At 35.2% G+C, this 288,358-nt stretch overlaps 1 pseudogene; it reads left to right on the top strand.

Annotated features, from left to right (window-relative positions):
* The first annotated feature begins 119,089 nt into the window (after positions 1-119,089).
* On the top strand, positions 119,090-260,745 carry LOC131418942 (paraplegin-like; annotated as a pseudogene).
* Positions 260,746-288,358: the final 27,613 nt, after the last annotated feature.

The following is a 288,358-nucleotide window of genomic DNA, read 5'->3' as shown; positions in this document are numbered from 1 at the left end:
CAGTATTACTAACTATAGGAAACGTGACTGATTTTTGTATGTTGATTTTGTATCCTGCAACTTTACTGAATTTGTTTATTAGTACTAACAGTTTTTTAATTGCATCTTTAGATTTTTCTACATATCTGATTATATCATCTGAAACCAGATGGTTTTACTTTTCTTTTCCTCTTTGGATGCCTTTTATTTCTTTTTCTTATCTAACGTCTCCAGTGAGGAATGCCAGTTCTATGTTGAATAGAATTGGGTGAGGGTGGGAGACTTATACTGGATCTTAGAGTAAAAGTTTTTTGTTTTGCCCCATTGATTGCGGTATTAGCTGTGGGCTTCTCATATATGACCTTTATTGTGTTGAGGTAAGTTCCTTCTATACTTGCTTTGTTGAGAGCTTTTTATTATGAATGGAGGTTGAAAAAGATGCAAAATCTTTTTTCTGCACCTGTTGAGATGATTGTGTGTGTGTGTGTGTGTGTATGTGTGTGTTTCTTTCAATCTGTTAATGTGATGTAGCTCACTGACTGATTTGCCTATGTTGGACGATCCTTTCACCCAAGGAATACATCCCATTTGGTCACGATGTATGATCCTTTTAGTGTGCTGTTCAATTCAGTTTGCTAGTATTTTTGCATCTATATTCATCAGGCATATTGGCCTATAGTTTTCTTTCCTTGTGGTATCTTTGTCTGCCTTTGGTATCAGGGTGATGCTGGCCTCATAAAATTAGTTTGGTGTTATTTTTGATGGTAGGTATTTTACTCCTTTTCTATGATGATTGGTATGTTAAGTATCCTAATTGATTTTAATTCAAGATGATTATTTTACAAGGAAATTATTTATTATTATGTTTTCAAATTTATTGGAATAGAGTTCCAGAAAATATTTTATAATAAATTGTCAATTCAAACTCCAGAAATAACTCATCTGTGGAATTTTGTTTCATTCATTCACCTATAGACTATGCCCATTTTCATTCCACAATGACAGATTTCTGTAGTTGCGATAGAGACTGTATGGCCCCAAAGCCTAAAATATTTACTTTCTGGCTGTTTATGGAAAATGTTTGCTGACTTCTATTATAAAGCAATATATAGAAAATTTAATCATTATTACTTTATTGTATTTGTTTTAGTTTCTTCACTTGGAATTTTCCAGTAGGTCACAATTGTTTCAGCACATAAGGTTATTCCATTTGCTCTCTATTCTAGTTATTTTACTTCATTTCATTTTCTTTTTTCAAAATTGAACACTTGATCTCTTTGTTGCAACCATTCCTTCACCTTTCCTATCCAATTATACACATCAGAAACTTGGAAGTCCTTTTGGATACATCCTCCTTCTAAATACTCCAGCCAATCTATTATTTATAAATTTATTAAACAAATGATGTCAAGTCACACTATGTTTAGGTAACTAAGAATAATATTGTGTAAAACTCTAATTCCTTATATTAGATATCTTATATCAGATATTTTTCAACATGTAAAGTGGTTATTTTATTCTTAACAAATTTGTAACTGGCACACCATTACAGTGCTATTATCTAAGATTTTGCACATTCCAGTTCCTTCCATATTTTCCCCTTTATCTTGTATACTTTCTTGCTTCTTCCAAGCACAGTATTTTTCTTCCAGTTTCTCTAGTGCAGAAAGCTCTTTCTCCCATTTAGACATCCAAGTAGGATGATTTTCTCCCTGAAAAGCTCACTTTCCTCAGCAACTCACTCAAACTTGTGTATAAGCAGGAGCTCCTCAAAAAGGATTTTCTCAATGCAAAACACATTTGCTCCCTCACTTTTATTCTCTTGTAAAATACTATATGTTTGTTGGATGGTATTTTTCACAAAAATATGTCATAGCGACACTTGATTTCACGTTTCCCTCCTCATTACTGTGTAAGCCCCATGACGAGGAGAACCAAATTCTTTAATGAATATGCAGTACTAAACCTTAAATACATAAGTATCTTTTTCAAGATAGGCATTCAAATGGTATTTTTATTGAATGATACTGATTTTGTATAAAAATATTCGTAGAAGCATTACTTACAATAGCAAAAGACAATAAAAAAACTTAAGTATAAAATTTGAAGAAAGAGTAAATTAAAGGTGAGACATCAGATTGAATTCCATTCATTACACATAGTGTTTTAGAAGAAATATTTAACAGCGTTACTATTCTCAAAAATGAGAAAATATTACATTGTTTTGGTTATCATTTTCCTCCGAGCACAGAATCTTCCCTATTTCAAAACCAAAATGACATAGAATAGTCTCTCATCAGCTATCAAGTTATTGAAATAAATACCCAGTCTAATTTTTCGCTCTTCAGAGAATCCTGATGTCACTTAGATAAGTATTTGAATAGTCCAGAAATGGGCTTCAGACATGTACAGACCTTCCTGTTTTACAGAGGGACATCAGAAAAGGTGACAAAATGAAATAAAAGGCACTTAGTTTTCTGTAAGAATGGACTTCAGAGATGTTTGATGTGTGGAACAACTATGGATACACCTGGAAAATTTTCCTATATAGAATCTCTTCATAAGCACCCTCTAGGTTTCCTGGAAAGAATAAATGGGAAATATGATTATACTTGAGAATGTTTTTGGCTTAATTAATAGGAAGTCTTACGTAAACTTGCTAAAACAATGAGAACATTTGTTGTCTCATAGAACTGGAAGTTAGAGCAGATTTATAAGCTCATTGAATATATGACTTAATGAGGTAATCAAAGTCATTGGTTTTATCTGTCTTTTGACTCTTTTGTCCTCAGGGTTGGCTTTATGCTAGGACTGATTGCCTGCAGGGTTACAAGGTGACTGCCAGTAGCAATAGTGTTGGAGGTTTACCCTATTCTTAGGTTCTTGCTGAAGAGCAAGAAGGAACTTTCCCAGAAACCTTTAGTAGACTTCTCAATTCTTTAAATTCTTGAAAAACCTCATGTCTATTTTCCAACTAATCACTGACTGACAGGTAGAAAGATAAATACTGTAATTGATTTAGACTAAACAGAATCCATTTAGTCTCTGCTAAGTTATATAAGCTTCATAGAATGGGGTGGATATTTGGGGAAAATGGGTTCAGTTTCTAGTACGGAAATAGAAGAGGGGATATGGAATATGGATGGATGATCAACTATCAAAATTCAATATTACAAGCTTTTTTGCTATCTGTGAACTTATTCCACTTATATATTTTCATTCCACATATTCTACAAAAAATGTTTTTAAAATATTCATGCCCACATGAAATATGTTTTAATTCCTCCCCAAAGGAAGAGAATCCAAAGTCAACTACTGCATTTAACCTGAAGTACAAGATCTCTGGGTAATGCTCAGCTCTCTCCATCATGTCTAGATGTAGCTCTCAAGGATCCAGTGACATCTTGCTAAAGGATAAGTTATCTTCTTTAAATGCACACAAATACAAAGTGGTAAAAAGCAAAACAGTTACATTAAAAACTCCTTTTGATAAAGGTGGACAATGGGAAAGTTTGCAGTTGTTTATGATATACTTTACTTGGTGGACAGAGATACAAAAACTTCCTGGTTTGTCAGGGGAGTGATTTTCACAGCCCATGAATCAGACAGCTTTTGTTGTCTCCACTTACGGTATAACCATGTCTGTTGTCTCTATGATCCCTTAGAGTGGACATTATGGAAAATTTCCTTTCTGGGTGCTGCACCACTTTAACAACGTACTTTCTGTAGGTCAGACTTCTTGGGACAGGTGTTTGCTTTACAAGGTTTAGCAGTCGTATACTCTAACCAGGCTTGGGGTCATTTTGGTAATACAGTTTTTTTTAAAACTAATTGTCTAGTCTACTTGTTTTCAATCAACTCCACGACCAAAAATACACAATCAGAAATTGTTTGAGGCTATGAATCTGGAAGTTTCTGGTTTATCATAATAAGCTCTGTGCTCTGCTTTTGCCATGGGACCTTAATTTAATACTTTCCTTTCCTCTTGGTTTCAGCTACCAGGTGATGTAACCAATTGCCTCTGGAAGGTATATCCTTGTTTTAGACAGCTGTATCTTCACAATAATCAGTTTGTCCCCTTTATCAGTCACACAGGGCTTTAGAGGAGGTTCTTGGGAGAAGTTTAAGGGTCAGTATTAGTTTTTTGTTCCAATCTTATTTTTTCCCAAATTCCCAAACTTTTATAGTATTGTTCTTACAAGCCTTAGCTTTTCTAAATCTTCCAGTCCTCTGGTTATTAAACTTTCAATTTTTATGATTATAATCCATAAGTGAAGATGGCCTCTCTTAGCAGAGATATTTCTCTCAGATTTCAAATGAGTTACCTGCAGACAAAAATTTCCTCCATATTATAAGATGTTATATAATGCCATAGAAAAGATTCAACTTAGTCCATTGTCATAAATTTTCCCTATGAAGATTCCTGATGACTCAGCCATTGTCAGAAGTTGATGTAAGTCTTAATATACAATATGCAATAATTAACAAAAGTTTTCCATAGAATAGTAGTATTCCCAGATTCCTGCGACAGAAAAATGGGATCCTCATTGCCTTGTATCAATTTTACTCAAACAATTCCATGTTTTAGAATATTATTTTCAGTTTTCCATTTCTGATACAAATATCTGATTCATTTAGGACGCTGATTCAAAGAACCCTGACTCAAACAGCTTAAACACGATTGCTATGAATAAGCTGACATAGAGGAAGTCTAGGAGAAAGGCAATCTTCTGGTCTGTCAATTCAGTAGCTCATTGATATTACAAAGGCTCAGCTTTTACTATCTCTTAGCTCTCTTGGCCACAACACTGACATAATCCTAAAATTGATTCTATATATACTTGTAGAATTACTGTCGAGAACGACCAGGATTACCTGCATTCTCCTTCACATCAATGGTAAAAGAAGAAATGTTTCTGGAAATCATTGCTGATTACAAAGGAAGATATTTTCCGAAAGCAAACTTCATGATTCTCTATAGTCTGAATTTCATTACATCTCTCTTCCTGAAAAAAAATCACTGTCAAGTGGAATGATTTAGCTTAACCAGAATCTCTGATGAAGGGCATGTTATTAGTTTCAAATATGTCATTCACAAGCCTATGGGATATCCATGCTGCCTATGGAAGGTTGGCTATCTAATCAAAATCAGTTATTTTAAGTAAAAGAAAGGAATACTATGGTTTAAGTAAACAACTATATCCACTATAAGGATGCTAGGAAATGACTGGATTTCTTGATAACAAAACATATAAAGGCTCTGGATAGGAAGATTAACTGAATATCTAGAAATACAACATATCAGTACTACTTAGTAGGTGAGGCCAGGAATCACAGGAACTCCATAGATAGTTTTTCATGATTATAAGACTTGTAAGAAAATTCAACCAAATTTAGATGTATTTTTGTTAGGGGAACTATGTTGTATTTCCTCCTTCATTGTTTTACTATATTTTATATTGAAATTAAAATATAGATATTAATGACATAAACATACTTTACAAAAATATATTCCATGTTTATTAATAAGTATATTAGAACAGGTTTCTAAAACCTGTCAGCCTACAATGTAAGTAGAGAGAGGATAAAATACAATAAACATAACTTTACATGTTACATGTACATAAGTACATTGTTGAGATCCTAAGAAAAGAAAGCAAGCAACCAAGTGAACCCACCAAAAAAATAAAACACAAACAACAAAAGCAACAAAAGGTGACTTGTAGCTAGAGAAATGATGTTAATCAAACGAGAAAGCTGAATGTGTCTTATAAGAGAATTTCAATATCAGTTTATGCATGATTGACTAAATCATAGATTTCTTTTAGGTTGGGGTGAAAACGAGACCTTTATATTAAGAGCAGATTCTCATTGGGGGCTAAAAACTTAGTACAGTAGGAGGGTAAAAACATATGCCTATTAGCAACGGGAGGCTAAAGGAAAACCACCTTTTTCTGCTATGGCTGCAGGTTAACAATAATATTCCCTGAGTGTTTGCAACTATAGATCTTACTTGGGTTTGAATTTCAAATTAGCAGTAGATCTAAAAATCATATATTGATAAATAAAAGTAAAGTTCAAGACAGTTTTCCAGGTTAACAGTGTTCCTTGGAAACCAACAGAAGCAAATTAAAACCTATTTTAGAGGAAATTATTCTCTATTTAAGCCCTCAGGATTTCAATAGATTAAAGTGAAAAAAAAAACATGACCTCAATATCAAAGATGAACAACTGTAGGTGAAAAGAAGTCAAACATAAATAAAAGTCAGCAGAAAAAAAGGAGGAACTGATATACATACTCTGTGCTTCAATAGATCCAATAATTTTTGAAGAATAAGTTCCAAAATACAGAGAAATTAAACGAAATAATTTAAAAAATTAAAGGTAAGATCAAGAAAAATCTGTACCTATTTGTAAAAGACCCAATACACTTCTTAGGAAGAAAATATAAATGTTAAAATTAAAATTATAAAACTACATTAAACATAAGATTTAATTTAGCTAAATAGACAATTAGCAAACCATTTGTTATTTATTTCTAACAGATCCAATTTTATAGAATGTGGAAAGCTTGAAGTATAAGCAACAGAAAATATCTAAGAGGAGAATTTTGGTCAAAAGAAAACTGATTTAGTTATAATAATATCAGAAAACTGAGTAAAAAAATATTTTCAGGAATTAAGAGATCATTACTATGATAAAAATGCATGAATCATTAAGAAAACTTAATAACTCTACATTTGTAGGCTTCCATAAATGTAGCCACACAATCTTCACAAGGGAAAATTGAAGATCCACAAGTTGAGAAATTTTCTTATACTTCTTTCATTTAGTCTTATGACAAAAAAATTATAGATATTGATAATAGATAATAGCTAAATAGATAGAGGTAAATAGTAAAATAGATAGATGAGCGTGTGTGTGTGTGTGTGTGTGTGCATATGTGTATCTTATTACTATCTTGAATCAGCAACTGGATTCTTGAATCTGACACTGACCTACAATAAACAAAGTGGAGATATAAGAGTGTCCATGGCACTAAACTAGAAAATATATAAGAAAATTCAAGGATGTAAAAATGTTATGATAAGCTAATTATGAAAATCCCAAGCTCACACGCCTAACTTAGGCAATTTAAACAGTGCACTCGTGAGATAGATACTATCTGCTTTGAGACAGCTTGGTAGTGCCTGACTTTTCTAAGTTAGGGCTAAGAATGAGGTATATTGTCCTTGGTTTATGCTCTCTAATATCAATGGATATGATGCTAGCCCAGGATAACAGAGACCAAGTGGTAGCACTTAATAGTCAGGAACAAAGTAAATGTAATTCTGCAATCAGAATGACTTGATCCACAGGGATCTGTGGTGGTTGCTAATAAATCATGGAATGCCTGGAGTTGAGAGAGATAGGCAAACACCTTGTGTGCAATTTGTTTTAATTAATAGTGTGAGATAATGAGAGTTGGCAAATGAAAGCTGACATCAGCCACTGCGATAGAAAACCGCAGCCTAGTACGTAGATCTGAATCCATTCACCTAGTACTCACTAAAATAAGGAGAAGCAGCATTCCCTTGAGGAAGGAACTTGAAACCTCATCACAAATACATCTAGTAAAATATTCTGTTGATTCTTCCTCAAAAGAGCCTGCAGCCATTTGTGAGGGCAACTCTACACAGGTGAAAGGGGTAGCGTCCAAACTCTTCAAGAACTTTTAGATAAGTGGTCTGAGGTATCAATAATATCTATTAAACAGAAAGGATATGCTGTCAGGTTGTTAGCATAGGAGATACAGAGGTTAGGTGACAAATTGAGTTTGGGCCCAAGAACAACTCCCAGTATACTCAATAGGTTCATAATAAACCCTGTGGATATTTCTTCAGTTCTGGAATATATAAGTGGAATAAACATACTTAGTGATAGAAAGTCCCTTGTCTTGCTTTCCAGACTTGGGTAAGAGAGCCAAACTAAACTGAACTAAACCTGTCTCCCATCCCAACTAGCTTGAAATTGAAAGTAATACTGCATTCCTGGAATTATTGGAGAGATTAGTTTCGCTGTCAAAGATATAAAAGGTGTAGTAATTGTGATCCCTAGATATCCCAATTTAGTCTGCTTAAATGGCTTTGGCACAACCACAACAGATCATAGCAAATGAATGTGGACTCTTGTATACTTAACCAACTGGTAGTTTGGTGTTGGATTGAAACTGCTATTTATACATGTGATACTTTGACTAGAAAAGTTTAGCATAGCCACAATCATTGGGGATCTAAGGACTCATCTATTGCTTTGGCAAATAACAAAAAGTAAATTTTCTATCTCCATCGAGAGAGAATACATGTATTTGTTTTTACATGGCAAGGACCAAACACAGCAGTTCACCATCATCGTTTTATATAAGTTCTATGTCAATTCTCTTGCTGTCTGCATAATAGTGTATATAGGGGCATTTATGATCTTGACAATTCATAGCAGATATCAGTAATTTGCTATATTGATGACATCAAGTTAAACCGATCCATTGAGCTGAAAGTGTCAAGTTCCCTAGATGCCATGTGAGATACATATATAATCCCAATACATTTTCTGTATTCTTTTACCCGGATAAACTTTTTATCCAACCATCAAGGACACGCTGGGACAAGTCCTTTAAGGCAAAAAGCACTTCCCAGCATCTTACACCTCTAACCACTAAGAAAGAGACCCAGGTCTTGGTTGACAACTCCAGATTTTGAAACCACGTTAACTACACTTGAAACAACATTAACTATTCCTACCTATTCACTGAGTTACCTGGAACTTTGCCGAATTAAAGTAAGGTCTGGAGAAAAAGAGCCCTTTGCCACTGTTCCAAGCTATGGTAAAATTCTTCTTTTTCTTGTGCTGTTTGATATAGCATATCCAGTGATATAGCAAGATAAATAAGGATGCTAAATGAAACCTCTGTCAAACCCTAATACGGGAGTGGCAGTAATTTCTAAGATTTGGGGGAGAGAATATGTGTTCTGTGTCATAGAACTACTCTCTATTTGTTTATAGCCCCTGGGATGCTACCAGGTCCTTGAAGTGAATGACTTCCTAACCAAGATCACAAATTAATGTCGAGACTTAAGCTGCTCATCATAAGCTGAGTTTTATCTTATCAACCATATTATTAAGTCTTGTGTGTGCTGTAGCAATCCTTATTTAACCCAGACTTCAGCAGGTCCAGAATGCACAAGTAAATTACACAAACAGATTCCCATGACAACCACCTCTGCCACATTGTTGCTCATCTTTAATCCACACCTGTAGCTTTATAAAAGCTTTCCTACAGCCAATTGATAGAAAAAGAAGGAACTTGGGTCTGATTCACAGATGAGTTTTCACAATATAGTCCCACTAGTCAGGTGAATAGTAGAGACCCATAATAGCCTCATTTAAGGACGACCCAGAAATATGATAGTGAAGAAAAATCTTCACAGAGAGGAGAGCCATGAAGAGTACACTTTTCTATCCACTTCATATGGATTAGTGGTGGCTTGGGGTTTTTATATACATGAATTTCTGGATTGTGGATAATTTCAGGGCCATTTCATCAAGGCCTGGACTAAACCAGAAGGGATCATTGACAACAAGTTTCAGGGAAGAAATATGTGATAGACCTATGGAAGCGACATAAACTATGAGAGTATTTCATTTCACAATAACATCTACCAGAAGGTATCTTCCTCTGCAGAATAGCACGTCAGGATCACCCTGAATGTCAGACAATCTGTCTATTGAGCTTCCCAAAATCCCATGAACAGAGAGATCATGATGGCAGGGATGGAAGATTCATAGGTCAGTAACATGGAATTTCCCTCTGTGAAGCTATTTTAGTCACTGCCATTGCTGAATGTCTAAAATGATAGTAGAGACAGATATTTCTCCTCAAAATGGCACCATTCTTGTGACCACTTGAAGAAGGTCAATTATCTTAGACTATTTCCTACTTGGAGAAAGCAGTAATTTGTCCTTATTGGAGTTGACATGCACTCCAGGTAAGGGTTTATCTTCCCTGTTCACAGTGTCTATACCAGCACCAGAGTCTGTTGCCTTCAACCATCTATTGTATCAATGTGGTATCATACAAACATTGCCTGAGACCAATGTGTGGCAATGGACTCATCACCAAAGGTCTTACTATGAACCCTATCTCTTGGAAACAGTCAGCCTGATAGAACATTGGAATAGAGTGGTGAACTCTCAGCCAAGATACCAGCTCTTGGAAAATACAATCAGTTTATGGCACTGTCCTGTTGGACCAGGAATATATACCTTGAACCAAAAATCAGCATATAAAATTGTTCACTGTCACTAACATACACACCTCTGGGAGCCAAGAGAGTGGGGGAAGAGTAGAAACAATTTCTCTCAAAATCATACCCAGAGATCTATTTTTGAAATCTGATTCCATTCCCTCAATATTATATATTCTTCTAGGTTAGAATTCCTGGTTTCCTCAAATCATAAATGGGAAACATTTCCGCCAAGGGGACACAACAGGATCTTCTACTAAATTGGAACCTGTATCTACCAATTATAGACTTTGATTTCCTCATTTCACTAGTCTTATAGGCCAAAGAGGAGTTGTTATATTGGCTAGAGAAACCAATCCAAAAAGATATGACTGTAATTTGATTATTAAACCAGTGTCATGAATGGTAATGACTGTTAATATACAACTAAAACAACCATAGCTTAATAAGGAATGACATCTAACAGATCAGACTCCTTGGGAATGATGATCTTGGTCACTCTACTTAGCAAACAAATCGGATTAGCCAAAATGAAAGACAATGATGAGCCTCTTTTACTAAGTCTTCTAAACAATGATAATTGGCTAGTATCTTGGAGGAGACTCGGTGACTGATTAGACTTGTACGTCCCCTCTCACTGATGAACTAGGAGTGAATTTATTAACATGGGGGAAAAATGGATACTACAGAACCAAGATAAAATGGGAAGTCACAAATTATCTCAGTGGAATAATGAACAGGTTGAATTGGGCAAGGTTGTGTGTGTCTGTGTGACTTCTTCAGTTCCTCTGAATGCCTTCTTTATTCTTTTCTTTGGGGGGTCTCAATTTCATGGGGTCTCAAATCCACTCTTGGACTTGAGAAAAATACTACACTATTGAGCAACAAATATGGCGTCCTGATAAGACAGATATTGCAACCATGAAGTCTGGGGTTATTGCATTCCTTTGTATTTAATCTTGTTGAATCAGAAATAAGAGAAAGGAACAAGTTGAGCATAATCATTTCTCCCTTAATTCTTTTTTCCATGAATAATTCTGGGTTGGTCCATGTGCCTAGCTCAGCAAATATCTACTAAGTAATTTGCTATTATTCTTTATGGATTATTGCTATTTATCTTTCATTTCTTCGTTTTTCTTTCTTTCTTTTTTCTTTTTTCATCTTCACCAGCCTGCATATGCCCCCATAAAAATCAGGACCATCAATGTAATCTGTCCTAAGCTTTAAAAGCAAACAATATTCTTTTCTTTCAAGAAGACTGATAATGTAGAAACACTTCCTATGCAATCAATCAAGAATTTTATAGCACATATAAAACTTGTTAGAATAGAAAGAAAGACACCTGTATTAGTTAGAGTTTTCCAGGGAAACACAACCCATAGAATGTGTGTGTGTGTGTGTGTATGTAACTACCTCTTTTTGTTGATTATATGATCTGGTATATAGAAAATCCTAAAGACTCCACCAAAAAACTCTTAGAACTAATAAACAAATTCAGTAAAGTGGTAGGACACAAAATCAACATACAAAAATCAGTTGCAGTTCTATACACAAACAATTAAATATTTGAAAAGGAGAAAACAGTCCCATTTACAATAGCATTGAAGATAATAAAATCCTTAAGAATAAATTTAACCAAGGAAGTGGAAGAACTATACATCAAAAACTACAAGACATTGGTGAAAGAGACTGAAGAAGATACAAATAAATGGAAGCATATCCCGTATTCATGTATCAGAAGAGTTAATATTGCTAAAATGCCCATACCACCCAAAGCCATCTATATATTCAACTCAATCTCTAACAAAATTCCAATGACATTTTTTACAGAAATAGAAAAAACAATGCTGAAATTCATATAGAACCCTAAAAGACCCTGAATAGTCAAAGCAATCTTGAGAAAAGACAAACCTGGAGTCATCACAGTCTCTGATTTCAAACTATATTACAAAGTCATAGTAATCAAAAGAGTACGGTACTGGCATAAAAACAGGCCCATAGACCAACAGAATAGCATTGAGAGGCCAGAAACAAACCCACGCATATATGGGTTTTTTTATTTGACAAAGGAGTCTAGAATACTTGTTGGTAAAATATGGCCTTTTCAATAAATGATGTTGGGAAGACTGGACAGGCACATGCAAAAGAATGAAGTTGAACTTCTATCTTACATCACTCACAAAAATTAACTCAAAATGGATTAAAGACTTAAATGTAAGACCTGAAACTGTAAAGTTCCTAGAAGAAACATAGAGGAAAACTCTTTAATATTGTTCTTAGCAATGATTTTTTGGATATGACACCAAAAGCACAAGCAACAAAAGCAAAAATCAGTAAGTGGGACTACGTCAAACTAAAAAGATTCTGATCAGCAAAAGAAACAATCAACAAAATGAAAAGGCAACCAATGGAATGGGAGAAAATATTTCCAAATCATATATCTGACAAGAAGTTAATACATAGACATATATAACCTCTGATAGAGGTTATACATAAGACATAATATATAAGAAATTCATATAGCTCAATAGCAAAAAACCAAACAACTGATTTAAAAAGTGATCAGAGTACCTGAATAAACATTTTTCCAAAGAAGACATACAAATGGCCAACAAGTACATGAAAAGGTTCTCAACTACACTAATCATCAGGGAAATGCAAATCAAAACCACAAGGAGATATCAACTCACACCTGTTAGAATGGTATTTTCAAAAATACAAGAGATAGCAAATGCTGGCAAGAATGTGGAGAAAAAGAAACCCTGGTACACTCCTTTTGGGAATGTAAATTGGTACAGTCACCATGAAAAACATTATGGAGGTCTCTCAAAAAATTAATAATCAATCTACCATATGATCCAGTTGAAAGCACTCTCTCGAAAGGATATCTGCACTCTCATGTTCATTGCCATATTATCCACAATAGCCAACACATGGAAACAACCTAAAAGTCCATCAGTGGGTGAATAGATAAAGAAAACGAGATATATATTTATAATTTATATATGTAATATTTATATATATAAACAAAAGGATAGATAGATAATAGATCTCTATATACTATTCAGCCATAAGTAAAAGTAAATCTTGCCATTTGCAACAGTGTGGATGGACCTTGAGGGCATTGTGCCAGGTGAAATAAGTTAGACAGAGGAAGACAAGTATCTTATGATATCACTATATGTGGAATCTAAAAAAACTGAACTCATAGAAACAGAGAGTAATACGGTGGTTGCCAGGGGCTGATGGGTAGGACAAATGGGGAAATGTTGGTCAAAGTGTACGAACTTTCAGGTATAAGATGAATAAATTCTGGGGATGGTAATGTATAGCATGGTGACTATCTTAACAGTACTATATTGTATACTTCAAGTTGCTATGAAAGTAGAGCTTTAAATTTTTCAACATAACAACAATAAGAAATTGGTAATTATGTGAGATGTAGGATGTATTAACTACCCTTATTGTGGTAAGCATTTCTCAATATATACATGTATCAAGTCATCACATTTTACACCTTAAACTCACATGTTATCTGTCAATTATATCACAATAAAGCTGGATAAAAATAACCAACTCATTATCAAGCCACAAGTCAAAGTAATCTTCATATTAAAGTACTAAAGAAAGAGCTCTTATATCAAAGTAGCTTGTTATATGTTTATTAAAATAAAATTTTTTATCATGGAACTTATTGATAAGTTGCTGTATTTCACAGTGGAAGGATCTGGGAATATATGAGAGAAAGCAGATGTATTATTTATTCTGAGATCATTTAAAACACTATTTAAATATTTTCTCAGAATATGGACACATATCTCTTTTGAAGTCAGACAACACTGTCATTCCTCAATAAATGATTTAAATTTTAGTTTACCTCTTTGCCATAAGAGCTGAAAGTCTATGTTAGGGGTAAAATAGTACAGTTACACAAGAATGTAGGGAATATTTTTTTCTTGTGCTGGTTTATCTCATTTTTAAAGATTATATTTTAAATCACAATTCCACTTGTAGTTGGGTAGATAGTGATGATAGATAGATGACAGAGAGAAAGAGATAGGGAGAAAAGGGGAAAGGAAAGATGAAAGGGAGAGGTGGAAGGAGAGTGGGAGGGAAGGGAGAGAGACAGAAAGAGAGAGGAGGGAGGGGAGGGAAGGCAGAAGGGAGAGGGAGAGAATGTGGGGGGGGCAGGAAGGAAAGAAGTTAGAAGGGATGAAAGCCAGGAAGAAAGTCAGAAAGGAAGGCAGCCAGAAGGGAAGGAGGGAGAGAAGGAAGGAAGGAGGAAAGGAAAGAAGGAAGGAAGGAAGGAAGGAAGGAAGGAAGGAAGGAAGGAAGGAAGGAGGAAAGGAAAGAAGGAAGGAAGGAAGGAAAGAAGGAAGGAAGGAAGGATGGAAGGAAGGAATGGAGGGAGGGAGAGAGGGAGGGAGTGGAGGAAGGAAGAGAGGAAGGAAAGGGAAAGAAAGAGAAAGAAAGGAAAGGGAATTTATTATTGATCCTCTCCGGATGAGTGTCCTAATTATGGATATTCACAATCTACAATACTTTATCTCATATTCATTTAATGGAACACCTTCTGCTTCAATGTCTCATGCAGGTGAATTCCAAAACATGCAAAGAAATGTGGAAGTTCAATGTAATATAAAACTTATATTTTTAATATAATTGACATATCCATGGTATGTGGAAACTTTTGTTTCCCTGAGCACTACGAACATTCAGTGGATAGAACGTCAATCACTGATTTGTTGAATATCCACTATTCCTGAAATTCCAATCATTCATACCTTCCATGTCACAACTGCCTATTTAGCACTTGTTTAACAGTCCTGGATGGTCCTAAGACTCTGAACTGTGAGGAAAATATTTGGAGATCTTGTAGGTATGTGTTTCGAGAGGAATGGCATGCAAAACTTCACTCCTGACTGAGATGACACTGAACAGTCATTTGTAAATTCCCCAATGAATTCGGAAATATTGTCCCTGTTACACAAGCATTTAATCACAGTATATTTTATGACAACCAAGGTAAACTCTATCTGAAGCACACAGACCTAGGAGTCAGGAAAGCGTGTTCCTTGAGAACACGTGCTTTGGAATAGGCTGGAAGACCCACCCCTGAAAATATATGTTCAACAAGCTGAATTTTCTCATATTTGAAAGGGAGGCCCATAGTCCAGCCTTATAGGTTTGCTTTTCTTGTGAGGATTAAGTGACATTGTCTATGTAAAGCCTTAGGACAGTGCCAGTCACATAATATACATTCAATAAATGTAGGCTATTATATTAACAGAAGTACACAGCTGTTGATGATGTAGACCGTATATTCCTGATGCATTTTATGGTAGAGATTTTGGACTCTGAGTATATTTCAAAAGAAACTGTTATTTTCTCAGTTGTTCTGAGCTAGAAACAACAGGAATTCTCAAGTGATCATTTTTCCGGTAAGGGTAGAGAGGTAGTCTCCAAGGTAACTAAATCCCAAATCATATCAGAGTTCAGAAACAGAAATCTATACTTTAAATTTCCCTGAGAAGCAGAAGGGTCATTGGTAACACTTTGCAGCTCAGTAGCAAAATGCTCTGTGTAATCAACCCTCTGTTCACCCAGGCTTCAACGTTAATGACCAATTATTACTGATTTCATTCTAACAGCAATTCTACCCAGTTTAAGTAAAATTCAAGTCTTTCGGCATTGTTCTATGCTTATATTTGGAAATTTTGGTGTCTTAAATTAACTATCCCATTCACTGAATCTTGCTTTCATCATTTTTTAAATAAGCCTAAATTGACAATTATAAAATAGAATACTGTGCAGTAATATTTGATAATATTTACCACTACATTAAGACATGGGTTGTTAGAATAATGTTTAGATTATTCAGAATGTAATTTCCAGTTGGGTGAAGCAGTTGTATTTTCTGTTTCTCTTATCTTAATTATTTGATCACATATTCAGCTGAGGGGAAGGCATAATTCTCTATATTAAGAATATGAAAATAAATGTTTTTTTTCTTCTTTTTTATAATCTCTGAAATAAAGTTTTAATGCTAACATGTTGTTTCCACAGTTCCATCATGGGCGTTGGGCTACAAATGCTCATAGCATATTATAAGGCAAAATACATTTTGCGTTTTTCTCTAGAAGTTTCAAATCTGCTATGCCCAGTGCTTTCTACCTAGCTGCCAAATTAGTCATATACTACTGAACTTATACTTTTTTCTAATTTCAAAGCAGTTTCTTATTTTCCAAGTATTTTTTTTTAAGTGCATCCTTCGACTCAAAAATTGCCCACACATATTTTCCACTAGCAGCCAACACACCAGAGAGTAGAGCAATGTCCTGAAATCAAGTTTATAATACACAAATTCTAATTGTAAATTTTATGTTACTCAAGCATCACAAAGTCATGCCACAACATTACTTATCATATATGTCATTGGCAATAAATATTTTTGACAAAATTCAAATATAATATCAGCTTTGGAAGACTGAGGAAACAATTTTTTCTCCCACAGTATCTGTAGGCATACATTGAGTAAAATATGTACTTGCTTAAAATTATCCTCATAAAATATGTAATAAAACCAATGGAGAGAAAAGGGCAATGCTTTGACCTTTTGTAAGATACGAAGGTTACTATAATCAGCTAAGATATCAGTCTGGTCAGTGACTGTGGAATTCAAAGAAAAAAAAAAGACTTTATTGTCTCTTTAATTACTGTGTTGACAACAATCAGAATGTGAAGTTCTATGAGAATTTTTCTATTGTCATGATAGATAGATAGATACTGTGAAATTTATAAAGCCTGTAATTGCTCATAATTTTGCAGTGTTGTCCTTTTTTAACATTTGTAAACAGTATATTTTATGGAAAGGAAATAATAAAGTAAATGTTCCACTTGATTTTAATAAAGTTTGCACGCTTGATCAAAATGTCCTTCAGATTTGGTACATGGTTCCTCAAGAATCTCATATATTTCGTAAAACAAGAACGCATCCTGGAAAAAAAGTCATGTCAAATTTTTATCTTCACTTAATATGTAACAAGTAGATGGATAAATAGATATAGATGTCCCTAGACCAATGACAGCCTAACAGGCAATAATAGCTGGAGAATAATAGAGTGGGGCAGGGGACAACTAATCATATCTAAGTGATGAAAAGTTTAACTTTTGTTTACTTTTAAATATAATTTAGTCCTCAGGAAATATTACCATCATTTACTAGTAACTTAAGCTTTAAAAAAAAAAATTTTGCCTTTTATCATCTTTCTGTCTTTAAGAGTCAGGCTGGCTTGTATGCATGGGGTAGAAAGATTAAAGACAGAACAGAGAATCTATCATTTCAAGACCAAAAGCCTCTTTTTTTCTTACTACAGTACAATAATTGTGATAAATATTATTAAAAATTATCACCCCTGAAAAATTTATATATGAAATCGTTTTTTAAAAATCTTCAGGGAAAAATAACTCCACGTCATACAAACTGTTTCAGAACATGTAAAGTATAAAATGTTTGCCAGCGCATTCTATGAGGATATTGTTTGCATGATATGCAAACAGGACAAGGATATCAATACATACCACACACACACACACACACACACACACACCTTGCAAGCCAATATCTCTTATAAAAACAGATTAAAAGAGTCTACATAAAAGCATTCAAAAATAAATTCCAGCATTTTTTTTTTTTTTAATGAGGAAGATCAGCCCTGTGCTAACGTCTGCCAATCCTCCTCTGTTTTTTGCTGAGGAAGACTGGCCCTGGGCTAACATCCGTGCCCATCTTCCTCCACTTTATATGGGATGCCGCCACAGAATGGCTTGCCAAGTGGTGCGTTGGTGCGCACCCAGGATCAGAACCGGCGAACCTCGGGCTGCAGCAGCAGAGTGCACGCACTTAACCACTTGCGCCACCGGGCCTGCCCTGGAATCAATCTTTTTATCTATGAATATGAGAACAGTTAAATAAAATATGGACAAAATGACAGTATTATTTCCACATATACTGACATGATAATATCTTCCATACACAAGAGCAAGTTTGAAATAAATCTAATAGAACAATCCATATTATTTAAATATATTAATGTAATAAATGAACAAAATATGTTACACATATTTAGTGTCTACACCAGGTAAATGCATAGGAAGTTTTAAGAATGACACCCAGCAAACCATGAAGACAGGTTATCACTGGGAATAGGTATGGTGTTCACTTAATGGGTAGATCAGTTTAAAGAGGAAATTCCGATTTCTAATTTATCCACTTCTGCATTATTGGCATATTTACAATGAAATAGTATTTATATACCAATTATGCTTTTTATAAATCTACCCTGGATTAACTCTAACCATCAGTTAACTGTGTATTTGTACTTCGCAGATTGGCCAAGCTTGTAATTGCTTTTGCTGAACTAATATTGGAAAATGACAGTGCACTATTCTAAAAAATCATATGTAATTTGTCATCTTTTTATGTAAAGATTTGCAAGGATGCAATTAATGAAATTACATGAGAATCTTTCTATGAGATCCCTTAGGGAAAATATTTTTCTAATTTCAACGTTGCTAATAGATGTGTTTCTCCTGAACAAAACCCTATGAATGTGGTTATTAAACACTGGTTATTATTACTTATTCATATTAGTTTTTATAAATTTTAGAGCCATGTGCAATAACATTTAATAAAAATGAAACTTATTTAGTATTTTTTTCATGCCCGTGATTTTGTATGTGCATTAACTTTTAAGTAATTATGATTACTGTAGACAAACATCTTCTATCAAAAAAGCAGAAAAAAAGTTGCAAAGTATGTATAATCCCCCAACACACGAAGACAAGTATGTTGATACATTAATATGTTTTATTTCCTTTAATTTGGGTGGCATATATTTAATATTGAATGTATATACTCATAAACCCACAAAACACCACACAAACGTTCATATGTAATATATACACAAACTTACATATAAAACGTATACAAGAAACATATAAAAATATATATATATTTGTTTTTAGAAAATTTCCATCATTATATATATTTTTGTTGTGTACCCTGAGTTTTTTTTTACTTTGCAATTAATGTTTTTCTTGTTCCCACTTATCATTGTATTTTACAAGACTACTAGGTTTAGTATAGTTCCTCCTAAACTACTCTGTATTTAAATTGAATTGGATTTTTCACAACTTCACGTAAGGCTATGATGGGAATATTTTTAAATATACCTTTAAGATGTTTTGAAAACAAGCTTTAAAATATCAATTAAATTGGTGAAAAAGCATTAAATATCCTTCATGCTTATTGTTAAGTTAATATCTATGGGTTTTATGTTTATTTTTGGGCTCATGAGTGGATTATGTTTATCCGATATATTCTTTTTGTTTGTTTGTTTCCTTGAGGAAGATCAGCCCTGAGCCAATATCCATGCCAATCCTCCTCTTTTTGCTGAGGAAGACTGGCCCTGAGCTAACATCTATTGCCAATCCTCCTCCTTTTTTTCCCTTTTACTCCCCAAGGCCCCAATAGATTGTTGTATGTCATAGTTGCACATCCTTCCAGTTGCTGTATGTGGGACGCTGCCTCAGCATGGCCGGACAAGTGATGCGTCTGTGCACACCCGAGATCCAAACCCAGGCCGCCAGCAGTGGAGCACGCGAACTTAACTGCTAAGCCACGGGCCCGGCGCCTATCTCATATATTCTTTAACTGGTCATGGTGGTGTTAAAAAAGCTCCTGATGGTTATGGCGATAAGCAATCCACCGAACTCTCTCACATGTAAGAATAATTGCATTTCTCTTCTCTAATTTATCACCTTAAATTTTATAGATAAAGATACCATCAAAAAATTTTTAAAATAATATTTGGACCTCTCTTTTCTTTACTTAGAACTTCTATTTCTATTCTTGTTGCTACCGTGATTAAGTGATCAAAGTTTAATGAAAGCAGAGCAATTACTGATCACACTTCTTTGTTCCTGATTCTAAAGACAGAACCTCACCTATTTCTCTATTGTAGAAGCTGAAACCCAGGTTGAATTTTAACACTCTCCAGAATGCCAAAGATATCATCATTAACAAGATTTTTACTTATAAACTTATAGTGACTTTATCAAAATTTGCCATAGACTAATTGGCAAATTTTATTTTCTTACTGAATCTGTTGTATATTCTAACACAGGCATACCTCATTTTATTGCACTTCACTTTATTGCATTTTGCAGATGTTGCATTTCTCACAAATTGAAGGTTTGTGGCAACCCTGCCTCAAGCAATTCTATTGGTGCCGTTTTTCCAACAGCATTTGACCATTTCATGTCTCTGTGTCACATTTTGGTGATTCTCACAACACTTCAAACTTTTTCATTATTATTATATTTGTTAGGTGATCTATGATTCGCAATCTTTAATGTTACTATTGTAATTGTTTTTGGGCGTCATGAACCACAGCCACATAGGATGGCAAACTTAATTGATAAATGTTGTGTGCTCTGACCACTCCCCTGACTGGCCATTCCCTCATATCTTTCCTTTTCCTTTTCCTTTGGCCTCTGTATTCCCAGAGGACTTTCATAGCTAGAGAGGAGAAGTCAATGCCTGGTTTCAAAGTTTCAAAGGACAGGCTGACTCTCTTATTAGGGGGTAACGTGGCTAGTGACTTCAAATTGAAGCCAATGCTCATTTGCCACCCCAAAAATCCTAGGGCCCTTAAAAATTATTCCTAATTATGAAGCTTAGTGAGAAAGGTGTGTCGAAAGCTGAGATAGGCCAAAAGCTAGGCCTCTTGAGCCAAACAGTTAGCCAAGTTGTGAATGCAAAGGAAAAGTTCTTAAAAGAAATTAAAAGTGCTACTCTAGTGAACACATGAATGATAAGAAAGTGAAACAGCCTTATTGCTGATATGAAGAAATTTTAGTGGTCTGGATAGAAGAAAGATCAAACCAGTCACAACGTTCCCTTAAGCCAAAGCCTAAGCCGGAGCAAGGCCCTAACTCTTTTCAATTCTATGAAGGCTGAGAGAGGTGAGGAAGCTATAGAAGAAAAGTTTGAAGCTAGCAGAAGTTGATTCATGAGATTTAAGGAAAGAAACCATCTCCAGAACATAAAAGTACAAGGTGAAGCAGCAAGTGCTAATGTAGAAGCTTCAGCAAGTTATCCAGAAGATCTAGCTAAGATCACTAATAAAGGTGGCTACATTAAACAACAGGTTTTCAGTGTAGCTAAAACAGCCTTCCATTGGAAGAGGATGCCATCTAGGACTTTCATAGCTAGAGAGGAAAAGTTAATGCCTGGTTTCAAAGCTGCAAACGACAGGTGACTCTCTTATTAGGGGGTAATGTGGCCAGTGACTTCAAATTGAAACCAATGCTCATTTACCATCCCAAAAATCCTAGGGCCCTTAAGAATTATTCCTAATCTACTCTGCCTGTGTTCCATAAAAGAAACAGCAAACTCTGGATGACAGCACATCTGTTTACAACATGGTTTACTAAATATTTTAAGGCCACTGTTGAGACCTACTGCTTAGAAAAACAGATTTCTTTCAAAACACGTCTGCTCATTGACAATGTGTCTGGTCACCCAAGAGCTCTGATGGAGATGTACACTGAGATGAATGTTACTTTCATGCCTGCTAACACAACGTCCATTCTGCAGCCCATGGGTCAAGGAATAATTTCGATTTTCAAGTCTTATTATTTAAGAAAAACATTTTTTAAAGCTATAGCTGTCATAGATAGTGATTCTTCTGATGGATCTGGGCAAAGTAAATTGAAAGTCTTCTGGAAATTATTCAGCATCTAGATTCCATTGAGAACATTCATGATTCATGGGAAGATGTCAATTATGAACACTAACAGGAGTTTGGAAGGAGTTGATTCTAACACTCTTGGATGACTTTGAGAGGTTCAAGACCTCAGTGGAGGAAATAACTGCAGACGTGGTGGAAATAGCAAGAGAACTAGAATTAGAAGTGGAGCCTGAACATGTGACTAAATCGCTACAGTCTCATGATAAAACTTTAATGGATGAGGAGTTGCTTCTTATGGATGAACAAAGAAAGTGGTTTCTTAAGATGGAATCTAGTCCCGGTGAAGATGCTACGAAGATTGTTAAATGATAACAAAGGATTTAGAAGATTACACCAACTTAGTTGATAAAGCAGCAGCAAGATTTGAAAGGATTGACTCCGATTTTGAAAGAAGTTCTACTGTGGGTAAAATGCTATCAAACAACATCGCAACGTATAGAAACATTATTCATGAAAGAAAGTCAATCAATGCAGCAAATTTCATTGCTGTCTTATTTTAAGAAATTGCCACAGCCACCCCAACCTTCTGCAACCACCACCCTGATCAGTCAGTAGCCGTCGACATTGAGGCAAAATCCTCCACCAGCAAAAAGATTACGACTCGCTGAAGGCTCAGATGATGGTTAGCAAGTTTTACCAATAAAGTATTTTTTAATTTACATACATTTTCCAGACATAATGCTACTGTACACTTAATAGACTACAATATAGAGTAAACGTAAGTTTTATATGCACTGGGAAACCAAAAAATTCGTGTGATTCACCTTATTGCAATATTTACTGTATTGTGGTGGTCTGGAACCGAATCCACAATATCTCCGAGGTATGCCTTTACTGAACTGTATTTGCATTCCTAAAATATATTTACTTGATCATGGCATATAATTACATTATATGAAACTGAAATTGATTGTTATTCTGAAATTTAGTTTTAATATTGGGATTTGGCAGGAATTTTCTTTACGTGCATCATTTGTATCAAAGTTATTATTGGTTCTTAAGATAAATTGAAGGTTACTTGGCTTTACAAACTATGGATAATATTTTATAACATGAATCATTTGATTCTTGTTACAAATGTAATAACAATATATGTACCTCATTACATTTCTAAATGCTCAAAAGTTCTGATATCAAAGTACATCTGGATCCAGGGGTTTTGAGTAAGAGATTGTGAAAACATCTTCTTTTGAACTCCTTTATCTTTTTGGAATTCCTTTCCCCTTTCTCTGTCCATCTCCCTCCCTCCTTTCTTCTTTTATTTTTTTCTTTCTTGATTATACTTTCCAACAGTTTATCAATTTTATATATTTTTAGATACATTTAGTAAAACTTCCATTTTCTAATTCATTTGATTTACTTTTGCTTTTGCATACTGTTGATCGTTTTTCCCCTGGGGTTGTGTTATCAATTCTTTTCAAACCTTTAAAACTTGTCAAAATTCTGGCATTATATTCTGGTACTGTTTTAAATTTTTATTGTGAATTCTATTCACTACACTCTTCTTGAGTATCTAATTTATTATATCTTGCTAATTTATGAAACCTTATAAGTTAGTGTAAATAATTTGGAATGGAAAGAGAGGTAAATGGAAAAGTAAATTAAAATAAATAATTTTACATATAATTTAAGCATTTACAGAAAAATATGTTCATTGATTTTTACTGTCATTTTATATTTCAGCATATCCCACAATACATTGCAATTAGTATCTTCACTTTATAATGTAAAGTACTTACTTTATAGGGATTTTTATTTTAAATTTCTTCATAGTTTTGAAACTATGTGTAGAATAGATGAAATTATGTCCTTGTACTCCAATGAAAATATTTGCTGCTTCTCTCACCTACTTAAAAATTAAAATACAGCCTCCATTATCATAAAATCCTTCCAGGAATTAGTTTGATTAATGTGCAATTTTATTTCATTTATAAAAACCTATACATAGCTAGATTTGTAAAAACTAAATGTCTTGACAATATTTACTAAAGCTGGAAATTGGGCAAAGTAATAAAAAATTATTTCCCAAGGAGACATAACAGGCCAGAGACTCGTTAAACAAATATATGTTTACCTCAAGTTTTGTTAAATAAGATCTAGCTTACTTCTTAAAAAATGAACTCATGGGCCCAGTCCGGTGGGGCAAGCGGTTAAGTGTGCACACTCCGCTGTGGTGGCCTGGGGTTCACCGGTTTGGATCCCGGGAGCGCACCGATATACCCCTTGTCAAGCCATGCTGTGGCAGCATCCCATATAAAGTAGAGGAAGATGGGCATGGATGTTAGCCCAGGGCCAGTCTTCCTCAGCAAAAAGAGGAGGATTGGCAGATGATAGCTCAGGGCCGATCTTCCTCACACACACACAAAAAAAATGAGCTCATTTAAAATAGAAAATATTTAAAAGATAATATAATATTTTAATCAAAATAATTTGTTCATAGGCACAGTTTAACAATTTGTGCCCTTTTTTTCTGGTATATTTAGGAAATACTTATTTCAGTAAATTTCAAAAAAATAACATGATGTCTTGTGTTAATATGACACTGAATCTCAAGTGTACTGATTGAATAAATATGGTGTTATTTATATGTGGACATGAAACAGTTGAACATTGAAATTCTGCGCTTTCAATTTTAGATGCAGCAAGGGAAATAGAGGGTGTTTGACAATGATAAAATGAAACAACTTATAACAATAATAAATACAACAATAGAAAAAAATGAATAACAAAAATGTTATGGTTCAGGCCCAGTTTTCATTTTGTGTGTATGAGTGTGTTATTTTTTGCTAAATGCCAGAAATTTTCTCACAACTATTTCCATATTATATTCAAAAAGAATTTTATAGAAGGGCATATCCCAATCCTTACAGACAGGAGACATTTTGAGGAATGCATTGACACTGAACGTAAGTAACAAGAAAATTTCTTCTGTGTTTTGTAAAATAGTGAATAGAAAAAGAAAGAATTAGATCAATAAACACAGAGTTAATAAAATGTGTGTATTTACAATAGAAAGCCTCAGCCTTCTAAGTTTGAAATTGGAGCAATTGCAAATAAAGAGATTGAGAATTCAGCAAAATCAGTATATCATCTTGAGATAACTCTTGTTACAGGCAAACATGCATCAGGAAAAACTCTGGGCCATACTTGGCTATAGATCAGCAAGGGACATAGAAGTACATGAAGAAGAACTATGAAACATGTTCTGAGCCAGAAGAATCTGTACATGAACCACAATAAACTCCAAGTTTTAGAGTTTATCAGAATGCCATAATGTGAAAATGGAAGCCCATTGTTCATTGTTTTCTCTTCAATGCCTAGAATTTCATCTGGCACATAGTAACTTATCAATAAATATTTGATGAATGAGTAAATAAAAACCAAACTATAGCTGTACTTACACTCATTGAGGCTTTAGGACATTATATGGATAAATCAGATAGATAGATGATAGATTGATGATAGATTTGTAGATAGATAGATAGATAGATAGATAGATATAGGTCAAGATATTTCGTTGCTAATACATGTTCCAAACTTCTCAAATCATAGGCAGTTCTTTATAAAGTTCCATATTGCAAGAGTATCTTCAGATAGTGTTAAGAAAACTTAATGGGAACTGAACAAGTCAAACAACATTTGTAGAGTCAAAAGGTAACGTTCTAACTGAATCCTGTCTGTTTAGGTATTATTTCAACTTGAGCAACATTCCAGGATCATATGTTCTGGAACCATAACTGTAGGCACTAGTTAGTATAGAATGAGCAATGTTTATTTTTCCTACTCATAATGAACTAATATTAGTAAACTTTAACTATTTAAGGTGCTCTGTAAAAAATCCAAATGAGAACTTTTACATTTATATGGTCTATCTGCAAATCATAGAAATTTTATACTAGTAGTTTATATCCACGAGGAGCCAGTGTCCCCTCCAAAAAAATCATAAGAAGAAACAAATGAACAGAAATCATCTCTTTTTACTTCCAAAAATAAGAAGTTAAACACAAGAAATTATATACTTGTGGCTTTGTCAATTTATTGATAATTATGCCAATCTTTGGCATTTATTTTGAGGCCGTGTGGTTAAGCATATATAGATTTCAGATTCTATTTTATCTTTGTGATGAATTGCTCCTTTTATCAGGTCATGATCTGTTTCATTACTACCAATAATCTTTGATTTTTAGGTTTGATTTTTCTAATAATAATATTAGTAAAACTTTCTTTTAAAAAGTATTTGCCACGTATATCTTTTTTAACTTTTTATTTTGAGATAATTATAAAATTACAGTCAGGATAGTGTTACCTATCAGAGATAGTGATTACCAAGTGAGACAGGGAGTACTTCTGGGGTTTTAGTCATGTTCTAATTCTTCATCTGAGTGGTGTTTATATGTGTCCACTGTGCCAAAATTCACTGAGCTGCGCATTGACAATTTATGCACCTCCATTAATTTTACTAAAACAAAAAAAAAGGTGTTAACCATTTCTTCTGATGTGTGCTTGCTGATGTATTACGTTATTTCTGGTTGCAGCCCAGGTTATATAATAGTCGTCCAATTGCTCTTTAGCAGTGAGTTTTAGGTTTGAAGACAGATGGCTTTGAGTTTAAGGCCCTGGAGAATTGCTATCCTTTGCCTTCTCTTTCTGTCTCAAGGAACTGCCACAGCTGTAACATCTCAGGGCCTTGATCCAGCCCCCATTAAAAACCCTTCTCTCCAGGGTTTAGTAACATACATCTAGAAAAAACAGCAGTTATTGACATGACATGGCTTCTCTCATGAGCTTTATTGCTTGCTGAATGGCCTTTACCGGAGCACGAGTTGAATTGTTGAGGCATTTCTAACTAGATCTCTGTAACAAGACAGGACTACTATTCAATCCAAGCATAGCTAGTCCCTTCCCAGGTTAGAGAGAAGGGAAGGGTTATTCCTACATGATGATTCACAGAGCCCTTCCTTGTCTAGAAATTGTCAAGAGAAATTTCGATCATCTTATTAGCTTATACAACACATAAAATTGTGTAGAACTCATTCTCTTTCAAATTTTGCCCAGAATATTATGCCAGGAGCAGACACTTGAATGCCACTTACTGTGTAATGGGCATGGGAATAAGCAGTTTACATATATAATTTAATCATCACAACAAGTTTATGAATTAGTATTATTATTAGCCTCATTTAACAGGAGATGACTGAGGCACAAACACAGGTAACGCCCAAAGAATCAATAATGTTTTGTCTTTTTTATTTCATGCTGCTATCACAAGAATCTATTCTGCCCACCTATAGTCCCATTCAACTAACAGTTAGTTCTTTTGAGGCTGCCCCTTTGATTTTATTCAAGAATGTCAAGGATAAAATAAAAAAGTGAGTTTCAACCAAATTCACAGCCATCTGAGGTAGGACATCAAAAGAGTAATTTAAGTGCTCAAAGACTTCAACAATCTATAAAACAAATGGATGTGATTGTACATGAAAAATGACAATCCACATTTTGCCAATTCTTGTTCATGCTTTGTAATGCACAACTTCAGGGACTTCTATAAAGCTATTGTTCCAGGTATATCTGGAAGTTTTCACAACAGTTCAAACAATTTTATTCCATCAGGCTGCAATCACTAGTTATACAGAGGCCAAATGTATGGGGGGCCATTTCACCAGACACCGGGATTTTCAAAATAAAGAGCTCAGGATGCTGCAGAAAATAATAATAATAATGATGATAATAATAATAATAGAAGAAGCAACAATAACACAATAGCAAAGGGAAGAGGAAGGGGAGGAGGAGGAGGAAAAAATTTCCCTCTGTGTTAAGCGCTCTGCTAAGCCTTTTACATTCTTCATTATTTCACGTACTTGATAATAACATTAACAGAGGAGAACTATTCATATCTACTTTTAATGGATCCAGAATCAGAGGCTTAGAAAAAATTAAGTGACTGGCTCAAGATCTTACATGTTGTCAGTTACAGAATTGACTTTTGAATTGATGCTTATTTAACATCAGAATCTATTTACATTTTTTAGAATTTTTTAAATTTATTTTGTGCCATACATACTCAAGATGTTCCCAAAGCAGAGCTGTTTACGTGCTAATATTTATGTAGCTTTAGTGAGAATGACTTTTTTCCTTGCATATGAACAACTACTGGTCCAACAATTAGTCTTCATCTGTGGCTACTTTTTAAAATTTTATTGTAGGTTCTGGAAAACTATTGACGACTCGTTACTTACAGCAGAGAGAGCTGATGGCTCCCTGTTATTGGTCTCGCCTTCGTTATTGTAATATTAGAACTCCTCATTTAAGTTGGGCTATTACTGGCCAATTTTGATTCTCTGAAAAGCAGCTGACAGGATGAATTTTCCAAGCAAAAGTCTTACTGGGGGAAATACCTGTGAAGGATAAAGGAGAGAGGGAACACGGAGAGGCAGAGAGAGCCCTGAGATGGAGATTTTGGTTTCGCATTTATGAACTGAGAGAGGAAAGGAAGGAGGATTGAGTAGGAAGAGCTCCAGACTGCAATGTAGCTCTAAGAAATACTTCCCCAGGGTGACAGACAGCCCCAGATGAAAGGCTGTCTGTTAGAGATGCCCTATGTTGGGCAGGAATGGCTTGGCTTTAGGACCCCCTCAATGCTAAGTCATTAGCTATAAACAGCCAATGGAGAGCATAACCTCAGTTTGAACACTGTGCTGGTTTCCAAAAGTGCGGCACATAAGGACTATCAGTTAACTACATTTCTCCCTTGAAGGAAAATTCAAGTGGTGCATTCTCAAAGCTGGTACAACTACCCAGTCATCTGTGAATCTAAGTATACCCATATAACTAAGATTTAACTAAAGGGATATGAGTTAAAGTGATGTGTACAATGCTTGTCCTTAACCTTTAACCCCTTCCCTCATCCTCAGCTTGTACCACATTCACAGTAGAAAGTCATCTCGAATGATGTGAGGGATAGTGGACAAAGAAGATAGAAACCAGGGTCCCTGGATAAATGAGAAAAATCATCGCACCAGCCCATTATAGGAGAAAAAGAAACTTCTATACCCATTAAACAAATGTTATTATAGGGTTCTATGACAGACAGCTGAATTTTAACCTTAACTAATACAGTCATATTTGGAGATGAGATTGCAAAATTTCGCTGAGGCAGCAGTACTAAGGGTAGATTAGAAAAAGGGATGTTTTAAAATTTTAAGTTGGTCTATAAGTAAACACTGTGCCAATACAAACATATTTTAACATTGGCCCGGACATTGCTATTTTGATGGAAAAAGAAAGTTAAATACGTTGTCAAAATGAAACCAATAGGATTTGCTGACATGAAGAGAGAGAAGGAAAATTAATGAAGAGTTCAAGATCTTGAAATTGTTGGCTGGGTGAGTGATGATACCATTAAGCAAAACAGGAAGCATGAAGATAGATTAGGACTACTGGGAGGACAATGATGAGTTTAGTTTTTGTTGAATTAGATTGAATTGCTGATGAAACATTTAAACTTGGTTGCCCCATGTAAGGAGAAGATTGAGTCTGTTCAGCAAGCAAAACAGATTCTTTATGAGCATAATATCTTTCCTCTAAAACTTTCCTAAACCATTAGAGAAAGTTATGCATGTGAAATAAGGTCATAATGCAGTATTTAGCATTCCCATTTGTAATGGATGATGGTTTTTTGTTTTGTTCTGTTTTTGTTTTTCATTTACCACATATGGAAAATATCTTTGGGTAGTGAAATGACACTTTTTTGTTTTTTGCACATTTTCTAGTTTAACTGTTATAAACCAAGTATTATGGTGACTCATGGCACTCTTGCACATAGTTTATAGATCCAGAGATGACTAAATCCTTTACACCTAACCCTCATCCACTTACTTGTTAGAAACACAGAAAAAATTATAGGTTAGACATAAATTCCATGTGCTTCCATCTTGATTCTTACCTTTGACATACTCTATTAAGGAATTTCCTAAATTAAAAAATATATATATTAAAATCCATATTAATTTGCATCAAAAATTATAAAAACTTTTGATTCAAGTTAGTTTGTATTTTAAGTTATAAAAATAGCATTCATATATTTTTTTACATTCTGGTTTTATACCATAGGGTTATATAAAGGTAAACCTCGCAATGATTTTTGTTTATATTTATGGATTTGAACATTTAACTGGTTAAAAGCCAGAAATTGAGCATCTGTATTCATTATTTAACCTCCCTTCTTTTCCTTTATTATTATTATTTTTTAAGCTTCGTTGCCCTTCTTGTTGTTGTGATTTTTACCCCAGGTGCAAATAAATAGGTGTGGATCCAGCCAAGTCTTTGGGTGATTGATCTCTGGATTTCCTGACAGCTCATAACATATTTAGTAATCACGCCATTCAGACATAGAGACTGCATTATCTCAAACTGCCTGGAATGATGACAATTTATCAAACTTGCTGCAAGAACTCTATCTTCACCTTAAAGTGACCATCTTTCTCCCTGTTAAGTTGTTTTATCTAATAGAATGCGTCCAGAGGGCCTTCATCTACTGTCTTTTCCTATTCCTTTCATTTTTTCCCTCTTGGTCATTAAGCAGCTGAAAGAAGGTAGACAATGTTTTGTGCCTGCATTGTTTATCTTACTATCTGTCAATGCAATAGAGATTCAGATTGTGTAATTTGATGCAAGAGCACAAGACAAGTTAAGCAATAGGATTTCAGAATGCCTCAACAAAACTTATACCTGTCCTACACAGTTGAGCTTTCCAAGACATATTTAATTATGAAAGTAATGCTATAATAATAAAAATAGTACAAATCAGAGTTTAGTTTCCGACACAGTCACGCAGTCACTTAACGACAGGGATACATTCTGAGAAATGTGTCATTAGGTGATTTTGTCTTTGTGGAAACATTACAGGGTGCACTTACACAAACCTAGATGGTATAGCCTGCTACACACCTAGGCTATATGGTACTAATCTTATGGGACCACCGTTGTATATGCAGTCTGTCGTTGACCAGATCATCAGTTTGTGACGCATGAATGTATTATATTATTCTGCTGAATCTTTAATAACAAAATCAACATTATATGTTTTCCAGATCTAGGAAAAGAAGAAAAAACAAAATTGCAAATTATTACCATGATTTGTCAGTATGAACTGATTCTTGCTTCTCAAGGATAAGTGACTTTACTTCCTCTTTTAGTATCAATATAATTGACAGTGATGTTATGCACAAGTAACTTCTCATTGCATATTGGACATTGAGAGATGGGAAAGAAATGGCCAAGGCCTTGGAATACCATGATCTAGAAAGATGGGTTACAGTTTATCACAAACCTCCTTTTCCAGTTCAAGGAATCACTGTCACATGACAAATGACCTAGAATTTGGTTCCATAAGGCAGAATATGAATGGTTAATTTTATGTGTCAACTTGACTGGACAGAGGGGGGCCCAGATAGCAAGCAAAATGTTATTTCTGAGTGTGTCTGTGAGGGTGTTTGCAGAAAAGATTAGCTTTTAAATCAGTAGGCTAAGTAAAGAAGATCACTTTGAGTAATGTGGGTGGACGTTGTCCAATTAGTTGAGGATCTGAATAGAACAAAAAGGCAGAGGAAGAAAGAATTTGCTCTTTTTGCCTGAGTTGTGACATCATCTTCTCCTAACCTCAGACAGTGGCACTCCTGGTTCTTGGGCTTTTGAACTTGAACTGGGACTTACATCTTCCGCCCTCCTCAGAATTCTACAGCCTTTAGACTTATGCCAGGATTTATACCACTGGCTCCTCTGGTTCTCAGGCCTTTGGACTCAGAGTGAATTATACCACTGGTTTTCCTGGTTCTCCAGCTTGCAGACAGGAGATGGTAGGAACTGGCCTCCATAATTATGTGAGCCAGTTCCTATAATTAATCCCCTCTTATACATCTACATATGTTCTATTGGTTCTGTTTCTCTGGAGAACCCTGATTAATACACAGGGCTTTTCAAGAATATCTTAAAACAGATGTGTTAAGGTAACTCAAGAAACAGATGTGTTAAGGTAACTTCTAAGACTGAAAAGCTGTGAAAAAGAGATGAAGGCAGCAAAGGATATTGAGAAGAGACATATAATATTAGAGTGAAAATTGGAACGTGTGCTATCAGAAGAAACAACAAAAAAACTGCAAATCCTTGCTGGGGAGATAGACTTGAATGTGAGGTGGAGACCATGCACACAGGACTGATCTTTTATGTTTTAAACAGTGTAGCACTAATGCTTTATTTAAAAAGTATGCAAATTTATTATTTTCATTTAAGAATTATTTTTACACATTCACTTTTTAAATATACATTTGCTTTTCTTGCTATTTTCTACCGAGAAAAAAGTGAAATTACAGATAAAGTACATGATCAGTATTGCCTAAAAGACCCATATGAAAATAGGATGTTTTTCATGTTTGGTATTGGCAGATCTGGCGTAAAATAAACTGTAGCTGTTTATAAACATATAATACTTATTAGACACTAATTAAACATCATTATGTTTAAAATAATCTCCTCGTAGCACCATTTTCCTTCCACGATGACAAAGATCACTTTATTTTAATGGCTTTTTTTCTCTATATACTTTCCCTTGGTGTCAGACTTTAGTCTTGCTTTCTCATCCTTATATTGCATTAACTGTTTTCTCTTTACTCTCATATTCCCCATGAGATATCAACAACTAACAAGCAACCTGGTCCTCCCAACTAAACTAACAGAAAGACAAAACAAAACAAAACATAAAACAATCAGCTATTGTCATCACATATCTCTTCTGCCCACTTTCTAGGCCCAAGCTGCCTTATTTGTTACAGGAAAAATTATTTGGAAATTTCCCCAATTGCTGTACAATAGGACAAGAACTATCCTTAGATAATAGATAGTGGAGTTTCACACAGCACAAAATGTTAGAGTCCACATCACAACAGTCAATAATTAAGATGCATATCTAATTAATTTATAAAATATATCATAGTATAGTTATATTCATAACATCAGGAAGATGGAATTGATTAAACTGAAAACTTAACCATGCCTAATTTTCTATTTGTCTTTCGGAAGAGAGTTTAAATCCAGACCTCCGCAAGCGTTCTAGGAGGCAATTAGGTGGAGAAAGCCTCCCTTTGGTGCAATTCAGTGTCACGAGTTCTTTTACTGTGGCAGTTGGACTTGGGAGCATGCTGTTGCACAGCAGGTGGGAGTTTTAATGCTCAGTCAGCTTGTGACAGTAGATGGACCAACAAAAGCAGCCCCTCTGAGGTATATTTAATGTGAGACAAGCTGTGGTTGCAAGACCTGTAATTGTCGTAGGTGAGGGAGATAAAAGTCAATTTACAGAGTGAAATCAAATGAGTTTGAATAGTAGGCTGAAGCACTCATGTTGAAATGTGTTTACAGTTTTCCAATTTTGTTTGTGTTTCTAAACTTTACTTATAATCTTACTCTCTTTATTACACGTGCCCTTTTATCTATCACGTTTCTTCCAAGGAATATAGAATGCCACATCATCAGTCATCAAAATAGACTTGGAAGACACAAAAAGTTATTACCATTCTCTTTTTGCAGATAAAAAAAGAAAACTGAAGGGAAAGCTAAGCGATTTTTTCCCCCCAGATCACTCCAAGAAGTCACTGGCAAAATCAAGAAGAGTTTTAAGGTCCCTTGAGACCCATATCCACAAGTGTGAGATGGAACTGTGGGATAATAACAGAAACAGAATTCAAATGAGCTGTCAATGAAGGCCAAATTTCTCTTGCTCCTCTGCCAGGTACAAGGGAAAAAGAAGCAGACACTATTTATCAAAATGTGCCACTTTTGTGTTTATATTAATAATTTTTTGAAATAGCAAGAGTTAGAAATAAGTATATATTTATCTATGGTTTCTACATAATCAAACTTTTAGATACTCATTCTCAAATGTATTATTTTCCCTCACAAATCTCCATTCTAATTTCTCTTCTTGAAAATTTACTATTCTGTTTTTATAATTTTATAGTTTTAATAATATTTTTCTGCTTATGTAATAATTACAGAGGAATTTACTAAATTGGGAAAGGTAGAAAGGCCCAATATGTGAACCTACGTTTTACAAATAGATATTGTTACCTTTCAAGTGAATTGACTCTTTTTTTTTTTTTGTATCTGTGTATTTTGTTACAAAACAAAATTATTGGACTTCTGGTTTCAGATGAGAGATGTGGAGTTGGAATGAGTGTTGCTCCTACCCTTATAAGAAGAAAAGTGCTGGGCAAATTGCAAATCACTTTTTCTTGAAGTCATGAGAAAACCGACATCACAGGGTAAGCAACTAACCCTAAATCTGGAAAGACACAGGAATTTGCTGGAGAAACAAAATCTCAGCATTTGCCGAGAAATTGGGGCAAATGCTGTGGAATGCCATATAAGCCAGTAAAAGAATTAAGCCAGAACTGTTGAACAAATTGCTAAGGGCCAGGTGTTAGATAGTGTAATAGTGTGAAGACTCTGGGGTCTGCAGACATATGGGGGTTGCAACCTCTTGCAGGTTTTCCCTCCATGATTACCACCATGTGTTCTCAGGGAAAATGGAGATGAGTTATTTAGCCAGAAAGAGTACAGTTTTGTCAAAACTTGGATCTCTACAAAGAGATGATGAGCTTCAGAAAAAGAATCAACAGAGATAAAATAAAATCTTTTAATTTTAATTTATCTAAAAGAAAACTGACTTTTCAGCAAAAGTTATAACAATGTATTATGTTTATAGCGTTTGAAAGAGTGAAAGATTTGACTATAATGGCACAAAGGATGGGAGGGATTAATTGGGAATATAATGTTATCAGTTTCTTACACTACAAGCAAAGCCATGTAATATTACTTAAGGGTGGATTCAGATTATTTCAAAATGTATGTCGTAAACCCAAGATAATCATTAAAAAATTTGGGAAAAAAAAGATAGATATAAGGGTTAAGGAGGGTCTGCATGATGGTCAATTAGTTCTCAAGAACATAACAATCCTAATTATGTATGTAAAATACAATAGAACTTTAAAGTACATAAGATGAAAACAGGTAAATATGAAAAGAGAAATAGATAAATCCACAAGCATAAATGGAGGCTTCCACACTGCTCTCTTAGTAATTGATAGACCAATTAGGCATAAAATCAATTCAGATATAGATGATCTGAAAAACATTATCTGCCAACTTGATCTAGTTGATATTTGCAGAACACTCCATCCAACAACAACAGAATATACATTTTTTTCTCCAGTGCACACGGAAGCATTCACCAAGAAAGACTATATTCTGGGCCGCAACTCAAACTTTAACAAATTTGAAACAATGTAAATCATACAATGTGCATTCTTAAACTGTAGCATAATTAAACCCGAAAACAATGAATGGAAAGGTAAAAATAGTAACTTTGGAGTGCAGAAAGCTGGCAGACACCACTCTAACCACACGTTTCAAGTTAGCATCACCAGTAAGTCATATTGACATCGTACCTCCTGATATGATGCGATGAGGAGGGTGGTCACTTCTGTGGTATTCTTACCAAACACCATAGCTTCACTGCTCATGAGAAAAAATCAAACACACCCAAACTGTGAAACATTCTATAAAATACCTGCCCACTGCTACTCAAAAGTGTCCAGGTTGTAACAAACAAGGAAACACAAGAAATTATAATGGATTGGAGAAGACTAAGAAGACATGATGACTAAATGCAATGTGGTCTCTTGATTTGGATCCAGGAAAAGAAAAAGAATATTAGTGGGGAAAACCAATGAAATCAAAATCATCTTCATTTTTTTCCTGTTAATTTGGTAGAATGTGTAAATGGTAATTTCTTAGTTTTGATAATTATACCATGGTTATGTAAGATGCAATATAAGCTGTGGGAAGAGCATATCAAATTCTCTTACCTACTTTTCAACTCTTCCGTAAATCTAAAATTATTTCAAAATGAATATTTTTAAAAATGAAATTATTGTGTTTTGCTCCTTTATAGCTTGCTTTACTCTTCATCGCCATATTGTTACCACTTTGCATGCTATTAAATATTCTTCTAAAAAATGTGTTTTAGAAGCATAGAATTATCTATCATATGGCGTTAATAAAACATATTAAACAATTTCTACAGTGTTAAAGTATGCACATTTCCATTCTTTGCTCTTATAAATAATTTTATGGTGATTGTTTTTTTTTATAATTCAGTTCCTATTGCATCTTGACATTAAAATATGATATACTGCTGCTTTGTAATTTCCTGATATTTTATTTTTTAAAGACCAAGACCAAAGAGGAAAACAAAGAAAATATCAAACAAATATATATTGATAGATTCTGGGACTTAACTTCAGCAAGCTAACCAAGGAACCTGCAGTGAGTATTAGTAGAGAAAAGCTGGATACAACCTGGATTCAGGTTTTATGTCACCTGAAGCAAAGTAAAAAATCCTAAAAGTAGAAGTTTCATATTCACACAGTAAATAAGCACATGTTCTGAGTTTCTCTGGGTAAGGGCTTCTTGGAAAAAATAATTAAACACTGAAGAAGGGCACCCGTATGTGGGGCAAAGAGTTTCCATCTCGATTCCATGTGCATTATATGTCAGCAAAAAATAAGCCATAATAAGAAGGTAGATCATAAAGAAATGAATAAATGGAGAGGAAATATAAATTATTGAAACCATAGGAAGCTGAAAAATGCACCCCCAGAAGATGTCCATGTCTTAATCCCTGGAACCCGTGGATGTTACTTTAAATTGCTTTTTTTAAAGCAGGGGTCTTTGCAGATGTGATTAATTTAAGGATGTTGAGATGGGAAGTTTATCCTGAATTATCTGAGTGGAGCCTAAATGCCATCACATGTATATTCATAAGAGGAAGGAAGAGGGAGATTTGACACAGAGAGAACGAGACAGTTTGAAGATGGAACAGAGCGAGATTTGAAATGTTGGCTTTGAAGATCAGACTAATGCAGCTACAAACCAACATATTCTGTAGCAACCAGAAGCTGGAAGAGGCCCGAATAGATTGTCTCCTAAGTCTTCTGGAGACAGCATGGCCCTGCTGATGTCTTGATTTCACCACAATGATAGTGATTCAGACTTCTGCCCACCAGAACGATAAGAGAATAAACTTCTCTTGTGTTAAGCCACCAAATTTGTGGTAATTTGTTACGGCAGCCACAGGAAACTAATCCACTAACATATTTTAAAGACAATTGAAATATATTTTTAAAGAATTATTAATTAGAATGAACATTAAAATCTGCTTTATTGAAAGAATTAAAAGTTCATTTTCAGTTCTAAGCACAAAAATTTTCAAAAAACAAATTCATTGAATAAATAAATCAATAACTGAAAATATTAAAAATAAACAGAAGTAAATACTAAATATAGAATTAGGTAATCATGAATTATAAAAAATCATTGTAACCATAAAATTGCTAAATCTAAGAGCTTCTTTACTGAAAAATCCAAAAATCTACTGATATACAAAGAACACATATACAATTATAGATATATAATCATGTAGAAACAATGTTATGTCAATAGAGTGCATATAGTTAATATATCATATAAGAAAGAAAATCTAAATAAATAAGAATGGTAAGTAGAGGGAGTGGATAATAAAATTACAAAAGAGCAATCAAACAATAAAGTGACAAAGTAAATTCACTGAGACCATTAAAGAGAAAATTTCTTGAATTACATCAAAATTTTCCAGAGACTAGAAAATTTCGTGTCTGTGTTTATTTTAATCAAAACTTCTTTGTTGTGTATGTGTATCTGTGTATGTGTATTTGTATTCATCATTAATAGACATTTAAACTTGTCAGAAACAGTGCAGAAAAAGACAAATTCATGTCAATTATATAATTAGTGAGTCAAAATCCTAAATATAATCTTACCAAATAATATTTGGCAGGACATTAAAATAATAGCACTACTGGACCAAGAGACATTTATTAAGGGAAGGAATGGATTATTCAATAATTGTGTGATAAAATACCTACTAGATATTATAATGTTCTTTAAGACTTTAACAAAAAGTGTGACAAAAAAGTAATATTGGTCACTCCTAACAGAATAAGTCACTGGTGGGAGTTATTTCCTAAAAGATGGGCGTAGGAGCCCTTGGAAGGCACTGAAGGTACACATGGGAATGTAAATAGGTCACTTTCAGGAGATTCATAAAAAGAATAAAAAGTAAGACTTTGAAAGAAACTTTGGAGAAAAGAGCATAATTTCTTTCTACAGTAAATCCAAACAGAAACACTAGGTTTAGCAACAACCAGGATTAGTAGAACATTTCAAAGACAGCAGAAGAAGTAAAAGTGAGGCCATTAATGGTACAACAACCGCCCCCCAACCCCGTCCCTGCCCCTGGGCACACACACACCTCATCTTAATCTGATCAAAAGACAGACTTTCATGCTTATTTGACACCCAGAAGCAAACTGCACCCTTAGGAAAATAGATCATAGTCAGGCTGGAGATGATATTCTTCATTTGAGTTTGAATGTTGCAAACCATACTACTCTCTGCCATAATGTATCTGTATTTTTTAAAACACACTAAGTAAATGAATGGAGATTTAGTCAATTATTGATGGCATTATTTCAATTTTTGCATTGGTTTCAGTCCTACCTAGTTTTAAAAACTGAAACTAGAAAGTTAAACACTGATTCAAAAATAAGTGCTAAAGAGCTTTAGCATTTAACACTTTATAAATTTTATTTCAAAAGTGCCTTTTTCATTAAGAGTACACTTTTATTGCCTGGTGAGAACAAAACAGAACTGTGCAATTAGTTGCAAAATCAGTTTGGATGAAGATTTTGAAAAGATTCCAGCTGGTTGGAGTGAAATGTATTCAGAGTAAACACTGTGAAAAAAATCAATCATTTTTTCCAGAGAAGGAAATGTCTCTTGTCATGTCTATTTACATTTCATTGCACTACATTATGTGCTTGGAAATGACTCTTAGCTTATACAAAAAATAAGACATTTTAGAAAACAAACACAAGGCATAGTATTCAAGAAACACATTTTCCTCAAATTGTTCTTATTTGAGAAATAAATAGATAAACACAGGTTTTATCATTCCAATGATCCAAATTGCAGGCATATTTTGAAATATATCTACAAATATAAATTTAAAGGATAATATATAGTGGGGGTAATGTTAGAAAAGTCTTAACTATTTCTGATATATTCTGAGTATTCGTCTTTATAAAGTATCTTCCACTATATTTTAAGAAAAGAATTTTAACTCAACATAAAGAATTGTATTTAAGTTAATTTTTATAATAATGATTAGAAACAGTGGGCATAAATTGGTGAGCAGTTTGGAAAAGCAAGTTAGAGAGTGATTCAATATTCAATATATGTATTTAAAAAACAATTAAAAAGTTAGAAAAAATAAAGGCATAAGTGTAAATAAGGAGAGGGGATTAGTAATGTATATAATCAAAAAAGGATCATTCCCTAGAATATATAAAGTAGCCCTCAATATGAAAAGTAAAAAAAAGACAAATATTCAATTAAAAATGACCAAATAATATAAATAGGTAATTCACAGCAAAGGAACATAAATAGCCAATATACATAGGAAGAGGGCTGAACACACTACCTGAAATCAGAAAAATAAAAATTAAAACAAAAAAAGAGAATTTTGGTTTTCTTAGATTGGCAATAAAATTAAAATTGGAAATTTTTAAATGTGCATTATTTAGTGGGATGGTAGAAGGAAAACCTACACCACTGCAGAGAAAAAAAAAATGGATGCATCAAAATTGTGTGGCAATTTAGATCACCTGGTAAAATTAAAAATTTTAATTTTAATTTTATTTATTCTGATGTGCCTATTCTACAATCAGACCCCTCTGTGTCTAAGAATACACACAGGGAAACTCTTATAAAAGACCTAATGCCTAAGGCCCTAATGCAAAGATATTCAATGATGTGACATAAATATCCTAAAAGAATGACCTTAATAAACAAAATGTAGTATATACATACAAAAGAAAATATCAAATAGAAAGAACGAAAATGCTTGACATTTGTTAACAAGGTCAAGACGTTATATTTAGTGAAAAAAAGCAAGGTGAAGAATAAAACAATTGATGTAACATTTTTAAAGCACAAAGGAAACTATAATGTATGAATGCAAATGTATAAAATTGGGCTGAAGGATGCATGGCAAGATGATGGGAGGGAAATGGAGGTGATGTAAAGTGGAATTCAAATGCATCTGTACTTCGTTATTTCTTATGTTGAAAACCAATGAAATAAATCCAAATAAATATCAGCAAATATCAATTCCAGGATATAAGAACATTTGTCTCATTTTCATTTCTGTGCTTTCCACATTTTTAAATGCTCGCAAAACAAGAAATTTTAAAAAATTCAAACAATGATACCCAAGAATGAAGAATTTTCTTATAAGCGCTTAAGAGGTGAGCAGTGAAATTATTTAAAAACCATTTTATAATTTGGTTTTATGGAAAATGAACCTGAATTAAATAATGTTAATGTAAACCAAAACTTCAACTCAGAAAATAATTTGAAAATACCAATAAAATCACCAAATTTAGAATAATGTAAACTTAGCAAAGTTGTTTCAAGAATAATTTAAAAACTTGAGCAGACTTAAAATGACTAAAGGAATTAAGAATATTATCTGAAAACATCATTCCCCTCAATGTGCCTGTTCAGGCCCATCCTGATGCTCTCCTTTTCTTAAAGTCAACTGTGCCATATAATACATCCTAATCATGGGAGTGACATCCGTCATAATCACAGTCATGGGGAACAGGGTGCAGACACCAGCAGGTGGAAAATCTTGGGTGCCAGCTTAGAATTCTGCTTACCATACCTACTTAGTTATGCAAGGGAGAGTAATCTGGTTACAGGTTTGGATTAATATTTGATGATATTTTCCATATATTTTTGATATTATTAATTAAAAAACAAGATGCAAATAATAAATTCTTGAGTTGATTTAAAACTATCTGATTTCAACAGATCTAATTTTAATAATAAAACAATAGAAATAGTTACATAAATTTCAGTAATAAAGATTACTCTCATCATCTTTTCTCATCATTTTTCAGAGTTTATTTGAGAACCTGTGGTCAATGCAAAACACATGAAAAAGAAATAATGACTATCAGTATATGAAGAAAGGAGAAAAAATACAATTACATGCAATAATATATCTCTTTACCTGGAAAAGCAAGAAAGCTGAAAAAATATTAAAATAAAGTAATTTAGTAGCATTATTATTTGCAAAATTGTTATACAAAATCCATAGGTTATTTACATAGAAACAATGAGCAGTTTAAGAATATGAGGAAAGAAAATACTTTACTCATAGATGCAACAATGCAAAATTAAAAATAAGTAGTTAGGAATAAGCTTAAAAAATGAAGTATCTATGAAAAGCACAAAATTCAACTAAATAATAAAAAGCTAAAGTGGATATACACATTCAATGATATACAACTATTATGTCATTCCAAATTTATCTATAAAACGAAATCGATTAAATTTGAATGTCAATAGGATTGAAGAGCAGAGAGAGTCACAAAGTGATCTTACTGGATGAATATGAATGCTACAAAACAGTTTTCAAGATGAATAACGAAGATATACTTTCTCCCTTTTACTAAAATGCATCAGAATAACACTTAAAACTTAAAACAATATATGGTTAGCTAAGGATCAAAATGGAAAACAGAAAATGAAATTATGCTAATAAATAAATCTAGACTCTTTATCTTAAACTTTACCACACACTCAGAAAAAGAGTAACACAAACAATGGATTATATATTGGGGGGTAAAATGTAGCACAATAAGAACACATGTGTATACATCTGTGTATATTTAAGAATTTAGCTATATTAAATTGTTTGAATTTCAACTAGAAGCTGCAAAAGAAAACTACTGATGCACCTTTGACCTAGAATGCTCTTTTTTTAGGATTTTATACTAACAATATAAGATACTTAGAAAACAAACTATGTACAAGTCTTTTCATAATAGTGGTATTTGAAACATTTTAAAAAATGCAAACCATCTACATGGGATTTATTTTTTAATTATGCTACATGTGTAAATTTGGAAATAGTACAAACAATAAAAATCAAATTTAGAGGATTAAATCACTAGGAAAATATTGAAAATACATAATTTTTAAAAGCATGTTTTATAAAACAAATACAATGTAATGTAAAATGTCCCCATATACACATAGAAAAAGTAATTTGGAGTAATTTTGAAAAAAGTAATTTCCAGAGTCTTCTTTGTAATATTTTTGTATTCTCCAAATTTTTTCCAATAAGAACTTATTACTTTAAACATCAACCTAAATACACAATAAATAGAATAATTAGGAAATAGAGTGAAGAAATTCTATTATTAATCCAACTTGATTTCATAGTAGTTACTACTCTTTACTTTTTAGGAAATCAAGTACTTAACTTAGCCTAGAAAGAAAGCAATCCAATTATCAAATAGTTATTTTTAAATGCTAGATAAAACCTTCATTTCCTTCAATTGCAGTTATGATGTCTGCACTTTTCCACTTCTTTTTGAGAAATCCAAGTAATAACTCTCATCATAATCTTTAATATCTTGCTTTTATATATTTCTTACAGATTTCCATTTTCCATTTGGTCTCTGATCATTCATTTTTGACTGGAAACTATATTATAACATCTCCCCGGTGCATAATAGCATTATTTAAATAATATTACATCTTCATTTCTCTTTGTTCTTCATCTGGAATCTATTCCCACAATGTTTGCTTAAATTTCTCTGCCTCCATCTCCCTATGCATCATTACATCTTTAAAAAAGGTAAAATCTGAACACAAGGTATTAAATACACGTGTGATCTGTCATTTAAAGAATGTCAATAATAACTTATAAGTAATATTTTTCTTTCTTTGATGAAACAAAAAATGAAATCCTAATTTTATATTTTTCCTAAATATCTTACATTTAACAAGATTCATCAAAGCATTGTGCAGATGAAATAGTGCCTAATATTTTTAAATACCTCTAACATATACAATTTTTATAAATTTTATAATAAATAAGTAATGCACCGTAAGAGTAGAAAGTAAATAAAGATACAGGAACAAAAACATTTTTAAAAATGTTTATTTTGGAGATTCAATGTCATTTCTTTCTTCTTCAAAATGACAAAAATTCATGAAACCAAAAGTAAACCATTTATTTGAATTCCTACCCTGTCCTACTTAGTTTTTTCTATTTTATTTCCTACTGAAACAGTATATTATCCTTATGTTTTAGCTGTTAGCATACTCTCAGAAATGTTTCCCATAAAGTTATATTACATTTACCTATTAGAATTTTTTAGATCCTTAAATACCCATAAGTCTAGACATACTCTCTGATGAGTTTTGCAATTTCTTATCAATTGTATGATTATTAGTTTCCCAACCAAAGTTACGAAGCATAATTTCCCAATTGTTTCATTTCAAATAGTTTCAAGATCAAAACAGAAACAAACGAACAAAAACTAGTCACTAATATAAATCCCAATTCAGTGGCAACAAAGATTGGTCATGTTACAGTGTAAATTTCAGATACAAAACATAACCACATTTATATAATGCACTTGACATATTGCAGCCAGCTGTCTGGATAGCACACAATTTAAGATTCTTTGTGTCTTCAAATCACCCCAAAGACATTCTCATTATTCATGTAAACCGCTCCTAAATTATTTTGCACAGCTGGAAGGATCTTGCATACTTCAGTCCTTTGAGAGAATGAGGTTCCACAACCTCTTTAAGATAGGGTCTTTGTAAAAATTAAAATTTAATTGAATTCAAGCTAAGAAATGAGTTCTATCAACATATTTCTGTTCTTGGACGAATAATATATATTTCCGATGTTTCAGTTTGCTCAACTGCTATATGAGGGAGCTGTACTCTTAAGTTCATTTCTACTAAGATTTTCCAGGACAGAAAAATAACAGTTCCTCTGATCAGGTAGTGCAATATGTGTCAGAGAACAATGAAATTTTGGAGATGGTATTAACAGTAAAAGTTATCTAATTCACTTCTTATATTGATGAAGGGAAGTGAGTCCTAGAGAGGCCAAGCAATTTCTAATAGATCACAAGTTCAGTTTGTGCCCAAATTTCTAAGATCTGCATAAACGCTATACCCATATTTGATTACATAAATAATGTGAACTTACATTTCTTACATGCCAAGTACCCTTCTAGATATGGAGCAGAAGTTGGAAAGTAGAGCCTTAACACTTCAATGCAGGTCTGATGCCAGTGAAAAGAGAGAAGAGGGAAGGAATGATTAGATACGAGGAGCTTCAAACCCTGGTATTAGTCTTCTAGGGTACCATAATAAAATGTCACAGACTGGCTGACTTAAACAACAGAAATTTATTTTCTCACAGTTCTGGAGGCTTGAAGTCCAAGATGAAGGTGTTGGCAGTTTGGTTTCTGCTGAGGCCTCTCTCCTTGGCTTGCACATGGCCACCTTCTACCTGCATCCTCATCAGGCCCTTCCTCTGTGTGTTCGCATCCCTGATGTCTCTTCCTCTTCTTATAAGTTCACTGGTCACATTGGATTAGGGCCTCACCCTTATGACCCCATTTAACCTTAATTTCCTCCTTAAAGGCTCTGTCTCTGAATATAGTGACATTTGAGGTTTGGGCTTCAAGATATGACTTTCAGGGAGTACACTATTCTGTCCATAACAAACCCCAGTGCAGTTGTGAGAAAGTATCAGCAAGGCCGATGTGGAGTCCCTCAGCAAAGATTGCAGGTTATGGGAGCCCCATGTTAGACAGCATTGGCCTGGACCTAATTCCCCTGCAGGACTCAATCACTAGCTGACAGTAGCTTGGGGGAAATTTAGCTTCAGCATGATTTCCTCAATGGACCCAAAGTGTGGCACGTTGAAACTCGTAGTCAACTTTGCTCTCTTGTAGCAGGTTCTCTTAAAGACAGAACTAAGTGGTGTACCTCATCAGGTCATGGTCTTCCTCTGAGAAAAAGTGGACACTTATTACCATTACAAACCACGGGGATAGAGTGATAATGAATGTTCACATTCACAGGAATCTGTGGAAGTGGCTAACTGATTGCAGCATCCCTACTAAGGGGTTTCTGGGCCTATATAGGCAGAAAAATGGAGGAGGGAAATCTGATTCAAGGTGCTACAGAGCATATTCATGGTCTCTTACCCATTTCCTAGACCTAAGTCAGTTTTCAAACCCATATTCCCTTGCTTAAGGCCAATTCCCTCTGAGAAATGACCCTGCAATGTTGGAAGAAGATTTTGAGTATACACTCTAAGACTCTATGGTTATTTTCTAGGTACTATGTGCTGGGGAAGGAGAGATACACAGACCTTCTGAGAATTATCGAAAATGGGCTCTAAAATTCTGCTAATCTCTGGAAATCCAACTGAATGCCATGAAAACCCAAGCCCTTTCTATATATATATATATATATTATTCTTGTACCAGAATGTATAAAAAGAATTGACTCACCACTCTAGCACTTGCCTCTAGTTGTTAATCCACAGGTTGTTTTCCTAACTAGGAGAATAGACAACTGTTATGATAGAAAAAAGCAAATGGAAGCCAATAGAAATACTCAACCATTAACTGGCCAGAATCAAACCAAAGACAATACTATATCCTAGGGGAATTGTGAAGACAGATATTGCTATCAGTGCCTTGAAAGATACAGGAGTTGTGGTTTTATCATATTCCCTTTAACCCACATGTTTGATTGATGCAGAAGCCAGATTGATACTGTAAAATAACTAGATTGATGGCAGTATGGAGTACTGATGCTGATGGCAGCTGCTGGTCTGTATGCAGTATCCCACTTGAGCAAACCAAGCCAATCTCCATCCCATGATATGCAGCAATTAACCTAGAACATTTTTCTACTCTGATGAGTAAAGATAGGAACAGGTAGAGCAGTGCAAATTTACTCCCTGAGTCTAGAAGGACTTGATTGCCTTGGTTTCACATAGAACATCACCTAGCCCATCACAACGATGAAATTATGCCAGTTGAACCTGGAAGACAGAAAATAGCAAACATCATAGATGCATTAGTAAAATGCATGCAAGTCCAAGGGTAGGAGTTAAATTCCAAAAATGTTGAAGGGCCTGCTAATTCTTTCTTGAGATCCTTTGGTATAATGTGTGTTGAGATATCCCCTTTAAATTGAGAAACAATTTGCTGCTCCTTGCACAATGCTTGTAGGAAATACATGATTTTGGAAGCAGTATAGGTCACATCTGGCTGTGCTGCTCAATCCATTAGTGAACAACTCAAAATATTGCTGATTTTGAATGAGGTCCAGGTCAAAGAAGGATTTTTACCAGCAGGAGGCCACCATTCGTGCTTTTCTGTCATTTGAACCTTTATGACACAAGAGATCCAATTATTTTAAAGTCTATTTGGCAGAGAGATATGCTGCATAGAGCCTCTGGTAAAGCCAGTAAAAGAAGAATTTTGACAACTATTCTCTATTTGAAAAGCAGCCTTGGCTTCTAATAGGTCCTATTAGAGACTAAATGCCTGATATGGGGACACCTGGTGTCCATTTAATCCAAACTTCCTTTTGTTAACTTGGTGTTATCTGATCCATCAAATCATAAATTTTCACATGTAATAGCATACTCTTCTTAACTGGAATTGGTATGTATTAGTTCAGGCCCAACCACATGTTGAATGCATACATATATTGCCTTAAACTTGGCTCTGATTCCCATGGTATATATTTTTCCTGCCTCACCACCTCTCTCAACTCACAACTTTCATATAATGGAAAGTAACATATCATCAAATAAAAGAAAAGGAAAAAAGTGCAGGTCTGGTTTACAGATGATTATGACATACTAGCCACAGCTGATAACAGATAATCATTGCACTAAAGCCTCCCTTAGAGACAGTCCAAAAGATAATGGTGGAAGGAAATTTTCCCAACTGGAATAAATTTGGCAATACATAGAATCTTCTATTTTGTGGGAATATTGAAATAATCTGAGTCATAAATTAATTCATGGGCAGTGGCAAATACATTGGCCAAATGGTCAGAAACTTAGAAAGGATGACATTGGAAGACTGATGTCAAGAAAGTCTGGTGGAGAAGTATATGAATGAGTCTATCAGAAAGGGCACTGAATGTGAAGATGTCTGCATCGTAAATTAATGCCCTACACAAGACATTAGTGGCAGAGAACGCTATAAAACTATGTATAAGAAAAACTGTCTTCTGCATGTCAGTCAACTTCTGTTGACCTGTAAACAGGTCATATCAGTTAACCTGATATTTACTCAGTGGGTCCATGTAGAAAATTTCTGTGATGGAGTCGCTGCACAGTTTTATGTGGTAGACTTCCCTTCACCAAAGCAGATCTAGCTACTAACACTACTGATTGTACAATCTGCCAACAGCAAAGACCAAAGCTAGAACCCAGATAGGACACCATGTTCTGGGGTTACCAGTCAGCTTCTTAGAGGAAGATTGATTACATTGGACCCCTGCCACCGTGAAGAGGGCAACCATAAGTTCTATGAATAATCGAGCGGCAATAGCCAGCCATGCAAACCAATATATATGGGACACCACTGAGACATGGATCCTGTGGGAACCAAAATTTGTGTAATCCTTCCAACCAAGCTGATAACAGTGTATAAAGCAACTCAGAAGGGTAGTGGAAGAAGGAAGGGTATGAATATCAGCTTAGACAATATTATCAGCTACAGAAATAAGAGATGAAGTACCTATTATTTTATGGTGATTGTTTCTTTATTCGCTGTTTATATGATAAGTACTGGTAGATGCTAATATTTACCTACAAGTTCCAGGTTTGTAGGATTGAATTTTTCAATCTATGACAATATGATAGGGGAACTTTAAGTTTCTTCTGCACCGGGGAGATGTTCCTGATTACATCACCCTGCATGCTCTACAGAGTACTTTGTGACTATATCACTTATACTATTTTAGATAAATTTGTTCATGTCTTACTCGCTCTGCTAGAGTGTACATCATTAATAACAGAGGTTTTCTTACTTTAACTGTATTCACCTGCAACACTCATATGTGCTTTGAACATAATAAATCCTTAGCAAATATTAATTGCATTGAAATATTGCAGATGATAAAATTGTAGTTAAATAGTTGTTAATGGAATACTTCTGGCCAGAAGGGCAAAAGTTATCTTTTTTGAAAAGTGTTATTCTTAAAATTTTTAAATTCTATGACTTAAAAGAAGTATGATCATATGTTTAGCATTTGATGGCATTTTCACAGTGTCCTAATATCTTTATAAAGGAGATAAAATGAATTAAAATATAAATCCCATTGCATGTGAACAAGGTACATGTATTGTAGTCACTTTCACCTTCAATGAAGTTTTCTATTGTGGTCACCTCATCTCTAAATAAACCTAACAGAAACAGAAAAAGCTCAGTGAAGGACAATGGAAAGAATTGTAATCAGGAGTAATACTATGGTAAGGACTCCAAATGAGGGGGATATTCAAAAGACTAGGCTGAATTGTTCTGAGAAGATGAAGGAGAAAAGATGATAAAATAGAAGCATATTAAGTAAAGAATAGAATAAAATAGATACACAGAAATTTTTGTCTTTTACCCTTCCTTACAATTCAAGGACAGTGGATAAAACCAGAGCACTTACAGGATGAAAATAGAGGTCTTCTTCCTTGGAACAAATTGTCAAGAAATAGTTTCAGCATTTCTGTCTGCTCCATTCCTAATTGAGAAACTAAATCAACATCTTTATGCCTATGTTTTCCAATATTTTGATGACAGAATGTTAGATATTAAAATGACTATAGAGATCCTAAGTTAGACTAGACTAGAGTCTAACAGTTTTAATTTTAAAAAAAAGGAAACTGAGGCCCAGATAATTTGTTACTTATAAGCATTCATAAACCTGATTAGTTGGAGAGCTGTTTCCAGAGTTCTTAAGTCAAGAGTCTTTTTAGCACTCTATGATACCTCTGACTAGTCATCGTATATTATACATCTCATAGCTCATTTCTTTGTGTGTGTAAATACACAAACATATACACTATTTATGTGCATTTACTACCTATGTACACTGTGTATACACAGAAATATATTTGATGCACAAGAAATTTATTTTCATAGTTTTTAGTATTTGTCTCTTCATTTAAAGGTATTTAAATGCATATACCATCCAATTGTCATCAATCCACATGCTAATATGATTTATATCAATTCATATATGAAATTGATATATATCTTGAATAATTTTAATGTAGAGTATCAGTAGAAAATATATTAAAATCATGAACTAAATATTTTTTTTGGAATAAGTTAAACAACTAATACACATCACCTAGTACTTCTTAAAATTTCTCATATCCATTAATTTTTGACATTATCCCTCATTTTCTTGGCCCAATATTAAATTTTTTCTTTTTTTTTTTTTTTTTTGTGAGGAAGATCAGCCCTGAGCTAACATCCATGCCAATCCTCCTTTTTTTGTTGAGGAAGACTTGCCCTGGGCTAACATCTGTGCCTATCTTCTTCCACTTTATATGGGACGGCGTCACAGAATGGCCTGACAAGCGGTGTATCGGTGCATGCCCAGGATCTGAACCCAGGCCGCCAGCAGCAGATCGCGTGCACTTAACCAATATGCCACAGGGCCGGCCCACCAATATTAAAGTTGTTTCCATCATTGAGCATACATCAGCAACTTGATTTTCCCAAGTTAATGGTTGGCTTAGAAAAATTATTGAAATAACAAAGGAGGAACACATTTACAGTAAAATCCAAATTGAAGGAAATTACATACTAGGCTATATTCAAATATACACAGCCAACCTCAGAGACAATATTAAAATTCAGTTCAGATGCTCTTGTCAATTGATCCTCCAAAATGCTTCTTATAGTTCTTTTGCCTTTCAGACTCATCTTCTCCTGATCTGCTCCAGGTACATGCCATGACCATCCCAAGTGCAGATCAGGTTTTTGCTACATATCTGGGTCTAGGCACTTTCCACACGCTTCCAGAATAGCACATACTTAGCCTTTCACAGCAGATATCACACTGTATAAAAACTTCTCGTTACCTGCTTCCTGTAAACCCACATGTGAAATTATATCACTTCAGTGATAACGGCTGTTTAAGTTTGTGTAACTAAAACCAAGTGAAATGGCTTACACTAAGTAGTTGTCCAACAAACATTTATTGCATAACTAGAAAGTTGAGAATGAATGATAAATCGCTGTTGCTTTTCAAAACTATTTTACTGTAGTACTTTCGGACCAATTAAAACTTGGGTTATGCCTCCATATCTTAAAGTCTATATAGTGCATATAGTAGGGTAGATTGCCTTATTGATTCCAACTATCCTTTTCTCCTATATAGAAGAGCATTACATACTCCTGCTCATTGCTGTGTGCCGTTCAGCACCTCCTGTAAGGCATGTGCTTCTCCACCCACTGATGTTGGGCTTGAGCATATGACATATTTTGGCCAGTGGAATGTTAGCACAGGTGACATTGTCCAGTTCAATGCAGAGGTCATTAAGAGATATCACCTATTTCTGCCATCTCTCCTATTCTTTTCCCTCTACCATGAAAATAAATAACTCTTATAAATAAGAGTTGCTCCTTTGAATTGGAATTATGAAATGAGAATATGGTAAAGCAGGACCAAGCAGAGCTTCAACAGCTGACAGTAACTGACAAGATGTATTAAGATCAGTAGATAAATTAAGATCAACAGATAAACGTCTTTTATTGTACATCATTGATATTTTGAGTATTTTATTATTATTACATCAAATTTGACTTAAATACAGATTTTGGTGCCTAGACATTGGGTGTTGCCATAACAAAATTGCCAAAAGATCAACCAACTGTATTTAAAAAGACTAAGATTATTATTTTTTATAGTTATTTTCAAAAACATCTAGATAGGATCAGACTAAGAAAACTGGTCAGCCACCAAGAAAGATATATTCTCCAGAATACTCTTCAAATGAGGCCAACAAAGAAATTAGAAAAAGGACTTTCAGACACTCAAATAAAATTTCCAGGAAGATCAGTGGGTTGGGAAATGACGCAAGGGGGTTAAACTACAGCCCTAGTCTCAGGATAAGGAGTGCCTGTGATGTTTGCCCAGGATTTCAGAATTGCTATGGACCAGTGACCATGGTGTACTTCCCACTCTTCCTCTTTCCAAGTCAGAGTGTTTACTGAGACTTATTGTCTCTCTTCCATCTTTATATGTTCTCTATGGCTATGTGTTCATGTGAGTGTCATGACAGGCTACTCATCATTTTAGCTCATTGAATTAAGAGATACTATATGCAGCAGAAAATATCATCATATTCTGGTATTTAGTTGATGCTATAATGAATGGAAATGTTGAGAGCTCCTTCGGGAGACTGGTAGTGTATTTTGTGTATAAAAAGCAAAGAAGTGAATATTTGTGACCAGGAATACAAACTATGCTACTTTGTATTATTATTTCTCATTATTAACACTTGCTTCTCATAAGATTAGACATATTATCTAAAAATATGTAAATATAAAAATATGTAAATATATATATATATATCCCTATCTACTGTCCTGTTACTTAGTGCTCCTTCTGTTGAATTGAGGAGTTACATCCTCAACTCATTGTTATGAAGCTTGGTCAAGTGATTGATTAAGACAACAGAATGTGAGCCAAAGTGATGATATGTCAGATATAAGTTGAAACTTTAAAATGCATCTGTTTCTCCATCAGTAATCTTGCTCTGCCATGAGAGAAGCATGTTCCAAGTAGAAGTTGCTCTTTTAACCTAGGTTCTAGAATAGAAAAACACATGAAGCAGAGTGATTACAGGCTGACAGAGCTCAGCAGAGCTGCAGCAACACAAGCTGACTTAAAGCCACCAAATTACTATGTGAATGAAAAATAAATTCTGCTGTTGAAAGCTATTAAGATTTTCATGCTCTTTTTTTAGTGCAGCAAAATTGACTGATATGCAAGACAACCAAATTCTGGTGCAATTGATACACTATCCTCTGTGAATTCGAAGAATATTTACTTATCAGCCCCAGTGTTGCAAGCACAAGTATAACTCTGTAGATACAAAGATTTTTTTTAAAAAAAGACATTCTTTTTTATTGCTCATAATAAAATGGATAATGCTGTAGTAGAGAAACATTTACAATAGAGTGATAAATGTCATAATATAATTATATCCTGGCTTACATTTGTGTGGAGTCAAAGGATAACCTAACTCCACCTAAGATAGAAATACAGAATTTGGGGAAGGATTTGCAGAACAAGTAATAACTAATCTGAATCCTGAAGGTAAACACGGGTTCACTGAAAGGACAAATTGAGGAAATATATTACATATGTAGGGAAACATAGGAATGAGAGTGAAGAATGAGACATATATGGTGTTTGTAAATCAGTCATAGAAGCCTGGCTTGTTGGTAGGTACTGCACAATAAAGTAAGTCACTGCCAAATTAAAATGAACCTTTCTCATTGCACTAATGTACCTGAAATTCACCCAGTAGGATAAATGATAGCAGGATGAAAAATGGATTATAGATCTAGGGAGGAAGAAAAAACTGGATTCTAAAGTGCAAGAAATTAAACTCAGATACTGTCACTGGGCAATTAGAGAGAGAAGTTTCTTGCTTGCTCTGGAGGAGAAAGACCAGCGGGAATTTAGTTTCACTCTGATGCACAAATATTAATGTTAGCCACAGAGCGAAGCTGATGTTCATGTCATTTCATCCACCCTGTGAGGATAACCGGAGGCCTAGCCATACTTCTCTAGCTGTTACTGAGACACAAAATTTAGAAATCTGCACAGCTGAGCCAAGGTCAAGATTCAGGAAGAAAGAGGAACACTGCAGCTTCTCTAAGCCACATCATTCCCAAGGGTAACACTAGACCTATGTCTACATCCTGTGATCAGGATAAAGAGAAAGTGGCAGATAATTGCCTTGGGTGAGGTTGGGTGGAAGGAGGTTAGGGGGAAGAGAAAGACGGGAAGAAGCTTTGGATATTGACATCATTTTTATCTTTACATTATTTAGTTGATATATCCTATAAATTTCCCTTATAATCTTTAAGTCCTTAGGGTTCATTCTAAATTTGTTTGAACCACACAGGCGATGTGAGGAAAATTAATTGTGTCTTGTTCTGGAAGTATGGAATTAGCCAAAAGGCTTTTGCAATATCAATCATAAGGAAATAAAGCATTGTATCTTAAGTTTTCTATAAATAAGTTTGAGGAAAGGAGATGAGACATCTATAAGAATTGGGAGTAAATATTCTGCCAATGGTTGTAGAGGTGAAGTGGGAAGTTTATCATATAAAGGGAAAGGTTTAAGCCCTTCTTAAACAAATAGACATATTTAAAAGTAATATATATATTTTCTTTCCTATTTCACAGAAAAGTCAAAAGGAAGATAGCATTATGAAGCTATAACAATCAGAATAACAGTGAAGTGACTGTCATCTCAAGAAGAACTCCGAGCAACACGAAAAACATCCCAGAAGACTTTCTGAACCACATAAATTCTATGAGTTCTGCCTTTAATATATAACCAGACTTTCCCAGACACTAGAGTTGCTTCTGAGAAGAGACACAGGGGCATTTCCTCCTGTCTTTTCTGCTACCATGAACGAAAGCAATCTATTTTTATGGAGGCTGTCGGATCCAGGTTTATCAATAATGGGAGTATTAACAAGACTAACAACGTCGAAATTTTTACAATAAGAATTTTATTACTAGCCCAACTTTCAAGTAAAAATAAAAGAAATAAATATCACATACCCTGTTTCTGAAGGAGAACAAATGAATCCTCGTTTCTGTCAGTGGAAATGAAGGAATTATTTAACCCTTCTGACCTTCAGTTGTTTAAAGTGACTGGAAAGAGATCTTAAAGAGAAGGTCTTGAAATCAGAAAGAAGAAATAGAAGAGGAAAGACTTGAGAATTCACAAAGCATAAGGTTATCTTAAGAGGAAAATACACAGAAAAATTAGAACACAATAAAAAGAACCAAGGAAGGAAGTAGAGCTTTGATGAAGAGACATTTCATTTGTGAGCAGGAGATCGGAGCTCCCCCGAAGAGAGTGGTGGGAAAGAAAGGAGCAGATCAATGAAACAGTTGAGACCTGGGAAGTGGCTGGCACTTTGCTGTGGGAGATGATTTTAACTCAGAAAGTTTGTGAGATAAATACAACATTATCCACGTAAAGCACTGTATGTGGAAGAAGACACAGCCCCATGATTAAGACTGGTATTGAAAACTTGAAAGTTTCTAGGGGCCGGCCCAGTGGCATAGTGGTTAAGTTTGTGTGTCCACTTTGGCAGCCCAGGGTTCGCAGGCCCGGGTCCCAAGCATGGACCTACGCAACGCTCAACAAGCCATGCTGTGGTGGCGGCCCAAATACTCAATAGAGGAAGATTGGCATGGATGTTAACTCGGGGACAATCTTCCTCAAGCAAAAAGAGGAAGACTGGCAACAGGTGTTAGTTCAGGGCTAATCTTCCTCACCAAATAAATAAATAAATAAAAGAAAAAACAATTGAAAGTTTCTGAGGATAAAATTGCAGGATGTTTGTAGGTGATCACCAGAATGTCAAAACATGAACCAAGGGAAGTATTTTAGTTGTATACATTTTATAGAGGGGAGGGGATTAAACTCTGCATAGTTGATCCTGAGACAGAAAGGAAGAGGTAAAGATGGGTGCAGACACAGGTACTGCTTATACAGGCAAACATTAATGTAATACACAATTTGCCCATATAAACAGAGTGTGGAATTTTTAAAAATCAGAGTTGATTCTCATAAATCAAATGAGATTAGAGAAATGACAGGAAAAAAAATGGGTGAAAGTATCTGATAAAAAGATAAGCATGTCTGTCATAACTAGTTTTCTTTTTTCGTGTATATATCTCATTTTCTGCTTCATTTCCAGTGCCCTATGATAGTGAGTACCCTCTGAACCGAGTCCTTTCTTTGGTTTTGCCTGTCAATTATTTTCTATAGCAGCTACTTGTTCCCTTACTTTCCACAGTAATATTTACGATTCATGAGTCTGGAGGTTAAGGAAGCCAGTGCTTGTCTGCATGCCATAAATTAATGTTGTCTGTATAAAATTCATTACTCTGCTTTCACACACTGGAAAGGAATAATACTAAAAAAATTGCTGTCATTGTCTGTGTCCTTTGCCAGCTGAGGCTGATGTGTAACAGCAGGTGTTTTAAAAAGAAATGCCGTTGGCACTTGTAAAGACTGGCCAGCCACAGGTCTGTCCTTTTTGCTTACGGAATCAACATCATTTCCTTTGACGTTGGACTGTCAGGAGGGATTTTTGCAGAATAGCTCAGGCAAACAAAGCAGCACAATATGAAGATGATTTCAGAACCAGCACTTGACTGTAGAATTTGAGAACATCACTGATCAATGATCACATGAGCAGCGTCTTTTTAATGATCTGTCTTTGGAATAAACTTGCTAATCATAAGAATCTCTGCCCTTAGTTCCACTTGTTAGAGGTATGATTGGATATATTTAAATAGCTGCAAAGCTCTGAATGTAATGTGTAAATCAAAGCATGTCTACGGGCGTTATATTGAAATATACAGGATTAAATGCAGGGTTGTGTTTAATCAGATGATCATCTAAAAAGTTAATGTCATGCACGAAACATTTTCCAGAAAGCATAGTCGTAACTTACCTTTCTTTAGATCCTTACAGATTTCAAAGTGCTTTTACTCACTACTTTATTTGACTCTCAAAATACCCAAGAGAAATGATATCACAATTCCAGCTTTTCCTAGGAACAATGTGAGAATCAGAGAGGCTAAGAGTTCTGCGCAAAATCACATATCCAATAAGGAGCAGCATTGGCACAAGAATCCTTATCTCAGCCCAGCCCTAGGACAATTTTCTTTACATGAATGTTTCCAAGTATTTTGAGATAGTTCTAAGAAAATCTAGAATTATTTGTAGGTTGGGGGAGATGCTGATATCTGTTGTATGCACAAAAGTACTTGTGTCTGCACCAATCCTTACCTTCTCCTTTCTGTCTCAGAAGATCTTAACCCAGTTGCATTCACTCACCACTTCATCCCTAGAGCATGGAGAAATTTCCAGTGCATAAAAGTTGTACCAGTGGACTTCCAGTTTCCAGTTCCGCACATAAGGAGCTTAGAAGTCACCACTCCATCCTAACAAGTAAAAGCTCAACAGACTGATAAATCAACAATTGTTGTTGGAGCTGTAAAGGAGGGAAAGACAGAGGACAAACTGCTGCCCTCAAGACTGGAGAGCCCGACAGGCGAATACAGGGGATTACAGGTTCCCAGAGCAGAGATCCCTGAGCAGAAACCACCTTGGGAGCCAGGCCAGGGTAGGAAAACCTGAACTGTAATTGACAAAGTGCTGGAGGCACAATGCGGGCAAGTCTGAGAGTTAAAAACTCCAAGAGGAACAATAATATTGTGAGATTTACCTCCAGGAGCTCTACCAGGTTTCCACAGTAAATATCAGAGAAAACTCCCCTCATGCTCCTGGCAGGGAGCCGGCAAAAGGAACCGTCTTGAAATACCCCAGAGCACTCTGTTCTTCTTAACAAGGGCTGCTGCCCCGGGGAAACTAGTTAACCAGATCCTAACCTGCTGGGGTATTATCAGAGCCTAACGATCCTGGGGGAAGGGAAATATCTGAGGGAAATACTAGCCCACTCTAGCCAGCCTGTCCCACATAAGAGGAGAGAAAAAAGCTGGGAAACACTTGTGAAGTTCACAGTCCTGAGGCACAGGCTCACTAAAAGACTGAGACCTAATCATAGGACAACAGAATGCTTTCGCTCACCCCACACCTCACCACTACATCCTTAAAGGCCTATTTACAGCAGTTCCTTTTACTCAGTCATCATGTCTGGATGTTAAGAAAAAATTACCAAGCCTGCTAGAAGGCAAAAAACACAATTGAAGAGACAAAGCATCAGAACTAGACATGGTAGAGATGCTGGAATTATCAGACAAGGAATTTAAAACAACTATAATGAATACGCTAAGGGCTCTATTGAGTAAAGTATAGAACATGCAAGAACAGAGGAGCGATGTGAGCAGAGAGGTGGAATTCCTAAGAAAGAACCAAAAACTAGAGACAAAAAAAAACACTGTAACAGAAACGAAGAAGTGCTTTGATGGGCTTATTAGTACTAAGACTTGACGTGGCTGAGGAGAAAATCTCTGAGCTTCAGGATATCTCAATAAAAACCTGGTCCAAAACTGAAAAGCAAAGTGAATAAAGACTGAAAAAAACAGAAGACCCAAGAACTATGACACAACTACAAAAGGTGTAACATACTTGTAACGGGAATGCCAGAAAGAGAAGAAAGAAAGAAAAGAACAGATGAAATATTTGAAACAATAATAACTGAGAATTTCCCCCAAATTAATGTCAGACACCAAACCATAGATCCAGGAAGCTCAGAGAACACCAACAGGATGAATACCAAAAAAATGCACCTAGGCATATCATTTTCAAACTATAGAAAATCAAAGATAAAGAAAAATCCTGAAAGAAACCAGAAGAAAAAAACACCTTACCTACAGAGGAACAAAGATAAGGATTACATGTGATTTCTCCTCAGAAACCATGCAAGCAAGAAGAGAGTGGAGTGAAATATTTAAGTGTCAAGAGGAAAAGACCCACCAGCCTAAAAGCTGTAAAATATATGTTTGCTAAAATAATTTAGCTGAATAGGTCTATAAATAATAAGATATATTTAAAACTATCGCATTCTGAAAAATAGTGAAATTCTATATATCTCAGGACACTATTGAATCATTGTTCATTCCCCAGGCCCCATTCTCCTTCCACCCTCCACCCCACCAACATCCACCAATGATGGTAAAAAATCAAAGAAAACATGTTCTGAGTGATATCGCAGTTTGGGACAGGCTTTTCTATGGTCTGAAAATAATTGACGGTAATCCTTGCTTCCTGAATGCTAAAAATACATACAGAAAACAATGATTTAAAGAGAAATGGGGACCATGGGAAGGAACAATGCTTTTAGTTTTCATTAGATTCTCAAATGAAGTCTCTGATCTCAAAATGTGTTTGAGAGTCTTCTCTATTCACAAATCAAGCAACTAAAGATTATAATATCACTCGGAAATAAAGTTTCAAATCTGGGTGAAACCCATGTCTCCTCACTTGTATTCCAGTTTTTTATTACACAAGATGGTTAATATTTTGGCAGTTTTCCATAAATTTTTAGTGATAACATTTTTTCACTTACAAATCACAAATAGGTGAAGATTTCCGTGTCATTATTAGTGTTAGACACCTAATAATGCAAGAACCTTAAAAAGATCAGACAAGAATGGATTATTTAAAATTTATGGTCTCAAAAACCCTAAATCCCGTGTTTCACCCTTTAACCTAGATTACATCTCTCTATAATCCCTTGGTGTTTATGGTGTGTGTGTGTGCGTGTGTGTAGGGATAAAGGATGTATAATGAATCGGTTAAAATTTGTGCTCTCTCTTTTTTTTTTTTTGCTGGTGTAAATAGTGTTCTCTTAATTATTTTTAGTGATTTATCTTAAAATTTCTATTTCACATTACAGAAAATGAATAGTTTGATATGCTAAGCCATCAAATACATCTTATGCAATCTACAGTAATTATTTTTACAGAAAGCCTAATTTTTTATTGTCTTATAAACACATAGTGATGCAGTTAGACAGAGTATTGGTAAGTTTATAGGCCTTGATTCAAAATCCCATCACTATTGAAATATCTAAATGTGTAAAACATGACTAAAATGTCAGTACATTCCTGATATCACAGATAAATCTGAAAATATCTTATAGTTGGTAAAAAATCGCATGGGAGCATAGTTCAAACGAATAATAATAAACTGTTTTTTTTATCTTTGAACTTCTTTTTGCTGTTCTCTCTTACTGGAATGATCTTTGTCTTTCTCTTTCATGAATTTCCAATCAACTTCTAAGACCCATTTTGAATGTCATTTCCCTCAGAAAGTATTTCTCAATTGTTCTACACAACATTAATGATTCCATCGGTACTTGGGAGCACCAGCTAATAGTATTTTAAAACATACAGCAGCCACTAGAGTGATGCATGTAAGAGGAAAATCTGCAACCTACTTCTCTTTTCATATCTTTCACCTAACATATTTCCAGACTCAGTCAATGCTAAATGAATATTTGTTGAATACATATAAGGAAGAAAAGTGAAAGAATTCTTTCCTTTTTAAGCATGAATTATGTATCAGGCACCCTGCTAGGCAGCAGGGCTATACAGATCTTGCCCTCAGTAGTTGGCAGGCTGTTGTCAGGATTCTCATTATTCAGGAGCCCCTGGTTGTACCTTTCTATGCCTTAAAATATCTAAAAAGTCAGAAGAATAGGTGAAAAATATTGTTTGTTGAGTTTCCTTTTTAGGCCAAACACCATACATGCTACTTCCTTAATCCCATAAGTAGCAGTGATATACTGTATACATACACAGGCTTCTCTTTTTTGCACCCTAGTCTCTCCCTAATCATAAGCAATCTGACCCAATATGACTGTAGTGTTCTCCATTTGCATCCTCTCTTCCTACTCCTTTTCAACAGCCACTATACTAAACAACCTTTCTGATAATGAGAGTTCTAATTGCCAAGTAAAAATGATATTTTTTAACTCTATTTTTTTCAATATTTCTACTGCTCATTAGTCCTGATTACCTCTACTGTGTTCATTTTGTAAATCATTATACAATTATGTTTTTATATTTATTTAGCTAACCTTTTCTGTTCAATTGTTATGGACTGGACACCTTCTTATAGGCTATATATGTTGTTGTATTTTACTCTAACAAAATTGTATTAAAGAAATTTGTTTTTATTCTAAAAATTGTGTCTATATTCTATAAAAGAGGAAAGTGAGGGTCAGAGAACTTAAATAATTTGCCCAGAGTCAAACAGCTGGTGATCAGACAAACTTGAGATTCCAGCCCAACTCTGCTATCTGATAACAACCACTCCATTTATCTCCTGAACCACTGGATTATATTGACCCTCCGACCACTCCTCTTTTCTCTTATTGGGTTTGTCCTCATTTGTGAATTTAAATTTGGTATATCCTCAGTTTGGTTGTAATAATAATGCTTTATATACTTTCCCCACATTCTTGTCACATTCTCTCTCACACTTATGCTGAAATTGGAGGACACCTCTCCAACTCCTGCTACTTTCTCTGAGAACTCTCCAACACCTGAGGTCTCTGCTGAAGGGATAGACATGGTCTCCATCTAAGTACACATGGCTCTGCCTTTTAGCCACAGATGATTTGATAGGGAATGAAGAGCTGACCTAGTCCTTGCAAATGAGGTATCTTCCAAGAATTTGTTTCTATGACATAGATGATTCAGACATAAGAGTGAGATAGACCCTACTAGATCTTGGATCAGGTTATTTAATAGGGCTGGGTAATATATATTTCTTGGCTGCTGAGAGATAAACCTATGAACTCCCTTTTATGTTTCAGCTGGTTTTAGTGGTCTTTGTCCTTTGCATGTAACAATCACTATGGGAGAAAAAATTTAGTTGCAAGCATCAAACACTTGGAAGTGAGACTACATAGAGCAGAGTGAGGTTTTCCCAGATTGGAGCATAAACCTATTCCCACCAAGTAATAAAGTACAAATCAACTAATTAACTTGTCCCCTGAGATTTTTAGGAGCCTAGACCTTGTGTCACATGAAGTCGATGCTTTAGGGGAAGCAAATACAATTGTAGCTTAATCCATAAGAAAACAGGAAAAATCTAGTCTCAGGTCGCCAAGCTTAAAACAGAAACGAAAATGTGGAGTTCATACCCTACTGGAAAAAAGACATTGTGGCTTGAAGTGATGCTTTGCCATAAATCAATCATTTCCCGTTCTAAACTACAAGATGTCTTATTGCTTGACCTATATTTATAAGGTCTACTGATTGGGAAGTAGGATCATCCTGGCAAATTAAATATAGACATATGAGAGAACCTTAGGGGACTGTAGAAACACAACTACCCTGATTCTTCTTATGTGCATCTGTGTGGAAGCTTCCTGTAGATATATCTTTTTGCAAAGTCTAATTACTGTCGCTATGTGACGGGGACGTGGGGTGATAAGCTAAAACATATTGTGGAAGAAAAGGTCCCTGCAGCCTCAGCGCCAAGGAGCGCTGTATACCACCAGTGCCCTCAGGCTAGAAGAGGCCTGAAGGAGGCCCACATGGCTGCTAAGCAGTGAAGCTTTCCACTTTGGTTATCCTAGAAATGTTACACGCAAGGCAGGAAAGCTGAGGAGTGATTCATGGGCAAATCTGACCAGGAAAAATAAAACCCCAAACTGGAATTGACATAGAGTCCATAGAATGAATGTCCAAGAGGAGAAATTAAGCTGAAACAACACAACATAAACACACACACACACAAATTTAGGTTTAGCAGACACAGGCATGTGCTTGATTTGAACCAAATGAAGCAGAACCTCTCAAATCCTTAAGTAACCAAAAATTCTGAAGAAAATTATAATTAAGTGGGCATTCATAAGAGCACACTCCCTGTCCAGCGCTCCCCTCAGAGGAGTTCTGAAGCACCAGAGACTAGGTGAGCCCTTTTTATAAATGACCCACTAAGCAGTCAGATTTGCTAAACAAGAACATTCTCCCTTGCAGGACGCAGACGGTTCTCTGATCTGATGCTCAGGCAAGTTGCTGCCCCAGAGATCTCTTCCCGGCCAGTTTTTAGTTCTATGACTTTGGGAAAGTCACCTTGCCTCTCTGTGATTCATATTCCCCAGCTTTAAAATAAGAATATGAATAGCATCTCCCACATGAGGTATTTGGCAAGCTTAAATGAGTTAACACATATACAGTTCTTTCAAGAATGCTGGCTACACTGTCAGCACATGGAGAAGAAGTTAGCTCTCATGGACTCGCCCTTATAAATGAGGAAACAAGGTGCAGAGGTATGAAATAATATACACACAGTTATACCACTAGTAAATGGTAAGTTGGAAATTAAAAGATGGCAACCTGATTCCAGAAACTCTCTTCTGACAACTTTTCAAAACCATATAATCATATTGTTTGTTTGTCCAAAATTGTATATCTGTTGGAATGTGTTAAGATGATATTTAATGGCACTGATTTGCATCTTTCTGATTTAAATATTATTGAAATATTTTTATATACTTATTCTTATTTTTTTATGAAATGATCATTTTTCTACTTGATGTTTTATCATTTTTCCTATCATTTGTGTAATTGTTTATAAATATTTGAATACTTTGTGATATATAGGTTGCAAGACTTTTATCCTATTTTCTTCATCTTTGTTATTTTTTACGACATGAGGTTCTTTTTTTTTTTTTTCCTTTTATTTGCTTGGCTTATCAAAGTTGTTGTTTCTATTTCTATTCTATTTATATTGTCATGATTTTAAACTAAATTTCTTTTGTATTGTCACTTTGTAAAATTTTTGTCCAGGAAGAGATTCCTCACTTCAAGCTATTTTTAAGTTGTATGCATACACAAGCACATATGCACACACACGTATTCCTAATATGTGTGTGTCTATGAAATAAAATATATACACACATACACTTTTAGTTAATTCATTAGAAACGTATTTTTGTGTGTCATGAGATTGGGATTTAACATTATTTCACATATATGGTTCTATTTATAGTGCCTCAATTATGTTTCATTAATCTCTTTATGAATATCTCAGTTTTAATTATTATTACTTTATGGTACATAAAGTATGTATAGACTTGTATGGAAGAATAATCTCCTTCATTACTCTCTTATTTCAAAATTTTATTGGCTGCCATGAAATGTTTTCTAAATGTACTATCATAAAACATAGATGGGAACATAGCATCTCATCTCTCCAACTAGAGAGATGATAGAAAGAAAGAAAAATAAATAAATCATTAAATATGTATGACCTTCACTGTATGAGCGTTTTACATTTTTTGTACATATAATTAAACATAAACTTATTAAAATTTTACATTGCTGTGAACTGAATTGCGCCCCCCTGGATTCCCATGTTGAAGTTCTAACCGGCAATGTGATTGTATTTGGAGATAGAGCATAAAAGGAGGTAAATAAGTTTAAATAAGGTCATGACAGAAGGACCCTGATCCAATTGTATTAGTGTCCTTATAAGAAGAGACAGCAGAGAGCTCGAGCTCCCTCACCCCTGCTTTCTCATTCTCTATCTCCCCAACATGTGCACAAAGAGATCATGTGGGCACAGAGTCAGAAGGTGACTAGCTGTAAGCCAAGAGAAGAGGCCTCAGAATGAAAGCTACCTTGCCCATACCTGATCTGGGATTTCCCAACCTCCAGACTGTAGGAAATAAATTTCTGTTGTTTGAGCCACCTAGTCCGTGGTATTTTGTTACGGAAGCCTGAGCAGACTAAGACACATGTACATATACTCACTATCCTGCCCCACATTATTTAACAGCCCTTCATTTATTCCCTGCCCCAGTCTTTTAACTTCAGGATTCCGAGCTTCTCAGAGTTTTCTGTCTTCACTTTGTTTCAATAGTGTCTTTTAGGTCTAGAATGCACTTCTTCTTTTTGGCATTTCATCCCTAGAGTTTCCTTGTTATCCTACAAAATATATCCTATTCTTCCAAAATACCCTGCACATTATTTTACCATACAGCCATGCATTGTTTAATGACGGGATATGTCCTAAGAAATGTTGTTAGGCATTTTTTTTTGTTGTGAGAATGTCATAGAGTGTACGTACACAAACCTAGATGCTATAGGCTACTACACACCTAGGCTCTATGGAATAGCCTATTGCTCCTAGGCCACAAACTTGTACAGCATGTTACTGTACTGAATGCTGTAGGCAACTGCAACACAATCGTAAGTATTAGTGTATCTAAACATAGAAAAGGCACAGTAAAAATATAAAATATAAAAAAATGGTACATCTGTATAGGGCACTTACCATGAATGGAATTACATTGAATTGTGTGCGCCACACTTATATATGACTGGCAGAGCAGTAGGTTTGTTTACACCAGCCTCACCACAAACAAGTGAGTAGTAATGCATTGCACTACAATGTTAGGATAGCTAGGACAGACTAGGCAATAGGAATTTTTCAGCTCCTTTATAATCTTACAGTACTACTGTCATATATGCGGTCTGTCATTGACCAAAACGTTATTATATGGCGCATGACTACATTATATTATAATGATGTCTTTAAGTTTCCCTTAAATGGTGAGTTTCTTGAAAGGATGGTCTGCGCTTTATTCATCTTTACATTATTTTTGTCTAAAGCAATTGCTTATATGTAAATGGCTGAATTAATTAATTCATTAATACTTGACTGAATATATCACTTCCACCAAAGGTAACACAATTAAGTTGTAAAATATTTAAATCAATGTCTGTATAATTTTGAAGACCAGTCCCACAAATCATCCTGCTTCTTGATACTTGTATATATTCTCCTTACAAGATTTTAAGGAAACAGTTTAAAAACACTCCTGGATATCCAGTGACATAAATAAGTTATGTGAGAGAAAGAGTCAGAGAGTTAAGATATTAATTCAAATGATCAGGAAATGATGCTAATGCTGATTTCTCTAGTGCTGACATTAGAAACAACAAAACAACTGTTTATTGAAGAATAACGCACATATAAAAAGATACACTCATAAGGTTCAGTTTCATGAAATATCGCAAAGTGATTCACCATGTCATTAATACCTAAATCAAGAAACAGCAGTTCACTTGTTCTTCCTCCAATCCTACTCTCCCCATCTTTCTAAGTTAACTACTATCCTGACTGCTAACAACTTAGAATGGCTTTTTATTCTCTTAAATTTAAAATAAATGGAATAATATACCGTGTGTTTTCTTTGCCTGGCTTCCGTTCTATTGCTCAATATTGTTTTGGTAAGTCTTCTATGCTTTTTTTTGTCAAGCTGTGGGTGATTTACTTTCATCCAGTGTATTATTCCATTTTACGAATCCAATATTATTAATTTATCCACTCACTTGATAATAGACATTTGGATTGCTTCCGGTTTGAGACTATAATGATTAATGCTTCTATAAACATTACTGTATGTGCATGTGTGTGTGAATGAGTGTGCACATATGTGCATTTATGTTCAGCATGTACGTAGAAGGGTATGTTTCTAAGTATACCTCGAAAACGTGTATGTTCAGCTTTAAATAGATAATGCCAAACAGTTTTTCAAAGTAATGGTTCCAATGTATACCCTTCAGGCTATATTTGGCGCTTCTAGTTGTCCCACATCCTCGCCAATATTTGGTATTGTCTATCTTTCCAATTTTAGTGCTACTCTACTGCTGATGATTTCACTGGTATCAATCTGCACCAATCGAAAGAATTTAGGGAAGGGGCTGGACCAGTGGCGCAAGTGGTTAAGTGCACGCACTCCACTGCGGCGGCCTGCTGTTCACCGGTTCGGATCCCACGCACGTACCGATAGGCAAGCTATGCTGTGGCGGCATCCCATATAAAGTGGAGGAAGATGGGCATGGATGTTAGCCCAGGGTCGGTCTTCCTCAGCAAAAAGGGGAGGATTGGCAGATGTTAGCTCAGGGCTGATCTTCCTCACAAAAAAAAAAAAAAGAAAAGAATTTAAGTTGTCTTATGTGACTAAGACCACAATGGAGAAAGGAGAACTAATTATCTTTCTTATTATGCCTGAATGTCTGTATGTTTCTTTGTTTTTTTTGTTTATCAAAGCAAGTAATCCTTTCAAATCTTCAAAAATCTCAACATAAAGGAAATAAAAGAAACATTATATATTTGACACCACTTAGTACAGCTGTTGTTGTACTTTGAATACAAGAACTGATTTTGAAAGAACAAATTTTTACCCTTAGTTCCGAGTGGAATTATTTTTTCATGTGATGAATTATAGATTTACAGTTTCTGACTTACCTGCTCTTGAAATATTTTTAGCATTATATTTATACTCCCAGCTTTCCTCATTCTCTTTTGTGGAATAGTTATCATGCTTGTTAAAGAAGCATGCATCCACACCAACACTTTCAATTGGTTTACTCAAATATCAGAGGTTTACTATACGTACAATTGAATTATTTCATATCAGTAAAGACTTACTCTATTTACAAGAATTCTGCCACTTACAAAAACAAAATGGAGAAATAACTAGTAATTAAAAATCTAAGCTGTTTCTCTTTCATATGTTTGTGTATTATACATCTGATGAGAATTTGATGCCTTGAAAAACAAAAATACAATAACGCATATAAAATCTCCATCGTTTTCTGGAGTTGTTCAGCATAAACAAGAATACATGTATGTGTGTACATCTGTGTACAGTCGTGCATCACTTGATGACAGGGATATGTTCTGAGAAATGGGTCATTAGGTGATTTCATCTTTGTGTGAACATCATAGAGTGTACTTACACAAACCTAGATGGTATTAGCATACTACACACGTAGGCTGTATGGTACTAACCTTATGGGACCACCATTGTATATGCAGTCCATCATTGACTGAAACATTATGTGGTGCATGACTGTATATATATATATATATATATATATATATATATATATATATATATAATATGTGTGTGCATTATAAGCTAATTGCAATGTTAAGTACAATATAATTCCAGTGTGTATTTTCCTATACCGCCAAGCAATTCTCCAAATCTCAGTGGACACTCACTCACCATGTCCTACAAGTTTAACTCAATTCTGACCCTATCTACCTGAAGATAGCATCAGATCCCACAGGTTAAGGGCTCAGTTCCATAAGCTTGCCTCCACTTCAGATGCCAACCACAAGTCCAGGTTGTTACCTCTGCTTCTGACAAACTGGCTATAAATTGGAGGTTTCCACTAGTCCTTCCTCGAGTTCAATTAATTTGCTAGAGCAGTTCACAGAACTCAGAGAAACTCTTCCTTATTTTTACCAGTTTATTATATAGTATACGATAAAGGGCACATGTGAACAGCCAGGTGAAGAGGTACATAGGGCAAGGTTCAGAGGGTCCCGTGAGCAGGAGCTCCTGTCCCTAGGGATCTGGGGTACATCACCCTCCCAGTGCATGTATGTGTTCACTATCCCAGAAGCTCATCAACTCTTGTTGTTCAAGCGTTTTTATAGATCTTAACCTGTAACCCCTGCCCCCTTTCCCAGAGGGTTGGGGAGTGGGCTGAAAGTTCCAACCCTTTAATCACTTGGTCTTTCTGGTGACCAGCCCCATTCTGAGGCTATCTAGGGGCCCCATCCTAAGTCACCTTAGTGGCATAAACTCAGGTGTGCTGAAAAAGGAGCTCCTTAAAAAGGGGCTCCCTAGGAGTTAACAAAAGACACTCCTATCACTCAGAAAATTCCGAGGGTTTTAGGAGCTTTGTGCCAGAAACTGGGGACAAAGACCAAGCATGTTTTTTATTATACTACAATCATATAAAATATTCTTATTTTATTATATTGCACTTAGCAGTCAATATCATCAGTATTCATGTCGCTAGTATTAATTTCGACAAAAATAAAAGCTGGAATTCTGAAGTGACTTCGTATCCCTACAAAAATGAGTTTTCTATTTCCTAATTTATCTGTAAATTCACATTCAGACCCCAATGCTCACTAACCTTCTGAATTTCTCTAATGATTCTTTAGGTTGCTTTGGTATTCTGCAAATAGTATTTAACTTTCTATTCTTCTCCAATAGGAATCTTTCACGAATAGTTACCTTATAAATGACGTATCCAGACCTCAATAATCTTTCTTAAAGTTAGCCTTTCTAAGCAAAGTTGGTAGGCCTGGTCTGTCTAATTGAGGCACCTAGTGTTGGTTCACAAACTGACTGGGAGCTTCTCAGGTGAAATCTGAAACCAGCCCCTGAATGTGGAGAGTAGGCAGAGACGGAAGAATGAGGCAGACCACTCCAGATTGGTAGGTGGCAGCTTTAATGAGCAAGGAAACTTACTTAAGAGGCTTGTCTTGGGTGGCCACATGATAAGTAGTTTTCCCCACCTGCACCTCAAATCTTAAAAATTTATATAGAAGTTTTAAGTGGGTTCAGTCATGTATACCATCCAGAAAGTCTCAATACCACATTTCTATCTCAAGAATGTATCCTTGGGCAGCTTCTGGGAGTGTGTAAGGCAAGCGGAATGCACATTATAAGGACAGGGAGAGGCGGGGGGCTTCCAAGTGCCCAGGTCCAGCTCATGGGTCAACCAGTGGTCACGTCTTCTCTGTGACCTCCCCCAACACCTAGCATTTTTTAACTGCAGAAAAGTTACAGCATATATCCAAAAAAGTGTTTTAAAGTGTATCTGTTAAATTTAAAGAACAGTATAAGATTGTAAATGCACGTGCTTAGCAACCAGGTGATGAAAAATTTATTACATATCAGAAACACATTGTACTTTTCTTATTAACACCACTTTTCCTCTCCCCATAGAAATAATCGCTCTCCTGGTTTTTTAATTAATTATCCTCTTGTTTATCTTTATAATTTTTGTAATTTATGTATGTTTACCACACATTGTATGTGTGTGTGTATGTGCATGTGTGTGTGTATGTGTGTATAAAATTACTTGAATGAGCAATGAAGGAAGAAATTTTGGAAGCTGGAAAGATAAAAATCCATGTAACACAGTGGTAAAATATTTGAGGAAAATAGTTTAGAAGACAGATGATATATATATGAATATCTAGCATTAGCAGGAGAGTTTGGAAAACAGAATATTAGTGGTATTGTACGCATTGATTTCAGTTGACTATATTTGACAAAATTTTACCAGAAAGGGATGAATGCAGAAAAGAACTGGCTGGTTTGAATGAAGAAATAAAAGAAAATAAAGAAGGTCCAGTGATTCAAGGATGTGTATGTTTGGAATAAGCAACTAAGAAAGATACAAGTCAGAAAGCCTTTGAACTATAAATGCCATCAGAATTCAGTCTTGAAATAAAGATCAAATCTAGTGTGTGTCTTTTATATCCCTTGTTCAAACCTCTGGGTAGAAACAAATGGTGCCTAATAATATAATAAATCCTCTCATTGCAAAAAAAAAAAAAAACCTCAAGGAAAAATTGACTTAAGGTGAGCTCCCCCTCGTAAATATATCTTGGTGTGCACATACACACACACACACACACACACAAACACACACACACACACACAAACATGTATATATGTTTGTGTGCGTGTGTGCATGCGCATACATATGTATCTTGGCAAATATATGGTAATTCCTGATATTTCTTTCAATCCCATGAGTATAAAGATGAATGTCATTATAGTTTTGATTTGCATTCACATGATAACTGGTGAGGTTGCACATCCTTTTACATAATTGACCATTTGTTTATCATTTTTGTGAAATTTCTACTAATTTGTCCATTTTTCATATTCTGTTTCTTAAAGATTTATAGTAATTGTGTTTGTATTCTGGTTACTAGTCATTTGTCAGGTCATGTGAGTTACAAACATTTTCCATTTTGTTTTGTTTTTCACTCTCATTATAATGTCTCATTATGAATTTAAAACCAAAGCTTGAGGTTTTATACTGTGTCTCTTCCTAAGGAATTATCAGTTGTCCCACCACAATTTATTGAAAAGCCCATTGTTCCCCCAGTGACACACAACAGCCAGTATGATATTGGGATAGATAGCGTTTGCAAATTGGCTGCAGTAGTATCTCCCTTTCCGCATGCTCTTCTGCAGTGTGACTTTGTCACTCTCCTATCAAGGAGAGTCTATTTTCCCTCCCCTTGAATCTTAGCTGGTCTTGTGAGCTGTTCTAACAGCACAATGTGGTGGGATGTCACATTGTTTCATTCTGAAGTTGGGCCTTAAGAGATCTGCAGATTCCATCTTCATTTGGGAATATCCCTTCTTGGAACCCATCCCCCACCATACTGTAAAGAAACCTAAGTATCTATATGGAGAAGCCCAAATGAAGGTAAACCAGGATCTCTGCCAGCTGCCTCAGCTGAGTTATCAGCCACCATACAGTAGCAACGGGATTTTCCAGCCATTCCTGCACCTCCATCCATAACATGTGAACCAGAAGAATGAGATCAACCCACAGGTTTATGGGCAAATAAGGTGGGTATTGGTTAAAACCACTAAATATTGGAGTAGATTTTAATGCAGTAATAAATAACTGATATAGACTCTAATAGAATTTAAATATATGTGTCAATTTCTCCCTGGCCTCTTGATTCTGTACCATTGTTCAGTTTTTCAATCCCTGTTTCAATATCATATTTTAATTACTTTATCTAAATTGTTAATCTTGAGATATTTTTAGACATCCTTATACTTCTTCAGGAACGGATATTCTGGTCATTTGCTCCTCAATAAAAATCTAGTCAGATTATCCAGTCGTTCAAAACAATTGGAATTTTTATAGGGACTGTCTGTTAACGTTATGTACAGATATATTTGAAGACTGAGATCTGTGATTTTGACCTATCTCCATTTATTTGTCTGTTCATATTTTTAAATAGAATTTATAATTATTTCCATAAATACCTTATTAATCTTTTATTCAGATTTATTCCTAGACACTTCAAACTGTCAATGCTATTTTAAGTGTATTTTATGTTTTTATTTTCTAACTGTTGAAGTATAGAAATGCAATAATTGGGTTTTTTTGTAAATGTATTCTGAATTTATACTTATCACTCTCTAAATAACAATATTATATAATTAAAATTTATTTTCCTCATCTTAATGAAATGAATAGGATCCCCCACCCATAGTGTTGAAAAGAAGTAGGACTAGCGGGCACCCTTATGTTGCTCTCTATTATAAGGGGAATGTTTTAAATGTTTCTCCATGAAGTATGAAGTTTTCTGCAGGCCCTTTTGCAGATGCTTTTGACACCTTATATTTGACTTCAGTTATTGACAAGTCCCATATTTTCCCTCTATAAATATTTCTGACCTGGTTCTGTATTTGAGGTAAAACCACATACAATTTCAGCTATATTAATAAACATTTAATAAAAATAAATAAATATGTTAAAATCAATTAAACAAAACTGAATAAGAATTTTTTCCTTTCAAGACAGTAGATCCAAATATATGCATTTCTGAATTGAATCTAACTATTGAAATTACAATAAAAATTTAGAAATACATACATCAGTAACAGTATGTAAATGTCTGTATGTAAATACATACATTGTTAAGAGTAATGACAAAATAATGTAAGATGCAATGTCATTTCCAATCCGGAAAGTTCAGTGAGTTACTAAAAAATATAAATTAACTAGTGTTATATAATAAAGAGATTAAACCCAAGAATAGGAAGCCATATCCATGAATATGCAGATGCATAATAGTTTCTCTGAGTTACCGAAAAGAAAGGTGAATTATATGACATTAATTATAGTAATTAATTGTACAGCTATTTTAATTAATTATTACATTAATTATATAGAGTTACTGCATTATTATTGAGATGAACGAAGCTAGTCTGCCCTTCCCTAACCCCTCTACAAATGGAAAGATCTTGAAGTGGAAGTATCTGTCCCTAAGTATTTTCTTTTCTCAGGATAAAACTAGAAAACTTATCTTCAAAAAAGTTGATTACCTTGGTATGGGCTCAGGATCCTAGTGTAGGAGAAAATTTCAAAAATTGTAATAATTTTAATCCTCCACAATAAACAGGGAGAAAGGACACACATACACACGGATGCACAAAGACACACTCCAAATCCCATAAAGGCAACACATTTCCAAAAGGAAATATAGTAAAATGTTCACACGTAGGAAAGTTGTAATTACTTGATATAGGTTTTCAAAGTCGCCCAAACCAAGCAGCTTCTTCTTTCTTCACAAACTAATAGTGATTTCCAAGCCAGCTGTGCACTAGAATAATGGGGATAACCATAAATTATGCCAGTTCCTGGATCTACCACTAGGGATTCTGAATCAAGTGGTTGCAGCGAAGCCTGGGAATCAATATTCTGAAATAGTTTGCAGATGATTTCAAGGTACAGTCAAGATTGAGAATCACTGCAAAGTAACTATTCAGGAGACTTTCCTTTTTTTCTGTAAATTTGTTTCGCATTTGTTGGTACAGTTGTGCTGCCTAAAGGTAAATCAAGATCATTTTATTTGGATCACTGACCATGCTTCTGAAGCTCAAGAAATAAATCTACAGCCACTTAGATTTGGCAAATGCCTTCCTCCCTTTATTACCACACCGTGGTGGTCTTTCTCAGTGGTAATGAACAAAACCATGCAGCTCTCAGAAAACCGAGTTCATAAGATGGTGTGAAATACAATATTCCTGCTGAGTTAAAGGGCCCTGGGATTTACCTAAAGGACTGAATCAGATGTCCCAGTGGGGAGCCTGTTTTGAGCACCATGGAAAATAATAAAATTGACGCATTATTGATTCCTCTTTCTTCATCCATCAACCTCCAAATGTTTGTGATGAAGCTGCATCACAACCTGTCCTGAATCTTATCAGTGGGGAATGGTGGATTGGAATGGATCAGAGACTTGTAAGCAGCTGGGGTCTGATTTCAAACCTGCAATTAAGGTAAATTCTAGCCCATACAGTCAGCTATTGTAATAAGAACCTGACATTTTATAAACTCCATTCATTTGTATCGCTGTGCAGCTAGCCTTCTATTTCAGGGAATAATTTGTTTGGGCCAAGTAACTTTAAAATGCACATTTTAAAGCACATGTGTTATCATCTAAATTTATTAGACTATTTCTTTATTCATTAATATTAAAGGACAAACAATGTCACAAAACACTGAATAATAAGAATAGCCAAAAATAAAAGGACCAAGATAAACCCTAAAGAAAACTGAAAACTTAAGGGAAAAAAAAAGACATTTGAGAAAAAAACTTCACTTAAACTGAAAATTCCACATTTTGCTAACTGTCCTAGAATATTTGTAGGTAGGCACAAGGACACAGATAAAAGCTTTTATTTAACTTTGCTTTTAAATATAAATATATGAAAATAACCACCAAATTTGAAAAGATTAGATAAATTGTAATACATCAAACCACAAAATATTATGCAGCAGTTAGAAAGAATGAGAAAGATATATATGTAAGGGCATGAAAAAATATTAATAATAGTTTAAATGTGGGAAAAAAATTCCTAAGCAAAATATACAAAAGAAGCCTATTTATACAAAACAAAACAAAATATATGATAATCTCCACAAAGCTAGACTGCATGTTTTTGTATATTTAGATGCCATTTAGTAAAATACTAGTCAAAACATGCTTAATTGAATTATGCCAAATAAGTTTCTGAAAATCCGTTGATATATTTCCTACAGAGTTTTAATAATTATAAATTAAATACCAAAGTACAATATGAAACATTATTGATAATATTAAACACTATCTCTAGAAGCCATTCAATAGCTTTTGGGCTATTGTTTTTTAACATCAATTTAATTTTTCCCTGTATTTATAATACCGATTTTAACTACAATTGTTTTCATCTTTCACACACACACCCACAACACGTGGCTCATGTTCAATCTCATCAAAAGATTCTATTAAGTTTTTGCATGTACACGTCTGTCTCCTCACTTGTGTCATGAACACATTAAGAGTATGTCTATATTCCTCTCGAGGACTGGCACAATGCAGTGCATATCATTCAATAAATATTTACTGATTGATTGCTTGAAAGTGCTCAGCAAACACATTTGTGTGTGTGTGTGTGTGTGTGTGTGTGACCTGCATTGCTTAAATTCTATACAAAACATTTTGTAATCTTTAAATTTGAAAATTAATTATGGGCATCTTTACTAGTAAGATGCATAGAAAAGCTGATGTTATTTATATCTCTATCAATCTAATTCTATTGATACAGATTTCCAAGTACATTAACACACTACAGCTAATTAAAACTACTGTTAAGTCCACAACTGATATACTATTTTACAGAGACAATACATGTAAATAATATTTAAATGTTATTTTATATTTAATATTAATTTTTATTAATATTAATATTAATTTATTAATATTAATATCAATATTTAAATGTTATTTTAATAGATTTTCTAGTTATTCTTTTCAAATCAAATAAGTTTTATTTGCCTTTACAATGCTTTTACTTATTTTAAACACTAAAATGAATCAACTTAGGCCTTAAAGAAGCTTCTTTTTTTAATTACATTTTATTTATATTTTTATTTCAGCTTTATTGAAGTATAACTGACAAATAAAATTGTAAGATATGTAAGTGAATCTTCTTACTGTCTCCTTTTTAATTTTTCTCCAACAATATCAGGCAGAGCTTTGTTGTCTTTTATTTTTTCCTGAATTTTCATCATGTTTAATATGTTGGTGTTCGTGGTGTAAATCCTAACATTAATGTGCAGTATTATATGCTCTCTTGACATCTTGTGGAATAGGGAGGACCTGGAATGACCTAACCACAATTCCCCTTGCTACTCTGCTCCCACAGATCAGGTCCCCTAGCCACAGAACCCTCCTTGCTGAGGGAACCAGGCCAGTTTCTGCTTATACCTGAGTAGCATGTTTCAATTTCCTGCCAGCCAGTGGAATTATTCAAACAAGTCAATCGCATCCTCCTGTGGGTGCCAGGGGCCACCTTTTCCTCTTGTTATTACAGACTGCCTCCCAGAGCCATTGGTTTTTCACTCTATTTCAAGGTGCAGCTCCCACGTGTCACTGCATGATGTGCTGTGTCCTCGTGTCCCTGTCTGTGAGTATATGTGACTAAAAAATTGTTGTCGATCTTATCTGTCCAGCATCAAGCGTCGTGTGTCAGCTGTCTCTATAAGCTGATAACCCTAGGGTAAGAAGCCCTCCATCGCCAATGCGGAAAGTAGGAGGTGATTAAAACAGAATTTTCTTTTTAAAGACAGGTCTTAGCTCCATAAATTTTGCCATTATCTATATAGTCTGCAACTAGCAAGTAAACTAGTTGTCGCGAGTACTTTAAAATAATCTAATTAGTATCTGCAAATTTAAGATGTTACTTCTATAAAGGAAGACAAATCCTCAACATAAAGAAGCAGACTCCTAGAAATTAGCCATATGAAAAAAATCTAAAAAAATATTGAATAATTAAATAGCAACTGCTAAGGATCTGAGAGATGACATTCAGAAAATTTCAGAGAACATAGAGCAAGAAACAATGTGACAAAAAATTTAGGAACTAGAGAGGGTCAAATCCAGCAGGTCAGTATTCTTAAGAAGTTTTCAAAAGAGAAAATTGAGAAAATAAAGGAGTGAATACATGAAGTGAAAAAAGGAGCTAGTCTTCAAGAAGAAAACAAAGTAGAAGTCTATTAATAGGAAAATGTTTGAAAAACAGACGTGCTACATCCATTCTATGGGATAATACACATAAGTTAGAACTATAGCCAAGTAATTGAAGATTGAAGTTATTTTCTTCTTGATTATCAAGAAAGGACAAGATTCAGAATACTGTAAATAAAATAATCCTAGATTTGTAAAACTGTGAGAAAAATCTCTACAAACACATATGAATGTTGTGCACATTCACATATGGTAATAAGACCATGGAGAAAAATATGGTCACATACACACCAGGACACCAGGTTTGGTTTACAGAAGGGTAAAGAGGGAGGGTTGCAAACTCAACTGACTACTTCTAGCAGGCAGGTAATGAAGGAGAGAACCAAGTTGAGTGTAAGAAGATAAAAATAAAATGTTGTGTGTGTGTGTCACATTTTCTTTATGCATTCATCTGTAGATGTACATTTAGGTTGCTTCCACATCTGAGCTATTGTGAATAATGCTGCAATGAACATGAGAGTGCAAATATCACTTTAAGATCTGATTTTAATTCTTTCGGATAAATACCCCAAAGTGGGATTGCTGGATCATATAGTTCTATATTTAAATTTCTGAGGAACCTCCATACTGTTGTCCATAGCAGCTGCCTCTTTTTAGATTATGCTAAGTGAAATAATCCACATGCAGAAGGACAAATACTGCATGGTTCTGGTTATATGAGGTATCAAGAGCAGTCAAACTCATAAAAGTAGAAAGTAGAATGTTGGTTGCCAGCGGCTGTGGAAGAGGGCAATGGGGAGTTGCTCTTCAGTGGGTATAAAGCTTCAGTTATGCGAGATGAAAAATTTCTAGAGATTTGCTCTACAACATTGTGCTTATAGTAAAAAATACTGTACTGTACACTTAAAAATGTTTTAAGAGAATGGATACCATGTTATGAATTTTTACCACAATAAAAATAAATAAATAAAATGTAGTGGTGACTCTCAACAGGAGAGCACTTAACCTGCCTAGAGGTATGCATATATATGTTTTAAAATTCTAGGATTATCAGAGAAAACCTTCCAGGAAGGCAATTCAACCAGCGTGGCCAGCTTGAGATCCCTTGTTTATCCATTTTTAAAAAGATTTCCCATCGTCAGTAGTTCTGCTTTTGTAATACCCACTGCTATTAGGGAACATACGAAAATCTGATACCCTTTGATACACAAAATGCCTGCCACCTGTTCTCAGAATGTGACTTCTGTTCTATACGTTATGCTCTAAGTTTCTTTAGTAGAGAGCTCCTCATTTATCTCAATTTTTAAATTCTCACACTGATCTAAATTTTTTTCTATTTTCTAAAAATCAAACTCCGCATCTAAAGCCCAGCTGTGAATAAGATAGGCATGTTATTTTCCTTTCTTGTCTTGTCTTTGTTTAATTTTGACAACAAAGTTTGTTAGATATATAAAATGAATTGGCAACCATTCTCTCTGTTTCTATTTTCTAGAAAATTTTAATTATCTGTCCGTGAGTAAATGTACTGACATGAAGATATTTAAAATATATTTATAAATTCATAATTTATATATTTATAATATTCTCTTAACATTTTTTATGTTTGTCCCCTACAAACATAGGGGAGGAAAACTTCCCTTTCTCCCTTCCTTGGCTGATCTGATAATTAAATTGACATAAGACAGATTAACAGGAGAAAAACAAATTTAATTCTTTATATACAGGGGCCTATAAAAATGTGAGACTAAAAGAAGTGGCCAAACCAGGCAGCTTTTATACCTTTTAGACAAAGAAACAATAAATTTATGAAGAATTGACAAGACAAAGGGATTTGGGCTTGGGGTAGTAAATTAGTGAAGAAGTAACAAGGTTTGTTTATACAGTTTCTCAGCCCTAAATTGCTTATCTCTGGTGATAGAACGCCTTCTACTCTCCTGGTAGAAGGAGGGTATCTTTCATATGGGAAATTTATTTTCTGCTTTCAGAGAGACAAAGGAGGGTCAGAGCATCCTTGTTTCACTGGCTGTTTCTTAAGAAAAGTTAATTCAAAATAATCAATATGCCAAAATGGCATATTTTCTGGTGGTATATTATGCTCCCCTTTAGTCTCACCTTTGAAACTTTAAGAAGTTTCATAATCCAGAAACTGAGTTGGTAGATTGGTCCATTATTTCATCGAATTAATATCTTAGTCTTAAATATAGGTCAATTCAGTTAAACAGTTGTGTCTCATTTTAGGAGGTGGTGATGCAGCTGAGCTCCCAAGGTTAGGTCTATACTGTTCAAGAAATAAGCTATTTACTAAGGCATTTCTATAGAAACAAAAGAAAAACAAAGTTTAATGATGGAGGCAAATTACAAAACAGTTTTTTGAGCCCAGGGTGCAGCCAGTCAAGGAGATTTCAAGATCTCAGGGTTGAAGCATCTTTTGCAGTTTGAATGTCTCTGATGATGTCATTGGCTATTCACGTAAACTTTCTGGGTGGCCTTCACAGCAACAGGCACAAAGATTGTATAAACATGAGTTGCTGTGATGATTTCTCTGAAGTTTATATTAAGTCATTCACACTCAGTTTGCAGGGCTTTGGGGAAAAGGGCAGTTTTTGTTCATAGTGATTCCAAGTCAAAAGTGGGAGAAAACTGGAAACGCTAGTTTGGAGAGTTGTAACCAAATATTGGAAGAAACTAGAAGAATTCAGAATCCAGTTAGTTTATGGGTAGAAAACAAAACTTCAAAGATAATTGATAGAATCTGATATCCATAAAGGTGTAATACTAAAACATAATTTTTCTCTCTATGATCACCCCTGTTTCTATCAAAGAAAACCATAGAAAGTATAATTTGTTTGTAAATGAAGTCTAGTTTCAATAAACTTGGCTTGATTATTTGCATAAGTGCAGCAAGAGCAGGGATTGATCATATAGAATTTTTAAATCTGCTTTGCTAAAACTTTTCATAAAGAAACTCAGATTGGACTTTTAAAAGCTTCTCAAGGCTAGGAAGCCAAGCCAAGAACTTGCCATCAGACTTCATCTGCAGTACCTACAGATTTGGTTTAATTCCTCTCTTCTCAAGGCACCCAAAATATCCTGAGGTTCCTAAGCCTGCTAGGAAGTGCCCTTCCTTACTCAACTGGTGAGTCTGCTGGGAACACTGCAAACAATATACAAGGCTGCTTTTTCCAAGTGGCTTTATTGGCTTCATAAAGTCAACCCTAGTTCTTTAAAGCTGTCTGGTTATATCCGAGTCTATGCATGTCAAAGTCTATTCCAGTTAAAGTCTTGGTAATATAACCACTGTTTCCAATTGTGTCCTATTATAAGGAGAACAGATTCTTATTGAAATTATGTAAATAACTATATTGCCATGAAAATAAAAATATTCACTAAGAGTTTCTGAATTCTGGAGGGGTCAGATAGGGTAAAAAAGCTAAATGTCTCATCTTTGTTCACAAAGGTATATTTTACCAATTGTTGACAGCTTAAGAGAAAAGAGAAAAAGATTTACTTAAATTTGGAAAAACAAAACATAAAAAAAATGATGTTTCAAGCAAAAAGTCATAAACATTATAATTATCCTTATCAGTTCATTTAGTCCCATGTAATTAACTCTTGTGGGTTTTGATCTTTTGTTAGCAGTTTTATGAAGCCATCAATTTTTCCACTAGAGTTCTGTAATTTCTTACCCAGTTCAATGGTATGATCTGAAAGTTATGAGAATCTGTGCTTGTTAGAGTTCCTTCAATGAATCTCTCTGAAAATGAAGTACATTTGAAAAAGCATCAGAGTAAAACAATAACTTTTGTAAAGGACAAAAAGACTTAAAAATGACCATGGTTAAAGATCTGATTAGAGTTTATTACAAATTACAATGCAATTGACAAGGAAATTTGTTTATTTCTATGACACACATAACATTGTAAGATAGTAACTAGAATTATAAGTGATAAAATTATACCAGGACATCTAATTTCAAGGAATATCATGAAATTTCTGGAACATAAACCTGTACAAATACAACATAAGGAAGAGTTAATATTACTTATCATTTGGCAACACACCCCATCTGATTTAACATATCAAATATGCTTAATTAGTTTAACATCTCCCTTTTTATAAGAAGAGAGAACAAATCCTTTGAGATGTTCCAGGGACCCTGTGGAAAATCTCAAAGTTTGTTTGAGGTCAAAAAGATTTCATTTAGAATTTGATTTTTGAGAAGTTTGTCAAAAATATCAAAAGACTTGGACACTTGACTAAAAAGATCACAGATCATTATGAAACAATACTTAATTATCCATTAGCCAAAGTGACAACAGAAGATTTTAAAGGCAAATAGAGAAGGTTACATACTAGTGATCAAAACTTAACTCTTTTAATATTAAGACTGACTTTTCTTCAATAATCAAACATCTGGTAAAGACAACATGAAGCACAGTAAAATACTTTGGTAAGACACAAAATCTTTGTTATCCAGGCAGATTACTTAAAAGAAATTTTACAATCCCTTATCAAAGGCAAACAAAAAGCCCAAGGAAACGTCCTTTCAGCAGATGAAAGAAAATTAAGGTTTAGTTTTACATAAGTACATTGTTGATATTAAAGTTTATTTTTAAAACCTTTGTAATAAGTTCATTCAATTTTGGCCAGTATGACTACTACTCTTTCTCTCTCTCTCTCTCGCTCTTCACTCTCTCTTCCCAAACTTTTATGTTCATGGTTTGTCCTTTATTTTCAGCTTTACTTTAAGACAAAATTTGCTTTCTTTTCCCTTAACAAAAAATACATCTCCATATCTCATACCTTTTCTTAGCCAAAAACATATCCTATTTTCCTTGCACTGAGAGTTGTTTCCCTTATTATTTCTAGTAATTTTTATTACATATATTAGAATTCTTACCTTGAGAAACTTTAATTTCTAGTGAAAATTAAGTAAATGATTGTGAATTGTCTGTTACACCAGCATTCTTTAGATTGGTAAATTTATGAATACATTTCATAATATCTAGAAGCATATGCTTCCCCACAGTATAATTTTTCAATGTGCACAGTGTCAGTTTACTAACAGACCCAGATATCTTGAATTTCTCTGTAAAAAGAAGCCAAAAGTATATAAACTTATGTTCAATAATCAATGTTTCTGTATTTTATCTTACTTGAAAGTGATCTAGATATTCAATGAAATTCCATCACTTAATTTAATTTAACAAAATGCTTAACAGTAGAAGTCATCAAAGAAATTTGGGTAACTATTTTTTCTTTTTTTGGTGAGGAAGATTTGTCCTGAGCTAACATCTGTTGCCAGTCTTCCTCTTTTTGCTTGAGGAAGATTGTCCCTGAGCTAACATCCATGCCAATCTTCCTCTGTTTTGTGTATGGGACACTGTCACAGCATGGCTTGATAAGCAGCTTGTAGGATCCAACCCCACGAATCCCAGGCCACCAAAACAGAGGGTGCTTAACCACTTAACCACTACACCACTGGGCTTGCCCTAGGTAACTATTTTTAAGTAGACATACTATAAAACAATCATTGCTGGAAAGTTCACCTCTTATCCTACTTATACCTATTTAATTCACTTGTTTTTAACATCATATTTAGATTACTCATGAAGATTTCATGAGATATTAAAGCTGGTATTGTGGGAGATCAAGATTTGGCCACCCTGAAATCTATCCCTTTACCTTGATTGTTTTCTCTGAAGGACATTTGACCTCCCCCACTAACTGCCTAAAGAATTTGACATGGTGGCTCCTTCCTGGAATAGATCTTCTATCATGATGGCTGTAAAGATAATGTAAAATAGATGTTACAATGGGAGGGGCACCAAGCCCCTTTTATCAAAAACTCTGTCTCTCCCTGACCACATTATCTATAGATGACCCTGAAAAGAATTGTCCTCCTGCCCTCTGAAGTCCCAGGCCACTACCCACCCCCAACACGCTCCTCGCCTTTAGCTGCAATACTTAAGCAAGCAGCTTAGACAGAGGGACGAGTTGCTCATTTCTGAGCTTCTGCCATGTATACATGTTATTAAACTTGGTATTATTTTCTCCTGCTAACCTGTCTTGTTGATTATTTGGCCAGCCAGAAGAACCTTAAGGGAAAGGGCAGAGGGAGATTCTCCCTCTTCCCCCGACAGTATCCATGATCTTACAATATTTTTCTTGCTGAAAAATTTTGTAACAGAGATAGCATGAAAGCTTATTTGACTTTTAGTAAACCTAGGTAGACTAAAAGTATTATACTTAATGCTGATAACTCTAAAGACATATCTGTATTAATTAAACCAACAAACTTAAACTAGCTTCTACATACTAAGAGTTATCCTAGATCACATGAACTTGAAAAACATTTGGGTTAGTATTTATTATATTTCTGAGATTTAGAAATACTTAATTTGTTAAGCACTCATTTAAGCTAATTAAATAGAGCTCTTTACAAATTAATTTTAGCAATACCATCTGAGGTGGAAAATATCACACATATGACACATACATCCATAGACATACGTAAATACACAGACAAACACAGATTTCATTCTATTCATTATAGCTCTCATTCTAAAATTTTAGGTATGAGTTGAATTCAAATTGCATCTCTGTCGGACAGAACAAGTTAAGGTTACCTGCTCAAATGGCTAAAGCTTTTTCCTAATGATTGTGGAGAAGACTTTTCAGATTTGTATTTGTCATTTGTCCTCAACAAGTAATCTTATGGAGATTGTGGACTAGAGATTGGGCAAGGGAGCTTTTATAGCAGTTTGTATTTTAAAAAGCCTTCTTTAATTTTTTTTCTTTTGTCTTAGGAAATTGTGGGCTGTGTTTTAGTTATCTCCTGGTGTGTTTACATTTTAAAGACATGGTAAGATTTATATCTTCAAGGGATAGAGAAAGAATGTAAATATTCTCCTAGGAGTGTTGGGGTATATTTGTTTACTATCAGAAGTCTAGGGTAATTACTATTTAAATTTTTCCTTCTTTTTCTTAAGTACAGGAAATTGTACTTCTCAAGTCCTGATTGTTTTACATTATATGCAAGTACCTGAAGGCAAATAGGAGTAAGTCTGAGTGGACTTTGAATTGCTCTTAGAGTTATGTTTTTGTTTCTCTAAAGATTCAAGTTGCATTATTTATTTTTACTCCTTTTTTTTTCTCCTGCATTCCTGCAAGCTATCTTCAAAGAACTAGGTAGCCTTTTCCATTATAACGCTTAGACTAGCCAACTCAACCATACTACCTTTAATTTACCTTTTTATATCAGGGAGAAAATTTTCTACAAAGGCAGAAATCAAAAGATTTCTGTGTTCTGGTCCTTCAGGGTTTAGTGCAGTATGCCTTTGAAAAGTCTATATAAAGCATTCAACAAAGGCCTTGAGATGCTCTCTTTCTTTTTGAGTGCACAATTTAACATTAGACCAATTCACTGTAGAGGGGAAAGCCTCAGCTAATGTTTCTGTTAGCCCCTGAATATCAGTCTCCAGCTGAGCCATTTCCTGGGCATTTGCAGGAGAGCCTGGGAAAATTTCTGGCCATCTGTTTCCTCTGTGAGCAAGGTTTTCTCCAGGGGACGGTCTGGCTTGTCTTATAACTACAGTGTAACTATGGTTGGGAAGAACACTCCTTACCAGCCAAACAAGGTCCTTATGAGTGGGGTTGTGGATGGCCATTCAACTTTTAAATTTCTCTTTAAATTTGGCAGGATCTTCTGAAAGAAGAGGTAAAAGAGCTTTATAATTTAAAAGATCTGCTGCTGTCCAGGGGGCATAAATTCCTTGAGTGAAAGTCTAGGATATATTCACAAAGGACATTGCATAGGAAGGCCTGAAGCTGGCAGACCCTGATTATAGAGCCCAGCAAAATGAGTCTTATTGTCCATCCCAATGCTTCTGCTAAAGTCAATTCCTGGCTTTCAGCATTTACATTAGTAACTTGTATACTTTGGGCCTAGAAATTAGGCTGGAGTGCTCTCTGTAGATCTTGTAGGGAAAGGGAAGCTAAAACAGGCAGCCGGATGTTCAAGAGATTTTCTGGGGAAGGTGGATTGAGAGCTAAATGAATTTGCTGAGGAGACAGGGCTAGATTTTAAGAAGAGGACTTTATGTTCGATATGGACTTTAGTTTTTATTCTAATTTCTGTTCTTTCATCTTACTAAAGGAGTCCCTAAGGCTAACCGTTATACCCCTTTGTATCCACTTGACAACTTGGTCTTTCCATAGGTACCAACAAGGCAATTATTTAGGACGGTAGCTCTCTAAAAAAATTTTTTTTTCAAACATAGAAGTTTTTACCATTCAAAGGATCCATCATCTGGCCATTGATGAGTAGGATCTATTAATCTCAGTGGCGATTCAAACCAATAAGCCTTTTTATGGCTTAACCATGGACTCAAGAAGCCTCTCAACGGAGAATGCAAAAGATGCTGCCCTCATAAGATCCAGAAAGTTCATTCTCACAGCTAGCCTAAGGAAACAAAGACCTTTGTTGTTACAGGCGATAAGAATGGTGTAGTGGAAATGGTGTCTTTGGTCTCTCACAGGAACATGAGACTCCTCCAGCCTCAGACCCACTAATCTGTGACATCAGGTAGGCACAACTGGCATGAAACTTTTCCAGCACTAACAAGACAAGGAAGGTTGAGAAGACAAAGACTCCTTATGGACTGGGACCCTTTATGACAAATTCCCCTAAGGAGTGGCATGGTCAGACAAACAGAATGCTGCTTGTGACTTCATCTCTCAGAATCCCAGTCTATTCAACTGGACATCAAATAAACGCTGGTATGTGTGCTTTCTGACTGGCAGAGACCAGAGAGAATATTCTCACTGGTTGCAAAGCCAAGATCTCAGGACCCAGAACAAGATGAAAGGAAAATTTCACCTGGTTTTTAAATAGGGGACCCACAGCAAACTTTGTCTAAACAGACACTGGTCTGGTGAGAACTATGAACTTAGTCACTAGTCTATGAGTCTGGCTCGAACAACAGGGTCATAGGACCTACGACTGTGTTCTACCCTATGGTATTCCTTCTTATGATATATGCCACAAAAGGCAGAAACAAAGGAAAACAATGACAATCTCTGGGAGGAATAGAGCAATAGAAGACAAGAGTACTCATAAAAAATCTTTACCAGAGTCTCTATACCCAAGGAACTAATACACACAAATATTTTCTCCAGCTAATCTAAATTTAGAAAAAGAAAAGGCCTCCTACCACTCTCACTTCCATCAGACCTTGCAGGCAGAGATCCGGGAGACTAATGTGGTAAGAATTCACACCTTCTGCCTACCCCTGTCAGAGATCTAAGGATCTCTCAACCACGGTAGCCCCAGAGCGAGCAATGTCCAGCCAGTGGAGAGCCTCATGTAGGGCACCAAAACTATAGGAGAAGAAAACTTTTCCCTTCCTCCCTTCTAGGTTCTTTGGCTGGTCTAATAATTAATTTGACAAAAGACAGATTAACAGGAGAAAAACAAACAATTTTGTACTTACGGGAGCCCATAAAAATATGAGACTCAAAGAAGTGACCAAAGCAGGCAGTTTTTATACTCTTTAGACAAAGAAAAAATAAATTTATAAGGAATTGACAACACAATGGTGTTTGGGCTTGGAGTAGCAAATTAATGAAAAGGTAACAAAATTTGTTTATACAACCTTCTCAGCCCTAAATTTCCTATCTCTGCTGATAATGATGTCTTCCACTCTCCTGGTACAGGGAGGGTACCTTCACATGGGGGGTTTATTTCCAACTTTCAGAGGGACAAAGGAAGGTGAGAGTGTGCTTCTTGCACTGACTGTTTCTTAAGTAACTTTAATTCAAAATAATCAATATGCCAAAGTCGCTGATTTGGGGTGGTATATTCTGCTCCCCTTCAAGTTGTATGACATTCTTCACTCTTGTTATTGGTTCCTTTTGCCCTCTGTTTTCTTTCCTTGATGGATCTGACCAGCTCTGTGTTTTCTGTGCTAGCCCTTTCAGAGGAACACCTTTTGGTGCTTGGGTCTTTGTATTGAAGTCTAGTATTGTCTTTTTCCTTTCGGGATTTTTTTCATCAATTTCCATTCTTCTCTACAATTTGCTTCTTTCTAATTGCTTGAGTATATTTTTCTGTTATATATCTAATTTCTTGTATTGGAGACTTACCTTATTAATTTTAACAGTATCTTCTTTTTTAAGTGTACATAAAATGCTTAATATCTCTCAACTACTGGTTAGTAGCATCCCCCAAATTTATGTAAGCTTTCCATTATCATTCAGTTTAAATATTAACTATTATGATTCCTTCGAGGCCCTGTTATTTATTTAGGAGTATATACTTAAATTTTTAAATATGTGTTTTTCCAGTGTATTTTGTTACTCATTCCTAATTTAATTGCATTACAGTCAGAAAATTAAATAATACAAATATTCGTAAAATTTTTGAGACAATATTTCTGGTCAGAAATCAACTCAGTTTTCATTAGTAATCAATGCCTTCCTTGAAAACATCGTGTATTCTCTAATTGTTGAATACAACGTTTTATACAGGTTCACTAAACGAGGCTTATTAATTATGCAATTAACATATTCTATATCTTTAATAATTATCTGCATGATTTATCAATTTAAAAATGTATTAAAATTTCATAAAGGATAGCAACAGAAAATTAGCAAAATTCTCATTCTACTGTCAAAAGCTGTTATTCATATTTTGAGAATTCCTTTGAGGTGTAGATTTAAGAGTCATTTTACACGTTTGGGTTCCTTTGGAATGACTTAATTTATCTCTAATAATCTTTTTGTCCTTAAGTATATTTTGCTGTTATAAATGTAAATATACTAGTTCTGTTCAGAAAAATGTTTGCCCTTTAACAGGAAAAAATATTTATTTTAGAGTGAAAAAGTAATCTATATTTATTGTGATTATTGACATATTTGAATTTATCTTCTGTGCTAATATGTACCTTCTATTCATCCCTCTCTCTCTTTTTTTTTTTTTTTTGTACCCTACTCTATTTTTTTGGCTTAATTGTTTTGTTTTGTTTTTATTCCCTCTTTCTATTTTCTCTCTCTCTACTGTTTGGGTTATTCTACGCTAATTCTTTTAATAGTACACAATCTCTGATAGTTATTTAACAAAGTCCAAAGTTAATCAATGTATTACTCCTTCATCAGACCATTATCAACCTTAGAACATTTTAACTCCCATTAGACCACTCCCAGGGCATGAAATAAAATTCTTCATGTTTTAGTTTCAGTCTTACTTTCTATTTCAGATTAGATATTACAATTAATCTTGTATTGTTTATTAATACTTACCTATATATACTTCCAATATTTTTGTTTGTCATTTATCTTGCATTTCAGATTTGCTGTCTTAGATTTTTTTGCTTGTCTTGTTTTTTTCTCCTAAGTAAAATACATTTTTTGTAATTCTATTTGGTGTAGGACCTTTTGTGGTAACATCTCTATACTTACATAAAAAGTCTTTACTTCAGCCTGTTTCTTGAAAGAGAGGTGGTTGAAAGTTTCCCTCAACACATTAATAGTATCTTTTTACTATTTTCTTGCTGTTGATACGTCAGCAAACAGTCTAATTTTCATTGTTTAGTAGAAGGTCTATCTTTTCTCTCTGGCTTTTTGAAAGATCTCATCTTTTACTTTGGTGTTCTATTGGTTTGTCCTTATGTGTCCAGGTGTGAGTTTCTTTTTGTTTATTTTGCTTGTGATTCATTGGACTTCCTGAATCTGAAGTTGCCGACTGTCAAATATTCTGGACAATTATCTCCTACTCTTCAGATTTTTCTAAGCCACATTTTCTCCATGATGTCTTAACTTTTACTACTAAGTGTACATTCTCTACCTCCATCCTTTTTCTTATATCTTCCTATAAAAAATTTTATCTACCTATCTGCATTGAATTTTGACTAATATATTTAACAATCGCTTTTGTCTGTTTTGTTTAACATATCCTTTTATTAGCTAGATTTTGCTAGGTATAGCATTAAAGCACTTTATCATCCGTGTGTATCTGTGCATATTGATTTTCATATTTGCGTTTGTGTTGTGGGTTACTTAGGCTGAGCTTGGCGGGCCAGCTGCACTCCAGGCTTTGGTCAGGCTCAGGTCTCCTGTGCTGCTTTTTGAGAAAAATGATTTTTCTGAGAGCGGTTTCTTCTACTTGGGATTTTGTCTCCATTTGAGGCTGGGCTTGAAATTAATTTCCTCTAAAGAAAATTTACATTCAATACTGACTCTTGTCTGGAGGCTCTACAAATTTTTTTTCATAAGAGATTTCACAGTAGTGTGAATTTGGACTACAAACCCACAGGAGAGCTCACTTACGATTCCAAATTCTCTCAGGAGAATTTTTCTCCCCATCCTGTCTTTGATGATTTCAAGGCAGGAAAATCTTACCATCCCCTTTTGCATGGTGGGGATAATTTCTTCTTCACCTCTATGCATAGGATGTAGTCCTTTGTGGTCCTAGCTTTATGCAAGAATAGCCTATTAAATCTCTCATCTCCTTCAGTCCTGAGTTTTATCTCCTGTCCTACAATCCTGTGAAGTCATCAAACAGTAGTTCCTGGTCAGGATTCAGTTAAAAAATAGACTGGAAGTTGGCTAGGCTGTGATACCTCCATGGTTCTTGCTTTCAGTTTAGTTTTGGTCCCTGTAATTCTCTAGACCTATGATTTACATCAAGTTCCGAAGTATCGTGTGTGTGTAGGTATATTTTTACAGAATTATATATGTATATTTTTACATATATATGTAAAAATCTGGCAATTTAGTTGTTTCAATTGACAGGAGTGTTTCAGGTATATTATCTGCAAAATTGATAGATGTAAGTTCACCCTTCCACCATCTAGCCTTGGAAAAAATTTCTCAAATGTTAAGATTGCCTCTTCTCACAGAGATGTGCTAACTTTCTTCTATTAGGAACCATGCACATGGGGCTGGCTTCATTTAGGAAAGCCATGCCACTGAGTTTAACTTGAGAGTTCTATATTTGCCCATTTTGTCTGGGAATTGGTTCAGTCTTATAATTATGATGTTATGATATAATGTTTCTAATATTCTCACTCACTCTCTAGACCTTCAATAAGAGCTCAGACTATTTTCTGCCACCTCTGTGCATGGAGAACAGCACAGCAAGAAAACTGGCTTCAATTCAATTCATATCCATTCTGCCTACCAGCCAGGCAGTATGCAATCACATATAGTGCTGAACACTGTGTTTTTATTAACATATAATTTATAACAGTGTTGGCTTTTGTCTAGCTTTCATCTCTCCATCTCTCTCTCTCTCTTTTTTTTAAGGCAAAGTGGGGGGAATTTAAAAAAATTTCTCCCATCCCAGAAATCCTCCTAACAAAGGTAGTACAAAAAAGAAAATACCTTTATTATTGAATAAGCACTAAAGCAAAATGTGATTCATATCACAGGCAATCTACTAAGATATTGCAAAGATAAAAGTAAATTTTATGTCTTTATATAGCCAAGCAGGTACAACCCATTACACACATGTTCTCAAGATAAACAATAATTAGTCCTCAAGTAAGAGGACTTGACAACACTGATTCCAAACCTCGTAATCTCAAGTTCCTGTGTCTGATGCACAATAAGCCAAACACTGAGACATTGGTGCTTGGAGATGGAGAACGATTTATTCGAATTGGCCAAAACAAGAAGGTGGGAGCACAGGTTTGCTCAAATCTGCCTTCCCCAGAACAGAAAGCAGAGATTTTGTAGAGCTAAGGGGCTTGGCAGGAGGAGCTTCAGAGAAGCAAAGGAGTCACTCCCTATAAGCGCCTGGGCAATCTGACTTCTGGGTTTCAACAGCTGCTGGGCGCCAGCCATCTGGTTATTGCAACCTCCCCAAAGGCCGTCTCTTTCTTCTGCAAAACAAGCTCACAAATCCTCCAGACCCCTGAGTCACCCCTCAAGTTAAACAGGAAAATAGTAAATTGCTTACTGAATATCTACAGGTATCCGGCTTCATTTTTTTTTTTTTTTTTGATGTGACTACAGGAGAATTTTAAATTGTATATATGGCTAATATCTGTGTCTTGCACTATATTTTCATTGAGCAGCACTGAGCCAGCCATTAAAGAGATTTGGGGAAAAAAATGTAAACCAAGGCCACTTCTGTGACAGTTAATTTTATATGTTAACTTGATTGGGCTAAAACCCAGATAGCTGGTAAAACATTACTAGTGGGTGTATCTGTAAGAATGTTTTGGACCTTAGTATTTGAATGGGTAGACTGAGTACAGAAGATCACCCTCAACAATGTGGGCAGGCAACCTCTAGTCCATTGAGGGCTTGAATAGAACAAAATTGCAGAGGAAGTACCAATTTGCTCTCTGCGCAAGTTGGGACAAGCATCTTCTCCTGCTCTAGGATATTGGACATTGGTGCTCAGGTTCTCAGACTTTCAGACTCAGACTTGGACTTACCCCATTGGCTTCCCTGGGCCTAGGCCTCCAGGTCTGAAGTGGAACTACACTGCTGGCTTTCCCAGGGCTCCAGCATGCAGAAAAGCAGATCGTGGAACTTCTCAGCCTTCACACTCCTATAAACCACTCTCTCATAATAAATCTCTTTATATATACATATATCCTATTGCTTCTATTTCTGTGGAAAAACCTGACTAGTACAACTTACTAATTTTTTGTTTTGTAAAATATGCTTATTTTTCATAAAAATTATATTATTCACGTTAACATGTAATAAAATTTTTTTGTGATTTTAAAGTGAGTAAATATTTTGGAAATATCTCAGTTTCAATTTCTAATATGGTATTTATTGGTAGATATCATGCACATAAATAACAGGTCTTTTGAATCATCAATAATATCTAAGAACGTGAAGAGTTTCTGAGACCAAAAACATTTGAGAATCACTATAATCCAGTGACTCCTGAAGCTGTCAATAAATCAATAAATCATCATTATCATGTGTTGCTTCCTACATGCCAGGCACTGCACTTAAAGTTCTATGCACATCAGTTTATTTACTCTTCTAAAAAATTATATAAAGATACGTGCTGACTATCCAGAGTTAGCATCAAAAAACTTGGTCATATTCTTAGAATTTTTCCTGGCCTAGATTTAGTTCTGCAGTAGCCACTCAATTTAGAATGCACTGGTTATGCCTGTAGCCTGTAAAGAAGGCTTTAAGCAAGACTATTCCTACCTAAAATATGTAGGAACCTTAGAGCCAGAAACTTCTCAGTCCTTAAGCAGAGCTATAAATACAATCTTATCTTTACCACTTCAAACAATTTTGAATAATAGGATACCGAGTTAACTGTTATTAATAATACCAACAGGGTAATAACCAAGAAACAAGCTGAATATCATTGTATACAGAACTAAATACTATTCTGGAGATTAAATTGCAGGGATCGAGTGCTGGGTTGTGAAGTTCTTGTATATCGATGCAGTTTCACTTTTCATTCCAATGTGCTTAGCCTTCTAAATGTGAATATTTGTCACCTTTCAACCCCCATCCTCACTTCAATGAAAATACATAAGAATGCAAGTGAAGAATGAATTTATAATCTTTTTTTGTGTGTGTGAGGAAGATCAGCCCTGAGCTAACATCCAATACCAATCTTCCTCTTTTTGCTGAGGAAGATTGGCCCTGGGCTAACATCCATGCCCATCTTCCTCTACTTTATATGGGACACCGCCACAGCATGGCTTGACAAGCAGTGCGTTGGTACGGGATCCGACCTGCAAACCCCGGGCTGCCCAAGTGGAGCACGTGCATTTAAGTGCTGCGCCACTGGCCCAGACCAGAATTTATGATCATTTAATCAATTATTTTGTCATTTGTTTAAAACTGTCTTCCTGGACCCACTGCTGGCCTGAGGGAAGTGGAGGAGTGGGCAGAGGATGGAGAGCAGCCACCTAAGCAGTTGTTTATTACATGCCTATTTACTTCGGCTCTGAATCAGCAAGTATAAGAGGGTATTCTGAGAAACGAAGCCCCAGAAGGCCAGTGTAGACTTGTAATATCTCAGTACCAGATTCCAGTGCTGTTAATCCTTTCCCTGGTTCATTTTTTTGTGGATTTTGGAAGCAGGGCATTGGGGAACAAGTAATCTCAGACTAGGTAGGGAGGCAGCAAGGGCAGGTGGGAATGTTTGAACACTCAGTTGGAGAAAAGGATACATCCATGCTACCTTGAGAAGCCTTTTGACAAAGGATTATTGTCTCCATTTTAAAAATAAGTTATTTGTAGTTCAGGAAATTTAGAAAATTGTTTAAAATCATTTAACTCCTAAAATAGAAAAAGCTAAGTGAAACCTAGTATGGTCTGATTCAATGACTATGCACTTAGAGTTAAATTCCATGATGAACTACTTCTGACAGGCATATAAAAACTAAAATGTTTGGATGGAGAAGGGCCAGATGTCATTGTCTGTGCCTGAAATATGTTTTTAACTAAATATGGCACACAAGTTCCTTTTAATCATGAATCACTACTGTCCCCAAATGAATTCCTCTCAATTTTCAATGATCTTCCATATTTTCTTTTTTGTATATTAGTGAAATAATATTTTATTGTTTTTATTTGCACTATTCACTTAAGAAATGAGTTAAAAAATAAAATTTATTATGGAAAACTTAGAAATATAAGACGGGTTAAGTTTTTTTCCCATCAGCACAGTCCTAAGTTAATTAAAAACAAATGTATGTCAGTTTTTAGTTAGCCAAAAAATAATATGTTTGGAACAAACAAGATTAATCTATTCAAACCCCCATCATGCATATGTATGTATATAAATGCGTATGTATACACACACACGTGTATATATATATATATATACACGTACACACACAAATATATTCTTTAAATTTTTGCCCTTTTAAACAGCACCTCTGTGGCCGTACATTTCTTAGCTCTTTGATGGATGTATCTTCCATGGCAGAGAGTAGACAGAGAGGAAGTAGGCTCTCTTCTTATAAGGGCACTAATCTCATCATGAGGGCTCCACCCTCAGGAACTAATTACCTCCCAAAGGACCCACCTCCTAATACCATTACACTGGGCATTAGGGTTTCCAACATATGAATTTTTGGGGATGCAAACATTCAGTCTATAACAGCCAGTCACCAATGTTTACAAGAGAATAAACATTAATAATGTTAAGGTTTTAACTGTGTTGCAAGTATTTTTTTCACTAAACCTCTTACAAAATACTATTGTCCCTAGAAGACAATAGGTGCAGGGCCTTTTCTGAAACCTTGGGAGACTGCACACCTTGTTGTACAGGGTGGAATTTCAAGGAAATTAAAGCTTTCGTGGACAACCCCCAACCAACACCGATATTTTTCAGGGAGATAGAGAGATTCAAACTCCTTATGCCTTAACAGAGACCTCAATGGTATATTCTATATGCTTAAGGATGGGGGGCTCGGGGGAAGGAAGAGCTATAGAGAGAAATAGGGAATCTTAAAAGTGTGTGCAGCCCCATCTGCAATTCCGTGTAATAAACCAATATCCTGAAATAAGAGACATGACTCTCCTTTTCCTCAGTTTCTCTTCCTTTTCACCAATCTGAATATAGTTGTGTTGTGTAAAGATATATGTATATGTATTATAAAACTAGACTCCTAAACTACAAATACTGTGTTATTCAGCCAAGGAAATAATGATCTGTTCATTCACTCAAGTCCAGCTGGGCTGTACTTATTAAGGAGGAGTAAGTATTTCTTGAATATAGTACCAAATTTAGAGTTTTTTAAGGCTAATTCTGACTGGAATAGATTATGGATTTCTGGAAAGCCTTTAGATACCTTTGGTGTTTTCCCCTTTGGAAATCTCTTAATTCAGAAATTGGCCTTTTGCTGAAACACAACCTCTAGAGAAGGTAAAGAAGAGTATGTGTTGTCTACCGCACAACACAGAGAAAAGAAAAAAAATAAGGGTAACGTTTCAGATACGTAAATTCTGAAATATAACTCACAGTTCTGTTTAGTAAGGGTAAAATAGCAATAATGTGGTCTAATATTTTTAAAAAGGTAGAAACTAAATTATTTACAATGGCATAAAGCAACAAAAGTAATACTTCACTTATACTCTAAATTTGTGTATTCTTTCCACTTGTTCACAGAAAGAGATTATTCTTGTTGATATTTATTTATCTTTCAGCTCTCCAAAATTGTTCTATGATCCATTATGGTCCACATATGGTTTTTTCTGTTAATTTTGATTATTTCAAAAGTGTATCAAAATATAAATCTGTATTTTTATTTTTAATAAAAATTTCCAATGTACCACTTAGTGAGTCTAGGGTTTCATAGATTTCTTCATTCAATGCTAAACTGATTCATCCATTTAACTTATACACATTTATACCCTACTATATGCCGAGATCTCTTCTAAGAGCATGGGACACATCATTAAAAAAATAAATTATTCTTGCCTTCTGACAGTATGGAGACAGTAGACAACACAGGTACCAAATAAATAACATACATAATATGATAACTGATGATAACGCTATAGTAAAAATGAATTCATATTTCCAGGTAAGGTGAATTGGGAGTGCCAGGCTTGGGGGAAGATGGAAAAGGTACAGTGAGCAATTTTAAATAGGGTCAATGTAGATCTCCCTGTGAGAATGGTGTTTGAGCAAAGACTTGAAGGAGGTAAAGGACTTTGCCAGATAGATATGTGGAGGAAAACATTTCAGGGTAAATCTAGCATCAGTAGATAGCTACAGAAAATGTGTTGTCAGGGCTATGATAGTTTTGCTATCATGTGTGAAAGCTTTAATGAAATTGCAAAAATATTTAACGAGGACATGACAAGAACTTTACACACATATTTAAAAGACTATCTTTGACTTAGAGGAGATACAATGTGAAAAAGTTAAATGATTTCCAGACACTTTGGATTCTGCCAATTATTTGCATGACGATATTCATGCATATGTAACAACAATAGATGGACAAATTTTCAAAAGTTCTCAAAAGGAAAAACAAGTTTAACAACCTGGAAGTTATGTAGTCTGTCAAGGGACATTGAACGGCATTAGCTAGAAGTGAAAATTTCTGGAGAGAAGTAAAACATTTAAAGTTCGACTGAACAAGTTGATAAACACTTATGTCAGTGGTTAGCTGATATCTATTGTGAATTTAAAGTGCTAATTTGAATAATTTTATTTGCATCAAGTGTATGTAAAATGTATTGAATTATTTTATTCATAGTCAGAAACTTCTAAGATCTTAATTAAAATATAAGACAAATAATAATTAACTATTTTGTTACATTCCAAAATAATCATAAACATTTGAAGGTTGAAAAATCTTTTGTAAAAGGGAGAAACATGGGAGCTAGGAAGAGGCTATAGAAAACGTTCTTAACAACCCAATAATTCCAATAGTTCATATTTTCCTAACATTTTTCAAAATAACAGCATCATGTTAATATTGATTTCTAAAAATTGAAAATAAAATATTTAAATTTATGCTTTTATAAAAATGCTGCAGCTAAAATATTCACAGTCTTTATTTAAATGTAATAACTCACTACATTAAGCAGAATCATCTATTTACAAGAACACCACAGACTTGAAATCAGTATATTCTCAGAGCTCCCAGTTTTACATGAATAAGTCAAAGCTCTACATCCACATAGATTATGACATGAAAGAAGCTCTTTTGATTTCTTCCTAACATATTCTTCCCAGTATTTCTCCTTGTACCTCAGAGCTACTAGACGCAGCTTTGTCTCGACCAAAAACCACAAATAGCAATTATAAAGTCTTCTATTTTTGGTTCCTTGCAATGAATTTTCACAGCAGCATGTGGTAAAGGAGTTATTGGCCTGGCACTAGGGGCTATGCAATTGTTCTGCAGTCTAACATGTTTGAAGATAAAAATTTGGCATAGTTGGAAGATAAAAATGCTTTATTAATTACATCTGCATTATCACATTTTACGCTTTGGCTGGTAAGTAATTACATTTTCATTTTAAAATGTATTTTCTGACTGCCAACATATATGCTATTGATACCATTTGTATTATTTGTAATTTGTAATTATTTGTCATTGGACCATTATTTATAATGGTTTAATGGAAACTGGGCCCTAATTTTGCATATATTTCTCCCTTTCATAAATAATCCATTTTAATCTATTACATTGGGAAAATTGAAAAAATCTTAATTATATGTAGCATTGGTGAGTGTATGGGGAAAAAAGTGCATTAGATGCACATTTTTGTAAAATGCATTTGGTGATACCTTATTTTTTTAAAAAAGAAAAAGGACCAATTGTGTCACCAAAAAAAATAAAAGAAAAAGGAAATCCATTTGGCTTATATTCTCCTTTACTCATTAACTTTTCATTTGTTCATGGAGTAAGAGAATTTATTTCAGTGGCTGTGTAAGACTAAACTAAACATGCAATCCTTCATTTATTCATCCTTCTGTAACTCTTTATGGATAAACTATGGCATTCCAAGCCTTCTCTAGCGAAGTGTTAGGACGGATAATTTTCTCAGAATTAAATGTCCAGAGTAGTTTACAACTCATTGTTACTTGCCTGAAATTTGACTTAAAAATGTATATATTATAACTGTTTCTATAGTCCAGTGGAAAGATACTAGGCTGGCCCCAATAATCTCCCCTCCAAGTATTCACTTTGATAAAGAAATGAAAAGCAGCAGTATGTATTAGAGTATATGAGGAAGCCATTTGGTTTAAAACTAATTTGGCCTGAACTTGTTTTTCCAAAAGGGCCTGACATGGCCTGTTGTGCATGCATTGTACATCTGCTTTACATATTTACTATGTCCCAAAGGCAAGAATGATGCCCCTAGAAATAGGGATGTAACCTCCCCCATATCGGCATTTCCTTTAGGATAAGCATCTCTCCCTAAACTAAGGATTCATTACTGACCTGCTGTGGTCACCTTGTGACCACTCGCCTTGTGACTGCTGACCTGCTGTGTTCATTGATCTGCTGTGCCAGCAAAGCAATCTGGTGACTATTGTGAAAGGGACATTCCTAACATATGTGACACATGTTCTTTGTTCCGGGACAGTATATAACCATTCTATACACCCTACTTCTTTGGTGTCCTTCCTTCCTTGAGGAAGGAAGACTCTGTGCTAGTCCTCAGATATGGTTCATAATAAACTCATCCCAACTTTGATTCATAGATTGATTATGGATTATTTGCATTGACAACTTCTTCATAAAATCCTCTCCCCTTAGTGTGGGCAGGATCTGTGATTTGCTTCTTACTAATAGAATATGATGAAGTGATGAGATGTCAATCTGGTGATTGTGGTACCTTATATAAAATAGTGTCTTGCCAGCAGGCTTGCTCTAGAGACTCTCTTTGCCAGCTTGATGAAGTCAACAGCTATGATGGGGAAGTTCAAACTGCAAAAGACTGCAATCTATAAGATATTCAAGTGGCCTCTAGGAACAGAAGGCAACCACTAGGAGTTCAGAGTGGCCTTTTGGCAACAGTGACAGGACTCCCAGGCCTTGGTCATATAGCAGCAAGGAAACAGATTCTGCCAACAACATGAGTGAGAAGGAAGCAGATTTGTCACCATATAAGTCTCCAGATGAGAGCCCTATCCTGGCAAAACCCTGAGCACAGAGTTGCAGAGGATCTAGCGAAGCCATGGAAAGACTCTTGGACTACAGAAACTGTGAGATAATTATATGTTGTAAGCCACTAAGTTTGTGGTGGTTTGTTACACAGCAAGAGATAACTAATACATGTAATTTCTTAGATTTCTAACTGATATCAAATTTCTAAAAAGTCTCTGTGAAATATTTTATGATAAAATTTTGAGGACAGAACAATGTCCCCATATCCACTATTCTACACATTTTTTAGAGCCATTTGTTGACTTTAAAAAGATTATTGAAAAGGTTAGTAATAAATATATTTTCCTGAAATCTAAGACAGCTGGTTGCATTAACAGTTGGAATGAAGTTTATTTAAGTAAGATTTGAGAGATTCTCAAATTCTCAAAAGCCTCTAAAATTATATTGATTAACAATTAAAAATTTCTTCAGGTTTATAATTAAGCTTGACATTTAGTAAGATTCCTCAGAAGTGGTACCCTTGAGTATATATGAATTTAAATATACATAACCAATTAATTTACATTATGTATGTTCTAGCATTTTTTGCCTTCTTCTCACTTAAGTAATTTCCAAAATAAGAAATCTGAATTCCTAAATTATAACAAATGTCTTATCTTTATTTAATAATGCTTCATATCTCATTATCATCTAATTTTTGTCAAAATGTTTTAAGAATCTAATGCTTTGCTATTTTCATTAATACAATCTTCAATTTAGCAATATTTTATGAATGCGTACTAGTATTTACCTGATACACACAGCCAAATTTCTGAATTGATCAACCAACTTCCTATAAAGTAGTAAAAGTTATTCAATACATGAATACTTAATGATTATATAACTGACCATACAAACATATAATAGTAAGTTATATTTCTGTAACAGTTTAGATTTCATAAAATACTTTTAAGTTACTGAAATTCTGCACCTGAGGCCTCTGTGAGATAAATATGCTTATCATAATCTTCACTTCAACTATGTGGGAACCCAGATGGAGGAGGAGGAGGGAAGAAAAACATTATAGCGAGCTTCTATTAGAGGTTTGGTATAGTGCTATACAACATACACCTTGAATAAACAGAGAAGTGGAGAGAGTTTTCCAAGTCACACGTATAATGAACGGTTGATTAATTCTATGAGTCTCAGATCTCTGTTTTACCCAGCTTTTCCTTGCACAATTCTAACTGGCCATCCTGCCTCATGCTATTTACCCCTCTGATTTATTGACCTATAGTACCTGTCAATATTATAATTAGCTGAAATTTATAAATTATCTTTTATATGAATTGGGTAATGCTGAAAAAGTAGAAAGCCATGAGACATGCTCAGGTTCTGCTAGAAATATGTGATTAATCTGGAGAGACAGAGGATACGTCTAAATAAATTAGTGAACCTTTCAGCTTTTCTCCAAGTCTAGACTTACATGTGCAGCCTTCTGCCATGCCATTGTACACAATGTTTCTTTCATACTGCACAAAATGTGTTCCCTCCTTCTGAACAATTTTGGACAGTCATATAGTTATGGAATAAAACTTTAAAATATCATTCTAGAACATCTTTCAAGAAGATCAAGCCAGAAAGGCATTCAGAAACTTTATTTTAAAAAATAGATATGTACTCACCAGCAAATTACATTTAATTAACTTACTTTGATATTAACACACGTGGATTATGGGAGTGGATAAAGAAGGACTGAATTCCAGAATGCATAATTAAAGTCAATAGCGTGATTTGCAACCAGGAATCCAGAGGAAAGAAAGAGAGATCAGAAGTTACCTGAGGGCGAGAAAAGCAAAATTAAGTTCAGTTAAAAAATGTTTTAAGTGTCTACCATGTGCCAACTCTATGCCTTGTGTTGGTAAGAATAAAGATGAGTAAGTCAGGGCCTCTGACGTTCTGTCCTTGACAACATAGAGGGCAGGAAAGTCACAAATATAGATCATTTAAATATAATTATATTATTGTTTAGATAATATGTGATATTATAGAAAAGGCTAAAGCTATCCTAGAGGTCTAAAAAAGGTTTTAAGAAGTACTTGAGAACTCAGGCTTTAAAGATACATAAGATTAATTTAGGCAAAAAGATGGGAAGCAAGTGTCTGATAGAGTGTCAATAAGAAAAAGGCACAGAAAAGGGAAAGCGTATGTTGTAGAGGGAATTCTGAGGAGTTCCATGTTATCAGAGCATACTTTTCCAGAGGGAAGAAAAAGGATATGATATGAAGGAACAGAGGGCTTGACCAGAGGGAAGGCATATATTTGATTGGCTTAATTCTATAAAAAAATGTAGAATCATTGATAACATTTAAATAAATGATGGACTCTGTGAAATTTGTCTTTCATAACTATCATTCCAGTTGTTGGATGGAAAACATTTTAACCATAAACAAAACTAGATAATAAGAATATTAGCTACTATTTACATACAGGCATACTTGGGAGATATTTTGGATTTGGTTCCAGACCACTGCAATAAAGCCAATGTATCAATAAAATGGGTCACACAAATTTTTTGTTTTCCCAGTGGATATAAACGTTATGTTTACACCATACTGTAGTTTATTAGGTGTGCAACAGTATTATGTCTAAAAAAATGTACATACCTTACTTAAAAAATACTTTATTGCTAACAATTGTTAACCATCATCTGAGCCTTCAGCGAATTATAATACTTTTGCTGGTGGAGGGTCTTGCCTGGATGTTGATGGCTGATGACTGATCACGGTGGTGGTTGCTGAAGGTTAGGGTGGCTGTGACAATTTCTTAAAATGAGACAACAGTGAAGTTTGCTGCATTGATTGGCTCTTCCTCTCATGAACAATTTCTCTGTAGCATGTGATGCAGTTTGACAGCATTTTACCCACAGCAGAACTTCTTTCAAAATTGGAGTCAATCCTCTCAAACTGTGCTGCTACTTTATCAACTAAGTTGATGTAATATTCTAAATTCCTTGTTGTCATTCAACAATCTTCACAGCATCTTCACCTGGAGTAGATTCCATCTCAAGGAACCACTTTCCTTCCTCATCCTTAAGAAGCAACTCCTCATCCATAAAACTTCCATCATGTGATTGCAGCAATTCAGCCATATCTTCAAGATCCACTTCTAATTCTTGTTCTCTTGCTATTTCCACGAAGTTTATAGTCACTTTCTCCACTGAAGTTTTGAACGTCGCAAATGAGGGTTGAACCCCATGAGGGTTGGAAGAAATTTTTTCCAAACTCCTGTTAATGTTGATAATTTTACCTCTTCCCAGGGATCATCAATGTTCTTAGTGGCATCTAGAAAGATGAATCCTTTCTAGAAGGTTTTCAATTTGCTTTGCCCAGATCCATCAGAAGAATCACTGTCTGTGGCAGCTATAGCCTTACAAATTGTATTTCTTAAATAATAAGACTTGAAAATCAAAACTGATCCTTGACCCAGGGGCTATAGAATGGATGTTGTGTTAGCACACATGAACACAATATTAATCTCATTGTACATCTCCATCAGAGCTCTTGAGTGACTGGGTGCATTGTCAAGGAGCAGTAATATTTTGAAATCTGTTTTTCTGAGCAGTAGGTCTCAACAGTGGGCTTAAAATATTCAGTAAACCATGTTGTAAACAGATGTGCTGTCATTCAGGCTTTGTTCTTGCATTTATAGAGCACAGGCAGAGTAGATTTCACATAATTCTTAAGGGCCCTATGATTTTCAGAATGTTAAAAAGCATTGGTCTCAACTAAAAGTCACCAGGTGCATTAGCCCCTAACAAGAGTCAGTCTGTTCTTTGAAACCAGACATTGACTTCTCCTCTCTAGCTATAAAAGTCTTAGATGGCATCTTCTTCCAATATAAGGCTGTTTCGTCTACATTGAAAGTCTGTTGTTTAGTGTAGCCACCTTCATTAACAATCTTAGCTGCATCTTCTGGATGACTTGCTGCAGCTTCTACATCAGCACTTGCTGCTTCATCTTGCACTTGCATGTTACAGAGATGGCTTCTGTCCTTAAACTTCATGAACCAACCTCTGCTAGCTTCAACTTCAAACTTTTCTTCTGCAGCTTCCTAACCCTTCTCTCAGCCTTCATAGAATTGAAGAGAATTAGGTTCTTGCTCTGGATTATGTTTTGGCTTAAGGGGATGTTCTGGCTGATCATCTTCTATCCACTGAAGTTTTCTCCATACCAGTAATAGGGGTGTTTTGCTTTCTTATCATTTGTGTTTTCACTGGAGTAGCACATTTAATTTTCTTCAGGAACTTTTCCTTCATGCTCACAACTGGGCTAATTATTTTTGGTGCAAGAAGGCTAGCTGTCAGCCTATCTCAGCTTTCAACATGTCTTGCTCACTAAGCTTAATCATCTCTAGCTTTTGATTTAGTGTGAGAGACTGAGAGAGGAGACATGAAACTCTTCCTTTCACTTGAAGGTTAATTGGCCTAATTTCAATATTGTTGTCTCAGAGAACAGGGAGGCCAGAGGAGAAGGAGAGAGATGGGAGAGTGGCTGGTCAGCAGAGCACTCAGAAGACACACATTTATCAATTAAGTTCGCCATCTTACGTGGGTGCAGTTTGTGGTGCCCCAAAACCATTACAACATTAACATCAAAGATCACTGATCACAGATTACCATAACAAATATAATAATAATTAAAAAGTTTAAAATAGTGTGAGAATTACCAAAATGTGACACAGAAATATGAAGTGAGCAAATGCTATTGGAAAAATGGCCCTGGTAGACTTCCTTCAAGCAGGGTTGCCACAAGCCTTCAATTCGTAAAAAACGCAATATCTGCAAAGCGCAATAACGCAAAGTGCAATAAAGTGAGGTACATCTGTACATTATTTACTTAATTATTACAAAAATCTCTCCTTTTTCTGTTATCGTTAACTTTGTTTTACAAATAAGAGAATGGAAGCAATGAACTCGTCCAAGGTCATTAGCACAGGCAGTATTCATATCCAGGTTTATTCTGCTTTTACACAAAGCCTTCGCCCTAAACCCTCTGCTAGACTCTCCCAGGAGGTCAGGAAATATGTGGGAAACTATTGTAATATCCAAGAAAGAGGACAACAGCCTGAATGTAGGCATAGACACTATGTTTGGAAACAGAGGGACAAAACTGAGAAATATTGAGGAGTTAAAATTCTAGTGGGAAAGGGAAGATTCTGGGATGATTCTGGTTAGTGGCCTAAATAAGTGGGAGATGCTAAGTAGTAATACTAATGAAAATGAAGAACACGAGGAGAGGAAGAAATTGGGGCAAAAGTGCTGAGTTATGCTTTAGTCATTTCGAAGTCTATCATACATCCGAGGAGACGTATGCAGTAGGCTGTAGGACGTGATAGGCATGCTCCATTACAAAAAAAAAAAAAGAAAAGGAGAGAAACCTTTCAGTGTAACTTGATCTTATAATTGAACATTCCCCGAACTGCCTAGCTGTGATTGAAATCTGACTCTAGAGGTCTGGAAGTGATGTTATTACCTTTACTCCTCACTGTCACTTTAAGAACACTTTTCTGCTATTCTCTTGGGTGGTCTGGAGTTCTGTTATCCCACTGCCATCCATTCATAGAATTCTTTAATACATGGCTCATGTCTTCCCCACTACCCAACCTTTCCAGGCCTCCACCGTCCTGATTTCATCTTTTATTCAACATTTAATTATTTAAATGTTGAATAAATTCAAAATTTATTCAAAAATTAATTATGGAGAACCTAAAATAGATCAGGAATTGTTCTTCTAGAAGTTTGGAATATAGCAGTGATGAAGATAGAAGGTTAGACTTTAACCTAAGGGTAATTGGTAGTAATTAAAGGCTTTTTAGGAGAAGTTACTTGAACACTTGATCAGACCCGTGTTTAAGTACAATCACTCTTCCTGAGGTGTGGAAGGTGAGTAGAAAGAATCTGTGTTAGGGAAAAAAGACAGTTCTAGGAAAGGCTGAATGGATTGCTGCTCTCTGGGTGTGGAGAAAATCACCGTGCTCGGTGGAATCATTGAGGAATAGAAGCCTAACAAGTACTGTTTCCTTTTTTTTCTTTTGTATTAATGATAGAAAACGCATTTCTCCTATTTAGGAAAATTGTCTACTTACTCCTTTCCACACTAACAATAGATAGCATCATCTTGTATTTAAGACAGATACATTAAAATAAAAGATAAATATAAGGTAAGTTATATAGATTAGTAGCACAAAGAAATGCTACTAGTAGCTGTCTAGTCAAGTAAATTACCCTTGCTTGATAACCTGTGCCACACCCTCAGAAGATTAACACCCCATGACTTAATAAAACACAATGGCATCACGGACGATTTCCAAGGCCAGAGAGAGGATAAAGACAAAGACCCTTAGTATGCAATGTTCAAGTACACAGTAATAGAGTGTTTTCTTTTTAGAAAGCCAAGTAGTTCTAAAGAATTATAAATAGTGCCACATAGCAGTTGCATCTTGCAAATGAAAGAAACGCTTTTAAAATATGTCTGCACTTTACAAAGGCGTATTATTACAAAGGTTATAAATTAGTTTCTTCAGAAACACTTATGTACACGGTGATTGATCACAGTCAGAAGGATCCTGCTGTATCTGTTCTTATTTATCATTACACACATCGACACACACAAAGCACTCTATGTGGTGCAGAGAAATTGAGATTTTAAATACTATGACTTGGATTTAAAGAATTCTTTCATCCATTTACGAAGTTTGAGAATTTAGACAATTTATTTAACTAACTTATGTAGCTGTGGAGGGCTAATTGCAATAACAAATAGAAACAAGAACAAAAAAATGTATAACTCAAGCACAGTAGAATTTTCATTATTGTTTGTGGAACTGTAACGAATGAATGAACATGTAGGCGATTAGGCCTCCTCCACAGAGTCATCCAGTTAGCCAGGCTGACCAGAGCACTGTCGTTTTCAAAATATAGCTTCCTTGATTTCCTTGGAAGTTAGCTCTATTCTAGCAAGAAGGAAAGAATTCATGGAAAAAGGCTTGTGGGATACTTATGTAAATCATGACTGGAAATGGCACACATCACATCTATACCTATACCCACATTCCATTGATCTAATTTGGTCATGTGGAAACAACAAACCTCAGAGGAAACTAGGAAAAGTAGTCAGAAAACCTAACCAAATCTAGCAAAGCAAACAAATAAACAAAGTGTGATTTAAGTAAACTGCTATTAGTCTATGCCACACTACCCAGGCTCATTTTTCTCTTGTGTAAATTTAGGATATTAATTCCCCATGGGAATGTTGTGACCATTAAACTCAGTTTATCTACCGAAGAGTACTTCATAGTTGCCAGAATGTAATTATTTTTCCATTGGTTTGTCTTCAAATACACAAAAAAGGAAGCAACATCTTTTGAGGGCTGCCCCCAATTTTCGCCCCACTGCTATATCACAGAAGCTGAAAACCCAGGTTTGCAATCACGACAAACATTTCTTCTAACAATAATGACACAAATACTTGCAAAACTGTGGTTCTAATTATGCACAGTCCTCTGATTGTTTTCCGAGGATATTCCTAATTTTCTTACAATAGAATTACTTTGGGGAAAGATGTATAAATCGGAGCTCTGTCTAGTTGGCGTCTACACTAGAACATCTTACTTAGGATAACGGGAAGAGGAGTTTGTGAACAGAATGAATTTATTCTTCCAAATTATAGGAGAAGGAGGGGCTATGTGTCTCATTAAGTTTATCTTTATGAGGATCTTGAGTTTTCAGACTCAGGGCTTTGGGTGTCAGAGAATCACATCATCTTGTTGGCTAGTTGTATATTTTATGTTTAAAAAGAAGACTCTCTACGTGAATAACTGAGAACTAGTCATATCTGATACAGCCGGAGCAGGTGAAAACTTGGCTTACTTTCCATAGGTTGGTAGACTTGACCAAAGTATACCCTCTAAACCACAACAGTTAAGGTCATTGCCTAATGTTTTCCTAAAATATAGTATCATTCAGTGCAATCAGTTAAAACACTTGTCATTAAAAGTAGTCATTAATAAAGATTTATATTATAACAAAATATGGCAAAAATATTTCTAAAGATTAAAAAATATAGGATTCAGCAGCTACAACCAAATTCCTCTACAAAATTCACAGACTCTGTTGAAATAAACATTCATTTTTGAACAAATAGAAGCTCTGCAGTCATTAGGTAATATATTTTAGGAAGAAAAGCACTAGGGCTATTTTGCTTCCCTATATTTTATCATTAGATTTATGTTTTGTGAGAGAGTAGTATTAAGGTTTGAAGAGGACATTAAATTTGGTAGGCCAATTTTGACAGGATAATCCAAGTTTTTATAGAGTGAGATATATTCAACACACATTTGAAATTGCTTTTGCTCATAATTTGTTCAAACAGTTGTATAACTGAACACTTTCAGGTATCTAATATCCAAAATTAAATTAGAGACCATTGAGCAAATAGACATACCAGAAATTGATGAAAATCAAGTGAATAAATCATGTTTCATAAAATAATCATTTAGGCCTTAAGGTGAACAAAAAAATACTTTTACAATTTCCTTGAAAATGACATTTCATTTCAAACTGTTGAATTCAATCCCCTACCTCAATTTAAACCCTACATACAAATAACAACGATTGTATTAGTCAGTTTCAGTCTGGGAAATAGAAACCAATCTAGATATACCAATAACAAGAAAGTTTTAATACATAGACTTAGATGCAAATAAAACTGTTGGAAGGGTTGAGGAGTGAAGATAAGGAAAGGCCTCTGCTAGATCAGGGAGTAGCATAAAACCCTAGATATTGTTAGCAATAATCACAGCTCCCTCCACATGAGGGAGAGTTTTAGGTAAAACACCCACAGGCCCTGGAATAATTTCACGTCTGTTGCATCCTGACACTGCCAAATGTGCAATATCATGGCTATTGCTTTCCTTGCATCTTTCAAATATCACTTTGGCATAATATGACTCAGAAACTCTCTGTAGTATTAGACAAGTATGCAACTATACTTTTATTCTTTTTAAAAAATACTTAATCCATCTGTGAGTTTGTTGCTAAATGCTAAGTCATATGGCTCTACTTTGGTATTTCCTCTTCCAATCAATAGCCAATTTTCTACATATCATTTATTTAATAATCAGTTGCCTCTAAAATATGATGCATTCATTTTGATATATTAAGTTGTTTTTTAAATTGTGCATTTGGATATATTTCTGAGCTGTTTATTCAGGTCCATTATTAAGTGTGCTATCAATTGATACACAAATAATACACCATTAAAATTATTGTAGTCCATAAAAGTGTCCAGGGAAAGTCTCTTTAAATGTTGTTTTATCTCCATTTTTCCTGTTTTAATTTTCATGGAGACATATTTTTTAAACTTTTATTTGAACTATAATAAATGTTTATTAAGTTTAATAGCTTCTCTGTTGTTTCTCTTCATTTATATAGTTAGAAAATTGTGTATCTTCTTTTACAATGGCCACATCTCAGTAAAAAACCTTATTACATTTTCCAGAATTTAACAAAATAATTATAAATTTAATATACAAGTAAAAATGCTCAAGAAGCATAATTTACGTTAGAACTACAAATGTTTGGTTTAAAAAAACTTAAAATAGTTTGTTTCACTTCTGTCAATAAAAAGGAAAAATAAAATGTGTACCACAATTCAATAGAAATCTTGTTTTTCTATTTTCTCTAATATTTTGTAATATAGTTAAATATACATTTCAATTTAAATTCTTGAAAAAGTCTCTCAGTCGAGAAATTAATGATGCAATATAAAAATTGTCCATTTTAAAATGCAATATTAATAAATTACCAAGAGATATGCTTTTTTTTTTAAATCTTCCTATGTTAGAATAATTCCCAAGAATACTATAGCCATGCTGATTTAAAAAATGAACAAAATCCACGGAGAAAAAAACATATACACTTCTAGTCACCATCCCCATATTTTCATATTTTAAATAATTAAATTTACTGTTCTGCAGCATGATATTTGGCTATTAAATAAAGTCTTGAATACTGATGAGGGTTTGGACATTTTTGGTTTTGATGCTATAATAACAGAAAGAAATACCATAACGTTAAAATTGTATAACCTTGGGGGCCGGCCCGGTGGTCAAGCGGTTAAGTGCGCGCACTCCGCTGCAGCGGCCTGGGGTTCGCCAGTTCAGATCCCGGCTGCGCACTGAAGCACCGCCTGGCAAGCCATGCTGTGACGGCGTCCCATATAAAGTGGAGGAAGATGGGCACAGATGTTAACCCAGGGCCAGTCTTCCTCAGCATAAAAAAAAAAAAGAGGAGGATTGGCAGATGTTAGCATAGGGCTGATCTCCTCACACACACACACACAAAAAATTGTATAACCTTGAAGAATAATACCTTTAATTCATTTGCATAAGACTTTTTAGTTAATGTAATTTGAAATTTAAAGGCAGATTTTCATTATTTTATTAAAGTAATATAAAAGTGTCATAAAAAAGTTAATGCTATTAAATGCAGTGTTCTCATTTATAATACATTAATCTCAAAGTCTAATTACTAGTATTACAAATATATTTACTAAATTATATATTTGTCACTTACTTAAATCATTATTTTATTGTTTAATTTTCCTTGAATTTTGATAAGTAAGTATGGGCCCTATACAGTCCTATGAAAGAATATAAAATGTGGTATTAAACATGTCTACTCTGATTGCAATTCATTTAATAATTCATTTGTTTATTTTATTTTTTAACTTTCTATCTTTTTTGTGTGTGTGTGTGAGGAAGATCAGCCCTGAGCTAACATCAATGCTAATCCTCCTCTTTTTGCTAAGGAAGACCAGCTCTGAGCTAACATCTATTGCCAATCCTACTCCTTTTTTCTCCCCAAAGCCCCAGTAGATAGTTGTATGTCACAGTTGCACATCCTTCTAGTTGCTGTATGCGGGATGCGGCCTCACCATGGCCGGAGAAGCGGTGTGGCGGTGCGCGCCAGGATCTGAACCCGGGCTGCCAGTAGCGGAGCGCGTGCACTTAACCGTTAAGCCACGGGGCCGGCCCATTAACTTTCTATCTTGAAATCATTATAGGCTCATAGCAGTTTGAAAAATGGTCCAGAGCAGCCTTGTGTACTCTTCACCCAACTTCTCCCAACAATAACATATTACATTACTGTAGGCACAATATCAAAACCTGGACATTGACATTGGTTAATTGAAACAATCTAGGGGCCTTATTTGGAGTTCACCAGTTTTTGCATGAACTCATTTGTGTTTGTGTGCGTGTGTCATTCCATACAATTTTACATTTATAGATTAATGTAACCACCACCACAATCAAGATACAAAACTCTTCCATCATTGCAAAGTAATTCCTAGTGCTATCGTTTTAACACCTACTCTGCCTACCGCCTCAGCCCCTGGCATCCATTAATTTGTTCTTGATCTCTACAGTTTTGTCATTTTGAAAATGTTACGTAAATGGAATCATGCACTACATAAACTTTTAAAATTTTTATTTATTTTTCATTTAGCATAATGCCCTGGGAAATACATCCAACCAAGTTTTTGAGTATACCAATAGTTTATTCCTTCTATGGGGGACCTGGGATCCTAATCAAAAAGGAAGCTAGAACCAGAATGGAATTCGAATCTCAGTTAGCTCCTGAATGGAAAGCTATTTTATTTTTAAATTTTATTAGCTATCTAAAAAATTATGACGTATACATCTTTTATTTAAAATACACTTAATAACACTGAATATCGTCAGTGCTCTTAACCAAAATATTTGTTTCATACCCGGACCTGTAGACATGGCATGGTTTACATAAATTTTCTTTTAAACTGCTTTCTTTGTTGGAAAACAAAATCAGCTCTCATAAAAATGGCAGCTGCATTTAAAAAAAACTATTCATGAGGTCTAAAGAAAACCCCTGGGGACCATCAAAATGTATATGACTAGGAGGGAAATCAGCCTGTATTTAAAATTTATATTGGATGTTAGTTCACATTATCATTGACTCTTGTGAAAACGGATGCAGAAATTCTAAATCTAAGGAGTCTTGGTTTTTTTGATAGCTGCCATGCACTTTATTCTTAAAAAATAACAATGTTCTGAAAATGAACTATCACTAATAGAAAATAAACAGATCTGTCCATTAATTCAGTGACCCATAAAATCAGTCATTGCAGGTCATTGGATGTCTTCAGTGCCAGACACTTCTGCCACAAGAGAAATTTGAGTAAGTGTCAGAAGGCTTCCTGTTTTGAAGTAGTCACCTCTTCACCAAGAAAAGCTCTGGGTTTTCTGCTCAAGATATGAAAGGAGCTCAGTTTTACCCAGTGGTAAGCAGTCTACAAGATTGCCCCCAATGAGCCCCTCATCCGAATGCTTACATCTTCCCACAGTCTACTAAAGTGATTGGTCTCTGTGACTGATAGCATAAGGTAGAAGTAATGGTATGTCACATGTCACTTTGAAGATTAGATCATAAAAGACTGCAGCTTCTGCTTGAGCTCTTTCTCTCTGTCTGCCATCAGTCACTCTTGGGAAAGCCAGCTGATATATCATGAGAGCATTCAGGGAGCCTATGTCCTCAGGGAGAGGTTTATATGGCAAGAAACTGAAGTCTGCAGCCAACAGCCAGTGAGAAACTGAAGCCTGCCAACAACCACATGAGCGAGCTTGGAAGAAGCTTCTCCAAGGCCAGGCTGACCACTTGAATGGAACTTCATGAGAGACCCTAAGCCAAACCATCCAGCTAGCTGCCCCCGATTCATGACCCACAGGGATTATGATATAATAAATGTTTATAGCTTTAAATTGCTTAACTGGAGAGTAATTTTTTATGGAATGATAGATAACTGATACATAGCTAATACTTAGTTAATACAGATTTTTGTACCAAAAGTGGAATGCCCCCATAGCAAAACCATAAGATATGGGGGTGACCATGGAAATGGCAATGGGCAGAAGCTGAAAGGCTGTAAGGATTCTGTGGAAAGACGTAGTGAAAACTTTAGCTGTCTTGCACTCATTATTCAGAGAATTTGGGGCTTTGATGAGGTATTGGTGAAGGCTGAAAAAAAGTAAAAAAAATCTTGTCAGAAACTATAGGAAAGGAGATCCATGTTAGCAAGCGGCAAAACGTTCTTCAACCTTATCTTCTATAGTAATGTGGAAGGTGGAAACTGTGCCTAAAGGACTAGGCAATCTAGCTAAAATTTCCAGGCAGAATGTTGAAAATCTGCCTTTTTTTCTTCTTGCTGCTTATATAAATACAGTAAAATGTAAAAGGGCAGTGATAAGCTAAAGGAATGATTATTAAACTAAAAGGACCTAGGACTTGCTGGTTTTGAAGATGCCTAGTCTCTCCAAATGGCAAACAATGGTAAAATGAAGAAATGTTTTCTAATCAAATATCATATCCAGGGCACTCACAAAAAAGCATGATCTAAAGATGAAGCTGAGAGTTTGACTATAAAATCTGTTAAGACCTCAGAAATATCAAACGAGTTGCCTCCAAGCACTGTTCAGTCAGACAAAAGGCTCTCTAAAGGAGTTATGGGTGTGCCTGAAAGACTTTCTCAACAATTGCAATTGAAACTGGTGTAATATTATTTTGAATAGTCAAAAAGAGAACAGTAGGAAAACCTTTTGACTGGTCTCGATTTCTCTTGGTAACATAAAATATCTATCTTTTTGTATAATTTCAGCAAAAAGTATAATACACCCCTACATATATAGCTATGAACACAAAATCTAGACTCTAACTAGTCTGTAGTACATTTTCAATGAATACAGTGGACGCTTACCAGGTTTATTTTAATAGCCACTAACTTGGCTCTCTCCTTCTTTCCTTTCCCATCTCTGCTATCCCAGTTTTGCCATTATGTTCTTTTAAAAAATGTATTTAGATCATGTCACTGCTCTACTCAAAATCCTGTAATCCTCTCCATTTCACTCAGAGTAAAAGCCAAATTTCTAATAATGGTCTAAAATCTCTACATAGTCTGGCCCTGCTATCCTCTGACCTCCTCTCCTATTGTTTTTTCTACTCAAAAGAGAATATGTTCAACTGGAAGTTTAGTAGGAACATGAAAGAAAGATAAGAAAAATAACTAGTATAATGAAATGAAATAATGAGAGAAGTAAGAGGATCAGGGATAATACATTTGAAAGAGAAGACAGGTAATGCAGATCCAAAAATATTCAGGATACGTACCTCTTGATGAGTAGCCCCACTTCTCACAAGCCCTAATCCATTTACAAATACATATACTGAATTTTTTTCATGATTTTTAATGACTAATTCTTAAACATAAATGGACAACCAAGGATATTCAGATACTTAAGAAAAGATTCCATCAGGAAAGATACATATCAAAACAATAATAATAATAATAATAATAATAGGATAGGAACATAGGACAAACAGAGCAGAAGAATTCTTAAGAAAAAGATTTATATTTTGAGATTGTTAAGAGAAGATATTATATTTAAAAATCAAGTATAGTAGCCAATGTAAAATGAAAAATAAATGTGCAACAATAGTTCTTAGATATTCAAATATGCCGTTTCTAATTAAAACAAAATTAATAGAATTAAATGATGTGTAAAATCTCCTCAAATGACAGAGATGAAAAATGAGAGAAAAGATAGAAAATTAGAAGATATGACCAGAAGATGTAACATCTGAGAAGGAATGTGAGAAAGGGAAATTAATACAAGTAAAAATGGAAGATGAGGAATTACAAAAATAAACCATGGATGAAAATTTTCCAAGAATATGAAATGAGTCTCTAAATTCAAAGTGTCATTCTAGTACTCAGCATAACTTTAAAAAAAGTATATCCTAATGAAATATCAGAACACAAGTGATAGCAAAAAAAAAAAAAAAAATCTTAAAAGTGTGAGAAAACACAAATTAATCACCAAAAATTACAAATGGGAAGAGCATCAAATTGCTCAATAGAAATTATAAAGACATTTAAAGACAGAAAAGTGCAACATCGAAGGAATCAAAACATTACCTTCCTTGAATCATTCCTAGGATGTTATTGGACAATTAGCTTAAACAGTATACGTAAAGCAAGAGTAATCTGAGAAATCATAATACATGGGACTCATAAAATTTGAAATCGGAAATAGGAGAGAAGAAAAGAAAATCCCAGACAACAGTTGAGGGGCAGACCATGAGAGAGCATTCGCGATTGGAGAAGTCGGCTAGAGAGATGGGGGAGAAATATTTCTCTGAAAAAATAGAAACTTGTAATTTATTTCATCTGTTTAGAATTTTGGAAAATATATTGATATGTGTTTGAAACATTTGAAAACTATATTGAACTATATTTTTTTGCAAACTAAGTAAATGTTAAATGAGATACCTTTTAACTGGAGAGAAAACTTGAAGAAATTTTATAAGAGAAATACTACTTGATTCAGAAGTTAAAAATATTGATGTAGTTATAATAATCTAAATATTGATAATGATTCAATCTGAAAAATCTTGGAATTGCTGTATTGGAGGGATAGTGAGAGAGAATTGGGAGAAAGCTGGGGTTTGAGAGCAAAATTTTCGAGTACTATACAAGAAATCAAGAGATGATGAATTAAATTAAAATACCAAGTAACAATAAGGTATAAATAAATATCTATACGTAGGGAGACAAATACCAGAATGTAACTGGAAACAATGAAAATAGTTTCCAATAGAAAGAATTCAAAAATTAAAGTTGGTGGTGATGGTGCTCAGGGCAAGCTGCCCCAGGAAGCACCACTCTGGTATGCGGATTATTTTGAGCTGAAGACAATAAGGATATTTGACCTCCCCCACTAACTGCCTAGAGAATCTGGCATGGTGCCTCATTCCTGGAACAGATCTTCTATCATGATGGCTATAAAGATAATGTAAAATAGATGTTGCAATGGGAGGGGCACCAAGCCCCTTTTATCAAAAAACTCTATCTCTCCCTGACCAAATTATCAATAGATGACCCTGAAAAGAATTGTCCTTCTGCCCTCTGAAGTCCCAGGCCACTACCCACCCCCAACACGTTCCTTCGCCTTTAGCTGCAATACTTAAGCAAGCAGTTTAGACAGAGGGACGAGTTGCTCATTTCTGAGCTTAGCCCATGTATACATGTTATTAAACTTGGTATTATTTTCTCCTGCTAACCTGTCTTGTTGATTGTTTGGCCAGCCATGAGAACCTTAAGGGAAAGGGCAGAGGGAGATTCTCCCTCTTCCCCTGACAGTGGTATATAAGAGAATTTTCCATTTATAGGCTATTTAGTATTCTTTGATAGTTTAGCTGCTTACATTCTTTAATTTGGTAAAAAAATAAAATTTAATTTGAAAAATAATAAGACACAGTGGAGCAACATAGTCTCTTCAACAAATGGTGCTGCAACAACTAGACATGCATGTGCAAAGAAATGAATCTAGACACACACCTTACACCCTTCACAAAAATGAACTCAAAAAGGATCATAGACCTACATGTAAAATGCAAAAATATAAAATTCCTAAAAAATAACATAGAAGAAACCTAGAAGACTTTTTAGATGTAACACCAAAGGATGATCCATGAAAGAAATAATTGATAAGTTGGACTTCATTAAAATTAAAGACCTCTGATCTATGAAAGACAAGGTCAAGAGAATTAGAAGACAAACCACAGATTGGGAGAAAATATTTGTAGAAGACACATCTGATAAAAGATTGGTATCTAAAATATACAAAGAACACTTAAAAATCAACAATAAAAAACCAAAACAACCTGATTTAAAAAATGGGCCAAAGACCTTAACAACACATCACTAAAGAAAATATACAGATAGCAAATAAGCATATGAAAAGATGCTCCACATCATATGTCATAAGAGAAATCCAAATTAAAACAATAATGAGATGTCACTACACACTTATTAGCATGGCCAAAATCTGGAACATTGACAACAGCAAATGCTAGCTAGGATGCCAAGCAACCGAAACTGTCATTCATTAGTGGGAAGTAAACTGCCACTTTTGGAAGACAGTTTGGTGATTTCTTGCAAAACTAAACGTGCTCTTACCATACAACCCAGTAATAGTGCTCCTTGGTATTTACCCAAAGGATTTGAAAACTTATGCCCACACAAAAATCTGCCTATAGATATTTACAGTAGCTTTATTCATAATTGCCAAAAGTTGGAAGCAACCAAGATGCCTTTTGGTAAGTGAATGGAGAAATAAACTGTGATCCAGACAATGGAATATCATTCAGCATTAAAAAGGAATGAGCTATCAAGCCATGAGAAGACATGGAGGAAACTTAAATGCATATTATTAAGTGAAAGAGGCCAATCTGAAAAGCTACCTACTGTATGACTCCAATTATATGACATTCTAGAAAAGGCAAAACTGTAGAGACAATAAAAATATCAGTGGTTGTCAGGAGTTTGCAGGGAGGGATGAATAGGCAGAGCAAAGAAGATTTTTAAAGCAGTGAAAATACTCTGCATGATACCATAGTGATGGATGCATGTCATTTGCCTGAATCCATTGAAGGTACAACCCAAGTGAACTGTAAGGTAAACTACGGACTTTGGATGATTACGATGTGTCAATGTAGGTTCATCAGTTATAACAAATGTGCCACTTTGTGGGAGATGTTGATAATGAGGAGGCTACACATGTGTGGGGTCATGGTATATGGGAAATCTCTGTACCTTCCTTTCAATTTGGCTGTGAACCTAAAACTGCTCTAAAAAAATAAAGTCCAGGAGTTGGCCCCATGGCATAGTGGTTAAAGGTTCAGTGAGCTCCACTTCAGCGGCCCAGGTTCGTGGGTTCAGATCCCAGGCACCGACCTACACCACTCATCAGCCATGCTGTGGCAGTGACCCACAAACAACATAGAGGAGGATTGCTGCAGATGTAGGGTCAAGGCAAATCTTCCTCAGCAAAGATAAATGAAGAAATAAATAAAATAAAAATAAAGACAAAAAGTTCTTTAAAATAATAATAATACATCTTTTGAAAATGAAGCAGAATGAATCTTAATACACTGAGTATTATACCCTTGAATGTAAAAAATTATTACTACTTAGATTAAGAGAATAACAGAAGAAATTTCAAAAAAATCCTTTACTGCAGTATATATTAGATAAAGTATATATATGTATCTTTTTTTCTGCTTTTTTGTGGGATGTTCAATGGATATTCAGTTCTATAATTTTTTAAATAATTTATGAGCTAACTTGCATTTAGCATCTCATAATATTGGAATAAGCTTTAAAAATACTAAGCTACTATAATTACATGATCTAAAGGTGATAATATAATAACTGTAGTTCATCTACATTAGGAGCGTCCTTTAATTTTAACGTCAAGATTAGGTATAAATGACACAATGAGTACATAGGACCAATAAAAACGTACAGGAAAGAAATTGGCTGTGTTATACATAGATCCCAGTTTGTGTTTCTTAAAAATAATTAATACTTTTAGACGTTTTTATGTGAAATTGGTGACAAATTATGTGTTTATACTAGTGTTTTAAGAAGATTTAAGAAAAGGAAAATGGAAACAGTTCCCAAATCATCCATAGTGTTTTTTTAAAGGTTTTAACTAGGCAAAAAAAAGTAGACGCTAGAATCTATTTTTACATATCTCTGTGAATCATTAAAAAGAAATTAACTGTGATTTAAAATACATAAAACACTATGAGAAGATTTAGATTAAGCCACATATATTTTGGCTTCTTTTTTATATTTAATGGCTCCTAAATGGAGGTATGTTAATGTTATTCACTGTAAAATGACAGGATGTGTAATTTCCTGGAAGAAGAGACTTTAGGCCTGATAAGCACCTGATAAAGAGGAGATATTCGTGTGATATCAACCACCTACCACTAAGTACACAGGGATTTTCTGAGATTGTTACCAGTTACTTGTGCCTGCTAGGCAGACAGGCACATATCTATAGTTTTCAGAATTGCTAGAAGAGGCCAAAAGTTGCCTGAAAACTTTGTGAGAAAAGCTAAGCCAGTTTATCAAAGTGCCTGATGAAATCACCACTCCAGTCAGGTGGCATTATTGGAAGCTGCTGGACTGAAGACCTGGGAGTCTGATACAGAGCCCTCTGATGGGTGAAACTACGTTGTGTCTCCTGCCCTGTATTTCCATCGGTGTATAGAGCTGTGTTCTTTGCCTGCTTTGTTTTTGTCTTTATGTAAATCACATCACGCTCTGTCCGCCATGCAGATTAGTGGCTAAAGTAGGATTGATACAGTATTCTCAGGACCTAGGAGTAAAAGTGAGTGGATGTAGATGTTAGGAACAGAGGGTTGCTAGGACGGCAGGCTTATCACACTTGTTCCGGGATATAAACTATCTTAGTCTGCTCAGGCTCCCATAACAAAATACCATAGAACTTAGAACCACAGGCTTAAACAACAGAAATTCATTTCTCACACTTCTGGAGGCTAAAGTCCCAGATCAAGGCATCACCCTGTTTGGTTCCTGGTGAGACCGCCCTTCCTGGCTTGTAGATGGCCACCTTCTTGCTATGTGCTCACATGGCCTTTCCTTGGTGTGTGCACACAGAGAGGATCTCTGTTTCTTCCTTTTCTTATAAGGCCACCAATTCTATCAGATTAAGACCCCACTTGTAAGACGTCGTTTAACCTTAATCACCTCCTAAAAGTCTATTTCCAAATACAGTCACTTGGCGGTTAGGGCTTCAATCTTTGAACTTGGAGGGGACACAATTCCACCACAGCACAAGTCTTTGAGTTTGGTAATGAAAAGAAGGCACAATTTGAAGTGACAATCATATACTCCAGCAGATGGGATGAAGTAGCTTATCAACCGATGAAAGACAAAGACATTAGAACTGTGGACCAAACTATTTGCAGAAGACATACATGGAGTGGTACTATTGGGAACGGTGGAAGGTCCAATGACTGATTAGAGTTCTCAGTAGACTGGCAGTCAGCAACTTTCCAACAGAAGAGATGTCAAGGTTTTCAATGTGGGGTGGGTTGGGAGTATAGCTGGAATATGTTTTAAATTTTACTGCACTGATTCCTTCTATAGAAGTGTTCAGAAATACAGGAACTATAAAAGATAAAAAAAATATAAAGATTACGAAGACTTGAGAAGTGGGAGGGAGTAATAATGATCATGATAAAGTTAAGCAAAACAAGGTTGTGGTTTTTTCTTCCTTTAAATAATGTAGTAAAGGAGGAATCTGCTTAAAACTAATGTTTGAAAAATTGTGTTCTTAATAATCCCCCACTTTGGGCTTTATCAATTCTACACTCTGTGATTTGTGCAACCTAATAATATTTTAATGATGTACATAGCATAAGGTTCAGATGTACAAGAGACTCTTGAAGAAAACAATAAAAATTATTTAATTGAGAAATAAAACATCATTAGGAAAATGTGTAAAAGGCTATCTATTTTTTCTTGAAAGACAATTGAATGTCACGTGGTGAAACAAATATAAAGTTCTAGTATCAATGTTTTAGCTAAGCGTGTCTTCAAAATTTAAAAAACATTAATTTTTTTCATTCCAAAGTACCTAAATATTTAAAGTTAATCTATATGTTTCACTAATTACTTACCACAGCTATAGTTGTGTTCAGAGGAAGATAGTCTTCTTCTGAGATATAAGGGGGAAGGGGCTCATGTTGCACACACAGAGATAAAATAATTATAAAAATTCATGTAAGAAAAGAATTTCATAAAAGAAACTACAGGCAATGTCAAGAGAATTAGGCAGACATACATGAATAACAAGAAACAATTATATACCTGAGGTAGGTAGTGTCTAAGCTGACCCCCAATAATGCCCACATCCTCCTATTCACAGCCTTGAATGATTCTGTCTCTTTAAATAACTTTATTCTAACTGACAGAATATCTCAGTATTTAGGGGAATGTTACTTCTACGATTAGTTTATAAGAGTCTGACTTCTGTCTTGCAGCATACCCTTTCCCTTGCCAACTTCCATGAAACAAGTTGCCACGTAGGGGAAGTCCGTGTGACAAGTGATGCCCACAGTCCGAGAACCTCAGAGGAACTGAAATCTGCCAAAAATTATGTAAATGATCTTAGAAGCAGATCCTTACCCCACTGAGCTTCTAGATGAGACTCAAACTATTGATGACACCTTGACTGTAGCCTCACGATAGACACTGACGCAGAGGACCCAGCTAAGCCATCGCTGGATCCCTGACCCACAGAAACTGTGAGATAATGAATCTGTGTTATTGTAAGGCAGCAAGTTTTTCAGTAATTTGTTACTTAGCAATAGTTAACTAATAAAATACTTTTCTCAACTAAAGATAGATCAAGACAAAAATTCAATAATCCAGAAAACATAAACACCACAACGAAAAAGTTAAATTTCATGGAAAGGATATTTTTTATGTGTCAACTTAACTAGGCTGCAGTCCCCAGTTACTCAATCAAACACTAGTAGAGGTATTGCTATGAAAGTATTTTGTTGAAGTGATTAAAGTCCAAAATTAGTTGACTTTGAATAAAGGAGATTATTGTATATATTCTGCATAACCTAATTCTATCTGTTGAAAAGCCTTAAGAGCAGAATCAGGCTTTCTTGAAGAAGAAATTCTCTCTGAGGATAGCAGCCTCAATCTGTGCCTGACAGTTCCAGCCCGCCCTTCCTGACAGCCTGTCCTACAGTTTTGGACTTGTCTAGCCAGCCTCCACAACCATGTAAGTCTATTCCCTGTGATAAATCTCTTAACTTATCTCTCCTACTGGTTCTGTTTCTCTGGTCAAAAACCTGACTGATTCAGATTTTCATACTGGAAGAGGCTCTCACAGAACAGAATCTTAAGAATGAATTTTCTGAATTAGTTCTGGGTTTTTTGGAATTGTTTTTGTAATCTAGTTAGCTCTGTAGGCACTAATGACTCTATTTCTCGTGGTAAAGGCAGCATTGGTGGACCACGGTGTTATGTAACAATAGAAATACGCAAAATGTCACCATTAGCGATTCCAAATCGAAGGCCTATAGAAGCCGAGGTTCTGGATGACCACGCATTTGATACCTTAGAACATTTTAGTCTAACTAAAGAGTAGGGAGGGATTGGCTGGTTGCTCCTTACTGCTCTGGAGAAAGTGGAGAAAGAAAAGAAGGAGCTTAGGGCTTCAAATTCTCAGCTCTAGCTCTGCATTAAAGACCTGAAACCTTCTATACCTGCCCCTAAAGGAATCTACATTATCTCCTGTGGCCACAGAGATGAGATATCTGAAAACCAACCCAGAGTCATCCTGAAAATGTCTGATACAGGTAATTACCAAACTTTCTTACTAACAATAGAAACTATACTTCTTTTCCAGATACAAAAATTTGCCACATCTCTAAAAAATAATAGTAATAAATTAATTACTTTTGACTGTCTATAGGATTCAATTAAAGGAGTGCTCAGAGAGAACTTCATAACATCAAATACATATGTTACTGGAAAAAATTATACATTAAAATAAAATTCAAGGTAGAGAAAATAAATAAAAAAGAAACGAATGCAGGAAATAATATGGATAAAAACACAAAAATTAGTAAATTATAACAGAAAATATAGAACCAACTAAATAAAAACTAGTTCTTTTGAAAAATCAACAACATAGTATAATTTAAAAGGAGGTTGCACAATTACACAAATAATAAATGACAAGGGGATGGAGAGTAAACACTGAGACGAGGAAATTTTTAAAAATTATAAGCAATTACTTTGTACAACTCCATGGAAATAAATTTGATAAAAATAAATGTCATTGATAGTTCAATAAAAAGATATAATTTACCCAAATTGACATAGAGAAATAGGAATTCTAAATAAACCTATTTCCATAGAAGAAGCATAGGAAAACATTAGTGCTTTCTCGCAAAAAAAGGAATGGACTGGGGCCAGCCCAGTTGTACAGCAGTTAAGTACGCGCACTGTGCTGTGGCGGCCCAGGGTTCGCAGGTTCGGATCCCGGGCGCACACCAATGCACTGCTTGTCATGCCACACTGTAGCGGCGTCCCATATAAGGTAGAGGAAGAAGGGCACGGATGTTAGCCCAGGGCAAATCTTCCTCCGCAAAAAGATGAGGATTGGCATCGGATGTTAGCTCAGGGCTAATCTTCTTCTTCAGACAAAAAAAAAAAGAATGGACCTGGATGGTTTCACATTTCACATGGAAAATATAATGAATGTTCAAAGATCAGATAACCAAACCTAAGGCTCCTTAATGTTTCAAGAGTACAAAGAAAAGGAGAAAAAGTTACAAATTATTTTTACCAAAGACCAACAATATTGGTATAAATTCCAATAAGTATTACACACACACAAAAATAAATATAAAGCCAATTCTATTTTTGAATAACTTCTAAAATCTTCATTAAAATATTATCAAATAGAGTAAAACAGCCCACTGAAAAAAATATTACGTGTCCCACCAAGTGATCATAGCCAATTAAATCCAAAAAAATTCATACCACCCAAAAAGATATCAAAATTAGACCCCTATACATGTGGTTAATTGCTTTTCAACAAAAGTGTTAAGGCATTTCAATGGGTAAACTGCTTCAATAAATTGTGTTGGAACAACTGAATATCTGTATGGAAAGTAAAATGAACTCTGCCTCTTACCTCATACCATATACAAAAATTTTAAAAAACAAACCAAAAGGTAGGAATTAAAATCATAAAGCTTCTAGAATAAAACAGGAGAAAATATTTTCAACCTTGACATAGGAAAGTATTTCTTAGTTATAACACAGAAAAATTAAACCACAAAAGAAAGCAATATAAATTGGACTTTATAAAAAATAAAATATTTTGTTCTTTAAATAGATAATTAATGTAACAGAATGAAAGAAAATGTAATACACGTGACTGACAAAAGCCTTGTACTGACATATATATAGATTATATATATTATATAAATATAATATATTTATATAATTATACAACTCAATCACAAGAAGATAAATAACTTAATTGGAAAACTGATAAAATACATGAACAAACACTTCCCAAAATAAGATACACAAAGGCCGATAATCACATGAACAGATGCTCAGCATTTTTAGTTATCAGGAAAATGCAAGTTAAAATGAACATAAGATACCAACGCATATGTATTAGAATGGCTAAAAGTAAAAACACTGACAATACCAAGTGTTAATAAGGATATGGAGCAACTGTAACTCTCATATACAACCACTGTGGGAAAATTTTTGGCAATTATTCAAAAACATAAGCATATATTTACCCTACATATAGTCAGTTCATCCAAAGTAAATGAAAACATGTGTCTACATGAAGAATTGTATATGAATATTCATAAATTTTTATTCCATATACCCCCAAATGGTTATCTAAACCAAATTCTCATCAATAGGAAAATAGATAACAAATTATTATTTATCTATGGTAAATAGAATATTAATCAGAAATTAAAAAGAGATAAGGACATTAATAAATACAGCAATATCTATTAAACTAAAAAATACTATGTTGAATGAAAAAATGCATAGAATATTTTTCCATTAACATAAAATTCTAGAAATTTCAAACTGTATTATAGTTACAGAAACAAATCAGTATTTGCCTTAGGCTAGAAATAGATTGAGGCATGACTGTCAGGGGCATAATGAACACTTTAAAGTCTATGGAAATTTTCTGTCTTGATTGTGGCAGTGGATATGAGTCTATATATCTGTTGAAACTCATCATGGTAGAAAAAGACATAGTTTAGTGCACAGAAATTATACTACAATCAAGTTGATAAAAGTAAATAAAATGCAAAAGGAGTCATTCTTACTTCTGCCCCTTGCTTTCCAGACCTGCATATTCTGGCTATAATGGAAATAGCAACATGTATGGCTGTAGGTTCAAAATGTATACCAACTCCTGCTGGATATGACTCCAACATTTCTCTCTTGTCTTTGTATACTACAACTGAATTTTCAGTAGTCTATTACATTGTTGCCTCAGAAAAGTTGAGTCCCTAAGGTATGGACTCCAATGCTGGCTTTCTTTTGGTGTGAAATGCATTCCTTTTTCAAAAGCAATGTTGTGTTGGGTAGTAATAGGGTAAATAAGGTATTCCATAAAGTCCACAGATGGTGATGCTGCCAGCAACACTTTAGAGAAGAAAATCAAATCCCATCCCTGAATACTTGTCTATTCCAGTGAAGATAAATTGTTGTCTCTCCATGGTGGAAGGATTCCAATGTAATCAACCTGACACCAGATGGATGGCTGCTTCCCCCGAGAGAATCATTTAAGGGACTCAGCATTGGTTTCTGCTGTTGGAACGGAGCCACTTAGCAGTGTTGATGGCCAGACCAGTTGTAGGGATAATTCATATTCTTGAGTTTAAGCATAGCATCTGTGCCTATCCCATCTTTGCTTGGTATATGAGCCCCTTAAATCAGTACAGGGTGTCTGGGAAAGAAGAATGACAGACATCCACATGGAAAGTCATATTGGCTACCCAGCACTCCTCTACAGTAGATGTCTTTTGATGAGCATTGACACAGGAAATAAATATTGTCACCATCTTTGCTCATTTTGAGAAGTCCATCCACATAATTCTTCCCCAGAAGATTTTGTCATATATGTTCCAATCTTGTTCATTTTGGGCCCTTAGCCACCTAGCAAAATTGTTGGCTACTGCCCATCAATTAAAGTAGATTCAAACCTCTGGCCATATTTTATCCTAAGCAACTAGACAAACAATTATGCTGCTTGATGTTTTGCCCACTGGGAATTTTTCCCACGGCCACATTGTTACAGGTACACTTCTGATGGGGGCTGTAATAGCATTGAAGGTAGTAATTAATGAGAGAATGCACTTGGACATAAAAATTGGAAATGAAGGTAAAGCTACCTCTATTTGCAGGTGACAGTATTGTATAGCTGGAGAACCTAATAAATCAATAGAAAAAGTGCAAAGAACAATAACACATTATGAAATTAACACACAGAACTCAACAGTCTACCTAAATAAAAATAACCAATTAAATATATAATAAAAGAAAATATCACATGTATATTAACAACAGAAAGGTAAAATATTTGGGAATAAACTTAACAAGAAATGTGCAAGACTTTATGAGATGTGGTAGATCGCTCACAAGTTTTTCTGCTTGTCCTCTATCTGGGTACATAATAGCATTGTACATTTGATCTCCTTGAAGTCAGGTCTGGCCATGTAACTAATGCAGGCCAATGATTGTGGGCAGATGTCACAAGAGTCACTTCCCAGATAGGAGAGACATTCTTAATTTTTAGCGCATCTGTTTTTATAGTCTCTGAATGGATTACATTTCTTCAGAGTGAAAAAAAACCTCCGCGATTAAGAGTGTGGCATTAAGAAAATCCTTTGAACTGAAAAACATTGCTATCATTTTATTATATGTCACAGGTTATAGTGTCCAGACCAGATCTGTCCAGTGGAACTTTCTGCAATAGTGGATTTGTTCTATTCTGCACTGTCCAATATGGTAGCCACTAGCCTTGTGTGGCTGTTGAACACTAGAAATGTGACTACTGTGACTGAGGAAGTGAATTTTTAATGTAGATAACCATTTGGGGGTATATGGAATAAAAATTTATGAATATTCATATACAATTCTTCATGTAGACACATGTTTTCATTTACTTTGGATGAACTGACTATATGTAGGGTAAATATATGCTTATGTTTTTGAATAATTGCCAAAAATTTTCCCACAGTGGTTGTATATGAGAGTTACAGTTGCTCCGTATCCTTATTAACACTTGGTATTGTCAGTTGCCTTGTGAAGTTCAGGGATTAAAAAAAACCAATAGTTACATATGAATGTAACTTAGAGAAGCCAGGAAAGAGGATGAGTGCTTTTGGTTTCGACACTGTATATTCTGGGTTTAATGTAGGGGAACTGATATCAGGGCCGGTATCAAGAATAGTCACATGGTTATACCAAACTTCAGAGTGGTGAGAAAAAATTCGCAATCTCATTCTCAAGGACTTTCTTCCTTAAAAGACCTTTTCCATCTTGCATCTGGTAAATTTTGCTACATCTTCAAAGCATTTAGCAGTCACTGACTGCCATGATGGGAGTCTGTGCAACAAGATGAGGTGACGTCTTCTACGCTCTTGTCTGCTGCTGGTGACACCCGTCAGCTCAGGCTGTAGTACTTGCGGAGACCAGTCAATGGCATTCAGTTCCATGGTGACACACTGGCATCAATATCTGGGTGGTGGTGAGTAATAAGCAATCTCCAGGCCCCCTGAACCTGGAATTTTGTTAAGGTAGAAACTTTCTTGGGGTGGCCAGCAGGTTCCTGCCTGTACCCCTTTCAGTGACCTGAGAGAAGGGAACCCTAGGACTCCATGAAGCCTGTCTTCATTTCACTGTGGGAAGGTCATAATCTTGGTAGTGGCAATGGTGGTAGGGGTGGCGGATCAGCTTGATATTTGCCCTCTGTCCACTTGCTGTGCCCTCTGCCATCTTGTGTCCCCTATTCTACGTCCTAGCAGTTCTAGGTGTGTCATTGGATTCTAAGGTTCAGGAAGCTCCAAAAGGACAATGTGTGTTTATCTCTTTGTTAGTGATCATGCTGCTTGACGCGCTCCCTCACCAAAACAAGCCCCTCTCTCGTCCAGAACTGCTTTTTATGATGGTTGTGGCCACCTCAGATGCATCTTGAGAAATTTGGTATTTTTGTTTGCCCCTTTGAGATCTGTCACATGAAATTTGTGTGTGTGTGTGTGTGTGTGTGTGTGAGGAAGATTAGCCCTGAGCTAACATCCATTTCCAATCCTCATCTTTTTGCTGAGGAAGATTTGCCCTGGGCTAACATTTGTGCCCATCTTCCTCTACTTTATATAGGACACTGCCACAGCATGGCTTGACAAGTGGTGAGTAAGTCCGCGCCCAGGATCCAAACCTGTGAACCCCAGGCTGCCAGAGTGGAGAACTCAAACTTAAACGCTATGCCACCAGGCCAGCCCTCACAGGATTTTTTTTTTTTTTTTTTTTTGTGAGGAGGACCAGCCCTGAGCTAACATCCAATGCCAATCCTCCTCTTTTCCAATCCTCCTCTTTTTTGCTGAGGAAGACTGGCCCTGGGCTAACATCCATGCCCATCTTCCTCTACTTTATATGGGACGCCGCCACAGCATGGCTTAACAAGCGGTGCATCGGTGCGCACCCGGGATCCGAACCGGCGAACCCCGGGCCACCGCAGCGGAACGTGCGCACCTAACCACTTGCGCCACCGGGCCGGCCCCAGGAATTTTTATGCTGTTCTGTTTAGTTGTCTGCTGGGGTCACTAAACTCCAAGCGAGTAGGAGGAGTTCCTATTGCTGCTACATATATGAAAACTCGATATATCTTCCTCAGCATAACATTAGTATAGAAACATTTTTTAAAACTGGAAATGATTTCATTAGGCCCTAAATCTGTCATCCAGCTGTTTAAAACAGTAATTGTGTGTCTCAGTGCACTGTCAGTATGAAAATCAGACACTCATTTTTAGGAAGCAACAAAAACATACAAATTCTGCTGCTTCTAAGGGCTTTCCAAATGCACTTTTGATGTATAATATTTATATTTTAAAGCAACAAAATCATTTCTGTAAGAGATCTTGAAATGTATTAAATCACTAAGTGCATCCATAGTTTAACTGACATTAAGTGGATGAATATATTTCTAAGATAATAGAAAAGATGCTTGGTGACCTTTTCTCATTTAGTTATAGAGGACTGCACAACATTTTGAGGACCAAAATAGTATCACATATTAAAATGTCACTAAGAATACGTTAGAAAGGTTAAAGTGACAATAGAGTAGGAGAGAGAGAAGAGAAGGCTTATAGAGAGAAAGACGGAGTGAGAGAAAGAGAGACAGAGAAACAAAGACAGAGACGGAGAGAGAGACACAGACACAGAGGGAAGGGGGAGAGAGAGGGAGGGAGGAAGGAAGAGAAGAGAAGAAGCTAGAAGAAGGGAGAGGGAGGGAGGGAGAAGTAAGGCGTATATGTGGAAAGACAAAAAATTAACTTTATTTTATTACAGTACCCTGATCAAGGGATTGGATCCATTATCATCATTTCACCAAAGAGGTTTAGGGAAGTAATTCTGTTTGCTCTACTTGGTGTTTATTAAAGAGGAAAGAAAGTGATCACACTCTACTGTCAGCAAAAATTTAATTGTAGTAAAGCACTGAAGTTTGGAAGCATTCATTTTCCTTGGCTAAGTTATCTTCAAACTTGTAAGGGAAATAATCTGAGTTTGTGGAAAGTCTTTGAACGCCTGTAAAACAGGGACTATTTGATTTGTCACAGAGACAGTTCTCATCTTGAATATGATTGCATTTCTTTATGTTTTGATCAGTAAATCTTGAAACCAGTCCATATTTCAAAGAACTGTAAAGCTGGGCTTTTGGTGACTATAAATCAGATATGTAGAGTATGGTCCTCATCCCGGCATTGTCACTTTGATTTAAAAATATCTGAAATGTGCTAGTCTACCTTTCCACATAAATAGAAGCTGTAAAACTTTAATGGAGTGCCAACAGAAAAACAGGAAAAGACACACGTCTCCCTGTTTCTGACCCCTACTCCTGCTCCATATCCTCAGAGAGAGGCACGCATGGAAACGCAAACACACAAAAACATATGTGGACTCAAACACACACGTACGAAAGAATATTTTGCTTTCTGGCTCAATTAAAATCTGGACACAAATTCAATGGTCTCTTAAGCAAGAAGAATGACTCCTGATTGAGGTGGTTTTGTTGGTTAACAACTAGGTCATCTAAGATAATTTTCTAGAAAACTGTATCTATTAGTTTCCTAAGGCAGCCATAACTCAGAGTATGGCTTAAAACAACAGAAATTTATTCTCTCACAGTTCTTGATGCTAGAAGTCCAAAATCAAGGTGTCAGCAGAGTCATGCTTCCTCTGAGACTTTAGGTAAAATCCTTCTTTGTCTCCTAGCTTCTGGTGGTGATCATCAATTCTTCCCGTTCCTTAGCTTGCAGCTGCATCGCTCCAATCACTACCTAAGTTATCACATGGTATTCTCCCCTCCTATGTCTGTGTTCGCACTGCCTTCCCTCTCTGCACGTTTGTCTTCTCTTCTTATAAGAACACCAGTCATATTGGATTAAGGGCTCACTCCACTCCAGTATGACCTCATCTTAAGTCATTACATCTGCAATAACCCTATTTTCAAATAAAGTCATCTTCTGAGGTTCTAGGGGTTAGGACTTCAACAAAACTTTTTAGGGAATGCAATTCAACCCACAACAGTAAATGAAGTTATTTATTGAACAAACACAACTGTTTCCATTTCTGTTATCATATTAGAAAGTCTTCTAAAACCTATTAAGAACTTTCAGGCCTTCTTTCTGGTATTTGCTTCAACTATAATATAAATATATCATGGAAAAAATTTTAAATACACAAAATTATAATGAAGAAGGTAAGACTCACCCATACAGATTTACTAATTGCAATAACGATGTGTTCGTATTTATATGAAAGCATAAATACTTTCATTCTGCATATACAATTAAATAATTTATGGCTGCACAATATCCCATTTACTAACTATATCCACAATATACATCCACTAACTGTAAGGTTGTATATTTAAACATTTTTCTATTAATGAATATTCATTTTGTTTCCAAATGTATCCCACTTCAAACAATTTTGTAGTGTCTTTGCGCCTAAAATCTTTATCCACATTTAACATCATCTCCTTTTGTTCTCATCTCTCACGGCTTTCCTTCTCCTTTTCTAATATCTCAGATTATACACTTTTTTCAGTTTTACGTTGTCATGTCTATTCAGGATTTTGTTCATGCTGTCCGTCTTTCTTCCTGGAACACGCTGTCCTGAACATTTCATAGGGCTGTCTCTTTCTAGTCCTTCAGGCCTCTGGTTAAATATCATTCTGTAGACAGGCGTTTCCTGACTCCTTGCAAAATAGTGTCTTGGTTCCTTGGATTGTAATAAAATCCATAACACAATCATTTCTCGTTTTATTTTTTGTTTTTAATACTGTGAAGGCAGGGTCTGTGACTTTCTTATCTTCTCAATATCCCCCAGCACACATAATGTATTTGCTCAACAAATATTCTCCAATAGTTCCTATCTTGGAAATTTCACCATCATACTTCCAGTTTCCAAACCTGAATCCGTGAATCTTGAAAGTCTTCCACGTCACCCTCTTTTCCAGTTAATCCCCATTATCACAATATTGTACTTGATCTACTACAGTACTCTCTTAAATGATATCCACTCTCCACATCTGTCCTTTTGTAATCCAGTCTCAATTTGGTCAGGTGATCTTTTAAAAAGATTATTCAAATCATGTAGTTCTACTGTTCAAAACCTTCAGTGGTTTCTGCTGCTTTCAAAATAAAGAGAAAATTCTCATTACCTACACGTTTTGCCTATACCTCCTGGCTTCCCGCTCAGTCTAACATCATGACTTCCTTCCTTTTTCTGCCCACTCCAAGCGTATGGGCCTTCTTTGAGATTCCCCCAAACTTCCATGTTGTCTTCTGCCATGAACAATTTACACACGTTGTTTCCTCTATCAGAAATGATTCTACCTTCTCTAACTCTCCATTATATAATTATTACTCACTCTTAAAATATCGGTTCTAAGGCCATGTGTTCAGAGAAACCCTCTCTGACTGTGCTGACTTCATCAGGTGCCAGTACGCTTGCTCATAAAGGCTGCTGCAATGTTCCTTTACAGAGAAGCATTTATCAGATGTATATATATATATATATGCTTATTTGACTAACATCAGATTTCCCTGATAACATTCAGGCATAAGGCTAGTTCTGAGAGATGAGAGATATGACACTCAACTGGGGACAGAGTGGATGAGTTTCTTTTGGAACTTTGCTTAGAAAGAACTTTACTTCTCCTTCATTGAGTCATTTTGGAACATACAAAGTTTAGCGATGGACTATGTGTTTGGGGATGGTGGGGGGAGGGGGAATACATTAGCGGACTTCTGGGAGTCTGACAACTTCTGATTTTAGCATTGTAAAATAAAATCCATTGTTCAATAATTCCTTTCAACCAGGAATCCAGACAAAAGTATATCAAGTTTTGGTTTACATCTTGGAAAATATTATTTAAAAGTAAAAATCTTTTGGGAAGGTGTCTTTTATGATTTTTGATTCATGATATATAAATGCTCATGGAAAAAATGCAAAAGGTACAAAAGTTCAAACCAATAGAAATAAATCTTCCTCATACCCTTTCCCCCAAATATCTAGGTTTTCTCACCAAAGGCAACCCCAATACTAATTGTTTGAGTGGCTTTCCAGAGATACAAGAGTTCCTATTTTCAGGACAGATTGTTTTACAGAGATACGTATGGTCTTGCCAGAATCTTGACTAAAGAGAGGCACCAGACTTTAATATTAATATACGTAAAAGGATCACACATTTTTATTGTCTTGTCATTCAGTTCAGCCAAACATTATCATTATTGCCACCTCCCCTCATCCCTGTTTCTGTTGCTACTATTTTATGAGCCTCTTAAAAATTCTGCATTATAAAATATTTCTGTTTCTCAACTTGCCTAATTTCCTGCTTAGAATCTAGCACTATTGGTTCTGTTAATTCTGTTACCAGTAAGCCATATTCCAGCTTCCAATATTTTGTTGATGTATAATATACTCCCCTGTCCTCCCTGCCTTCCTAGCTTTATGATTCATTTTCTTTTTAATCCTGTTTTTCTTAATCACTTTAGAAAATTTCAGAGAGAATGAAATTATATGCACGTATGCAACCACAATTTTAACCTAGAGTCTCTTATTGCTTTTACTCTCTTATAGTAGGTGAAATGGAAAATTTTCCTATAAATCAACAGATAGTAATTAATTTAGGCTTTTTCAGCCAATTAGACTCTGTCACAACTAGTTAATTCTGTCTTTGGGCTACAAAGGCAGCCATAGACAATATATGAATAAATGAGCACAGTTGTGTTCTAACAAAACTTTATTTATGAAAACAGGTGGTGGGTGGGATGTGACAAGTGAGTCATAGATTGTCGATGTCTGTCTTGTAGCTTAAAGAACTAATCACTAATTACCTCAATATTATTCCCCCATATTTCTTCTTCAATAGATTCTTATATTGTATGAAACCAGGGACTCTAATCTCTCTCCACACACACACACACACACACACACACACACACACACACACAATTTTAGTATTTGGGACCAGAACAATTCATGACATGTAATCAGCATATAATATTTTTTCCATCCTACTCTTCCTTTACGTTGAGGTTATTCCTTGGTTCAGGTTGAAAACGGACTCAATTTTGTAATTGAATCCTCACTCAACAGGTAAGAAACTTGAGTCTGGGAAGGCAGGATGAGCAACTTCTTTCGAAATCGAGAACCTCTGTCTCTTGTAGTCAGCTGTAGTTTTCTGTCTCTCTGAGGTTGATGCCTAAAGATGCAGTAGGAAGAAGGGGAGTGGAACTTTCTTCCCTAACTAGACCTTTTGTAAGACAGCATTGCACTCCCTGGGCCTGAGGGGGGGTTAAGGCAGACCCTTTCCCCTGTGAGTGCTTTCCTGGAGTTCTTCAGAGAGTCTCCTGTTTTGTGCGTCCTTCTGACAACTCCCAGGAATAAAACGCAATTGCCCCTGGCTCCCTCTCATCTTCTGTCCCGTTGTTGGTGAACACACAGATTCTGACTGGTGAGCATGTACAGGAATGTGGTTTATGAGTCATGACGTGACTTCTCAGCATTGTTTTTTAATGGATGCATCTTTGCCTGAAGCTTCATTTTGGAATTTTTCTGTTCTATTGTATTGGATACATTAGTTGAAATTTTCAACTTAACTCCCTGTGACAAGCACACACACACAAAACTGATTCACAGCTTAGTTTTTCCTCTTGTTCTAGTATTTTTTGGACATTTTTGGGTTTTGAGTCATGCCTTTCTTTTTTCTTTTTGGATTGAAGAAATTTGACCTGCTTTGTACTCTAACTTTAATATGATATATCTCATGTAAATATTCTCCCCTTCCCCTCGCTCGGGCCTGCTCCATAGCCTAAAGACTTTGGTTGGGAAATAGCAAGTGGTTCTGTTTCGCATATTTCTCCTGCCATTCTGACTTCTGGCTCTCCAGGGTTAGATCTGAAGGAGGGAGAATAAGAACAAGAGTAACACGATTGTACTTGGTTGGTACTATTTGCTGTTTCCTTTGGGCTATGGCCATCCACTGCCATGACAGGGTACCCAATTATTTTAGTGAATTTGTGAGCACCACTATCCCTGTACCCCACTTCCTAGCAAGGGCTATGCACTCCTTGACTCCCACACTTCTCTCCTAGGATCTCCTTATCCCACCAGGCAGATATCTTAGCCCAGTTGTCTTTCAAACTGTCTTCCTGGCCCAAGGGAAAACTCTTATATCTTAGCCATGTCCAACTCCATAAATGCGGGCTGCTCCTCCTGCCACCCCTCTCTCCTGGCCCTACTATTTTAGGCTGCCTCAGATGACAACCCACATTCTGGTTTCCCTTGACAAGAAGCAAGCACCCATTTTATCTCTGTAGGTCAACCTCCCCCCCCCCGGCAAAATTCCTGGAACACAGATATGCTTTCCTAAGAACTATTTTGACTCCTGATGGCAACATTTTGTGAGCCTATAACATCTTGCAGCTCAGACAGGGTCAGCCAGGGAGAAAGACCAGCTTTCCCAATATATGTAAAAGATTTCCTTAACACCTGCCTCTGGGGCCATAGAGCAGAAGCACCTCAGGGAGGGGAGATTAAAAGGCACAGATCCCTCTACTTCCCTGGATAGTGTGTCTACTAAGGAATCTTCCAGAAGTACATAATGGGATTGACTAGCACGGGCCCAGTTTCTTAACCTTTTACACATGTCTGAAAGGCAAAACAGTCAGTTAAACCTAAGAATCTAATTCCGTTCTGTTTACATATGAACAACTGCTGGGATAGAAAGTGAATTCTTAGATTTAAACTTTCCTCCTTAAAATGAAATTGATCTAGGGAGCTTATCTTCTAGGATTTAGTGTTGTGGAGGATAATTAGAAGATCGTTAGAGGATAATTCTGAGGTCAGCTTGGTCTGTTTTTTATTTATTTATTTTGTGAGGAAGATCAGCCCTGTGCTAACATCTGCCAACCCTCCTCTTTTTTTGCTGAGGAAGACTGGCCCTGGGCTAACATCCGTGCCCATCTTCCTCCACTTTATATGGGACGCTGCCACAGCATGGCTTGCCAAGCGGTGTGGCAGTGCGCGCCCCGGATCCGAACTGGGGAACCCCAGGCCATGGCAGCAGAGCGTGCGCACTTAACCGCTTGCGCCACCGGGCCGGCCCCAGCTTGGTCTCTTTATGTATGCATTTATTTAATGGTAACCTTTGATTCTTCTGGGATTTTTTTCAAATAAAAATTTCATCTACATATCTAGATGTGGGTACGTTTTCATAATTTTTTTCTGGAACATAATGAATCTTTAACAGCAAAACGAAAATGGAAGTAATAAAGGAAGATAATAAGCAAAATTCTAACCTTACAAATAAATGAAAAGGACAGTTCGCCTTCTATTCTTCCCCAATTGTCTTAACATTGCTCTCTAAAATAGGCTGTCTCAGCCTTGGCACTATCGACATTTTGGACTAGACAATTCTTTCTGTGGGAAATTGTCCTGTGTATTATAGAATGTTTTTCAGGATCCCCTGCCCCCTACCCAATAGATGCCAGTAGCACCATTCCTCTCCCTCAAGAAATGACAGATCAAAAACATCTCCAGGCATTACCAAATATCCCCTGGGGGCAAAATTTGCTCCCTGGTTGAGAATCATTGCTCCAGAAGGTAACAATTTATGTGTTTCATTTTTTTAAGATCATAAAGTGATTCCTTTCATAACTAGAACATATGCTTCTACATCTATTTCAGATACATCAGCCCCCACTTCTCATTATTCTCCTTCCTGTATTTTATTATGTTATTATTTTTAGTAATAGTTCCACTTTTTAAAGCTTATATGTGTGTCTTTCTTGATTCATTTTATGTACCATCCATGACTCCTACATTCTCTTTACCTCTCCTCCATTTTACCTCCAAAATTCTTTCTACAGTACTACTCTTGCACTTATTTGTAATAACATTTCGGTGTTTTTGGTACAGAGAATCATAAAGAACAAATTTTAAATGGCTTACAAATCACCATTCACATAACTGCTATTGACATAAGGAAATGAATATACATGGCTAGAAAGTCAAACGGTACAGATAAGTTTATAAAGGAAAGTAAAAACCTTCATCTCCACAATAGCTCAGTCTTTTCTCTCAAAAGAACCTGGTCACCCTGGATGAGCAATTTAACACGGTAGAAGCAAAGAGATGAAATTGGACACATACAGAAGAAAATACAATTGAATTTCTGTTGCTTAGAAGAGAAGTCTAAACATTGAGGCCAAATGAATTATTTTGTTCATATCCCGTCAAGTCCTCGAATGCTGTAATATTACTGTTTGTTTCATTCTCTGCCTAAGACATCCATGACTATCTCTATGAGGTACAGCAGCCTACTTTCAGCTGCTAGAGTCATAGAATAGAAGGATTTATGAAGGGGTTTAGATAGCTTCCTCTTCACTCAGTCTTCATAGGGAGCATCCTGTGAAAGGAGTAGTGTGAGCTTACAAGCAGTTTGTGGCGGGAGCTGGTGTGCTAGTAAGTAGAAGATCTCAGGTAATGTCTTCCAGGCTTTTCGTGTTTAAATTGCTTCAGGGCATGTCTATCTTTATAAAATGTCTGAAAGTATCCATGTCTTCAGTAGCCCCCAAAGCCTAGGATAAACAGTAACTATATTCCTAAAAGATAATAGTTATTTCCTGAAACACCACAAATTTTTTTTTAGTTTCTCTGGTGATTCTTTTATTTGAGTGTGGCACAGGATCCACAAAAATCCTGTGATTCCACCAAACTCTTTAAATAGTTTTGAATCTCCAGGTTCCCCATGGATAACTGTACTGCATGCTGGACCCTCTGATAGCCATAATGTGTTCTGGTCTTCACTGAAATCTGTAATTTGTTCTGCTTTCATTGCCTGGGCAATAAAGCATACATGTTGGTTCAAAAGAGCATACAAAATATTATTCAGTTATTTTATCAATGGAGTAACAAGGTCAATCAACTTGTCCTTCGCTATGGAAAGAAGAACTTGTCATGGTCTTTACACTAACACAGCACCCCATGTCCCAAAACCTCACAGAGATAGTAGAATCTGCCATTTTCACAGAATTGATCTTTTGTTCTCTAGAACACATGTGGGTTAACACTGTGTTTAGAGTAGCCAGTACTTTTTGCTCTCCAAAAAATGTAAGTGTCATCTCTTTAACAAAGTGTGGCATCCTGTGAAATGGCTAGATGATTAAGATCCCTGATCACTAAACTGAGGTGCAGAAATGAAGAGCTGACTTATTTCAGGGATGGGAATTTGCCACTGATGTTAATCCTGCTGCTACCTTCTGTACTCTCTGTATTTTCCCATTCTCATGAGACCAGGAAGCCCGTATAAACTGAAGTTCTGAGCATCCCCAGCCAAGAGACCAATCAATCAACAAGAAGCATTTCAATACGTTGGTGCTTTCCACACAAATGTATGAATCACACATATGTTGAAAAAAGAGAATTCAGTGTACTTTAAAGAACTATTCCTTAAGAGTGAGAATACAGTATACACATAATCAATTCTTTAATTCCCTAGTTATTTAGATTATTTCCTCTGTATTTTATCAGATACTGTTTGACCCCTCAACTTACTGTAAATAGGGTCAATGATTAGTCCGGGTTTTTATAAAGCAGCAAGACAAAATGGGAGCATAATAATCAGTTTTCAAATAAGCATTCCAAATGCAGATGCTCTCATACGTGAAATCATATTACCAGATTTGGACCATTTTTAAATATTCCTTGAGAGTTTTCTTATTGTTAGTTGGTTGGTTTTGCTTACACATACTCAAAATCCCTACATTTTTGTGAATACAATGTGGCTTTTTTAGTATGAATGTCTTCTCAAATTTTCTTCTAGTCTGTTTGACTTTAGGATCATGCTAGAATTTGATTCTAGTTCTTGGTATGGTGTCAATGAGAGATGGGACATGAAGAGAAAATTAGCTTCTTGTTTTGAGGAATTACCTTCACAAAAAGACTAACTGCTTAAACAAGAAAAGAACAGTGTAGTAAGACAAGGGTCACTAGCTCCCTTGAGGGGAGAGAGAGTTACTTTGTTGGGGAAAAGTTATTATTCCAGAAAGGAAAATAGTATTTTTTTCAGAGCATGGAATCAGAAAACTATAAGGCTCTTGTGGAGACAACTAACTTGGCTGGGGAACATTATATGAACAAGAATAGAGAGCTATTAAACTGAACATATAGATGTAGACTTGGTCTTAGAGGCTTTGAATAACATTTGTATTTTAGTTAGTAGGTAAAGATTTTGAAAAAGACTGTGCCTGGAATAGAATTATTATTTAGGGAAATTAATTTGACAAGAATGTGTAGAATGGGTTAGAAAAGTAACAGAATGGAGACAGGAGTACCAAGAAGGTAACTAAAACAATAGTCCTGTGGAGAGGTAATGAGGCTTCAACTAAAATAATTGCAGAAGTGGTGGAGAAAGATGGAAAGTTAATACTGATGTCTGGTCTCTTGATTGTGTATGGATAGGTACGATTGTTAGGCCCCTGATCTCTAAATGCCGGGGGTGTTTTCTGTTAATCCACTTAATACAGTATATTTACCGGAATGCTTTATTTAAACTTAACATGGGAATACAGATTAAAGATGTAGCTAAGATGCTCACGTAGGTCAAGATATGGCAGAAATGAGAGTGGGAAAGCTCGTGTGTCTCAGAAGCATGCAGACTACGTGAAAAGGGACTTATGAAGAGTTTCTCAAATTTGTAGGGACATCAGAATCACATGGAGAATTTTTCAAAATGAAAATGAAGATGGCTGAATCTCACCCTAGAAATTCAGATTTAACAATTCTGAAGTGGTTCCATGACATATTCACATTTGTAAAAGTTCTACATGTGATGCTGATGCACAGGCAAGACTTCACTAATCCACGAATGAGGATCTGCTCAGGAGGAAGACTCCCAGCGGAGCACGCCCACAAATCTGTCCTCTGTGGGAATCTGCTTTACAGATGCTGATCTGTCTCTCGAGGTTTGCTCTGTTTCTATATGTGATTCTGTTCCAAAACGTTTCCTTCGCTGCTCCTGATTATCACTATAGTTTGAAAATTTGAACTTCTTAACCCAGTCCTGAACCTCTGAACTGACAACATTAGCATCATGGCAAAATGTCCATTTAACCCAATATTCCTCCCTCTGTTATCAGAAATCTCAGGTTTAGTAACCTGATGCTGACTTCTTTAAAAATGCTTTGATAGTATTGACACTGAAGACTACCTCAACTGTAGTTAATTTAGAAAAGAACCAAATTTTTAGCTTATTTACCAAGAGTTTCACAGCTAAATTGAATTTTTGCAGGCTGATGATTTTTGTAAAAGGCCATTTATATATGTACGTGTTCTTGGGGTGAAAGTGTGTATGTACCGCCCCCCCATCTCTCTCTCTCTCTCTCACACACACACACACACACACACACAGACACACATACAACTCTTAAATTTTACTCTATATACTGGAATAATTAATTCACCTCGCATGGGCTGGCAATATCTTTCCGGAGAATAGTTTATACTTTTGGACTCACCATTAATCTCACCAAGTCAATTTATAGCAGAACTGTTCTACTGGAAGAAATGCAAAAGGATAAAATTTACCTTTTATCTTCATTGTGATAAATTAACTTCATTCTTTGTCTAATTATTTTTCTTCCGGCTTGATCTTAGAAAAACTATTACTTTATCTAATGTAGGAATTGCTAACAATGTCTACGGACTGGCTCTATCAAGGAGATATGTTTTTTTTGGCTAGAGAAATATTTCATAATATTAAATTTGAACGTTTTTAGATGCAGCACGCAATCTCCAATTTAACACAGTTCTTAACATTTCATATTGCCTTTCACCTGGATCTCCATGCATGCGTGCTTCTTGCTCTATTTTTAATGGTATTCAAGCTTGAAACATCTGATGTAAAACTAGGTTTAAACCACAAACAAAATCTGGTTATAATTTACATATAATAAAATGCATCCATTTTATGTATACAGTTCATGGAGTTTATCAGATGAATACACTCATGTAATTAACCACCACAGTCAAGATTCAGAACATTTCTATCACCCTGAAAAGTTTCCTCATCCCCTTTGTTCTTGAATTTAATGTAAATGAAATCATAGAATATATATTATTCTGTTACTAGCTTCTTTAGCTCACCATCATTTTTTTTTGAGATTCATCCATGTTATGTCTATCAGTAGTTCATTCCTCTCTATTGCTGAGTAATAATTGCAACATAGGGATATGCCACCTGTTTTCATTGATTCACAAGTTGATTGAAATTTGTTTCCAATTTCTAGTTTATTATGATTAAAAGTGCTACAAGCATTTGTATTATCTTTATGTTAGTATTTGTATTTAACTGCTACAAACATTTGTATTGTATTTGTGTTAGTATTTGTATTTATTTCCTTTGGGTCCTACAGCTATAGCTTTGTTGTCCTCTGCAATTTCAAATGGTCCCATACTCTATCTCATTTAATCTGAGCTCATTTCGATAAACATCTACTGAGCAATTATTATGCACCAGGCACTCTAGTAGACTCTAGGTATATAAAACATATAAGTCAAAATTCTTGATGTAAGGAAATAAATCCAGGCAAATAATCCAACTTATAAAAATGACAAAATGGCATTTTCTAAAGAACATTTGAAGTATATTATCTGAGGAGAGGAGTAAACTTTTTACAAAGGAAATGTCAATGTAGTTAACAAAAGAATGTAAAAAATTCCAATTGGTGCTGATACCATGAAGAATAAAAAGTTACACACTATCTTTGGGGAACTTCGATTAAATTGGTAGATGAAGATGTAAACTCTAAGTGGAAAAGAGACAAATATTAAGTTTAGACATGTAGGCAGACCTTTTGAATCCTATTTAGAGGGAGAGATCCTAGGAAAAATTTTACTCAGGAGAGTAAAAAAATAGAGTTTTATTTCAGAAAGTTTGCTCTGGCAATAGAATAGCAGGGTGATTTGGAGGAAAATGAAGGTACAGACCAAACTGTTGCAAGAATTGAGGCAGCTTTGAGCGGGTTTGTTGACTGATCCCATGTAAGAGAGAGCAGAACTCCTAAATTTCTTATTGCAAAACTCATTAGATGGAGATGCTTTTAATAAACACTTTAAAATACCAAATGATAAATATATAAAGATAAAATTACTATCTTTTTTTCTCATGGAGTTTGAGGTTCATGTTGGACCTCTGGGTGGTTATGTCCAGTAGGAATTTGGTTGTACAGATCTGAGCCTCAGGAGAGGGCTGTAGGCCATGGAGGCAGATCTTAGATTCACAAGACTATACATGCCTGCTAAACCTGTGGGTGTGGATGAGTTAATCCACCTAGTGTGTGTATAATGATGACAAAAATAACAACAAAAGAATCCTGGTGAATGCTAGCAGAAAGGGCACAAAGGAATTGCAATGAACTGAATATATGTGTCCCTCCAAAACTCATATGTAGAAATCCTATCCACCAATGGGATGGTATTAGGAGGTGGGGCCTTTGGGAGGTGATTAGGTCATTAGGATGGAGCCCTCATGAATGGGATTAGTGCCCTTATAAAAGAGACCCCAGAGAGTTGCCCCTTCCACCATGTAAGGACAGAGAGAGAAGTGGCCATAAACTAGGAAGTAGGCTCTCAACAGACACAGAATCTTCTGGCATCTACACCTTGTTCTTGGAATTCTCAGCCTCCAGAACTGTAAGAAATAATTTATGCTATTTAGAAGCCACACAGTCTATGGTATTCTGTTACAGCAGCCCGAACAGACTAAGACAGAAGTGAATATCAGGAAAGAGATCAAAAGGAGAAGCAGAGAGAAATATGGAGAGCCATGAGAGGTAGCACAGAAGATATGGCAAAGTTTCAAGACCAGGGGCTAGTCAGAATGGCCAATGTTGAAGAGTTGAAGAGTAATGAATTTTTGAATATGATAATTAGGAAATCGTTGTTGATTCTATAAAGAAGAGATTTAGAAGAACAACATGAATTGAAGGTAAGAAAGCATAGTACTGAGATGCGAGTGTTAGATAATAAAGTAGACAGTTAAAAAAAAAAACACAGTTAGGGCCGGCCCAGTGGCATAGCAGTTAAGTGCACACGCACTGCTTCTGCGGCTCAAGGGTTCACAGGTTCGGATCCCGGGAGTGCATCGACACACTGCTTGTCAAGCCATTCTGTGATGGCATCCCATATAACGTGGAGGAAGATGGGCACGGATGTTAGCCCAGGGCCAATCTTCCTGGGCAAAAAGAGGAGGATTGCCATTGGATGTTAGCTCAGGGCTGATCTTCCTCGCAAAAAGAAAAACACAGTTAAAAAAGTGGTCATATTAAAAATATGTGGCTAGAGCTCAATAAACTCAGGGCCATCAGATGGTCTTCAAAATGGAAGGTATTTAAATATGATTATATTGTGAGGGATAGATTGAATAAAAATCAAAGGAAACGAATGAAATAAGATAAAATGGGTTGTAATGCAGAGCAGTTAGTGAAATTGAACTTGGATAGGACAAAGGTCACCACTGTTTCTTAAACATGTGATTCTCAAAGTGTTCCCCAAACCAGCAGCATCAGAATCTCTTTGGAAATTGTTAGAAATGAAAACTTTCAAGCCCCATTCCAGACTTAATGAGTAAGAAAATCTGGGCTTGGAGACCAACATTCTGTGTTTAAAAAATCCTTCAATTGGCTTTGCCCCACAATAAAGATTGAGAACCACTGGATTAGAGAAAAAGGAAGAATAAAATTTGTGAGACTATAGAGATTACAATAGAGATAGAGGGCAACAGGTATAATAAACTCAAAGAAATCTTGCTTGCTAGCCTTAATCACATCTGTGAATTTGAAGATGAGGCCAAGGAGAGAGAAGATACAAACACGTTGAGAGAAGTGATGAAATTCTTCAGTATCCACTTCCTGTAAGGAAAGATGAATCTGGCTGCTGATGGGACATAAAAAAGGATTGCTAAGAGTCCCTGAGTATCCAGTTGTGACTTCAAAATGGCATCCTTCTTCACAGTTATATGACTTTTCTACAGTAGTTTTCAGTGACTTTAGGTAAGGGAGCAAAGTGGGAGCCTTATCTTGGGAAATGTGCCAAAGAAATGCAGACATTGATATTACACCAATGATTGTGCCTTTTTTTCACAATCCTCTAAATTCTAGTGTTTTAAAAAATATGACAATTCCTTTTGTAACCTTCTGTTTCATGATATGGACTCATTTATATGAGTAGTGAGATCACATGGGATTTAGATTCTAGTTGTGAGACAGACTAGTTGTAAAGCACGTGGTTTCCTTTAGTTAAATTGCTTGAGCTATAAGAACTTATGGCAATACTTGTTAATGGCACCCTGTTATCTCTCCACTCCAGAGCCGTTAACGTGTCTCCACTGAAATTGCATGCAATAGCGTCTTATTTACTTCGTTAAATATTGTGTGGGCCTGGACTTCTTTGAGAGATATGTTTATTTCCTGTGTGAAAGACTATGAAGATAAAACTTTTGGAAGCCTTATATAGTATTTTGGGGACCGTTTATTAAGAAGTGGGCAATACTTTCTTACCTCTGAAATTATTTGCGTGCTTCCTTATTCAACGAGTCACTAGATTCAGCTTGCTTCCAAAAATCAAATTCTTTCTAGAGATTTAACAGAAGGGTTTCAATAATAAGAATTCTTCATTTTTTTTTTCCTGACATTTAGTTCACCTAACAGTTTTGGAGACTTTTTGATCCTACAATTTACTAGGCAAGAAAAGTTATAAAGTTGAATTTCATATAAGCAAAGTTCTAAAATAGCTAAACCTTACTACTCTGCATAACCAGATAGGAGAACTCATGAAAAACACATATTTCTTCTGGTATTTTACTTCTCTTGTTGTTCTTGTTGCAGTTTGCACAGCTGGTCTTACAAGCTGAGGAGAAAAAAGAAATAATTGAAATACTTCAGTTGATCAATTGTGCATATTCCAGCCATTTTACTCAATCAAGAAAATATTTAGTGACAGGATGATGGCTGGTTAGTAGAATGTCACTTCATCTGAAATAGGTGAATTAAGCAGCATGTAGTTAGAGCTCATGTTGGATATCTATATTTTCCAAACTGACATTTGAATGACATTTCCAGCATGAAAGGTAATGATTTTTTATAACAATCATATTATGATGATGATTGCTTCCACATTCAATGTGTTTCAATTTACACATGGGCAATATGAGAGTGTCCGTAGTAAGTTATAGTTTCTCCACATCTAAGGTAGTTCCAGGGTCTAAATTATTCATAAGGACCTTATCAGCCGGTGAGAATAGAGGTTATTTTCAAAAATCTATATTTAGATCACTTAAAGATAGTGGCCATTACAGAGAGAAAGAGAAACAACAAAGTTCTGTATACATATATAAACAACAACAGATGCTATAGAGTATGATTAAATAAATAACTGATCTTGAAGGAAGAGAGGAAAGACAAGGAAAAGGCAAATTAACAGGTAGTTTGCTAGTACAGTAAGCTGAATACAAAACAGTCAGGTCTTCCGGCTGCTTTTCTTCTCCATGAATCTTTCAAAAAAAATCTTTTCTTAATTTATTTACTACTTATTTAAGTTTCTTTTCTAGATCTTAGCTTGAATTTGAAAGTATAATGAAGAAAAAGGAAGCATAATACTAAGAGTGTGAGGTAATTCAGAGAAGTAATGCTGCTTAAAAAATCTTGCTATGGATTCTCATTGTGACAAATCATTCAGTTGTATAGGAAAAACATAATATTACACAAATACAGCAAAGACTGTAAACGTTCCTTTGAATTTTCTTGATTTGCTTTTGTTGATGGTTGCTGAGACAAAAGTCATCTGTTAAATCCATCTACTTTACAAGCATTGTATGTGTTTGGTTTTGTACTTTTCATTTTAGGCAAAATCTTTAATACCTTTGTATTGGAGGGGAACAGAATTTGCTACTCCAAAATGTGTCTCTTTGGCTTGATGATTTTTAAGAACAAAAGACTCAAGAAGAAACTTTGACCTTCCCCCTAACTGCCTAAAAGAATTTAAGATAGAAGGCCTGTTCCAGGAAGGAGCCATCACCATAGATAACTATAGCATAACATGAACTAGGTGTGGTGGACAGGGAGGAACCTAGCAAGGCCTATTTGATCCAAGTCCTCTCCATGTCCCAATGTCTCTGCAAGGCATGATAAATATTTGTTTACCAAACATTTGCTTTTCCATCTCCATGTGACTTGCCTTCCTTCTCTTTGAAGTCCCAACCACTACCCCCAACATACTCCTCTGTCTTTAGCTGAAGATAGTATTTAAGGTGGTGGCTTTGTCCATTTTATCAAGTTACTCAGTTTTCCTGGGTTTCTCCCATGTATATATGTTATTAAATTTGTTTGATTTTCTCCTGTTGTTCTGTCTCATGTCAATTTAATTCTTAGACCAGCCAGAACCTAGAAGGGTAGAGGAATATTTCTTCTTCCCCTATAGCATCTCACTCTAATAATTTAGCTTGTTTGGGAAAAAAAGTTAGAGTAGATTAAACTATATCCAACAAACTATTATGAAATGTTGTTCTATTACAGGCTTTTTTCTAGGCATTTGGATTTGAAAGTTGATAGAAAGTCATGGCTTTCAATGTGTTCACAGAAGAGTGTGGAGCTAAGCATATAAAGAATGGATGGCATCAAGTGTAAAAGGCTTATCTAACATGGATAGAGAGCCAGGTGGAGGGGGCTCTGGCGGGAGGTGCAGTTACCTATAGCCAAAAAGTTCAAGAAAGAGTTCACAGGAAAATTGATGAGAATTCCTCTTTTTCCTCCGTATTGATTATACATGTTTTTTTAGGAAGATTGGCTCTGAGTTAACATCTGTTGCCAATCTTCCTCCTTTTTTCCTTTTTTTTCTCCCCAAAGCCCCAGTAGATAGTTGTAAGTCATAGTTGTACATCCTTCTAGTTGCTCTATACAGGACACCACCTCAGCCTGGCTCGATGAGCAGTGCATAGGTCCACGCCCAGGATCCGAACCAGTGAACCACGGGACACCAAAGCAGAGCATGTGAGCTTAACCACTATGTCACCAGACCGGCCTCTTAATTATACATTTTTTAAAAGGTTTTATGGATCATTTTATGACCTGGAAATTATAAATATTTTTACAAGTCCCTCCCTCATTTTTCAAACATATATTCATATGTATATATATACACACACACACGTACCTATATACATATGTATGTATATGTACACACTTTGTGTCAGGTACTATGTAAAGAACTGAAAATAGCAGTGAACAAGATACAGTTTCCCTCCTCATGGCCCTTTAATCTAGCTAGTGGTGCCCAATTGGAGATAAACACATTCCAGGGGATATGCAACATATTTAAATATGGTGGAAGAAGGAATACTAGAACTTTTATGCTGTAATGAAAAGGGAAGAAGTCAAGGGCACATATTTACAGTAATGACCTCAGGTAAGCCCTAATCCAAGTCACACTTCTCATGCACTCTTCTTTTACTATTCTAGGGGTGTGGGGGTAGAGGGTAGGAATCCACAAGGAAAAGTGAAGCATGGTGCTCTCACTCAGTTGCATATTTTTAGTATATGTGTGCCCAATTAAATCAAATATTGGACAATTTTTTCTAATTTAAACTAAAGTTTAGCTGTTAAACTAACACAAAATTGAAATGTCTTAAATAGATTCTAGTTAAGAGACCACGGTTTGATGAAAATCCTTATTATGCAAACACAACTGAAATAAAAGATGACAGAACTGATCCTTTTTCTATTGCACAGATAATCTTGTCATTAGCCCCAGACTTAATTTGTCCCTTCAAGGTAAAGGTGATGCTATAACAATGAGTAGGGAAGGAACTGCTTCTCCAAATCAATGTGCTAAGAAGAGAACATTGTGAAAACAAATGTTTAGAAATTTTCCCAGTTTTAACAGATTTTTCTTATTGTCACAAGTTGGCTTCTTGGCAGATGTTAAGTTTGGCGTATAAGATGTCTATTAGGGAACAACACCTTTGAAAGGACGTGGGTAAAGCAGGATTGTACAGAGAGAGAAGTCAAACTGTGATTCAGTCCCCACAAAACCTTGGCCAATGTCTTAGTCAGCTTGAGCTGCTGTAGCAGAATACCATAGACTGGGGGGATTATAAACAAGAGAAATTTACTTCTCACAGTTCTGGAGTTCTAGAAGTCCAAGATCAGGGCGCCGGCCTGGTCAGGTTCTGGTGAGATCCCTCTTCCAGGTTGCGAATGCTGTTTTCTCATTGTATCCTCACATGGCATTCAGCGAGAGAGAGCTCTCTGGGGTCTCTTTTATAAGGGCACTAATTCTATTTACAAGGGCTCCACCTCACCTACCAAAGACTCCACTTCCTAATACCATCATACTGGGGGTTAGTATTTCAACATAGGAATTTGGGAGAGACACAAGCATTCAGTCCATAACAACCAACCCCACAGGGAGCTCTGGAGTGATTGTTTCTTGTCAAAATTGTCCTACGCCTGGCCAAGATAGCTGGATCTTAATACTCCAGTCTTGCTCATTTGTCAGATGCAGATTGCCCCAGGAAGGGTATGACTTTTGGTGAGCAGCTTTCTGCAACTGAGGCAGACCCTAAAGGGTCACAGTGGTTTTGAATTCAATTTTTTTAAAAGATATAATACTCTTCTATTCAGTTTATAGAATCTCTTGATTGATGGAAGTTAGAAAGGTAGTGTCTAGAAGAGACATATTGCCCTCATCAGTGGAAACAAAGTTGACTATATGATTGAAGTCTATGAAATCTATGAACCTATGAAATGAATGTCTGTATGACTGAAAATCTATGGAACTTGATTAAGGCTTTATCCAGGGGTAAGGAAAGAAGTAGACTATCCAGACTATTTAAAATAAGGATAAGAAAAAAAATGTTCAAGTATTAAGTCTGTTTTACTCAACATAAGATTTATACATTTTATCACCCATTTGTCCTCACAGGACTACAAGCACTATAAGGCCAGGAACTTAATTTCGTTACCATTTATGTCCAAACCTACATATAGTATGTGCTTAGTAAATATACTTTCAACAAAGAAAGAAATACGGAAAAGAGACAAATTCACAAAATATGGAAGAGTAGACACAGGTTGGCTAATTTCTACTGCTGAAATGTCACTAAATGATAAAAAAGGAAAGGAAAAAAGCATCAATTCACAAGTACTATGAGAGACAAATATGAGATAATAGGGATTATCAACAATTTTTTAAAGACGCAAAGCAGGTGGATGAGTGGAAACCAAACTAGCAAACTAAAGAGTGAAAATTGAGTACTAAATGGGGGAAATCAAGATACAAACTTTTATGGGAGAGAAATTCACAGAGGCTTAGGGATCTGAGGTACCTAGCATGTCCAATATGAGATATAAGTGGTACTAAAACACTATTGTGACTTCTGGTTTCAGAAATGGCATATAATAAATTTGGAAGTCATCATTCCTGTCCTTAAAACAAGAAAAGCAGTGCAAACTAAAAATCAATTACTTTTCTTGTAATCATCATAGAAGAGAGGTCACAGGGCAAAAAGCCCCTCTGAAATCTGGCAAGACAGGCAATTCCAGAGCGATATTGCAATTGAGCTGTGCTTATCTAGAGCAGAAGTTGCTGGATCCCATAGACTGGCAGGACCACTCAAATGGTAATTTTGATTAATGCTGGAGCGTATGTGGACTAGCATGAGTGAGAAACTCCTGGGTTCTTAGCTGAACCTCCAGTTTCATGGGCTCTCTCTAGGAAGCCATGAGATTCTATGGTGAGGATGCAAGAAAGATCCTCTCTTGTCTGTGTCATGGAGAGAAGAGGAACCATTGTGAAACATGCCCAGTGTTTTCTCCAAAACATAGGTGCATTCTCCAGGGAAAAAGGCTTTGCCAGAGAGCAATTTGGGAATCTTATCCTAGCTGGGAAAAAGGAACTCCTCCGCACACAATGCTGCTCCTAGCATTCTATCTCATCTAAGGGGGAAAAACAGTAACAGAGGTCAGGATTTCAAGAAAATAGGTCGAAATGTTGTCACTTGGGAAGGAAGTATGGCACAGGAGAAAAAAGCTATACCAGTAGACAAATATTTGTGAAGGTGACAGAACCAAGACACAGGGCCACTAAAAGATTGGAAGTTAATCAGAAGAATATGGAATGCTCTTTCTACCCAATATTTTATCACCAAACCAGCAAGGCCTGGTCTAATAACAGCGGATTACATCTGAAAAAGGAGAAAGCAACAAACTTTTGGAGGAGTACATATGGAATCCCCAAAGTCAAGAGAAGAGATAAAAATTGAAGCATTAGAAGCCCGGTACCTATAACCCCAACAACAAACTCCAATAAGCATTAAACAGTGAAACCTCTACCCAGATTAACAGACATCACGTTAAAGCCCATTCACTACACTTTCTATTGTCCCATACAACATGTATGGATTTTAACAAAAACTTACAAAGCACGAAAAAAGGCAAGAAAAAAACAGTCTGAGGAGATAAAGTCGTCATAACAACCAGACTACAGATTTCAGAATTACCAGACACAGGAGTTAAAATAACTAAGATTAGTTTTAAAATGTATATAGTAACTCTAGGGAAACTACCAACTTTTTAAAAAAAATTATAATTAATGATCTCAGAGAAGAGAGAAAAATGTAATTATATAAAATGGCTATTAAGGACAGATAAGGTAGAAGAAGAGGGAAAGAAAAAGAAATACAACGAATGCAGCTAAGAACTCAGTAGATTATAATCCAACTATATCAATAATCATTTTAAATGTAAATGTCCTAAATACACAAAATAAGACAGATTATCAGAGTGGGTAAAAAAAACAAGAAAAAGTATATGCTTTCTACAAGTAACTCAGTTTAAATATAAAGCTTCAGCTAGATTAAAAGTAAGAGAATGCAGAAAGATATACCATGCTAACGCTAATGAAAAACAAAGCTAAAGTAGCTACATTCGTTTAAGATATAGCAGATTTTATAACAAAGAAGACTATCAAAAACAAAGAGGGGCATTGCTACATAATAATCCATGGTTCAAATTTCCAATAAAAATAAAAATTCAGGGGCCGGCCGAGTGGTATAGTGGTTAAGTTCTTGCGCTCCGCTTTGGCAGCCTAGGGTTCACAGGTTCAAATCTTGGGCATGGTCCTATGCATCCCTCATCAAGTTGTGCTGTAGCTGCATCCCACATACAAAATAAAGGAAGATTGGCACAGATCTTAGCTCAGGGTTAATCTTCCTCAGCAAACAGGGGAAGATTGGCAACAGATGTTAGCTCAAGGTCTAGCTTCCTCACCAAAAAAATAAAAATAAAAATTCAAATGTGCATGCACCTAAAAGAGCATCAAAATACATGAGATAAAAATTGATGAAACTGGGGCAAGCCTGGTGGCAGAGTGGTTAAGTTCACACACTCTGCTTCAGTGGTCCAGGGTTCGCAGGTTCGGATCCTGGGTACAGACAGATGTGCCACTTGTCAAGCCATGCTGTGGCAGTGTCCCATACAAAGTAGAGGAAGATGGACATTGATGTTAGCCCAGGGCCAATCTTCCTCATCAAAAAGAGGAGGATTGGCAACAGATGTTAGCTCAGGGCTAATCTTCCTCACAAAAAAGAAAAAAAAAAGAAAAAAATTGATGAAACTGATAATAGAAATAGAAAAATCTACCAAAATAATTGGAGACATCAACACCTCTCTATTAGTAGTTTACTGATAAAGCAGGTAGAAAATTAGGAGGAATACAGATGACATAAAATGCACTATTAATTTGATCTAATTGGTATTTATAGAGTACTCCATTTAAGAACGGGAAAATACACCTTCTTTTTGAACTCGAATGGGTCACTCACCAAGACAGGCTGCATTCTAGGTCACAGAACACTCCTTAAACATTTATAAGAATATAAACCACGTTAAGTACGTTCTCAAACTACATAGAATTAAACTAGAAATCAAGAGCAAAAAGATAGTTAAAATTTTCCCAAAATATTTGGGAAATAAACAGCATGATTCTAAATAATCAATGGATCAAAGAAGAGGTCTCAAGAGAAATTTCAAAATTCTTTGAAGTAAATGAAAATGAAAACACAGCTTATCTGAATTTGTGGGATACAGTGAAAAAAGTAAGTAGAGGAAAAGGTATAGTAGTAAATGAATAAGTCATAGTTTTTGGTCTTCAGTCTTGGTCATTGTAATTCTCTAAACGATAAGAGCAAAAGTGATAGGAGCATTTTTTGTTATGACTAGAGATTTTCATATATTGAGGTATATAGGCTAACTATTCAGGTTCAAAACAGATTTGGCTTGAACTAAAAAGACTGACTTACGGCCTATCAAATATATATTGTATGTCTGCTTGACTTTTAAAGTAAAGAACACACCCTCTTAAGATAACAATACATACTTCCCCTCCTATGCCCTATTGGTAACATCCTATTGGCAATGCCTGGACATCAGGGTCATGTTGACCTTTTAATTTGTAACTACATACCTCTTTAAAACTTTGATGAAAATGTATCCTGAGTATGTTTAACGTTCTAAAAAGATATAAGACTATACTGAAAACTACGCTTCTCTGGAATGTTTTCTAAGGCCCTCCTAGGTTATAATCCTCACACTGGCTCAAATAAAACTCACTTTATTTCTCTTACCTATACAATAGTTACTGGTTATTTTGCATTGACAGTTATAATTTTTGAGTTTTGTTCCCAGTTCCCAAATAGCTCAGGAGAAATAAAACTGAAAAGAGCATCTTTTGTTATTCATAACACGTCCCTTTCAACCACAGTTTATGTTAATGAGGTGACTTTTGGACCGCTCCTCTGGATGGAGGCTGGTTGTCAAGGGAATCAACTGTGTGCTTAGAGGGTTGGAAATTTAAGTCTCACTCCAAGCCTCTGGGGAGGAAAGAGAGGCTGGAGATTGAGTTCAATCAGAGGAAAGAGAGGCTGGAGATTGAGTTCAATCACCAATGGTCAATGATTTAATCAATTATGCCAAGGGACATAATGACGCCTCCATAAAAAACCTGAAGAAGCTTAGAGAGCTTCTGGGTTGATGAACAAATGGAGGTGTTGGGAGGGTGGCACAGCTGAAGAGGGCAGGGAAGCTCTGCACCCCTTCTCCCATACCATGCCCTTTACATCTCTTCCATCTGGATGTTCCTGAGTTGCATCCTTTTATAATGAACTGGCAATCTAGTAAGCAAACTATTTTCCTGAGTTCTGTGAGCCATTCTAGCAAATTATCAAAACTGAAGAGGAGGTAGTGAGAACCCTGATTTATAGCCAGTCAGTCATAAGTACCAGAGGCCTGCACTTGAGATTGGCATCTGAAGTCAGAGGCAGTTTTGTAGGCCTGAGCTCTTAATCTATGAGATCTGGTGATAACTCCAGGTAGATAGCGTAGAATTGAATTGAGTTGAATTGTAGGACACCCAGTTGGTGTCTGAAGAGTTGGAGAATTGGTTGGTGTGGGAAAAATGCCCACATATTTGATGTCAGAAGTGTTCTGTGTGTAGTAGAAAGAAAGTATGTTTTTCCTTTTAAGAACTAATAAAAATTTGAGCAGAATTAATTAGAGACCATTAAAACAATAGAGAAAACTAACAAAATTAAAAGCTTATTCTCTAAAAAGATCAATAAAATGAATAAACCACTAACCAAGCTAGCAAAGAAAAAAAGAGAAAAAACACAAATTACCAATATCAGAAATGGGCTTATCACTACTAGTTTAATGGATATTAAAAGGATATTAAAGGAATAATACATCCAAGTCTATACCCATAATTTTGATAACTTACATGAAATTGAACAATTCTTTGAACTACACCAACTACCAAACTCATGCAAGAAGAAATAGATTCTATAAATAGATTCATATCTATTAAAGAAATTGAATCAATAATTAATAAACTTCTTAAAAAGAAAGAACCAAACCCCTATGGTTTTAGTGGTGAATTCTACCAAATATTTCCAGACAGAAATAATATCAATTACACACAATTTCTTCCAGAAATTAGAAGTTAAGGTAACATTTCTCAACTCATCTTGTCAGGCCAGTATTGTTCTAATAACAAAACCAGACAAAGACACTACAAAAGAAGAAAACATCAAACCAGTATTTCTCATGAATATGGATGGAAAACCCTTAATAAAATATTAATGACTCAAAGCTGGCAATATATAAAGAAGATAATGTATTATGACCAAGTGAGGTCTTTCCAGAAAAGTGAGGTTATTCAACATTCATTAAGCAATCAATGTAATTTATTATATTAATAGACAGAATAGGACAAAACATATGATCATGCCAATAGATACAGAACAAGTATTCAATAAACACTCATTCGTGATAAGAACTCTCAGCAAGTAAGTAACAGAGAGGAACTACCTTAATCCAATGAGGAAAATATACAAAAAACCTACATCAAACCTCATACTTAATGGCGAGAAAGTGAACAATTTCCTGCTAAAATTAGGAACAGGGGCAGGATGTCCTTTTTCACCGTTCTTATTCAATATTGTACTAAAGGTCCTAGTAGATGCAATAAGACATGAAAAAAATATAGATAGAGACTGGAAAAGAAAAAATAAACATCTTTATTCAAACATGACAGGATTGTCTATACAGAAAACCCCAAAGATTCTACTAAAATCATATGGAGCTAATAAGCAAGTATGCAAAGGTCACAGGATACAAGGCCAAAATACAAAAATCATCCTCTTGTAAGTCAACCACTTTCCTATATACCAGCAATAAACAATTGGAACTTGAAATTAAAAAACAAAAATAATACCTACAATAACACCAAAGAAAGTCAAGTACTTAGGTATAAATATAACAATATTTACAGGATTTGTATGTGAAGAACTAAAGAACATTGATTAAAGAAAGCAAAGAAAACCTAAATAGAAGATGAGATATTCTGTGTTCATGGATTACAGAACTCAATATTTTGAAGATGTTAATTCTTTCCAATTAGATCAATAGATTCAACATAATTCAAATCAATGTATCAGCAAGTTGTTTTGTAGATTGACAAACTGATTCCAACATTTACATGAGAAAGCACAGGGCCTAGAACAACCATCACATACTGAAGAAAGAAGTTATCTATTGAGGGGTTTTCCATCTAGTGTTATCCAGTGTGTAAAATGATTTGGAACTGTGGGTCATGATATAATGATTTGATTTAAGAAAGTGTTCCTATATTCAAACTCAAGTAGAAATAAAAAAGAAAGAGAGCAAGGAAAGGAAGAACAGAAGGAAAGAAGGAAGGAAGGAAGGGAGGGAGGGAGGGAGGAATGTTGGTTGATTAGGAGGACAGTTTTGGGGTGTCCTCCTAAAAAAAATGAACTTTTTTAAAAGTTCATTTACAAATTCACCTGACCTGATAGTTTTGTCCTTAAAGAAGGAAGACCTTCCAAGTGTATGCTTGAATGGACTATGTCCACTTCAAATGCAGCTATTGCCCATGAAGTCACAAAGCTTATTTCTGAGGTAAATGAGGTCTCTCTCTCGTCACCAAAATACTCATCATCTTTTTTGCCACTTGTAATTAACTCCTTGTAGAGGATCTTCTAACCTCTGAATACTTCAAAATTCTTTTCTTTTCTTTTTTATAAATACCAATGCTTTCGGGCCGGCCCTGTGGCTTAGTGGTTAAGTGCGTGCGCTCCGCTACTGGCGGCCCAGGTTCGGATCCCAGGCACACACCGACGCACCGCTTCTCCGGCCATGCTGAGGCCGCGTCCCACATGCAGCAACTAGAAGGATGTGCAACTATGACATATAACTGTCTACTGGGGCTTTGGGGAAAAAAAAAAAAAGGAGGATTGGCAATAGATGTTAGCTCAGAGCTGGTCTTTCTCAGCAAAAAGAGGAGGATTAGCATGGATGTTAGCTCAGGACCAATTTTCCTCACAAAAAAAAAAAATACCAATGCTTTCTTGCCAGTGAAGAGACAGGTATATAAGCTTTTTGTTTTTAGTGAAGAATATATTGATCCTTTAAAAAGTCTAATTGGCCCAGGCTCTTCATTTATTATGAAATGAACATAATAAATGTTCATTTCAGAATTAGTCTTCATTTTAATACATTTTAAAATATTGTAGTAAATGCTTTCTCCTCCTATATAGTCACTGTAAAAATCAACTTACTGCAAGATTACTGAAACAACAAAAGCATTTTTTCATGCGAATAAACCATGAGAGTGATAACCAGCTACCTATCATGTTCAAAGAAGAAGGAGAATAGGATTATTTAATTTCAATAAGTAAGATTATGAAGCCACCTACCTCATCAATAGACTTTATTAAAGTGATTTTTATGGATACAAGAGGGTTTTATTTGGTAAGGGAGACAAAACATAGATTGAATCAATTAAAATCAATCCGCTGACATTAGTACTTCCTTTCTTAAAGTAATAGTTTGCAGACTCATTCACTCTGAAGATTGATCTAAATCATATAAATTAATATTTAAACATGAAAATATTTCAATTGTAGCAGTTAGTCACAAATTTTTTGAAGTTTATTAAGATAATGTTTTATGTCAACAGAGTATAGAAAAGTTCTAGAAAATTTCAAGATAAAGAACAGAGCATTGCCAGTGATAAAAAAAAGTAATTGAAATTTGGAGAGCCTGTGTATGGACCATACTTGCCTAACACTCTTCCAGACATTTGACTGTGTTAGGAAATTAGATAGGAAAGTAAAATTTAGCTATTTTATAAATATATGCATTAATGGTATGTCTTGGTATCAAATAATTACCTTCAGAATTCTCTATTAATTAACTTCTTTTAATGTCATAATAACAATTATTCCAAAATCACAGTTTCCTCTAAGCTTTTCCTCATCCTTAAAATAGATACTTTCTAATTAATCTCATTTGGCTCCAGATCATAAGTGCTATAAATGAAGTGTCTGATGTTCAGCAATATCACTTTTATAACTGCATAAAGTTAATATATCATAATTAAAAAATACAGAACATCCATTCAATATAGAATATTTCAAGAATATGGGAAGAAAAATAGTCATCCATGGGCCTCCAATCTGGAAACAATTACCTTTAACATTTTGATATATTACTTTTCAGATATTTTCCTAAGCATACTTATTTTGTAATTCTTGTTTGCTTTATAGATAATATTATACAGAAATTAAGAGCATGAGCTCAGACTCAGACAGAGCAGTTTGAACACAGGTTCAGCTACTCATTAATTTTATTCCTCAGTTTTTTCATCTGTAAAATGGGTGTTCAAAAAGTAGGAGATTTTTAACTCAGAGAGCTGTAGTGAAAATTAAATAAGATAAAGCATACAATAAACGTTTGGGCACAGGAACTCTTCTCAAGTTAGTCCATAATTGTGTATGGGTAATATATTTGTGCATTTGACTGTATTCTTTTTATATTTTATATTATAAACATAAGACTTTTCCTTGTGTTATAGAAAATGTTATGATACTTTTTGAAGTTTATATAACTATTAAAATATATTTAAATGTTTAAATTGTTTTAATATTTATTAGTAAAAGAAACAGTGATAAAGAGTGTAAATAATAGTAAACTTTTATGAATACTGCATGCAAAATCAGCAAATTTTAATAATTTTTTATAATTGTTTAGATGCTTGTTAAAATAAAAAATTTACAGAAAAAATCAAAGTTCCTTATTTTGTCCTTTTTCTTCTCTACTTCCCTCACTAGAGGCAATCATTATGAATTTTATGTGTATGTTTTATACATGTATATATGTCTACACACTATACACATAAGTACTTGTAAGTTACACAGCTTTAAATTTATACAAATATTATCATACAGTGCTTAATATTATTGATTTTTTCAATCAGTATGATGTATATACATCAATGCATGTTAATGCTATTTATGTTAATGTATATGAATCCAGTTCATTTAAGTGCTATATAATATTTTACCATGTAAATATACCACCATTCCCCTACCGTTTCACGTCTTGGTTGATTCCATGTTTTTGCTAATACAATAATGCTAAACCAAATATAATTTAAACCGAATTCTGGTGATCATGTGCTAAAGTTTCTCTTGGATATACACATATGTTTATGTATACATAGAAATAGAGAGAAATGTGTTTTAGGTATTTATAGGACAGGAAACTAATGAAAGACTTTCCATCACTACTAGTTGTGAGTGAGTGTTCAATTTTCTTCACAACCTCATGAAAGTTAATATCTTCATACTTTTAATTGCATTTTTAATTGATTTGTGAGGCTACACTATATTGCTTAATTTATACGATTTTAGAATATATTGATCATTAGTTATGTTTTTTATGTGACAAGTATCTCAAACAGTAGTTTATTTTTTTTGCATTGTTTAATCAATCAGACAGAATTATTTGATTTTGCATGTTCAAATGTATCATTCTTTTCCTTTAAGATTTCTACATTTTTACCTAACTCAAAAAATTCTTCACAGTATGGAGGTTATAGAGACATTATCTTATATTTTCTTCTACTCTTTTCCAGTTTTATTTTCAATATTTTGGTGTCACATTTATTTGGAATTTATTTTTATGGTGTAAGGAAAATATCTAATTTTCCACACAAAGCCACGTTTGCTTATATCAGTTAGCAAGTATTTTATTTCTTTGCTTGTTTCTTAATCACTATAATTTTATAAGTCTTCATAACCAGTAATAACAGTCCTCCTTATCTTTACTGTTTTTTAGAATTTACTCTTCCAAACTGTCAAGTTCTTGAAAAATTCTATTCAGATTATGATGCAAATATAATCGAACTCATCAGTTTACTTGTACAAGACTTATATTTCTCCAAATAATAAATCCTTATTCATTTTCTGGCTGTGTTAGTCTGAATAATGGCCCTCGAATGTTGCCCACGTCCTAATCCCTGGAATGACTGAATGTTACCTTATACGCAAAAGAGACTTTGCAGATGTGATTAAATCTGATCTTGACGGGGAGATGATGCTGGATTATGCAGGCATAAGGGTCTTTATAAGAGGGATGCAAAAGGAGTCAGAGTCAGAGGAAAAGGCCGTGTGATGAGGGAAGCAGAGATTGGAATGATGTGCTCTGAAATTGGAGGAAGGGGCCACAAGCCAAGGAATACTGGCGGCCACTAGAGGCTGAAAAAGGCAAGGAAACGGATTCTTCTCTCAGAGTCCCCAGAATGAATCAGTCCCTCTTGGGTGATTTCAGACTTCTGACCTCCAGAACTGTAAATTGATATATTTGTGTTGTTTTAAGCCACTGTTTGTAGTCATTTGTTACAGCAGCAATATGTTTGGAAACTAATACACAAGCCTGTAGTAATATTGGTACTTTCTTTTGATTAGCTTTTGTTTGACTTATCTTTTTGTAGTTTTAGGTATAACATTTAGTATTGGTTTAGTTTATGTGTAAATCGAGTGAATAGCAAAAGCTGAGTTTAAAATACCAATTTGAGGTGAAAGCAATCCTTTCAATGTATTGTAATTACTGATACAGTTTATTTCTATTATCTTAGTTTGAGTGTTCTGTTTCTTTTCTACAGTTTTTGGTTTGCATGTTTGTCTGTCCCCCACTGGCCTTCATTTCTATTGGATTGATAAGATTTTCTTCATTCTCAACTGCTGTCTTCTGCTAGTTTGATAGTTTTATATTGAATCCTGTGTCTTTGTAATTACCTGTAATTTTTTTAACATAGAGAAATACATTTACTCATAAAGTCTAAATTATTTGCAACTTTATCCTTGTTTAAATGAAATAAACTTAGCATATTTTAACTACCCACCACATCAGTCCTGTCCAGTTACTGCATATTGATTTTTGATGACCATTGTTTCCTGCATCTCACTGCTTCCTTGTGAGTTTAATTTTATTCTTACTGAAAAATCTTCTTTAGAAGTTGACTCAGCATGGATAAGTGCACTGTAAATTGTCTTCATTATTGTATGTTTGAAAATATAATTTTACCCTAAATCTTGACTGTTCCTTTAGCTAGATGTGGAATTCTAGCTTGACAGTCTTCTCACAATTATTGTTGCCAAAGTGAAGAGAGTTCACAGTTGAATGTTATTCCTTGATATGTAATTGGGGTCTTTTCTATAGTTTTTTTTTTTTTTAGATCCTCTTTTCTTACTTAACATTCACCTATTTTCTTGGAAAAAAACTATATTTTTATTTATCTTACTAGATCCTGATTGAATTTTCAGCTAGTGTTTCTTCAATTCTGGAAAAATCTCAGTTACCATCTCCTCAAATATTGCAATTCTAATATGTCATCTAATCTTGATTTCCAGAACTATTTTTGGAGGTTCTAAACATATTGATTTTTTTTTCTCTGAAGCTCTTTGTGCAGATTTCTGGGTAAATTAATCAACACTATTTTACATACTTCTAATTTTTCTCTGACTGAGTCATTTCTAGAATTCATCCCAAAAATCGTGATACTATTTTTTAATATTCAGTGATTATAATTTTGACTCCTAATATTCTTTTTTATAAATATACTTTTAATTAATATCTGCTATTTCCATATCAAAGTTCATCACTTTTTGGTATGCTGTATTTTTCCATTATCACTTTGAGGAAATTAAACATATGTATTTTATTTTATTTTTTTTGGTAAGGAAGATTTGCCCTGAGCTAACATCTGCTGCCAATCTTCCTCTTTATTTTTATTTTTATTTTTGCTTGAGGAAGATTACCCCTGAGCTAACATCTGTGTCAATCTTCCTCTACTTTATATGTGGGTCGCTGCCACAGCATGGCTGACAAGTGGTGTAGGTCCACACCCATGATCCAAACCCGGGAACCTGGGCTGCCAAACTGGAGCGTGCTGAACTTAACCACTACGCTAGGGAGCTGGCCCAGAAACATATTTTTTTAAATTATTTTTAGAGTACTCTATCATTTACACTTATTTTTAGGCAAATTGATGATAATTGGATCTTGGAGGGTAGTTTTCTTCAAGCTCTTTGAAGAAAGAACTTCTTTGTTGTATATTCACCTTGAAAGTGAGGTCTCTCTGTCTCTCTGTCTCTCTCTCCCTCTACGTGTGTGTGTGTGTGTGTGTGTGTGTGTGTGTGTGTGTGTGTGTGTGTGTCTGGTTATGCTTCCACTAAGGCCAACTTCAACTTTACCCCTAGTCTTGTACGTTCCTTAATGAGAGTGAGGTTTTCTGGTCTCAGATCATATGAAGTATTGCCATAGATCTTTTCATTGAACCAGTGAACACTTTGGCATAAGTCTCATTTTGTGGCCTCCTCCTCCTTCTTCCTACCTTATTATTGACATAGTTTTCTAAAAATGGCAACTCCAGGAAGCTGTCGGAGTTGGTCTCCACATTTTAAGGGAGTCCAGGAACCTCTCCAGATCGTGATATAAAATGATAGATCTCACTGAGTCCTCAGTGACATAATGGGAAATTTGGTCTTAGTGACCATATAGTAATCAAACTTTTCCAAGGCTCTTGCTCATGAGGCTCACAGGATTACCCCCACATCACATTCTGAGGATAGTTTTCTACTTTTGGACTATAGAGAAATTAGTCATCTTTTGAGCATGGTCATGAATTTTATTATATTTTAATATTTACTAAGCATTGCTACATCTAATTTGGAGCTCCAGAGAATTAAAGTATGTGCTAATCATACTATCTCTATTATAATGTAATAGATATCTCTGTGTGTGTGTATATATATATATATATATATTTTGTGGGAGGGTTCTTAAGCTACATTTCCAGAAATGGATTATTATTTAATTATGAGAGTATGTGCTTTCTTAATTCTCTTGATATTACTATCAAATGTCTATTCTAAATGGTTAACATTTCATTTTGTATTGCTGTTTTCAAAAGCACTTTTTATTTTAAACTAAAAATGCTGTAAAGGGCTGACAAATATTTTAATACCACTTTTACCTGACATGGTCATAAAACCCACTCTAATTCCTGAGGATTTAAAACGTCCTGAATGTAATATATTATGTGTTTTCTCCCATTCTCCAGAACTGTTGTGCTTATGAAACTCAAGAAATAATTCATGTTTTCTTCTGTCAGAGTCAACACTATAAACTGAATTATCACTTAGTCAGAAACTCTGCAATAGAAAGAATAATCCCCAAAGAAAGATCTGAATGACTCATGAGTATGATGTAGATAAACTGAACATCCTTGAAGATTTTTGTAGAAACTGACTAATGAATGAGAAACGCAGAATTCTCACAGCGCTGTCAGTATAGGAACTTGGACTCAGACACAGTTAAATATACACTCTTAGCAAAATAGATAGAAAATGAAGCGAAATTGTAAAAACTAATACACATTTTTCATACTATAAAAGTACCTAGCCCAAAAATATATGAAAAATTACCAGTTCATAGCAAAGTGAGAGGACTCACCACAGTATTAGGAAGTGATTTGCTCTTGGCCAAGGGTTACTTCTCATCAGATTATTTATTTGGTTAAGAAATAAAAAATAAAATGTGTTAGTGAATCAGTTACTTGATAAATATGACAACCTAACTGGCTTTTATTCACTATGTTTACTTTCTTGGTGACAAGCTACCATAGCAAAAGCCTTCCTGAAAGTTTTCCAAGATATTTAGTGATAAATAGCATGGGTGAATTAGAATCAAAGAAATTCCACACTCTTAGCATGTATTCCAGGATAATTGCTGAAACTTGGAATGAAATAATGAGCCTGACCTTGTACAAGTGTGCAAGTGTTAATACGTATCTTAGTTCTAAGTAAAGGAGTACGCTAAGGACATGAGAGGAGGAGAGCAACAAAAGGCAAGTCTCCCAGTTGACCCTGGATGAACTGGTTCCATTGACTTAGGGAATTTGGAAGCTGAGATGCAAACGAGAACGCCATTTAGCAGCAAATGCTTCCTTATATGGGCATGCATGCTTTTGGGTCTTTGGACACAAATATTCCTTGACTGCTCCATCTAGAATTAGAGTCCAAATGACCAATTTTAGCAGCTTTATTTTTTTTTTATTCCCTCTATCTTAGAAGATGATGGTTTTGCAAAAACTATTATGATGATGTCATTGACAGAAAGACATTAGCAGGCAAAAGGTCTGGATATGAATTCCTTTAATGTAAGTAAAAGCAAAATAATTTTTGAATTTATGTAAAGGTAAAATATTTTCTGAAAGACAGAGCAGTCCTAGTACTGGGGACAAGCTTTCTAGTACTGAAATCTGGAGAAGGCACCCAGCTGTAAATGATAATTCCATATGTTTCAAGGGGTAAATTGAGCCATTCTCAGTTTTACGGCAGAGTGTTTAAATCATTTTGATTCCTTTCAACACCTCTGAGGACTTGACTAGCTGCCTGCTTGTCCACTAGTTGCACATAAATTTCAGAATATTCTTAAAAGATTACTATGAATTCGACTGAATTATTTACCAATTTTTCGGGTCCACAACTCCTTTAAGAGGCTTGGGCTTCCGGACTGTCTGAATTCTATTTCTGCAGCCACTATTTCCATCAATGAGAAGCTATTGGGTTTTTAAAATCAGATAAGTCCAGTTTTACACCGATGAGTACACAACAGGCTGATCAATCTTAGAAGTTGAATTTTTGATAAAGAAGAAAAGAAATTTTAGAAATTATTAAGCAGGGATATGTTATTTTTTTCTCTGTTTTTGGATCTTTTTTCAATTTCATTTTTTTATTTCATGATAAATTGATATAGGTCACTACCTTTGAGTTTGGAGGCCTTGCTCTTTGACATACTATGTAGAAAGAAAATCTAGAAGAGTCTGATCAGCTTCTCTTCTTATTTAAGTTTTATGTTAAAGATCCAAAAGCTTACACACATTCCATCCCTGTTGCTCTTTGTAGAAGAACAGATAAGAGTTTGGGAAAATTGCCTATATATCAACAGAGAAAACATTTTCTTGCTATTTATTCCGTAATATATATGGCGGTAAGTGGCTAGTTTAAGATTCAGATTCAAGACCCTCCCCATCATCCCCCCCTCACCCAAATTTCAGTGCAATAATTGGTACTATAAGAACTGAAGAGTCCATGTACTTCGCAAGTGCCTATGTTACTCCCGTCTATATTTTCACTCAGAATATCTTCTGGGTTTTAATATTAATATAACCAAGGGACATTTTGTAAGTAAATAAGCAGCATTAAAGACTTTGGAATACAGATTAGGATAATAACCTTGCTCCTTTTATACTATCAATTCAGTTTATTAAACATTGACACAGTTGTCTATTATGTACATGCCAATAGAGATATTTAACTTGTAAGGCTTAATCTTAAGTGTCAGACTGTCTTCTATGAAATCTAAAAGTTAATGTTATAACAAATCATAAGACAGATTCTATTATTATTTCCATTTTAAAGATGTTAAAAATGAAGTATGGAGAGATTAATTGACTCTCCCAAGGTCATATTAACAGAATTAATAAAATGAGGAGTTGGGATGTGAACTCAGGCAATCTAGTTCTAGAATACTTGTTTTGACCACAGAACAACTGAAAATGAATATTACATAGTTGGTGTTTTTTTTGCATCAGGAGAGTTACAGTCTATTGATGACAAAGTTTAGGTATGAGATGATCTTTCTAACCACAGATGTCTTGGTTTATCACTATATTTGCTACGTCACTATTCATCATCTATCTATAGATCCCAGAATCACAGACTCTGTGGACTGTTATCCCAGACAGATATGACCAATCCTAGTTTTTCAGCAAAGGAATTTGGGAAGTGAATCTTCTTACTAATCTCATGTTTCTTCTTGCTAATCTTACTGTGTAATCCCATGTTTACAATTTGCATGCTTTTTTATGAACATATGTTCCTCAGGCTGCAGATTAAGTTTCTCATTTTACTCTCAAGGGTTATAGTGTATAAACATTTATAGTGTATGAACATTAAAACAAATATTATTAAATACTGCTATACTTATCCTGGTTTTCTTTCAAGTATATGCCCACATATGTTACTGCGTAACTACATATACACTCAATCCTATCTCATGAATCTTTTTTAAAATTAATTTTGGAGTTCATAATTGGACATAATTCTTTAGTCCAGTTGTGCTTAGTCCAAAGTACAAGAGAAAGATTGCCTCTGGTTTTTCAGATACCATATAAATAAATATTTATTGACCCTAATATTTGATTACTTTTCTAGCAACAAAATTTTTTGCCAAACTTGTTTTTACTATGGTAACTAGATATGTTTGATTAAGATTTTAACTGGCAGCAATTATTTTACTTTTAATATTTATACAATTTGAGAGGTTGTTCTAAAATTATACATTTATCTCTATGTCTGTTGAGCTCCATCTTTTAGTATTTTTAACAAGTTGGATTCTTTGTCAATGGCATTTTTGATTATATAAGTCTTATTCCAAATAATGAACAGTGAAACTTTCAACAAATGCATTATATGGCCTGAAAATATGTTTTATTGACAGTAAGTATTAAAATGTCTTTTGAAAGCTATTCAAAAATCCTAGCTATAAGATTAGATATAGTTAGTTAAGAGAGAACTCATTTTAAATTTACAAATACTCTCTATTTCAGTAAAAAATAATTTTGTACTATAACTAAGTCAGTACACTGCAATACAAAGTTTTCTAATATTTTGGAAATCATAACAATGGAATTAGCTGTATAGCTTTATAAAGCTTGCTTAACTACTCTAAGTTAAGATATTGTACTAGATAGCTCTTAAGATGTTTTTATATTTTGTCAATGCCAGTCTATCCACATAATGTCTATTTACATATATGAAATTTAATTTCCTAAATCATTATTTTATTTAAACTATTTTTAATAATGCAAGCTTGTACATAAACTATATAGTTTGAGTGAATTAGACATCATATGGAATTTTATAAAGTAATTCACACCATCTTGGAACCACTCAGAAATTTCACAGTATGATCTCACCACGTTCGGTGCCAGGAAACAGAATTGGACTAAACCAAAATAATGGTATTAAGCATTCTCTCTGAATTTACCTTACTTCAATATCTGTCATCTGACTCTCGATGTTTTTTATTATCCTCCTTTTGATTGTGATACATTTTTCTACACAAGATGCCCTCCCGAGTTGATCCATACACTCCTGTTTCCTCTCCTTCTTGAGATTGCACTCGAAACAAAATATATGACTTAAGAAGTTTCGCTCACTCTCTCTGTTTCAACATCTCTATTGCAGTATGTCTTGGCACATTCTGTTCTCTCTGAGTAAAATACACTTTAATCCCCTTCAATCTATGTCTTCCCAGACTAAGAAGCACTATACTTACAGTTGTTGTGATGATAATATGTGTCAATACATGTAAAGTAATTGGAACAGAGCCTGACATATATGTGAAATGTAACTGTTAGAGAAAAAGAAAAAAATGACATTTAAATAATGTAACATACCCATCTCTTAGATAGAGTTTGGTGAACATTATTAGAAATTATATCACCAAATAATCATTGATGAATTTCTTTCCTACCTTCTCTGCTGGACATTAAGCTAGTCGAGAGTTGGTATTATGCCTCATTCGTCTCCATATCATGAAAGCTTAACATAGTAGCATCAATGGAGTTCACCGGCTTTCAAGTATGGATAACACCCAGGCGAGATATTACAAATTTTATTCAGCTGAATTGTTCACCAATAAGTTTTGTGGAAAAAAACCCCACTCAGGTTGAGAGAAGAATTACTGCTTCCAAAAGATTTTCTTGAGCTTAATTCAATTTCATATCAAATTGGTTTTCTTCTCTATGTAAGCCTGTGATGCACTGGGGTATTTGGGCTACTGACTCATATTTACATTAAATAATATTGCTGAATGAATTAAATCAGGAGCCGACAAATGGTTTTTCTGTAAAAAGCCCAATAGCAAATACTAGAGGCTTTGTGGGCATATGGTCTCTGTCCCAGCTACTCAGCTCTGCAGTTGCAGTGAGGAACGAGCCATGGACAGCATGCAAACGATGAATGCAACTGTTTTCTAATCACACCTTATTTATAAAAATAGGCAGTGGGCCTGAATTGGCCCATGAACCATAGTTTGTTGACACCTGGATTAAATCAATAAAATTGTCTATACTATAAGTTGAGAATTTGCAAGATGGAGTGTTAGGTTAATTAACTTATCTAGCTCTTGTTAAGGTATATAAATGCTTGGTCCTCACTTGTTATACTTCCTTGTAAAATAAGGAGTTTGGATTAAATCCATTTTCTGAAAAGGCTTTTTCAAGATACATTGATAAGTGCTATTTGAACAAGAAATATATGCTTAAGAGCCAGCCCTGATAATTCCATGTCCGCCTAGTGTTTAAAGTTCAGCACACTCTGCTTTGGCAGCCTGGGTTCGGTTCCTGGGTTCAGAACCACACCACTTGTCTGTCAGTAGCCGTGCTGTGGTAACAGCTCACATAGAAGAACTAGAAGGCCTTACAACTAGAATACAGAACTACGTACTGGGACTTGGTGAGGAAAAAAAAAAGAGGAAAATTGGCAACAGATGTTAGCTCAGGGCAAATCTTTCCCAGAGGAAAAAGAAAGAATTATATGATTAATACATTTGGAATAAAGAAATTTAAAGTTTTCTTCGCTATGAGTAGCAATATCTATTAATATGCTAATTTACCTTATAATTATCCAAGTGGAGATACAGTATTCAAGGTCTCCCAAACCTATTTGACAAGAAAACAATTTTTCCAAGAACCATCCCATGGGACTAGTATTTAAGGGAATATATCTTAGAGAATGCTAAGAAAATATGAACATTACTATCTCTTTAACTTCCGACTTTCCACTTAATATGAAACTCAAACAATTTTTTTTTCAGAATATAGTCTCTCAATTATAAGAACTAATAATGGTCACTGTCTCAACAGGGAAAATGGGATCTTTAAACATTCCTAGAATCTTTCCATAGGGAGCTTCTTACAATCAATAGGACTGGTCTCATCTTCTTTCCTCAGAATCTGACCTGATTTCAAACATTTCTGGGGCAAAAAAAAAAAAAAAAATGTCCTGGCTATTCATTACAATCTTTTCTCCTTGTTATCTCTTCTGGAAAAAGCTATAATTACTTTGAATATTCATTTTTCTCTTCTTTCTTTTAGTGTTTGAACTCCAAAGTTTTAGTTGAGTAAATGAGCCCCTAGTTGAAGATTATATTCAAGCCTCCATTGCAGCCAGCTTTGAACATGTGCTTAAGTTCTGGAAAATATGATGCTGGTTCTTCCAGGTCACCCTCACTGAATGGCAACTGCTTGTCCTGCATTTCCTTTTCTCCTTGCCATAGGCTGAGAAGTGGACATGGTCGTGGTGAACTATCTCTGGTCATGTTAAGAGGAGACTGTGGCAGTAGATGCTGGAACAATAAAGTACAAGGATCCTGGATGCCTCCCTGACCTTAAGGAACAAAGAAACCTATCACCTTGCCCCTTCTAGCAGCTCATACTTAACACAAAAGGGAAATAAACTTCCATCTGATTTACATCACTGATACTTGGTTTCTTTTGAAGTAGTTAAACAAATATCCTAAATAATATATCTTATTTCAAAAATGTCAGAATTTGGAGTTATTTCTGTTTCTGCTTTATAGTCCACTGTGCTGCCCCTTGTCCAGTGGTGAGATCTACTAGCCAAACTAGTGTATAACCTTAACCCATACCTTTTCCTTTAGACTGGTAATGATGAGGTACTACAACTGGACCACCTTAGATAGAGCCAACCTAGAGGGAAAGATTAGAATAATCTACATGGAAACATAAAGTCATCGATTAGGTCCTAGAGGTAGAAACAGAGAAATTGTTTTTTCTGGGTTTGGTCAGACGGCAGCACATATATTTTATTATCTGCATATTCTTTGGCAGAAACTGCTTCTCTTTCATTAAGCACTTTGGGTCATTTAATTATTGGACTGACAAAGGGAGGATGTATTTGAATAAATATATGTGAGTCTGCTTCTGCAGAGGTGCATTTGACTGCATAGCAATTTTCTGCATTACCTACTATTTCCAATTATCCATGCTTCTGTAGCCTTCCATCAGCATGGATAATCAAGTGTTGAGTTCAGTTAACAATTACGAATGTCTGGGAGGCATTAATAAAGCTTGCAAAATGCCTTACTAAGTATTATTTTTATGTTGAATGGAATTAAATAGAAGGATTAGTGTACGTGTTAAAGAAATATAGGGCAATTTGATTATGGCTCCCTGTAGATATCACTTTTTATATGAACAATAACAAATAAAATCTTAGGTGAAACATGATTATAATTTTTCATTGCAGAAAATAGTCTATCTGAAGGCTGTTACTTGAATTAATAAAATTCAAAAGCTGTATTTCATTGTAATGAGGATTCATTCATATAATTACTTATCTGCATAAAACTTTAGACTCAATGTAGGACACAGACAATTCAAGTACTAGCATGAATAAAAGTTTTTAAAATTAAACCTCTGATTCTAGCTTTATTTTATACCTTTGCGCTCAATTTTATAAACTAATATATCATGCACATTTGGAAATTTTATTTTTAAAACTACCCTAAATGCCACATTAACAATTTTTAAAAACCAACTCAATTATAGATGCATAAGTTCATTTTGGGATATATATATTATAGGTTGGGAAATGTCATCACATCCTTCATCATCACATTTTTTATGTCTTCCTGTGGTGAACACCTGTGGCTTGCTGGCAACGTGTTTGCTTCTCAGGACTATTAAGCACTCTATGTTTTGGAGTGGATAAACTCAGAGTTATTCATCACAGGTGTTTCTATAATTATGATACATCAGGTTATCTACAGTGCTCAATAGCTTTCAGGCTCCCACTTCTACCTGGGTGATAAAATCTTCTGTCCCTTATGCAATGCAGTTTTATTGAAGCATTGATAGAAGATTAAGCATAACTTTGCTTAATTGACTTTTTATAAACTAAACAGATATTTCCTTTTAAACATTTGACATTTAGTGATATATAGAATAATTTTCTTAAGTTGATTATTTTCATATGGCCAACCAAGTTATCTCAAAGATCTAAAAGAAACACCAGATATTATATTTAAAGACTATACCAATTGTATTCTTACATTTATAGAATTTTTGGACCCTTATTTTCCAAATAAATATTTGGAAAATTAATTTCCATATAAATTAATTCCAAATAAATATTAATTTCCAAATAAATTTTTCCAAATTTTCCATTAATTTCCAAATAAATATTTTCCAAATAAAATATTCCAAATATTATAGAATATTTGGAGCCCACTATTGCATATATATAGCCATTTGAATACATTTATATATCTGGTTTACACATTTAACTTTGAAGTTCCAAAGAATAAAAGAGATGCTTTCATATTATATGTTATATAAAATATAATACAGTAGTCCCCCCTTATCCACGGTTTGCTTTCTGCGCTTTCAATTACCCCCAGTCAATCGCAGGCCGAAAATATTAAATGAAAAATTTCATAAATAAACAATTCATGAGTTTTAAATTGCATGCCATTCTGAGTAGTGTGATGAAATCTCTCACTGCCCTGCTCTGTCCTGCCGAAGACCTGAATCATCCCTTTGTCAGAGGATCTACACTGTATAGGCTACCACTCGTTGGTCACTTAGTAGCCATCTCCACTATCAGATCGACTGTCACAGTATTGCATTGCTTGTGTTCAAGTAACCTTTATTTTACTTACTAATGATCCCCAAGCACAAGAGCAGTGATGCTGGCAATTTGGATATGCCAAAAAGAAGCCATAAGGTGCACCCTTTAAGTGACAAGGTGAAAGTTATCGACTTAATGAGGAAAGAAAAAAAATCATATGCTGAGGTTGCTAAGATCTATGGTAATAACAAATCTTCTATCCATGAAGTTGTGAAGAAGGAAAAAGAGATTTGTAGTAGTTTTGCTGTCACGCCTCAAGTATGTATGTATAGGAAAAAACATATTATATATAGGGTTCGGTACTATCCATGGTATCATGCATCCACTGGGGGTGTTGGAACGTATCCCCCTCAGATAAGGGCGGACTACTGTATGTACATGTGTTGGCTTAATTTTAAGGCAGTGTGTATATAGAGACCAGTTATCCTCAGGCAAATGAAATTATCAGTCATAGTAAAATCTCCTTAATCTGATTTTAGGTATTTCAAAACTCTACTTAAGCTATTAGAACTCTACCATAGTTTACACTGAATTTTAGATTCTTACCAATACAAATACTTGAATGTGCTACCACCAAAAGTAAATACCTTTCTCACTGGAACATGAATTTATAGGGAGCTTGTTTGTATTTAGTAGCACCCTAATCTTATCTTCACTTTTATAACCAGGACTCTCTCATCCCGTTTACTCTGAAATGGAGCTGAAGGGGCTAGCTGAAGGGGCTAGCAATAACAAGCTGAAGGGGCTTGTTATTGCTAACGCTAATAACAAGGGAGAGGAGTTGAGAACAGTGGCCTTAGCAACCTCAAGTGTGTGCGTGTATTTCCTCCACAGTGGGGCTGCTGCTCGGGCTGTGGTGAGTGTTTCCGGAACAGTGACTCTCTTTCATTCAGGCTTGCATCTCCCTTGCCTGGAGAAGTCACCTGGTACATAGTAAGCACCTAATAAATATTGCCAAATACCTCTCTGGGTAACTAAGGAGAGAGTCCTCAACCTCTTCTTGAGACTTTCAATTCCTTCTGTCTTTATAATGGTTTCCAGAACATCATGGCGATTCCTGCTGCTACTGTTGCTGCGGACAACTGTATCAGCACTAACAGATGAGAACGTAATTCAGAGAAAAAATAGTACTAACTTACACTGCAGATATTGGCCAATAAGTACTATGCAAACTAATGGAAAATGCAATAACTTCTTAAAGATTTTATGGATAAATAACATAAAATGAAGGAGTTAACCACCATAAAAAAACAATGTGGTAGTCCTCTTGTTTTCCTCTCATCCTCCCTCCCAAAAAATCCACTGCTTTGATGAATAGTGTTTTTATAGTTCTAATAATGTAAGAGCAGGTATGGATTTTTTTCTGCATACATGGGCTAACATGAGTCTGAAAAGAGAACACGATTTATTTTAACACAGATTTCATTTTTTTGATATGTCTTTCAGCCATGACTTTAGATGACATTTAACTTTATAAAAAAGATTTCACTTAAATTTCCTCCCAAAATTGTGTGAATGAACTAAAATAAATAAAAGGCAGATTCTCTCCTTTATTGTGGAATACAATAAGCCCCAGAGACCAAATGGAAGAAGCGAGGCTTACTCTCCTTACTCAAAGTGTTTGTTTCATTCCTTTGCTGGAAATGTCCTCATCTCTAGTATCCTTTGTATGTCTTTGCCTGTCAAAATGCACTTCAGTAAAGAAGTATCTATCGGTACTTTATACTTTCAAGTGATTGAAGGCAATAAATATGCTCCTCAAAGAATTGCATTTTGAGCCTTTAAAAAAATGAAATAAGTTGTCATCTATGAACAGGACTTCAGTTGAGCAACTTTGGGGGTGGGGCAGTCATCCAAGAGCTTTAAGGAAAGCCTTTTCATCAGGAAGTAGAAAACATGGGCCTGGAAAAAAGTTTTAAGAATTGTGGCACTGGAGTACCAATGTCTCTTTGTAAGAAATGTTAAGGCCAGGCATATTTATGTTTTGCTTTTATAGCAACCTCTGGCCGTTCCACTCCGTAGAGCGTACTGTCTATTCATTTCAGACTATTATAATCCTCCAAGTATCACTGCAGACTTTCAAATATTTTTTCTGCTATTTTCTCCACTTATAACATATGTCTCCTGAGTGTCCTGAGGAACTACTGTGCATCTTGAAAATTTCTTTCCCTCACCTCATCTCTTCATTAATTCCTGTTTCCCATCAAACTCTTCCCTCATCAGTGGGGAAGAATGTTCTTTTAGCTCTGTATATATCTCCATTCTAACACTAATCAATGTTCTTGCCATTTTTCATTTGCTTCCCAACACACTGAAAGCAACTTGAAGCCAGGAGCCATATCTTCTTTGCTTTTGTTTCTCAAGGACCAGGAAAATAGTAAAGCTTTTGAATATATGATAAATATTTTGTCATGTTCTTGTCTTTTTTTGGGTTTCTTCATCCTTCGTCAACTTTAATAAAGTATCTTGAGTTATTTTAGGTTTTTTTCCTGCCACTCTCTTTTTTTAAGAAAACCTTTAATGCATTCTTATTAATGCTAAATTTAGAATAAGTGTTTGTCTTATGTACCTGGAAATGTCTATAATTTTTCCCTTTATTCTCCCTCTCTGGCAATTTTAATATGTTCAGCCAAAGATGTCTGTATTAAAATTGAAGTTGAAAAGAGAAGCAATTATTTGGAGTATTTAGTTAAATATCCTAATTTGGGAAATTGTTTGAATGGCTTGAGTGAAGACAGAGGTGTTCTGTTTTCTAAATGATCTTCATAATTTCTTTAATTTGCTCTGCTTCTCAAGTATAATTTTCCTTACTTCCTCAGTTCCACTCTAGGACTTTGTAGAATTAATTGTTACTACTAACTAAACAATAGCCATTGTTTTTTGTCTTTGAATGTTAGGAAATTCATAAAAGGGCATGAACTCGAGCCATTTATGTGCTGTCATTTATGTGCATCTGGCCCTTAATCCCTGTTGTGATAATAGAAGGTGCCTATTCTGCAGAAAGAGGAGATTAAAGTTCAGACATGAACTTTTCCACTTTATAAGAGAGGAACTTATGGCAGTATCACAATCCATTATACAATAGGAAAAACATCTCTCTTAAGCACGATGTAGTACACACATGTCCTCATTCATCCTGTCAAAATTTTGTTCCTTTTTCTTAAATCAAAACATAAATATTTAGTACACTTCATCCTCTAAATTACAGCAATAATGCCAAATCTTTATCTGTGGATTCCTGTGCACCAAATGTATTTTAAGTGCATGGATTATCTTATTTACTTCTCACAACAGATATGTAGCTAGAAAGCCGTTTGCAGATAGGGAAATGGAGGTCTAGAAAAGGAAAGTAACTTGCTTGAGGTAACACATCTGGTTAGCGATGGAGCTAACATTTAAATCCAGAAAGGCAGACCCCAGAATCTCTGCTTTCAAATAAATTCCATGCTTCCTCCAACACTATACATGTAACGTTGATTGATCTTGGGTCAACATTTTTACTAATCTTAATATGTGTTAATATTTGGAGGTTAACATCAAATCAAATGCTTTTATGCAGAGAATTAATGGTAAATTTGATGATGAACTAAGAAGACGGTTCATAAATGAGATTTGACTGTCAAAATTCCTAAATTGGTATGTCCTTCTTTACTGATTTAACTGTTAAAACAATTAAAGCAGCTTTTCTTTTGTTCTCTTATAGATACTACTGAGTGATTTATTGCTACACACAGTTTTTTAGTGTGTAAAGTTTTCTAATATATTTGATGAATTGAGCCTAGGAAGAAACATCTCCCTTAAACTACCATTTTTTTTGAATCAACTGAGTATGATATAAGGTTCAGAGAGAAGCATTGTCTCCATTGGGACTGCATATCTCTTTGCTATGAGTAGTCTTCCTGGCTACCCTGATCAGTTTTCTCTCAGGATGAATTATGGGGTGGAAAAGCTTGTATCAGGAGATATAAGCAGACAGGGAGAGGATAAACAGAAATTCATTTTTAAGCCAAAATGATACCCATTCTTTTAGTTCGTTGCTGGATTATATGTTTTCTTGAAATGAGAAAGTAAACTGTGTTATCTCAAAAAATATAGTGTTAATTTTAATGTGGGGTCATTCAGAAGTAGAATACAATTTTAAATTCACATTTATGAGCATGCAGAAGTAGCTGCCCACTTTCACACAGTGGTTAATAATACAGACACTATTAGAACTCAAGAAGGTCAACTCCAAATCCACGGTGTTGTACTGTTTTCCCAATTGTTCACATCCTTGAACTTTGTCAAACTTAAGTTCCCTATATGACATTCAAGCTTGCTAACTGGGTTCCTGTAAACAGAAATCTTGATAAAGCGTTTTTTAAATAAATTTAATATTTGTCCTAAAATAATATCTTATTTTGAAACATTGGGGGTAAAGTAAAAAGAACAAAACAAACAGTAACAAAAAGCATACAAATAAAATTATTTGATTTGATTGTGATTTTTAATTTTCATGCCTTAAAACTTAACTTTTAATCAACAGAATGATCCTTTTAAAATATAAATCTATCATGTCACTTTTTTTCAAAAGACTGTAATGATTTCGTATTACACTTAGAATAAAATTAAGATCTTTACCAAGATCCAAAGGGGAAGTTAGGAAAATTTTCAAAGTACTTTGGTTATCCCACTAACTGTGACACTGTATTTAGTAAGGCCAGAGAGCAGGACGTTCTGAAATTCAAAGACAATGTCACGCAACAAAGAAATGCCCTGCATGTTTCAGTATTTTTTATTGTCTGGCCTGAACTTAACACCATTTTAAATTTAAATGTAAATTACTCTCTCATTTCTGAGTAGACAAAAGTTAGGCAAATCAGGTGAAGTTAGGGCTGTGATTTCATCAGAACTTTGCCAAGCATCGTTCACTTTCTGAACAATCACATTGTCATAACCAAAAGTCTCTGTAGTGTTGAGTTGCCAATTCAGGCTACAGCTATAGCTGCAGAAGTGACAGTAATTCTACACATGAGGACAAGCATCTGTCAGCTTTGCTATGTCATAAAGCGTAGTTGTGCCTTTGTACTGAAATACATATTTCTATGTTATTTTATTTTTATTTTTCCTTCATACTACTGTACGGACAAAAAAACACTGTGCTTACATAAGTTAAATAATCTATGATTTTCATTTAAAGAGGGCAGAATGAAAAATATATTGTAAAGGAAAAAAGAAACCTTTTACCTCTACCCTCCTAAATTCTCTGGCTGGGGCTCTGTGAATTAGATTGTCAAAAGACAGACTAACAAGAGAAAAAACAAATGGAGTTCATTACCATGTGTAGTGTATATACTGGCAGGAGAAACTCAGTGATTAGTAACTCAAAGGGCTGGTTAGGAATTTGGCTTAGTAGCATCTTCACAAAGAACAATAAATGCGTAGAGAAGGGACAAGACAAAAGAAAAGGTTTTAGGCTTCCAAGGAGGCAAACATTGAGAAGGTAAATACATGGGGGAAACTGATAGAGTAAGCTTTCTTTGTGAAGGTCCATCTTGGCGCTGACGTTCTGTCTTCATCACGGTCATAATACTTCCCCAGGAGAGGGGATTTATGGCAGTCCTCATATCTCAAAAGTCTCTGCTTTTAGTCAGGTAAGGGAAGCCCTGGGAAGGCTTCTTTCCGCATCTGTTGAATCTCAAATGCTTCCAGCTCAAAATAAGTGGCATATTTTGGGATGTCATATTTTGATCCCTTATAATACGTACATGTCCATATACATACACACACATAATTGTCATAAGCGAAGGTGCTCAGTTCAATAGAATCAGGAAGCATTGCACTTCACCTTCTACAGCTGGCTACCTCTGTGACTGAACCTCCCCGTCACTCTTATTACTCAGCTCCATCCATATTATCATCCTTGTATTTTTGAGCATATTCATAAACATGCTCCTAACTCAGGGCTTTGTACTTGCTGTTCCTTCTACCTGGAGTGCTGGTCCCTCAAACATTGACATAGCTTATTCCATCCTTTTCATCAGGTTTTTGTTCAAAAGTCATTTCATGTGAGAGGATGACTTTGTTGGTTCGATCAAAAAATAGCAACTCTCTGTCACTATTTATTGTCCTCGCTACTTTACATATCCTCACAGCACCTATTACCACTCTACAGCGTGGCGTATATGGGTATGAGCTTGTTTGATAGTTTTTTGTCTGTTTCTTCTCATGAAATATAAATTTCCTAAAAACCTGGAGATTTAGTTGAGCTACATTCATTTTTCTTTCTTTTTTTTTTTTTTGTGTGTGAGGAAAATCGGCCCTGAACTAACATCTGCCAATCCTCCTCTTTTTTTCCTGAGGCAGACTGGCCCTGGGCTAACACCCGTGCTCATCTTCCTCCACTTTATATGGGACGCCACCACAGCATGGCTTGTCAAGCAGTGCATCAGTGCGCGCCCGGCATCCGAACACGCGAACCCCGGGCCACTGCAGCAGAGCGCGCACTTAACCACTTGCACCGCCTGGCCACCCCGATCTACATTCTTATGCCTCTTCATTGTTACGTATATATATATATATCTCCAACCCTTTCTTTTTCTAGAGGCACAATGCAATTGAAGTGTGCAAGAGAGGAGTGACAAGGAGAGTTTGGGATTAACATTTTCCAAATGTTTTACTTTTAGGGACAAAATAGATTTATACCTGGTATAAAGGACGGCCAAAGATCTACTATAAATGTGACTCAAAATATCCTCTGAATGACTGCACAATCAGCAAAGTATTTGAAGCACGAATTACAAGGACAGGGAAGCATCTTTGGTAAAGACGCTGATAGAGACCTTTTAATGGTTCTGTAGAAAAACAAGGTGACATTGGTTTTATTAAAAGGAAATATATTAGCCTGTAGTATTTTAAAAATGCAGACAAATTACAGGATTTGGAGGCAAGAGTCTATTGCATCTCTTCACATTGAATGACAGCTGAGAAATAAGTACTTTCTTGAAATGATATTAAAAAGCACAGAGTGTTGGTTTTTGCAAAGAATATATGAGAAAGATAATAGAGAGAAGGGTATAATGCTTCAACTAAAATGAAGAACTAGGGAAGTTGAATATCAAAGATAGCACATACACAAAAGTCAGAAATCAATGTATTATTTTAACAAGTGTAAGCCATATGTGTTAATGGGCATACTCTATGTTCTTTTTGAGGGACTGTGCCTGATAATCATAGTACATGTCCATATCATGAAAGAATAGTCTTTAGTTACTCATGGATATCTGGAAGACTTTGGAAAATACAAACCAATGGTACAGTTAATATAAAGAAAGAACGAAGGAAAGAAGGGACAAAGCAAAGGAGGAAGGAAGGGAAGAAGGAAGGACAGAGGCCAAGTTATTTCAAATGCTCTACAGTTTTTAGTCTGGAAAACTCTTATTTATTTTTCGGCAAAGTTAAAATATCTCCTCCTTCATAAGTTTTCCATCACTAAGGCATTGTTTGTTCCTCATTCCCCTGTGTTACCACAAGATTTTGTTCAAATTACTGTAGTAGTACACACATTCTTTCACAACAATGTTAGTTATATAATAAATTGTGCTCTTTAAATTTATTATACATCAGATATTAGGAAACGTAGAATGAGACTTTTTTAAGACCTGACAGTATCATGGATGTATGATGAACTTAACTGAATTTCTGCTTGATTTGCTTGATGAGAGATTTCAGGATGTTACTCAACAGCATGGCAATATGATTGAAAAATTATTTACATACTATATGATCTCACTGATAAGTAGAAGATAAAAACAACAACAAAGAGACACATTGAGACAGAGATTGGATTGGTAGTTACCAGAGGGGAAGGGGGAAGGGGGGAGGGCGAAAGGGATATTAGGCACATGTGTGTGGTGATGGATTCTAATTAGTCTTTGGGTGGTGAACATGATGTAATCTATGAAGAAATAGAAGTATAATGACGTACACCTGAAATTTAAGCAATATTATAAACCAATGTTACCACAATAAAAAAAAAAAGAAAAATTGTTTACAGAATGGAAAATAAGTTAACTGTCATGACAATGAGAGAAATATGATATAGGCTGAGATATATCCAGGTATCAAAATCATATGATACATTGATTTATTTACATACTTTGGTTGTGTGTTCATAAAACAATTATATCACAGCAAAATAGAAAATAAAAATATTGGTTGTAAGCCAACAGATAACCAACCTGTATCCCTCAATTTTTTAGGTGTAAGTAAAACTGATGACATGGAAAAAATTTTGTATTTTGTCCTATTTACAGAAAATGTTCAAACAAGATGTAATAGCTGCTATTACAGTGTTAAAAGGCTACTTGACCAATAGAAATCTTAAACACATTACTTTGCAAATAGCAGTACTCACACAGCAGACCTCGTTAACAACTGACGCCCACTTATATAGGAAGTTATTCAATTGCTGGTAGCTGCTGATGAAATATGGTATTGCTATATCTTCTAAATATGTGTATGTCTTACATGAGACCTATTGTAAAGACCCTCTATATCTTTTGCAGGGAAGATGCTAAAATTGGTGAGTGTGCAATGAAGGCAGAAATGCAGATGAAAATCCAGATGATTTGCTTTTCTTGAACACTAATGAAATGGTACCATTGCCAAATTTATACATCTAAGGCTAAGTACTCAGGTGATTTTGTAAAGCAGCAAGTGGGGCAAATATAAAAGAAAATTTTAAAACAAAACACAATTAAAAGCAACAGCTGCTTGGGAACATATTCAGAAGGCCTTTTCTTCAAGCAGTGTATAAAGCTTCAACTTGCTGGATTGCTTAAATGGAACTGCATTTCACCATAGAAGATATCTCCAAATCCATAAGTTAAAATGAAGATAAAACTTAACCTTAGACATTCACTATTAAAGAGAAAAGAAAAGAAAAGAAAAATCTTGCTTTTCCCCTGACCTCAGCTGAAAATGAGCCTCTATATTTCAAATGTGCACTACAGTGTCTACAACAGGAATCTAGCAGGTGACAGTGTGAAAAAATTGCTCTTCTTGGACTATAACATTAAGTTTTAACACAACTATTAAAATATCTAAAATTTAAGCTGTAATAATGAAAGTTTGTTAAAATATCATATTTATTCTTAGCAACTGAATTTTTTGTGATGGCCACATTTCTCAGCTTTGGTCAGGAAGCAAGATTTGAATAATAATTCTAAAAGAAATAAGGGAAATAGAAGTGAAACCATACATGATCTTGTCAAAGAACATAGCCCCTTATTTTCACAGAGCAGAGTAGAAAACTGAATTAGCTAATTTAACAAAAGTTTTACATTTTCTTATGTAACCTGGAGGTTGAACAACTCCTTTTGATGTATCCAAAATGCAAATTTATTTTTGTCACCCATTGCCCCTTTAAAATACACTAGAGTGAGGACAGTCTAAGGGACCTCTGGGACAACATCAAGCTCACTAACTTCCGTGTTATAGGTGGCGCGGAAGGAGTAGAGCAAGACAAGGGGGCAGAAAATCTATTTCAAGAAATAATAGATGAAAATTTCCCTAACCTAAGGAAGGAAACAGACATCCAGGTACAGGAAGGACAGAGAGCCCCAAACAAGATAAACCCAAAGAGGCCCACACTAAGACACATCATAATCAAAATGTCCAGAATTAAAGATAAAGAGAGAATCCTAAAAGCCACAAGAGAATGTCAAGTTACATACAAAGGAAACCCCATAAGGCTATCAGCTGACTTCTCAGCAGAAACCTTACAGGCTAGAAGAGAATGGCATGATATGTTTAAAGTGCTAAAAGGAAAAAACTTACAGCCAAGAATACTCTACCCAGCAAGGTTATCATTCAAAATGGAAGGAGAGATCAAAAATCTCCCAGACAAGCAAAAATTAAAGGAGTTTGTCACCAAGAAACCAGTGCTACAAGAAATGTTAAAGGGACTGATTTAAGGGGAAAAGAGAAGACCACAAATAGGAAAAATTATCTATTTCCATGATAAGAACATAATGGATACAAATGCACAAAAAAGAGGTTAGATATGATATCAAACACATGAAAGGAGGGAGGAGGGGAGTTAAAGAGTACAGCTTTCAGACAGGTCAAACTAAAGTGACCATCAATTTTGTATAGAAGAAGAAAGGAACAGAGAAGGACTACTAAAACACTGAGAAAAAAAAAAAGTTAAAAAATGGCAGTAAGTACATACTTATCAATAGCTACTTTAAACGTCAATGGACTAAATGCTCCAATTAAAAGGCATAGGGTGGCTGACTGGATAAAAAAACAAGACCCATATATATGCTGCATACAAGAGACACTTCAGACCTAAAGACACTCAAAAACTGAAAGTGAAGGGATGGAAAAAGATACTCCACGCAAATGGCAAAGAAAAGAAAGCTGGGGTAGCAGTACTCATATCAGACAAAATAGACTTTAAAACACAAACTGTAAAAAGAGACAAAGAAGGGCATTACATAATGATCAAGGGAACAATCCAACAAGAGGATATAACACTTGTAAATATCTACGCACCCAATGTAGGTGCACCTAAATATATAAAGCAATTATTAACAGACATAAAAACAGAAATAGACAATAACACAATAATAGTAGGGGACTTTAACACTCCACTTACACCAACGGATAGATCATCCAAGCAGAAGATCAATAAGGAAACATTGGCCTTAAATGACACACTAAAACAGATGGACCTAGTAGATATATACAGAGCATTCCATCCAAAAACCAAAGAATACACGTTCTTTTCAAATGCACATGGAACATTCTCCAGGATTGATCACATATTAGGCCACAAAACAAGTCTCCATAAATTTAAGAAGATTGAAATAATACCAAGCATCTTTTCTGACCACAACAGTATGAAACTAGAAATCAACTATATGAAGAAAATCAGAAAAACCACAAATACGTGGAGATTAAACAAAACGCTACTGAACAACAACTGGGTTAACGAAGAAATCAAAGAAGAAATCAAAAAATACCTGGAGACAAATGAAAATGAAAATACGACATGCCAGAATTTATGGGAGACAGCAAAAGCAGTTCTAAGAGGGACGTTTATAGCGATACAGGCCTATCTCAACAAACAAGAAAAATCTCAAATAAACAATCTAACAATGCACCTAAAGGAACTGGAAAAAGAAGAACAAACAAAGCCCAAAATCAGTAGAAGAAGGGAAATAATAAAAATCAGAGCAGAAATAAATGAAATAGAGATCAAAAAAACAGTAGAAAAAATTAATAAAACCAAGAGCTGGTTCTTTGAAAAGATCAACAAAATTAACAAACCTTTAGCTAGAGTCACCAAGAAAAAAAGAGAGAAGGCACAAATAAGTAAAATCAGAAATGAAAGAGGAGAGGTTACAACAGACACCTCAGAAATACAAAAGATTCTAAGAGAATACTATGAAAAGCTATATGCCAACCAATTCGACAATCTGGAAGAACGGGATAAATTCTTAGAATCATACAACCTTCCAAAACTAGATCAAGAAGAAGTAGAGAATTTGAATAGACCAATCACCAGTAAGGAGATCGAAACAGTAATCACAAACCTCCCCAAAAATAAAAGTCCAGGACTAGACGGCTTCCCTGGTGAATTCTGCCAAACACTCAAAGAAGACTTAATATCTATCCTTCTCAAATTCTTCCAAAAAATTGAGGAGAGGGGGAAGCTCCCTAACTCATTCTACGAAGCTGACATTACCCTGATACCAAAACCAGACAAGGACAACACAAAAAAAGAAAATTACAGGCCAATATCACTGATGAACATCGATGCAAAAATCCTCAACAAAATACTAGCAAATCACATACAACAATACGTTAAAAAGATTATACACCATGATCAAGTGGGATTTATTCCAGGGATGCAGGGATGGTTTAATGTTCGCAAATCAATCAACGTAATACACCACATTAATAAAATGAAGAATAAAAATCACATGATCATCTCAATAGATGCAGAGAAAGCATTTGACAAGATACAGCATCCATTTATGATAAAAACTCTGAATAAAATGGGTATAGATGGAAAGTACCTCAACATAATAAAGACCATATATGAGAAACCCACAGCTAATATCATCCTCAATGGTGAAAAACTGAAAGCTATCCCTCTAAGAACAGGAACCAGACAAGGATGCCCACTGTCACCACTACTATTTAACATAGTACTGGAAGTCCTAGCCAGAGCAATCAGGCAAGAGAAAAAAATAAAAGGGATCCAAATTGGAAAGGAAGAAGTGAAACTGTCACTATTTGCAGATGACATGATTTTATATATAGAAAACCCTAAAGAATCCACCAGAAAACTTTTAGAAGTAATAAACGAATACGGTAAATTTGCAGGATACAAAATCAACATACAAAAATCAGTTGCGGGGCCGGCCCGGTGGCGCAAGCGGTTAAGTGCGCGCACTCCGCTGCGGCGGCCCGGGGTTCGCTGGTTCGGATCCCGGGCGCGCACCGACGCACTGCTTGGTAAGCCATGCTGTGGCGGCGTCCCATATAAAGTGGAGGAGGATGGGCACAGATGTTAGCGCAGGGCCGTCTTCCTCAGCGAAAAAAAAAAAAAAGAGGAGGATTGGCGGATGTTAGCTCAGGGCTGATCTCCTCACAAAAGAAAAAAAAAAAAAATCAGTTGCATTTCTGTACACTAACAACGAAGTAGCAGAAAGAGAAATGAAGAATACCATCCCATTTACAATTGCAACAAAAAGAATAAAATATCTAGGAATAAACTTAACCAAAGAGGTGAAAGATCTGTACACCGAAAACTATAAAACATTTCTGAAAGAAATTGAAGAAGACACAAAGAAATGGAAAGATATTCCGTGCTCTTGGATTGGAAGAATTAACATAGTTAAGATGTCCATACTTCCTAAAGCCATCTATAGATTCAATGCAATCCCTATCAAAGTTCCAACAACATTTTTCACAGAAATAGAACAAAGAATCCTAAAATTTATATGGAACAACAAAAGACCCCGAATAGCTAAAGGAATCCTGAGAAAAAAGAACAAAGCTGGAGGTATCACACTCGCTGATTTCAAAATATACTACAAAGCTATAGTAACCAAAACAGCATGGTACTGGCACAAAAACAGACACACAGATCAACGGAATAGAATCGAAAGCCCAGAAATAAACCCACACATCTATGGACAGCTAATCTTTGACAAAGGAGCCAAGAACATACAATGGGGAAAAGAAAGTCTCTTCAACAAATGGTGTTGGGAAAACTGGATAGCCACATGCAAAAAAATGAAAATAGACCATTACCTTACACCATACACAAAAATTAACTCCAAATGGATTAAAGACTTGAATGTAAGACCTGAAACTGTGAAACTTCTAGAAGAAAACTTAGGCAGTACGCTCTTCGACATCGGTCTTAGCAACATCTTTTCAAACACCATGTCTCACCAGGCAAGAGAAACAATAGAAAAAATCAACAAATGGGACTACATCAAACTAAAAATCTTCTGCACAGCAAAGGAATCCATCAACGAAACGAAAAGACAACCTAAAAATTGGGAGAAGATATTTACAAACCACACATCTGATAAGGGCTTAATCTCCAAAATATATAAAGAACTCATGCATCTCAACAACAAAAAAACTACCAACTCAATTAAAAAATGGGCAAAAGACCTGAAAAGACATTTCTCCAAAGGAGATATACAGATGGCCAACAGACACATGAAAAGATGTTCAAAATCATTAACTATCAGGGAAATGCAAATCAAAACTACAATGAGATATCACCTCACGCCCGTCAGAATGGCTATAATAAACAAGACAGGAAACAACATGTGTTGGAGAGGTTGTGGAGAGAAGGGAACTCTCATACACTGCTGGTGGGAGTGCAAACTGGTGCAGCCACTATGGAAAACTGTATGGAGATTCCTCAAAAAATCAAGGATAGAACTACCATATGATTCCACTGTTGGGTATTTATCCAAAGAACTTGAAAACACCAATTTGTAAAGGTACATGCACCCCTGTGTTCATTGCAGCGTTATTCACAATAGCCAAGACTTGGAAGCAACCTAAGTGCCCATCAAGGGACGAATGGATAAAGAAGATGTGGTATATATACACAATGGAATACTACTCAGCCATAAGAAATGATGAAATCCAGCCATTTGTTACAACATGGATGGACATTAAGGGTATAATGCAAAGTGAAATAAGTCAGAGGGAGAAGGTCAAATACCGTATGATTTCCTTCATTAAGTAGTAGATAATAACAACAATAAACAAACACATAGAGACAGAGATTGGATTGGTGGTTACCAGAGGGGAAGGGGGGAGGGAGGAGGGTGAAAGGGATAATTCGGTACATGTGTGTGGTGATGGGTTGTAATTAGTATTTTGGTGGTGAACATGATGTAATCTACGCAGAAATAGAATTATAATGATGTACATCTGAAATTTTTACAATGTTATAAACCAATGTTACTGCAATAGACAAACAAACAAAAAACAAAACAAAACAAACAAAAAAGAATAAAAAAAATACACTTAGCGAGGTAATTGTCAGGGCTTTTCTGCTCACTCAGATAAAATCTGTTCTAGGGATACTTTAAATTGTTATCACAGACACAATTTAGTAATTAGGGTGTTTAATCCAAGATATTCATCATAACTCTGAACTTTGATTTAACAGCATATTTTTATCACTTTACATTAACACCAGCCTGTTCCAGGCTGGAAGACTTCAGGATTAAAAATAGATATAGCTGGCTTTTCTATTTATTCATCTAAACCTCTCATGAACAACTCTTTCTTCTGCCCTTTTTTCTAGATGCTGTTTTCAAGGCAAGGATGGTTGTTGTTTTAGCCATCATTCAGCTCTAGAGGCCTGACATATTTTGGGAGGGTTTCACTCCTGAGCTCTTCTGAGGTTCCCTGCTGGTTACCTCTCTTCTGCCTTTCTCTTGACTTCCATTCTAGGTGGTCCTTGGCTATTGGTTTCCTGAGCTCTGAATATGCGTCTCCAGCTCCTTGCTGCTGTGTTCCCTCCATGACTCCAGGTGGCGCTATTGGACAGAAGTCAGGATGGCTTGCTCTCCGCAGGGTTCACATCTGCTAGAAGAGAACAATCCAGGCATCCAAGTATCCAAGTTGTTACCACACATCCGGGGAGTGTATGTAGGTCGACCCTAAAATAGCATCACTCTCCCAAGAGTTACTGAGTTCTTTTTCTTTTGCAAGAGTTCCAAGGTGGGAGTCAGATCCTAGTCGGCTGTGCCTCCCAAATGAAGGCATCACATATTAAGCTCTCCATTTATCGTCGTGAGATCTGCATCCCACAAGAATGTTTGAGTTGAAGGAGGGAGTAGGAGAGGGAAAGAATGTCACACCCTACATGGAAGAGGAGAGGCAAAGAATATCACATTACAATTTTATCCCAAAATACCTTCCTCCCAGTATCTTCTCCTGCAAAACCCGTTCTTCTTTTTCTCATCTCTTGTATACTTGAGGTGAGAGGATTCAAAACTAAGGTCAATTTATTTTTACTATTTTAAATTTTCTTTGCAGATCCTGTAAATGGTGATTCATCCTTGGAATTTCATATCTACTGTACATTAGTGTCATATATGAAATAAAAAGGTCGTTATACTTTAAAAATCTTAGTTATGTAATAGTGAAACGACGCTGGCTTCAGAAGGTATGTTGGATACCTAAATATATCCAGATGCACTTGTAGGAAGCATTTGAGCAAGAAAATGCTGGGAGATTAAAGGCAGCATGAAAGAATCAGGCATAGACCAGCAGAGATCATCAGTTTCTGACACTCAGGATCCTGGAATACATCTTCCGTTGAGAGAGCAGTGCTGCACATATAAAACAGATTCCTGCAGAATTTGTTCATTCGTTTATCAATTCATAAAAATAAATATGAATATCTTGTATGCAACAAGCTATGTGCAGTGAGCTGGAGTATTGTGCAAGAATACCAAATATTAGTCATATTTTACAGAAGCAATTACAATACTGTTCTTATGAGAAGTTCATATAGTATCTTCCAAGCTTTCTTAAAAGAAAATTAAAATAAGTGACTTTGTAAAATGTTCAGTGTGGGAGCATAAACATTTGCCTTTTTACCTGCTACCTAATATTATTTGTTTAATTTCCTTTTAGTAAGTTATAACTGTGATTTGAGATATGAATTTTTTATTCTATTAATTATGATTCCCTCAGATTTTCAAATGAGAATTCAAGTCAACAGAAATATACCATTCTTGAAAATGACCTGAGCTTTTTAAGACTCAATCTAGTGATCTCAACCATGTTCAACTAGTCATAGCCTTTAAGAGAAAAAAATATTTAGCTGTCTTTCAGTGATGACAAATTATTTAATAACAAAGTTAAATAAATATACATAAACATAAAACTAGTAATAAACTCTCTATTATATCACTTATACAACTACAAACCAAAAAAATACTAATTAAATATAAATTATATTAAAACGTTGATGAATTAGATGATAAATTAACATAATGAGGCAGATAATGTTTTGCTGAAACTAAATCACCGTTTAAAATATAAAAACGGTGTTGCCACACCAATATGGGTTTTTTTTTGAGCTCAGTTTACTTACTCTAGTGTCAGGTATGTGAGAATTCCATGTTTGAATCAATTTTAGTTTTATTATTCAAACTATACTAAAATTTGAGATTATGCTGTGTGCTATGGGTCCCCTGGCCCTGGCTTAGCAAGAAGACTTTGTTTACTTTTTCCTTGACCTCCATTCTTCTCTCAGTAACCTGAAATCATTAAAAAGTACAATGATATGTTGACTCAACAAATCATAAACACAGAAGTAAATTCTCTTACTGAACTCATTCTATAATGTAGCCATTATAGTTGTAATGAACGATATAGTTCTAAGGAACCATTGAAATGACGCAGAATATACTACTATTAGTTGTTTAAACTTGTAATGGAAGTAAATGCAGACACTTGAAAATTTCTCATGGTAACCACCAAGAGGAAGGAGGAGAGGAAGGGAAAGGAGAGGGAGGAGAAGGAGGAGAAATTTTCAGGACCTTCAGGAATATATGGCTCCCTGGCAGACACTGCTTTAGACCTTGTGTTCCTTTGTACTCTAAAGTGCAAGGTTTAAAGTATAAAGTTAGTTTATAAAACAGTATTTAATTTTATGTTAGGCTATAAAATCAGTATATTTCTTTTTTAGTTTTACTTATTATTTTAAAATATTTGATATGTATAAAATGTATGTGACATGCATATAAGTTATGAAGCCTAAAAGAGTACCTGAGAACCTATAGACAATTCAGGAATTGCAACATTACTATAACTCCATAGCTCTCTCCATCTAATACTTTCTTCCTTCAGGATTCCAAGTCCCTGACAGCTGCCCTCTCTGTCCAGAGGAAATAATATCCTCAATTTTGAACTTACCATCCTTTGCCTTTTTATTTATATATTTATCATATGTTTATCTTTAAACACTATATTATTTAATTTTACTTATTTTTTAAAATGGTATTATGATGTATATAGTACTTCACCAGTTTTTTTTCACTTATTTACTTGTTGCTGGCTTATTTTCATTATTCTACCTTTTGTGTCTTAATATAGTTCAAATTAATCAATTTATGTTTATTTCTTGAAATGTCACCATTAAAGTCATTGAGAGTCTAATCTATTGGTGCTTTTTTACCCCCACAAATTCTCATTCATGGTGATTGTGTGTGTGCGTGCCTGTGTGTGTGGTGATATTTGATTGTGAGCTCATTATATAGTGATTCATAATTTGTGAAAACCTGGGGCATAAATTAATGATGCTTTCACTCAGAATTTTCATTTCCTTCTGTTAGGATCAAGGGTCTGCTACTGAGAATGGTCCATTTCATGGCCCATGGTCTTATCTCCTGCTGGTACTGACATCTGTTCATCTCTCTACTCCACAGAGAACCCTACCATCCCCGTAAGCTTAGTGCTATTTTTGGCCACTGAGAATTTCCTATAGTATGCTTCAAGCCTCCCAAATCCATAAGATTTATGTTTTATGCAGAATTTAGTTCTTTAATAGTAAGCTTCCGAAAGTATCTTGTCAGGAAATTTGCTAGAAGCAGGTACCATAACCGGCTTGTTCAAATTACACCTAGTTATTTTTTTTAATCATATATACGTAATTTTTCAAGCAATCAAGAATTTTCATTTAACCAAAAACAGAGAACAAAGAATCATGGGATTTTAATGGATTGTCTATTTCACACTTAGTGATATTCATTTCAAAATGCATTACAAAAGTGTATATCAATCAAGTAAATTATATGTATACACTTTTTTAATATAATCATATAAATATTTCCTCATATTATTGGTTTTCTCTCTGCTCTTATAGCCTTTTTGTTTGTGTGCTGGTGGGTGAGTTGTGAGTCAAAGAATAGCTTCTCCTTTTAGTTTTGATCTTCTTTTGTCTGGTCACATAATTTGCACAGCAGGCGATCATCAGGCTCTCATTGATGGTATCACATGAGTTTGAATTAATAATATATAGCAAATACATTAGTTTACATTGGAAGATTCCAGTTACCCAAATTATGGTATTTTCTAGTTAATTGTCACTGCTCCACTTCTTTTATTCAAGGTATTTGAAAGTCCAGTTATTAACAGCAGAACTGTTTTGACAGAGATGGATACCTATACTAAGCGTCACCAATCCAATTTGTCAGCATAATAATGTATAATTAGGAAAAGCCTCATATGGATTGGTCATGGAGTGGAAGACAGGCCCTGAGAGCTATGTGGTGACTAGTTTCTATCAACCATGAAGATAAGGGAACAGAGAAGACTAGTCTAGAGAGTAGAAAGACTAAAGTAGCAGAAGAGAAAGATAAGAACTGAAAGATGGAAACGTGATTCTAAGCGCTTTTCATTGCATGGTTCCAATCCCTTTCTTTGTGCTTTCTGTCCTTCTGTTCCATAAGAGGCTACCATGCCCTTAAAATATTTTTTTTTACTGGTCTTACCTTTTCTTTCTCCAATGTATTCTGTTATTTGCAACCAAACAGCCCAAACTAATTTTAATCTGAGCTTTGGATAAAAGCACAGAAAAGAAAATTTCTCTACCAGCAAGATTTTTATGCTTACCATACACTGTGTGACCGGGCATGTTACTTAACCTGTCTTGTGTAAAATGCAAGCAATAATATTCCTACCTTTTGTGGCAATTAAGTGAATTAATACATATAAATTGCTTAAAACAGTACCTTCACATAGTAAGCATGACATGTGTTGACACTTGCTTGTATCATTCCCCTTTTGTAAGAATTTTAAATTTGTTCATCAATCTCATGTTATATACCACATTTTAATGCAGCAGGAAGCAATATAGTCCATTTGATTGTACTGGTTTCTTTTTTTATGGAGTTGGTTAACAGTGCTTCTTTAAAAGAGGGGAGAGGGATAAAGGAGAAAATTTTAAATAATTACTCATAAATCAGTGCTTTATCTGACAGATGAAAAGTCTATTTTAAAAAAAAAAAAGTTTAAAAGTAAATCTTTTAAACTTTTGGCCACATTTTAGGTTGCTGTTTCTAATTTGTACCACACTGTCATTCTGGAAATAAACCAAAAAACTCTCCATAGTTAAAATGTTGAAAAGTAACACTCTTTAAATACATCACAATTCCTCTCCATGGTTTTATGTTCAACATAACATATAACCTGCTGCTTTAATATAAAACGACATTTGAAATGAAAATAATTCACTCTTAACGAAACATGTAGTCAAGGTCACAGTAATTTCTTATCTGCGATGAAGTACTCCCTTTAGATTCTTAGCCTTCTCTAGAAGAACTGATGTGTTCGGCTTTAAATAATAAACTAAACCAGTCTCTCTTGTGTCAAAATGTAGGCCATGTGGCCAGAAAGATAACATGAAAACTTTAGAAAGGAATTTCCCACTCCTTCAAAACTTATGAACGAATTCTTTCATTCCTCTTCAAATGCTGGCAAGCAAAGGAAGAAGGTTCTTTGAGAGGATGGGAGGAAGAAAAAGCACATTCCTATTCATTATGGCAAATTCATGAATGAATATAGCCATATATTTCTAAAACCAAACCAAAGGGTTGTCTTCTTATTCTTTTTTGAGAAAGCTAAAGAACATATATGTCTTTAATTATATATATATATTTCCCCTGAATAAGCAATGTGGACAATGGATCTAGGGACCCTATCACCAAGCTGTTAAGTGGAAAATGGGAAACTGTAGGTTTAGCACAGTTTGAGTAAAATTTAAAATTACTGGGAAAAAATATCAAAGTATATAAAATAGATTCATGTGATGCGTTAAGCTAACATTTATTTTTTCCATAGGAAGTTGTTTGGGGTTTTGTGACATTGGCATCAATTACTATATGTAGTCCTATTGGTAGACTTGTCACACTTGTAACATTTCTCTAATGGTGGCTCATAAAATATTTCTTATCTGTAAAATATACTACCTGAAAATTAAGTGTGTCTATTGTCATGGGTGTTCAATTTGCACCCAGTCTGCTTGGATTACGAATCAGCAAGGAGAGCACCCCCCAGAAGATAGGGACCATATTAGTTTCTATTGCTGATGTAACAAATTACCACAAATATAGTGGCTTAAACACAACACATTTAGTATATTATGGTTCTGTTGAAGGTCAGAAGTCTGACACAGGTTTCACCTGGCTAACATCAAGGGGTTGGCAGGACTGTGTTTTTTTCTGGAAACTCTAGGGGAGGATCCATTTCCTTGTCTTTTCCAGCTTCTAGAGGCTGCCCGCAAGCCTTGGCTCAAGGCCTCCTTTCTGCAACTTCAAAAGGGCAGGTTGAATCCTTCTCACATTCCATCTTTCTGACTTTTGCATTTCTCTTCACTTTCAAGTGGTGACATTGGGCCCACCCCAATAATCTAGAATGATCTCCTTCTGTTAAGGTCAGCTGTTAGCAAATTTAATTCCACCTTCAACCTTAATTGCCTTTTGCCATGTAACATAACATGTTGACAGGTTCCTGGGATTAGGTCGCGGATATCTTGGGGGTGAGGAAGTGCATTATTCTTTCCACCACAGGGACAATATTTACTTTCTGTGTTATTTAGGTCGCATTGCTCAATGTTAATTTTCATAGAAAAAATTGTCAATTTAACAACTAAATGTCTCCATTTGATGAAACGTTACACTTATGAATATGTAATAGAACCATTACTTGATATTCATGGAAGACACTCGTTATTATCAATAAAAAGATAGAATAATTATTGGAAAAACTATCTATTTCATTTCAAAGTGAAATGAGTAACAAACTGTGGATGTAATATACTCTATTTATTGAAAATCAAAATAATGAATGTCATATGTAGTATTCATTATTCCTTTGATGAACTCAGTCTGGCAATTTTATGAACAACCAAGCAAACTGTGAATATGGCCACATAATAAAACCAAACAGGACATGCAGATAAGTAACTTGAAGGGGAAATAGGAAGACTAAATACAATGTTGAAAATCAGTTGCTAATTTTAGATTAAAAATCAACATTATCTTCTTTAAAGACCTTGACAAATCATGCATCTGGCTAAGCAATACATGAATTAAGCATAGCGTGCATGAAACACAACACTTTGTTTTTAGAGTTTCCATATTTGAGAAGAATTATTTTAATTTAGGTATTATTTTGCTAGAAATAACAACAGCAGCAAAATATTTCTACTAATCTTCTATAAGCAGCACATTAGGTCTTCTGCACTCCTGACATATAGTAAAGCTAATTATAAGCATTTACTATGTGTGAGAAACAAAGATTTTATAGACTTTAATTCATGCAGCCTTCAAAGAATTAACACAAGGAAGTCAATATTATCCACATTTTATAGATTGAGAAACTGAAGCATTGAGAGATTAAACGACTTGTTTAGGAATATCTAGGCAGTACGAGAGAGAGCTGGCATTCTAACCCACACATCCTGGTTCCACAACCTGAACTATGAAGTGGTACTCTCCTGCCCTCCAATTTAGGTCACACGCAAATCTTTTCCCTCTTAAATATAAGATGCCTAACAGTTTGAACTGTTGAGTTTTGAGCAGTTATGTTGCAGATTTAAAAAAAAAAATATATGTATATATATAGAGAATTCATTTCATATATTGTTAAATGAATTTCTATATCTTAGAAAGATTGTCATTATTCTGATCTTCCCAGAGAAAGCTAAGCTATATTATATATAAAATATGTTATATAACATAATACATAGTATATATGCCCATTACTCATCCAACAACTGCATTTTCAACTTCAAAAATACAGATCACATGCCTTACAAATGTATAGCATGTAAGCATTTCACAGCTGAGGAAGAACAAAAGTCAACTGAGGTTGGATGGTATTATCTGAACTGGACTTGGATGTGCATGCTTGCTATCACATTTACTCAGTTTAGTACTTTGGAGAAAGTACAAGTTCAATATCATCATATATTAGATTTCTAGTGCCTTGTAACAAATTGCCAGAAATTTAACAGTGTTAAACACCACTTATTATTTTACAGTTTCCACGGTCAGGAGTCCAGACATGGATTAGCTGAGTGCTCTGCTCAGCATCGCCACAGGCTGAAATCAAGGGGTTGGCAGGGACTGCAACCTCATTTTAGGCTTGGAGTCCTTTTCCAAACTCATTGGTTACCGGCAGAATTAATTTCCTTGTAATTTTATAGGACAGAGGCCCTCAATTCCAAGAGGCCACCCATTGTTTTCTGTCCTGTCGTCTTCACAGCATGGCAGTCTGCTCCCTCAAGGCCAACAGGGGAGCATCTTTCTGATGCTTCACCTTCTTTTAAATGTCTCACCTCACTAAGTCAGGTCCACCCAAGATAATCTCCCTCTTGATAAAGTCATAGTGAACTGATTAGTGATCTAATCGTAGGAATGACATCCCATCATATTCACAAGTTCACTACACTCAGGAAGAAGGGATTAGAGAGGGTACATGTATCAGGGGGCAGGAAACTTGAGGTGTCTTAGAATTCTGTCTACCACAGGTCATTTTCCCAAATTTGATACAAACGTTATAAATCTCCTTTCTTGCAGGTGACCAAATTAGAAAAGGCTTTAACTCTTAAAAATCAGCAATCTACTCAGCCATAAAAAAAGAGAAAATCATGCCATTTGTGACAACATCGATGCACCTCGAGGGTATTATCCTAAGCGAAATAAGTCACATAGAGAAAGACCAATGCCATATAATTTCACTCATGTGGAAGATAAACAAACAAACAAACACATAAAAGGAGAACAGATTGGTGGTTACCAGAGGGGAAGGGGATGGGAGGAGGGTGAAAGGGGTAAAGGGGTACATATGTATGGTGATGGATATAATCAGATTATTGATGGTGAACATGATGCAGTCTATACAGAAGCTGAAATATAATAATGTACACCTGAAATTTACACAATGTTATAAACCAATGTGACCTGAATAAAATAATTTTAAAAAATCAGCAATCTAATAGGTGTAGTTTTAATATTCAGATACATGTTTTTTATGTACATTTCAAATGTAAAATGCTAAAGTGTATTTTGTCTATTTGAATATAGTGTCTGTTAGCTATGTTGATGTTTCCACACTGGAATTTCTCCATTCCCATTCTATGCCAGACTGTCTCTTGAAAACTTGAATATGATAAATAAATACTTGCATTTATTTTAAAAGTATTTGTGGTAAATATTTTAACACTGCACTTTTTATACTAATTTAACATATTTTAATATAGTTAATTTATTAAAAGATTGTGATTTCATTCTGTTTAAAAAGCAAATAAGTTGACCTATGTTAATGAAAAACGGACGCAACAGCTTAAATATGATAACAACTTCTAAGAATTTCAGGGATCAAAAATATCTTACTGAATCAAGGATGTTCATGCTTATAAAAGGTAGCTAAAGTAACCATGGGTGCCCCAAAATAGCAGAGAAATCTACACACTCTTTTGGAGTCTCTGAGAGTAAGAAACTTAGGGTGAGTCTAGCACGAGTAATAAAAAAAAGAAAATATTGTCGTCTTTTACACTTTTGCTTTGTAGTCCTCAAATATATTTTCCCGCGGTGAGTAAATTCTTCGACTTTTAATCTTATACTCACTTTCTACAGGTCAGTGGGAGATTATATACAGCAAGAAATATATTTCAGCTTCATGGCAGGAACTAAAATAGTATTAGCTGAAATGTGGAATTGTTTCCTCCATTGAGACTGGGAGGCCAAGCAGGGGAAAGCCTTATGTATTATAGCATCTCCTGTATTTTTAGAATTTGGTGTGTCACATTACAAATTGCACCTGGTGGCAGTCTACTGAGATGACATATGGCCACGGCAGATGCTTAGCTACAACTTGACCTGGAGCTGAAAGTTCATTGTATAGAGAAGCAATGTTAGTACTACTTTATATAGTAGGTAATTTGACTAAAAATATATCTACTTATTATTCATAGAGGTTAATCATGGACTTTCTGAATATGCATGTTGTTTTTAACAACAAACCTTAAATGATTTATATTGTTCACATAAGGTAATTGACCCCGATGAAATAAAATTAATTCTCACATTTAATTATCTGTTTATAACCTAGTTCTCTAATATCCAGAATATCATTTCTCCAGAAACAATGTAATAGTGTTTATATTCTCAAGTTAGTCTGTTCTCTTCAGTCAATTTACAATTTAAAACAATGCCAGTTAATGATAATATAGTTAAATATAAAATAGTTGTTATGCTAACATAGTTAATTGCTATAAAATAAAAGGAACTATCTACTAGTAGAAGTACTTAGTATAGTCAAGTTAATTAGATTATTATAAGAATTTTTTGTTACTCCCTTGGTTTCTAAATATAAATGATACTAGGTTTTATTAAATATTATTTCACTTCAAATCATATACTTTGCATTCCTTATACAGTATATTCAGCACTGTTCATAATTCATGTTAAGTCTCAGTTTTGATTAGGATACACTTCTATCTCCTAAGTAAAACACAGAGAAGTTCTGATTTATTGCATCTAGCATAGACCTGTTACATAATACGTATTCTTTCAGATTATCTATTGTCATAGGTTCTTGAGGTTATTAATCCTCTGTGCCATTTGAATTCCCTTATTATGGATTATTTCCTGTTTAAATGTTTCCAAGTTTAAAATTGTATGTGTGTTTCTTTGGAACTGTTTTTGTTGTTATTGATGTTGTTTTTTGCTGGTTTTCTCCCTGTGGTAGGATTCTTCCACTTTATTTACTGTTGAGTAATCAGCCATGTCAGGAGTCATTGGTTTAAAATAACAAATTATTATTTTTCGTGGTCTTGAGGGTTGACAGCACTCAACCAGACGGTTCTTGCCTGACAGCATTCATATGATGGGGTTGTGGTCAGATAGTAATGGATATTCAGAATTCATAGTTCCAAGAAACATAGATTGCCAATTTTTTCAGGAAATTTTTTTATTTTGGCCACACACAGGCATCTTTTCCCCTCCTTCAACAGATGTATCTTTGTTAACTTCCCTCGCCATGGAGGTTTCAGTCCCTTGTTTATGGTGTGAGCTAGGCTTTTGTCCATATGGATATCCATTTCTTCCAAGATGGTTTATTGAAAATATCTTTTCTCCCATTTAATTGCTTTGGTACATTTTTTCAGAAATTAATTGAACATGCAAGTGTGAAGAAGTTGTCTATTTATTTGTTCTCTATTCTGTTGCATTAATTTATATGTCTGTTTTCATCAGGCATACCATATTATCAGATATAGCTTATATCAAGTGATTAAATCAGGTAATGTGTGCCCTGAAATACTGTTCTTTTTCAAGTAGATTTGCACTATTCTAGCTCCGTTACATTTCCATATAAATTTTAGAATCACCTTGTCAATTTCTATAAAAATAGCACATTGTATTTGATTGGGATTACTTTGAAACTATACATCAATATATGAATATAGATATCTTAGCAATATAGTCATCAAGTGCATGAACATTATATACCTCTTCGTTAATTAAGGTTTCCTTTAATTTCAGCTATTTTTTAATTGCATTTGGTATTTCATTGAAACTAGAAATAATTTGATCACATAATAATTTTACATTTTTGATGTTACTGTAAATTTATTTTTAAAATTCTTTTTTCCATTTAGGTTCCTGAGAAGAATACAATTAAATTTTGTATACCGACCTTGAACCTGTAAACCTGTTAAATTTATTTATTATATCGATGGGAATTTTTTAGATTCCTTAGGATTCTCTCTCATCTACAAAAAAAAAAAATGTATGATCTCGTCCATTCCAATCTGTGTACCTTCTTTTCCTATTTCTGTCTTTCTTGCATTGGCTAAAGCTTCTAGTATAATGCTGATTAGAAACGATGAAGGAGAACATTCTTGCCTTGCTTCTCTTCCTGGGAGGAAAGTGTTCAGTCCAATGTTGAGTTCCAGTTATTAGGGTGATAGCTGTGGTAGCAGCATGCAGTAATCGTATGAGCAGTGTGTAGTTCTTAGATATTGTTTATTATATCAAGGAAATCTTTTTTCTTTTATTCTTTTGCAGATATTTCTTCTCATGAAGTGATATTGAATTTTGTCAAGGCTTTCAGAATCTTTTTTTTTTTGTGTGAGGAACATCAGCCTTGAGCTAACATCTGATGCCAATCCTCCTCTTTTTTGCTGAGAAAGATTGGCCCTCGGCTAACATCCGTGCCCATCTTCCTATACTTTATATGGGATGCCGCCACAGCACGGCTTGACAAGAGGTGTGTCAGTGCATGCCCAGGATCCGAACCTGCGAACTCTGGCCCACCGGAGCACAGTACATGCAATTAACCACTGCGCCACCCGGCTGGCCACTCAGAATCTTTTAAGATAATTATATATTCTTTTTTCTGCTTCAATCTGTAAATGTGGTAAATTGCATTGATTTTCAAATATAAAACCAAGTTGTTTTCCTAGGATGAAATAAATGTCATGATATATAATGCATTTTACATATTGCATTATTTGCTACACTGGAATAGTTTAAAGATATATATTAATCCTTAATTAATAATAATTATTTGTTTATAAGTTATGAATTATTATGTACTCATAATATTAAATTAATATATTAATCTTAACATACATTAATATATAAGTATATATATGTGTGTGTGTATATATATATTTCCTCACTATTTGTTCAATCTAACTTGGGGTTTTGAATTTTATTGATATTTCCGAAGATCTAATTTTTATTTACTTCATATTCTCTATTTTTATATTTTGATGATGCCTGCTCTTATCTTTTCTATATCATCTATTATAATCTTCTGTTTTTCTAATACATTAATTTTTTGGTATATATTTTTATCTCTGTAGCTGCATTACAAAATTTAGGTAAGTTGTATTTTCTATATCATTCAGGCTCAAATAAGTTTTACTGCCCTTATTTTATATTTGACATATGCATACATTAGAAAGGTTTCTTAGTTTCCAAATATTTGGATTTTTTAGAGATATCTTTCTGGTTTTTTGTTGATAACGTAATTTATTTGATGCCAGAGAAGCATGTGTACATGTCTCTATCGTTTTAAATTAATTGATATGAGTATTAAGGGCCAGCATATGGTTTATCATAGTGAATGTTTCATGTGCACTTTAAAAGAGTATGTATACTGCAGGTTTTAGATGTAGTGTTATGCCAAGAAAATTAGGTTAAGTTGGTTGATAATATATGTACAAATCTTCTGTATTCTTGTTGATATTTTTAAAAAAACTTTTAGTTTTAGAACAGTTTTAAGCTTTACAGAAAAATTGTAAAGATAGTGCAAAAAGTTTCCGGATCCCCAGCACCCAATTTCTCCTCTTATTAACATCTCACGTTAGCATGGTCCATTTACTACAATCAATAAACCAATATTGATATACTGTTATTAATTAAAATAGTTTATTCCAAATTCCTTAGTTTTTACCTACTGCCTTTTCTCCTCTTCCAGGATCCATCCAAGATCCCACATTGCATTTGATTGTGATGTCTCTTTAGACTCCTTTCAGTTGTGACAGTTTCTTAGAGGTGTCCTTGATTTTGCTGACATGTACAGTTTTTAAGATGACTGTTCAGGTATTGAGATTTCACTGATATTTTTCTCATGATTAGACTAGGGCTGTGTGTTCGCAGAGGAAGACCACAAAGGCAAAGTGCCGTTGCCATCCCATCATAACTAGGATACATGCTATCAACATGAATTATCACTATTCATGTTCACCTTGATCTCATGGCTGAGGTAGTGTTTGCCAAGATTCTTCCCTCTGAAATTACCGTTTTTTTCCCCCTTCATGCATTGTACTCTTTGGAAGGACGTTACAATGGCAGTCCACACTTAGGAAGCAGGGATTTATGCACAACCTCTTTGAAGGCAGTGTACATACACAAATTATTTGAATTTTTTTTTGCACATGAGATTTGTTTATTCTCCCCTATTTATTTATATATTTAAATCATTTATTTATATCAGTATGGACTCATGGATATTATTTCCATTTTGGGTTATTATGCAATATTACTTTATTTTATACTCAAAATGTTATGAGTTCTTTTGGTTCTACCTAGTATTTTGCCATATTGCCATAGATGTGTGTGGTTGGATAAGTGGATGTTTTTTATGACATATTCCAGGCTCATCTTCTATATTTTGTATATTATGGGTACCAATACTAGATCAGCCATTTCTCCAAGGAGACTTGGCTTCTTTTTTTGGAGAATAGCATTAGAAATCAAGATTTTGGGTGCTGGGGATGTTTGTTGCTACTGGAGTGTCTTTGCTTCTAGGCTCTTTTAGCTGAAAGAGCAAGGAAATATATTTCTGTATACTAATATGTATTTTCACTTATTTACATATAGTTCTATATGTAACCATCTGTATCTATATTAAGCTAAGCAGAAATTCATTCTGATGCCTCCAACCAGAATTCATTACTCCATGGGTCATTTCTAGCCTCCTGCTCATGCTTGCCTGTAAATTTCCACTCCAACAGTCAAATACTTAACTTCCACCATATGATATCAGTTTACACAATTTTTCAGTCCTGTATACTTGAATGTAATATCAATGTAGTATCAATATGGTTAACCTGCACCCTCGAGGGAAGCAACTTCATCAATTAGTGTACAGTGCTTATGTACAGTTAATTTTGCCTTTGGACTTAACAGACTCCATTCCTTTCCAAAGTTACTTGGGTCAGCACTATTTTCCTCACCCCATTCAGTGAGACTGCTTCATATGTTTGTAATACAGTTAGGTTGGTTTGCCACTTTTTACATTTCTTCCCGGTATCCCCCAACTTCCTAAGTGATTTTTTTTAAAAATTTGATTACATTAACGTTTATTCTTTGTGCTATAAAGTTCTATAGTTTTGCCGATGCATAATATCATGTATCCACCATTACGGTAGCATAGAGAGTGGTTTCACTGCTCTGAAAATCTCAAGTGCTTCACCCATTCCTCCCTTTCCACCTCTCCCCCAAACCCAGGCCACCACGATCTTTTTACCTTCACTATAGTTTTGTCTTTCCCAGAATCTCCTGTAACTGGAATCTATTATATGTACTCTTTTCAGACTGGATTCTTTCACTTAGCAATATGCAGTTAAACTTATCCATGTCTTTTCATGGCTTGATAGCTCGTTTCTTGTCATTACTGAATAATATTCTATTGTATGTTTTGGCTGCCCATTGTCCTATTGAAGGACATCTTGGTTGCCTCCAATTTTGGAGATTATGAATAAAGGTGCTCTAAATGTTCGAATGGAGTTTTTCTTGTTCATATAAGTCCTCAAATCAGTTGGATAAATATCTATGAGTATGATTGCTAGATCATATGGTAAGACTATGTTTAGCTTTGTAAGAACCTGTCAAACTGTCTTCCACATTGACACCACTTTGCATTCCCAACAGCAATGAGTGAGGATCCCATTCCTCTGCATTCTCACTGGAAATTGATAGTGTCAGTTTTTTGGACTTTAGTCATTCTAATAGGTGTGTATCTTATTAAGTTTTCAATCTACTAGTTCTATCTATTAGTAAAAGAGGACTGATTAAATCTTAAATGTCATTATAGATTGAGGTATTTCTAATTGTCAGTTTTTGCTTCCAATAAATTTTGAACTCTATTGCTGGGTATATACATATCTAGAATTATCATTTATTTTTGAAAAATTGACTTTTTTATTATAATAAAATACTCTTCTTTATATTTAGAAACATTTGTCCTAAAATCTATTTCCTGATATTAATTTAGCTACAATTAGTATTATCATGTTATTTTTTTCTTCGTTTTAAACTGTCTTTAATATTAAAACATATATCTCATTATTAGCAGACATTTGACTCTTGCTTTTTTTCATTATGACAACCACTATTATTAAGGTGATTAATCTATCTATAATAACTGGAATTAATGAAATAATTTTATTCTACTTCCTTGCTATTTGTTTTCTATTTGTCTCATTTTTCTCTTTTCTTGTTTTCATTGGATTAAGTAATTTTACTATTCCATTTTATCTTCTCCATTGATTTTTTAGCATTATCTTAAAAAATTGCCATAGGGATTACAAAATTGCTTCTTATTCTTTTCACAATCTGCATCAGTAAATATTATTACGCTTCAGGCATAATGTAAATCTTACAACATCATGTCTCATTTTAACCTGCTCCCACCTTTTTCTCTTATCATACCTATTGTTTCTACTTCTGTTATAAACTATAAATTAATTGTTATTATTTTCTTTTAAGCAGTCATTCTTTTCAATAAAAATACAAAGAGAAAAATATTATTTTATATTTACTTATTCACTATTTCTACTCTTTTTTTAATTTATATGGAACTGAGTTTCAGTTTGCTATAAATTCTTTCAGCCATCATAACTTCTTTTAAGTATGTCTTGTGATACATGTCTCCTGGTGGTGAATCTCTCAGCACTGGTTTAGTTCAAATATTTCTTTATTTTCCCCCATATCTGAAGGATACTTTCAATGAATATAAAATTCTAGGTTGAATTTTTTAACATTTCTTCTGGCACTGTAACATTTCATTGCATTGTCTGCAACATGAATTGTTTCAGAATAGAAATCAGTAGTATTTCATATCATCTCCCATCTGTGTTTAATATATGTTTTTTTCTTAGATGCTTTTAACATTTTATTTTCATTTTTGGTATTCAGCAATTTGACTATGATGTGCCTAGGTACGGATTCTTTTGATTTGTATCCCATTAGGCATTAGGTAAGATTCTCGAATCCATGAGTTGATATTTTCATGAAATTTGGGACATTTTCAGCTATTATTTCCTCAAATATTTTTTTCTGCTCTAACTTTCCATGACTCCAAATACACAGATGCAAAATTGCTTGATATCACAGAGGGCTTTTGTTGTTGTTTCTCTTTAGCTTTTTTCCTCTGTTTTCTTTAATTTGGATAGTTTCTCTTGATCTGTCTTCAAGTTTATTGATCTTAAGTATGTAATCTACTATTAAGCCCATCCAGTGAATTCTTCATTTCAGATATTGACTTTTCCAATCAAATTTTTATTTGATTTGATTTATAGTTTTAATTTCTCTACTAAATTCCCTCTCTCTTCTCTTATTATATTCATTTTTTTTCTTATTCTCTTTAACATATTTATAATAGCCGTTTTAAACCTTTTGGTGCTAATTTCAACAACTTTGCATTTCTGTTTGTGCTTCTGTTGACTACTTTTTCCCTGGTTATGGGTCCTATCATTCTGCTTCTTTGCATATCAAGTAATTTTTTACTATAGCTGGATATTGTAAATGCTACAATGTTGAGAATAAATTTTATTATCTTCCTTTAGAAATTCTTAAGATTTTTTGGGGGGGGTGCAGATAGTCAATTTAATTGAGTCAGCTTTATCTTTTGGATATTATTTTTTTAGCTTAGTTAGGGTAGGCCTATAAGATCTCTCATCAAAGTCACCTTAATCTGTAGGCATGGTCTTTCAGGGGGTTAACTGAATGTCTGTGGTGTTCAAATAGGTCTCTTGACCACCTGTTTGGAATTCTTACATATCCCAGTTTACTGTGCAGTTTCCATTGCCTGAAAGTAATTTTTCTCTGTCAGACTCATGGAGATTCATACTGCAAATTCACCATATATTATATGGTCAAAAGCTTAAGAAGACTCCTATACAAATTTATGGACCTTCTGCTTTGTTCAACACCCTCATCCCTGGTATCCTGTTACACAAATTGCAGCCAACCTTGCAGCCATGAACTCCAGTCTCTACCTTCCCAACTCTTCAAGGCTTCTGTACTCAATCTCAGCACTACTTTCCTATGCTACAGTCTGGAAAGTGCCTCCAGGCAAAGTGTTAGGATCACCTTAGTGACTTCCCTTTTCTCTGATATCACACAATAAAGCTTGCTTATGTCCAACATCTGAAAACAGTTCTTTGGTATATACTTTTCTTTTTTTTGCAGGAGACCTAGTCTGGTAATCTAGTGGCAATTGCTCCTTTATAGCCAGAAGTAAAAATCCCGTAGTGACAATTTGAGACCAATTTTGTGATTTCTATTGGAGACAACTGAGTTTTAGAAAATTTAAGTATCTTGCCCAAGGTTATGTCATCACTGGAACAGAGTTACACACCTCAGTAGATCTATTGCCTGAGCTAGGCCTTACAAGACTATGCTCCTACGTTAACTAAATGTGTTTACAACAACTTCTTAGAATCTTATAATAAAGCACTGGGGACAAGAATTATGCCCTTTAAAACAGTGTATTATAAGCCATTGTATTGGATATAAAGGACTAGTTAGATATGGTACCTCACTAACATAACATATTGTTTGAGATAAATATGCCTACAAAATTTCAGATATGCATTTATGATGAAAATACACATTTTAGAGTAAGTATATACTTGATTCAATTACACCTGATTTCTGTATCATATCTACATGCATATGTTACAAGCACAATTCAATAATCAGAGGAAAAAGGAAAAAAATACACACTACTATAGTCTTAAGTATATTAGATTAAGCCTGCTGGATTATGAATGGCATCCATTGCCATTATTATAGAAATCATTAAATCTTTTAGATGGGGAAGGAATTGAAAAATGGAATAGAACAAAGCAAGCCTTCTGAGTTTGAACAATGATATATGTAGACACATTAGATGCATACTAAAGTAGATTGCTAGACCGAGAACTTGACAAATAACAATCAGACAGACAAATGGAATATGTCTAACAGGCATGTCAACTCCAGTTCTAGATGGAGAGACAAATGAAGTAGACCAAGCACGTAGATACAGATATGCACTTAAGATGCAATCCTAAAGACACAGACCTTGATCCTGCCATATGCATCACTGCCATATACATTACATGTATATATATTGACATATTCTGAGAGAAGCTAAAAATCTTTAGTCAATTCATTTAGTTTATTTATCATTGTACATCTGTTCCACCAGGAGGAGATATAAAGGAAACAGGATAGGCTGGAGGCACGGAGGAAGCTGTACACAAGTGGGTAAGAGCAAAACTCCTTCCTCACTTTGGATCCTAACTCTACATATTTTGGCTGTGGAACCTTCAACCAGTCACTTAATACCTCTAAGTGTGTCATTTAAAAATAGGTTTTTAATAGATGCTATAAAATAAAACCTATTTTTATATAACACCTAAGATTATATAATATACCATGTATAAAACACTTAGAGAGTACAGGACACATAGTAACCACTTATTAAAAGCACTTCGTAGCATATCTTATGAACATATCATCTATGAATAAATTATTTTTTTCAAAGTTGGTTCCAATATATATCAGAGTTACCATGTTAAAACCCTATATTCCAGGGGATGACCACTCCAAGAATTACATACATTTTTGAACCTTATCGATATGAGGCATAATTTATTTTTATAGCTGTCTCAGTTTTAATGATGATACACATAATTAGTTTCTACTTTCAGGATAGCCATATAGTGTTTTTTTAATATTACCATTTAGAGTGTGCTATTTTAAAATATTTAAAAGAAACTTACTTACAATTTTGATACCAGTTGTCCACCTTATCAAGAAGAAAAATACTCCAACTCTTCTAAAATTGAATTAAAAAGACAAGGACAGTAATGGAAGCCTCTTATCAGCTTCCATAACGCTACTGCTACAGAAAACACCTTCTGTTTTTGGAAACCTCTACAATTTCTAAACCTAGTGAGATTCTGGGAGGGGAATGAAGGAGGATATTCCCCACGCTTCCCTATTCAAGAGGAGGGATAATATCTATCTCCTGGACCTGCATACAAGAATAGAGAAAATAAGAAACATATCTCTCATGGATAAATGCATAAAGGCCCCCTGTGTTTAAAATTGTAATAAGCTGAAGTGATAGAGCAAGTGCAGCATACAGCTCTGGGAGGAGAGGAACAACCACATTTGAAAGCAAATATTGGTGTGACAGAAAAGAAGCAAGATGCCTGATGGGATCAAAATATCAGGGTCATGGTTTTAAAAAGAGAATCTCATTTCCATCAAAATAAGAAGCATAACTTCAGAACAAGTGCAAAAATTAAATTTTGAAAAGGGCCAGCCTAGTCCATTACACACATACTATAAACATTTAATAAAATCATGTTTAAATTTGACTGACTTAGGCATGAAGATTGAATATGCAGTACTATCTAAAATGTAAAGCTTTAGGGGGTAAAATTGAAATGACCCTCTTACACAAAGAAAAGTGAACAAATATTTGTTTGGGACTATTTTTTTATTTCTCTTACCTAACATTAGATATTTACGTTTTTCAAAATGTTTTAATTCACACACATGCACTTTTTAAAAATTTGATTACTTACAAAACTCTTGTGAAATACAAAGAAGAACAGGGACCATTTTAATTTCTATTTCATAGAAAGCAAAACTGAAATGCAAAGAAATTAAAGGTTTGGCCAGGTTTCATAAAACAATAATCAATAAAGCAGGAGCAAAAGCCAGCCCCCCAAATCTGAGTTTTTGTTTTTCTATTACCACAGAATAGGGAGATGTTTACAAAGAATTTACTGCCTAGTATATGAAGATAGACCCTTTCCTGCTCCATTATTTCATGATCACAGTACTATGTGGTTGTCAGAGAAGATAAATTTCTCTAACGAGACTTCTTATGTAAGTTGTTGGAATTTCCACAGTTAACTACCAAGTCAGGTCAATAGTATGAATTTATTATGAGAGATCAGTCTTCTCAATGGTCTTAGGAGTTTTTATGAAAAAAGATGCTGAGGGAGGCCTTACCTTGCACGACATCGAGTCCTTAACTCCACACTTGGCTTTATCTTTCCTCATAATTCATGCATAGTGAACTCACATGGAGATTTTTGCATCATGACACCGACTTTGTAGTTCTCACGTTTTGGCCTACTCTTAGGTTTATATTTTGTAGTAATTTTAAAGAATCTCATAGAAATGTTATAAAATGAAGAAAATAATATGAGTATAATAATTGCTTTCTTTAAAAATGTTTTTTTTCCTTTGGTGTAAGTTATCTCTCTCCATCTACTGTATATCTTCTCGGTTATGTAGTGTGTGTGTAGAGGGTGTGGTTAGTGAAGAGAAACTTTCCAAATGAAAAAGCCAGTTATTTGCAGGATTTACACACTTCTACCACCTTAAAAATATAATTTCAGTGAAAAATCACTCAATATAAATGAGCATAGAAGTCCATTTGGATCTGTTCCATAAGGTATTTTTATTAGGTAATTGTTTTTTAGCAGTGTTGGCTTTTTAACATTCTTCACATTCATCTTAGAGCAGAAAGCAGAAGGTACCAAGAGAAGGACTTGGAACATTTTTCAATATGCTTGAACATATAGTTCTGAGAATCCTTGATGTTTTCTAGACTTATAGAATGACTTCATGCAGAAAGCAGTAAACATACATTCAAGTTGCTAATACTGATTCAGCATCTATTTTTTACACCCCAAAGTTGAGTTATTTTTGGAGATTGAATAAAGCATGCAATTCTCAATGCAAATGCAGCAGAAGGTAGGGGAGTGTTCCATAAGTGCACAACTATAGTTGCAAAATCTCAAAACTTGCCTATGCACGTTGTAATGATAGTACGTTGCCTTTCTCTGTGGATTTTGGCAGGCAGGTAAAATAAATGACCACTGAATAATGGTATGCATAAAGGAGATAGGCATTTCAGAGAAGAAAAGCATATCTAGAAAGAAGAAAAAGAAACAGAGATAGTGGAGGACAGAGCTGACTGGAGTCAGTTGTACTTCTATGGAAACTTTATTTCTTTAATTTGGATAAGTTCCAAAAACCGGAATTATTTTTTACAGTCCTTCTATGGCAAAGAGCAAATAGTTAGATACCGTTTACCTAAGCACACTGAGCAGATGAAAAAGAATCCACAGGCTTATAAGACCGAAGTGCTCTCTTCTTCAAATATAAAGCCTCTGGTGACGGCCGGTGTTGTTTGCTTTCTGAGAATTGCAGGTTAAGTGAATCAGACACTTAATGGAATCTAATTTCTCCAGAGGCAGATACTTCCAAAAAGAATCTCAACCAAAAATGATGAAAAAATTCCACCTCCAGAATCTCTTAAAATAGCTTAATCTGAATTATTATCCTTCAAACTTCGTAAAAGTAGTTTTGTACAAAATCAGAAAATATTAAGCCATTCACTAATTCAGGCTGTATCCTTGAGGAAAAGTTTCTCTACCTCACTAATGTCAGGATGTGACACTGGATCCACAATGAGCTGGGGAATAGATATCACATTATCTACACCTATAAGTAAGGGATTGTTTATTTACAAAGCATGCTTACAGCCTGTGTAATTAATCCTCACTCTCCTAATGGTACAGCTATACTAATTATAGTATAACAGTGAATAAAGACAGGCAGATCTCATATAATGCCACAGCTACAGCATTGGCATTAACAGCCTAGAATTCTCCAATCAATATATTGAAATCTTATTTCACCTTTCTGTCTAGCATAGGTTAAGAATTTAATGACCTCTTTCAGAGCTTTCCAATATTATAATCTTTCTAAATATATATTCTTAAAGAAGATTCATATAGATTATCAAGATTATTCAGGTTGCTTAATATTTGCCAATGTCTTAGTAAGAGCAAAGGCCTACTTTCTTCTTATTTAAATGAAACTATTGCAGAAGTAGAAAATATTTTTAGAAGCTGTTTCCTAAGAGGTAACAAGATAAAACTATTACCTAATTGAAATATCTAACATTCAGTTTCACAGCCAGTAATAGGCAAGTTTCAGGCCAACTTGCCAGACTAAACCTGCTTTTAGTCCTCTGTTGACTGCATACAATAATAAAATTCCAAGTGCAGCTGAAGAGGCGAATGTATAAATGAATTTAGAAATATCTTACTATCTAAATTCGTTCCAGGATAGTTATACCTTTTCAAGTATGAGATTTGTTAGAAAAGATAACTCAACAATTCTCGGTACCCCAAACCCCATCTTAAAGCTGAAAATAAAGGTCCCTCATTTCTATTTTTCTATTATAAGGCTTTAGGGAGACATTTAAGTGTTAATTAGTTGACTTCTCACATTTGACTTCAATAATATTTGATCAAACAATTAAAAAAATAAGTCAAGGATCTAGAAATGATCCTTGTGTAGAAAGAAAGATACATGTCTCCAGGTATAACCCTTATAGCCTGCAGTCAATGCCTATATCCCCTGAATACTATGCCGAGGTCTAATGTAATAACTCTGGAAGCTACACTGAAATGCCTAAAGACAACATTTAAATACAACCCAAGGTAAATTAGATTGCCCCAATAATTTCAGTACAAAAAAAACCTTTACTGTGCAGTGATATGAAAAGGAAGAGGGAAATATCGTATTTAGGAACTATATTAGTCTGCTCAGACAACAAAATCCCACAGACTAGATGGCTTAAACAACAGAAATTTATTTTATCTTAGTTCTGGAGGCTGAAGTCCAAGATCAAGGTGCCAGCATGGTCAGTTTCTTTTGAGGGCTTTCTTCCTGTCTTGCAAGCAGCTGTCATCTCACTGTGTCCTCACATGATCTCTTCTTTGGGCCTTCAGGGAGAATGAAAGAGAGAGATAGAAAGAGGCGCGGTGGGAGGTGGGGGGCGGGGGGAGGAGCGGGTTGCGGGGGAGACAGCTCTCGTATTTTTTCTTTCAAGGACACTAATCTTATGACCACCCTTGTGACCTCATTTAACGTTACTTCTTTAGAGGCCCCATCTTCAAATACAGCCAAACTGGGAGTTAGAGCTTCAACATATAAATTCGAGGGGGACACAGACATTCAGTCCATAACAGGAACTACATGATTTTTTATGTAGAGGGAGCATATGCACCTGCTGGGGAGAGGGAGAAGATGGTTGTCTTGAATTATTGAACTTGTCTCTCTGAACAGCCTGAAATATCTAAGCTTTTATGCCGTATCTAGGCAGAACTAGCCTAATCTAGGAAAATAATATTCCCTATATATCAAATTTTCATTTCAGGCTACATTGAAGATAAAGGAAATGCAACTCACCATAACTATACAAATGTTGAGAAATTTCCAAATAACCTCCCATTTTAATCTGGTCTGATTCTTCCAGTTAGCTCACATCAACATATGCTTTTACACGACTTTGGGACCACTGATTTTTTCCTAAGTGAAATGGATAACTGAGTCATTGAGTTAAGCCAAAACAATTTAAAATGTGAATGCAAAATTTCCTAATAAGGAAAATGACTGAAAGTGTAAATTATTGGAACTGCACCATGCTCTTCGTTTCTTATTTTGTGTAAAGAAATTAAAGCAGTCACAATATTTTATATTAAACAGAATGCTTTCACTTCTAACCTTTAAATATAATTTATGAGAACCATCTAAAGAATGATCCAGAGTGGTCACTTTGTGATGGTACATACAGATATTCTCTACCAGTGATACAAAAATGGAGATATATCTCAAACTGGAATTCCAGATCTTATTTTTTGAGATTTTCAATTTAATTGTAAAATCTTTTAAATAAATGTATGTTATATACAAATACATAAATATATGAAATATATGTCATATATATTAAAGAAAGTACTAACAAATGTGAGTATATACTCTATAAATGGATTGCGCTAGGATGTTACAGTATGATGTGCAGTATTAAATGTAGGTACTTCCACCTCTCTATATGTGAGTTTTCTTACCTAAAAAAAAAGGATGAGTGTATTAGCTAATTCATGGTATTATGATGATAAATAAATGAGATAATACATTTAAAGTGATAAGAACAATTCTTAGCATATGGGAGGTCCTAGATCAATGTTAGATATAATGATATGTCCATAATCATATTACTAATGATCATCATTCTCACCACTACCTCCATCATCATCATCATCATCGTCTTCACCACTAAGTACAACAGATGATTTCAGTCTCTATATTTGTCTTTGGATACCAAGTAGTTCGATTGGATATGTAACAGTCTGATAAGAAAAGAACAGAGGAAAACTTAGTCAAATAATCTTTTCCTGTTATGTGGAGGCCAAACGGTATCACGCCCCATTGCAGCAGTGAAGATTTAATAGTAATTCAAAGAGAAGACTGTTATGAGCGTGTTGAATCATCGCTTGGCACATGGTAGTACTGGAGAGTCATTCCCACTCTCTTGTTGTTTGATTAAAAACATTAAGCAAAGGAATTTATGCCCAGGCTTTCATCTGTGTGTATATGTGTATTATTAACACTAAAATAGTAGCATTTAACCCTGAAAATTCAATGAGAAGTGTTTCATTTTAAAAGGGGAACCATTTACCACATTAGTATTAGAAATATTTTAATAACAGGAGAAGGGTCACTTGTCAAAAAAGAAGCTTTCTTCTTCTTGCCCTGTACCCTAAGAGAGAGAAAAACATGCTTTTTCTACAAATATGTGGAATTTTCCCTTTACCATCAAAGACTCCATCTTGAGAGAGGTTTTGCTCAGTCTAAGGAAAACGCCTTAGAACCATCGTTTTCAGCAAACATATTGAAGAAGATAAACTCAATCATTTACCTGGCAGTGCCATGACAAGAACAGTTCTGCAATCAGGGTCCATATTTATCTGCAGCTACTGAAGACAGAGGTTTCTACTTAAGGTTCACAATATCTCTTTTTTTCTGGCTAGATGCACAGCTCTCCAATTTAACTGTTTTGAATGTCTGTCTATCCCCATGATTGACAGGTTGATAAAATCATTGGATTGTCAATGGACCTTAACTTCTCTGGGCCATAAGTTTTTTTTACTGACAAAGTGAATGAGTATCTTAGAAGTCTTATGAGGCTTTAACAGTTGATGATTCACAATATTACAGAAAAATTACAGCATCTTAATATAAGCCATAAATATATGTATTTTTTCTGATCATTCTAGGCACCAACATTGTTTAATAGAATGAATATGAAAACAGAAATCAAAAAAGCAAAACTGTGCAAGCAGAAAGGGCAATCTCAAAGATATATCTGTCTTCACTTTAAGGAGCTTGCTAGCATGGACTTAGGGATATTTTAAATGTTTTTTTTTTTTTCTAATTCCATAAAAATAAACAAAAGATAACAGATCTGAACTATTGTGACTCTGAATTCTATCTATACCCAGAAAAGCCATACATAAGCATGTGTACCATACATCTATCTCCCTTAAGAGTCTTTACATACTAAGTTAATTAAAGTAAACATTATTCTATTCTTACTTTATAAATGCTTAGCATACTGTTGAATCTCAATAAATATTTAATAATATTAGGAACCAACGGAGTGGCAGAGTCATTTTCCTTTTATAGATACAGCTTTTTAACTACAGTAAAGAAACTTTATCTATACAGGCGAAATATTCTATAACTAGGATATTCAGAACCCATAATCTTTAAGAGACCTTCATAGCAGTATCTACATTAGCATTTAAATAGAGCAATATTTTTTTTGAAATCAGTACTTCTGTTGAAATAATATGGTAGATTAACACAAAACAATCTGTTGAGCGATGATGTGACATTTTTCAATGAAATACATAAACTGCTTCTAAATTTTGCCCAGATTAGATTTAATCCATTTCTTTTATTTAATTTTAATTCCAACTAAACTTTTTATTTCTCACTTCAGGAAGATTTCTTCAAAGCTCTTCTCAATTAGAACCAGTAAAAGTGACATGTATATGTGCTTCTGTGTGAGAATGCATACATATGTGACTATAAATAAATCTATGCAGTCTTTTAAAATAAATTTTGTATTATGAGGAAAGAGGATTGAAGACTAAAATTAGGTATACTTTTGACGATGAGCTTCAAGCTCTGTATGGAAAACTAAAGTGACTCTTTCTTTGTTTTTATTTTGTATTTTTTTGTACAAATGTTATTCAAAACTCCTGTTACTAAATCTCTTCCCTAGCTGTTCTAGTTAGCTGGAATTGCATAAATTTAATTTGAGGTATCATCCAAGGTTTGGGTTGCCTTTTGCATACCATGTGTACTGTAAAGTAGAAAAAGTTCCTTCATGGACCGAGCAAGGATAGGAGGAGTGTGTGTGTGTGTGTGTGTGTGTGTGTGTGTGTGCGCGCGCGCGCGCGCAAAAGAAAGTGTGCCATCTTCCATGGTCCCCACACTCTTGTATTTTCCTTCTTTGCCTAATATATGCTTCTATTTCTTGAAACTTAAAGGTTTTTGAATAACAAATTTTATAATACTAAATTTCTAGAGACTAAATAGGTTAAATATGTAGGAAAATGGATAAGGCTAATTATTGAATTTATTTCTTTCAAATTAAAATGTAAACTCTCCTAAATAGAAAGCATATGAATACCTTAGGTGATCCATTTTTGAAGCAAAATAGTAATTTCAAGGCCATACTACCCAAATAGTGGGTTAAGACAATCGATTTGTCTTATGCTATTACCAGAGTTTATGTTTGTTCAGAGTGAGATTTATTCAGAATTGGTTGAGGTTGTCTGCTGGACATTAGATGAGAATTTTAAACTATGCTCAGATGGATTGCATAAAAATAAAGAAGTAGGTTTAATTTTCATATTGTCTTTGATATCATTTAGCTAAATAATACATTAGTTAGAAGTTTATTTTTAGTTTAGTGTTTTTGAAAATGCAAAAGTATTTCAATTCAAAGCACTGTGGAGAATTTTAGCGTAGCATTAAGATCTATTGTGGTTCTGTGTTCAGAATATTAGAACAAAACTTAATTTCAACCTTGCATCCTCTAAGGTTATAACCTGAAATTAGGTATAAAAATGAATTGTTGTTGTTGTTTTGTTGTGTTTTATTTTTTAAAGCACTTAATAAATGCTGATACTTACTCCCTAATTCAAAGATGGGATACCTGCTTAATTCAGAAGATCCTGTGCTAGACAATGTATATAATTGAATGACATCAAGTAGTGACCCCTGGTCTGTTGTTTAGAGATAAATTATTGTTGCTTCAGTAGAAAAACACTTACTCATTTTTACACTTTAACACAGAAGAGGCTGTATTTTATAGGGTATGGTAGTTTTTTGAATGTCTTAGGAACTATACATAGACACGTGATCAACATGCAGAAACTTAGTTAATTAATTTGTTTAAGTAATTAAACAGAGTCCATTAGATTGAGGTGGCTCTAATGCCTTGATAGCCTACACAAGCAATCCAAAACCTAAGCCAGAGACGATTCTGTAAAGGCACTCATAGTTGAGAAAAAAATGGAAGACCAACCAATCAGAAACAGCAGACTATGCTTTCCCAAATAAGGCAACTGCTTAAGCTATAGGCAATCAAATAATTGCTTTGTTTTGCTTTTGGGTCTGCCCTATGAAAGCATTTCCCCTAGCTCCTGTGCGCAGAGTGCTCCGAACCTCTTTTGGTTTGGTGCTGTTGGATTCAAATCAATGTAAGCAAACTCTTGAAAATTTTAATACATCTCAGTTTACCTTTTAACATAAATAAATATTAAAAGAGAGGAATTGGTTTAGATCAAATTGTAGATCTGGCTTTTCATAACCAATGCATGCACAATTCTGGGGGAAAAATGTATATGAAGTAAAAGAGCATATTTATTTGACCCAAAAGACCAAAGTAAGGTTGTATTTAGATACCATTCTAAATAATTTGAACTTTGGCTAATAGCACTCAGGTAAGAAACCTATGTCTAGCCAGTTCTGCTGTTTTCTAGAAAATGGAAGATAAATTTCAAACTATAAAATCTCCCTTTGCAACAGTAGTCAGAGAAGATATTGATGATGTTACACAAAAAGTGTCAAAGTTTCCATGTTACTGTCCAAGGCAGGATTAATTGCAGCTTAAATTCAATCATGAAGTTATTACTTCAGCAATAAAGAGTTATATTAAAGATATCACTCTCATTTTTATGAATAAGGCAGAATATAGATAGAATAATATGTTAATTTCAGATTAGAAAAAGACAGAGCGGAATTACAGAGTCCCAGGAGAAGAAACACAAGCCATTCTGGTGTGGCAGATACAATTTTATTTTTCTCAAACCAATTCATTTTCTACTAGTCATGCAAAAAGATTATATTACAAGTTATCTCTTGCTTCTGGATGTGACTTTGTTTTGGCCAAAGGAATAGAACATTTTAAATCTGTTCTTTGACATGACCTCTATTTTCTTGCATAATATATTGAGCTCAGTCCTCACAGATGAATTTGAAGAATTATGATATGAAAAAACCACACCATGGACGAAGCCTGGATGTCTGTGTCATTATCTGGATTCTGTGGATTTCAAGCATCAGATGGACCAGGTAGTTTGCATGCCTTTCATTCTTCCCTTCTCCAAGTAGGAGATTTTATTCCAGTTATTTTTTTTCCCTATTCCATCCTTGTATATTTAGGATGTGTGTGTGTGTGTGTGTGCACGTCTATAATTATTGTCTATAATTATTCATAGGTTATCTTTCTGAAAAGAGAACTCTCTGGAATTGATGGGGAAAACTGTGGATAAACTGGAGATTCTGGATTTGTTAGGTGGAAAGTGCATGATGTAACTTAGTATTGTCACTCTTAGGGCAAAAGTGAGGGCATTCTACGTAGAGGGAGAGACAAAATGCTATATTATGAAGACAGAGGGAGGAGATGCCCAGGAGAGTCATCTGACCCTCATTAAACTATGATACTAACAAAAAATGGTTTTAAGCCACTGAGGTTTTGGGGTTTTTATTGGAGCAATTATCATGAATTGTCCCTGTTAACACACAAAATAATACCGATGGCAGTATTTTAAAAATGGGGTTTAGAGCAAAATAACCCTTCTGAAAAGTATCACCAAAAAATATGTAGTTATTGTAAACTTTGAATATTTAGAGACTTAGAATTATCTGTACATACTAATATGGATACTAATTAAAGGGTATGGTCACCCAAGATCATGAGGTGGACATGAATAGCATGAATTAGGCATAAGAGGATCAGTAACAGATGAAGAGAAATTCCAAACAAAGAGAACAGAGAGTTAGTGCAGGGTTCTAAAATGTCATACTTAGGAGGAAATTAAAAATTAGTATTTGAACTCCCATGGCCTATCATTTAGATTTCTGCGCATGTGTAATTGATTTATTGACAAAGTATTTACCAAGGTCCTGCCAGTGTTCTTGGGTTGAATTTTTTTGTCTTAATTTATAAAGAATTTATATACATTGTATTTCATAGTATGACTTCCATCGTTCTTTTTAACATTTTTATTAACCTCATCATTAAGAAGTATTCCAAATATTATTAATTGTTATCTGGTAGACCATATCTGACATTCGCAGATAGGGTGATATTGCCAAACTGGGCAAACCAGTTGAAAACAATACTGTGCATGGCCCAGCCAAAGAAAGATCATTGTTCAGTGTGCATTACACTTGAGGAGGTTAAAGATTATTAAGGGAAATAATATAATATAATTGGTGTAGAATCATGCTTATGATCATCACCCTTCCATCTGTTATCATTATTTTTAAAAAAGTGTTATGGGAATAACATTTGATCAGGTGCTCCTTAGAATTAAGTATATCACATATATAAATCATTTTCTTAGAGGTGCATTTCTCAATTTCTTGTGTTGTATTGTTTCCTTCAGTGAAACAGTAAGAATGCCTAAGCAACGTTAAAATGAATAGTTTGTTCCTATATAATATGCTCATCAACAGGAAGTAAAACATAGACACAAACAAATTTTTATACTCCTTCTGCTCTCTCTTCTAGCAGCATCAGTGGTTCTGATAATGAGCAGCTCTATTTTTCTCTATGATAATAACATCATTCTTTGTCATTGTCTCATCCACAAACTCACATTATTATCCAGGCTGCATGCTGTAAATATATTACCAAGTCTTCCTTTGGAACATTTGGAATACCTTGGTTTTATTGTCCAAGAAAATACACAAAAGCAGAACACACAAAGCCAGACACAGTATCTGTGCATGGAACTGAAGTCAGTATCATTAGGCTAATATTATGTCAATGCAAAGTGGGAAGCTAATTCAGGCTTCTATTCCTTCCATCTCTATAAACAAATCTTATTCCTTAAAGTTGTGAATCTTTGCTTTGTTTCCATATGTTTGGGGTGGGAATAGAGTGGGGCTAGGGAAAAGACCACTGCATTGTAATTATCTTTAGAGTATAAGGAAAACAGAAAATTAAGTTAAATATTAAAGTAATTAGCGACAAAATTATTGCTTTCAACTCTGACATCATTCTTTCTGTGCAATTTGAACAGTTTATAGACAAAATTGCCTAAATGAAAATGCAGCTTTGGATATTTTGATTCCTCATTTGATTCACAGTGACTAAATTTTCATTGTTTGGAGCCAGAGAATTTGTGCCCACCACCATAATTTGTGAAGTATAAAATTGAGACATGCTCTTAATTTGTATTCTTATTTTTTCTCAAGCAATGCAAAATCCTCCAAAGATGTTATTCCTCATTCTTTATCATTTTGTCTTCTGTGCAAGGGAGTCAAATGCTCAATGGGGGAAAAACTTCCATGAAGTCAAGGTCGTTACCAATTACCTAGTTATCATATTGGTTTTAATAGTACTAGAAGACAATCCTGGACTTCTTCGAGAAATGGAAGTTTTTAGAATTTAAAACATATAATAGCATAATTTTACTTCAAGATTTGTTTTTTCCACTAGCCTAAGGGTTAGAAGAAAATGGATGAATGAGTTTCTGACTGTTGGTGATTTAATATACCATCTGGTTGAAGGCAAAAACCATTATGGCATTCTAAAGCCTATGAAACACAACTGTTTCTTTTTTGAAAATCCTATTTAATAGCTGCTATACAAGTATCTTTCAATGTAATTCACATAATGTAAGTTCCATGAGCGGAGGAATGGGGTCTCTTGACTCATTGTCGTATTTCCAACAAGGAAATTAACGGCACAAAGTAGACATCTGATAAACACCATTTAAATTTTAGCTGGTTTGATGGATAACATGAAGGAGCAATGGGTTCAGATTTCTGTAAGTTCAGACTTGAATACTACTTTTTCACAAACTTGTTATATAAAACATACCTTCTCTGGGCATCAGTTTGTTTATTTACAAAATGAGGGATTCTACTGTTTAATTTCTATGGCAGCTTTAGCACTACAGAGGTAAAGTTCTGGCTTCAGCCCCAAGATTTGCACTTTCAGCAACACGTGGTTGACAATGATATGAGTCTTCTGGCCTAATTCACAGCCACCAGCTCCCATGTTGTTAGAGAAGGTCTTCTCCTCTTCTTGCCCTAATACCTGTCAGTAATTATTTGTGTTTGGTATCACAGTAAGAGTCTTTAACAGGCTCATCTCTCCTCCACAGAAGCCATAGAGGAAGTTGGACTGAAGATTTTCTCTCTTCCTAAATCTGGAGAGGTGTTATTAAAATAGCACTTGTGCTGAAAAGGGAAACTTTTTCAACTTAGGCAAACTAAGCAAACAGAACAGAAGAGAATCAGGGTACTTTAGGGATATGAGCCAAAAACAAATATGTAGGCTTCTTGAAGATAAAGTGCATTTTCTGCCTCAGGAAAAGAAGCACATTCTTCCAAATAATGTGGAGTTTACTGATCCATAGTTCAGGTCCATGTTAATTTTTTATGAAGAGAGTTTACATAAACTACCCTTATAACAACCTCATTTCATGTTCCTTATACCGTTACACTTAAATGAAACTCGATATTTAGTTAGTAAGATGTATCTCATGCTAAAGTGATTAATTTTACTGCATTGTGCGTGACGCAAGTATGGAAGTTATGTTAAAAAGGAATACTCTTTTCAAGTTCATTCCCTTCATTTGGTTGATTTTATACACAAGATGATGCCAAAAAAAGTAGAAGAGTGCAAACACTTAGTAAAATTAAATACTTACGATGTTTAAACATTTATTTTTTTCTTTATACGTGTTAAAGAAATTTGACAAATAAAATGAAAATTTACCATGAATGAACTCCTGTCCTAGTCTCCCTTTGCTGAAGTTTCTTTTATTTAATTTCTTGATGACTTGCTATTTGCATCACAAAACTTACTAGATTCATTTAGAGAAACTAGAATTATGAGGTCAAGATGATACGAATTTCATTCAAGTGGAAAACACATCTTTCTCTGATTCCTATTTTACGATCTTTAAACTGATGAAAAAAATTCTGGTTTTTTGAATCTATTTTATTTAAAAAATTTAATACGAAATTTGGTTCTTAAAGAGCTTTTAAAATTTCTTGGACCCTCCCAAATTTTATTTGGCATATTAGGAATATTTTGGTTTTATCTCTTTATACCTACAACAACAACGTCAGGTAAGGTTGCAACTCTCTATTAAGAGACTAGAACCATAAATTATAATCCCTGCTCAACCAAATAATATTTGTCTTGTTACTCGCTTTCATCTTCTTTTGATTATAAAATTATGGGTGGCAGCTACATCTCTAAGGCCCTCTTTGATCTCCAAGCAACAAAAAGAAAACAAAATATATTTTTTGTGGATTTACCACACTTCAGATCCTTTGCTGGGCCAAGAGAGACCTAGGACAAAGATGAAACATACAATCCTGTTTCCTGAATGGCCTTTGCAATCAATTGGGAAGGATGTATGTTGAGTGTGGATGGAACATGGGGGTAGTCAAATATCTCCAGATAACAAATGGTTTTGGAGAGCAACCTTGAGGCAGAAATTCACTTCACAGGAGTCTTTTTATAGTCTCCCATTCTTTAATTGCTCCTCTTTTTACTAGTAAGTACTCTTCCTCACCCCTTATGCTCTGGCAATCTCCTCCCCACCACATCCACCACAATTACCTGAAGACACCAAGCTTATTCCTGCCTCTGGGCTTTTGTATTTGCTCTTGCCTCTGACTGGCTTGCTCTTCTTTTTTTCGTGAGGAAGATTGTCCCTGAGCTAACATCTGTGCCAATCTTCCTCTATTTTGTATATGGGATTCCACCATAGCATGGCTTGATGAGCGGTGTGTAGGTCCGCGCCCAGGATCCAAACCTGTGCACCCCAGGCCGCCGAAGTCAAGAACACGAACTTAACCACTATGCCACCAGGCTGGCCCCATACTGGCTCTTTTTAAAATGAAACATTCACTTTTTTAAATCAACGTAATATATGTACCTAATTTATAAATCGAAATGTATTAAAATGGTTATGATAAAGAAAACAGAGACCTGCTTTCAGAGGCAACCCACTTCAACTTTCTAACAGTTTCTTTTGGTTTAAATCTATGTGTAACATCAAAAAAACTGAGTTAAGGAAATACTCCTTTTTGTGAAAATCAACAATCAAAGAATGAATGAGAAAAATAGACAGTATCCAGTTAGAGACCTGGCTCTTACAAGGCCCTCCTCTTCTTTTTTGGCTGATGAATTTTGGAGATTTTTAGTGACAGGCAGCTTAGAGCTTGGCTTGCCTCGCTTTTGTGAAAGCCATGGTCTTGAGACTGGGTCAACTTCATTTCTATTCAGTCAGAAAAGTATCTGATGACTAATATCAGACTGAAGACTCTTAGACTGGCAACATAGAGACTAAAAAACTTAGTTCATCTGGGTGATTTTAATTAGCAATTAAAACCACACAAAGCACCTATTTTTTTTTTTACCTAGAAAATGAACTCAATCATTCTTTAAGTAATTTTGAGTAAATGAAGGTTATATTAATTTAGCTTTTTATGAAAATAGAAAAATAAAACAAACTTACGAAGTTAATATCCTACCCTGAGATTGATTCAAGAACATATTTCAATAATTAGTTTCTAAACTCCAGGAAAGAGTCTCCCAGGCAACCTCAAATTATCATCTTAATTATAAGTTGCATCTACTAAATATAATTTATAGAAAAAAATGATTTCTCCCCTTTTTCAAAGCAACAGTAATATGTTTTGTATTATTCATTTTCCCATTTTTTTCATTTTATTATTTATAGGTATTTCACTAATATAAAGTACATTTTATTAGTCTCTCAGTTTCCATAATAATTTTTGACTAGCAAAGTAGATTATAAGCTCCTGGGGTTATGGAAAAGTTCAATTTTCCTTCCCCACAGAGTAACCTGCTTAGAGTTTATATGACACTAAATGTTTCTATTTATAGAATAAAAGGAGGTCATAGAGGAAAATACACTTGGTTGTATTGAGTAGTTTACTCAAACTCAAATTTTTCATAATCATTGAACTATAATTAATACTAATAATTTGTACCACTAATCATTCCATGCATATTACCAGTAAAAGCATTCATTTTCCACTTCATTCTTCTACAGATGAGGTGTAGTAAGCGAACTCTAACCAGAATTGTACTTGACAAAGCCACACCACTCTGCTAGCAGCCGATATGCAATCTGATTACTTCTGACATGGAGACCTTTCTAGTAATCTAAAGTATGATGTCTCATGCAAGTTATTGTTTAACAATCGCACAGAAGGTTAAGTAGCAAAAAGAAGATGAGTGTTTCTGGACACCAGCAGTATATCATCAGCAATATTTCTGACAAATAAAAGTCAGTAGTTTGCCAAAAATTTTAATGAAATCATGATTAATAAATGCCTCTCAAAGGTCTACATCAAAGTCAAGGCATTTGGGTGATAAATGTAAACATGCAGACCCTGCTTTGCCAAAAGCTGTGTGTTTCACTTACACAGCTCCACTGATTGATCTGTCCATTATTCTAATACATAATTTATCACATCAAGGGGACAATTCATTATGTGCATAGTATAACCAGGGAGTTCTGAACAGCAAAATCTTTAGGAGATTTAACAGGTTGCCTAAGAACTGAAATTCTTTTTTCATTACAAAGCGGACCCTTGAAGACATTAGCAAACATAGCGTTTACCGAAACAAAACAAAATCTAAAATCTTTTTTAATTTTTGTTATTAGTGCCATTGAGTCAATGCTGACTGCTAGCGACCTTGCGTACGGCAGAGTGGAACCCTGCCCGGTCCTTTGGCGCCATCCTCTCGCCTTCTGGCACTGTATCAGACAGTGCTCTGCTGTTATTCATAGAATTTTTATGGCCAATTATTTTGGAAGTGGGTGGCCAGGTCCTTCTTCCTAGTTTGTTTTTGTCTGGAAGCTCCATTGAAACTTGTCCACCATGGGCAACCCTGCTGGTATTTGAAATTTTAATATTAATTTACTTTAATTTTAATTTACTTAAGAGCATTTTGACACATTCTTTCTTTAGGTAACATTTCTATTGCCCTCACTGTTTTCATTCTTTATGAGGAGTTCATCTGTCAAACTTAAATCAATCAGAAATGAGATAGTGTTCCAATCCCTGTCAAATACGAATTCTGTGGCTATATTGCTTGAAACATAAATAGCACTAGGTACCAATACTTAAAAGCTCATTGAATTAAATTATAGATCATGGCATTCCTTTGTCTATTTAAAACGTGAGACATTGAATAGTATAGCACATTTGGTTTCAAATCATTCATTCTTTGATGCAGTCATCAGCATGACTCAATTCCACTGCTATATTTTGATGTAATATTGAACAAATGAATTTAGCAGATCCCATGAATATCTTATTAGGAAAAATACATGCTTTTGTTGAAGATAAAAACTGTGGTAATGGATGGGATATTCCTTTGAGTTTTTGATGTGTCTTGATTTTTCGAAAGCTAAGAATCTGAATATAACTTTCAGATAAACAAGGAGGCAGTATTACAGAAATGCTTTTGCATTTTTACATGTAAAGTGAGAACAGATGACTGAGCATACTGATGAGTTGATAGTACCAAATTTTATGCCTCCACAGTGCACAATCACTTAACTGCACTTTCTTTCTTCTCATCAGCAGAATAATAAAAAAAGTCAACATTTAAAGTTTTTTTTTTTAATTAACGGAAATGCACTAAGGACTTTCCAATTCTGGAGTACAACTTTAAAACTATAGTTGCTGTCATGAATAAAAATCTATTTCAATCTAATCTGCAGAAATAATGTACCCACATAAAGGATCAAATGTTTGACATTGTTTACTTAAGGATATTGGGAAAATTAAGTAATTTGAAACGGTATATATTTATTTGAGGATAGTGTTTAATTTAGGTAAGCAGTAAAGCTATCAGAAATTACATCAGGAGACATCATTTTGCAGGTTTATGTCCACGTGATTATGTTTTTTATTTTTGAGTGACACTATAATCAAAAGACCATAATCAAGCAATATTCGTAACATTAGTTAAAGACATCCTTACCCCTAAAATAGTTTTATATCCTGCTCCCCAAATTGTTAGATAAACTTTGATTCTGCATTCAGTAAATTTAGTGGCTATTTTGGCATCAGAGATATATGGAATTAAAGCATTTTGAAGGCTTCTAAAACTGATTTACAAATCCTATTTTATTTATTTATTTTTTATTTTTTTGTGAGGAAAATCAGCCCTGAGCTAACACCCATGTCAATCCTCCTCTTTTTTTTTTGCTGAGGAAGACTGGCCCAGAGCTAACATCCATGCCAATCTTCCTCCACTTTATGTGGGATGCCGCCACAGCATGGCCTGACAAGTGGTGTATCAGTGCACGTCCGGGATCCGAATCTGGGCCACCAGCAGTAGAGCACATGCACCTAACCACTACGCCACAGGGCTGGCCCCTACAAATCCTATTTTAATGCCTAAAATTTGAATTTTTCTTTGGTTAAGTGTTTGCTGTTATAACCGCATTACTTTACATTCCAAATAGATCATTTAACTAATTGTTTGGTTAGGAATTATCAATGTAGCCAAAGAAAATTCTAAATATTTAAAATATTTTAATTTAGTATAGTTAATTTCTATCTTTATTTGCATCTTTAGATGGCGTTTATTTAGCTTTTCAGTTCAAATAATTAGTATCTTTCTTGATCTTTTGGCTCAACCACCTGTGCCTTCTTTCTGACCTGTATGGACAGAGCACCTGTGCTTCTGAGAGAAGCCATTTGATCCCTCAAATAGGTATCTGTTGGCTATGCTTCTAAATGATTATGTAAACCATTTCAAGGTAGGAAGGAGAAGTACTCATCTCACCAGCAGCTTTCTCTATAATATTATGGACAGAATGTTTGTATCTCCCCACAAATTCACATGTTGAAACTCTAATCCCAATGTGATAATATTTGGAGGTGGGGCCTTTAGGAGATACTTAGGTCATGACAATTGAGCCCTCATGAACGGGATTAGTGTCCTTACAATAGGAGGCCTGAGAGCTAGGCCGCTTTCTGCCACATGAGGACACATCAAGAAAATGGTTGTCTACAACCAGGAAGAGAGTTCTCACCAGACACCAAATCAGCCTGCCCCTTGATCTTGGAATTCCCAGCCTCCAGAACTGTGAAAAATTAACTTCTGTTGTTGATAAACCACCCAGTTTATGATATTTTATGAAAGCAGCCCAAGCTGACTAAGACAATAATATTTGTTGAATTTTAAACAACAGGGAATCAATTTGATATCACTAGAATTTGAGTCTAAAAGTATTTTAATTTTTAAAAATATATTTGCCCATTTTTAATCAACAAACACTTTCAGTTTGACTCAGTCACATTATTTATTATGTGATAAAATATTTCTGAATGCATCAAAGATATGCTTGTAGTCAAGACATAAATGTCATCAAAGACAGTGTAGTAGAGTGGAAAGAAGGCACCGAGATGTCAAATCCCTAGGTTGAAATCTTGTCTTGCTCTCTAACTGAGCAGTCTTGAGTAATGACCTACTCTCTCTAAACTCCAGCGTTCCATAAAATGAGAGGTTAATTTTACCATCTCATCTCTAAGATAACTTTTAAAATGGCTGATGTATAGGAAAAAGATGGGTAGCTTAACCTTCAAGTAACACTTGAAGTAAGGGATCTGTATCCAAAATTCATAGAATATTCTTCTTTTCTTTACTTTCTCAAAGAACTAAAATACAATTCTGAAAATAAATAGAACAAATTAAAGACTAGAAATTGTTCCTTCTTTATACCGACTGTGCTAACAATAACCAGAAAGCAATGAGGGCAGTTGATAAGAAAATCTTATTGATTTTTTTCCCCAATTACGTTAGGCAGATTCTGTTCATCCACTCTCTTAAACGGATATGAATACGAATTCCCAGAGGTATGTTTAACAAGATTTCAGGGAAAGGTTTCCATATCACTGCACTAACAGGATTTGCATGTAGTTGACAGCTGCGGCACATAAATTAAATAAAATTTTATTGATGTGTTAAAAACACGCCATTTACACAAAATATAGCAAAGCTAATGTTTATTTTAGATGGAATAGAAAATAAGAAACATTTGCCCTGAAAAAATGTTAGTATTTGCTAGCAAAATACTTGTTTGTTTGTTTGATTTTGTTTTATTTTTGCGTGTTAGCTTTGCAACAGCAACAAGCAAATGAATTAAATGTGAAATTTCAGCCATTATGAAATAAGTGCTCTATATATGTCTCTAAAATGATTACGTGGATGGGCAGTTTAAAGTTTAAGCAGAAAACTAAACAGAATATGAGAAAACCCGAGTACTACTCCTGAGTCTGTTATTAATTAACAGTATTTTTTATGTGAATTGCATACTCTCTTTCTCCACTATTGGGTTTCTTATTGTTAAAAATAAGGTTTTCAAAGGCCCGCGCCAACTATAAAATTCTATAGTACTATCATAATTTAAAACTGAATAGAATCATACTGCCAAGGAAGAATAATTTACATAGGAAATAGCTTAACACAGGGAGCATCTTGTTCACAAAATGTTCATGTATTTGCTGCCATCCCTCATTTGCTTTTCAGCAATTGAGTCAAACATGATTCATGCACTTATCTAAAATGTTATGATCAGCACATTTTATAAAGCAAAACAAAACAACAACAGTAACACCCAGAAACACTCTTCAATGAATTGTTCATGAAAACAAATCAGAAGTCCACATTTCTGATAGATCAATGGTATGATGTACTTCACACCTTGAATTGAAGCACTTTCATAAAATGAGCTCAATAAGCCATCAGAGTGCTAAGAAATATCTTGAGTCAACCCCAGGAAGAGCATATGGTTACAGGACAAGAGAAAATGCATGTCCAAAAATAGGGAAAAAAATGTTTTGATATTGGTAGGTGTTATGCTATAAAACCAAAGGCCAGACTTCAACACATCAAGAACTGAGAATGAGATGGTAAAAGTAGTAAGCTTTGCCTTGAAGTAGCATACACATGAATTGGTGTTAGAAGCAGAGGCTATGTTGTTGATAGCTCTCACCTTGCTTTTAGGCTGCTCTGCAAAATATTCCAGCTAACGCAGTTTGGAGAAAGTCATGTAGAGAGAGTCAACTGTTCTACCCAGAATGTAAAGAGCCAGATATAGGTAGAGATGAGTTGGCAAGAAATTTGACTCATTTGAATTCTCAATTACACATGACATATCTCTTTCCTGTCAAAGCAGTGACATAGACAATTGTATATCTGCAAATTTTACATTCGAATAAAACCTGTTCCATCATTTTGCAATGGTGGTTTTCTAAACACTACAAGTGTCACATCCCTAACTTAAAATTAGATAGAAGATAAAATGACCACTACATTTACATGAACATAGATCTGTAGGCATTCATAGTCTTTTCTGATAAATCCATATATAATAAAAATAGATATATTATTGAAACTTTCACATTACCTCATGATTGGAAAGTCTTGTTTGCTTGGTCTTTGCTCAAAAATTAGGGACACTTTGTTCAATGGACCAAGAAACAGGAACGATTATAGTGCTGATTTTATCTATATTGAAAACTTCTTTATCAATTATCTTAAGGCTAAATTAGGGAAGAAAATGAAAATGCTAAAAGTAAAACAGTGGATTGGTTATAATATAAAAGAAACACCCACTCCTTAAGAGTAACATCACTGAAAGGTTTATTAAAAAGATAAGTATTTCCTTGCAATCTTCTCCAATGTGCCCTACTTGTCAATCATTGACAAAAATGAGTATACATGTGTGATAATCACTACTACATTGACATTTTAAGAGTCACATTTAGAATTTTCCCTAAATAATTGAAGTAAGTTTAAGAATAACTACCAAGCCCACTTATTAGATGATTATCTGCACATTACTTCCACATACTATATTTCATATGTGGAAGCATCGCACTTGCAAGACAAATCTTGTGTGCTTTAAAAAAGCACAAGGAAAAGGTTTCAAAAATGTGGCCACAACAGGGGCTATTGCAATATTCATGTTGGAGATGTAGGGAGGAATGCCTAACACAGCTGAAATTCACCTTGTCTCAGTATGATATTGATCTTCTTTGACAGTGTTTTGAGTGTTATCTCTTGTTGCTTTAGAATTAGATAATTGGGAGCAACGCTGATATTTTTTGATAAAGGAATCTAGAAGCTATGTAAGAAGGACATCTTATTTGCATGTAGTATGTATTAAATTGGTAAAATGCATTGTAAATACAATATTTCACTTATTTATTACCAAAATCAGGTGAGGTAATAAGATAGGTTTTGATCTTCTCCATTTCACAGATTAGGAACCTCAGGCTTTGCAAGACTATGTCCCAAGATCTAAAATCTGTTCAATAGTACAGACAAGCCTGTGGTTTATACCTGTGGTTCTCTCCACTCCCCCACCACTCCCCATCCCCATTAGCACATTAAAATCACCTGGAGTACTCTACATATATAAAATGGCCAGGTCTATACTAGACTAATTGAATCAGAATCTCTGGAGGTGAGACCTAGGGATTCTGATTTATTTAAAGCTCTAGAGGTGATTCTTATATTAAGAACAGGGCTAAGAACCACTGCTTTATACCAAGTATTCTGACTCCAAATTCAGTTTTCATTCCAGTATCTCACATGCCTTTGATAAACACCAACTGAACATAGGCCTAACTAGAACAAATAACCAACCTTTGACATAAGATAGCATAATGGTTAACATCACAAATTTTAGAGCCAGACAGTCTGGATATGAACCCACAGAATGGGAGAAAATATTTGGAAACCATATATCAAATAAGGAGTTAATATCCAAAATATATAAAGAACTCATTCAACTCTATAAGAAAAAAACACGAACAATCCGCTTAAAAAAATGGGCTGAGGAGGCCGACCCTGTAGCCTAGTGGTTAAGTTAGGCATGCTCCACTTTGGTGGCCCAGGTTCAGTTTCCGGGTGCAGACCTACACGTCTCATCAGCGGCCATGCTGTGGTGGTGACCCACATACAAAATAGAGGAAGATTGGCACAGATGTTGGCTCAGGGTGAATATTCCTCAAGCAAAACAAACAAACAAACAAAAAAAAAAGGGCTGAGGAACTAGACATTTTTCCAAAGAAGACATCCAAATGGCCAACAGGTACGTGAAAAGATGCTCAACATCACTAATAATCAGGGAAAAGCAAATCAAATCAAAACCACAATGAAGTATTACCTCACACCTGTTAGAATGGCTATCATCAAGAAGATAAGAGACAAGTGTTGGCAAGGATGTGGAAACAAGGAAACTGCTATACTGTTGTTGGGACTGTTAATTGGTTCAGTCACTATGGAAAACAATACGGAGGTTCCTCAAAAAGTTAAAAAGAGAACTACCACATGATACAGCAATTCCACCACTGAGTATATACCCAAAGAAAATGAAAACGGGATCTCAAAGAGATATATCCACTCCCATGTTTATTGCAACATTATTCACAATAACCAAGATATGGAAACAACCTAAGTGTCCATCAACAAATGAATAGATAAAGAAGATGTAGTACATATGTACATTGCAATATTATTCAGCCACGAGAAAGAAGAAAATCTTGCCATTTGTGACAACATGGATTGAACTTGAGGGCATTGTGCTAAGCGAATAAGCCAAACAGAGAAAGACAAATACAGCATGGTGTCACTTACATGTGGGAACTAAAAAAAAACACCAAATTCAGAGGAACAGACTGTAGAAAAGTGATTGCCAGGGGCTGGAAAGTGGAGGAAATAGGGAGAGGTTGGTAAAAAGATACAAATTTTGGGGGCCAGCCTGGTGGCATGATGGTTAGTTTCGCGTGCTCTGCCTTGGAGGCTTGGGGTTTGTGGGTTTGGATCCTGGGCGTGGACCTGCACACCGCTTGTCAAGTCAGGCTGTGGCAGGCATCCCACATAAGATAGAGGAAGATGGGCACAGATGTTAGCTCAGGGCCAATCTTCCTCAGAAAAAAGAGGAGGATTGGTAACAGATGTTAGCTCAGGGATAATCTTCCTCACCAAAAAAAAAAAAAAAGATGCCAACTTTCAGCTATGAGATAAACAAGATCTGAGGATCTAATGTATAACATGATGACTATAATTGATAATACTGTATTGTATAATTGAAATTTGCTGAGAGTAAACTTAAATATTCTCACCAAATATACATATATGTGAGGTGATGAATGTGTTAATTAACTAAATGTGAGGAATCCTTTCACAATAAGTGTGTGTAATGTCAAATCATAATGATGCACACTTTACATATCTTACAACTCTACTTTTCAGCTATACCTCAATAAAGGTGAAAAAATTAATCTTTAAAGAACAAAAACCAAAAAAAAAACCAAAGGAAGAGCGCCTTTGTCTATCTCCAGGGCACCTTGTAAAACATTCAGGTTCTGATTTTTATTTTTCAACTTTATAATTGCATTAACCAGCAGAATTGCAACTCCTCATTAGTACATAGTAGGCTTTTACAAAACTGTGTATATATTTTAAGTAGTAACCATTTACGATGAAATTAGTTTTAGAACCAAAGCAAAAGTAGTCATTTTCAACCACAGAAGCCAGTTCTAAGACTTTGCAAAAGAGGGCAATAAAATTCCCCAAATAAAAAAAAATAAACAATTTAAACAAAAAATTAAGTAAATGAGATAAACTATCTATTAGATCTGGTCAATGGGATGTTGAACCAAATAATAGATAATATTCAGCAGCTCCACCAGAATTCCACACCAGCATCAAATATGTGTCTGTATGAAAGAGTAACAAGATAATAGAAGCATAGCTGACAGGACTCAATCAATAGTCATCTAATAGGAATTCCAGAAACAAGATGAAGGAGGGATACAGAAGCAGTAATATTTGAAAAGAATATTGCTTATAAATTCCCAGAATTATAGAAAAGCACAAATCTTCACATTTGAAACAAACTCTAATTAGTGAACAGGATAAATAAAAATCAAATCAATACTTGCCTGTAGAAATCCTAATGAAACTTCCTAATACAAAAAATAAAGATACAGAATACAGAATATCTACAAATGAATAAATTGACTAACCTTTCAAAGAAATAAGACCAGAAGACCATTAAGTAATAATTTTAAAGTGTAGAAGAAAAATGATGGTTACTCCAAAATTTTATACCCTGTCTACCTTTCATGAATAGAGGCAAAATAATGATACTTGAAGATGGTTATAAAATCTAAAACCTTAGAATACGTGATCTCTCATTGAAAGAACTATAAATAAATACTTCAGCTAGTAGAAACAAGAAACTGTAAACAAGTACTTCAGCTAGAAGAAAAGTAAACCCAAAGGACAAGCACTTGAAACAGTTTAAAAAAGAGCATTGAAATTAATCAACATGTAGATAAATTGAATGAACCATTTCTAAGAACCAGAAAAACTAAACAAAAAAATATACTTCCAATTATGATGTTTCTCTTTAGCTACATAAAGAAAATGATAAAGATGACAGTATATGTAGTAGGGAGCATAGGTTTTAGTGTGGGAGAAAAAGAGGTGTAAATGATTAAAAAATTATTAGATATGCCAAGGTAGAGATATGGCATATATTTCAGTAACAGCAATAAGAATAGTAAAGAGACAACACATTTGATAATTATTATAGTTAAATCTACAGTATTAGTATTATAGTTAAATCTATAATGTTTAACAACAAAAAGGTATACCAGTATTAATAATACTAGTATTTAAGATCCATTTAATTTGCGAAAATATTACATTAAAACACCATTATTTTTCAATCTTTTTTCTTTTATTTTCAATAGATTTTAGTTTCAATGTATTTCTGTGTTCTATATTTCTACTCAAATATATCTTGCAGTGACAAAATATAATTTTTGTCAAAAGAAGCTTATTACTGAAATGTGATGAGGAACTATAACTCTTCTGTATGTCAAGGAAATATGATAGTAAAAACAAACACAATTTGTTATTATAAGCATTTCTTTCCAAATGGAAGCCTTTTCAGCTCTAGAAAGTATTTGTTTTACTCATAGGGGGTTGTGCACCTGTGGAGAATGAATGTATATAGAATGTAACCTTTCCTGGACCTCCATTTTAAGCACACCCTTGCCTAATCTTCATTTTATTCCTTGGAGGCACTGGTCATCCTTAAAGAATGCCTTATTGTAATAGAAAGAAATACACTGGGTTTGATGTGCTGATTTTGCAGATATTTTTGTTGGGAGTATTATACTCAAGCATAATGTAAGTGGAGTACATTATAATTATATTTATATTATGAACAACACAAATGAACAGAAGTCACAAAATTGCAATTTACAGGTTTTGCAGACACCTCACACATCTGTTATTGCTTTATTAAAGCCATTACATATATATATATAAACACATATATAACTTCCAGGGCTTTTGATCACTCATAGAAGACATGATTGATTAGCTGCTAAGGAGATGAGTTTAAAAATCTTTTCCTGAGGAAAGCAGAGCAAGGCAAGTTGTGCATTTTTCAACCAGCAAAATATCTAGGGGCAAAAATATTCAAGGAATGGCGGGCTAGAGTACACCAAAAGAACTGATGTTACTTGTGGCATTGAGTTTTTTTATCAAGTATGTTAAAAAAATTTGACATCTATCCCCATCCCCTGTATTTCTATATACAGTTAGGTCCAATAGTCATGCTTCCAAAAGTGAAACAGTAGGCGGGAGCAGTTGGCAAAGTTAGCATCATCCCACTTAATCCCTACAAAGCATCACAGTGCCTCAGTCAAGTGCTCAGCCCCCTTACAGAGAGGATTTAGAAAGAAAGTAGTTTACATGTGTGTGTGTTGGGAGAAAGGAGGATGAGAGAAGAGAGACAGAGAGTGAATGTGGGCTTGAGAGCTTGAGAGAGAGCAAGAGAGCATGACATGTTAGAATATTATCGTAGAGTTCACTTTAGGTCAAATTTCTCCAAATTGGAATTTCTCCAAGTGCAGATATTTGTTTCCTAACCCTGTGAGCTCAAGCTCCTCAAACCACTGACCCTCTGACTGAGACTTTTGCTAGAGGATAATTCCTCTGGGGCTCAGGAAATCTCACAGAACTCCTTTATCTCATTGTGCTTTTTGCTTATTTCTAGGTATATGTTTAGTTTCCTGTTGCCACTGTAACAAATTACTACAAACTTAGTGGCTTACAAGAGTACACATTTATTCTCTTACAGTACTAGAGGCCAGAGATTTGAAATCAGTTTCATTGGGCTAAAGTCAAGGTGTCAGCAGGGCTGGTTTCCTCTGGAGGCTCTAAGGGAAAATCTGTTTCCCTCTCTTTTTCAGCTTTTAGTGGCCTCCTGTACTCTTTGACTTATGGTCACCTTCTCCATCTTCAAAGCACATCACTCCAATCTCTGCTTCCATCATCACACTGCCTTCTCCTTTCCTGCCTCTCTGATCTCTTGCCTCCCTTTTGTAAGGCCTTTTGTGATTAACATCACACCCACTTGGCTAACCCAGAATAATCGCCCCATCTCAAGATCCTTAACTTAATCACATCTGCAAAGTCTCTTTTTGCCATATAAGGTAACATATTAGGATGTGGACATTTTAGGAGGCTATTATTCAATATACCATAGTGTATAAAACCATTGGATTCAGAAAGTAGGTTTTCCATCCTTGCAGGCAATAGATCCAACATAAACCAAGAGCTTATTTTGAATTTAGAATGTAATAAAAAAGGCATGAATATCAAGACATGTGTTTTGTACTTATATAAAATCTTTCATATCAATCACTGAATTTAATTTTCATAATATACCTATACAAGATGTGTTGTTTCACATTTTGCAAGTGAATGTGCAATCCGAGAAGTTAATGACTTGATCAAATAGGCCTAGTTTTATGTCACCAAATTGACTGAATGAGACTTCTGGTTTCAGCTTTAACATGTAAACAGTTGTCTGTCTTGCCCTTATGTTAAGAAAAAATCTGGAAAACTGAAAATCAATGACCTTTCTTGAACCCATAAGGTCCAAGGTCATAAGGTCACAGAGCAAACTGCTGCCCTGAAATATGGAGAACAGGTGCATCCAGAGTGATACAGCAACCTAGATCTTCTTACCTGGAGCAGAAGCCACTGGAAACATAAATAGGTAGGGATACTTAAATGGTAATTTTGATGGATTACCAGAAGCTGAGTGTAGACTAGCATGCAAGTGAAAACTGAAGGGAGCTGCAGTTTTAGAAGGGCCCACACCTTCATGGGCTTTCCCTCCAGGAACCCCAGCAGATTCTCACAGTGAGGAATAAAGATTCCCTCATGGCTATTACAAGGAGAGTGAAGAGTATCATTGTGGAATATTCCCAGGGCGTGCTCCGTAACAAAGGTTTATTCTCCAGCAGAAAAGACTTTGTCAGAGCCTCATGTTAGCTGGGAGAAAGGGAGCTGCACCCCACTCCATCATCCTCAACTCTTTTTGTCTCACTAACAGGAGAAGCAAAATAGTCAATACTAGTGAGAGCTTCAAGTAAATAGAATAGGAGTGTTTCAGTCACAGAAGGAAATAGGAAGCAGGGATAAAAAGCCACACCACTGTAGAAATACTTATGAAGGTCACAGGCCTGATATACATGTTCATGAAAAGACTGAGATTTATTCAGAAGATTATAGAAGTCTGTCATCCAGCCATTCCTTACTCCACCTAGCGAAATTTCAGTAAAATAACGGAAGATTACAGCTACAGACTCTCTCTGAGAAGGAATCCTTAGGAAGGTCAGAGGCAAGAAGAAAGACAAAATCAAGGACACTAGAGAAATTTGAAGCCTCAGGTAACTATAACTACAACAAACATTATATACAGTCCAACTTTTGGTCAGATTAAAATCCTGACACTAAAGTCCTATTTACCTCACTTTCCATTACTTGATATGACATGTCTGGATTTCAACAAAAAGTTACAAGGTGTGCCAAAAGTCAAATACACAAACACAATGTACACACATACATACACATATGCACATACAAATGCACATACTCTGAAGAGACCAAGCTATCACCAGAATGAGATTCATCTCGACACAAATGCTGGAAGTAGATAATGTGCATGAAAAATGGATAATGTAACCATAGAGATAGAAATCCTAAGGAATAAAAATGAAATGCTAGAAATATGAATCAAAATAATGGAAATGAAGAATACTTTTGATGGGATCATTAATAGATTCCATACAAATCAGGAAAGAATCTATAAACTTGAAGACAGGTGAATAGAAATGTTTCAATCTGAAAGACAAAAAAAAAAAAAAAGCAGAAACAGTAAATCCAAAGGCTGCGGGTATGTCAAAAGGTGTAACGTATACAGAGTTGCACTATCAGAAGAAGAAAGAGCAGAGAAAAAGAAAAAATGGTATAGAGATGAAGGGAAGAGTGTCAGAGAGGAAATACATAAAGGTAAAATAAATCCTTTATTTTTCATATTCTTAATTGATCTAAAAGATACCTGTTGAAAGCAATAGTAGTAATAATATATTGAGTGAGTATAGCAAATGGATAAGTGAAATGAGCGGCAGCAATGTCACAAGAGAGAGGAGAGAGGACTTGAGAACACTCAGTTCTAAGTTACCTGCACTATATATGAAGCAACACAATGTTATTTGAAGGTGCACTGTGATTAGAAAAATGTATATTCTAAATTTTAGGGCAATCAATTTTAAAAATAAGTATAAATGATATACTAAGGTAAAAGATAAAATGGAATAATAAAATGCTCAGTTAAGACCAGAGAGGGCAGAAAAAGAGGAGAAAAAAGAAACAAATGCGATAAATAGGAATGAGTTTCAATCATGCTAGATATTAGTCCAATTATATCAATAATCACTTTATATGTAAATCTCCTAACTATACCAATTGACAGAGATTTTCAGAGAAGATAAAAAACTTGACCCAAATATATGTTGTGTAAAAGAAACCACTTAAAATATAAAGACTCCGATAAGTTACAAGCAAAAAGATGGAAAAAATATATACCATGCTAACAATAATCAAAAGAAAGCTGGAGTAGCAATATTAATTTCAGACAAAACCGACTTCAGAACAAGAAAGATTATCAGGTATAGAGAGGGGCATTATATAATGATAAATGGGTCAATTCTTCAAGAAGATATAATAATCTAAAATGTGTATGCATCTAACAAAAGAGCTTCGAAACACATGAAGCTAAAATTGATAAAATTGAAAGGACAAATAGACAAATGTACTACTATAGTTGGAGAGTTCAATATCCTTTTTTCAGTAATTGATAGAGTAAGCATGCATTAAATCAATAAGAATATAAATGATCTGAACGGCACTATCGACCAACTTAATCTAATTGATATTTATAGAATACAACACACAAACAATAGCAGAATATACCTTCTTCTCAATCTCACATGAAACATTCACAAAGGTAGACAATATTCTTGGCCGTAAAATACCTTAACAAATTTAAAATAATAGAAATCATACAAATTAAGGGCTCAGATAATAAAAGAACTAGAAATTAATAACTGAATGATATTTTAAAATTCCCAAATATTTGCAGATTAAATAACACACTTTATTGTATGTATTGGAAGTAGGAAATATATAAAAACAATAAGCTCTGTAATAGAAATTTTGAGATTATAATAATAATAATAATAAAAATTAGAGCAGATCTCAACAAAATTGAGAAAAAATAGAGAAAATTAAACCAAACTCTATTTTTTTTTTTAGTAAAACATCAAAAAAATTGAGAAACCGCTAGCCAGGCTAACCAAGAAGAAAATAAAGACACAAGCTACAAATTTCAGAAATAAAATAGTTTATCACTACCAGTACATGGACATTAAAAGGTTAATAAGAAAATATTATAGATAACCGTATGCATAACAAATTTGAAAATTTAGATGTAATAGACCAATGACACATTTACCAAAACTCACACAAGGAGAAACAGATAATATTAATAGCCCTTTACCTATTAAAAATTCCATAGATAATTGAAAAACTTCCAAAAAGAAAGCACCAAACTCAGATGATTTCACTGATTAATTCTATGAGATATGTAAGGAAGAAATAATGTTCATTCTCCAAAATCTCTTCAAGAAAATAAAGCAGGAAGATCAATCCTTACTCATGCTATAATGCCAACATAACCCAGATAGCAAAACCAGATACAAATATTACAAGAAAGATTACAGACCAAACTCTCTTGGAAAATAAATGTAAAAATTCTCAACAAATCCAACAAGGTATAAAAGGAATTATTCACCAAGACCAAATGGGATTTATTCCAAGTATATAAGGTTATTTCAGCATTCAAACTATAACTGTAATCTACCAAAACAATAGGTTGAAGGAAAAAAATCATATGATTATATTTATTGATGCAGAGAAAGTATTTGAAAAATCCAATACCCATTCAGGATAAAATTTTCACAAATGTTTCAGTTGAGGAACATTCTAAAAAATAAGTGATAGGTACGCCTTAAAACTGTATAGGTCATCAAACTCAAGGAAAGTCTGAGAAACCTTCATAGCCAAGAGGAGCCTAAGGAGACATAATGAATAAATGAAATGTAGTTTCCTGGATGGGATCCTGAAATAGAAAAAGGATATTAAATAAAACTAAGGTAATCTGTATGAACTTTAGTTAGAAAATATGTGTCAATATTGGGTCATTAATTGTGACAAACATACCATATTAATATAAAGAATTCATAGCATGAGAAACTAGATGTAGGGTATATGTGAACTCTCTAATACTTTGCAACTTTTCTGTAAATCTAAAACTCTTCTAAAATTTAAAAAAGTTTATTTCAAAACAGTCAACAAAAATTAGAATGAACAAACTCGTATATTTTCTTCAAATATTTTCCTTTTAAAAAGAATCTGTAAGTTTTGCCACAAGTATAAATGGTGTTATTTTTTGAAGGTGTGGGGGATTTAATTAATTAGGAAGAATAAGGGAAAAGAATTTAAAATATGATAAGACATAGTAGTACTGCAGTTTTCAAATAAAATTTTTGGTTAGTTGTTATAATTTTTTTTAAAGACAGCTTTCAATTTGGCCTTTAAAATGTTTTTCTTTAAAAGAAAAGAACTATAAATATGTCCTCTACTACTAACATTTTTTTAAACTGGAAATTTCCTTGATTTTTAGATTTACATTTTAAAGTATTTTATAATCTTAAAAGATGCAATGAGTATATGATTATTAAAATACATGTCTTTATTTCAAATCATTATTTTTAGCATAATAAAAGTGTGTGTGTGTTTTGGCAGAATAGATATTTTTGCCAACAGATTCTATGAACTACTCAGAGCTTTGAAATGTCTCAAATCATAGAATAAGGATGAAGTGTTTTATATGATACTTCTTTGAAGGTAGAGTCAGGTGGATTTCTTTCACATGTTCCATGAGAAAAAATAGTTTAACTATGGGTTAATTATTACTTCCTTATATTTGATTTGCTCTATTTAGTCCAGAAGGCGTGGAATAAAATATCTCTCACATACTAAACGTTGGAGTATGTGTGCACGTGTGTGTGCACGCCTTTGGGGCATTGGGACAATTTTTAATTTTTTTCCCTTTGATACCATGTGAGTAAAAATATATTAACATTGGGGCGGCCCTGTGGCTTAGCGGTTAAGTGCCCGTGCTCCGCTACTGGCGGCCCAGGTTCGGATCTGGGGGCGCACTGACGCACCGCTTGTCTGGCCATGCTGAGGCCACGTTCCACATACAGCAGCTAGAAGGATGTGTAACTATGACACACAACTATCTACTAGGGCTTTGGGGAGAAAAAGGGAAAAAAAAAGGAGGAGGATTGGCAATAGATGTTAGCTTAGGGCCGGTCTTCCTCAGTAAAAAGAGGAGGATTGGCACGAATGTTAGCTCAGGGCTGATCTTCCTCAAAAAAAAAAAAAATATATATATATATAAATGTAATGAAACAAATAGAAACACATAAAAAGAGTACTGATCAGTATTATTTTTTGGAAGGAACACATAGGCCAGGTCACTTGAAAGTTGTAAATATTGCTGCCCTACCCAAAAGAGGAGACTGATACTGTGGCTTTTCTTGTTTTCCAACATTGCTTTCCCTTTTTTTTTTTGTGAGGAAGATCAGCCCTGTGCTAACATCTGTCAATCCTCCTCTTTTTTTGCTGAGGGAGACTGGCCCTGGGCTAACATCCGTGCCCATCTTCCTCACTTTATATGGGACGCCGCCACAGCATGGTCTGCCAAGCAGTGCGTCATGCGCGCCCGGGATCTGAACCGGCGAACCACGGGCCGCACCACTGGAGCGCGCGCACTTAACCGCTTGAGCCATGGGGCCGGCCCCCCAACATCGCTTTCTAAGAAGGTGGAAGATGACGATTGATGTTCTTAAAATCCAAGTTGAACTATGTCACGACTTAATCCTCTCTGCATAAACCAGCAACAACTGTTGTCTTAGCCTATTTTAAAATATTCTCAGTTGATTATACAATGCACTACATTTGAAAGAAGCAAATTTGTCTTTGGATACCTCTGCAAATTAGAAAATCTCTCCCAAATCCTGAGTTGGATTACCTTTCTCTTTGTCTCTTACCCCTCTATCTATGCTTCTGGGCTGCATTAAAGAAAAAAAGAAAAGAAAAATCTAACCTTTTTGTGACTTGGTGTCCAAAGCAATTCATCATCTTGATAACTGTCCTCAGAATGTTTTCCAAAACATCCATATCTATAAAAAGGTTAAGGACAGAAAGTAGGTATATGAAATATGTTATAAATTCTAAAAATGAGGAAAGTGTTATTTAAGTAAGGAATGGGTTTTGAATATGATGTGTTCTTTGTTTAAGTTCATTTTGGAAATACTGCTCTTCAAGAATGATACTGAGGTTACAGATTATCTATAGCCTTGTTCAAGTACCATGGACAGATATAATGATAGTTTTTCTACAATTTTTTTAAATTCGAGATTTTGATTGATACAAGGCGGAGATTTGCATGTTTTCCTCAAGTATGCATCCACATCTATTGTCAAATGAAAGAGCTTATGTTTTATTTTTATAAAATATTAAAAATACACAACAAAATATGAGGCATATTTTAAAATGGTAAAAAATATGTTACCTAACATATTTGATAGATAATAAATTTGTTGAATGTTATCTAATATATAATAACTAATATGCTCATTTTTCATAAAGCTTATGAAAAAATTACCTTTGAAATACTTTAGATTTTTTCTTCTTTTTTAAATGTGTCTGCATTACTCTTGGTTCTTTGCTCTTCAGTAGATAGATAGGTGGATAGAAAGACAGAGAGATTCGTTTTAGGTAGAGTTTGAAATATATAATAACTTGATTAATTTCTCCCTATTTTATTTTTCTTGATCTTATTTATCTGTGATTTAGGTGAATAACATCCGCAATAATTTATTAGGTGGCCATTCTTCTTTTCAAACTTTAAAACTTTGTTAGAGGACAACTGCATATTTAGAACAGAAATCAAAAGTTGAACAAAGAAAGAAAAATAAAAATTTTGGTGTGACCAGTTTTACGAAACGCTATGGATTAATTTTGACTTTCACACCATCAACTTTATATCTGGGCAGAAGAATTCACTGTGTTGCAGGTTAAGCAACATTAAATTTTAAAACACCACCATGATTTCATCCTATGAGCATTTGAGAAACTTTTATATTTTAGCCCACTTGCATATTTAATGGGTTATACTCTACTAGGCAGTAGCAGCGTTATGAAACTTCTGAATAATTGAGGTCTATGAGAATGACATATAGGAACGTTATTAGGATTTTTCATTTTTTATTACAGTCAATTAGACACTGATATGCTAATAACTTTTGAGATCGTACATTTATCTGCTAAAGAGAGCAGCCAGGAAAAAATATTATCTGTGTTCTAAGCCACAGAATATAGTAACAGAGAAATATTCACAACCAAAATTTCAAAGATCTTCTGTACTCAGCAGATTAAGAGAACACTGGTGACAAGAGTGGCAAATGTTTTAGCTGTTATTTACCAAGCCTCCTAAATAACATTAATGGATACAACATTTAAATTACTAGTCCTAGTAAATCTGTATCTTTCTGATAATTTATGCTTGCTCAGGCAATATACAAGCATCTTATTGCAAGGCATCGTGCAGGGCTCTTAGAGTCCCATTCCCCAGGACTGTAATTGTAGTTTGCAAAAACTATGCATCAGTATTGGGTAATGTGCTAGTGAACCAGCTAACCGTGTATATGTTCCAAGTTTGCAGAAACAATCAGCTTTCATTTATCAGAGCTTATCCATCAGGTCACATTATGATCTGGCTATCTTGAAATACAGTCCTCTTCCTCTCCTGAAATCAGTTTCAAGTGATTTAGATGTCCATCTCACATTGTGTTTTCTTGCTTTCAGTCCCTTGTTCTCACCTCAACCCTCACTTGATTAGGCTGGCCCATCCACTCCTATATCACATCTCTGTCAGCTCTTGAATAAAGTCACACGCATGATAGAGATATTAACTAAAGCAACAGTTTGGTTTCTTCTGAGGCCTCTCTCCTTGGCTTGCAGATGGCTCCCTTCTCATTCATGCATCCCTGGTGTCTCTTCCTCTTCTCATAAGGACACTGTCATATTGGATTAGGGCCCATTCTAACAGCCTCATTTTAACTTAATTATCTCTTTGAAGAGTTTATCTCCAAATATGTTACATTCTGAGGTACTGGGTTGGGGATGTCAAAATATGAATTTTGGGGAATACAACTTAGCTCATAACAATGAGGTGGAAAGGTAAATTCTGGGGTGGAAAGGTAAATTCAATCAGAAAATGCCAACACATAAAAAGGTCCTGAGGAAAGAGAATTTAGGGGAATGCAGACAATTCATCATGGCTAGAGAAGAGATTTGGAGGGAGCCTGGAAGCGGCAAGAGATATTACAAGGCAATCAGGACCAGATCACAAAATTCTTAAGGTAAGTAGTTACCAAAATCCATGTTTTTCTCTTTCTCCTGAGCACACAGCTTGACTTAACTTTTCAGGCTCTGTTGCAGCTAAATGTTGCTATGGAACTGATTTCCAACCAATGAAATATGAGTATCATTTCTAGGCTTTTAGAAAGTGCCTCATTATGTTGTCTTATGATTTTTTGTTTGTTTTTTCTTTCTGATGGCTAGAAGCAGCTTATCAAGAGCCTAAGGTTGGAAGGAATGAGGGTCCCTGAATCAGTGTATGGCAGCGAGCTGTCTGAAAAACCGATAACATCCATGTGGCTGATAAGTAAGCAAGAAATTTAACATCTACTGTTATCAAGCCATTGTACACTTGTGGGGAGTTTATTTGATACTACAGCCTAATCTACCCTAATCCATCTATATAATTAAATTTATACATTTCCTGAATATACTTGGAGCATTAGAAAATTTAAAGAAGGAGAATGACCTCATCATTTCTGAATTAGACACTACTCTAGACACAGTGAGAAGTGTGGATTAAAGGGACCCAACACTGCAGACCAATGGGAGTGTCATTAATTACCATAAAATGATGACAGCCTGAACTAGCGAGTGCGGATTTAAAAATAGCAAATAGAATGACAAAATATTTTATTGCCGAATCTATGGCAGTCATTGATGTTTATACAGTAGGAGAGGTGGCAGAAGGGGAGAAGGAAAAGAAAGATCTCAGGGTGATATCCAAGGGTGTACTTTGACAGCTAGTTGAATTAGATCCTGTGTGATGAGAAATGAAGATGTACACATAATGTATTCAATTTTAAACAAATTTAAGTATCTACACACTTCTAAATGGAGATGTGTGTGAGTTTGATATACAAGTCTGTGACTCAACAGAACAACGCGAGTTGATGATAAAGATCTGTGAGTGTGAGAAACTTATTTACATTTTTACTCTCTACAGTTAGAAATTATCACTCAGGATCCTCGACTGTTTCCCGGTCAAGCAACTCCCAGAATTATCATGCAAAAGTTTGGCATGCATAATTGACCTATCTATAAATCTGGTCTAAGTTTATTGTCCATTAAAATAGCCGATATTTTTATTATTTCTCTAAAAGAATAAGAAGAGAAAATATACAGCATAATGAAAAAATTATAACAAATATACCCATAGGTAATTTATTAAAAAATTACCTTTGAAATATTTTACCAAAAGTAAACAGTATCTTAGTTATTCTTGGCTCCATGCTCTTCCGTGTGTGTGCACGTATGTGTGCGTGAGTATAATTTAGATTGTCAGAGCAATTCTTTACAGAATTTTAGTTTGATTTTATTTAATATAGATTCTATCTAATATGTATTGTATTGAATCTATTGGACAATTTCTTGAGAACTGATATCTTAATACAAAGTGTTCTAATCCGTAGCACGTTATATATCTTGATATATTTACGTCTTATTCAATATATTGTAATAAAGTTTTGTAATATTCTCCTCACTGCTCTGTACAGCTTTTGTTAGATTTATTCATATTATTATTGTTATTGTAGCAAATAGTCTATGTGATTTTTAATGACATTTATTTATTGTTGGAGTACAGAAATGTAATTTTTATGTTAACTTTGTATCCGAAATCTATGTTGAACTCTGCAATTCTAATAATTCATGTATAGTGTTTTAAGAGTTTCTCTGAAAACAATCATATTATCTGTAAATAATGACATTTTTTAATACTTTTCCAATCTTTGTATCTTGCATCTCATTTATCTCTGGGTAGCATTTTCAACACACTATTAAATAAGATTGTGTATCCTTGTTTTGCTCTTGGTCTTGAGTTATCATTCTTTTAATACTTCATGATTGTTTAATATTTTCTCCAGATTTTTTGAGATATCCTATATTATGTATGGCAAAGATACACACCCTGGCTGTTGATAAAAATCTAGCCTCTCCTACTTTATGGGCAAAAAGTTGTATCAAATTTCCTAGCCAACCTTGCAGTGCCATAAGTTATGTGACAAATTCCAGCAAATGAAGCTGATTAAGAGTAATGTATATAATTTCAGGATTGCCCATTAAAATTTCTCATGCAAAATCCTTTATGTTCTTCCACACTCTACGATCCATCTTTAAGACAGAAATTGTTATGACCGGAGAAATATTTTGAAGGATGACCATATATCCCAGTTTGTCTGGGACAGTGATGACTTACACTTGGTGTTCTAGAAAAATTATTAATAGCTTCCCCAGTCACTCTCAAAGATACGCCATTTTGAATAATATATTATATGATCATCCTATTTAAAAACCACATGTTGAGACGTAAAGCAACTCATCCCAAGGTCTCTAAAGGAGAGCTGCTCAAGACATGAATCTACCTTGAACTGTTAAGTGAGTCAAAAATAAACATATTATTTTTTGATCTATTATACAATTTAATTAGTCTAAAAAGATTATCAGGCTATGGATATACTCTTTAATAATTAAAATTTTTATCATAGATGGATTGAAATTTTGTGAAAACACTTGTTCTGTGCCTATTAGGCAAACACATGAACTATTTTTGTTAACATGCTAGTGAATTACATTATTTAATTTTCTAATGTTAAATCAACTTTGCATTCCTGGAATAAATCCAGTTTTATTTCTAGATTCAAGACTCATACTGCAAGTGTGTTATTTAGGATTTTCACATTCATAATCATGAATGATATTAGCATGAAATCTTCCATTTGGTAATGTCTTTATCAGTCTTTGGGTCAAGGTTTTACTTGTCTTATAAGTTGAAGATCTTGGAATAGTTTGAGTAAGCTTGAAATGAAGTCTTCCTTAAAAACTTTGAATTCATTAGAAACAAAATCTGAGCCTGTTAATTTATTCTAAGATTTTGTAATATTGATTCAACTTAATTAAAAATTACAAAATTAGTGAGTTTTCTTTTTTTTGAGCATTTTTAGTAAATTATTGAGAAATAAATGCAAATTTTCCTACTGATGTAAATTTTAGTTAATATATTTTTATTTTATATCTACCTTTGCAGACCACTATTTTTTCCATTTTTATCTATTTGGGATCCCTTATTTTTTCCCTTAATCTTTGCCAAATATGGGTCTATTTTGTTAATTGTCAGTGAAGACACTTTTTGGCAACTTTGATGTTCTCTATTTCATTTTTCTTTTCTATTTCATTAATTTATGCTTTTGTTTTTATTATATCGTAACTTTCATATATCCTATTGTATACATCAAAAGACATACATTTTTGAGTACCATTTAGCTGTATACCAAAAGTTTTGATATATAGTGTTTTCCTTATCTTTCACTTTAATCATGTTTAAATCTCTATTATATTTTCCTCGTTGACCCATTTGTTTTAAGTTTCTTCATGCCTAAATATCTGGATTTTTCTGGGGATCCTTTTTTTATTGATTTTTGTGTTGCAGTTGAGGTATGTTGTTAATATGGTGAATTTTGTTCAGGCTTGGTTCAACTGTCCATGAGGCCAATTTTTTTTTTTTATCTGGTACATGTGAGCTTGAAAAGAATACATATTCTTCACTGTGCTGCATCATTTTTCATATATCAGACTAATCTTGGTATTTCACTTATTTATATCTTCTGCATCATTTTTGAATTTTTGTCTGCTTGATCTATCAATCACTGGCAGAGCCATATTTGACAAATTTGCAATCATAAAAAATATTTTTATTTTTATTTTCACCTTTGTCAATTGCTATTTTAAACACATACACACACACATGCACCATAAGTGATAATAGGCTCCCACGTAATTTTTCTCAACTCATTAAAAATATGATTCGGCCAATTTCTGACAGGGTTTTAGCAGTCTAATTTTGCTTTTAGGTGAGCTGTCTTTTCTTTCTGGATATTTTACAAATCTCTATATCTTTGGTATTATATGTTTAAATTCTTATGCATCCAAATATGGTTTTCTGTGTGTTTCTGTGTGTATGTGTGTGTGTGGATACAGCTTGTGATTCACAGTAATTCCTAAATTTATAGATTTCATCATTTCTGGAAAGTTGTCATCCATTATTTCTTCAAATATTCACCTTTTTCTCTGTTACTCTAAAACTCCCTTAAATTATTGGATCTTCTCACTCATTCTCCATATTCTTTACTCTTTCTTTTTCATCTTTTTCTTTTTTTAATCTCCAAATTCATCATTTCCCTCTTCAGCTTTGTCTAATATATTTATCACACTGTTCTTAGAGTTCTTATTTTCAAAAACAATATTTTGATTTTTTTTTATTTCTAAAAGTTGTGATCAGTTCTTTTGCAGGTCAATTTGGTCATTAGTATAGTCCCTTGTTCTTTACTCAAATTTTCAATCCTATCTTTAATTTTTTCAACATTGTTTAAAATATTCATTTTATATTCTGCCTCAGTAATTCTAACTTCTGAATTATTTCTGAGATTTTTTTCTGTTGTCTGTTTTTTCTTTTTACCTTGTATATCATTCAGAGTCTAGCAGGAAAATAGATTTTATTATAGAGGTCTTTTTTTTTAATTCATGTAACATTGGTGTATAACATTATATACATTTCAAGTGTACATCATTGTATTTCGATTTCTGTGTAGACTACGTCATGTTCTCCACTCAAAGGCTAATAACCATCCGTCTCTGTACGCATGTGCCCTGTCACCTCTTTTGCCCTTCTCCTTCCTCCCTTCACCTCTGATAACCCCCGATCTAATTTCTGTATCTATGTGTTTGTTGTTGTTGTTGTTGTTGTTTTTATCGTCTACTTATGAGTGAAATCATAGAGTATTTGACTTTCTCCATCTGACTTATTTCACTTAGCATAGTACCCTCAAGTTCCATCCATGTTGTCACAAATGGCAAGATTTAACACTACTCAGCTAGTATAGATCTCTTGAGCAGAAAATATTTTGATTAATAAAGACTTATGCTAACTTGCAAGGGCTGGTATGCCAAAAGTATCAGTGATACTGCCAATGGCTTTCAAAAAATCCAGAAATGTAACAATTACCAGGAACTCTGGCCAATGATCTAACCTTCCTGAAACCCTAGCAAGGATGATTCAGGATGATATGTAGAAGCTGTGGGAAGTGGGAGGATGTTGCAGCTCATGCTCTCAGCTGACTGGGTAACCAAAGGAGCAATTCTCAGAGGAACATCTCCACCAACAGAAATAACCTAAAGCTGTATCATCCACTAGATTTGCTTCCTATTCTCTCCCTCCTTTCAGATTTCATGTGAATGCTTCTTATTGTGGTATTGAACTGGAACTTTTAGCAAAGAATTCTAATAAATGTAATACATTGAAGATCTTAGAAAAGGTAGGATATTCAAGCATCAGTTGACAATATATATCAAGGTGGTACTTACATGAGATTTATTACTTTCTTGGCTATTTTATGATTTGTTTACACCATGAGCTCATTTTTGGGGGGAGCTTTATTTGGGGGAAAATTTGAGGCCAGTGTTGAAGGTAGGTTACTCTAGAGAGAAACTGCTCCTGTTTCTGACATTTCTGATATTTCCATTTCATATGGGAGCAATACCACCTTAAATAAATTATACACTTGAGATTGCCTGATATCCAGATAGTGTGAATTTGGCATGCAAACCTGTTGTGATGTTGATTTGTGGTTATAGAACCTAAAGAAAAATATTTGTCCCCTCTGGAGAGCCAAGGTTTATACAGGCAATTTTCCTTGCATCACGAACTGTATATACTTTGGAATTGAGCTTGGGTAATTACAGTTAACCATCACGGTGAAGATTAAGTCTTCTTAGATCCCAGTTTAAAGGGGCAAAGGGTCTCTTATGAGCTTCCACATATTTCAGTAGGCTGTGGGCTTTCTCCACAGTGACCTGAAAGTTAAAGTTTATCAAATGTCTTCAAGGCAAAAGTAAGCTTCAATGCTCTGCTGACCTCCCTGGATCCTCTTTTTCTTTAGCTTTTAGCTTCTAAATATTCTGTACCTCCTTTTCAATTCACTGATTAAGTTCAACATATTTTATCTACCATTATTTAATTGTTTTCAGCATTAGGATGGATACGTAATCTACTCGATTGCTACAACAAAAGTCTATAAGTATTTTTTTTTTTTTTTTTTTGGCAGGGAAAGAGTCACCCTGAGCTAACATCTGTTGCCAACCTTCCTCTTTTTTTTTTTTTTTCCTCCCCAAATCCCCAGTGCATTGTTGTATATCCTAGTTGTAAGTCCTTCTAGTTCTGCTACGTGAGCCGCCATCACAGGATGGCAACTGACAGACGGATGGTATGGTTCTATGACCAGGAAACAAATCTGGGCCACCGAAACAGGAGCACAGAACTTTAACCACTAGAGCATCAGAGCTGGCTTGATATAGGTATTTTTTAAAGCAAAGAAAATATATACACCCTAAGTGGAAGATTTTCGTCCACAAAATTATCAGAGCATTTTATGACAGTAAATTTAATCAAGATAATGAAAATTAGATAGTATGTACAATGTTTTATTTACCAAAGATTAGGAAATACTAATGCTTAATTTTACAAAAAAAAAAAAGTGTATATGCACTTCGCAGACATTAGCCAACAAACACCAACATCTTGAATTTGACTTTCCACTTTCCCTAATGCTACAGCTTGATGGTTACATAGTCTGTGCCTTCAGGCACATTCAACAATTGTTTAAAAAATGTTTTACCCCAGATAGTTGGAATTATCAGCTTCTAAACCTCAAATAGTGAGGTTAGCCCATCTCTTTTCCTCAATTAATTTTATCACTTATTAGATGGGTGAAATTACTTTCTACTCAAAGTAAGATAAATTCAACTCAAAATAATTATATCCAAGGCCAAAAACATCTCCCACAATAAAATGTACAAACATAGAATTATTCCAGAATTGATTATTTTAATCTTTGCACTTTGATTTCATAATAATGTCCTTATTTTTCTCAAGCTAGCTCCCCTCATGTTTCTAAGATGACTTTGCCATTTCCAGCTGTCACATTCAAATATGACAATGTTTAAGTAAGAAGGGACTGTATGTCACTTTTTTGAGAATGAGTGAATTTTTCCTAGAATTTACCAGAGGACTTGCTCTCTGGTGTCATTGTCGGACTTACACTGTTGCAAATACGCCTTTGCCATTCACTGGCAAAGGCAATCATATTACCATGATGAGTTTAAACTAATTAGGATTTATACCTGAGCATCGAATGAGACATTGCATCGAGAGGTGAAAATATTAAAAAAAAAATCACATTAATGTTGATAAGATGAATAGAGAGGATGTTTTTTGACAGATAACAGTAGCAAAAGAAAATTATTAGTTGCGTTAAATTTTAGAAGCTCCCAGTAAAGAATCGCTTCAATAATCCTCTACAATATCAAAAATTGCTGAAGTTCAATAATAGCTATGGTGAAAATCTGTTACCCAGTATCTTCTATGGGCCTATCACTGTCATTTACACACTCTTTTCTTATGTAATTCTTAGGCCAATCATATAAAATATCCATTAGAATTGCCTAAATTTTGCAGATTGAAAAACAAGTTTCAGAAAGACCAAGCAACTTTCCCAATGGCACATAGCTTATAAATGGAAATCTGAGTCTATTGGTCCTCTGAAACACTGTCTTTATCTGCAGGTATAGCTTCCCATATATATTTAAGCATACACATGCAAATATAGAAATGAGTAACTAGTAGTAAAAACATATTTATTTTAATGTATTTCAGTGTAGCACTTATTCATTGCAACAGATACCAAATTGTTTCTAATGGCTGGAACCATCTAATTTGCATCTGTATAGGTGAAAATACCAAGTATCAGTATACATTGTTCTTAATTAAAATGAGAATGAAATTTATAGTAGCTGTGCTTAAGTTCTGGAGGTTTTGTACTGTATCATGATTCTAATGCTATGTAAAATGCAGGCTCTAGAATGCTTCCTAACTTGATGTGCTGTCCTTCAGCTAATCTCCTGAAAAGAAAATTTTACTAGAATAGAAAAATTATGGACGATTAAGTATTTGCGTATTCATTTGTTTATCCTTTATTATTTGCTTGTGGTAAAGATATTTGGTTAAAGAGATAAAAAGGGAATGCCTGTAGGAGGGAAAAGGAGATGAAGTACTGATCCTAAGGAATTTAATTACAAAAGTGTTTCTGGATGAGGATCCTGTCTTCTCACTGGTTTCATGAATGATTGAGATTTTTCACCTCAGGTTATGGAAACAATTATGCTGGCTCATCAAAAAAAATGTCCACTGCTCTTTACTTCATCTAGAAATAACTAAAAGGACTTCTTGGAATTTTTTCTTCTGCTGTTTTAAGCATTCGCCCACCTATTGGAAGCACTCTGAAGAGGGATAGCAGCTCTTAATGTTTACCTGATAAAATAGTTACATATTAAGAGAGTGAAAACTGAAGATTTCATAAATGACCACAGAATAGAACCAAATAAACATAAAATATTTTCTTCTGAGTTCCATCCATGCTTATCAACCATGAAATTTCCTTTTTGTTTAGTTTGGTTTGGTTTCAATGGCATACAAAAGGAAAACCTCCCTTGGGTTCGTAGGTGTGATTTATAACAAACATTGAGTTTAAAATTAGTTTTTTGCTGGAATTTCCCTGAGAGTCAAGTCCCCTTAAGAAATTACTACCTTCACTTGAACCTGCATGGTGTGTAGCAGATGAATTATGGCTCAAAGAAAGACATTCATTAAGAGAAAGTTGAGAAGGATTGGGGAAATCAAGGAGGTGGAAAAAACAAAATTCCGATTTAATTTGTTCAGCCAATTTCTGAAAGGACTGAGTTCCGCCAGCCACACCAGGAAATGCATTTACTTAGAAAAATAAATAAAAAGGAAGAGTATCATCCTTTACCAGCCACATGCATTCTTCATTTCCCTTAAGAGAAAGCGAGCGGGCTGCCCTAGAGAACTTAATTCAGTGGCTTTCACACTCTTTTCAATGCTAGATTTTAGAAACTAGTTCAAGATAAAATAAGATATGGATAAAGCTAAGAATGAAACACATGTAATCATCAAGTGGGATCACCCCTTAATCAAGGTTTATCTCTAGTTGTATAATTTATACCTAGGAAACTAACTTTTACAGCAACAGAGTGATTAGGCTTTGTTTTGTCTTGTTGATAAATAGATAAGTGAACAGTGCTTTAAATGTTTTCAGGTATTATTAATTACAAAGCATTTAACTATAATTACTCTTTTTAAAAAACTTTGCACTACACTAATTCTCATGAAAATTTAGACAAAATTTCATCATAGACTAATAAGTGGAATAAGACCAATACTGCATGGAGAGCTACTGCTATTGATCCAGTAGACGTAGGATTTGAGGTTTCCATTTATTTATTTTTGTCCATGCAGTTCTTGTCTGTGGGTGTGTAATGGTAGGACCTAAGTTCCCCAAGATTTCTCGAGATTAGTGATATCTCATGGATAGGTATAAAGAGTTTGAGACTAACTTGTTTAGGGCTACAGTTCGTGTAATATGGAAAAGAATACTCAGTCGTTACTTAACTGCAATCATGTTTTCACTAGTTAAAATAACTATCTTTATCTAAGGAAATGTACACACCTTCCAATAACTTTTTCTTCATACATACTCTAGTTTAAGTAGGAAAGAGGATTGTAAGGCTTTAAGGAATTGCTATTCCTCTGATCACACTAAGATCTCTCCTTCAAAGTTTTATTTGAGATATATTGTTTTTGCACCTTACCACACCCATATCTCACCTCACCTACAACTTTTCATTGAGATGAAAACTTGGCCAAATAACATAAATCTTGGACCGTGTGAATAGAGGATTTGAGACAATGCTTAAGAGAGATTTAAATTATTTTCTTTGAGTCTCTTTTTTAAAGAAAGAGAGAGAGAGACCCCTCATTCTATCTAATTTGCATCAACAGAGTTAATTTCAGTTTTCCTTTCAGACATAGTAGATACAGTGGGCAGAGGTTTCAAAACCGCTTTACCTTGCTTGGATAGAGATAGAAGGTTGAGGGTGGGAGAAATGTGAGAATTCCACTTTCAAAAATCTGAAGCCAGAATCCGAAGTCAGAATTACCTTCATTTTACTATCTCAAATGGAAGGCAGAGATTTAAGTTCAAGGACTGTTGACTTAAGAACTTTCTAAGCTTTGCTGTTGACCCATCTCTAAATTGTTTATATCTTCTGTTTCCCCTAGTGATTTGCCTAAAGACCCATTACAAGAAAACTGTCTGTCAGAGAAAGGCAAATACTATATTATCTCACTTACAGTGGAATCTCAGAATATTGAACTCAGAAACAGAATAGTATGGTGGTTGCCAGGGGCTCAGGGGTAGGGGAAATAGGGAGATGTTGGTCAAAGCATACAAATGTTCAGTTATAAGATGAATGAGTTCCAGGGATCTAAGGTACAGCATGGTGACTACAGTTAACAATGTTGTATTGTATTGTATACTTGAAAGTTGCTATGAGAATAGAGCTTTAATGACCTTACTGTAACTATAACAACAACAAAATGGTGATTATGTGAGGTGAAGGATGTGTAAACTAATCTTACCGTGGTAAACATTTTGCAATATATACATGTATCAAATCATCACGTTGTACATCTTAAACTTACATAATGTTATATGTCAATTATATCTCAAAAAAGCTGGAAAAGAAAGAAAGAAAACTGTGTGCTTATTTTGGGGACCAGCAATAAGTGGGGATTCAATCTGGTCTCCAGTTTAGTTTGTAAAGGGGAGATAGATCCCCAGGTGAATGTATGAGGGATGGAGGCTTCTCTGATGAGAGGAAAGCAGCCATCATAAAAGGCCCTGCATTAGAGGATGAAAGGAAAATCTACAGAGATAATTTAAACTTGAGAAAAGACGCTGCCACTTAGCAATTACAAGGAAAGCCTTGAGGAGGATAAAGGTAAAAAGTAAAGTGACAAAAGTTTGGAGTGCATATTTGATACCAAGGCGTTGAATGAACTTACTCTACACCAGCTTTCACCTGTAGAAGTTCGATCTTTAGGAAAGAGAAATAGGTTCTAAGTTATTAAAATTTGGCCAAACATTAGAAATTAATTTTTATTTTGAAATTTCATAAAATCTAAGAATGTTCGAAATCCTGACATTGAGGAGCAGCCTCTGTTGTATTTTTGTCCAGTGCATGATCACTTAGACTCCACCCTGAGCCCTTTTCTCATCTCTTCTCTCAGAACTTCTGCTGGGAAGATTTTATTTTCTTTCCTCCTGGGGAAGATTCGCCCAGAGCTAACATCTGTTGCCAGTCTTCCTCTTTTTGTTTTTTTAACGTGAGGCGCCGCCACAGCATGGCCACTGACAGACAAGTGGCTTGGTTCAGCACCCGGCAACCGAACCCTGGCTGCCCAAGTGGAGCATGCCGAACTTGAACCACTAGGCCACCAGGGCTGGCCCTGGGAAAATCTTTTAAGATCTTTAGTGGTTTAAGTGACTTCAACCACTAACTGTAGGCCAATGAATTGCACCTTTGTTGCCAGTTTTCCCCTCTCTATACAACCTTTTCCTTGGCAACTCCAATCGACTCAAATTAAACACATCTAAAGCTAAACTAATTTTCTTAGACACTCATCTATCACCACCTTTAGCCACTGTACAATACTATCTGCTATGCATACATATGTAAACGCAATCATAGGTCATCTCCCAACTATATATTATGAAGGAAAAATTATATTTTATTTATTATCTCTCTAGCAATTAACACTATGCCAACCCTGTAATAGGAGTTCATTAAATGGTGAAATATTAAATGTGTGGAAGCGGAGAAATTGAGGAAGGTGGTCCCAGACCATGCCCAAGCAGTGATGGTAATAAAGTGAAGTCTAGGTTAAGGAAGATAAATCACAGGAGATAGAGGTTTTGAAGGAGTTTAGGGAGGCAGAACACATGTGGACACAGAGGGACAACCATGTGAAGACACAGTGAGAAGGTGCCATCTACAAGCCAAGGAGAGAGGCCTGGAACAGACCCATCTCATATTGCCCTCAGAGGAAACCAACCTGCTGACGCTGATCTTGGACTTCTAGCCTCCAGAATTGTGAGAAAATAAATTTCTGTTGTTTAAGCCACACTGTCTGTGATATTTTGTTACAGCAGCCCTAGTATGCAGATTTTAGTGTGTGATATTTGTATATGCAGATATCAGAATGTGGCATTTAGTACGTCTGGAGGAGAAAATTACCTCTATAAAATAAAAACCCTGGGTCTTCTACCTGAAGAGTAGACTGGAATTCAGGTTTAAGCCTATATGCATAATTCTAAAGAGGAAAAACGATTTGGTGAAAGGTTGCTGTTTTCCGTCAAGATTTAAATGCAATTATAGTAAAACCATGTTTGTTTGCACTAGAGTTAGATATTTAAACAAGTCAATAAATTTTTGGAAACACGGGAAGGAAAGATGCTTTGTTTACATTTATTTCCACATTAATTTTAGTACTGACAGAGGATGACAAAGTGATAGCCTTAGAGACCACTAAAATCATTTCATTCACAAAATGGGTGTTTTATAAGTACTCTGCAGATTGCTTCTCCATCAGGAGGGCTGCTTAGGGCTCAGCAGATGGCCACTAGAGTTTGAAAACATCTGTTCACTCTCTCTCAGTCCAGAACCCACAAAAATAAAAGCTTTCATCTCGTGATGTTATCTGCCTGCCAACGCCATGTTATATTTCGCAAGGACCAGGAAATTCGGTAGTTTTGATAAATGTGATTAAAATACCGTCAAGGCATAAAACTATTTTGACTAAATAACAGAACATTTTTTACTAAATAATAGAAGCTATATTCTACAAGAAAGAGTAGCAAATGTAAGGTCGTGAATTGATTATGTTTGAACTTATTTAAGTAACTCACAAGTTAAAACATATTTGCACTTAAGAAATGAGTTTGGATGTCAAAAAATTTGCATTTATTCCAAACCCTGCAAAAACTTAGCTTTCTAATATAAGTTTGGCTTATACAAATAAGTGTAAAGGCAGAAGCATAAAAACTTAGACAGAATTAAATATCTTTTAAAGCCAGGCTTTTGCTGGGATATGTTTTTTCAGATAAAAAACAATTGAACTGAAAATATTAAGCACATGTTTGGCTCATGCAAAATAGTTAGATGTTAGGGGTGCCAACAGTAGAAACAGTATTTCTGCCTTTTAGGACTTTAAAAGTTTTAGGGACGGCCCCGTGGCTTAGCGGTTAAGTGCGCGTGCTCTGCTATTGGCGGCCCGGGTTCGGATCCCGGGTGCACACTGACGCACCGCTTCTCCAGCCATGCTGAGGCCGCGTCCCACATACAGCAACTAGAAGGATGTGCAACTATGACATACAACTATCTACTGGGGCTTTTGGGAAAAAAAGGAGGAGGACTGGCAATAGATGTTAGCTCAGAGCCAGTCTTCCTCAGCAAAAAGAGGAGGATTAGCATAGATGTTAGCTCAGGGCTGATCTTCCTCACAAAAAAATAAATAAATAAAAGTTTTAAAACAAAAAACTTACCAAGGAGTAAGAGTAGTACATGAAAGTGTTTATAAACTACACCAGAGTGGCCTACCCAGTCAGGTGTAAAGATGGTGGGCAGGGAAAGTCTCATGGAGAAGAAAGCCCTTTAGGTGAATTCTGAGGGACAGGTTACGTCAGGCAGGTAGGAAGCAAGCATTCATTTTGAAAGTATTGTTAAAAAAGAATAGAGTCATTGGAGCCGGCCCAATGGCGCATTGGTTAAATTTGAGTGCTCCACCTTGGCGGCCTGGAGTTCGCGGGTTCGGATCCCAGGTGTAGACCAACACACTGTTTATCAAGCCCTGCAGTGGCGGCGTCCCATATAAAGTAGAGGAAGATGGGCACAGATATTAGCCCAGGGCCAGTCTTCCTCAGCAAAAAGAGGAGGATTGGCAACAGACATTAGCTCAGGGCTAATCTTCCTCACACACACAAAAAAAGAATAGAGTCAGAATTCCACAGCTGGGTTCAGATGGACTGGATAGACTACTCCAGTGGTTTTCAATCCTTTTTAAGACATCTACTAGAAAATATTTTGTTATATTTCATTTTGTTTTAATTTCACATTTACAGAAAAGTTGCTAAAAATAGTTCTGTATCCTCTTTATGCTTTACTCACATTTACCAGTTGTTGACAGCTTTCCTCTTTACCATTCTCTCTTTCTCCCTTGCTCTCCCTGTATGTATGTGGCTGTCTCCTGTGTCCTTCTGACATATCTCTAGGATTCTTAGAGCACTTCTTTAATATCTGCCACTACATACAGGCGTACATCTTACTTGTTTTGGCTCAGCCCCGTTATCAGCTACATTCCCTGTGTCTCTTTTATGGACAATGGTTCTTAGAAAACAAAACCAGGTACCAGGTATATTCATAGCTTCTACATCTTATCAGTGAACAGAACTTTGAAATATGTATATCTCTGTATCTATCTATTAAAATGATGAACTCGTATTGATGTCTCTAATTTTATCCAACACTTCAGGACACATTCTAGACATATAGTTTTCTGTTTAATATTTTTAACTCCCTTCCAAAACAGTAAAACCTGGTCCTCATTAACCTGAATATTTTTACATGTTTGCTCAAGCTTAGCAAACACATAAGATAGTTTCAAAATTAGTAATCTACACTACTAAAAAAAAATGCAAACCTACTAACTAGAGTTCAATATTTGTTTACCATTCCTTTTTTGTTTCTTTGAGATAAAATTTAATTAGAGTGAAATGAGCAAAGCTTAAATGTTAAATTTACTGAGTTTTGACAAATACATATACTACTAAGACATAGAACATTTTCATCACCTTAGAAAATTAACATGTGGCTGTTTTTAACCAATACCTTTACCCTTCACAGAGGTAAATATCGTTATGTTTTTTTTTCACTATGTATTGGTTTTGCCTGTTCTAGAATATATTATAAATGGAATAATTGAGAATACAATTTTTTGTATCTGGCTCATTTGTCAACATGTCTGCAGGATGCACCTATTTTTTGTATATATTAGTAGTTTGTTTATTTTTATTGATGAGTAGTATTTTTATTATATGAATTTAATACAGGGTTAGGGTTAGGGTAAAATATTTATACATTTCTCTATTAGTAGGTACCAGGGCCACTTCTGATTTTTGACTTGTGTATAAAATAGTTCTGGATGTTCTTGTGTAAGACTATTTGTAGACATGAGATTTCATTGATCTTACATAAATAGCTACGGTAGAATTTCAGGGACAGACATATACCTTCACAATAGGCTGTCAAACTTCCTTTTTGCAAAGAGGGTGCATTATTTACACTCTCACCAGCAACTATGAGAGATCTACTTGTTCTACATCCTGGACAATATTTGGTGTTGACAGACTTTTAAATTTTAGTCATTCTAGTGAGTGTATATAAATTTGATTTTAATTTACATTTTCCTGATGAATAATATTAAATATTTTTTCTCATGTTGATTGTACACGTGTACATCATTCTTTGTGAAATATCCAAGTTTTTTGCCCATTTTTGTTAGAGTGTTTGTCCTTTTATTGTTGAGTTATAAGCATACTTGACATATTTTTTATAGAGATCTTTTGAAAGTTATAGGTTTTGTTTGTGCATTTTATTAATTTTCCTGTTTTGATGCAGTCTAATTATAATGAAGTCTAATTTATCATGCTTTCTCTTTCTTATTCCTTTCTATGGTCTCTCTAAGAAATCTTTGCCTACCTCAGGTTGCACAGAGAATCCACTATTGTTTTTTCTAAACTTTTAGAGTTCTAAATTTTGCATTTAAGTTTTGCTCCATCTCAGACAAATGTTTATGTATGCTAGTAGGTGGGATTAAAGTTTATTTATTCCATATGTGTATCAAGTTGTTGTAGGACCATTTGTTTAGAAGACTTTCTCTCCCCATTGAAATGCTTTGGCAACTTTGTCAAAAATTAAATGAATTTATAAGTGTTTATCTAATTCTGAAACCTTTATTCTATTCCATTGATCTATTGTTTCTATTCTTATATCAATAGCACACTATCTTGATTTGTAGTTTTATGTTATGATTTGAAGTTTCTCAACTTTTGCATATATGAACGTGCCTTCCTTGCACTCTCATTTTGTAAGAATATGTTCTGGCCTCTGTCTTGCTTTCCCCACCCCCTATTCTTAATTTGAAGACGACTGTTCTCCATACCATTGTTACTCTGTGTGTAATACGTCCTTTTTCTGTGGTGATTTCAAGATTTTCCCCCAGGCTCTAGTTTTCTGTGCTTTGATTATTTGGTTTTCTTTTTGCTTATCCTTTTTGGGGTTCACTGAGCTTCTTTGATCTGTAAGTTTATGCTTTACACTAAATTCTGGAAATTACTGGTGTTAGTTTTTCAATTGTGTCTCTGTCCCTTTTTCTCAGTCCTTTCATTCTGCATTTGAAAGACGCATATGTTAGACTGTTTGATATTATCACAAAGGTCATGGAGTCTCTATTTTTCTCTCTCTTTTCCTATTTTTTACTTCTGTCTTTGATGTTCAGATTAGGTCATTTCTTTTGACGTTTTTTCAAGTTCAAGGATTATTGATTCTTCCAACTCCTAACTGGATTTTTCAAATCTAGTGAATCATATGCTGCGCTTTTCACGTCTAGAATTTTCATTTATAAAACAGCTTTAGTCAGCATCATGGCGGAGTGAGCTTTCCCGTAAACTCTTCCCCAGATAAGATACAACAAAAGGGACAGTCACAGATCAACAAGGGAGGCTCACACAGCACAAAGGGACATCGGAAAGACCCACATTGCCACACATCTGAGAGTAGACATGCTTGGGCCCCCAGAGAAAGTGGGGAGAGGTAAGCAGAAATCCTCTCCCTCTGTATCAGATCTGTGATTCCAGTCGATGCAGCTGCCAGAGAAGGGGGAGGGGCAGCCCTCTGCAGGGAAACGGTAGCTCTTTGGGCTCTCTCAGCCAGTGGGAAACTCCCACACAGAGGACTCAGAACTGCTGCAGGGGTGCCATCAACATCTGAGCACCCCAGGAGAGCAGATAACGAGGGGTGAGCAAGAAGCCCCCCACTCCAGGGACCCAGTGGGCAAAAGAGAGACCCCATCCCCCCTGCATGCCCAATACTGCATCTCAGCAGACCCGGCAGAGCAGCCAGCACAGAGGGCAGAGAGCCGCCACAGAGGGCAGAGCAGCTGCCGCGGATCACAGAGCAGCTGCCGTGGAGTGCAGGGGGCTCAGATTACACAGCCCTTGACCCCCACACAGTGGCAGCAGGTGTAAACTGCAACCATATATTTCCAGGATGAGGAAAAACAAAGTGAATACAGGAACCACAATGCAAAGGTACATTAAATCACCAGACCAGAAGGAAAATGACAAGCACTCAGAAATCAACCCTGAAGGCACAGAAATCCATAACCTAAACCACAGAGAATTCAAAATAGCTTTCATAAAAAAGCTCAATGAAATACAAGAAAACACAGATAAACAATTCAATGAGATAAGGAGTTTCTTCACAAAAGAGATTGAAATCATAAAGAAAACCAATCAGTATTGATGGCAATGAAGAACACAGTGGAGGAGATAAAGGAGAATCTGGAATCTTTAAAGAACAGAGCTGACAATACGGAGGAAAGAATTAGCATTATAGAGGATAGGAATACAGATATGAGAACGAAGACTAAAAAGACATGAAGAAAGTCTCTGAGAAATATCTGACTCAATTAGGAAATGTAACATAAGAATCATAGGTATTCCTGAGGGAGAAGAGAGGGAAAGAGGAACAGAGAGCCTATTCAAGGAAATAATCGCTGAGAACTTCCCAAATCTGGGGAAGGAGCAGGAAATACCAGTAAGTGAAGCTGACAGGTCACCTAAATATGTCAATAGGCCAAGTCCTACCCCACGTCATATAGTATTAAAGCTGGAAAAAGTCAATGACATAGAAATAATATTAAGGGCAGCTAGACAAAAACAAAGTAACGTACAAGGGAACTCCCACCAGGCTCTCAGCAGATTTCTCAACAGAAACTTTACAGGCTAGGAAAGACTGGAATGATATATTCAAAATACTGAAAGACAAAAACTTTCAGCCAAGAATACTCTATCCAGTGAAAATACCCTTCAAATATGATGGAGAAATAATAACTTTCCCAGATAAACAAAAGCTAAGGGAATTCATGGCCATGAGAGCCCCCACTACAAGAAAAGCTCAAGAAGGCCCTCAGGCCTGAAAAAAAGAAGAGAGAGGGAATACAAAGCTTTGAGCAAGGAGAAAAATAGGTAGACTAAATCAGAAAAATAGTAGATCTTTACCAGAATAGTTTAGCAACCACTTAAATACCAAAATCAAAGATCAAAGGAAGGAAAACACCAAAAATAAATATCACTGTAAACACACACCCACAACACAAGATAGAATAAGTTGTGACAAGAATAACTTAGAAGGGGAAGAGGAAAGAGATTGAATTGACTTAGTATAAGGAAATAAGAGAATGGACTATCTCATACACAAGATTTTTTATATAAACCTCAAGGTAACCACTAAACAAATAATCAGAACAAAATCACATATGATAAATAAAGAGAAAACTAAAAGAGTCATAAGACAGAGCAACCAAACTGAATTGGCAGTCCAAAACACATGGGACAAGAAACAAAGGAAATGCAAAAGAACCAGAAAATAAGCAATAAAACAGCAACATTAAGCTCTCGTATATCAATAATTATTCTAAATGTAAATGGATTGAACTCTCCAATCAAAAGATACAGAGTGGCAGGATGGATTAAAAAGCAAGACCCAACAATATGCTGCCTCCAGGAAATACATCTCAGCTCTAGAGACAAGCACAGGATTAGAGTGAAAGGATGGAAGACAATACTCCAAGCTAATGGCAAACAAAAGAAAGCAGGTGTTGCCATACTCATATCAGACAAAGTAGACTTCAAGATAAAACAGGTTAAGAGAGACAAAGAAGGGCAATACATAATGATAAAAGGGACACTCCACCAAGAAGACATATGAACTATAAATATATATGCACCCAACATGGGAGCACCAAAGTAAAAAAGCAACTCCTAACAAACCTAAAAGGAGATATTAATAACAACACGATAATAGTAGGGGATCTTAATACCCCACTTACATCAAGGTATAGATCATCCAGACAAAAAGTCAATAAAGAAACAGTGGACTTATATGAAAAACTGGACAATATGCACCTAGTACATATATACAGAGCACTCCATCCAAAAACATCTGACTACACATTCTTCTCAAGCACGCATGGAGCATTCTCAAGGATAGACCATATGTTGGGAAACAAGGCAAGCCTCGATAAAATTAAGAAGACTGAAATCATAACAAGCATCTTTTCAGACCATAATGCTATGAAACTGGAAATCAACTACAAAGAAAAAACTGGGAAAGTGACAAAGATGTGGAGATTAAACAACATGCTACTGAACAACCAATGGATCATTGATGAAATTAAAGGAGAAATCAAATGAAAATGAAAATATACCATACCAACTCATATGGGATGCACCAAAAGCGGTCCTGAGAGGGAAATTCATAGCCATACAGGCCCACCTTAACAAACAAGAGAAAGCCCAAATAAGCAACCTTAAATTACACCTAACCGAACTAGAAAGAGAAGAGCAAACAAAGCCCAAAGTCAGCAGGAGAGAAATAATAAAAATTAGAGCAGAAATAAATGAAATTGAGACCAAAAAAACAGTAGAAAGGATTAATGAAACAAAGAGTTATTTCTTTGAGAAGACAAACAAAATTGGCAAACCCTTAGCCAGACTTACTAAGAAAAAAAGAGAAAAGGCTCAAATAAATAAAATTAGAAATGAAAGAGGAGAAATTACAACAGATACCACGGATATACAAAGGATTATAAGAGAATACTATGAGAATCTATATGCCAACAAATTTGACAATCTAGAAGAAATGGATAAATTCTTAGACTCATACAACCCCCCAAAACTGAACCAAGAAGAAATAGAGAATTTGAATAGACCAATCACAAGTACAGAGATGGAAAGAGTAATCAAAAACCTTCCCCAAAATAAAAGTCCAGGACCAGATGGCTTCTCCAATGAATTTTACCAAACATTCAAAGATGATTTAATACCCATCTTTCTCAAACTATTCCAAAAAATAAAGGAAGGTGGAACACTTCCTAACTCAATCTACGAGGCCAACATCACCCTGACACCAAAGCCAGACAAAGACAATACTAAGAAGGAAAACTACAGGCTAATATCCCTGATGAATATAGATACAAAAATCCTCACCAAAATATTGGCAACCCAAATACAGCAATACATTAAAAAGATCATACACCATGATCAAGTGGGATTTATAGCAGGGATGCAGGGATGGTTCAACATCCACAAATCAATCAACGTGATACCCCACATCAACAAATTGAAGAATGGAAACCACATGGTCATCTCAATAGACGCAGAGAAGGCATTTGACAAGATCCAACATCCATTTATGATACAAAACCCTCAACAAAATGGGTATAGAAAGAAAGTACTTCATCATAATAAAGGCTATTTATGACAAACCCACAGCCAACATCATACTCAACAGGGAAAGTCTGAAAGCCATTCCTCTGAGAACAGGAAGGAGACAAGGCTGCCCACTCTCACCACTCTTATTCAACATAGTACTGGAGGTTTTGGCCAGAGCAATTAGGTAAGAAAAAGGAATAAAAGGAATCCAAATTGGCAATGAAGAAGTGAAACTCTCCCTATTTGCAGACAACATGATTTTATACATAGAAAACCCTAAAGAATCCATTGGAAAACTATTAGAAATAATCAATAACTACAGCAAAGTTTCAGGGTACAAAATCAACTTACAAAAATCAGTTACATTTCTGTATGCTAATAATGAACTAATAGAGAGCTCAAAAAGATAGTACCATTCACAATTGCATCAAAAAGAATAAAATATCTAGGAATAAATCTTACCAACGAGGTGAAAGACCTATACAATGAAAACTACAAGACATTATTGAAAGAAATCGATGATGACATAAAGAAATGGAAAGACATCCCATGCACATGGATTGGAAGAATAAACATATATCTGACTAGAAGTTAATCTCCATAACATGTAAAGAACTCACACAACTGAACAACAAAAAAACAAACAAACAACCTGATCAAAAAATAGGCAGAGGAAATGAACAGACACTTCTCCAAAGAAGATATACAGATAGCCAATAGGCACATGAAAACATGTTCAACATCACTAATCATCAGGGAAATGCAAATCAGAACACCACCAAGATATTACCTCACGCCCATTAGAATGGCCGTAATCACCAAGACAAAAAATGACAAATGTTGGAGAGGATGTGGAGAAACGGGAACCCTCGTACACAGCTGGTGGGACTGCAAACTGGTGCAGCCTCTATGGAAAACAGTATGGAGATTTCTCAAAAAGTTAAAAATAGAAATACCCTATGATCCAGCTATCCCACTACTGGAAATCTATCCAAAGAACCTGAAATCAACAATCTAAAGAGGCTTATGCACCCCTATGTTCATTGCAGCATTATTCACTATAGCCAAGAAGTCAAAGCAACCTGTGTCCCTCGACTGATGATTGGATCAAAAAGATATGGTATATATATACAATGGAATACCACTCAGCCAGAAAAAAAAGATAAAATCGTCCAGTTTGCAACAACATAGATGAACCCGGAGGGTATTATGTTAAGTGAAATAAACCAGAAAGAGAAAGACAAACACCATATGGTCTCACTCATATGTGGAATATAAACCAACACTTGGAAACAGAAAACTGTACTGTGGTTACCAGGAGCAATGGGGGGGGGGGCACAAGGGGTGAAGACACGTTTATGATGCTTGACAAACAAAAATCCACAACCAAAATTTCACAATGTTATAAACTATTAAGACGTCAATAAAAAAAAGAAACCAGCTTTAAAACAGTTTTTATATTAAACATGTTTGGTTGGTCTAAAAATAAAAAGCACTTCATCTAGAAAAAGAAAAAATGTTCTACACCAGGGCCCAGACCCTGGTCGCACAAGGCTGTGGGGCTCAGGCTCCAGCTGGAACCCAGGCCTCTCTGCAGGGGCCGGGGTTGCTGTGCTTTGTCCACAGATCTCTGGTAGGTCTCACCCGGGCAGGAGGCTGAGCCCTAAAGAGCTTGCCGTTGGGACAGCTAATCCTTACCTTTGAAGAGATCAGTGGACTGAAACAGCATCCGGTCCAAAATTCAATCAGACTCTGGAAACTTTTAGGAGGTACTTACTATTTTAACATCTCAAGGGTGAAGCAGAAGACGAAGGACAATGATAAATCCAAAGGGAGGGCCCCTGAAGATGATGGAAAGGAGAGGAGGCTCAACGAGGCGGAGGAGCAGATATACCGCAAGCGGCTGCCCACCTTGTTTGCCATCACTGCTGACAGGAGTGTGTTGAACTCACTCAGCACCAGTTTTGGCAGTATTTCCTGGACTGACTTTGGCACAAGATGCTGGCCAAGGGCAAGATGCAGTGGGTCCGGGTGGTGCCTGCTGCACCAGAATTCTACCTGCACTCTGGAGCCATGGTGTTAGGGCGGCCTTGTACCGAATGCAGATTGTGAATATCAACAAAGAAGCTTTGAGAGGCTGAAGATGAGCTGAATATGGAAGGCAAGGACAGGATACCAGTTTCCCATAAGCGTACGGGCTTCTTTGGAAATGCCCTCTCCATTTTAGAGACGAGAGCAGCGTGTTTGGCCATCCTGTGGTATGTTTTCCATCTGGCTGGAATTATGGAAAGGAAAGGAGGATTCAGCGCTTTCCATCAGCTTGAAATGGCTCCTGTCACGATTGCGGATGACACAAAGATGGAGAAAGGAGGGCGCTTCAAAGAAGTTGCAAGAACGCATGAAGCCAAACTGGAAGTCAAAGAGCGTGTGGGTGATCTGAAGAGGCCAGAGCGCCTCCTCTGGGTTAGTACCAAGGTTCTAGAGGGAGCACTGTTGCTCGGCCCTGGCTGCAGGAAGACAGTGTTGGCCAAGGCGGTAGCGATGGAGGCCCTGCCCTTGTCGGCGATGGCCGGCCAGGAGTGTTCCATCTTCACATCAGGCTTCTCCACCACCACGTCCGGTGTCTCCACCACCGAGGAGCAGTCGCTCAACCAGCCCTTGGTGGAAATGGATGCAATGGGCACCGCCGACCACGTCGGTCCACCAACCGAGCCCACATTTTGGACAACGCTGTCCGAAACCAGGCCAACTCCACCGACACATCTCCATCGACCTTCCCACACTGCAGGAAAGGTGGGAGGCTTTCGAGCAGCACCTGAAGAGGCTGAAGCTGACTCAGGCCAGCAGCTTCTACTCGCAGTGTCTGTGGAGCTGACGCGGGAGGTGAGTGATGCAACATCGCCAACGCTGTAACCGCGCTGCACGCTGCATGGGAAGCGCACGTCCATCCACACGCTTAACTTCCAGCACACCATGGAGCGTGTGTCATCGCCGGACCGCACAGAAGAGCAAGATCCTCTCAAAGGAAGAACGGAAGGCGGTTGCGTTTCATGAATCAGGCCATGCTTTGGTCGGCTGGTTGCTGGAGCATAGAAGCTGGGATGAAGATCTCCATCACACCATGGACAGACGCTGCCCTGGGCTTTGCTCAGATGCTTCCCCAGAGACCAGCACCTCTTCACCCAAGAGCAGCTGTTGGAGCGCATGTGCGTGGCCCCGGCGGCTGCACGTCGGGGGACCATCTCCTTCAACAAGGTCACTTTTGGGGCTCAGGACAACCTGAGGAAGGTCACCTTCATCTACTACTGTAGAGCTTGTGGTGAGGGGGTGTGGCGGTGGATGGGGGGTAAGGGTGGAGGGGTGAGGGGATGAGGGTAGAAGAGTAGGGGAGGGTGGGGTGGGAGAACCAGCCGTGAGGGTTCAGACTTGCTAGAGCTTCCCTGCCCCCCATCCCCAGCTGTGTCAATATTACCACCTGACAGACTTCAGGACTCCCTGCCCTACCAGAGAACAGAGGTGTTAACTGTTAGCTGTTAAGTGTTAAATTAGAGCCTTTCTTCTTCTTTCCACAGGGCATCCTCTTAATCTGTTATGGGTCCCAGGAAGGGGGAAAAACAGGTTCTTGGTACTTAGGACTTGATCCAGTGGTTGGCCTTTGGCCACGCTGCTGCCCAACTCTGACCTCTCCCAGGGACTGACCTCTAGCCCTAGTTCCCCTTGATAGGTGGGCTCTGCATAGGGTCCTGCACCTGCTAAAGTTCTCCATCACAGGGGCCAGGAAGGGAATTATCACAACTCCTCCTGTATAGGGGGGTATTGGCCCAGCCATGGGAAATTCTTTGCCCTGTTCTACTCCCTAAGCCCAGGGAAAAAGCTCTCGATTTTTTTATTTCTAATTTTTGTTTGAAGTAAAGTCTTAGCATAAATAAATAAGCATATTAAAAACAAAACAAATAAAACAACAAAAAAAAGAGTTACCACTATTCTTATTCCTATCACCATAAGGTGAGGGATATTTCAATTGTGTAAATTGTAAATTGGTAAATATCTACATTACCTTTTGGAGGAAGAAGGAAAGGCAAGGAAGAATATCATTTAGAGGTCTTAACTGACATAGGAGGGAAAGAAGAGAAAATGAATGAAAATTATTCAGAATTTGATCCTATTGTTTAGTTATATAATTGGTAGACACAGGAAAGCCAGTTTAAGGACTTCATTTTATGATCATGAGTTTAGATATAGATGTGTGAAAATAAAAGACACCCATCTGTATGCATAGAAAATTGGAAATATACATATTGCATTCATTCATGAGCAAAGAAAGTAGAGGTGAAGACTGAGAAATAAAAAGAACTCATGTTTAGTGAGTAAGAGAAAGAAAAAGAACTTGTTTCCAGGAAGTCAAGGCAAATATGGGCTTGGAAATAACTATTAGTTTTGTGATTTGGAATCCCTGATATTTTTGATGGGTTGACAATAAGGAATTTGGAAGATAGGGGAAGTTAAGGCAAGAACAAGGAATTAGGATGGTAAAGTAATGATTGTGAGATATTCTTAGATGTTAGTCATTTAGAAGAAGGGATGTAGTTTGAAGGTAAACTGGCAGCAGTAGGGTTAAGTGGTTATCTCTGTGTTTGTTGATTATTTACCTTTTGATGAAATTAAAAGTTATAAAGGAGAATGAGAACCGAAGCATATAGGACTCAGGTTGGGCTATAGCTGATATCATAAGTGGAGAAATAGCGTTTTGGCAGTAGTGCAAATATCTTTTGGCGTGAGGCTGGAGAGTAGGAAGAAGGAGTGAGGAAAACAGAGAATGAGGACAGACGTCACTTCAGATAACTTTGATTTCTCAATAAATATGTTGGATTCATATGTTGGATTAATATTAGTGAGTATAAAACAGAAAAGTGGAAAAGTTTTAGATCAGATACTGTGGAAGTACAGCCAAAGACGAATGGAAATATTATCAAAATCTTTTAGAGCCTAATAGATCTTAGTGTCTTTCACATAGTAAGAGCTCAAAATGTTGATATAGCCTCTGATTTTCATGAGATAAGCATTCTGTATAATGAGAACAAAACTAGACCAGATAATAAATTATTCATAATAAAGCTATTCTAGAGGAGAGCAGATTTCCAACCTTTTTATTCCTCCTGACTTCATACTGATGATTTTTAAAACATGCTTACACGTAATCTCATCAATATCATCATTTATTATGCAAAGTGAATCTTTAAACCATTTCACTTGAGCATAGTTCTCGTGGAATATATTTTTCATAATTTCCCTACATCTTTATTTTTCTTTCCTTTATTGATAATTAGCTTATTATTAAGATCCAAATATATATAGTCTATGAGGTAAACAAAGTTTGAAGAAATCACCATTCTGGTAGAGCATTCCTTTAAAGTCTAACTTGCTTGGATAGAGAATACTGATACACAATATATGCATTCTAGTAATGATGAACAGTATATATAAGTAAAAAAAAATCTATACCAACAATCTAGGTTTGTATAATTAAAATATTGTATAAATTAAATTCTGCAGAATTTCTTCAAGTAAAGTTGTTATAAACATTCAGTTGTGACAGGGACCCCATCCTTGATACCATCCTTTGTATCATGAAGATTTCCCGGGATTGTTATCAACTTAAACATAGAGAAATTCTTTTGTATTCTTTGCAAAGTATAAAGCTGAATATATGCAAAATGTTCCTCTTCTACTTAGGAGGATATGACACTTTGTGTGGTCATAGGATGCATGGATGAACACTGCCCAGCCATGAAGGGATGTAATCACCCCCTATTTCTTGAGAACAAAGACCCAGTGATTGAATTTTGAAGGATGTAGTTAGTGGAAATCTTTCAATTCAAAGAAACAAAAAAAGAACTCAACTAATGTTGTTGTTGACATAGTTCACATTAATTATTGGGATTGTTAACTGAGAACCTTGAATTAGTTCAATTGAACATCTCTGGACTTATATTACATATTTATCTATTCTGACATTAAAAAGGAAAAAATATGAAAATATGTTTTTCTAATTTTAATCTCTTTCTTTTGTTACTTTTCTATAAGAGCGTGTCATTTTTCCTGCCAAATTTTCTATTCTAAAAAAAAAAATTCTGCTATATTATATAATTTTTTTTCTTTTTTCCTGAATTTTCTTTTGTATTTCTTTTCCTTTCTTTTCTGTTTTTCCTTCAACCTTCACTTTTTTCTTTCTTTTTTTCTTTCCTTCTTCCTTAGAGGGTCATATTTTTTCCGCTTTAAATATATTTTCTTTACACCTGTTTTCTCACCTCCCAGCATTGTCTCTGTTTCGCATTTTAGCATTAGGCTTTGTTATCTTAACTTCATAGTAAATGCTTAACTCAAATGTTAGGTGCTTCTTGGTAATTTCTATTTAATAGTGAAGCACTAAAAATCAACTTAGAATTCCCTTCACTACACAGCAGACGCACTGCCATATCACTGACTGATGGGGTCAGGACTAGCAGTAGGATTGGGGAATCGTTTTGTTGTATTTGCTTTCCAGAAAATAATAACTTCATCATTTTTTCTAACATAATATAAGTTTGACTGTTAGCTTTCTAGATATTGAACTGGAGAATGGGTGCTGGGGATCAAACCATTTAGATCAAATCATCTTAGCACCTTGCTCTTTCATGGAATTAGGAAAGGCCAGGCGATATGACCCCTAATTCTTTTCAATCAATAAAAAATGAGGGTAATAAAAAGGAGAATTTATCTATCCTATATTTTCTTTGGTTATTCATCAAAAATAAAAGTTTTGCAGGTTTTCTCTGCCTTATAAACCTTTAGGTCGTAGTCTTTTAGTTCAGTGTAAATTGGCACATGAAATAAAATATACTATGCAAAACCAGGGCTAAAAGTTTAGACATAACATGAATGAATAAGTATTTAAATAAAGGGAGATGAGATATCTCAGTATAACCAAAAGAGGTCATTTTTTTTCCTCACTGCATTTTGGGTGGTAGAATTAAGCTGCCTCACTCATTTCTTTTGATAGGAATTCACTTATATTAAACTGAAGGACTTTGGGACTCAGAAATGGATTTCTCCAAAAAGACTCATCCAATTTACATCATGCACTCAGAGTTCAGTTCAGGATCAATGCTTTTATTACTGGAGAGGCTCTATCGCTTTCTGGAAGTAATAGTTCCTAGAATGTTAAAACATTTCACCTTTGATGTTGGTGGTAAACTAGAATTTATGACCTCTCCTAGTTGGCATTGAGAGCCCCATTTTTCCTCTCCAGCCTGCCCATTGTCCTGACTAGAAAGAATAAGTTTTCTCTGTTTAGTCAAGTTACATCTGAGATGGTTGCCAGGCTTTAGGAAGCACTTACGTAGCCTTCTTCAGTTTCACACACCAAGACTGAGCGGGTAACATCTACTATGAATAAATCAATAAGACTGATGCACTAGAAATGCAGTTTGAAAAGGGCAGCAGCCTTCTAAAAGCTTTGGAAGCTAACTTTTAACTTGAGAGAAAGGGTTGAAAGTTGAAATTCACATAGTGGTATTATAACCATTATCTTTTTTCGTGTGTAAAAAGAACTATAACTCACTGGGACTTATGGCAACAGTAAGAACTTTTCCACGAGATGAAGAAACATAATAATTGCTCTTTAGTACTTCAAGATATTTTTTATTAAAAAAAAAAGCTATTTATTTTATGCAGTGTCCATATGTTGGTCTGGAATTAGCATGAAACTTAATATATGACAATGATTATAATAGAGCTGTGAGAGCAGAACCGTTCTTTATATTTTGAAATGTGATTCTGTACAGAATAAACTTTCTTTAATAAAATGAAAGATATGCCTACTCAATAACATATTATTTTATGAATAAATAATAATCACAAGATGCATTTTAGTACGGATGTTTATGAAGAAATAATTGGTGACTGCAATGATATTTTTTGGTTTACTGTCCTTATCTGGAGGTACTGGAATTCTGAGTTCAAAAACATTTTTGGGAATGCAATGTTTGCAGCTATAAATAGTAGTCAGCAACTGCAGAATACAAAATAGCAACTGTGGAATATTTTTATAGGCAAATAATGATCTATTTCCAAAAGGAACTAAATAGTGATGCTGCAGGTAATAGAGCTAATCCATTTAAAAAAAAAAAGTCATGTTCAGAAGAAAGGGAATGTAGAGATACTTGTTGCTAAGGCTTAACACAGCTCCCAGAAAAGTTAATTCTTATACATCAAACTTTGCAAGAATTCCTCAAAAACTAGGCAAACAGCATTTGATTTCAGGCTGCTTCATTCCTTAAGCAGATAAAAGGATTATTTAAGGCCTCTGTTTGGCAGATTGATTTTAACCATAGGATAATTCTAAGGGTTTGGAAATTTCTATTTTATTTTCTGGTTTATTCCACACAGAGGGAGTAATAGTAACAAAGTTAGTAGAGAGGATTGAATTTAAAAGTCATAATATTTGTTATTTTGTCACCTTTTAAAATTATTTTTAAAAATTTCTAATGTGCTATATTTAAAGCATTATTTTAGAGTTCGGAGAGATAGAACAAGAGGTTGTGGAGAACATGATAGAGGATGAAGATATGGTTCTGTCCTCTAAGAATCTTGGAATATAATGGAAGAATCAAACAAGTGTACACATCAGATGAGAGTAATTAAAACAGAGGACCACAGATTATGGATTGAGAACAGAGAAAACTAGGTTTTATGTTGCCATTTTGAATGCATGCGTATGGCACAGGTGTTTCTCCTATACCTTAAGAACATATAAAGTTAACTGGGTATGATAAGATCAAATAAGTAGAAACCAATGTTTGCGTTACGCCAATAGCTATTTGTTTGGAGGAGAAGAAGAAGGGTGACTGGGGAAAAAGATTCATATTGTACTTAGGAAAAATTTCATGACATTTCCAGTTAAGAATCTCTATTGCACCAGCATTCCTTTTCTCCACTACATAATTTATCTTTCTCTTCTTTCTTCACTTAAAGAGCGATAATTGTTTTTCTGTGTTCTCCAAACAATTCAGTTTTCACTCTCAGCTGGCGTACTTAGCTCAGCAAACAGAAGCCTGGTGATTAGTGGAACAGCAAACATTTTCTAATGCATGCTCTTTGGGGGCCTTATGACCCTCAAAAAAACATGTACCAGAGATCTTATTAATATATTCACTCCAGCAAAATAAATGTCTCCCTAGGGTACACATTTGCTGCTATAATATGAAGATCTTCTCAGTATAGTTAAATAGATATGGAAGATCTCTTTCATTCAAATTCTTGTGTGTGTGTTGGTGGGGGGAGGGGTGGAGGAGTTGCTAGTTAGAAATCTCCTAGCATGCTTTTTTCCCAAAATGTAAAACTTATTCATGTAATGAGTGTTGGTAACCCAAGGTCTCAGAAATCAAACTACTGTGTTATAACAGGAACAATCTCTCTCCCTCCCTGCCCCTCTCTTCTCTCTCAATTTCTCTCTTTCTGTCTCTCTAAAATCAAAAATCATTCTAGCTGTTGAAAATGGTTAGTGTGAGTCCAGATTCAAAACAGTAAGCCCGCTAAGTAGTCATTACAGAAATGTTGAGAGATTGAAGAGAACAGTGACAGAGAGATTGGAAGAGTGAAGGGTGAGTAGCTGGCACCTATTTAAAATCTACAGAACTTTGTGACTTGACTAGATACTAGGGTTAATGAGAGGGATGAGTTTCTAGTTTGGTTAGTTGGGACAGTCTTTGGCTTCTGTTCACTATAGCACAGATTACTAAGAAAAGGATCATTCAGAGAGGACGAATAAATTTATTATTAGAAAAGCTGTGTTTGAGGTAATAGGACAATCCACAAGCCTTTGTTAAGCAGAGGGTTCAATATATTGGTTTTCAGGGTAGAGGATCAGACATTAGGCTGTTTATTCAGATTTCCCTGAGTTTGGTAATAAGTGGAAGAAGGCAAATGGATTTGGTACCATGGCACGTACAGGTAAATAGATAGAGAAGAAAATTCTTCATGGAGATCTAGGGAACAACATTTAAAGGGTGGCTATAAGAAGAAGAAAATGTAACATAGGATATTAAAATAAAATATGACTTAGAATGAATTACCAGCATAATAGGAGAACCGTGACCATGCTTTTCAAGAAGTTCATGAGAAAGGCTTCTCAAGAAGCGGGGCATATCCAGTGGAGAGAGAGGCTGCTGAGAAATTAAGGAAAATCAAGACTAAAGTATTCATTGACTTTGCAGTTAGGAGAATCCCAGAGATTCAGTGAGACGAGTTCCAATAGAGTCTTGATAAGGTGAAGCCAGATTGCAATGAGTTGAGTAGATAATGAGGAAGTGACAGGAGGTAGATTACTCTTCCAACGAATTTGTCTGAGAAAGGAAGGGGGAGTTACAACAGCAATAGAGGAGAATAGAGGTTGAAGAAAAATTTTGTGTGGATGGGTGATGGGTGGAATGAGATTCTTGAAGTTTTAGGAGTAAAGTGAAACAATAACTTAGGTTTATGAGTTTTCATTAAGTTATATTCAACTGTGGAGGAATAAGATACTATTTATTACTATTTACTTAAGTGATTTTAAGTATATATTTCTCATTTCTCCGTGAGTAAAATCACAAAAGTCTGTGAAAACCAAAGCCAACTCTTTCATTGCTAATTTGAAATTATTAACAATACTAGTGAAGAATTCCTATTTAATCATAATAGTTAAATTTCGGGAACTGCATAATCACGTATTTATTGATGTTCTCCAACAGTATTTTCTAGTATGGTGTATGTGTGTGTCCTTGATGTATTTATAAATCACTCTGCCTTTTGAATATAGGAAACTGTATCCCATCATCTCCTGCTTCAATGTGCTGAGTACTGATTTTGTGCCTAGCTACAGCACACAAGCACAGAAAGTACCCCCTTTACTGTCTAAAGCCAGGAAATGTGAGGCTTAAATGTCATCTGAATTAGGCCAACTTGCAGGCATTCTTTTCTTTTTCATTTGATCTCTATGCTCTCATAGTAAATGCCCAATTACTGTGGTTTTATGGAAGATAATCCTAATAGTCTAATGAAATATAAAATTAGTAGAAAAAATTTTATTCAGCATTCATTTTTGGAAAACAAAATGGTGATACTGATACACTTAAATTTATATAGGAAGATTTTAAGCCATGCAAAATTTTTATTTTTTTCTGCTCCAGAAACAACTAAAACAATTCATGAATATATTTTATTCTGCGTATCTAGTTTTGCTCTACTTTATCAGGATATATTTTTTTCAATGTTTCCCCAGTATCCGTAGCATCTTCCAAATTCTCTCAGGAGTGATCTAGATACTCACTTCAAGTCTATCGATTTGAAAGTTCATCTGGAGTGCAGAAATGTTATCTGCTATCTCAGAAATTAAATAAGTATAGTAACTGCCATGTCCCCGTGCTCCACGAAGGATTCACAGTAGTGTGCCCTTTGTGAAAGAATTGCTCTCATGTGCTAAAAATTTTTTTAAAAAATCATTGAAAACTGTTGATTTCTTTCTCTCAGTAACAAGGGATTATTTTCTTCCTTGCTTTCTTTATATCACTATAATGGCAATGTTCATTCTCTTTGTTCTGTTTGGAACTATCCAGACCAATAAAAGGAAATATTTAAAGTTTAATAACACAACTATGGCTTTTACTGGTAAGTGGCAGAATTCTGTCGAAACCAAACCCAATTCTTTTACCTCTAACACTTGATGTCAAGGTACAAACTCTGTTGTCCTTCATAAAGCCAAGATAGAAACTTGCCCTTACTGTCCCAAGGCTGAGTTATAGCGGTGCTAGACCAAACACACAAGGAACAGAGGTACAAATTTGAAGTAAGGCAGATCTGGATTCAAATTCACTTACCGTGTGACTGGATAATTTTCTTATCTTCTCTAAACTACCACATCATCTTTTTTTCTGGATTCTTGCAACAGCCACTTCATGGATTTCTCTGTCACCACCTTTGCCTCCCTATAGCATGTTCTCTATGCAGTAAACAGGATTACCCTTTACAAACACTATAGATAGGCTTGTGTCAGCCCTCCACTCAAATGTGCTCATGAGGCTACAAGTTTCCCCACTCCTTCTATCTCTGACCCTGTCTGCTATTACTCTCTCCCTTGTTCACTCCGTTCCAGACACAATGACTCCCAGGATGGTCTTCAAATATCATGCAAGCTCCCACCCTAAAGCTTTGCTACTGGTGATTCCTCTACCTAGGATGATTTTTTTTCTCTTACCTCATTAAGGTTTTCTCAAAAGTCACCTTTTCTTTGAAACTAAACCTAACTATACTATATGAGATTGCAACCCCCCCTCCTCACTCTCATCTCCTCTTATGTTTCATGTTTTTCATAGCTCTAATCATCTTCTAATGTACTATATAAATTAGACATTTTGGTTGTGTTTATTACATGTCTCTTTACAATAGAATGTAAACAACACAAAAGTTGGCATGTTTGAGTGTTGTTCGTTTTGGTACCCCAGTACCTAATACAAGGCCTGGCACACAGTGAGCGTTCAATAAAGATTTGATAAATGAATGAATGAGCATGAGTTTTCTAAACTACAGAAATTCAGACAATTATCCTTTTCTTAGAAAAAGCATTTTGACCAGTAGACAGAATAGGCTATGTTTAGCCCAGCACTAGCTACCCAGAGGGTTGTGATGGTGGCCATTATTGTGCTGCTGTTATTGATGCTATTGTCATCAACAGAAGATTCATAAGTAGTGTTTGAGAAAAGGAACTTGGCAAGCTGCTAACCAGTTACACATACACATATATACACTTCACACACTCACTCACACAATCTTTGAAAGGCATGCTAAAGTTTGATTTTAAAGTGAAGTGACTCATTCTGGTATTTTGCCAGACCCTGGCAAACAGAAGATCACCTAGTGATTAACAACCTGTGAATTGGTAATTCGCTGGAAAAGCCATCAGAAAGAATGTCACATAGGAAGCAGTGCCATGAGCAGAACCACTCTAAAATTGTGAATGCAATTGGAAATCAAAGAATAATCAGAAGCATTTCAAGACGAATGTCTGTCTTTCTCTCTCTTTCACACACACACACACAACTGACAGCATCAGTAAGATAATTTTATACATCTAAGAGGGCACTACCTTTTGGAAAAGCTAGTATCTTCCCTTTAGAAGCATCTTATGGACTACTAGTAAATATTTTTTTCAGGATACAGTTGTTACATCTCTGTTCATCCATTATAAAGTTCCAGAATGTTTTCTCATTTGTGATTATAGTCATTGATGTATTTTGCTGCTTTACAAAAATATATGTGTATTGTAAGAGAAAGTATGATTAAGTTGTAGTAGAAATGACCGTTTCTTTTTAGTTACTATTTAGACTTCTTAGGCATTCAATCATTTATCCAAAAAGATTAATTTTACTTTCATTTTAGTGTAGAAGATCCATTAACGACATAGAATGAAAGTTTTCATTTGGTTAATTACTTGAATGAGGGTCATGCATATCTATCATCAGAAGCAGATAGCTGAAGTGGTTAAGTCATGAAAATAAATTTATTCTCTATGCATGTGAATCAGCTTGGAAGAGCTAGGGTGAGTACTGGGATATATAAAAATGGAATGAAATACAGATGCCACATAGAACATGCTACAAGAGTAGCTCATTCTCATATACAGGACAACATTTATATGTTCAAATATTTAATGTTTTTATTTGTAAGTGTTTTCTAGTCCTGGGTTTTCTCTAAAACTGAAAAATAATTGTCTTTTGTTTCCCCTCTTACTGAATGTGAGTTTCTTTCTACCATATTCATTACATTCACAATTATTCTTCTTAACAATTTTGTGACATTTAAAGGTTTTTAAGTTTGCTTTAACACAACTAGAAAGGAAAATGTAGTTATTAATTATAGTATAAATCAAAATATTTTAAATAAATTTCCTTTAAGTGTAATCTCTCCTTTTGTTCAGTGTGAGACCTGAATGGTTAATGAGAACTTGTATTCACAAATAGTATTAAATTAGAGTGCACCATGGAAATTTTGGAGCTCAGTGACTCCCAGTCTAGTTTTTATAATAAGGCCATTTTTTAAATTATGTCAGGAATTATCTAAAATAAAAAATTAATTAGCTTTAATAATAGATTTTATACATTCACACACATAGGAAACAAACACAACCATATTGCACATGTTTTTTCACTTTTACATGCAGTATTTTTGGAAATAATACGTAAATATGTACAAAAAGAGACTGACCTTTTTTTTTTTTTTATTGATATTTTAATGGTTTCTAACATTGTGAAATTTTGGGTTGTACATTTTTGTTTGTCCATCACCCCATATATGACTCCCTTCACCCCTTGTGCCCACCCCCCACCCCCACTTCCCGGGTAACCACAGTCCAGTTTTCTCTGTCCATGTGTTGGTTTATATTCCACATATGAGTGAGATCATACAGTGTTTGTCTTTCTCTTTCTGGCTTATTTCACTTAACATAATACGCTCCAGGCCCATCCATGTTGTTGCAAATGGGACGATTTTGTCTTTTTTTATGGCTGAGTAGTATTCCATTGTATATATATACCACATTTTCTTAATCCAATCGTCAGTCGAGGGACACTTAGGTTGCTTCCACTTCTTGGCTATGGTGAATAATGCTGCAATGAACATAGGGGTGCATCAGCCTCTTTGGATTGTTGATTTCAGGTGCGTTGGATAGATTCCCAGTAGTGGGATGGCTGGATCATAGGGCATCTCTATTTTTAATTCTTTGAGGAATCTCCATACCGTTTTCCATAGAGGCTGCACCAATTTGCATTCCCACCAGCTGTGTATGAGGGTTCCTGTTTCTCCACATCCTCTCCAACATTTGTTGTTTTTTGTCTTGGTGATTATAGCCATTCTAACGGGCGTGAGGTGGTATCTTAGTGTTGTTTTGATTTGCATTTCCCTGATGATTAGTGATGTTGAGCATCTTTTCATGTGCCTATTGGCCATCTGTATATCTTCCTTGGAGAAGTGTCTATTCATTTCCTCAGCCCATTTTTTGATCGAGTTGTTTGTTTTTTTGTTGTTCAATTGTGTGAGTTCTTTATATATTATGGAGATCAACCCCTTGTCAGATGTATGTTTTGCAAATATTCTCTCCCAGCTGGTTGGTTGTTTGTTCATCTTGATTCTGGTTTCATTTGTCTTATAAAAGCTCTTTAGTCTGATAAAGTCCCACTTGTTTATTTTTTCTTTAGTTTCCCTAGTCTGGGTAGGCATGTCATCCGAAAAGATTCCTTTAAACCCAATGTCAAATAGTGTGTTGCCTATATTTTCTTCTATGAGTTTTATAGTTTCAGGTCTCACCTTCAGGTCTTTGATCCATTTTGAGTTAATTTTTGTGAATGGCGATAGCACATGGTCCACTTTCATTCTTTTGCATGTGGCTGTCCAGTTTTCCCAACACCATTTATTGAAGAGACTTTCCTTTCTCCATTGCATGTCCTTAGCACCTTTGTCGAAAATTAGCTGTCCGTATATGTGTGGTTTTATTTCTGGGCTTTCAATTCTGTTCCATTGATCTGTGTGTCTGTTTTTGTACCAGTACCATGCTGTTTTGATTACTATTGCTTTGTAGTATGTTTTGAAGTCAGGAATTGTGATGCCTCCTGCTTTGTTCTTTTTCTTTAGGATTTCTTTAGCTATTCGGGGTCTTTTGTTGCCCCATATAAATTTTAGTATTCTTTTTTCTATTTCTGTGAAGAATGTCATTGGGATTCTGATTGGGATTGCATTGAATCTGTAGATTGCTTTAGGTAATATAGACATTTTAACTATGTTTATTCTTCCAATCCACGTGCATGGGATATCTTTCCATTTCTTTATGTCATCGTAGATTTCCCTCAATAATGTCTTGTAGTTCTCATTGTATAGGTCCTTCACCTCCTTGGTAAGATTTATTCCTAGGTATTTTATTCTTTTTGATGCAATTGTAAATGGTATTATCTTTTTGAGTTCTCTTTCTGTTAGTTCATTATTAGCATATAGAAATGCAACTGATTTTTGTAGATTGATTTTGTACCCTGCAACTTTGCTGTAGTTGTTGATTGTTTCTAACAGTTTTCCAACAGATTCTTTAGGGTTTTCTATATATACAATCATGTCATCTGCAAATAGTGAGAGTTTCACTTCTTCCTTACCTATTTGGATTCCTTTTATTCCTTTTTCTTGCCTAATTGCTCTGGCCAAAACCTCCAGTACTATGTTGAACAGGAGTGGTGAGAGTGGGCAGCCCTGCCTCGTTCCTGTTCTCAGAGGAATGGCTTTCAGTCTTTCCCCGTTGAGTATGATGTTAGCTGTGGCTTTGTCATATATGGCCTTTATTATGTTGAGGTACTTTCCTTCTATTCCCATTTTATTGAGAGTTTTTATCATAAATGGATGTTGTATCTTGTCAAATGCCTTCTCTGCGTCTATTGAGACGATCATGTGGTTTTTATTCTTTGTTTTGTTGATGTGATGTATCACGTTGATTGATTTGCGGATGTTGAACCATCCCTGCATCTCTGGTATAAATCCCACTTGATCATGGTGTATGATCTTTTTAATATATTGTTGTATTCGGTTTGCCAATGTTTTGTTGAGGATTTTTGCATCAATGTTCATCAGCGATATTGGCCTGTAATTTTCTTTCTTTGTATTGTCTTTGGTTTTGGTATCAGGGTGATGTTGGCCTCATAGAATGATTCAGGAAGTGTTCCATCTTCCTCTATTTTTTGGAATAGTTTGAGGAGGATGGGTATCAAATCTTCTTTGAATGTTTGGTAAAATTCACCGGAGAAGCCATCTGGTCCTGGACTTTTATTTTTTGGGAGGTTTTTGATTACTATTTCAATCTCTTTACTTGTGATTGGTCTATTCAGATTCTCCATTTCTTCTTGGTTCAATTTTGGGAGGTTGTATAAGTCTAAGAATTTATCCATTTCTTCTAGATTGTCCAATTTGTTGGCATATAATTTCTCATAGTATTCTCTTATAATCCTCTGTATTTCCATGGTATCCGTTGTAATTTCTCCTCTTTCATTTCTAATTTTATTTACTTGAGCCTTTTCTCTTTTTTTCTTAGTTAGCCTGGCTAAGGGTTTGTCTATTTTGTTTATCTTCTCGAAGAAGCAACTCTTTGTTTCATTAATCCTTTCTACTGTTTTTTTGGTCTCAATATCATTTATTTCTGCTCTGATTTTTATTATTTCTCTCCTTCTGCTGGCTTTGGGCTTTGTTTGTTCTTCTTTTTCTAGTTCTGTTAGGTGTAATTTAAGGTTGCCTATTAGGGCTTTTTCTTGTTTGTTAAGGTGGGCTTGTATCGCTATGAGTTTCCCTCTCAGGACCGCTTTTGCTGCGTCCCATATGGTTTGATATGGCATGTTATCATTTTCGTTTGTTTCCAGATAGTTTTTGATTTCTCCTTTAATTTCATCAATGATCCATTGGTTGTTCAGTAGCATGTTGTTTAATCTCCACATTTTTGTCACTTTCCCAGTTTTTTTTTCCTGGTTCATTTCCAGTTTCATAGCCTTATGGTCTGAAAAGATGCTTGTTATGATTTCAATCTTCTTAAATTTATTGAGGCTTGCTTTGTTTCCCAACATATGGTCTATCCTAGAGAATGTTCCATGCGCGCTTGAGAAGAATGTGTAGTCAGCTGTTTTTGGGTGGAGTGCTCTGTATATGTCTACTAGGTCCATCTCGTCCAGTTTTTCATTTAAGTCTAATATTTCTTTATTAACTTTTTGTCTGGATGATCTATCCATTGCTGTAAGTGGGGTGTTAAGATCCCCTACTATTATTGTGTTGTTGTTGATTTCTCCTTTTAGGTTTGTTAATAGTTGTTTTATGTACATTGGTGCTCCTATGTTGGGTGCATATATATTTATAAGTGATATGTCTTCTTGATGGAGTGTCCCTTTTATCATTATATATTTCCCTTCTTTGTCTTTCTTAACCTGTTTTATCTTGAAGTCTACTTTGTCTGATATGAGTATGGCAACACCTGCTTTCTTTTGTTTGCCATTAGCTTGGAGTATTGTCTTCCATCCTTTCACTCTGAGCCTGTGCTTGTCTTTAGTGCTAAGATGTGTTTCCTGAAGGCAGCATATTGTTGGGTCTTGCTTTTTAATCCATCCTGCCACTCTGTGTCTTTTGATTGGAGAGTTCAATCCATTTACATTTAGGGTAATTATTGAAATATGAGGGTTGAATGTTGCTGTTTTGTCACTTATTTTCTGGTTCTTTTGCATTTCCTTTGTTTCTTGTCCCATTTGTTTTGGGCTGCCAATTCAGTTTGGTTGTTCTGTCTTATGATTCTTCTAGTTTTCTCTTTGTTTATCATATGTGGTTTTAATTTGATTATTTGTTTAGTGGTTACCTTGAGGTTTGGGCGAAAAATCTTCTGTATGAGATAGTCCATTATCTGATAGCCTCCTATTTCCTTATACTAAGTCAATTCAGTCACTTTCCTCTTCCCCTTCTAAGTTGCTCTTGTTATACCTTATTCTATCTTGTGTTGTGGCTGTGTGTTTACAGTGATGAGGTTAAATTTATTTTTGGTGAATTTCTTCCTTTGATCTTTGAGTTTAGTATTTAAGTGGTTGCTAACCTATTCCGGTAAAGATCTACTATTTCTCTGATTTTGTCTACCTACTTTTCTCCTTACTCCAAGCTTTGTGTTCCCTTTCTCTTCTTGTTTTCAGGCCTGAGGGCCTTCTTGAGTATTTCTTGTAGTGGCGGTCTCGTGGCCATGAACTCCCTTAGCTTTTGTTTATCTGGGAGAGTTACTATTTCTCCATCATATTTGAAGGATATTTTTGCTGGATAGAGTATTCTTGGCTGAAAGTTTTTGTCTTTTAGTATTTTGAATATATCATTCCAGTCTCTTCTAGCCTGAAAAGTTTCTGTTGAGAAATCCGCTGAGAGCCTGATGGGAGTTCCTTTGTACGTTATTTTTTGTTTTTGTCTAGCTGCCCTTAATATTGTTTCTTTGTCGTTGACCCTGGCTAGCCTTACCACTAGGTGTCGTGGTGAAGGCCTTTGTCTGTTAATATATATAGGCGTCCTGTTGGCTTCGCTTACTGGTATTTCCTGCTCCTTCCCCAGATTTGGGAAATTTTCAGCTATTATTTCCTTGAATAGGCTCCCTGTTCCTCTTTCCCTCTCCTCTCCCTCAGGAATACCTATAATTCTTATGTTACATTTTCTAATAGAGTCCGATATTTCTCGGAGTCTTTCTTCATTTCTTTTTAGTCTTAGTTCTCTCTCTTCTTCCATCTGGAGTATATCTGTATTCCTATCCTCTAAAGTACTAATTCTTTCCTCCTTATTGTCAGCTCTGTTCTTTAAAGATTCCAGATTCTCCTTTATCTCCTCCATTGTGTTCTTCATCTCCATCAGCACTGATAGGTTTTTCTTTATGATTTCAATCTCTTTTGTGAAGAAACTCCTAATCTCATTTAATTGTTTGTCTGTGTTGTCTCGTATTTCGTTGAGTGTTTTTATGATAGCTATTTTGAAATCTCTGTCATTTAGTTTATGGATTTCTGTATCTTCGGGGTTGATTTCTGGGTGCTTGTCATTTTGTTTCTGGTCTGGTGATTTCATATATTTTTGCATTGTGGTTCCTGTGTTGGTTTTGATTTTCCTCATCCTGGAAGTCTCTGGTTGCAATTTCCACCTGCCGCCACTGTCTGGTGGTGAAGGGCTGTGTAGTCTAAGCCCCCTGCGCTCTGCCCCAGTTTTTCTGCTGCGATCCGCAGTTTTGTTTTGTTTTGTTTGTTTCTTTTCCCCACTGCGATCCACGGGTCCAGTCCAGTTTATTCAGGTCTGCCTCGGACCGCTAGATCTGGTCGAGCTGCAGACTCCGGGTTGCGGGGAGGGGGGAGCTCTCTCTTTTGCCCTCTGGGTCCCTGACGTGGGAGGCTTCTCGTTTGCCCCTCTTTATCCGCTCTCTGGGTTGCTCAGATGTTGATGGTAGCCCTGTGGCTCCTCTGAGCCCTCTGTGCGGGAGTTTCCCACTGGCTGAGAGAGCCCGAAGAGCTACAGTTTCCCGCCGAGGGCCGCCCCTCCCCCCTCTCTGGGAGCCGCGCGGACCGGGATCGCTGATCTGATGGGGAGGGAGCGGAATTCTCCTTACCTCTCCCCACTTCCTCCGGGGGCCCAGCACGTTCCGCTCTCAGATGTGCGGCAGTGTGGATCCCTCCGCTCTAGCTTTTCACTGTCTGGGATTCCGTTGTTGGTCTGTGGCTGTTACTTTTGTTGTAACTTGTGGGGGAAGAATTCACGGGAAAGCTCACTCCGCCATGATGCTGACGTCACTCTCCGAGACTGACCTTTTTAAAAATCTATTTCCTGGAGTGATGTTAACAAGATGGTGAAATAGGAAGCCCTCAAACCCCTTTCCCCCACAAACACACCAATTCACCAATAATTCATAAACATATTCCCTCTGTGAGAAATCCAGAAACTAGTTAAGAGGCTCCTGCAGCCCACATGAGTGTGAAATCAGCCACATCAAAATTGATAAGGAAATTAAAGATACCTCTTTGCCATAATCCCTACCCCCAGCACAGTGCCATGCAGTCAATACAAAACCCCCCAGATCTCAGCTTCTCCATGGAGTGAGCAAGAGGTACACCATGTATCCAATGCCCCAACTTTTCCAGGGGCTACCAAGAGGACTGACTTCTGTCTAGTTTGTCTCAGAATGCTGAGACGATATGGCATACTGTAGCTACCCAGGGTCGTGAGAACAGAGATAGTGGTTTGGGTTGGCAGTCATATGGCCACTCCCTCCAGCCTATCACAGAGCTAGCAGTTGAAAAATCCCAGCTCGCAGCTTCTCCTAGGGGAGGGAAAGAGGTGCACTGAGCATCCAACAACCCAACTTATCTGAGAATGGCCTGAAGAATTGGCTTCAGTCTCTCTTGTCTCATAGTGGTGATGGCATCTAGCATACTCTAGATGCCTGGGGGCTTGTAAGAATAAAGAAAGTGGGGTGGGCTAGAACGAAGGTTTGAGAATCTCTGGCTGGCCTGATTGGTGAGGCTCTTCTCTAGTACAAGACTAATCTGTGAAGACTAGGAGAAGTAGCTGTTTTTCTCTAACACACAGACACTGATATAGAGTCAAGAAAATGAAGAAACAGGGAAATATTTTCCAAACAAGGGAATAAGATAAATCTTCAGAAACTGGCCTTCATGAAATGGAGATATATATCATTTACCTAACAGAGGATTCAAAATAACTGTCATAAAGATGCTTACCAAGGTTATGAGAACAATGTATGAACAAAATGAGAATTTCAACAAAAAGGAAAAAAAAATTAAAGTACCAAACAGAAGTCATGGGACTGAAGAATACAATAATTGAAGTGAAAAATTCACTAGAGAGTTCAACAGCATACTAGGTCAAGCAGAAAAAGGATCAGCAAACTCAAAGACAAGTCATTGGAAATTATTCAGTCAGAGGATCAAAAAGAAAAAAGAATTAAAAAGAAGGAAGAAGGCCTAAGGAACTTGTGGGACACCACCAAACAGACCAATATATGAATTATGAGAGTCCCGGGAAAAGAGAAAGAGAAAGGACAAGAAAACTTATTCAAAGAAATAATGGCTGAAAACCTACCAAATCTGGAAGGATATGGATATCCTGACCCCGAATGCCTATAGTATGCTAATAAGATAAATCCAAAGAAATCCACACTGAGATAAATTATAATCAAGTTGTCAAAAGACAAAAACAACAAGAACATTTTGACAGCAGCAAGAAAAAGCAACTTGTCAAGTGCAAGAGGATAAGATCAGAAGCAGATTTCTCACCAAAAAGTTATAGACCAGAAGGGAGTGGGATGATATATTCAAAGTACTGAAAGAAAAAAAACTACCAACCAAGAATACCGTACACAGCAAAACTGTCCTTCAGAAGTGAAGGTGAGATAAAGACATTCTCAGACAAACAAAAGCTGAAGAAGTTAATCACCACTAGACCTGCCTTACAAAAAATACTAAGGGGAGTTTTACACAATAGATTAAGAAGTTTAAAACTCCTTGATAAAGGTAAACACATAGACAAATACAGAATACTGTATTATTGTAATGGTGGTGGATAAACCACTTTGAATTTTGGTATAAAAGTTAAAAGACAAAAGTGTCAAAAACAACTATTAAAATATGTTAATGAATACACACAATAAATTTAGACAGATCATGACATTAATAACATGAAGTTTGAGGGAGAGAAGTAAAAGCATAGACTTTGTATGTGATTGAGCTTAAGTTGTTATCAGCTTAAAATAGACTGTTAGAACTACAAGATTGTTTAAGTAAACTCCATAATAACCACAAAAAAATACCTATAGATGCTACACAAAAGAAAAAAAGAAAGGAATCAAAGCATATCAATAAAGAAAATCAAAACACTAAGGAGGCAAGAGGAAAAGAAGGACAAAATAACTACGAGACAAACAGAAAACCATGAACAAAATAGCAATAGTAAATTCTTCCCTATCAATAATTACTTGAAATGTAAATAGATTAAGTTCACCAATCAAAAGACATAGAGAGAGTGAATGAATAAAAAAGAATATCGAACTATGTGCTGCCTACAGGAAACTCACTGTAAATTCAAAGACACACATAGGCTGAAAGTGAAGGGATAGAAAAAGTTATTCCATGCAAGTGGCACCCCAAAGAGAATGCGGATGATTATACTTACATCAGACAAGAAAGACCTTAAGGTAAACACTGTCACAAGAGACAAAAAAGGGCATTATGTAATAGTAAAAGGATCAGTTCAACAGGAAGATGTTATAAATATACAAATAAATGTATAACAATTATTAAAATATATAAAAATCACAATTATAGGGGCTGACCCAGTGGCATAGTGGTTAAGTTCATGTGCTCCATCTTGGCGGCCCAGAGTTCATGGGTTTGGATCCTGGGTGCGGACCTAAACACCATTCACCAAGCCAACCTGTGGTGGCATCCCACATGCAAAATGGAAGAAGATTGGCACAGATGCTAGCTCAGGGACAATCTTCCTCAAGCAAAAAGAGGAAGATTGGCAACAGATGTTAGCTCAGGGCCAATCTTCCTCACCAAAAATAAATAATAATAAAAAATTATAAATATATATGCACCCAACATCAAAGCACCTAAGTATATAAAGCAAACACTGAAAGAAGCAAACAGAGAAATAGACAGCAATACAATAATAGTATAAAACTTCAATACCCCATTTTCAATAATGGACAAATGAACCATACAGAAAATCAACAAAGAAATAGTAGACTTGAATAATATTATGGATCAAATGAATCTAAGAGATACACAGAACATTGCCTCCAACAGCAGCAGAATACAAATTCTTGTTAAGAGTACATGGATCTTTCTTGAGGACAGATCAAGTGACAGGTCACAAAATAAGTCTTAAATTTAATAAGATTGAAATAATACCAAGTATCTTTTCTGACTACAAGGTATTCAAACCAAGAGCATAAGAAAATTGGAAAATTCACAAGTATGTGAAAATTAAACAACACACTTTTGAACAACCAATGGGTCAAAGAAGAAATCAAAAAGGAAATTAAGAAATATCTTGAGACAAATTAAAATTAAAATAAAACATGTCTAAACTTATGGGATCCAGCAAAAGCAGTAATAAGAAGGAAGTTTATAGCAGCCACCACTTAAAAAAGAAGAAAGATATCAAATAAACAACTTACAATTATACTTCAAGGAACTAGAAAAAGAGAACAAACCAAACTCAAAGTTAGCAGAAGGAAGGAAATAATAAAGATTAGAGGAGAATTAAATAAAATAGAGAATAGAAAAAGTCAACAAAATTAAGAATGGATTTCTTGAAAAGATAAAGTTGACAAAACTTTAGCTAGACTATGAACAAAGAGAGGAGACTCACATGAATAAAATCAGAAATGAAAGAGGAGACATTACAACTAATGACACAAAAGTAAAAAGGAGTCTAAGAAATTATTATGAAGTTATATGCCAACAAACTGGATAACCAAGAAGAAATGAATAAATTCCTAGGCATATAACCTATGAAAACAGAATCACGAAGAAATAGAAAGTCTGAACAAACCTATAACTAGTATAGATATTTGAAATCTCCAGATAAAGAAAAGTATAGGACCAGATGGTTTTACTGGTGAATTCTACCAAACATTTAGAAACGAATTAATGATAACTTCTCAAATTCTTCCAAAAAATTGAAGAGGAGAGTACATTTCCAAACTCATTATATTAGGCCAGCCTTACCCTGATCCCAAAGCTGGACAAAGATGCCACAGGGAAAGAAAACTACAGGCCAATATCTCTGATGAATATGGGTGCAAAAATCCTCAACAAAATACTAGCAAACCTAATTCAGCAACACATTTAAAGGATCATACACCATGATCAAGTGGGATTTATCCCTGGGATGCAAGAATGGTTCAACAAATGCTAGTCAATTAATGTAATAAGCCACATTAACAGAATGAAGGGGAGAAAACCACATGATCATCTCAATGATCATTTTATGATAAAAACTCTCAACAAACTAGGTATAGAACCAGTGTACCTCAACATCATAAAGGCCATTTGTGAGAAACTTAAAGCTAACATCAGACTCAACTATGAAAAACTGAAAGATTTTCCTCTAAAATCAGGAACGAGGCAAGGATGCCCACTATTGCCATTTCTGTTCAACATAGTATGAGAAGTCCTATCCAGAGCAATTAGGCAAGAAAATGAAATAAAAGGCATCTAAATCAGATAGGAAGTAGGAAAATTACTTCTGCTAGATGGCTTGATCTTATATGTAGAAAATCCTAAAGATTCCATACACACACAGAAAAAAAGAAAAACTGTTAAACTAATAAAAGAACTCAGTAAAGTGGCAGGATAAGAAAATCAACATACAAAAATCACTTGTGTTTCTATATAATAACAATGTATTTTTTGAAAAGGAAATTAAGACAACAATCCCATTTACAATAGCAAAAAATAAAATACTTAAGAATAAACAACTAAGGAAGTGAAAGAATAGGATGCTGAAAATAATAAAAATTTGATGGAAGGAATTAAAGAAGGCACAAACAAATGAAGAAACATCTATTGTTCATGGGTTGGAAGTCCTAATATTGTTAAAATGTCTATACTACTCAAAGCTGTCTATAGATTCAGTGTAATTACTGTCAAAATCTCAATGACTTTTTTTTTTACAGAAATAGAAAAGACAATTTTAAAACTCAGATAGAAACACAAAAGACCTTGAGTATCCAAAGTAATCTTGAGAAACTACACAGCTAGGGGCATCATATTCCTGATTTTAAATATATTACAAAAAAATAGCACTTAAAGCAGTATGATACTGGCATAAAAACAGACACATAAACCAGTGGAACAAAACAGAAATCCCAGAAATAAATCCATACATATGGGGTCAATTGATCTTCAACAAGGGTTCCAAGAATGCACAATTGGGAAAAGAAAATCTCTTCGACAAATGGTGTTGGGAAAATTGGATGTCCACTTGCAAAAGAATGAATTTGGACCCATATTACACCATAGTCACAAAAGAACTCAAAATGAGTTAAAGACTTAAACATAAGACCTAAAACTGTAAAATTCCTAGAAAAAAACACATGGGAAAATCTTTGTGACATTGGTCTTGGTAATGTTTATGGATATGACACCAAAAGCACATGCAATAAATGCAAAAATATACAAGTGGGACTACATCAAATTAAGAAGTTTCTACACTTCAAAGGAAACAATCAACAGAGTGAAAAGGCATCCTATGGAATGGGAGAAAATATTTGTAAATGATATATCAGATATGGAGTTAATTTCCAAAGTATATAAGGAACTTCTACAACACAATAGCAAAAAAACTAACATTTCAATTTAAGAATGGGCTAAAGATGAAAAAAGACATAGAGGAATCTTAAATGCTTATTACGAAGTGAAAGAAGCCAATCTGAAAAGGCAGCATACTGCATGATTCTGACTATAGGACATTCTGGAAAAAGAAAAACTGTGGAGATGATAAAAAGATCAGTGTCTGCTGGGGGTGGGGAAGAGATGTATAAGCAGAACACAGATGATTTTTAGGGCAGTGAAAATACTCTATATGATATTATAATGATGAATATATGTCATTATGTATTTGTCTAAATCCATAGAATGCACAATCACCAAGAGTGAATCCTAAGGTAACTATAGACTTTAGATGATTATGATGTGTCAATGTAGATTCATCCTTGGTAAAAAATATATCATTCTGATGAGTGATGTTGATAATGGGGGAGGCTATACATGTGTGGGGTAAGGAGTATATGAGAAATCTCCGTACTTCTCAATTTTCTTGTAAACCTAAAACTTCTCTAAAAAAGAAACTCTTAAAAAAGCAAACATGCACTAAAGACTTGAATAGACATTTTTCCAAAGAAGATATACAAATGATCAATGGGTGCTCAATATCACTGATCATCAGGGAAATGCAAATCAAAACCACAATGAGATATTACCTCATACCTGTTAGGATGGCTGTTATCAAAATAACAAAAGACAACAGGTATTGGTGAGGATGTGGAGAAAAGGGAACCCTTGTACGTCTGCTGGTGAGAATGCAAAATGGTGCAGCTACCGTGAAAAACAGCATAGAGGTTTCTCAAAAAATTAAAAAAAAAAATTTTCTCAAAATATTAAAAATTAAAAATAGTTCTATTTTTAATTTTTTGAGATCCAGCAATCTCACTTATGGGTATTTATCCAAAATAATTGAAATCAGGATATCAAAGAGATATTAACATCTCAATGTTCATTGCAGCACTATTCACAATAGCCAAGATGTGGAAACAACCAAAATGACAACTGAAAGACGAATAGATAAAGAAAATGTGGGGCCGGCCCCGTGGCTTAGCAGCTAAGTGTGTGCGCTCCACTGCTGTAGGCCCGGGTTCCGATCCCAGACGCGCACCGACGCACGGCTTCTCCAGCCATGCTGAGGCCGCGTCCCACATACAGCAACTAGAAGGATGTGCAACTATGAAACACAACTATCTACTGGGGCTTTGGGGATAAAAAAGGAGGAGGATTGGCAATAGATGTTAGCTCAGAGCCGGTCTTCCTCAGCAAAAAGAGGAGGATTAGCATGGATGTTAGCTCAGGGCTGATCTTCCTCACAAAAATAAAAAATAAAAAAAAAAATAAATAAATAAAATACTAATTTAAAGAAAATGTGATCTATACATACAATGGAATATTAATCAGCCTTTAAAAAGAAGGAAATCTTGCATTATGCAACATGGATGAACTTTGAAAACGTTTTACTAAGTGAAATAAGCCAGTCACAGAAGGACAAATACTGCATGATTCCACTTATATGAGGTACTTAAAATAGTCAAAATCATAGAATCAGAGAGTAGAATGGTAGTTTCCAGGGGCTGGTGGGGAGGGGGAAATGGGAAATTGCTAAGCAATGGGCATAAAGTTTCAATTACGCAAGATGAACGTGTTGTAAAGATCTGCTGTGCAACATGGTGCCTATAGTTAGCAATACTGAAATGTACACTTAAAAATTTATTAAGAGGGTAAATCGCATGTTAAGTGTTCTTACCACTATAAAATAAAATAAAAATCTCTTTGCTGAAATACTTGTGTAAATTTGTTTCTTTGAAATGTTCCATAAAGGGATATAAAGTGATAAAGCCCTCTTTACTAGTCAATGTTTTTTAGAGTTGTTAAAACACTTTTTCTCTCAACTGGAACACATCAAAAAAGTTCCTGCTACCATTTTCCCTTCTGCAAAGTCACACTATTCATCAACTTTCCTCAAGAGCACCTTTAATCATTTTATTTCCCTCTTCAAAGTTTTACAATGACTTTTCATTGCCTGTCAAAAAAAGCATTATTTTCTTATCCTGAAATTCAAAAACATCTGTAATGTCATAAAATCTGTCCAAACTATAGCAGGATAATCCACCAAACTATTGAACACTTAACGTGAGCCCATAGAGAAGGGAGGGAAGCTGAGAGCAGGCAAAACTAAAATCAGGAATACCATCATCACTAAGCAATGGCTTCTCAAAGACAAATTGTATTTTTCCTAACCCCAAGGAACATAGTGAACTGGGTCTTGATCTGTGTCAGTGGCAATAGCCAGCAGCATCTAGTCTAGGGAGTGGTGGGAAGGGTATCTTAACAGGTGTCATCAGACACAGTAAAAGCAGAGGTGCATTTCAGAGCAGGGTGACAGCCTGTAAGTAAGGGGGTACAAGTAGAGGTTCCATTAGAGGTGAGAAGATTCTTCCTAGGACTTAGTAAGGGGCAGGATCCAAGCCAATGAGGTTCCAGTGTGACAGCAGGGACATACAGTGTTATTTAGAAATGGGGAGATGGAGCACTGGAGACACCAAATTCTATGGACTCAGAATCCTCTGTGATTGTAATTAATAACTTCAGCTTAGGGAACATGAGGATGCCCAAGATTCATTTAATAAATTCTTCAAACTGGTGTCCTTAATCACCTTTTACATAAAGACCCCTACATCACTGCCAGGTATAACGTTGCCCCGATTTGCTCAAATTGGATAGGATTAAGAATATTCATCAGTGGTTGATGAAGGAAGTAATAGTATTGACAGAAAATTTCTACTTTTGTGCTACTGTAACCAGGCTAAAATCAGGGGTCCGGAAACGGGATCTTTGGTGTTGTCAACGTGAACAAGATCTTTTGAAAATCAAGGGGTAAATCTTTCTTTTAGCAAAAAGCTTTTTCAGATGAGTAAATTGTGCTTCATCATATGCAGATTTTGAGCCAACCTACATTTTAGTGGTTCTAATGGTGGGAATTATGTATTCTGAGTTATTGGAAGAACAGAGTCACATGCTTCATTCCTTCTGATTGAAACTAAGTAAAGCAAATTAAAATTTTTTTTAAAAAAATTCCCAGCCTTGGGGCTGGCCAGGTGGTGCAAGCAGTTAAGTGTGCATGCTCCGCTGTGGTGGCCCAGGGTTCGCTGGTTCAGATCCAAGGTGCACACCAATGCACCGCTTGGCAAGCCATGCTGTGGCAGCCTCCCATATAAAGTGGAGGAAGATGGGCACGGACGTTAGCCCAGGGCCAGTCTTCCTCAGCAAAAAAAAAAAAAAAAAAAAAAAAGAGGAGGATTGGCAGATGTTAGCACAGGGCTGATCCTCCTCACAAAAAAAAAAAAAAGATTCCCAGCCTTAAAATTCAATCAAATCCTTACTATAATCATCATGTCAAAGGTGCTATGTGTGAAACTGAAGGTGTAGCCAAAAGGAGAATATTGTGTTGGTTTTGTTTTTTTATTAAATTCTGTCAAGCTAAAGAACAAGGCAGAGTAATAAGCACTTTTCTGCATTCTCAAATAATGATTTATTTACTGACTTCATGGAAAATGAAGATATCTTGTAAAATGTAGTTCAGGAAATAATTCCTCTCTTAGCAAGTGTTTTAACTTTTGGGCTCAGAACCTAAATTCCTATAGGCATTTACCAAGCAGTTAATAAAAATAGGCCAAGTGTAAGAAAATCTGATTGCCAGATCATAATCACTATTTCTATTTCATTAAATGAAGGCATAAGCATATTACTTTACACAAATGTATGTGGTATAGATTATATTTTAAATTGAAAATCTTAAAAAAAATGTTGGAAATAGAAATACCCAATTACTTTTATTTTAATTCTATAATACATTCATTAGCAACAGAAAACCTGATTTTTTTTTCGTACACACTAACATGTTCAAGTCAGATCTTATATTTTGTGCTGTACAAATTTAGACTTGAATCTTTTATCTGGTGGTGGTAATGTATATTTTAATGAAGGCTTAAAATTGAAAAGAATAAGCTCTTTGTATAATAAAGTTATTTGAAGACTTGGGATAAAACCTTGCATAATGTTTTTTTGGTTATTCTTAGAATCCTGGTAATCCGACATCATCACACGTAGTTGTCAGAGTCCTTGCTCAATCTTCACGGTAAATATCATTTTTTTACCATGTTTCATTTACCTAATCAATATTTTCTGAGAAAGGCAAACTGATCAGTGTTATTTCATTATTTCATAACTATTTGTGAAATTCAGATTTCAACTCCATGCTTTAAAAAATGCAGTTTGAATGATTCATCCATTCACCAGATCCATATTGAGCACATGTTGTGTGCCAAACTATATACTAGACAGTCTCTGAAGGTATCACACGAAGATGAAAAACTTCCTGTTCTCATAGTACTTATATTCTAATGAAGAAACAAAAATTAGAAATGTTAGTGATAAAGGAAGACCTTTTATTTATTTATTTATTTGTGTGTGTTAGCTCTGAGCTAACATCTGCCAATCCTCCTCTTTTTGCTGAGGAAGACTGGCCCTGGGCTAACATCCGTGCCCATCTTCCTCCACTTTATATGGGACGCTGCCACAGCATGGCTTGCCAAGCAGTGCGTCAGTGTGTGCCTGGGATCCTAACCGGCGAACCCCGGGCCGCCGCAGCGGAGTGCGCGCACTTAACCACTTGCACCACAGTTCCGGCCCCAGGAATGCCTTTTAAAAGAGAGAATTATTAAGCTGATGAGTGAATGACAAAAAGAGCTAGTTATGTGAATATTTAAGAGAACAGAATTCCAGGCTAAGGAGACACTACATTTGTTTCTGGATACTGATGATAGAATAGGAAAAATCAAAATTGCAAAATGTGTTTCTCAATTATAATAACAGCAGGAAAGAGTGAATCATAGCAGAGAAACAGGGAAAGTGTTTATAAAGGCTGTAATTTCAAACATAGAGTTCAGTCCACTCTTTGCTGGTGAATCTAAGTGGGACTTCTCCCTCGAATAACATTATTACTGTAGAAGCTTAAGAAAATTCCCAAATGCTGCTTAATTAAGACATCT

Source organism: Diceros bicornis, chromosome 20 (assembly GCF_020826845.1).
Source record: "Diceros bicornis minor isolate mBicDic1 chromosome 20, mDicBic1.mat.cur, whole genome shotgun sequence".
Lineage (NCBI taxonomy): Eukaryota > Metazoa > Chordata > Mammalia > Perissodactyla > Rhinocerotidae > Diceros > Diceros bicornis.
Note: the sequence above shows the minus strand (reverse complement) of the source record. Positions and strands in the feature narration are given on the sequence as shown.